Raw genomic sequence first — 222579 nt, 5'->3', positions numbered from 1 at the left:
TCGACCGGAAAGGCGCATTCAAGGCTAGCCGCGCGCTCACCTCAGTGGTTGTAGCGCTTTCCTCCAGCGAAGACAGATGGCGCCAGCAGTTATATTTGCCGAAACGTCGATGCTGGCGTCTTTCGCCCCCTCAAACTCTACGTAGAGAGATATGGTTATTCATCATGTGCAGCCAAACCAAGTAAGACCATTTCTCAACTTAATACGCATCAAAAGGGTCAACAAGAAGCATTTTTTGTGCGCGGTTTCACCGTAAAATAAGCCTCCGATTGAGGCGGCAGAATTTTTCAAAACGATGCCCGATAAAGTTGCAGAACATATACTTTTTGTAATATTTTCTTGAAGAAAGGAAAATATGAAGCGCTAAAACAGACAGCATACAGAAAGACGACAGGACGTAAAGTGCGGACCTAAGTAAACGGAGCACGCTTTTCCGTTCACTTATTAAACTCACGCCTACTGCACTGGAGATAAGAAAACAATATTTTTCCAAGTAAAAGGGCATTGGCGTCTACTACCGGTGCGCACGTACCACGACTGCGTTTCAATTATGCAAAGCGGGAAGAATTTCAGAAGCAAATATATAGTGTGCTCCTATACGTGCTTGTGCGAGGTACTGTCTATACATCTTTCTTTCTGCGTGCTATCTGTTTTATTGCATCTCTAATGTTGTTTATTTCTTTATTTATTTCACAATACTGTGAGCTTTCTCAGAGTCTGACAAAAGTGGGAAAAAAAGTACCAGCAGCTAGGCATATCGTGTTCCAAGGCGTGGTGATTTGATTTGATATTTTGATCAATGTGGATTTAATGCGGGCGAGGTGGTTCATCTTCACGGATAAACAGCGCTTTTTCAAGGACAACACAAAAGCGGACAGCACGTGCGCTAACTTTGAAGTTAGCGCACGTGCTGTCCACTCTTAATTGTGTTGTCCTTGTCTGAAAAAGCGCTGTTTATATCCGTGTTTTGATAGGTTTGCTCTTATTGATTCATTATAGATATATAATAGATTTACAGGAAAGGAAAGCGCGCAGGCAGTATATATCCATAATAATAATAATAATAATAATTGGTTCACAGGAAGGGAAAGGCGCAGTAACTGTCACACTTGCTCTGTGGACACCCGAACCGCGCCGTAAGGGAAGGGAGGAGGGTGGGAATGAAGGTGGAAAGACAGAAAGAGGGGCCGTAGTGGAGGGCTACGGAATAATGTCGACCACCTGGGGATCTTTAACGTGCGCTAACATCGCACAGCACACGGACGCCACTTCGTTTCGCCTCCATCGAAACGCAGCCGCCGCGGTCGGGTTTGAACCCGGGAACTCCGGCACAGCAGTCGGGCGTCTACCACTGCACCACCCCGGCGGGGCGCAGCATATATCCGTCACATTTGTTTTTCGTGGACACCTGAACCGCGCCGTAGGGAAGGGAGGAAAGTGGGACTGAAAGCGGAAAGGTGCAGTGGAGGCCCACGGAGTCGTGCACTAACATTGCACAGCACACGGACGCCTCTTTATTAAGGCGTAAGCCTTTAATGGCTCATACTGTTGGCGTTCTTCAATCATCCTGCCAGTCAGGCCGGGCACGTGAGAAACGTATCATCATGCCAGCTCGGTTAGTAACAGTGATAGTGATGATGATAATGAGAGATATAAATGTGACTATGACGTCATCACTTGGTGACATCACTACATGTCATGACGTCACTTGGCGACTCCGCAAGAAGCCAAGGGCTACCTGCCAGCCTCTAATCCGCGGGCTCACGACTCCCCGTTTCCGATGGAATTAAAAGTTGTACAACCAACCAACCGCCGGGCATCCGATCCAAGCGTCCTTGCGGCGCCTTTCATTTGGCGCTTCCTCGAACACGCCGCACCACACAGCAAACTGAAGCAGACGCAGTACATCAGGCATCAGCAGCGTTTCAGTTTGGTTTACAGGAAATAAAAGTCGCAGTTTGTCACAATTATCCGCGGACACCTTAAATGAGCCGTAACGAAATGGTGGAAGGTGGGAGCGGTGCAGTGCAGGCCTGCGGACCACCACGCAAAGTGCGATCCTCATCGCGCTTTAGTAAAGCTTTAGTAAAAAAAATTCTGTAGCTTTTGTTTCTTTTTAGGCAACCTAGTTTTTAAATATTTCCCAAAAACAAACATTTCTGTGGGCTTCATTGTACAAAAATGGGCTGTGGAAGGGATGTTTTGCGGCACGTAATCAACTAAGTAGAACACATCTAACGTGTTGGTAGTGTTTATCACGGCGTACAATACATTAGTTGAGTTCCTTTTTGATGTCTGAGCTGCTGGCTGCAATTGACGATGCGAAACGAAAAACAGCACCCGGCCTTGACAAAACTAGCCGGTCCCTGCTCAGTGTGTACCGAGGGTCAGAGCAAACTCGGAAGATGAGACCCTGAGCGTGCTCATGTGCTTGCTCGTTATCCTGGGGCTGGGAGTGGACCGGATTAGCCGGATTATTCTGTAATCCTGATATGTCTCCAGCATCATTTTACCTGGTGAGGGACCCGCAAGTGAAAGCGCAATGTGTTAAGTTTTCTGATATGTGAACGTAAGTGCACTACAGTGCGAAGCACTGCGCAGAATTATTGTGATATGGGCGCACAAAACCTTTAAAAGTGACAGGTCAAAACAAAACACACAACAAATATATCACGCCATGCATAAATAAATCAGATTTAGTGTGGCTCAAAGATGGCCAAAATGGTCTCAAGTATATGGACGGTTTCGAAATGGAGACTGATATAATGGAAGCCGATATATAGTGCAAGGGCTAGCACATTCTTTTCAGCCGAAGCTCTGACTTAAAGGCCCACTGTTCAGGGAATGACTTATTAAGCAAAGAAGCCCAGTGCTTTGATCAGGCACCGGAGATAGTCTGTGCAAAATGCTACAGCGATACGCGCGCCGCAAAATAGTAAAAATACAAATCAAAGCTCTCGGTCATATCCTCCCCGTCGGGAAACCAGCTTCCCCGTTCTCTATGAGCCGCAAGGCTGACGTCGTAGTCGAAAACAACATCCATTGGTCCGTCTCGCTGTCTGACGAGTGGAGGATGGGCGCGCTTTTCCCTCGCCACAGCGGGATTGAATGCAGCAACGCGCGCTCCCTCGCCCGATTTTGTTTTTTTCGCGCACGCCGACTACCACGCCCCACCTCCCGCCAAACGCGGAGGAGGAATAAGGAGAATTCGTCTTGCGGAGGCTAGACGACCGGGCAGGAGAGTGAAAAACCTTTGCGAGGGAATGGGAGGAGAGAAGCACAACAGAATCGGGTGCTTGCGGTGGCTGTAACCACTGTAACTGCGTTAATAATTACTTTTCAAAAACATTTTGCGGCCTTGCGTTCTGGGGGCGAAGTCTCACAGTCACCGGGGAAGAAATATTTTCGACTGGAGAGTGGACAGTGGGCCTTTAAAAGGAAGTTCAAAGCACACAATTTTCTTAGTTAATTCTCTCTCCCTTAACTCGTTGAACGTTCTGAAGCTTCGTTTTTTTTTTCTTGTTGCACTTGCCCAATTGTGCCTTCAGTTTTATGTTATAGTAAGTTGAAAGCGCATTAAAATAGAAGTCGTTTCCGTTGTAAACAAAATTAATTTGGACATGAAAAGCTAAATCCTCACGTTAGATATTGAGGACACGGTGGCTGTAAAATTAACCCATCCCACACTGCGGCTTGCCAGTTGCTTAAGAACAAATCTGTTTTAATAGGGTTATATAAAGGTAATTTGCTAGTAATATGAGACGCCAATACCTCATTTAATGTTTGAAACAACGACCTCTCAATAGATCATTTAGCCACTTCACTTTTCCCTAAGATTTCCCTGTTAAAATTACGTACGATGCCAATTTCAGCTAAATTTAGGAGTCGAATTGCGAAAGTCCGGTGGGCCAAATTTTTGGGAAGCGGCCCACCTAAATTTGAGAGCCACCACTGAGTTAAAACACAAAAGTAGGTTGGACATCGATTTTGGTCGAATTCGGATGAGATATATGCCGAGTGACGCCAGCAGAGGACACATTTCGTGCACCTTTATGCGGACATCTTTTCCATCATGATCCTATAAATGCAAGTGCGCATTAATTAAACAGCAGTTTTTAGGCTCCTAATTACAGCTGGTGCGATGAAGCACGTGCATCTATACCCACATGGCCTTCACACTAAAATTCGGATTCAGGAGTGCTATAGCTACTGACCAGTAGCCCAAATGCCAGGCTAGTAATAAAGAGCAAAATATTCAGCTAGAGTCTCAGCCGTTTTAATTAAGCAGAAAGAATAAGGAGGGACGTGAAGAGCAAAATGAAGCACCGATCAGAATGATGCGCTACAGCGGGGGAATGAGTGAGGTGTTGGCAGAAACATTTATTGCCAATATTACAGAGTGTGGGGGCGTAGCCCCTACATAACATTTGAGAGCCCCCGCCATGTACGGAGGGCCATCTTAAAAAGCCAAAGAAAGCCCTTGGAGGACTATCCTAGCGAGAGAATTAGTAATGATCTTGCGCTGGTCCTAATGTACAGGTGAGGAGGTTAAATCTAGGGCAACCTCTGGTGAATGAGTATGTGGCAATGAGGGGCAGGTGAGTAGAGTGTGTAGAAAATCACCAGGTTTGCCACATAGCCTGCAGGGAGAAGAAAACTGATCAGAAAAGCGGGCGTGGAGAAGGATGGGGTATGGTGCTGTGCGTGTTCGTAGCTTGCGCCAATGGGCAGCTGTGTTAGTCGAGGCAGGGGGTGCGTAAGTACTCCTATTGTCGTGGTAGTATAGTTAAGCATGTCATGAAAGGACAGCAGGCACTCCCCGGCATTTGAGGAAGGCCGTTCGTCCCAAGCCTGAATGTAGGAAGTGAGCCTCTTCATTACCGGAAAGGCCCGCATGTGTCGGTGTCCAAATAAGGGTGACAGATTGCCAGGGTTGCCAAAAACGCAAAAGGCGGTGGTTCTTGGGGGGCACTACACCATTGGCAAAGTTAAGGATAGCCGTTTTATTAGAGTCCGATATTATTTTCGTGGCGGATGTGTATGTCATGGTTAGCGCAGTGGCTGCCTCCTCCGCCTCTGTTGCAAAATCGGTGAAAAATGAGCAAGCATGGTTTTGAATGATTGTTGTACCTGCTATAGTATGTACTTACGATGGGTGTTTGCATAAGTGGCCGCAACTACATATGCTACATTGGGGTCTTCTCCATATAGTCTGTGTAAGGCTTGCGCCCTAGCTGTTCTGCATTTTCAGTCTCGTTCCGGGTTCATGTTTTTAGGCAGGAGGGGGGGGGGGGGGGGGGGGGATGATGGGGCGCCTCCAGATGAGAGACCTATTGAGGATATGTGTAGAGAAGAGAGCACACCCTGCTGGTGTACGCTGTCAGCGTGGCTTCACGGAGTTCTTCATACGTACCCAAGCTTGAGTAAGCGAAGTGCCAAGGTGCTGAGAGGAAGGCGCAGGGCTGTTTTTGTACAACTGCGGAGTAAAGCGTTCACTCTCGCGCTCCTTGCTAGTGAGGGCTAAGTATGGAAGAGCGTATGCGACTCTGCTATGCTTGTGAGCCGAAGTGTATTTCTTTCATGAATTGGGGGGCCTGTTTTCCTATGTGCTACACGACATCATTTGTTGAGAACGAGTCTGGACTGCTTTGATTACCTCCCCATGGGCTCCATGGGAGTAGAGATCGTCATTCCTAACACTCTGATTTGAGTTACTATGGGAATCGGTTGTGTACCGAGTGTCAGAGGCGCCTTACCTCGCACACACGCTGCTTCTTGTCGGCGCGAAGTTTTTTCGACCGATATAATGAAGCCATTGCTTGGTCCACAAGCTTTCATTTACCGAGTTGTCGTGGACTCGGACGTACGTGGCGACCTTGTCTAGTGTGCTTGTTTGGACCTTGGCCGGAGTACTGACCACGACGGTGTTGTAGCTCGGGTGGATTCTAACTTGGTCGGCGGTAATGGCCACATGGCCGTCACCCATTCCCATCGAGGACCTGGGCAGCCTCACTACTCCAGGATGCCGAAAATGCCACCACCACGACCACACAGGAGGAGGATGGCCACAAGCCTGATGCCATACTCATCCACATGTGGGAAGTACAGCATCTGGCTTGACGCAAACATAACCACCCTCTCAAACTTCGCCTCACATGCCTTGAGCGAGAAATCGAAACTTATGCCGCCATAGCCTAGCTGGGAACAATGACATCAAACATGCGACCGCCTAAACGGACAGCTAGGCTGTAAAAACTCATGGTATCTACAACCTATCCTTGATTTGACCCACACTAAAGCCACATCCCACAAGAACCTCGCTCTAGTAATACACGCTTTTCAGGGCACAAATGAGGAACTGCTCGACACTCTGACAGCCAAGTACATTAACACCTCGACCGAAATCCCCATCCCCGCGGCAAACGAGACTTCACAACAGCCGAAGTTTATGCAGCCCTCAATCATATCAAGACCACCGCAGTCGCAGGTAGCGATCATATAACTAACAAAATGCTCTGTAACCTCGATGCCAGTCCATCGAAGCACTCACGGAACTTCTGAACTACTATAAGGGGGTATGAATCCGCTATCCGCCGCCTCATCGGGATCTAAAACAACAATTGAGGCAGTGTACTGGCGAAGACTGCAGACAGGATCAACATTCCCTAACCTGCATACCCTAAGCAAAATTTACCCGTCACAATATCGGGACACCTGCCCATGGTGTGGTAGCAAACCTTCGTTATATACCACATCATGTGGCAATGTAAAAACAACGACAGCTTTCGTAAAGACCCGGGTGCGGAACAGTGGGAGAGCCGGCTCTCCAGCGGCGATTTGGATTGCCAACTAGGTCTAATCCAGCACGCCCAGCGAGCAGCGAAGCTCAGCGGAGCCCTGGAATAGGGGCACCGACCCTGTGAGAAGACGGAAGATGGAACTCTTCTGCTACTAGCACAAGACCCTCCTAGAGAAACTAACGTATTTCCTATCATATCCTATAGCTATCACGGAACTTTTCAACACCAACTGGCATGATGATAACGGAAGCATGCCAACGTGATCTGTGTACCTATACCGGGCAAAAAAACTTCACCAAGGCAATCTCCGACAAATTTCCCTTACATTTTGTCTCGGTATCATGGAACACGCCATCCTTAAGTATTAAGAACCACACAAAGATCTCCTTCCGCCCACTATGATTGGGTTCAGAGCCGGACTCTTCACTCAAGACACCATGTGGCAAATACAAAATGACATACTCGACCCAGGTCCCATCCGGGCCACACGGACACTTTTCTCGGCCTCGATATAATAGCAATGCGTTTAACAACGTATCACACGCCTCCATTTTGACAAATCTCGCTCAGATGAATGTAGGCACCCGTACTTACAATTACATCACAAACTTCCTACACAACTGCACCGCAGAACTCCACATTGACGAACTCAGCAGTGACAAGATTACCCTGGGCACCAGAGGAACCCCACAAGGTGCAGTCCTCTCCCCTTTCCTTTTTAACGTCACCATGCATGCCTTCCCCCACGTTTAAACGCCGTACCTCACGTAAAACACTCCCTATACGCCGACGATATCACACTCTGGACCAACTCTGGTTCAGACGGGGACATCCAGAGCTCCCTCCAGACAGCCATGCATTGACACCATCCACCCTACGTACAGGCGAACGGCTTCACATGCTCCCTAACAAAATGGGAGCTGCTTGCCACACGCTACAGGAGAGTGCGCCGACACGCTCCCGCAACGCGTGAGCTCATCACGCTCCACATCGACACACACCCTATACCTTCCGTCCAGACCATTCAATCGTATCCTGGGCATGCTAGTACAGAACACAGAACTCCGAAGCAATACAACACCTCCGCACCACAGCTCACCAAATAATCGGCCTTATCCCTTATCCGCTGCATCTCCACACGTCGTAGAGGCATGATGGAGGATGATCTCTGCCGGCTAACGCAGGCATATTCCTCATTAGCAGGATAGTATACTTCTATCCCTACTATCACCTTCACCGAAAAGATGACAGGCAGTTAACAGCATCATCCGCTCGGTGTACAAGGCCGCCCTAGGGTTGCCATAATATGCTAGCACACAACACCTCCTCTAAATGGGCATTACAACACTCTTCCGAACTTATAGAGGCACACAAGACAGCCCAAATTCATCGCCTCTCGAGGACAAATCACGGCCGTCTCATCCTTGACCGGTTAAACGTCAACTCAATAGACGATCCCCATCAAACAGCCCCCTCCCGACAGGTGTACATACATACACAGCCGCATCGTTGTCAAACCGCTCCCAAAAAAAACATGCTCTCTGGCCGACATGACGCGAGCGCCGTCAGCACAAAGCCCGAGCACTCGATGACATTTACCGTACCGACGAACACGCAACATACGTGAACGCGCGCGGCAAGGTTGTTGTTGTTGTTGTGGCTGTAGGAAGAAGGAAAAGAAAATGCACGGGCCTGCTACTGACTCTGTAGCTGAGTCACCTCCACTGCCTCGTGCAGACAGAGAGAAAATAGAGAAGAAAGAAAAGGAAGAGGGAAAGAAAGACGCGCGCCGCAACAACAGCCGTCGTCCACCACCGAAGCGGTGGCGGGTGCAATGATGGCCTACAACAGATAAAAATTCGCTGCCAGGCTAGCCCCCGCCGCAAGCGGCGGTGACCTACTTGAGGGGACGCAGCAATGCAAGAACCACGCCGCAATCTACCCTTATCTCCGCCGCCACGTGCGCGCCTCCTCCCCCACCGCAGCGGAAGAAAGCAGCCGATGTGGAGGGGGGGGGGGGGGGGGAGGCAGTAGCTGGCTCGCGTAACGGCGCAGTTAGTTCATCGGCGCCGCCGTGGAAAGGTGGCGGCTCGATCCTGGCCCATACATAGGCCTGTAGCCTACGGTGCTGGGTCTGGTAGGTCACCGTTGCTTAATTGCAGCGGGTGCTGGTGGTGGTAAAAACATTTAATGCCAATGATATGAATAGTGGGGGCGAAACCCCCTACATGGCACTTGGGTGCTCCCTCACTGTGAGGAGGGCACCCTTACAAAGCGAAGGATAGCCCTTGGAGCGCTATCCTTCTCATAGCACTGGAGATGATCCGGCGCTGGTCTTGAGCAGAAGTGCTGGTCAGTAGAGTTTCCCAGTAAGACTCCGCCACGGTCGGTGATGGGGGATGAGGGAAGGTGGGGCATGTGAGGAGGGTGTGTAGGAAATCTCCTGGTTTGCCGCAAAGTTTGCATGAGGAGGGAAATTGGTCTGGGTATCTGGCAAGTAGTATGGGGTATGGAGCAGTGAGAGTTTGTAGTCGTCGCCAGTGTGCGGCCTGCGCTATGGTAAGGGCCGGGGCTGGGGGTGCGTATTCTCTTCGTCTGTCCCGGTAATATGAGAGAATATCGCGGAAGGAGAGCAGACGCTCCTCGGCCTGTAGAAGGGGCTCATCTCCTCCTGCCCGGAATGTGAGACCTCGGGCTAGAGAATGAGCCTCTTCATTGCCAGGGAGGCCGGCATGTGCTTTCGTCCAGATAAGGGTTACAGGGTGCCGGGGCTTCCAGAAGCGTAGTAAGCGAGCAGCGGTGCGAGATATGCAGCCATTGGCATAGTTGAAAATGGCAGATTTGGAGTCAGAGATAATTATGTTGGCAGATGTAGAGGTCAGAGCAAGCGCAATGGCTGCCTCTTCTGCCTCTATGGCCGAATCGGTGATGATTGAGCTGGAGGTTAGAAGTTTTGCTTGATTGTCGGCTACCGCCAGGGCCATACGGTGGCCTGACGTATATTCCGCTGTGTCCACATAGACCACCTCATGATCCTCGCTATACTGTTTGTGGAGGGCCCGAGCCCTTGCTATTCTGCGGTTCCCATCTCGCTCAGGGTGCATGTTCTTGGGGAGGGGGGGTATATTGAGGTTAGAGCGGAAGATAAAAGAAAGGTGGACACCCTTGGTAGGGTGTGTAATTGGGTTTAGGTTTAATTTGGATAATAGAGCGCGGCCAGCCTCTGAGTTCGATAGACGGTATATTTGTGCCGTAAAGGTGGCTTCTGTAAGCTCCTCAAAGGTGTTGTGAACACAGAGTTTGAGAAGCCGATCGTTGGATGTGCTGGGGGAAAGGCGTAGAGCCATCTTCGTGCAACTCCACAGGAGCGCGTTAACCCGGTCTCTCTCCTTCTGTCAGATGGGTAGGTATGGAAGGGCATATACGGTGCGGCTTATGATGTAAGCCTGGGTGAGGCGAAGGGTGTTTCGCTCGCGTAGGCCAGCCCGGCGGTTCGCTATGCGGCGAATCAGTCGGGTGGCCTGTTGAGCGTGTGTTTGGAGAGCCTTTATGACTTCTCCGTGCGTGCCATGGGAGTGGAGCATTAGCCCTAGCACTCGGATTTTGGATACTAGTGGGATGAAATGGGTACCCAGCGTGAGGGAGATGGGAGGATTGACGTTGTCCTGTTGCTTGGGGCGGTAGAGAAAGAGCTCTGATTTTGAAGGGGAGCAGGTCAGGCCACGCTCCCGTATGTATGTGTCGATGTATAGTTAGTGCCAATTGTAGGTGCTCTTCTATTTCGGCGTCACTGTCGTGGTTTGTCCAGACAGTGATGTCGTCGGCGTAGAGGCTGAAATGGATGTCGGGGATTTGAACTAGTTTTTGGGGTAGGTGAAGAAGTGCTATATTGAATAAAATAGGGGAGAGGCGGGTGCTAGCCTGCCACCGGAATGCCACCGCTTCTGTGGCGGACGGCTGTTGCGACACGCGTCTTTCTCTGCCTCTTCTTTTTCTTTCTTTAACTTCACAGCTTTCCTTGAGAATTATTTGCACACCCAAGTAGTAGTAATTGGAAAAATTATAAGTAAGCTCAGGCAGCTGGCCATTAGAATTTCTCAGAGATAGATTTTAGCAACCTTTTGTCAACTTAACGATCTCAGTCGTCATTCTTCAGAATGAGGTTTTCAAGTATGAGATGATGTGCTTTCAGTATCCCATGACATTAATTATAATCAAGATGTGGCTGGATTGCAAATTGGCAGAGCAACTGTTGTTTGTGAGTTGGCAATGGAACCTAATTTCTACCATTCAAAATAAAACTGAATTAGTATGCTTCCATGATCCACTGAAACTTATTCCTGTCACCAGTCTGCTTCTTCATTCTCTGCAGTGTAATAATAGTGCCTACTTTTTTGTTTCATACCTTTCAAGTAGTCATCTGGCTAATTTTTGTGATCGGCTGCCTGAATAGTTTGTTTGCTATGTCCTATTAATGCATTCTGCCTAATTAACGCAGAAAAAACAATAGCATATGCATTGGTGTACAGCGTGCTTCGATATGGAATTTGTTTTTACTCGTGCTCGTGCAACAAGGTTATCATTTACTAAAATCTATAATTTGTGCTCTGCTGTAGATATGCCAATTACCAACAATTACTGCCTTTTTTTGTGCTCCCATATATCTCGTTCACACTATTACATAAGAAAGTGTTATTCTTAAGTATCGGCAAAATAAGGAATTCGGCCTCCCTATATGTCCGTGCTCGAACAATCACAACCCCATGACTGTTTTATTTTGTCTACAGTGTGGACAAGATATGGCGAACCTGTCCATGGTTTCTATGTGCCAAGGGTTTTGAATGATTTGCCAACAAATGTTTTCTCTTGAAGCAGCCAGAAGAATGTGATGCCTGATCTAAATTTGTGTGCTTTTTTTTCCTTTATATTTTTCTTTCTTCCTATTTCCTAGTTTTACTTTGCTTGTAAATTGAGTGCGGCATATGCTCAGACTTCTCATGCTGCTGGACACTTCCACAAGCCATTTGTGGAGGCCTGTATATGCACCACGGCATTCCACAAAATTCAGTAATAAAAAAGCTACATCATATTATGAGCATTATGAGTGCTCAGTGCATTATGAGTTACTGTAACTATTCTCTATATAGATGTTTTTGTTTTGTACAAAAGCTATATAGTAACATGACCGTGAACTCATTTTTGACCATTTAAAGGTCAGCTTATTTCGTGCAGTGATTTACCGAGTATCCTTCATTCTGATAGTGCTTCAATCTTTCTGGCAACCAGTCACACAATAAAAACAGTGTGCAAACGTTACGGTATCAAATGTCCATTACTAGTGCTCAAAGCAGAACAGAATGCCGCGACCTGAGTGAATTCTGAATATAAAGGATGCCACTTATTAACTTGGAAGGTTCATAAGGTATGTAACAGAAACCGCTCACGTAAGTTCAAGTGCTCTTTGTTTCAGTATGCTGCATATGCTGTGAATCTTCACCACAATTTGCGACCACCAAATACCGTTGGACGGCGGCTTTCCTTACGCGAGTATTTCATCTCTCAAGAAGTTCGAGTTTAGTGTTTCCTTCATATTGCGTTTATTCACGCACATGCCCACTCACGAAAGCTGCCTGCCGTTACTGTAGTGTGATATGAGAAACTTCAGAATTCATGCACGGCACAATTATGATTATTTCTGACTCGCACAATGCATTGATGCTTCCCTTAACCCATATTCCCTTTGCCCATAATATATAATGTGAATGGGATATCTTGGTGTACTACTGCTTCAAGTGTAACCTAATCGATGCATCGCAACTACCTTGATGCATTGCACGCATATTCATTACACACGTTCAGACCGTTCAGGCTGCCACGACTCAAGAGCAATGCCTTACATGCTCCAGGCTCTAGGAAATGCCAGCTACGAAATCGTACGCACAGCCCACAGATTGGTGTGCGTGCCCCTTTTCATGCAGAAGCCACTGCCAACAGCTGCTGGATGAGCACAGGGCAGCGCATCGCAACTACACGGGGCTAGCAAAAAAAAAAAAAATCTTGTATGATTGATTATTTACATCGCTCGGCTTGGCTAGCCCGGCCGTCGCTAGGCCGCGTTAGCCAACCTTTAATTCCAAATAGTAAAGATATTTAACAAATATAGGCACTAAAAAACCTAAAACTATAAACAAAAAAGAAATAAATGCAGCTAAAATTGCTTAAACTTGAAATGTTTGCTGTAATTCGTTTTGTGATGTCAGTTGACGTCAAGCTCCGCCCATCGGCTAACTACGTGAAAGAAACGGGTCCCCTCCGGGTACGCCGGGAGGAAAGAGGGAAAACTCCGCGGCGGTGCTGCGGGAGACTGGGGGCAGCCAGTGTGCCTCCCTCGCCCATCCTCCCTAGCAGCGCATGCATAAACTGGCGTGATAATTATGAGCGGCCATTATAATGGGGCACAGGATTCATGTGTATCCCCGCAAATTATAGTCGGGAAGTTTGATGCCTCGCTTCGTCTGATGCGACTTCGTCTACTGCTGACTGGTCAGCAGCGGACACTACGCTAGATGTACAGGATGTAGTGTGCTGTACTGTCCCATATGAAATAGTACAAATGGTTCGCCAACATACCCTGCTCATAATCTGTTAAAATGGCAGGCCCAAACGATTTGAACCGCCTGTTAGTCGGAATTTTTTTTTTTCTGAGTGCTGGAAAATGACCCTGTACCAATGCATTTTTGCACTTAAAGGAATGAAATTACGAATTACACACCTTCACAGAAATCAAGTGAGACAAACAAGCATGCATAACACGCAGCTAGGGAACACCTAACATAGGTTCAGTATATGTATATGGCCAGAGGACACCCTTTTGCACCAACTTGCATAAGCTAACTATAGGATGCTCCTGCTAGGGCCAGTGATGCTTGACCATTGAGTGAAATTATCTTATGTCGATGGTGATGGCTGAAATAACAAGTTAAGCTGCTAATATCTTTTTTAGAAAAATCAAATTATTTTCCCATTCTCTTTATAGAGCTAACTAGTACCTTTGCAAATTTCAGTATAGTACATGATTGACTTCCACTTGGACTGTCCAAAAATTTCAGTCCACAACACGAGTGACTTCCATTTCGACTGCGTTTAATTGGAATGCTTGCTTTGGACTAATTAGAACTGATGGGTACTACCATTTGGAAGTCCTAGTTTATTTTAAGTGGTCAATTGAGAGTGAACCTAAAAGAAGGTAACAGAACCAATTGGAGTTATAATTGCATTCGGAGGTTGGTTAAAAAGAAGCACCACTTGGTTCAAATGGGTGATACTACAAATGGGAGTGCTCAAGAGCCAGTAGGTTAATCCCAATACAATTTGCACAGACGGTGGTGCCTAACAGTGGTGGCAGTTTGCCCTTAAACTGCAGGAATTCCAGGAAATAAATGCGGTTTGAGCACTGAGCCAAAAACATGGATCCTCCCTTAGAATCAGTAGCTGCATTGCGGTTCTCTCGCTCGGTGTGCTGGATAAATAACCTTCTGTAAGTTTTTCACTTCAATAAATTTAACACGCTTGTTAAGCTGGTATGAGACTTTCACAGGATTCTGTGAGATTTATTGCTTCAAGAAAACTGTATGGCCAAATCAAAATAATATGTGTGCCCCACAACAGCCAAGCCAAATGCAAAATCCCATCTACCCAGTATAACTGCATTTCTCCACGTTGCATGAAGTTCACTACCATTAGTTTTCCCTCTAAGTAGTATTATATCAAATTTCTTACATATTGGAACTAAGAAGTTGTCAGGAAATAATTCTACATATCCAGGTTTCACTGTAACATCTACTTTTACATGCATACCACAAACTAGCCACAAGCTAGTACTAGTAAAATGTAATGAAAAACATGTCTCACACTCAAGCGTTATCATAATAGCAAAAGCCCCTTGTTTGAGCCAGGCATGTCGGCGTGCTGAGTGAAAAATGACAACCAAGGCTCTGGCAGGTGACAGGCAGCCGACAAGGCAGGGCACTAATTTGCAGTAACGTTGTGTGATGTCGCGATACCAGATGACACGGCCAATTTGGCAACAGCTGGCAACTCAAGCTTCTCAATTCGGATAGGAAGCTGAGGAGAATCGAGCCCTCCAGGATATTTCCATTGAGACTGAAACATGCTACCTCTAGGCCATGCAGGCACGTTCGTACGGCTTATTAAGCAAAGCTTTATATCTATGGCCGGTGGTCCTTTACATAATGTGGTAGCTTACGACTGAATGATAAAGAGTATGTGCGAGATAATACAGGCACAGATTAAGCGATTACTGATCAGGCTGCCAGAAGATCAAATCAAATCAGTTGATATTGTCGACCATAAACCCTGACTGCTCATTGGAGGGTCAAATTCTAAAGTTAGCTCAGCTACTTTGGTCATCTGATGAGAAGAGATAAGTCGCTGGAGAAAGATTTGATGTTGGGAAAGGTTGAGGGTCGCCGGAGAAGGGGTAGGCAGCAAACGCGATGGTTAGATGGCATCCTCGAGGCGCTGCAGATGAAGTTATGTGATGTTAGGAAGATAGTGAGAGACCGGAAAGCGTGGCGTGACATGGTCCATAGGGTCACGAAGAGTCGGACACGACTGAACTGAACTGATCAGGCAGCCTGCAAAGTGCATATACACAAACAAGTATACACAAGGGAAGCCGCCAATGGTTCATACCCTTAAAGTGAAGCTTGTGTCCCCAGAAAGATTTTTTTTTTTTTTCTTCATCTGCATTATAATGGAACTACTCCTCCAGATAATGAAACATGGGCAGAAGAGATAGCATTCCACTCAAGCTATGCCACTTCACAAGCCAAAAACATAGCCTAGGGGGTATTTAATAGCAAATTCAGGACATGCATTCAAGCTTGCGGGCCCAGCTGCACTTTTCACATGCTTTACAGCATGAATGTTCATACTTTATTGTTGAAGTAAAGTATATTTCGATACTGCCCATTTATTGCATGCTCAATCATAAATCCCAAACAATCTTATAAATCTTAATTACCAAGCAATCTGGTATGATCTCTTAGCTTCCTCACACACTCGTGCAATTGGTTCTAATTCACTTTCTTATCATGATGTGAATGTTAACAGCTCGTGAAAGAAAAGGAAGGCATGAATTAAGCAGCGTGTGACCATGTCCAACCTAAAGGTGTGAAAGCAGGGCTTTCTTGACGACCATGGCACAGCCAAACCACACATGCACAAGTACCTTGTGTGAAGAAGGATGGATAGCTGGCCAAGTTGGTAACAGTTCTCCTTTTTGTCCTTTGTTTTTGCGCTGTACCATCCACAATGTGCCTCGCGCGAGCTTTCTAGGCTTGCAAACATTTCCAAACTACTTCCCACTTCCGAACGGCAATAAGTTTTTTTTTTTTACGATCCAAGTGTGAACAGTCTTTGCATTCCTTCTTGAGCATGCAATGTGCACAGAATGTGATAAGTGTCTTTATTCACCGAAAAGGACTGTTGCTAGAGCTCAACTATGGTACCCTGAGTGGCCACACCACAGTTGTTGTCCTTTTGGCTGATGAGGACGTAGCCGTCGTTTCCCCAATAGGTGGACCAAGAGTTCTTGATCAGCCAGTAGGGCTGTTCCTGCAATGTTCCATAGCCAACAGCCAGCACAGCATGGTCGAGGCTGTCTGTGTCGTTTCCTGTGCATTGAGAGAATGCAAAGCGAGGTAAACAGGGCTGCATGAAATAAAACAAACATTGGAGAGGAAACAAGAACAATATCTAGAACGAAAGTTGAGTTTCATAATGCCAGAGGATATTAGAATTGAACTAATCTCCACAATTCTGTTAACATCAAGTGCCTCAAGAACAAGGTACCGATAGAGTTGTGCAGTTTTTGAAAGGAGTGCTTCTTAGATGGTGTGCTTCACTAGGAAGCATGGCCTGATAAGACTTCAGGGTTACGCAGAAGGTAAGCTAAGACACACAAGGTTCATTCTTTTGAAGACAATGAAAACGGTAAAATTTGCCCGCAGTTACCATGTCTGTGTTAATGTGACATTCTGAGAGAATTTGTAGCATGATACGAAGAAGTGCGTGGAGGAAAAGGGAGCGGCAATGAGCCAGTCACCGCGTCAGAGAAAAATGCGGCAGCTAGCCTCTTGACTGCAGCAAATAAATCATCACTCACTGCACTTGGGATCATAGAAGACACCGTTGGAGTAGAAAGAGAAAGAGCGGAGTGCTGCGTCAATGCTGACGGACACTGGCCCCACGTTAGCCAGTGCCGTGAGTAGATCATCACGGTTGGTGATGTTGATGTAGCTCTTGATCGTGGAGATGGTTGCATTCACTTTAGTGTCATGGCAAACACCATCCTGTTGGAGTAACAAGTTTAGTTGTCAGTCACACACTTTTTAATTAGGTGGAACAGTTACTGCAGCTTTAAGACCTAGAGTGTGTACATGCCTGTGCTTATTAATTAAGTATTTTAATATTTTAAAATTAATGATTATGCAGTGTTCTAAGTTGGAGCTAAGGAAAGATTATGCAGTGTTTCAAGTTGGAGCTGAAGAAATATTACTTAAACAAATTATGGCAAGGAATCTGAAAAGATAAGCAGTGCTCAGCGCTATACACATTAGACTTTTTTCGGTGACTGAACAGTGCAATTAAGGCAATTAACTCTGCCAAACATCCACAAAAAAGAACAAAAGAGTAGAATTTAGAAAGTAGACAATGAGAACCTGAATTTAGCTATGGTACCTTAATTACAAAATTGCATCTTAAGGCCCAAAGGTACTATTTTGTAATACAACTGGAAATGCTGCACTTCCAGCCACAAACCATACAATTTATTTAGTGTGAACCTATGCAAAAGGGAAGGTCTGCAGTGCATCATTACCTGTCCAATGTAGGCTCCATAGTCTTCATCTGAAGCCAAGCCATGCTTGCGTATGTACTCATAGGCACGGAAGTCTTCCCCACCATCGCAGCCATTGTTGCCACTGTTCCAGCTGCAGTCAACCAGCTGCTGTTCAGAGAGACGCACGAGCTTGCCCGTCTGGAAATAAAGAGAACTGCGAACCATCACTAAACACATCAGCTCTATTCACAGAAACCTCGCAAAAAAAAGTAACAAACAAACAAACGAACAAAAAGGTGTGGCAGCAGGGTTAGCCCAACTGTCGTGTAACGGTGGTAGATGCTGCCACCATGGAAGCAGAAGTGGTGGCTGTTTCGGTGTTTCCACCACTCAGATGACTCGATATCAGGGAGACGGCGACACTTTTAATAACGGCGCAAACTTGAAATACGGACCTTGCTCTCTTTGGACGGTTGCCGACGAACAGTGAAAGCGACACACCAGCGTCGGGTTTTTGTTTAAAGGGGATAGTAACACTTTCGCTTTAGAAACATGTAACTGCGGCACTAGTTCACCTTCCTGAAGTATGCCCCTTCCAGTTCACCCGTGGTTCCAAAGCTCCAGCAGGAACCACACACGGCCTGGTCCTTCACGGGTGTCACTGCTCCTGCAAGTGCACAGGAGAAGCGTCACGCATCAGTCATACATGCGAAGAAGCTGTCAAACATAAGCTGCAAACACAAGGGACATCACTGTGCTCTCAACAGGCTATGCTGTTAAAAAAAATAAAATAAAATAAACAAGAGAAAACCCGACATGAGTTAGGTAGGAGTGAAGGCTCTGAATGATCTATGTTTTCCAATCACTGTCCTTTGCTCTTTTACCTGTTTTCGTTAATTGAGTGACTTTACAAAAGAAAAGGTGGATTGAAACGACCAGCAAAGAATGTGCCAATTTAGTTTAGGTGCAACTGACTGTAAAAACTTTTAGTGTGCTGTGGGGCAGCCACCATATTTGGGTTCTTTGCAGAGTGACCAATGTTCATGAAATTAGATAAAAACATACTGAAGGAAAAAGAAAGTATGCAGCGAAAGATTTTGCAGGGTTTATGATAGGCCATTGGCAACACACAAGATTACGGACACACTTCAGGAAATAAGCAAGCATGATTGAGAGGCCAGGGAAGCATTAGCTATGCAAGCTGCCAACTAATTGTAATAGTTTTAGACACCTCTTGTGGCAAACGATGCAAGAAGGATGGCTTAGCGGTGATGCGCAAAGCTTTTAGCAGTTACTGAGACTGTGGAGACCAGCCTGAAGATAGCACTCAGTTAATGTAAGAGCACTATAATGCACCCAGTTATACAGGATGTTTGACCTAAGACTTTTCCCATTTTCTAAAATAAAATTTGAGAGAAGACCACTTCTTTCAATTACCAGAAGTGGTGTATGTCAGATCATAAGCAAGACATGTTAACTAGCAGGCTGATTAACTAGTATCAAGCGCGTCACAACATGCCACACATCCAAAGGCATAGATCTGGTGTGGTGACGAGGATGTCACTTTCGAAAATCTAAAAACTGCTATGGGTATTACCTATGGTGGCCTTCAATTGAAGCCTCTTAATAAAAGAAGAGCCTGAAGGCAATAGCTAGAGAGTACGTGCCTAAATGACATTTTTAGTTGGCGGTAGTGAATTTATATCTCTTCTAGAGAGTTAACTATGCAATATTAGTTAACCAGCCTGCAAGTTAAAATCCTGGCTGCATTCTGACACACAACACCGCTGACAATGCTGAAGAAAGCGGCCTTGTAACTGCTATCTTTAAAGACTGCAGAAAGGCTTGGGTGAAACACCCTGTATATGGCAGTGTGTTTAAAGGGACAATGGGGAAAACTGAACTTGGCCTGTATTGATACAGTTACATTCCAATAAAAAAAAAGAGACTGCTTTCACAAAAACAAGAGCTCTTGTACAGTGCACGAGGTAAAAGAACCAAGTGTCCGTGTGTCTCCACCAGCAGCTGTTTTCAAAAACAAGCAATCTGAGGCAAATCTTTCCACATGGATCCGCGAGGCTAGGCTGCATTGCAATTCACTTTCAAACAGTGATCAGCCCTGATGACACGAGTTTGAATGGAATGGAGGGAAACCATTTTCAAGTTGAATGTTCTCACACACGCCTTCTGCTGCCAGAGAAGCATCTATATAGTCAGAAATAGCCACAGAGTCAATTTTACTCTTTTAACAGTACAGTCCTTTGGCAAAGACTTGCTGTTCTTCAGTGTCAAGCCTCCGTTTTCAGGGCATCATCCAGAGAGCGCACACCTAGGCATAAAAAAAATGCCACCTCAAGCAGCCACTCCAAAATCCACTGTACGATGACCTGTTCATTATTTTTTACCAAAAAAATAAAGATTTGGAGGCAATTGTCCATAGCGTAAACTATGATAATTAGTAAATAATTCCAGCTAAGAAATGCAGTCTGCTCACCATAGAGCCTCCAATCTATTTGTTCTGGCAATTTGGCAGTGAACTTATAACGAGGAAAGGGTTCTGCGGTAGAAGACCCATCCCTGGACTGGAGCCGTCCACGCATCACGCTGATCTCCTCCGGCGTGCGATCTGCCAGGTGGTTCACAGCCACCTGGTAACCCAGGTTAGCACGGTTGGTCGAGTCGATGAACCTACGAAGCGACAAGATCACTTTTATTTTACTCAGTACATACTGCGGTCTCAGTATAAAAACAATTACAAGAGCGCTTGTGTTAAACGTGCTCAACAGAAAAGAAGAAAAAAATAAGAAAACAAAGGAACAAGCTGACTTTTGAAAACTAGAAGATTATCGCCTTGACTTGATAATCAGAATAAGAAATTCATTTCTGCAGCAGACTTCCTAGACTAAAAGATATCAACAGGAAAGATAGATAAGAACAACTTGAATGATATGACCGAAAATGTCTACAGAGAAAGGCCCATATATAAAAAATTTAGAAGTGACAGACATAGGCAGCTTGAAAAGGGTTGACTGTTTGTATTCAGACTAACGTTTAAAATTGAAAAAACTACCACTCATGCAACATTCTATACTCTTCTCATCAAAATCTACATATAAGTGCACATCTTCAGAACATATGGTTTATAGTGATGCATCATGTGCGTAACACCCTCAATAATTCTGCAGTCACGAGCTGCTCATATTTTAGAAGAGCATCAAATGAGGTTGAAGTATACACGAAGAATGAAAAGAACAAATTAGGAAGAACTGTAGTAACACGAAAAGCCGAGCTAGTTGGTATGACATTTTGTGTAAACAGCGCAAAACACAATGGACATGAAAGAAGATGGGACAAGCACTCATCCCAGCACTTGTCCTGTCTTCTTTCATGTCCACTGCGTTTCACGCTGTTTACACAAAATTGCCAAGAAAACGGCTCAGGCTTGAAAACGGCTGCACTGACTATACAGTGCCAAGTAAACTATGGATCTTACAGGCTTCGTCACACTGAGGTTTAATCTTAATGATGAAAATTTTGGGTGGCAGCTAAAAACTCGTACCGTTTGAAATTTTGTGTAATTCAGAATGAACAAAATCTGCGTGCAGAAATAACGAAAATGCATTCAGGCAGCTCTGCTTACAGCTGATGGGATATATTTGAAATTCGTATCAGTGGTGTTTTTATAACTGACCTTCCACTATACTGCAACCCTTTACAGTACAAGAATTTATGAGGAGGTGCTGTGGTAAATGATACAGTGCTTCAAGCTTTCGCTTGACACGTTGCGTCTAGTATCAGTCATGGGCAGTATCGAAGATATACATGTATCTTCGATACTATGTTTAGATACATTTTGTGTATCAGTATTAGGTATTGCGTACTGAAAACGAAAGTATCGGAGTATCGGCATCGAAAATACATATTTAGTGCATCGTGTATTTTAACGATACTCGATACCAAAGAAAACTGCAAATATTGAAGCCGCTGTGAGACTGAGTTGAGGGCGCGAGCTCAGGCGGTAGTACAAGCCCAGAGACAGCTCGGCGTCTAGTACTGCCTCAGTTACCTGCAAATACCCCGTCCCCTCAGAATCAACCGCATTTCAAGATTCTCTTTATTTAAAAATAAAGGAGCCAAATTTTTTACTTGTGAGCATTGAGTGCGTACCACTAAGCCGCTAAGCCGTCAACGGACACGCAGAAAGAAAGGAACAAAGCGGAAACGGCAAGGAAGGCAAACACGCAGTAAGGAATGTGCACACTCCTGTACCCCTAGCCACTCTCCCACCCTTTGTCATCCCGATTACTTCATTGCAACCATGGCTTCAATCCAGTGTGAAGTTCTTACAAGGTCAGCTGCCCAGACAGAGGAGCTTGAATAACTTCGTGCTGTCGGATTCGTTTCAGCCTTTTCTTAAAAACTGCACTATAGGGATGCACTAAAGATTGCAGAAAGCATGATAAAATTTTCATAATACCACCTTTATTATGTTGGGATTTCAGTGATGTATCTAAGTATCGATGATACAGCACCGAGTATCTGCATCGAAACTCGATTTCGATTCTGTATCTTGTATCAGTATCGAAAATACAATTTTTCAGGGTATCGAGTATCGGTATCGAAGATACTTTTTTGAAGTATCTTGCCCAGCACTGTCTAGTATGCACTGCACATATTGCCCTCCAGCACTAACTCACCTTTTTATGATCTGGAATTTCAGCCTAAAAGCTAAGCTATGCACAATCCTTTTAAGTTGTTTGTGACTTTGGAGTACAGGCTCTAAAGGAGGGAAAAATTGAACGCACCTAAGGTTTTGACGAAAGATGTCCCGACGTCTGTCATGCTCCACACTGTGATCATAGGTGCGTCTGTGTGTTTCCTTGAAGTCTTCAAATGACTGCTCAGTGTGACCGTTGTGGCCGTCAAGAAATTCGGCCATCGGGTTGTGCAGTGCAAGACGCTCAGCCCCAGGGCCAGGAAAGCTGCGGCATGTGTCATCTGCACAGGAAGAAAAACAAATATATTGTTATCTGGTGTACTATGCTGGTATTCAGCAAGTGAAAAACTAAGTGTTTGGGTCGGTTGACGATGATGTGGAGCATGTAGTTGAGCGGTAAAGCGACCGACGTTCATGCACTCCTCTTCCTCGTTGCAATTCTTCACCGTCCCATGCCAGCCGCTTCTCAGAAAATTAGCTGATGCAGCTCCCGAAGGTGATGCTGCATTCGCGACCAGGGCTGAAAAACTCCATTGACCTTTGCTCCACATACTAACCTCATCGAAGTCTTTGTGGATGGTGTTCCTGTCTCTGCCTTTATTGACACCGGTGTCCAACTCTTTGCTCTCAGTTCCTTGTTTCATCGTCACCTGAAGAAAGTCCTGACGCCAGTAGTTTCGCCCGCTGTTCGTGTCACTAATGGCAGCCCTGCTGCCGTGCTTGGCATGTGTGCCGCCCGCGTAACCATTGCTGGTCGTCACACAACAGTGTTATTCACCGTCCTTCAAGAATGCCCCAATGACCTGATTCTTGGCCTTGACTTCTTGACCGCTCACTCAGTTCTTATTGACTGCTCGACCGGCATTCTACGATTGGACCTTCCCCTCTGCTCTGAAGACCTCTCCCTGCCACCTCGCCTTTGCTCAGCAAAATATCTCCGCCTCCCTCTTGAAGCTGTTGTTTACATTCCGATCTGCCCTTTTCCGCCCGTGCCCGATGAAGACTACCTGGCGTGCCCCATTACAGATGTCGTCCTGCAGCGTCACCACATCCTTCCGCACCTCATCATACACGTATCTCAGAATCACACCACTCTCCCTGTCCTCAACTTCAGTTTGTCGACACAAGTCCTCCCCAACGGAATTTCTTTAGCTGAACTGTCCCCGCTAACTCCCAACCCTCCCTCTGCACCTGCCGCTCCTAAGTCGTCCTCTTCCCACCCTGATCCTGTTTCCGGCATGACTGCGGCTGACCTGCAACCCGATTCTGTCGACCCACTCTACAAGCTGTTGCTTTCTTATAGCGCCTTTCTACCATCCTCAAGCTATTCGACCGCGCCAGTTTTCAACTCAACTCCAAGATATGCAGTTTCGGCCATCGAGAAATCAAAGTTCTTGGCCACTTGGTGAATGCTGCTGGTGTTCAGCCTGACCCCGATAAGATTCGCGCCATTCATACTTTTCCCACGCCACGTTCATCTAGTGCTGTTCGAAGTTTTCTCGGCTTGTGTTTGTATTTCCGTCGTTTCGTCCGGAACTGCCCGTCTTTGATAGTTGCGGGCAGGGTTTGAAGTTTACTTTCGAGGTACTGAGCGGCAAGGAGTTGCAATTTTTGAATTTATGGTTAGTATTAAAGTTAGATCATGTATGCTGGTTTTTCCGGCAGCGTTCGAAGAAGCCGTTACTTAGCTACAAATCGGCCCACTCTAAATTGGTTAAATGTGGTATAGCTGTCGCGTGCTTGGGGTCTGCCCTTTTAAAATCATGTGTGCATGAAATGATCAGTATTTTTGGCCAGCAGATTGACAGATTAAGATTGGCAGCATATCCGGATCGGGTAATCTTGCTTGCCTGTAATAAAATTTAAGAAAACTAAAGTCAGTCGATAGTTCTCAGCCACAGGAGCCGGGCAGTAGAAAGAAGTATGCGGTCATAACGTACGTACACCGGTTGTCTCATAGGTTAAGGAACATAGGATCAAGATATGGTGTTGATGTAGTATTTTCAGCCCCCAAGAAACTTGCTAAGATATGTGCCATAGTGGACAGAAGAATGAAGAATCAACAAAAAATAAGCGAGAGGAGATCGTGTAAAATAAATCACCAGGTTAAGTTCGCACCATGTGCTGAAGGCGTGGTGTATGACATTGAATTTTCTTGCGGAAAGAGGTATATAGGCCAAACAGGTAAATGTATTAACACCCGTCTATGCCAACATAATATATCTTCGAAAAATGCCCCGTCTTCGAACCTTGCCCTGCACTACAGGGACTGCCCTTTAAATAGTGATCCAAAATTTCCTGATAAGAAACCTCTTTTTAACAACACTAATATAATATACAGGCATAAGGACCAACTAACCAGGGAATTATCTGAAGCATATCACATTCATAGAAAAGGGGATAGTTGCGTGAGCATGCCAGCAGTTCTTCTGCATGATAGTGAAATTGTATATTTGGATTCACATGATTAGACTGCTGCTTGTTTGGGTGCGCATGCATCCTGGTCCTTGAGAAAAAAAGTGTATATTACCTGTGTATTTTTCAAATAAACTTCAGTTGTTAGTCAGCGCTTGTCCATTATTCTCTTCCTCTGTTTGTCTCAAGTAGCGGCGCTGTTTTTTGATTTTGCAATGCACCAACTAGCTCAGATTTCCGTTCTTCTGCAGTTTATTCCTCATAACAATATACTACCTTTACATTCGGTACTACAGTATCTTCAACTTTACTCCAGCAGAGCACTGGGATAAGCACATTGTAGAGTCCTTTCCTCTCCTTCTTTCTCGGTCAACCATTTTGAACTGTACTATAGCAATTAAAATTTTGCGGGACACATGTTCTTAGTACATGCTACTTGTGACCAAATAAGATTAAATCAATTTTTTTCCCACCATCAACCTCCATCAATACTGATGTCATGTACAGCAAACAAAAAGCCTCAAATGCAGGCTTGACAGCATCCACTGACCCCACACTTGGCAAATGGAAAAAAAAAAAAAAAAAGCAGTGGAACTAGACACTTTACAGAACACACTTGCCCTCCCCATCCCATGGTCTCTGATCTTCCTTTTTGAATAAATTATAAATTCATTATTTCATTCACACAATACATGCAAGTATATAAACAACACATACAATACACACAAAATTTATTCTCAGACATGTCACACAAAATGCTGCAAGTATCGGAAGATTGTGAACACTTCATCTACGGGGACCAACTCAAGTGACAGTAACCATGAGGCAGTGCCGCAAATAAATTTGTTCCTGATTGTCCTGCAACCATTTGCTGCCAACTGCGTGTGCACAGCGCAATTAGCAATGTCAAATTAAGCAAGAGTGCACTCACTGATCAGGGTGGTGACGTCAAAGATGCTCGGAGGCATGGGGTCTCTGGAGAACCTGTAGTAGAGCAGCTCATACTTGTCGAAATGGGAGCCCAGCAACGTATTGTAGCCGCGCATCAGGTACCTCCGCGGAATGGCACTGCCATCGCGATCCCTTGACAGCCACAGCGTGTACTTGCTTACGCGACCTTCAGTGGACACAGTCTCCTGAAACCGCTCGCACTGTTTCCGGCCGTACTGCGCGAGCAGCTCGTCGTTGCCAGACCAGCAAGACTCCTTGCGCACAAACTGAAAAGGACAGGGGAGGAAAAGATCATGCTGAGGTCGGGTGGCATGTTTTTCTGCTAAGAAAACATACAGGAAAAAACGACACTGCTGAAGATACTGCAGCATATTATGACTCTGGCCCTGAGGGTAAACGAATAACTAGGGCAGAAGTTTATGAACGGAGGCACCTAAAGAAAACTGACCACCGGTTATCATGCCTAGAGACACCAAATTTTCGTTGTGCATATGCCTGTGGGATGATGTGCAGCCCATAATTAAATATGAAAAGCGGCGGAGACTGCAGTACGTAAGTTGTAATTGAAAATTTTTCCCCACACAGTTTTGGCTTCGGTTTGAAAGGAAGAACAATGGCCGTGACGTCACTGACATGCTGAAGTCACATGAGATGTACAAAAAATGCAACATGGTCACTGATTTGTTCATTTTATTCGCTCCAATACTTATGCAAACCTGCCCAAAAGTTAAAATAACAAAGCATGAATAAGCAGCGATTATATCGGAGTTTTTTCATGTCTCGCACAATCAAAGCGCGTATATAACATCACAGCTGTCACTCAGTGGGTGAAAACGAGACTGAAACTGCACGAGAAAAAAATTTAATTAATAATTATGGATCATTTTTGGTGGTGTAGGAGAATTCTGCATTGTTATTCATAGACAATATTGTCTTACACACTGTTCCAAACAAGAAACAAAAGTGCAAACAAATTTCGGTGTGTCTACTCCTTTCACTTTCTGTAGTGGAAAACCTTGAATTCCGCGGATTGAGAACAAAAAATGGATGAAACTCCGCAGATTAAAAACAAACAATTTGTGAAACTTTGGAAGAGACGTCAAAGTATGCTTCTGAATGCCCCTCACGTTATGTTCAGAACTATTAGCATGAATTTTTATTTTCCAGAGCTATTCAGGGTAACCAGAGACCTTGAGCACCAAACTTAGAAGCCGCCATGAGAAGCCCGCTTTTCAATGAACCAAAGGAGAAGGTGGTTATAGATGTAGGAAGAAGGCGGCATGGGTTGTTGAGGAAGAAAGAGCACTGAAAGAACTGAGTGGAGCAAGGGATGAAAAGAACAGGAAACAGGTGCAGGATTGGGTACAGAGTTGTGGTGGCAGTGAGAGCAGCCGCTGCTGCGTGGGAGGCTGCCTGCATGCATTAAAGTATCAGGCTTCACTCGACAGTGGTGCGTGCATCTGTGTTGCTTCTTAAATAATGTTGAGGTGTCCACTACTTCCATCTATTCGCTTCTATATGTGTGTTTGTGTGACATAAGCTGCGTGACCATGCACGCAACTTATGTCGTAGAGAGGGTCAAAAACAAGGCCCACGTTTTTTCTAGCGTTGGTTCTGGCTGGGAAAGTTTTCCTGCATCTCTGAGCATGACGACACAACAGGTCAACTTGCTTGTTCAAGATAAGAGGAGAGCAAGCTGTTACGTTCTTACATATGCCTTCAGAATAGAAAAATAATAAAAGATCGAGCACAATGGTTTGTGGCTGGCTAAGCAGCGTACCATTAATGTCAAGACCAGGGAAGCAGCTTATACAAAGCAGCAATGGCATTAATGAAACTATTACACTGCCCTTTGAGTTCAGCCTGCAATTTTTCTTCCTTGGCAGTATTGGTTACCAGGCTGTACTGTGGTATCACTGATGTAGCACAAAACTATCACGCTTGCCCAACGTCAGAGGAATACAAATTTCATTTACCCAGGCATGTTGGCATCAGTAAAGAAAGCTTGACAAGCTGAGAAAACACTACACCCTCTTCAGCCTGAAAACTTGACACGACAGAACAAGGAACATGTGAGCAGCCTTCAGTTGAAATTTTGACTTGTGGGCCACTGCAAAAGATAACATATTCCCAGTCTTCAGTGACAAACGTGCCCCTCACCGTGAATCCCGTGACATTTGGCAGCACGTTCTGCAGGGACACAGTGACATTCTCTGTGCCGTTGACCTGGAAGCAGGTGCGAACTGACTCCCATGTCTTAGGGTCCGGCATGTAGGCTATCTTGTAGTTGACGCCATAGGGATAACCTTCTGCCGACTCCGAGCCTGGAGCAAGCTGCACTGTCTGCACAATACCTGTAAGAGAAGAGAGGCCATGATAAAGAGCGTGCAAAAGTGGAATGTCTTGAAGAGCGTACACAGATGTGAGCACCAAATCACACATACACCGATCAATATTATTCTAGAGCAGGTACGGATGAAAGAAATATATCAAGCCACCGCCACGCACGCTAAAAGACTGCAGCTGTAATTTATTTACTGCAATTACTTATTTGTACGTCGTCCACTTTAGTTTGACCAAATGGAGATTCTTCTTTCGAGGGACACTGCTAACATTGTATCTAATGTATTTAAAGATGAAGGAAGGTGGTCGTGAATGCTCTTTGTAAACCAGTAAACTAGCAAGCGTGCCCTTGCATTATTTCAGGACAAACAATATATAAGGCGTGAAAAAGAACAAACACAAGCTAACAATGCAATACGTGCTGAAATGTATGAAAGCCAGAAGGGTGGACAAACTCACAGCTTTCTTTAAAGTTGTGCCACATAGCGCAAACACAGAACAAGTGGAATGCTAATGGTGATCGACCTGTGATGTACCATGTCATTTCTTTTGTCAGCTCAGGAACTGAAAGTTTAAGCAGAACTAACCAATGCCAGTTTTTAACTAGTAAAAATTTGAAGAGAGATATACCAAGCAAAGTAAAAATTATTGCACGTTTACATGCCAAAAAAGCTTCTGAGTCACGAGACGTACAGTGTGATGAACGGTTTTGTATTTGTTTTCTTAGCTTCACCCGCACACAAACATTTTTGTATTATAATTCATTAAAATGCTGTCACCATGTCTGAAAATTAAAATCCTAGCCTTGTCTTCTGCAGAACACCACCGTAGATATTACACTGCAGTGTGTGATTATTTTAAAATTTCATATAGTGAATCGAATACAGTAAAACCTCGTTACAAGAGATACTCAAGGGACCCGAAAAAGATGTCTCTTGTAACCAAAAATTCTAAAAGCACTGTGTTGATCAGTTAATTGCACATCAGCATATAAACGCATTCACGTGCATTAACAGGGAATTGTTCAGGAAAGCTTAAAGATGTTATTCATGCTAGTATGTATTTTTGTGAGTGCAGAATGTATTCCTTCCCAAATTCTGGTAGTAAAGCACTTCACTTTGCAAGCCTTCCTGTAGTTCTAATACCTTTGAAGCACTCTTACATGCTTTTCACTCTCAGATGTTGACACTTTTCCTCTGAAGTGTCCTCGTAGTCATCCTTTATGGCACATGTGCCAATTACTTGCGCGAGAATTGCACAGTCTGTAAGCTCTTCGGAAGCACACAAGATCCGCATCTGCAGATACGAATTCCTCAATAGATTCTGGTACCTCAGCAGTCTCTCGGATGCTTGCCAAAGCTTCATCTTCAAGGAAGCTTTACACAGTAACCATATATGGGCCCTCTTACATTATGTCATCACATTTAAAGCCTGCTTGTTAAGTTCGCACCATCAGCGAACTTGTGGCGCAGCGGTGGCGTAGCGGTAGAACATCCGCCTCGCATGCAAGAGGACCGGGGTTCAAATCCCAGTGCTGCGCAATTCTCCACCAAATGAAAAAAAAAATCCGCGTGTTGATGGAATTGCATAAACAGGTTTGGAGTGCGACCTGATGCCGGTGAACACCTCCGGCAACGCACTCCCGCACCAGAACAGGAGTTGGCCACCCTGGTGCAGTAATTGGCCGCAACCTCTTATGATAAGCTCCATAAAACCCCAGCCCTCAGTCACCAGCGGCTGCGGAACAACTGACCACGGCGGCGGTTAGACCTGTGACGCAGCAGGGGGTGCTAAAAATGCCTGGCTCCGCTGGACAGGCCGCCATTGGAAACTGACCCTGGCAACGTTTAAAGCTAGAAACCTAGCTAGTGAAGCTAGTTTAGCAGTGCTGTTAGAGGAACTAGAGGGCATGAAAGGGGATGTCATAGGGCTTAGTGAGGTCAGGAGGCCGAATGAGGCATATACTGTACTGAAGGATGGGCATGTACTGTGTTATCGAGGTTTACCAGAGAGGCGACAACTAGGAGTAGGTTTCCTTGTCAATAAGTATATAGCGGGTAATATAGATGAATTCTATAGAATTAATGAGAGGGTTGCAGGCACCGTGATTAGGCCTAATAAGCGGTATAAACTGAAGGTTGTACAGGCTTAAGCACCTACATGTAGTTATGATGACCAGGCAGTTGAAAGCTTCTATGAAGATGTAGAATCGGCAATGCGAAAAGTAAAGACGCAGTATACTGTACTAATGGGCGACTTCAATGCCAAGGTAGGGAAAAAGCAGGCAGGAGACAAGGCAGTAGGTGACTATGGCATTGGTTCTAGGAATAGCAGGGGGGAGTTACTAGTTGAGTTTGCAGAGCGCAATAACTTACGAATCATGAATACCTTCTTCAGCAAACGGAAGAACCGGAAATGGACATGGAAAAGTCCTAACGGAGAGACTAAAAATGAAATCGACTTCATAATGTGTTCAACCCCCGCCATTGTGCAGGATGTAGAGGTAATCGGGAAAGTGCGATGCAGTGACCACAGGATGGTTAGGTCCCGAATTAGCCTAAATCTGAAGAAGGAACGCAACAGATTAGTAAGAAAGAAACCCATCAACGAATTAGCGGTGAGGGGGAGGGCAGAAGAGTTCAGGATCTCGCTACAGATTAGGTAATCAGCTCTAACTGAGGATGGCGACATTACCCTAGAGGCAAGGAACAATAATTTCAGAGATATTACTGAGTGCGCGGTAGAAGTAGGCGGGTAGGATAGTTAGAGAGGATACCGGTAAGCTGTCTAAGGAGACGAAAGATTTTATTAAGAAATGCCAGAGTATGAAAGCTTCCAATCCAACAGACCAGATCGAATTGGCCGAGATATCAAAGCTAATCAATAAGCGCAAGGTGGCCGATATAAGGAAGTATAACATGGAGGAAATTGAGCATGCTGTAAAGAACGGGGGAAGCCCTAAAGCGGTAAAGAAGAAATTGGGCATAGGCAAAAACCAGATGTATGCGATAAGGGACAAGGCAAGCAACGTCATCACTAATATGGACAAGATTGTCAAAGTAGCCGAGGAGTTCTATACAGATCTCTACAGTAGCCAAAGTAGTCAGGACCGTAATGAGATTGGCGGTAGGGAAAAACAGTCAGACGTTCCACCAGTGACGAAGGACGAGGTCAAGAAAGCACTAGAAACTATGAAAAGGGGGAAATCAGCTGGAGAGGATCAGATAACTACAGATTTGCTGAAGGACGGAGGGGATATCGTGCTAAAAAAACTGGCCACCCTGTATACGCAGTGCCTGGTGTCATCGACGGTACCGGAACCATGGAAGAATGCAAACATTATCCTCATTCACAAGAAAGGGGACTCTAAGGACCTTAAAAATTACAGACCAATCAGCTTACTGTCTGTTACGTATAAGGTATTTACTAAAGTAATCACTAATAGAATCAGGACAACCTTAGACTGCAATCAAGCAAAGGATCAAGCAGGATTTCGGAAACGGTACTCTACTATCGATCATATCCATACCATCAATCAGGTGATAGAAAAATGCTCAGAATATAACCAGCCCTTATACATAGCATTCATTGATTACGAGAAAGCATTTGACTCAGTTGAAACCTCGGCGGTGATGCAGGCATTGCGAAATCAGGGGGTAGACGAGCCGTACGTGAAAGTGCTGGAAGATATATATAGTGGCTGCACAGCAACCATAGTTCTGCATAAAGAAAGTAACAAAATTCCCATAAAGAAAGGTGTTAGGCAAGGAAACACAATCTCCCCAGTACTATTCACAGCTTGTTTAGAGGAAGTATTCAGAGACTTGGAATGGGAGCAGTTAGGGATAAGGGTAGATGGAGAATACCTCAGTAATCTGCGATTTGCTGATGACATTGCCTTGCTAAGCAACTTGGGGGATGAACTGCAAATAATGATCGATGACCTAGACAGGAAAAGTAGAAAGGTAGGCTTGAAAATCAATATGCAGAAGACTAAGGTAATATTCAACAGCCTCGGGAAGGAACAGCAGTTTACATTAGGTAGCGAAATACTGGAAGTAGTAGGCGAATATGTCTACTTAGGACAAGTAGTAACCGCAGATCCGGACCATGAAAAGAAAATAACAAGAAGAATAAGATTGGGATGGAGCGCATTTGGCAAGCACTCGCAGATTATGACTAGCAGCTTACCGGTATCGCTCAAGAGGAAAGTATACAACAGTTGCATCTTGCCTGTACTCACCTATGGGGCTGAAACGTGGAGGCTAACTAAGAGAGTTCTACTTAAGTTGAGGACAACCCAGAGGGCTATGGAACGAAAAATGGTAGGAGTAACATTAAGAGATAGAAAGCATGCAAAGTGGGTCAGAGAAATAACTCAAGTTACCGACATTCTAGTGGAAATTAAGAAGAAGAAATGGACATGGGCAGGACATGTAGTGCGAAGTGAGGATAACCGATGGTCGCATGGGGGTAACAAACTGGATTCCAAGGGAAGGAAAGTGTAGCAGGGGGCGGCAGAAAGTTAGGTGGGCGGATGAGATTAAGAAGTTCGCAGGGGTCAAGTGGATGCAGCTAGCACAGAACCGGGTTAAGTGGAGAAATATGGGAGAGGCCTTCGCCCTGCAGTGGGTATAATCAGGCTGCTGCTGATGATGATGATGTATGAAACGGTTTTTCACAGCTTCACTTCTCAGGCCATTCCAGACACCCGAAATCACCTGAACAGCAAACTTTGCATCAATTACTATTGTACAGTCTTGCTGCCCGTCGAGTAACAGGCGTTCTACCAACTTTGTTTTGTACAGCAACTTGACAGAGTGCATAATGCTTTTGTCTACTGGTTGAGAGTAGAGTGTGGAGTTTGGAGGGAAAAAATAACTTCGGTGGCTTTGAGCAAGAGAACTTTGGTGCTGCAAGAAGCATTGTCCACAAAAAGAAAGGCATCGGGATTCCAAGTTTTCATCTTGTGATCAAATTTTAACAGCGAGGAGTTAAATATGCTTTGCACTTTGAACTTTGATTTACTTCGAAGGTGACAGTAATGAAATGCCAGTGGCTGAAACGAAGTCGTTTTGACTTCCCAATAATGGAGAAGCACTCTTTCTCAGTTCCTGACATATACAACAAAAACTATGCTGATATGGAACAAAATTTAGCTAAGGGAATCTGAAGTGCATCATTTATCAATTGGTATGCTTCAGCTGCATTGCATGAGCACACCTGGGTTGAGTCTCTTCTAAATAGTGAAGAATTTATTCCAGGGACCTGAAAAAGGCCTTAGCAACAGAGTGTCTTTTGTAGACATGTCGCTTGTATGCAATGTTGTTAACATGGCAGACCTAGGAAAACCCACCAAACCATTTTCAAGTGTCTCTTGTAATGAGATTTAACTATCTGCATATTTGATTATATGAATGAATCAACTAGTCTATTGGAAAACGTTTGAACCAAAGTGAGCTTTGTTATGAACGTCTCCAACGCTTTCCGAATAACTGGCACGAGGTTTGAATAAGGCCCTCCTCACCGAAGTATTTTTCTTTGACAGCTATTTAAAAAAAGGCCCATATCAACACTGAGTACCATCCTGCAGAGACCGGAATGTGTGGGATGAAGGATTAAGTGCCGCAACATGTTAAATAGTGTGCCAGTGTTCATAATGCTCATACATAGCCTGTTAAGACTCGACCATGTAGCAAGGCTTAGGTAAGCTAAGCAACATTGCCTTAATGCCCAATCTCAGAAGCCATTCCTCGTATGTATTATCACCCATCTCATGTCCTGAGGTATGGATCCGATGATTATTTCCTGAGGTGTGACTCTGATTATTTAGGTGTGCCTATGAAGAGCGTAGAATTTTTTGACACTCTTAACTTGATGTTCATAGACTTAAAATAATATATTCATGTTGCAGCTCTTTAGAGGAGATTATAGTGCAGTGTCTTGATAACTAGAACTCCACAGGATAGCAGCATCTCACAGCGCCAGTGCTGATGTTTCACACACTACTACTTGTTTTTTGCAATTATTTGCAAAACTAGTGACTATCAGAACAAACATACTATTGGAATTCGATTCAGTAGCAGACGTACACTAATCATACTCGATTCAGTTAAAAAAATGTACTATTCGCACACCCCTACTAAACTGCCATGTCACGTGTTTGTAGCAAAGCACGAAGAGATCGAGGAGGTCTAATCAGCTACCCTCAATAAAGGAGGAGCGACACATGGATGGTGTGACAGGTGATATCCCTTTTCTTGAAACCTTTAGGTAAGAGTACAATGCAACGACTGCAGTTTCTTTTTGCTCAGCTTTCATTTTATGAAAGTGTTTGCGAAAAGAATGGAGGTGATAAGGAAAAGTAAGAAAAAGACCAGCCACAAAACCAAGAACAGATAAGGTATCCAGTGAGATAGAGAAAGCACGCAGAAACAAAGGCTCAGAACGAAAGTGGAAGCATTGTTAAGCTACTGTGCAGGGTGACTCTGAGCAAATGCAACAAAACAGCAGTATCAGCTATCCAAAGAACAAAAATGAAAGCCAAATGAAATCACTCCTTGCAGTTTTTTTTTTCCACCACAAAAAAATGAACCCCACACAATGGGTTGCCAGCTACAGACAAGAGGACTGTAATCTGCTGCCCTCACGTCAGCCCTTCCTTGATGCAAGCAATAGAGCAGACTGCTCATGTGAGAATCTAACCAGGCATTATCTTAATGCTGTGACACAATGCCCAGCATATATAAGAAATGCTCGTCCACGCGGCTTGACAAGTGGCTCCCAATGATAGTCGGAGATAAAACCTCAGCAGAGGCTGAAGATGACGCTCCTGCATCAGCAGCTACGACAACACAAAAATGAGGGGTGGGGGGGACTCGTCACAAAAACCACAAGTGCAAAACAAGGCAGAAAACAGAAAAACTGCTTTCATTGCAATTACCCTACCTTTCAAAGGTTATCTTATTATTTCTATACAAAGCATATCTGGACACAGCTTTTTAGGGGGCACTTCTGTAAAGATGCACAAATTTTCAGTCCCTTTCAAGCTTGTCTCAAAGGAAGTCTACTGTCATTCAAGAAGGCTGGCAGGCAGTGTGCTAATACAATCGAGGCCTTACTACTGAATGATCTCCGTTTTTTGCAGACTTCTCAATTTCTTGAGGAAGCTTGATATCAAGGGCAGGTTGTTAGCACGTTTATCCCCTACTTCTTTCTGGCCCTGCACTTTTCCCTTTTTAAAGGTGAACCCCCATCCCCAAACCCTCACCTTGACAGTTAAATATGAAAGTACAGTCTCGTTCAAAAGTTTTTGAAGCCGCAGGGTATGATTTCCAGTGGTGTTTTCATATTTATGGCATTTATGCAGCCCTTAATCTCTGTACAATGAGGGGAATCACGTGTGCTGCATTATGTAGCTAGAAAGTAACACGTGCGACCAGCATAATGAGTTACGTACATAAACTGTACACAGTAAAGCTATAATGTTTCAGCATTCCACCCTACATATCAGTTTTCGCAATAATCTTGAACACTCCCAAATCTTGCAACAATGTGTCTCTCACAACCTGGAGCAAGATTACCAAGCAAAACTGCGAATTGGCCCCCTAAAACATTTCACTCTAACAAAACATGCTCACGAAGCTTGAAGATTTCATCAAGCAAGCTTAAATTTGGATAGAACTTTCTTCAGTCAAGGTAGCATGAAGCACGCTAGTCAATGGGAGCTTAAAGGTGCCACCGCAATCACCTACTTTGGGTGCCACCGCAATCACCTACTTTGTCAGAGTACTCTCGAAAATAGACTTTGCCTAGAGGCTGGAACCATTGGTTACAAAATGCACATTGTTAGGGCTTACGGTGAGAACACATACCATTGTAGTAGTCGATGCGACTGGTGTTGCGTGTTGCATCGTAGTAGCCTGTGAACGGCTCCCGGATTTCGGCATAGGGCAAGTACAGAATGCCTTTCACCTGGTACGAGTCACCCCAGTCAGGCAACTCTTGGCCTCTGGCTGCAAAGCAACACATTTCGAAAGGTGTGCTTCTCCCCAAACTAGCACAACTATACTTCTAAAGCAGGATGCCTGAAGGGCTAAAATAACTGCAGCTTAAGCACAAACACGATTAAATACTGCCTGCCTTATTGCCATTTAAGCCTGTGTATCATTCGTTAATTTAAATGGGAAAAGCAAAATCATCGTAGCTCAATGGTGACAACCGCAAACGTGTGGAAAAGTTGTTTCCCTCACTGATCACCCCAGCTACTATTCCAGAACTTGCATAAACATATAATGCTAAAAAAAGGCATTTGCTAAAATGCACAAAATACACCAAGGACAGGGTTAAAAAAAAAAACGACGTTACAAACTCGGAAAGCAGAACTTACCAGAGATCAGAAACAGCAGTGCAATGCAAGCAAGCTGCATCATTGCTGCCGCTCTTGAAGACGGTTCAGCCCGCTTCTGCTTCCCTCTCTGAGGAGGCCTTCCAGAGATAGCGCGAACGAGTTATCTGCTTTCGTGCTAGACCTCTTCAGAGCAAACAAGATATGACTGGGTGCGGATGAATGAACCGGCAAAAGGTTCTGCTCTTCGCTTCCAGTCACATACAGGCATTAGAGTTAGACCTCCCATTTACTTTGTGGTCAAGGCTAAGATAGCGGCACTGAAATTCTGGCTTGCTTTCGATTTGTTTTTATCTAGTTTCACGTCCACAGTAACTCGAATAAAGAAAAGGTGCCGGTAAAAGTGATTTTTTTTTTTTCACGTAGTAATGAAAACATGAGCAGTGCAGTTATTATTGTTCTCAAATATTCTTATTTATCAGGTTGGTGGCTATAAAAAAAAAGGCAAACACAGCTTCATAAATCATATCAGACATATCTTAGTAAAGTAATTAAGAAATTTTGCTATGGTTTGGTCATATCACATTCAGTCAAAGTGTACCAAAATGTAAAAAGTGTATACCAATTTTACTGTGCATTAGGGTGTACAGACACAAAATTTCAAAAACACACAAAAATATGACTTGCGCAGGAACAACACGAAACAAGACTGGAGCATAGGAAAAACACAAGGACAAGAGCCGAGTACAAATGATCATCCTTGTGTTGTCCTTTTGTCCCAGTTTCATTTCGAGCTGTTTCTATGCAATGGATTACCAACTCGCCCAAGCTTCTGTTTTTGTCAATATAATTTGCTTTACGGGCATCGAGATGCCTTCCAGCAAGTTTCAAGTCAGAGGCATTGAGCGGAACATAATACAATATAATTATTATAATTACAAAATATAATTCGATATAAGCACACTTTTCCCAATTAATGTGACCTCACGAAATCTAGTGGTCATTCAGAAGAATGACCAATGGTGGCTGGCGATGCTGACATCAGGAATATTTTAGTCCAGAATGTGCACTTCAGAGCTGGCGCTGATAGAGACCAAAACTGTCGCTACAAAATTGTTTGCGATTAATTATTCACACTGCATTCTGGTGTGCTGAGCTCATTTTCATCATTACTATGCCTGTAAGGCCATTGCAAAAAAAAAAAAAAGGGGGGGGGGGGGCATTTAAAAACTTTTTGCCTGCACTCCTTCAGAGTCACACCAAACATGCCTCCCTCTTTGATAACTGCAGTCAGTCAGAGCTGACTATCACTGTGCTAACAACTTGATTACATAACTGGGACTTCCACAAAGCAGCAGATACATGCCACTAGTAAGTACAGTTGGTTTTTGGATAATTTTAACTTAAGACAGAAAAACCATTCCGAGTATGTCCGAATGAGTGGAACAACTTACCAGTGCACATAGCCACTGAGTGCGACACATTGAAATTTTACCACCTGATATTCAGCGGCGTTGACATTAAACATTCCTTTTTGTTTCTTCCTTGTATCTTGTAGTCCTATGATTGCTTCCTGTTCTTTGTGTGGCTAAAAACACATTCTTGAAGCTTCTTGCATTACACTGCATACACCACGCTTGCAAGAGCGCAACATCTGGAGTATTTTCAATACATAAATAAGGATACATAAGGGCAGCTTTTTTAACACATCTGATGCTTAGAAGCCAGGCGCAGCAATTTGAATAAACTGGAAGTATGAATTAAGTGAGTGTGGACAAAACAACTTTCCACTGTAGTGCTTTCATCAGCAACCTTCCCAAATTATAAGTTGAGGGAATTTGACAACTAAAGAGACACGTGGCCAAAGAGGAATGCCGAAGTAGACGGCTCCAAGCTCGTTTAGAACACCCAAGGTTCTTTCAAGCTCAATGACATTTTTTTTTTATTTCAGATTGCTTCATACGAAGAGGAATACTGGAAAGAAGGAAATGAAGCACATTGAAATAAGAAGGCATTGCATATTTGCAGCTGCGGTCAGTAACTAGTGCGAGCACATTTATTAGAGCAGGAATCTGACGATCACAACAGCAAGCAATCACAACAATGTGGATCGTCATAAATTAGGTCATATACAATGATCGCAAATGAGTGTCATTCTCCCATCTATGTAATGATGCGCCGGTACTGAGAAGTGGCGCAACACCGAGGCACTTAAGCCACACTGCTCGCTCACGCTCATGAAAATGCGCATGAGTCATAGACATGTGTCCACAAGAAGCACTTCACAATGCTGAAGGAGAGTGCGTTGCTTGAATGACCACTGTTAGGCTGGGAGCACCCTATCCACCCACGACCCAGAGGACGTTCACCCCTGAGAGACCAAAGTTGATCCTCCTGTAAGCAAGAATGAAAAAGAAATTCTAAAGCACTAAAATAACTTTTAGGGGGCAGAGAAAAAGATGGCCATGACTATCTTTATAGTGACTGTTGGAATGATTAGCAAGTTAGGAGAAATTTCCTGATTTCCAAGTGGTTTTGATTTCCGTTTTTGGATATTCAAAAAACAACTAACTATAGTTTGAAATGCAGATAAGCCAACAAATATAAAAGAACCAAAAAAAGCATAAAAATTTTTTTTCTTTACCTGTACTGTTGACCAATATGAAATTGTTAATTTATTAATTTTATAGTTGAAAGATAAATGACTAGAAAAAAGTTAAAAACTACCTGCTGCCGATGAGATTCGATCCCATGACATCTGAATTTCAAGAGTGGCACTTTTAAAATTTGGAGGCAGTGAGTTTTGGTTGCACTGGCGACATATGGTTGTTTTCTCTTCTACTTTCTAATCAATTATCTTCCAGCAGTAAGATGATTACATCATTGAACTCACACTGATCAACAGTAAAACATTTTTTAAATTCAGCAGACAAACACACAGGACTGCCTGCATTTGTGAATGCAAAAGCTCGCTCGAGCGTCATGCTGCAGAAACGACCCCTCCCATGCTTCTTCCTGTGGCATGTGCGACAGTGTAATGCTCTCCCCATTCCAACAAACAGCTAGTCTATTTAACTTCAAAAGAAACAACTTCTACATTTCACAATTTGCACGCACTGAACAATATGTGCACACTGCTTATTTGCAATTGCAGAAAGTAAATCCAGCACCCATGGCCACCAACGCTGATGGCTTTCCTAGTTTTACCTTTTCGCATTCAAATTAAAGGGCGTTTTTACATGTACAGAATTCTATAGAGCTTTGCTAGACCAAGAAGTACAGTTCAAATTATCCGGTAATTCAAATGACTCAGGTTCAAATTAACGGGCTTTCCCTGAAAAACATTCTACCACACCTTTCTTGCTTTTGGCAGTTTTTGGCTTTTTTTGTATGTTTTGTCATAATGAAGACACATCCAGCTTTGCTCTTTGCGAAGGCAGCATATTTTTGAGGAGCAAATTTGGAGCAAAAGAAATTAGTAACTGATGCTGAACGCATTTATCACATGCTGCTTCCTCCATTGGACCCTAGATACTAAAATAAGCATAGAGGTCCCCCATCCCCCTTTACTTTCAGTCATTCATAATACAACCAATGATTTGCAGGACGACTTTCAGTACCAACAAATGAAGAACATCACTCACCCCAGCATGCCGCCGAGATTTGTGTTGATGCAGTGCAGAAAGAGCAGGATGGCATAAAAGAGATTGTTCCGACCCTGCGAACAGAGCACACATGGCAGCTCGTCAATATAGCTTCGCAGGAAATTCTCTTAATGAAAAGTTCAGTTCAGTTCAGTTCAGGCGTTCAGTCGTGTCCGACTCTTCGTGACCCTATGGACCATGTCACGCCATGCTTTCCGGTCTCTCACTATCTTCTTAACATCACATAGCTTCATCTGCAATGCCTTGAGAATGCCATCTAACCTTTGCGTTCGCTGCCTACCCCTTCTCCGGCGACCCTCAACCTTTCCCAATATCAAATCTTTCTCCAGTGACTCCTCTCTTTTCATCAGATGACCAAAGTAGCTGAGCTTTAACTTTAGAATTTGACCCTCCAATGAGCAGTCAGGGTTTATGGTCGACAATATCGACTGATTTGATCTTCTGGCAGTCCAAGGAACTCTTAAGAGTCTTCGCCAGCACCACAATTCAAACGCGTCAATTCTTCGGCGGTCAGCCTTTTTCACAGTCCAACTCTCGCATCCATACATCACAACTGGAAAGACCATAGCACGGGTTATACGGATCTTGGTTGGCAGACTAATGTCTCTGCTCTTTACTAGGCGGTCAAGGCTAACCATTGCTCTCTTTCCCAGAAGCAGGCGTCTCCTAATTTCATGGCTGCAGTCTCCTTCCGAGGTAATCTTGGCGCCTAAGATTACCTCTCGCTAATTTAAAACAGTGATATGAACATTTGTCAGAATCAGAGGAAGGCTTAAAATAAGAACATAGCACAAAGATAGGGACGAGAATACCTAAGCTAGACAGGACAGGCGTTGCGTTCTGCCCTGGCCTTTTCCCGTCTCCGTCTCTGATCCAACTAAGAGGCAAGAAATGTCACCTTTGGCAGGTCCCACGTGTCCTCGCCAACGATGACTCGATAATGAGGCGGTGTCACGCTGGTCTGATAAATGCAGAGGGTGTCTTTGGATGTGGCTGCGTCAGTAAAGCACAAGATCTCAACGTGAATCCTACAGCCCCCGTAGGCCTTCCACCGCAGAAATACAGAACTCGCGTAATCAAACAAGAAAGCATCGCTCAATACAGCAGAATCTCAGATACACACATCATGGGACAATGAAAAATACCGTGGCACCAGAAACTCAGCCATGTCATGCGGTCTCATGATGTCACCCACTAGATCAGAGCCCACCTGTCATAATTTTTTTGCTCACGATGCCAACTACTACAACGCCGATACTGGATTTTCTGCCCAATGGGGGCCCCTCTTGATGTCTTTTTACCATACATGTGTGACAACGGATTTCCGTACCGAATGCTTCTTGCCGAAAGAGAAAGGTGGCGATGTTCTGTTCAACATTTCGCACCCTGCTGAAGGTGCATGCTCACTGAGAGATGCAGCAACCTTCCAGGACTTCAAAAAGTATTAGAAAAGCTACAACTCATACCTTCTCGCAGACAAAAAAAAAATACAACTGATTTTGATTTTTGCCCAAAATTTATGGGAACGCGCTTTCATAATTTCAATTTTTCCACGTGACTGTAACGAAGTTGCACGATAGGTGATTTTTACCTTAACTGACACTTTAGCAAAATCCCTTGAATGTTGATTTTTATCTTAATTATCATGATCTTTGGTCTGTTTTTACCACCGCACACTGGGACAATCGCTTTTCAGGTTCACTGAGTTTGCGAATGTTAATTTCTATCTTTATTATTACTCTCCTTAGTTTGTCATCAAAGCTCACGAGGTGTTGTTGCTCTCTGGGTTTACAGAGTTTCCTCTGAGCTGTTCAGATGCCCGGTAATGTGATGTTATGGCCGCACACTATGTCTCCTCTCTGGACACTGGCATCGATGCATCTACCAACTCTGATCTGGCTCCATACACTGAGTCTAAAAGGGATGCCAGCAAGTCTTCCAAGAATGACAGCTTGTCCTCGGACAAGTACATTCCTCCAGTTCGAGCTCTGACCATACTTTTAAGAAATATTGAGTGTTTTTTGTACTTTCAAATGACGCTGCAACCAAAATACTGTCTCTAACTTTACCATTTGAGAAAGTTTTTTCTTTTCGAAACAATTTGACGATCAAAGGGAAAACAGTCAACACTGAGCACTCAATTGTGTTTCATCCAAAATTTCAGGCACTCACACATTGCATGTGTGGGGATGTCACAGTACTTCAATAATTTCTAATAATCAAGCACGTTAAAATATTCAGAGGCACTAATTTTCAGTCAGCAAATGTATACATAAATAAATTAGATGTGCCCATTCAAGGAGTTCTGAAGATCAGGTTATTTCAACAGCTGAGTTTCACTTGAATGGTGCTGTGTAAACTAGCTGCACGGGATCAAATTGTACCGGCTGCTCAGGGCTACACAAAGGCAGATTTTCTTGTGACAGACCTGACACTACGTCTCAATTAGCGTCTACATGCCCAAACAACATATGCAAGTACTTTCCATTTATCCTGCTTGAATGACATGTGTTCTGCATACTCACGAGGCTTGTTGGGCGACTTGTAGAAAAACTGTGAGGTGAAGGTCTTCCCATCGGGAAAGCGTGGGTCCGGGGGAAGCCTTGAATCCAGGTAAGTGCAGAGCAGGTGAAGCACAATCTGCACACACAAAGTGGCCTTTCGCACGTGCACTCGCATATTATAGCAGGTCTTTCCCATTCCTACTACATTCCGCAGCAAGCTTAGGGACATTATCATTCGCCACATGCACAACGAGGCTTTGAGATAAGTATGTGCGCAATCACCTCCATGATGATCCAAGATATTTCTTCCAAGAGTGCACTGAGCATTGGTAACTACTGATTTGTCGCCACTGCAAGAATAAGCCAGCGTTTAGATCAAAGGCAACTTTCATTTTGGCGTATTGTACAGTCAAGTCACAGCAATTTTATCTAATGAATGTCTGAAATGCAGTCGTCTATGCAGTTGAGACGAAAACTGATTAGCAAAAAGCGATATTTTGCAATGTCGCCAAGTGCTTTGCTTTGTGCACATCGTTGGGAATGTTGAAGAATTGCTCCAAAATCGCCTTCGTGGCCCTTTCTACAGAGCGATGCAGTATCACTACCTCTATACAAGCTGCCCCGTCGTGTAGTGAAGCATCCCCAAAACGTTGCCAGTTAGTGTACTCGAAGAATGGAGGAAGCATGAAAGTGCCAGAGAGAGTGTCATGAGCAGGCATGAGAACGGCGAGATGCCACCTCAAAATAAAACTAAAAGACCAGCGACTCAAAAAGCAGCATTCGAAACGGTGCGAGTGGCCAATGCATGCATCCAATGGCAGTGACACGATGGCATGAATTTAAGAGAAGCAAGCATAAAGGTGCTGGTGAGAGACCACCCATTGTTAAAATTAACGAGCCCCATAGACTTGCATAGGCATCCAAAGGGGACGTGCTCCTAGTCAAAACAGAGCCTGCAATCACTTAACATTATGGCAGTGCAGATGTATGCACGGTGTGCCCCCCCCCTTTTTTTTCTTCTTAGGGTGTGTGTGTGTGGGGGGGGGGAGGGCAGGAGAGGAGAAGGGGGTGAGGCTGCTGATACTTTGAGCGTCCTAGAGGACACGGTGGTTTTTCGGACAGTGTGCACCCACTTCAACATTTACCAAATTGCAAAAAAAGTCCCCTGCAAAATTTTCAAATAAAGCAATCAACCATTACTGATTTGTTCGAGAAACACTGCATTTACATGTGTGTAATGCGACCATAATTAAACAAAGGGGGGAGTGTTACACCGCACCGAAATTTGAAAATGTTATGATTATAATGGAGATTTCAGTCAGATCAAGCTTACAGCTAATGGTGCTTACAAAAAAAAAGGATAACAGCATGCAAAAATATGGAAGCAACAGACATATTAATATTACTTCAGAGGTAGTCCTGCAGAAATTCACGCAACATCACTGAGCACTGCAAAGCCTCCGACGCATTAATACACATTAGCATACACAGTCTCCTATGCAACAGCGGTCGCCATCACCGCCCTGCCAGTGCTGCTCCGTACTTCATGCTCCTTATTTGTGCCTTTTTCTTCCTCTCTTTACTACATTCAACTTTTCAGTGCCTTTATTTCTTAACGGTCAATTGCACCTTCTTCCACGTTCGCAGCAACCCTCTACTTTGTAGTGAGAAAGCCGCTGCAGTAACCTTGAGGGGGAACTAAGCAAAAAAACAGCGTCATATTTGTACCTTGACTCGAGATATAATGTGAGATGTGTTTTCAAACAACTGAAGTGAGGAAAAACTCTTGTTATATTCATGCAAATATGCTAGGAACATTTTACTGATGTGGAATCCTCGTTACATATTTATTTCTTTTCCCCCAACAATTCAACATTTGGAATTCGGACATTTTGTCTAGCACCATGAAATTCAAATTTAACAGTTATCACTGCGCTGATGGTACACTTTGCAGAAAATTGCTTCATAAGCGCGCAGAAAAACTCACAAAAACCGGTCAAACCCAAAGAAAAACATGCCATGCTGTTTTGACTGTATTTGTGTCTGTCTAAGAACTGAAAAGACTGAATAATTCAGCACAGGGCACTCATGAGTAGCATTATCAGCAGCAACAACACATGGAAACACATAGAATTTTCCACATTCTGGCCCTACATGTGCCCTGTTATGCTAAAAACCACAAGAAAAACAGACCTGCACAGACCCTTACCAAGACTTCCAAGACTACCACTTACGGCGGCATCGGTGGGTAGCGAGTCGCTCCACGGCTTGCCTCGGTAGTTCTCGCTGCCGCCATTCCATCGAAAGTTGCTCATGCAGCCCCCTCGAGCCAGTTCTGGAAGATTGCATCAATGCACTGAGACTGGAAGATGCCCGATACGGAATGGCATAAATGCAGTAAGGCCGCAACAATTCAGGAATCTTCTGCGGTGCACGGCCTAGCTATAATTCAAACACCTTGCCTTACGTTGAAGGCCTAATCCTGAAGGTCTTGCGACAGGCCCTTGCTTTGGGAGCCTTAATAAAACTTGCGTGTCCATTGCAGCAATGAAAATATTGCCAACAAGCGGCATTGATGTCACAAGACCCTGGCACTCAGGGTCAACATAACACAAGCTGCCTCCTAAGCAAGTGCAAAGCCATGATACAACACTTCTAATACTTTCCATACCTGAAACCTCTAGGCACACCTATCTTCACTGTTGATGCAGCTGGCAGTCAAGAAGAATCATGTACATCCAAGACATGCGCAGCAGAACACTCTCGCATGCAGAGTAGCATGGAAGGAATTGGAGGCCAAGACCCACCTTTTATCCTCTGGACGAGGTACTCATGGTTGCTGTTCAAGTCCAGGTAGGGAAGCAGAGAAGCCAGGGTGGGGACGTGCTGACCTTTGCTCAGCGCCACCTGCTGCAACATTGAGGGGTTTGCCTCTGCCATTGAACAAGGTCAGGGAAGAAGAAAAAGTGCACCCACAGAGAACTGAGTCACAAATCATTTCGCAATGGACATCGGTTAGCAGGATGTCCACAACACTCTTCACTCTTTTAGAGTGCAGTCAACTGTATTTTCAACAACTGTCAGCTGTATTTTCACATTCTCAGCACAATCAACCTGCAACGCTAATGTAAGGACCCGGATGAAGGGTGCTCATTGTGACAGGTGCCATATTAATTCAGCCCTGTGATGTTGAGATGGTTAATCAATGAGTCTTAGGCTAAGGAAACATGGCCAAAAGGGTACATAATGTGTCGCATTCAGCAACCCACTCGAATTCAATGAAATGGCTTTAGTACCCAGGACCTCCAAAACCCTGCGTCATACAGGTGACTTCGTCATAAAGGCTGCACACCATATTGCATGCAGCACAGCAAGCTAAGCATGTTCAGCAAAAGAAGTTTTTATTTCACATGAACTGAAGAGACCTGACCTTACCACATCGAGGTTTCGCATCATGCTCCTCCCCAGCAAAATTGGCAGCGATGAATGGTACAGCTGCCGAGTGTCAAATGTCTCTATAGCTAAAAGACCTCTCTTGTCAAAATTCTTGTTTTGTGCAAAACATAGCACTATTCGATAGAGGGGAAGGGAAGTTCTGGCAAGTGCTGGCTGAAGTATATGTCATTTTGTCAACTGCTAATGCTCCATCCAGCACCTGGCCCCAAAATATTTTCCAACAGGTTTCATGTGCATGTCCTTGGCTCAGACCATGACAGAATAAACAAGCAGGGGGTTTCACATCTCGATTGCTATGATGGATGTGCGGAGCTCCGGAATAACTTCCATCACCCAGTGTTCTCTGACATGTGCCAACATCACACAGTGTACGAGCATTTCCGGAGTTGACCTCCATTTGACCTTGTGATCAGCAGCTGAACAAGAGGAAGCCATTGCGGAGGTTCTCTGTGATACACAGCAGCCCCCGTTGAAATGAGGAGATAAGAACCCTTACCACCAATACGCAAATCCGAGAAGCCCAGCCGTTGCAGTGTGGTGTTGATTGCGTCGATCTCAGAGGCCACCCGTGTCACGATCGTCTGGCTGATCCACTGCACCAGATACAAAACCAACTACCTAAGCAACTCTTTTTTAGCCAGAAGCCAAGCCAGTAAGAAAATAGAGAGAGAAAAAGAGAGCTTTCGACAAGATAAGGAGATTCTTGGCCACTAGAATAGCACCTGTTTCTGCTGGCTTGGAAAAAAAAAAGAAAAGGAAAAATCTATAGTGGTCGTAATCAGCAATAGCTGTAGCAACTTTACACTCATTCCTTCAAGCAACGCAAGGCAAGAGCTCTTAAAGTGATTTGAAATCAGAAAAGTAATCTTTTATCTGTTACACAGTACACACTTAAGTTCAAGTTCTGAGCTATGTGTGAACATGACAACACAAACCACCTTTGCAGTCTGAAGTGTTCTAATCTGGGCTTGCCCAAGCAGAATGCATTGTGGTTCGTGGAGCCTTCTTTAGGTGCAGAACCCTGAGAAAACGAGGCACTGGGCCTGAAAATTTTGAAGTCATTATCGTGAGGCCTGCCTACCTTCCACGGTAGCCACCTGCCAGGTTATTCCCATGGCAACCACCCTTAGGCTGCACAATTCTCCACTCGTGTCAGAACCTACTAAAGTGTAGCCCGACGCAAATATAAATTTTTTACACAACAGCATTAAAGGACCCGTTCTTGAGAAAAATAAGGCATCAGCATTGTTAGCGCTGTGAGCAAAAAATTATGAAATGGAACCCTCCATGACCCTTTGACCCCACGTCAGACACACTACAGTAAAACCTCGGTGATATGAATCTCATGGGGTCATGAAAAAATTCATATCCGAAAATTCGTATCATCAAAACAAACAGAAATCTGTTTCCGGAAACACGAGAAAGGCGTTCACGCAGGTCTGTTTACGACCAGAGAGATTTGCTAATGGCCGCATGGCCACAGCTCGCCACTCACAGACAATCGCGACGTTGGCGATGTGCGGGCTGTGTGTCCGGGCGAATTTCTCAGGACATGTGCAGCAAGATCGGAGATAGCGACGAGGAGACTTTCGCATGCCACCGCAAACTGCTTTCTGTGCGTACGGTGCGACTAACGATCCTCAAATTAGCGATGCACAGACTTGCGTGTGTGCCAGCTGCTCACGGTGCATAGAGCAACTGGCGATTGCGATGTGAGGGCAGTGTGCGCCTGCCGCGTGTGCCACCCCAACTGCTCGTGGTGCACAACTTGTGATTACGACATCACCAATTTGTGGACCATGCGCCACTGCGAACTTTTTGCACTGTGCAAAGCATGTATGGTGATCGCAACTTTGCAATGTGCGTGCCACGCGCCACCACCTGCCCCCGGTGTGTACAGCGTGGCTGACGATCATGGGGTTAACAATATGCGAGCTGTGCGTAGTGTTCGAGCAGTTCTAAAGCTCATATAATGTAGGACACTGTTCAAAACATCTGAAATTCTGCCCATTGCGCACAATGTGCTCCAGCCAGAGAATATTATGAACTCGTATCAACCGGATTCATATCACAGAGATTTACTTACGCCACGTGGGCTCATTCGTATGGCTTAGCTAAACTGAGGATTTTGCAGCTGCTTACAACTGTACGCTAATGGGTATGTGTAGGATAAAATATGCACAAATTAACGGATTAGTGGTTAAGTGAGTAGCAAAATGTACATACACAAACAAGGATCCATACGGGGAGCCACAGGCTGGAGCCATTAACGCTGTCTCATCATACCCTTGAAAGCCAAGCCTTAACAGCCCCCGAATTTATTTCATTTCAAAAATGGATACGGCATCATCTTATCTATGAACTTAAACTCTGTATTGGCCCTAACATAATTTTGTTCTTTCCACCTGAAGTTGCGTTATCTTCAACCTCTTCAGGCACTGCATCCACATGTGGTTGCGACTCGAATTTCGTTGTATCTTAGCACGGAAGGCGAATTTTCGCATTTAAATTTGGCACCCGTCACCTTGGACCTGCCCTGTCAAGTATGTGGTGCCATCTCTTGTATCTACAGCGAAATATGTTCGTAAACAGCAAGTAAAAATGGATGTTGCAACGTTTTATGGCGGGACGAGTGAGGAGCTCTTATTTTTGCCTGCCTCTTTCTAAACCGATGTCTAATAATGCTATTTATTGTAGTGAATGTGTCATTAAGGTAATGTAGAAGTTATATGCCAGATTTCATTATCTTAGATATAGAAAAAGTGCTTCAATGGACTTTCAGAGTTTCGCGTCCACAAATGTGGACACGGTGTCTTAATGCCGAAATTTTCAGAATGGCGAATTCTATCCGCGGCGCTCCATTATTTTGTGTAAGAGCAGTAAGTAATACAGTGACTGCGTGCAGGTGCCCCCATCCTGAAGGCGTCAAGGTACCCTTAGAGAAAAATATTTATTCTTCCTTAATGATTAGTTAGTAATTGCAGAAAATGTCGCGACGTTTTCTTTCATGTAGCAGCTTTGAGGCGCCATGTACATATATGTGGACGCGAAAAAAATATAAGTATTTCTGCATAATCTTTAATATTTGAATTCTGTGGTCAACTGATCGTGATAGAATTTTTTTCCTTTCAGAAAATTTAATTGGCACCTGAAAGGGTTAATTCGCGACTGAAGGGGATATATGACAAAGATCACGGGAACAGCTGTTAAGTTACGGCTGCCTGCGTCTCAAAAAGACACCTGGCTGAAGTGTGCTTTTTTCCAAAGGGACCAGCAATATGGGGGAAGCACGAGGCCAGCACAAACCTTGCGCAGGTTTTCGACCCATCTGTCCAGCTTCTTCTCTTCGACGGACCACTTCCTCCACACCTGCACAAAACACCACCATGAAGGCAAAAAGAAAGGCATGTCAGCTTTTCATGCACCGTTGTAGAGAGATCGCGAACAAAACTAGGGTGGCAACACGCTCTGTATCAACACCCATGTCTGCAACTGGTATGCTACTTTTCAACATCACCACTGGTGCAGGATGTAGCCCGATTATATTCCAGCAACTATAGAGGATTTGGCTGTGTATATATTCATAGTATGATGACTGCCATCGAAGCATGAGTGCCACCCTATCTGGTGCCGCGTGTTCCATGTGCGATCGCCTATGGTTTCAATACCTAAACAGCTGTGTTCAAATTTGGAAATACTAAGTAACATACAGCCTGGCGAATTTCATTCCGGTTATAAAAGTTAACATCTTTATAAGGTCATCCCACACTGATAAATTAATAAAGCAACCCCTTTAATAAATTTTTATCCACAATATTATTGAAGGTCTATTCTATGTAATATTTATTTAGTTTATGCTGGTGCCTGCAGCAATAATGACATAGAAAAATAAACTTTCTAATTACACAATGAGCATGCTGACACATCCATTACTGGTAGAGAAGAAACAATAGAAAAGCACTGTGTCCTGTGGTTTTCTCGCCTTTGTGTCCAGTGGTTAATGTATGTACCGTAAAAACCCGCATATAATATGAATTGTAATTCTGGGATAGCAAAAACAGGGAAGAAAGTTGTCATCCACGCATAACGCGTGCGAGGAAAGATCAACAAAATTATTTATTTGCTTTACATTTTGCTGTTGTCCTGTGAATCGTATGCACTCCTTGCACCAGGCTTCAAATGGTGCTGCGAACCTTCATGTTCCAGTGCTGGTTCGCTCCCCTTCTCGCGCCAACGCGCCTGACCGGAGAATTTCATGCAGCACAGCAAGCAGCTCATATTCGCGCAGCAGCAGTCGCGCAAGCCACAGGGTCCTCAGGCTGTTCTAAAACCAGTAGGCTGCTTCAAGCTCGGACACGGGATAACAGCAAGGAAGCCACTGGCCATGATGCGCCTCGCTCGTGCCTGTTCGCGTCTAGCACCGCGCACAGGCGTGCGGCGTGCACACGCAGAAAGTATTCTCAAATTCTGAGTTTTCGCGATCGTTGCCATCCAGTACATGTACCGTCTGTCGAGAGTCCCTTGCTAGAGACATGAAATCTCTTTTGGTACCTTTAAACGCATTAAGTATCCCAAATTGCTCAAAAGCATGACCGACGCTTTTCTTGGGAATAGTACTGGCCAAGCGTCCGCGATTTGGCTGTAGGGTACCGCCAGCATGGCTGGAGAGGCCCGTGAGAGACCCATGCAAAGTGTGAGAGATCGAGCGAGGGGTGTTCGGCATGTTTCCGGTCGCATGTACATCGCAGGCACAGTGGTCGTGACGATCATGGGATCAGCATGATGAAACCGAAACTATCGAAAAAGTCAGCTGACGCCACTACCATTTAGCGCCTCCTCTCACTAGAAGCCTGATGCTGATAGCGCCGATAAACGAGGGCGGAACTGCGAATTTAAGATAAAATTTGTTCGGATCTGCATAGAATATGAGGTGAAAATCCGGTAAGATAAAATCAGGAAAAAAACAACAACCTATACAAGGGTTTTTGCTGTATTTTTTCTTCAAAATGAATGAATACCACCTGGATAAATTGTCTACCCTGCTGCTACAAAGAGAAGGCTGCCATACAAATAAAATTAGACAGCTTACCCTCCTATGCAACTTGGGCTATAAACATATGGTGGAGGAACAAGCGATTCCGACTACTTGAGACGTGAAGCCTTCTCTAGGCACTACTTTCCATGCCTTGATCTAAAACATAATTCATGCAGTCCTTTCTAAATGATTGCTATCTCACGACGGCAATCCTGCATGTCCTGGTGGTTTGTGGTCAGTTTTGGACTGCTGCCATGGACATCATCATTATGTGTGTGCCACCCTTTTATACTCCTGCGTTGCAATGTGTTGCTGAAGCATGTCAAAATGTAAACCACACTACATGACCAGGTACTGTTCCTACCAGTAAATACCATGTGCAAATCTGTGCACCTCCGGTCAGTTCCTTTCTGGCAGTGCAGTTGTTCCCTTGAAAAATCGTTTTTCAAAGCTTATCCACTTGCATTCTAGCTTTGGTTTTCTCTATTAGAGGGACATGGAATATCACCCCATCCGATTATCGCACTTAAGTAACAACAGCGGACTCCCAGGCTATGCCACCAACTGTCTGGTGGCCAACGATGCAGTGATCGACGAGAATGTTAGATCTAATGATCTCTAACCCCCTCCTCCTCTGCCTCATGTCCACATGCGTACTGAACATGTGTGGCCCACACGCCCGCGTATCAAGTCAGAAAAGCGACCACACGATGGCATTGGAGCTGTAAACCTGTGATCCACTATGCAAAACTTGACTGAACAAGAAACGTGGCAGCACTGACGTCTCCAGTGAAGGTGGCCGAGGAGTCCATGTCGTCCCCGTGCATGGTCTGTGGGGACCTGGTGGCCTTCTGGTAGTGGCTCAGCTGGGGGATCACTGAGTCGGCATCCAGACTCACCGAGGAGTTCAGTAGGCTTCCACTCTGCGATACTGCAGCAAGGTATACAGTTAAACCTGGTTATAACGAAATTGTAAAATGTCCGCAATTTTTCGTGACATCCAGGTTTTCTTTAAATGCAGTTTCTGCGTGAACACCCATAAAGGCAATGTAGAACGAAAACCAGATTAAGAATTGATACAAGAAAAACCACCTTGAAAGTGTTTACAGTAAACCAGAATTATTCAGTCATAGAAGCGGTGAAATGCTTTGCGATCGCTCTGATAGCGCAGCGTGACTGCAGCGGCAGCCACCTTTGTGGCTCGCGCGATGCGTCTATGAGGAAGCCGGGAAAGGGGGAGGAGTAGGAATCAAGTCTGGGGGAGAGCGCATGCGTTGCCGCATTGCCGCCGCCACGCGCGCTCGCCCACCACCGTTGCCCCAGGAAACTGACTCTGCCTCACGTCGCCAGGACGCTCCGCTGTCGACTTGCGCGAGAGCCTGACGCGCAGGAGCCCTCATGGAACCCCGTGACAGCAATGGATGCGCGCTGCTCGTTCCGTGTCTTTTCTTTGTTATTTTTTGCCGCTTTTAAGCATTAACTATTGTAGTGCCATGTTCCGCGAGCGAAAGCAGCGGAGACCGCTGCGTCTGTCACGGAGATGCGGCGTCGGTGCTGAAACACTCCGCATTGTACCAACCGCGGTCGCTCGTTGCTATAGTAGGTGTTCCTCTCACTTCAGGTCGTGTTTTATTGTCCTGAAACTTGCGGGATTCTGCCAAATTTCCAGTAACTCGGCACTAGCTAAGCACTAGCTAAGAGACAGTTGGCACCGCAAGTTCATATCAAGGTCAATCGCTGCGACATGTTCGTTACATGAAGTTTTCAAATACATGCTCTTCAACAGGGGTGGCGTTGGGGAATTGAAAAACTTCATAATATCGAGGAATTTGCTACATGGAGGTTCGTTACATAGAGGCTTAACTGTAGTTAGACCTCGATGTAACAAACTTCAATGTAGTGAAATCCTCAATGTGATAAAGTGTTCTAGTTTTCAAAACTTCATGTCCATAGAATTTTACTGCATTTCCAATGTAGTGAAACTTTGCTGCTGGCTCAAAGTGAGCCTGAGCAAAAACTGTGCCACAAGCTTAGAGAATCCATTAGGCGGCACGCGCAACACACAGCCAGCAAGATCAGACCCAGCTCTCGCAGTATGCTGCAACTGGTCGCCCAAATGGAGTAAATAAGATGCTCAAATGCTAACAGAGTGGAGCAAACGTGGGTTCCACCATGTTCCAGTGTGCCCACAATAAAGAATTCATCAAAATGTGAAAAATAGTCCCTCCCACACTGTTTTCAACTCAAAGGAAATCTTTTCGGAAAACATTTCACCATAGTCATGCAAACGGCACCAGTCTGTTTTTCAAGGTCATTCAATAATTAATACTTCAGATAATTACAACTTTTTCCAGTTGCCTGAAAGTTGAAATAACGAGATTTTATTATGCAGACAAATATGTTTTTCTTTTTCCATGCGTTGGGCACTATAATACATTGATCTCCTGGTCACATTATCCTATTATGCCAAATAAGTTATAATCACAATTCTTCATGAGGCCTCATTTTGATTTCATCAATCAAATTATGGCTGTGACATACAAGGAATGTCTGTGTCATGCGAGACAAAAAGAAGCTGAATAATTACTGATACACAGTTTTAATTAATTCACTACAATGCAGGCCCACTGAAATGGGTGGTTACCTATGCTCAAAAAAGTCAAAATACTGATAGATATTGAAAGATTTCACAAGAATTTTTGATCTAGCTTAAAAAGAATCAGACAAAGCAGTGATTGAAATTGACTCTGAAATTTTCCCTCTCAACTCCAAAGCGTGATGCAGCGAAGGTGAAAAAAATAAGGATTACAGGCAGGGGCTTTGGACACGAACACGTCCCTGAGCAGTTGGTTTGCTTACTTCCGGTTGGAGCGCCCACTCCACTTGCTTCGTCTCTTCAGCTGCTGCAGCTTCTCTCCAACAAGGACCCAAGCTGAAGCAGCGTGGACGCGCAAAAAAACGGCGAATGGCTCCAGAGCCAGAGACAGAAAGATGCAGCAGCGGTAATCAGATAGTTGACTATGAGCTGACTTATCTAGACGCGCACGGTGACTGCTTACATTGGCTAAAACAGCCCAATGACTGTTGCCCGGCCGCCTGCATGCCATGTCACACTAGGTGCTTCATGTGGATTGCACGTATCCTGCAATGTAAGAAATTGTAGATTACAGCTCACTGTAGCCAACTATACTTGATCACCCTTTTCATTCACTAAAACTTGTGAAGGCTGCCGCAGACGGCATGCCGCCATAGTCGGCTGACAGCGTTAATTTCGGTCACTGTAGCCGAGACCACGAAGAAGCGCAGCAGTGAAGCGCTGCTTGGTTTGATACAGCACGTATACGTTAAATGTTATCATAAGGACTGTCTGCTATACTCACGCAACAGCAGCATGCTAGCATAAGCACACAGCTTTTGGCAACGGTGCCTCCCGCGGCTACGCCTGCTCCCTGCCTGTTGTACTCGCCGCTAGGCCTAGTCGGTTTTGGTGGACAGCACTTCGGAATGTGTCAGCGGCCTTATCATAGTAACAAAAGCTGTGTATTTCATCACTGCATCCCAGGGAAGCCCACATCAAAATAAAATAAGCTCGATAAGACCTGCTTTCAGCGATCGTCCTCAATTGGCCTAATTTTGCTCTCACAAGCATCGTCAACGACTGCTGCCGGCCGCATGCAAATTGTTCAGCATACCAGGCCACAATGGCACTTTATGGTGATTGTACGTGTGTTCTGCAATATAAGAAATCGTCGATTTCAGTTCACTGTAGCCAAACCTATACTTGATGGCCATTTTCGTTTGCTAAAATTTGTGAATTTTCTCTGCACAATCACTATATTCCCCACACGAAAGCAATGCTCATAACGGTGTATGCAAGCGGCCCCTCATCAGTAAGATGCCTCAGTACGGTGCCCGCGAGCATTTACGTCGACAAACTCTCTCTGCAGTGTGACGCCGCCTGAACCAAAAGCGCGAAGGCATTGACTTCACTTGCGCATGCCTGAGAGGTTCACGTGCAGCACAAACAGATGACTTTCGCAGTTACTGGACATGTGTCCGTGACGTCATGGCCGTCTTTGCTGCAGCGGGTGGCAGCCTGATACCAGTGACATCAGTGGCATCAAGAATACTTCTAGAGTTCACCACTAGGCGCCATCCTAACTGCCCGTAAATTTAAAGAAATATGGTTTTTAAAGATTAATAATAAATTCCTGGCTTCGTTCCAATGAGCTATGCTTTGGGCGATTGCTCAAAAGCGCTCGTTCTGCCCATTGAACATGTTTATCGGTGGCCTTACACCCCCCCTTTACTGTATCCCTTTAAGCCAGACTTCTTAAAAACTTTTTACACGTCACAGGCACTGTTCAGTGGATGGCACCAAAAAAAGTCAAGAAGTTCAGTTATAAATCATTTAGTGGTTGCAGGTAGGCGCGATGTGATGATCCATGTATTCTAAAGTCAAATGCAACAGTTCAAATAAGAAAACGCACAAGCAACCATTTGGTACTACTTCAAGGTCCAGTAATGCACTCGCAAGCAGCTTCCTCAGTACCTACCATAGGAGAGGCTGCGGTCGGGCTCCTCGTGCGCAGACAGATAATCAGTCAGGCTGCGCTCATCGGTAATGTGCCATTTGCCTGCACAAGAGCAAAGGCCTCCTGCAAAGGGGCGTCACTGCCTGATGGTGCCCCACTAACTCCCACTCTAGGATGCACATAAGTAAAACATATTGTGAGGCAAGTTGAGCATAACTGAAAAAGTTCAGTGTAAGTGTGTAAAAGCACTGCAAGTTTCACATACAAATCGAATATGAAGAAATTCTTTCAACTACTGAACGTACCTTTCTCAGCACTACGGCAGCCACGACGAGGATCAAAGGTTCCTTGTTTCCAAAACAGCTCATTTACATAAATTCCAGTTTTGCTATCCTTAACTTCCTATCATCCTCAGGCTGGGATTGAGCACTCGCATCGGCCATTCACGCAGTTATGGACACTGATGGCAGAGGCCTTTTAGGTTTTGGAGCACTTTTAGATAGTAATACTGCTAGCATTCTTCAACAGCGCGTTATTCTGAAATCTGACCTTGGTCAACAGATCGCATAACAACATGAAGGAGAAGTGCAGTATTTGTAACATCTCTGGATGGACACCTGAAGGGAAGGGAAGAAGGTAAGAGTGTAAGAGAAAGTGGTGCCATAGTGGAGGACTATGTAGTACTAACATTGATCACCTGTGGATCTTTAAAGTGCACTGACATCGCATAGCTCAAGGATAGAATGCCTTTGCATTTCTTGATCCAAATGCCACCCTGCAATGGTCCGGTTGGAACACGGGTGCTAGTGAAGTTGAAAGAACCTGGAGGGAGAAGAGGTGGTGAAGGGTGGCAGTTCCTGGCCCTACGGGGTCCCAGGGCTGGGACGGTAGGTCAACGCCGCTTGCGGCGGAGGCTAGCCAGCCACCAAATTTTATCTGTTGCAGGCTGTCATTTTGCACCCGCCATTGCTTCAGTGGTGGACGACTGCTTTGCGGCTGTGCGCGTTTTTCTCTCCCTCTTCTTTTTCCTTTCTTCGCTATTTTCTCTTCGGTCCGCAGGAGGCAGCGGAGGTGGCTCAGCTACAGAGCCAGTAGCAGGCCCATGCGTTTTCTTTTCCTTCTTCCTACAGCCACAACAACAACCACCTCAGGTGGTTGAAATTATTTCGGAGCCCTCCACTATGGTACCTCTCTCCTTCTACTTTCAATCCCTCCTTACACATCATCAGGCACCCACCCCGAAGTGTGGCAGATACTCTACACCAATTTACAACTTTATTAATAAACATAGAAACCGCAACAGTTTCACACACAAGACTGTGCTCGTAATCGTTACAGTGTGAAAGAAATCCTTAGAATAAACACGGCAACCAGCACTGTGTCTTATATCAACAGAGCTATCGCTCGACATTCAGTTCAGTGGTGTTCAACCCCTCTAGCTCTTTAAAGCTCCCCACAGTGTGCATAAAGAAAAGAACTTGACAAAATCATTGAGGACCTTCCCAGTTGTGTTTCATCTTCAATGCTGACAACCATCATCCAGTTGTTCACTAGATAAAATTGCTGTAATGCAAAGAAATTTTGGCAGTTTTTTCAGGTGCCCTGTGGTGGTGCAGTGGTAAGACAACCGACTACTGTGCCAGAGTACCAGGGTTCGGGACTGCCGGCGGCTGTTTCGGTGGAGGTGAAACAAAGTGGTGTCCCTGTGATGTGTGATGTCAGTGCATGTTGTTGTTGGTGTTGTTGTTGTTGTGGCTCTAGGAAGCAGGAAAAGAAAATGAACGGGCCTGCTACTGGCTCTGTGGCTGAGCCCCCCTCCCCTGCCTCATGCGGACAGAAGAGAAAATAGAGAAGAAAGAAGAGGGAGAGAAAGACAAGGGCCCCAACAGCTGTCGTCCACCACCAAAGCAGTGGCGGGTGCAATGACAGCCTACAACAGATAAAATTCGGTGGCAGGCTAGCCCCCGCGGCGGTGACCTACCTATCTCAGCCCCATCAGGGCCAGGACCAACCACTCTCGTCTCCCTAACCTCTCAGCGCATGTTAGAAGGTCCCCAGGTGGTCGAAATTACTCTGCCCTTCCCTTAGGGCAAAGTTCGGATGTCCATAGAACAAGTGTCATAGATACTGCGCCTTTCCTTTCCTGTGAATCAATTATTATTATTGTTATTATTATTATTATTATTACTACAGTAAAACCTCTGCAATAGAAGAGACATCTGGGCGAGTTGGTATGGTGACGATAGAAAAATAAACTTCAGTTGTGAGTTCAGCGCCCGTCCTGTCTGTTCTTCACCTCCGTCCACGTCTGTTGCGCTGTTTTTCTATCAAGTAAAACCTCGTTTATCTGAATCTCATTAACTCGGAAATTCAGTTAACTCGGACTCGCTGCGTGGTCCCGGCAAGACTGTGTACAGTTCAATGGCGGCAGACACTCATTATCTCGGAGGCATTTATCGGCACATTGGTTAACTCTGAGAACTCCGAGGATGAGGGCTACCGACTTTCCTGCGTTACTGTGCGATGCAGCATGGATGTGCATCCACAGCGGGCGGGCAAGGGGGAAACCTATGCAAGGAGAGTTGGTCTGCACACTGCTCGGCAAAAACAAACAACAGCGCAAACTAAAAAAGAAAAAGAAAAAAGAAAGAGCTGAAGGGCACAAAATGTGGTGATGATGATAGTGGATCATGTGAGCTGTGGCTAGGTGGTGCCGGTGACTGCGCGCTGCAAAGGGAGAAGCCTTATCATCATCATCATCATCATCGTCAGGGCGGCGAGACTGTTTGTATTTTGCTGTTAAATGACTGCCACTGCTGTCCCGTGGCTGCGATGGCTGCACTGACTGCATGCTTGATTTCTTTGTCCCAATTGTTTGTGATGCAACGGTGACAGCGCGCTAATCATGAAAATAAGCGCCCGTTGCTCTGTTCGATTGTGTTTGGGGCCTGTTGCCGTTGCGCTCCACAACGATGGCGACTACCACTCCAGTGAAGCGACGACGATGTTGCCGTCGCTGGCATGGTGACCGATGATGACATGTTATCAGAAAAGTCATGAGCAGCCGCTGCTGCGATGTCGCAATGTGCAAGAGGCCGCTGAGGCTCTCGCTATACTGGAGGAATTTTGCGTCGGATCATGCGACAATGAGCATTCATTTGAAATGAATTCAAGCGCACAAGAACACGCACACAAGAGAGGAAACACACAGGACAGGTGCTATCCTGTCCTGTGTGTTACCTCTCTTGTGTGCGTGTTCTTGTGCGCTTGAATTCATTTCAAATAAGCTATGCACCATCTAATCCAAACAGAAAATTTGTTAAATAGACAATGAGCGTGCGCACCAAAATTTGATGGGACTGAAAAAAATTGTTATCGCGCAAATTGCGATGAAGAAACAAACAAACAAACAAACAAAAATAACGCAGTTTTTCATGAAATAAAGGTATGTGTATGCCCAGTACATTTTTTTGTTGTTGTTTTCATGGTAAATTCGATAATCCGGATTTCGGTTAACTCGGACAATTTTGCCGGTCCCTTGCGATCCGGATTAACGAGGTTTTACTGTATTATTATTTTTTAGGCCCATACAATAATTTGAACAGTTCTCCTGATCCCTTGAAAGCCATAATGGCTCCACCACCCTCACTAAGTCACTAAGTTATGAATGCACTGCACTTTCAGTGAGTCACTAAGGTACTCAAGATTCATCGATGGCCAGACCTAGAGGAGATGAAGCTCGCCACCGCAGACCACTGGGGGTCCCTCCGAGCGAAGAGTCGCGAGATCTTTCAGAAAAGCCACTCTGCACACATAAGAGCAAAGAGAAACTTGATTATAGAGAACATAAGAGCACACTGTGCCATATAGCTGCCATAGGAAGCTCACAGAATCCCTCAGCAGGACCATTCCGTCATCGCAAAAATACTGCCTCTCGCAAATCGTTCGGCGCGTGTCACAGGAAGCTAGCTGAGCATCTATTCCAGACAGGTTCCAGCAGCGCACCAATGTGTTGCGGTTCACCGCCATGCAAGAAATGCAGTGCTGCCATTGCGTGACCAAACTTGAACGAAGACACAATCACAACTCTGCTCGCTCTTTTACGAAAACAGCGATGTTACAGCAAAGGAAATCATTAGAGGGACCATAGCACGAAAAAGTGGTGAAACCCAGATGCATGAAAAGGAGAAGCGCGAAAGAGGGTAAGAGCAGCTGTTACAAAACCTTGTGCATTCAACAGGCATCCAGACTGCCCGTGTGACCAAGAGTATTACTGTCTCCTATCTGTGGCTCCCTTTGGCACTTTAAAACTTGCCAAACCGTTAAACCCTTAATTTGCGCTTCTATCATGCCACACACACTTACTAGCAAACAGTCGCATGCTACCATATTATGTGAAAGACACAGTTGTATGCTACCACATTATATACAAGGTTGCCCCGGATAGGGCTGTCCCGTATCAATATAATGCCCCACTTTAATCAAGCCACAAAAATGTGACTTTGCAAGGGTACCAAGGGATCCAAGGGTTCTGGGTTCGATCCCCATCTCACCCTCCGTCAAGAGGGGCGGCCAACTTGGCCCTGTCATGCGGTCTTGTGATGTTACACAACCCTCCAACCAATCAATGCCCCTGACCATATCATCTGCTACCTGCCAGAGTCATGAGCGCAGTTTCTCACTCACAACGCCGCCGCCGGGTTTTTAGCGAAACAGAAGCCTTGACGCTGTTGCTTAAAAATGAGAAAAAGACAAAACTCCCACTCCAACAAAGATTACCAATTTAACAAATTGAAACACCTCTCGAAATACTGATTTACGAAGTGGAAGAAGGAACAAAAGAGGGACAGTGGCTGCAAATTAAGATTTAAAAAAACAAAGGAACATTAAAAACAGACACCTTCCTGCAATCCTTAAATGCCAGAAAGCCTTGTTCCCTTCAACTTCAAAGGAAACCTGTCGACAAATTGTAGCTGGGTGTAGGGGTGTGCGAACATTCGAAATTTTGAATACAAATCAAACATGTTTGTTATACGATTTGCATTCGTACTCAAAAAACTGATATTCAGTATTTTTCGTGTATTTCCGAATACACAGAAAACTTTCAAATTACTGCCGCCTCCCTACACCACGTGCTTCACTGAAACGCTTCAACGCATGGGCTGTGCAGTGAAGCAATTTCAAAACGTGACGGGGTTGTTTTGTGAAGACTTACAAGCAACCTAGTGCCTTCCCAACACTAAGCACAGAATAAAGCCCTTGACGAAGCCGGGCAAAAAATTGTTCTTACTTCAGTTTGATCTCCAATGCAAAATCAATCTATCATCATACAGGTGTTCATCAGATAAAATTACTGCGATATAAACGGTTTTCGGAAGTTTTTTTCAGGCCTATATGATAACTCGAGCTTTCTGTTAATTTGGACATTTTTTATAGCCCCTTGAAGGCTGAATCAATGCATTAGGCAGCAACATGACAGCTCTACCTGTTTTCATGCAGGTCCTTCCTGTACAAAAAACTGGTGTACAGAGTTTACTGTAAACTCCATAACTGAATTTTTCCAGGAGGTTGCTATTTTTCTAATTTTAATTTTTTTTTTCTCTCATCAGATATTTGGTGTATCATATCCAATTCATAATCAAAAATGTAAGTATTCTCACACCCCTAGTTGGCTGGTTTCGATGGATTATTGCATTCAAAGAAGTTCATTACGAAGAGCTCTCATAGGCTAGGAGGTGTCAAAAAATGAGGTACTATAGGTGTTGCCACAACTGGCGAAATTCACAAGCAAACCGCAGTGATGCCAAGACAGCGAGGATCCCCGCGACTACTCTACACCACCATTCAGAATTTCAAATGGGTGCAGTACAGAGTCCCTTTCGGTCTGGACATCATGCGCTTGAACTGAGTGACACAAAAAAAAATGAATGCTTCGATTGGGGTGGTCACTGTTCTACGCCAGGTACAAACTCAGAAAACAACTCATTGCATTCACCTTCAAGCTCAGCAAAGGTGAAACTGGGACTTCATCTGCCTAGCGCCAAGTCTCAACTAGTATAGTGCCCAATGGTGAACTGGCGCATGACATGACCACGTTACTAATTCTGTGCCATAATTAATTAGTTAATTGTCTTCAAAATTGAAATTTACAGTACATCATCAAGTCAATTGCATTGGACTAATTACAGGTAAATAATACAAACCCAGAAAACAGCTCATTGCATTCACCTTCAAGCTCAGCCAAGGTGAAACTGGCTGCAGGCACCAATTAATCACTGTCAATTAGTTAATCATGAATAAAATGATGAAATTTGAATTTTATGCTGAAGCCTCAAAACATTTCATTATAAAGCTTATGTCAAGTAAAACTGCACTCGAAAAGTGTTATCATATTAGCTAAATGATTAAAACAACTTTATGCTATAGCATCAGTCATATATCATTAGATAGCTTATGTCGAGTATGATTGCACTATGCTAATTGCAGGTCTTAATTAGTTAAAAATTGAACTTTACATTATAATTCCAAGTCATATCGTTCTGCCAAAAGGGCCACACAAACAATTCTTACCAAAACCAAGCATTAGATAGCCTCGTCCCTGGTATAAATATAAAGGGGCCCGAAAGGACCAAAGGTGATGGCACCTATTTGTGCCTGCACACTTACTCTTAGAAAACCAAAATGAATAACAGCAGGTCAACATGAGTCCTCGCAGAGACAATCTAGCTAAGAGAGCTAGTTGCCCAACGGAAGGAGATGCCAGCATGAGATGCCACCCTGACGAAGCATCAAATATGACAGTGGGACGATGCCACACTCACCTTGTCAAGCGCATAATTTGAACCGGGATAGTAAGCCCAAGAGCTGGACGACAGGCTTGCATTGTTCCCAAAGCTCGAACTGAAACAACACAAAAGAAGGTGCAGTGCATTCAGAACACAGTAAGAATGCCATCAGCAGAATAAAACTCAAACTTTAGGCACCAGCTTAAAAATGAACTCTGCCTCCTGTTTCTTATACATTCAAGAGCTTACTTTCCAAAGGCAAACAAGTAGCTTATATTTGTAGGCAATCATTTGTTACAAGAATATTAATATTTTCATTAATATTACTTACTATAATAAACATAAAATAAAGGAGCAGCTGTATGGGAATTTGTCATAGCATTTTAAGCAATCAGAAACGTCTTAAATTATTTTTCTTTCTTACAAACCCTCTTCCTCTTTCTAGGCCCAAAAGCCACCCTTCCTATATAATGCACACAAACATACATTTACTCACTCTTTTTACAAAATAATTTTATGAATTTCCTAAATGCACTTGGCTGGCTGCATGGTGCTTGGTAACTAAAAATACTTTCAAGGCCTACTATGAGGCATTTGATAACAGGCAGCCCCTACTGTACTGATGCTAACAGCCAGTGCCTATTAACGAAAAGTGATGGCTACTACTACATATCAACAGCACCACCTTGGGTGTGCCACAGCAAGGATCAGAGAAGTAGCATTGCAAGGCATGTAATCTCAACCCAAGCTGTCATTCTGCTAACATGTTAAATTTCAGAATCTCCATTAAGACCCTAGAAAATGTTTACGTACAAGGGGGCTGCATTCATCAAAACAGCCTCACTGGAAGTTTCTATTGATACCACTGTTATCCAATTATACTAATAATTATTATTATTCATACTTCGAAATTCTTCCTGTCTGAAGCACTTTGCGATGTAGATTATGCAGCCTTAATTACTAGCCAGCTACGTAGAAGCAAAAATCACTCCTACTTGCGTGAGGCACCTGCCAGCAATGTTTATGCATCTTATGTATCATTTACACTTGCATACGATGTCATATTTCTTTCAAAGCTTGGCCCAGTTCAAATGGGATGCCCTGCGTGAAATAGACCTTGTGATGTGGCCTCAAAAGAAATGCTTAAAAGAGTACTGAAGGCTATTTCATTCAACTTTAGCGCTGAATAAAAATGGATTCTGTAGGTATTACTGGCTATGATCTTGAAAGGGTACCGAGAGCAATCTCATCCAACTTTTGCTCTCAATAATAAAGGCTTCTGTAGCTCTTTCTTGGCTGCGATGTTGAAAGGGTACTGAGGGAAATTTTATCTAACTTTCACACTCAATAAAAACGGATTATGTAGCTCTTACAGTCTACATTAAAGTTTGTTCAGCAGGAAAAGGGCTGTTTGTCGCCAAAAGAACTGCATTTAAAAATTATCCCTCTACTTCACTCAAACTAGTTAAGTAAGGTCAGAAAGGACCCTGGGGTTACAGTGGGGAGGAGTAGTAAGTGAGTGGCAACAAAGCCTAGCCTCAGAGAGCTACGCATGCAGAACAGCCTCTTCAAAGTACCGCAGTTTGCGAGCATGGCTGGTGTCTGCCTGTATTTCATTTTCTGACTTTTCTTCAGCTTATAAATTATATGTTGTGAATGAAAGTCATGTATTTGTCATTATAAAGCAGGAATGTATTTGTGCGGACCAATTTAAATAATTAGTTCTTTGGTGGGACACTGAAAATTGAGCTTTCCGACGCTACAAGAGGCCAAGAGTTAGATCCCCCACACACACACACCATTTTGCAAGTAAAATTTGTGCACCAACATAGATCTTTGGCCGCAGATACAAAAGGCTGTACTCATCATTAGCCAGACTACACCCTTATTGCAGGGCAAAGGTCCTCTTCCACCTCTCTCCAATCAACCCGCTCAGCAGCCCCCGCAAACTTCCTGTTCTCATCCGCCCACCTACATCGCCATTTATTTTAAAATGGTGGCCATCTGTACCTGTGAGAAAAGGTACTTCCATTCAATTCTGTTGATGATAAATGTATCTTTTGCAGCTGGGCAGACATCAGCATAAGAGGCAGAGAATCAACTGTTACCGAGAACAATGGCCTCAGTGTCCCGTTAAGGTTAAAAAAAAATCAGGGTGAAAAGCAAATGCACACCCTCCAGAGGCCCAGCTCATGGCAGAGTTGTCGTTTGTGGTCATTCCCATTGACCGTGAGAGAGGGGAGGAAGTTGCCGAGGGCAGCACAAAGTTCTCCAATCCGGGCCACTTTGTCTCCGGTGAATGGGCCTTGGGTGGAGTTGTAACGTTGAAGCCTGCATCTGCAATGCACAAGCATGCCAAGAAAGGCAGTGAAAACACAAATGCAGGGTCAGGCTAGCTGCTAGTGCGGTAGACCTGATGCCTGAAACAAAAACATGGTAAATGCCTATAATGTACAGTGAAGAGCATAGTGGTTTTACCGCGCTAACACAAAGAACGAAAATAAAGACAACACCACGGAGCGCGAACTAACAACTGGTTTTAATGGAAGAAACGGAGTCATTTTATACACAAAAACGTGATTGTCATCAGACAAACATAAAGACACAAGGAAACCCGAGGAAAGCAATCATCGCAAGCAACAAAGGCATACAGCTAGACACACTCATCGCGATAATCTAAGCAGAGCAAGAAGTATGTCGGCCCGTTTGGCCGACATACTTCATTCCACATGAGAAGGGGGTGGGGGGGAATGAAGTATGTCGGCCAAACGGGCCGGTGCATAAACAAAAGGCTAAATGAGCATGCCAACAATTGCAAATCCATTGCGCATCCAGGAAAGCTGGCTATGGATGGTCAGCATTGCAAATGCTAGCCTCAATTCGAAAAAACCGCTGTTATTTCGCATTCTAATAATAAAATCGAAAGAGAAATCACAGGAGCATTCGAAATAAAATCCATCGGGGCCGATATGTGTATCAGCAATGTATCGCTGTCGTTGTGTGTGAAAGTTGATCTGCTTAGATTATCGCGATGAGTGTGTCTAGCTGTATGCCTTTGTAGCCTGCAATGATTGCTTTCCTCGGGTTTCCTTGTGTCTTTATGTTTGTCTGATGATGATCACGTTTTTGTGTATAAAATGACTCCGTTTCTTTCATTAAAACCAGTTGTTAGTTCGCGCTCCGTGGTGTTGTCTTTATTTTCGTTCTTTGTGTTAGCGCGGTGAAACCACTATGAATAACCAACTAGGCCCAATTCTCGCCATTTTAGTGGAGAGCAGCAAGGATTTCAGTACATTATTACTAAACACAGTCGTCTCAGTTATAAAATCTTTGTAGAGAAGAGCTGTTTGGTCACGAGCAGACTCATTATTGCTACACTGCATTTTCCTAATTCAAATGTTTCAAGCTTTTCCACATGCACTTGTTCCTTGCGCAACTACCAATAAAATCCACTAAAAACAGTTCGCTACCACTAGGCTTCAAGTCAAAGCAATGACAGCACATGCAAATCCAGAAGCAGTCGTTCATCACAAAGTGGTTCCTGTAAAGGCTCCTTACACCTTCCACCTGCAGTGAAGTTCAGCGCTCAATCTCTGAAAATACTGATGAACAAAATTCAAAGCTATGCAGTCAGTCAAATCTCCCATGTGATCTAAACTGGGAAGAAACATTGGTCTCACCTGTACCAGAAATGTGCAGCAACTTTGTTTGTATCGGAGTTACAGGAACTGGCTGCTCCCAAAAGTGAACCCAGACATATGAAGTGACGTGCACGAGACAGTTGCACCCAAAAATGATCCCTAAAAGGCACTCTGCACCCAGAACAGAAAGTAAAGAAAAGTAAGGATTGTCAAGGTCTGAACTGCACTCAAATCTAATGGGCGAATCAACTCACCAGCATACCATGGAGCGTCCCCGAACCACAAACCCCAATCATAATCTTCAAAGAACCTCACCAGTGAGCCCTCACGCCTGGGAAGAACAAATTACACCAACGTCAATAGGCACCACTTCGAACATCAACTGTGTCACACAGTGACATCCAACCGCAAAGTAGCATGATGCACTGCGGTCACCTTGGGTTACTGAATACAGTGAAACTTCTCTTGAACAAACTTCAAGGGACTTTGGGAAAAACTTTGCTAAAGCGTTAAAGTTCGCTGAACTGAAATAAGTGCGGGGAAGCTTGTTTTCATTAGCTCCAAGAAACACTGGGTGTTCAGCTCGTATCTCCACCCATTTATCTGTCACTGCACTCATTCGCAAGCGAAGAATGCAGTAAACTTTTGCAGCACTTTTGAACCTAGGACTGCAGAGGCCTTGAACTCAGTCACTGAGAGTAAGCTCCCATGAATCTTGTCCGGCACAACGGTCTGCTGGGCAGCAAAGGCCTTAATTTTCCCAAAGCAGATCATGGTTAATTAGCATGCATGAGTATGCCTTTCTTGGAGCTAAAAGGCCTAGTAGGACTGAGGCTCTGGCTACGGCTAGCTACAAGCTTGCTTTGACAGCCAATTCAGTTTAAAGCTAAATGACGGCCACTTTATGTCACGCGGTAATGAACCATGGTTTTCAATGTAAAAATATGCCACAAAGAGTACAAGTTGTGATGACGTGGGAGACACAGGATGACGCTGTGGAAAATGTTTCTAGAACTGAAATGAGCACTAATTAAATTTCGTTAAAATGAAGGGTATTTCCATATCGCTCGAGCTTCGGTGGGGAATTTAATATAGCTCATACAACTGAATACTTTGTTTCAATGGCGTCCATTCAAGTGGTATTCTACTGTACAAACCATTTACAAACATACGTTAATATTTATGTTTCGGCCCTTCCAAATTAAAATAGGTCCTGATCTAAAGCAGCTAAGTGTCTCTAAAACTAAGTAAGCAACTCCAAAGTTAAAAAAAAGTATTTTCACTCTGACAAGTATTAGTAAGGAATTTTTAACAAAGAATACATAGAGGAAAAGGCCCAGAAGAGACGGCACACATATGCAATTAGTTGTAGATAACAAAGGATGACTAAAACGGCCCCTCTCACTGCTCGACTTTATTCCTCCTGTGAGCCTGTTCACTTTTACGTAACCCACTTCTTCTGTCACTATGGTCTATGGCAACAAAAGAAAAATGGGGGGAGGGGGGAAGCAGTACAGGCTACTTTGCCATTCAAGTTTGACTCTCAGAAAAAGACATTACATATCACATTCAGACGAAGCGGTCTTGGGTGAACACGAACAGTGGTGCTGACACAATCTACACGTGTTTTGCAACATTAGAGACCCAAGCATAGGCGTGTTGGACGCACACAGGCAAGCTGTGTGTAATGTACGCAGTGTCCACTCGTTTACATCTGCGCCTCTCTCTTATTGCTTCTTCACTGCAGAGGTGGGTGCATTTAGAATGCACTCTTTTCGAATACGATGGAAAAAAGGGAAAAAGACAATTTATCAGATAACATGTCCATTCTACTGGAAGCCGCCAGAATTTCCAGGGCAGACCAGCCATATTAGATGTACCAAGCTGGACGCATCCTCTCCGAACGTGGATGAGAGTGAGATTTAAAGAAAAAAAAAAAACAGACATGGATTGCGCTGGAACGCCTTGAAGCGTTTATCCTTCTGGTAGGGTTCGATCCTTGGCACAGAGCCGCCATAACCCCTTTGTGACCCGTACTTTTGCACACAGGAAGCCGCATTGGGCCTTGATTGGCTACTTCTGTAGACGGAGATTATGCCAGGTTTTTTCTTTTTGGCCCTCAATCAGCCGGCCCTGCCCATTTCGAAGTACTTGCCAATGATGCAACTTGAGCACCGCGAGCATTTCAGGCCCCTCTCGGAAGTCCATAGCAAGAGGTTCCCAAAAATATCGCCCAGATACGTCCCTTGATGTTCAAATAGCATCTTAGTTGTTTCTTCTAGTATTTCAGTGCATGCAACAAGGGCTGTTAGAAGCGCTGTTGTCGAAACGCGGCCGTCAGCGTACAATCAGTCGTTGTTTTTGTGGGAGACACCTCAGTTCGCTCAGTGACATCTCGAAACAATTACCGATGATACGGCACATCAAAGTGACGACTGTGTGTTCACGCGTGCACGTATGATGTGATAACGCGAAATCAAATAACTCACATATCCACAAGCACGACCAATGCTAGAATGAAATTCAAGCATGCCCAGTTCGGCGTAGACTTCATCCTTTCCGTTTCAGTTTTTCTGGAGAAAATACCTCCACGGTGCTTCGAGTAAAAGCGGCCATCCAAGCTTCCCTGAACGTTGTTCATTGTGCTAGTTAGAACATTTACAGCACATTGCACAAGGCGATGACACCAAACTTTTTCCAAACTTCTCCAGCACACGCCGCGCCGCCAAATTTACGGTGATGCGTACAGCCATGCCACTGTCAACTATCAACGTTTGCGATCGGCAACGGTGTTGCGTATATCACAGCAATAAATGCAATAAAACGGCAATTAATTTTTATTCAAAAATCATGTTTCGTGCAAATTGAAAGGAAGCAAGAAATAAAACCAAAACAAAATTTGTAAGGGCGGGTTTTACGATTTCAAATATTCTGACATTGTACACCGGTGGTACGCAGGAACGATGTGTGGCACTTTCGAGTTACCAAAGTAGTAATGGCTGGAGCAATCAACATTTATTTTCTCACGCGTTTGTTTAAAGTCATAGAGTGAACTTATATATGGTATAGTGAGACTGCTTGTACCATCCTGTGTTCGAAGACAAAGAAGCTAAAATGCGGCGTTTCTTTGGCGCACGCGGTTTGTATCAGCGGCGGTTCCGAGGAAGTCAGACGCTACGCTTCGGCGTAGGAACAGCTGGGCTTTCGGGACTGTCCATTGCCGGCCTGGAAACCGCCACGCCACTTGTAGCATGAAGGAGCCTCGCAGGGGACACTCTCGACGCTGTCGCAGCGTTGAGTGCCGCGCCGAAAACACGGGTGACGACCACCTCTTCAGGAATCCTCTCAGCAAGGTACCGAGCACACGCGGCGACTCAGCTTCCTTCAGTCTTCTAGGCGAGTGAATTTTATTTCGCCAAGGAAGCGATCCGCCACGAGTAATTTCGCGTAGGGGTACGCGTTCGCGTAGCCACCTTATGAAAGCGATGCAGTTGCCACCTTTGCTTTAGGTTTTGTCATCATCATCATCCTGACTATACCCACTGCAGGGCGAAGGCCTCTCCCATATTTCTCCAATTAACCCGGTTCTGTGCTAAGTGCATCCACTTGGCCCCTGCGAACTTCTTAACCTCATCCGCCCATCTAACTTTCTGCCGCCCCCTGCTACGCTTTCCTTCCCTTGGAATCCAGTTTGTTACCCTAGGCGACCATCGGTTATCCTCTCTTCGCACGTGTACTGCCCATGCCCATTTCTTCTTAATTTCCACTAGAATATCAGTAACTTGAGTTATTTCTTGTGAAATAATGAAAAACTTCATATGGGAGATTTGGGTTTGGGATATGTGTGTGGGGTCCCTGATTTGCAACTACAGTGGCTGTCGCTGATGTTCATGCATGAGTGTTTTATGAATGAGTTCGCTTGGGTTCATATTCAAATATATGCGATCCCAGCGGGGATATCCTGTCTAAAGGGCTAGCTGTTTTTAAAAAGCGAAAGCTTTTACTAATTCCCTCTGTAGCTTCCTCGCCATGTGCGCGTATCTGACCTTGAACAGAGCAGAAACCACGTGGAAGCTATGACGTCACTCAACCGCAGATATACGCTGTTGCGGGGGAGAGGACAAAATACCACAAGGAGATACAGAAAAAGAGAGCAGCAGCACTGGTTAAAAGAACAAAAGAATTCAGAGTAAAAGAAGTTGCCTACGTAGACGCTGCAAGCGGCCGATCGGGGGCGGCAGTTGCCGCGGTAGTCGATGATAGCGGCGCAGCAGTCGTCTCCGCCACCATCCGAAGCAGAAACATAGACACGGCTAAAGAGGTTCGCTTGCGTCGGAACGAAGGCTATATTGATCTTTAGCGACAGTAAAACTGCTATCTGGAATATCGGAAAAGGCAGAGTCTCGCAAGAAGCCGCTCGAATTCTATCAGCTGCAGCTAAAATCGATCGCAAAATCACCCTAATTTGGGCCCCGGCACACACGTCCGTCCCCGGCAACGAGGCGCGGAGGCAAACACGGAATCGTCCGACTGCCAGGAGATGGACGAACGTTTGCAAACCTATAAAGAAATCATCGAAAATTATAGATTAGGAAGACGTCTGATGCCGCCACTGGATGCTAGCTTAAATAATAAAGAGGCCAGCCTGGCGGCGATTACAAGCCGGAAATTTCTCAAACCCTGTCTGGTTATTTGACACCCAGATAGATGAGAGAAAAAAATGATAAATGTAAAGCCTGCGAAGCGAGGGGGACCCTCGGCCATATACTTTGAGAATGCCCTAAAGCCTGGGTGACCCTGCTAAGCGACGTCCCCGCTGACCAGCAAAGAGCCGTCCTCTTGGTGTCTGTGGCCGCGAATAACCAATGTATATTCGCCAGTCCTTAGTCGCGGAGGTTCCAGCCCCCGTTCCTCAGGCCTGCGTGCACGGAGAGGGGAGTAGGGGGCCTCCTAAATTGGTGGCAAATAAAGTTTTAATCAATCAATCTATCAATCGATATTACGCTGGAAGCCGCTGCCTCGATCTTAGCCGGTGCCAACGGATCGCAAGAGCATTTGACAATTTAATGGCGGCAGTCGTCATGGATGACCCAGGCGAGAGGCCTGGTGAACTATGCGTCTCAAAGGTTGCGGAGGCAACAGGCCGAATCCGATCATTCAGTGGACAGTGGACCTTTCAGTACACTTTACAGGGGGCATGGCTTGCTCCTGAGGGAACCGGACAAGAACACAAAAAAGCTCGTGGTCTGGGTGGGATGACGTCGCCCTCCATTAGGGTAGAACACTAGTTAGGGCGCCACTAATCCCATTTCACGGATTTGTTCGATCAACAAAATTTCTCCACTCCAATACATGTGCAAAGGCTTGAGGTGAGCATGTCATTGTCTGTGAGTCCCCTGCTGACGACGAATGACGCACCCACCGCAGTTGTAGTGACTTTATCTCATGGCGACCACTCGGCGTTCGCAGTTTTTGGTTGTGGCTGTATGCACGGGCCTGTTACTGGCTCTGTAGCTAAGCAACCTCCGCTGCCTCGTGCGGACAGAAAAGAAAAAGTAGAGAAGAAAGAAAAAGAAGAGGGAGAGAAAGACGCGAGCCGCAACAACCGTTTTCCACCACCTAAGCGGTGGCGGGTGCAATGACGGCCTACTACAGATAAAAATTTGGGGCAGGCTAGCCCCCGCCGCAAGCGGTGTTGACCTACCAGTCCCAGCCCCGTAGGGCCAGGAACAGCCACCCTTCACCTCGCAGTTTTATTGCGAAAGCAATACTACGCCAGGTTTCGAGCCTCCAGCGTAGCGTGGCCCGGTAGTTACGCTTTACACCACGTGACTATTGACGTCATACCAGCGCGAGAGCTGGGCTACCAATTGTCGGCTCTTCAGCGTAGCGTGGCTTCATTCATTCATAAACCTTTATTCATGATGACGACATGAGGCCTAGAGGTGAAGGGGGTGGGTTAGGTGTGGTTAAGGGCGCCAGACTTCGACATGAAGTCTAGCAGGGCATTAAGCTTGCGCTTGACGTTGGTATTGAGGGCTGTCCAGTCTTTGTGAGTCTGAATGTGGTGAGCAGATGTGTAGCGGGCGCGGAGGCCAGCCGTGCCAGGACAGGTATAGATGAAGTGATGCAGGCCAACGGAGTCAGCATGGCAGTTGGGGCAGCTTATCTTGGTTCGGCGCCATTGACTCAGGATGTCCGGTGTGTACGCTGCACCGGCTCGCGCCTTGTGAGTTAGAACTTGGGCAGGACGAGAGAGGCCGGAAGGCTCCTCACTCGAATCTTTGACGAAGCAAACCTTCACTTGCCCATATTGGACCACCTTACAGCAGGGCCAGGAAGAGATCACCGACAACGCCACATAACTGATACACAAGACCAGCACATCGGTCTCCGCACTTTATTTATTTATTTATTTCAAATACCCTAAGGGCCCTTGCAGGCATTACATAGGGGGGGGGGGGTCATCAAATATACAGAAATAATTTACAATACAACCAAACAAAAAGCTGTAAGCAGAAATAGGTGCACAAAAAACCATGAACAATTTATACAGGCGACAGGAGCTGGTTTCGGAGATTTAAAAAATAATAAAAATGCACATCTAACAAAACAGGGAAATGCAGCACTTCGAAAAAAAGATGAAAATATTGCAGTCAGAAGTTGCGAAACATGGAACAGGGAAGCGACGCCGCCCTATATGATGACGATGACACCGGCATCACGTTTGCAACCACCGCCTATACCAGGAGGGTTCAGAGCTGCACGCTACTAGCCACAGTAATCGCCGGTACTGGTCCGCAACTGAACTCTTAACGGCCATCGACGAGGCCCTTCAACACTGCACCAAAGGAACAGATCGTTTCATCCACATCTACACCGACAGTCAAGAGGCTATAAAAACTCTGTAAGCCCGTTCTTGCAAGACCTCTACAACACCGCATCAAACAGCGCTGCCGCTACCTGTGAGAGACCTCACAAGTCTCGGTATGGATTCATTGAACACTTGGACATCACGCACAAGGAATCGGGAACAGAATAGCCCACGAGCTCGCGTCATCAACTTTGTGAAATCCTTCCTGGGTAACAGAACCTATGAAATTCAAATCGATACCGTCCACACGGCACAACATTTTACAAATCGCACGGGTGTGCCACAAGGCTCAGTCATTTCCCCACCTTATTTAACATCGTCATGACGAAATTGCAATGGCAACTAGACAAAATCGATGGCCTATGGTTCACAATATACGCGGACGACATCACGCTCTGGACCACGTACCGTAATACGGCTCGAGAACAAATGGAGACGCTGCAACTAGCACTAGATACAATCTACATTGAACTTCATTCTGCAGGCATGCGTCCATCCCCGGAAAAAAAAAAACAATTTCTGGTCATACATCCACCGCCTGGCGGCGTGGACGTCAACCTTCAGGTCAAAGCATCGAACAAACCCCGGAAGGTCATCTCCGGATACTTGGCGTTCCCATCAATCAACATGGTACTGCTAAGGATTGGATCCAACAGCCAAAATCTCAATGGAAGCCAACGCTCCACTTAAAGGGAAGCTGAAGTGGTTTTCAAATTGCATGAAATGCCGTGGTTGGGAAGAAAAGACCTCGAAAATCATATATGTAAATTTTTGCTCGATTATGTCCGTTAGAACAGCCGCAATCGCCTTTTAAAAACCCGCCGCGGACACTAGGCACTATACACGCCCCCGTCGCCTCCGGAAGCGCCGGGTTGGGGATGGCAAAATTGGAGAGCTGGCGGAAGTGACGCCATTCACGGGGAACCGGCCAGCCGTCCTGCCCGTCCCGCATTGCTTGCTCCGCTGCGTCTCGCGCTTTGGCGTGGCGAACGACGATTCAACGTAATCCTTTGCTAGTGCCGTTTGGTTTTTCTAGTTCGAGCGTTCTGTGTGGAGTGGGTGTAGCGACAAGTGGCCATCATGCCGTCGTTCTGCGCAGCATTCGGCTGCGCGAACACTGGCGGCCGGGACGATGGGGTGTTTCACACGTTTCCAAAGGACAAGAAACTTTCAGCGCGGTGGGTCTCTGCCGTGAAGAGGAAAAATTTCGTACCTACGAAATCAACTGTGTTGTGCTCGAACCATTTTCGTGACAGTGACTATTATCGGAGCTTGGGAACGATGCGGGCACTCGGAATTCCAATTAAATCAGCGCAACTGAAGCCCGGAGTCGTTCAGTCAGTGTTCCCGCACAACAATAACGCCTCGCCACCTCCAAGAGCGGCCTCCTGGCAGCACAAGCAGTCCTCTTCATTATTCATCAGCGCGCAGCACATGCAGCTGCACCTAATTGAACAAAATCCGATTATTTGAACTTATAAATATTTGAGCAAGGCAAACAATTTGCATTCGTGAACGCTTGACAAGGCTGATGATCGACAATAGTAGAGCGTTCGTGCAAATTTTTCCTCGAGTAAAAATGGCAAACTCGTCGAGCCGCGGTATGCATATATCTGTTGTAAGTCATTCTGCTGGCTATCTCGCTGCGCAACACCACCAACTACATCCTGCCGAAACAAGACCAACGGAAAGCCGCAGACAAAAAGAGGTGCACAGGACGACGCGGCAAAGATCTGCCTCGTTTTCTAGCTGGCTTTACTTGTTTAAAATGTGCCAATTCACCTAGCTCTCCACTCTACTACATCTCGTAGGACGACAGAAGAAAAAAAAATACAGGGGCGCACTTAATAGCAAACACGAATAGCTTCCGCTGTCATCTCGTTACACTGCAGTCCAGCAGTGAACTCACTAAACAGGTTTGGCGCTCTTTCGTAGTAATAAAAGGCCTTCGGATGTAAGTAGGCACCATGCTCTAAATCAATGAAAAATAAATGCTTTACCTCGCGTGACTCGTGTAAGCATGCCGGCGTTTTGAATTCGGTATTACAGGTGTCTGGTGTTCCGGCTGTTATGCAGCAGCCAGTAAGCAACAGCGTTTCGACGTGATTTACTTTATTACCACTTGCACATCTACATCGCAAAGATATGTAAAAACAAGCACCTACGCAAAACATACGTACCAGAGGAGATTTCAAACCTGTGAAAATGTCGCGGCGTCACTTTCTCCTTCGGCGCACTCCGCGGCGTCGTTGGTTCCGCCGTTTTCTGCAGCCGCTGATGGCTCGAACATATATGGCGAGAGTCCAAACTGTTCACTACTGCCCGCACTATCCATAATTTTCAAGACTAGGCCTTCCAGCCAACTGAAGCAACGCGCTAGCAACGCACTACGCAGCAACGCCGTCGGTGCAGGCCGGAGACCCGCGGGACGCCCGTAGATGACGTCACGACGGTCCCGACCACTCACAGGCGACAGTGGCGTTCGCTCGGCGCCCTGAGGCGCTGGCGCGCGTTTTCTTCTAAAAAACAGCTGTTTGCGTTTATTTAAGCCCTTTTTTCATGCGATATTCTTGTTCAGTGGACCAAAAACAACTAAATGCTGCCAAAAACTCAATTTTTTCGAAAAGTGCTTCAGCTTCCCTTTAATCAAACGGTACGCAGATAATGTAGAAATACAGGCTGTCCCCGAAAATTGCTTCGGCACATGTTCATCGAATACACTGCTACGATTTTTTTTTTCAAGGGAGATATACCTGTGTTGAATCAGCCCATAATTTCAGCATGAGTTCAGCACGAAAAATAATTAACTGGAAATAATGTCTAGTATGATCAACTCCAGCACGGTGACCACTTTTCCATTGAAATTTAACTGTCTCATTATATGGCCCCCACCAACCGGTGCACATACAAGATGCATGCTTATTCCAAGGCCCACTGGAAAAGGCTGGGTCTAGATTAACTGGAAAATCTTGAGCTGAATGCAAAAATGCCTACTAAACGAAAGTCCTAATGGGTTCCCAAACAACCATATATCCCACAGCGGGGCATCCTATATAAATCACTTGTTTCAATTGAGAGTTTTTCGGGATTTCTAAGGGACTTCGGAATTCCCTCGGACATCCCAATATACCATGATGGGGATCCTTGGGATGTTCTTGGGATGCCTTTGTGTTGTCTGAGAAGCAAAAATGATTGATTTAGCCATAGGTAAGTGCATTTTACATGCGAAAGCGGATCGTTACGCACCGTTTCACATATTTTAGATGTTTCACTTATTATTTAGCTTTCGTTTGTAAATTTGTTGCTTAGGCCTAATAGCTTTGTTCTTGACCATGGTCATGGTCACTCACAGCATAGCTAAGCTTCGTTGCCAAGCAACACTCGGTTAGGTGGAAGGAAACAGGAAATCGGTGAAATTTATTGTGTTAAGCTAGGAATGTTTTCGCACCAAAACAAGAGGTTCGTTTCATTTACGTTGCAATGTCTGCAACACGGCAATAGAGGCTTTTTGTACAGTCATCATGATAACATACCCAACTGAAAACTTGACCATGGCTTTACGGTGGCCCAACGTCGACATACATGACCGACCATGGCCCAAGCTTGGTCAACAAGGTTGGGCCGAGCTCGTTCTTGGCCTTGAAGTGACCTACCTAGTAGGCCCCATGTAGGCCCGACGTCGCCGAGGAGCCTGACTGACATAGGCCCAAGTATGGTCACCAATAAGGCCAACCTTTCAAACAATGTCCATCCTAGCACGCAAAAAGTTACCTAAATAGTTTCGAATGTCATTCCGTAACGCTGCCAACAAAATATGCACGTTCCCCTAGAAAAAACTGGTGACCATCAGAATATTCTGCAAAGCTTCTAAAACAGCAGATTGCAAAGAGCAGGTGTCTGGCAGTGAACATTATCACTAGCATTTCCATGACGATCAGGTCTGTCATGACATCATATAAGAAACAATGCGCAAATATATCCCCCACATGAGGCACTCATTTCAGAGCCAGTGACCCTCGCAAGTCGAGAGATTTCAATCTCTTTTAAGCTTCCGATGGCAAAAATTAAAAAATAAAAGTGAAATGCTCATGTTGCAGATCATTTTTAAAAACTTTGATCTGCCTCATTTGCGCGCAAATTATGCAAATCGTTTTTCTAAAAACACATTCTACTCAGCCAAACCCGTCGGCAGCCTGCCACGGCTCTACTTTGGGCCGTGTGTGGCTGCCGACCATTGGGTGCTGACCAATTCTATATACCATTTGCCGATATGTGGCTGGCTCACTGTACAGGGTGAACCAGTTCTACTTATAACATGGTCAATTTATTCAAGGCAACATTGCTTCCAACCAACATGCATATCGAAGCAAAGCGATGCAAGCACAAATGGATCCGGACGTGGTGCTTCGGATGGCCTGCCACTTACCTTTATTGCACTGCCGGTTCAGACTCAATGCCACTTTGGAAACAGTGACCGTGTTAAAGCTAGAAGTGGACGACCCTGTACTTGGCTAACCTCATCGGCAGCGAACCACGGCCCTATTTTGGGCCATGTTTGGCTGCCGAGTGGTGGGTGCGTGCAAACTAATTCCCCACTACTTGCCGATTGTTTCATTAAAGTCTTTGGCCAACTATTAGCAAGCGTAATTGGCAGCCAACCAGGGCCCACCTTTGGGCCTGGCCGAGCTCTACCCAGTCGTTTACTGACGATCGACCAATTTAAGTTGGGTATCTGTCTTGCGAATACGTATTAATGGTGCCAGAAAGAAGTTTTAACCAATGCTGTATACGCCCTGCAGAGGAACGAACGCGCACTCCAAATAATTGAGCTGACGGCGCTTACCTTTGTGGTCGTGGGGAATTTCAGCGACCGACGACGCGGGGGACGCGGGGAGAAATGCAGCTGCCATAGAGTGATTACCAGCGGAAGCATTGGAACACCTAGACATGAGTCACACCTGGCTGTACAACGCGGGCAAAGATCGCATATCCGCCCATATAAGGCGGACGTCCGACGTGGCAGAAGCAGCAGAGGTTAGAAACGTAACGACGGAGACGGGTACCTCATGGCGCCTCGAGTGCTGTCATTGTGTTCGGACAAATCATGCAACCGGGACTGACAACCTGGCCAATCAGCATGGAACGTAGTCCTGACGTCATGCGCTATGACTGGTAAAGCTAGGTCCATGTGTTAAATTTCGTTACAAAATCGGTCCGCCATAAGCACTGCCTTGGTTACAGCTGACGCAAAACCATATTTCACCCAGTGGTACCGCGGCCGAAGGCGAAGCAAAGACGACGAAGCTCAGCTCCTGGGCGCCGAATACGATGCCGGAAACGAGAGTGGCAGCTCGCAGCAGCAGCAGCAGCAGCAGCAGCAGGCGCGCAGCGGTAGCCAGCAACCGGCAACCAACTCGTCGGGAGCGGTGCCGCCTTCGAGCACACGTCCACCCAAAGAGCCCTGTCCACCCGGGCCCCCGCCCTCCCACAGACCCCCTCCCATCCCGACGGCAGCTTGCGGCGTACCCCGCGTGCACGTCTCTTTACCGGAGGAAGACCTGAGCACCAGGACCAAGCAGGTAGCGAGACACCAAGCAAGGACTCACATACATACATACATACATACATACATACATACATACATACATACATACATACATACATACATACATACATACATACATACATACATACATACATACATACATACATACATACATACATACATACATACATACATACATACATACATACATACATACATACATACATACATACATACATACATACATACATACATACATACATACATACAGAAATGCACACATTATCCACAGACCGATAGCACTATATAAAATGCTATATACTTATACAAAATAAGCTCAAATACATGATTCCTCACAGAGGGGAAACAATAGAAAGGGGGGGGGGGAATCTTCAAACCAGCGCATTGAAAAATCTCCAATTTCTTAAACGGGATATGCTAAATGTCTTACCCGCTAGCTGTTGTGCGCAAAGCCGCGCGATCCGCTAGGCCGATGGAAGCGAAGTGTAAAATGCGCCAGACTTTCGGTGGTCGAAATCCGGAGCTCTTCATTACGATGCTTATTTCGTTCCCTTAACCACGGCCGCTCAATGGAAGCGCTTCCATCGAGCGGCTGTGCCTTAGCACATGCAGTGCGGTTGAAGTGTCTATGCCGTCAAAGCCAGTTCCCGATTTTCAGTTTCTTCTCACTTAATGTTCCTCAATCTATATAAGGTTAATTCTAGCAAACGTAATTTATTACAAAAAACCATGACCTCACTGGCGATAATGAGCGGCTACCATTGATCCCTGGTGCGCCCTTAATTCTACATAACTTGTTCCTGCATTGGTTTGGTTTGGTAAAACTTTATTTCCCACAGTAGGGGTCCTGAAGGACATTGTGGCGTTCCGTTATATGCAGCATACCTTCGGAATATCAGCATCTCCTCTTTTAATGTCATAAGCTAGACCGTTTTGTTTTTCATCGTTCTTCCGGCATCTCGATCCGTGCTAACAAGCACAACGCATACACCGATTATATTTAATCAGGCTATAGCTAATTTTACTGGCTGCACGTTGGCTGGGCGGTCGCTTGTTTCCGACCGATCGTCGCCATGGCTGACAAGTAGGCAGAAGGCAGGCGCCAGTGTACTATACGATGTCAGTGCAAACTGAAGAAACGCACCTACCTACGTGGTCGAAATTATCCATATTCCTTCACTACGGCGTCCCTCATAGCCTGCGTTGCCTGCATGTATGGTTTAAACCATAAATGAACCTTGCGCAACTATGAACCACGCGAGAAAAATAGCAGAGACAAGATAATCTATTGGCTCCTTTATGGAGCTCATATGCTCATAATTATGTTGAAGAGTTCTGACCTGTCCTAACAGGAAAGCGAGAAAAGTCTTCACCGTGCAGTTAAGGGCGACGAAAGGCTTGCCAAGATTTTCGATGCTGTGCGAATCAAAGATGCGCAAGGATACAATGATAAAGAGAAAAAAAAAAGATGAACAAAGACATATAAGGCTCAGCAGCGCATGCGCATTGCGAAAAGTTCGTGATCTTACGTACAGCTAGGTCAATAAGTTTTGTGAGTTCTAGGTAGCTCTCATACGTTCTTATTATCCTATAAGATTGCAAAGTCTGTACTTGAGTCCTATCTCGCTCTCTCCCAGGCTGTGGGTGCAGATAAATGCAAAGCGTTCCCGGCAGCGCCAGCTCTGCCGCCGAGGCCCGCGTCGTGTCAGCCGCCTCAGCCGCCCGGGAAGTCACGGTCGCTGTGCCCCGCCGAGAGAGCCCGGTACGGACGCGGTCGTTCGTGGCGCAGCCAACCATCGCATGACCAAGTTTCAACAAAGAAACTTCGGTGTCCTAACAAAATACGCCTAAATTTTGCCTCTTCATTTCTAACCAGCAAATCCCACGATTCTGCATCGAAAAACTAAGGCACGAATTTTCAGGGAAACATACCGCGTGTTTCACAGAACACTTCCAAAAATTGCAAAAAAGTAAGCAGTTCAAAGCAGAAAAAAAAAGTATAAAAGAAACAATTCTCAACCGTCGTACAACGAATGAACCAATACTTTCTAATTAAGTTTTGATCAACGCAATTCGGTTGTTAGCGCCAACGGCGAGTTTGAAGCCGTAGGCAAGGTGATGCCACGTATTTTTGAAACGCTTTTCTTTTTTTACCGCGCGAAACCGAAACTAAGCGAACTGGACGAGCAGGAAGCTTTCCACTGTTCACGTATTGCAGGAGGAGGAGGTAAACTTTATTAAGAAGAGGTCGTAGGCGTGGGGTGGGTTGACGTTCCCGTCCCCACGGTGGGCTCCTCTTCTAGGCCGGACGCCAGGTGGCCGACCGACGATGTCGTTCGGCGACCTCTTCGGCCCGCTCCGTGACTCGGAGTTGAACCTCCGGGTCGGAGCTGAGCAGCGCGGCCTCCCACTGAGATTGGTAGAGAGCTGCAGACTCTGTCATGGCTTGTCTTGATTACATGAGTATAGGATGTGTGGTGTGTCTGCCTTTTGATGTCCACAGAGAGAACAGACAGGGCTGAACTGCTCTGGGAACCATATGGAGTACATGTACGAATTAAAGAAAGTGTCTGTTTGAAGCTGCCGCCAGGTGACTTGTGTTTTACTTAGAGATCTATGTGGTTCTGGGAAGATTTGTCTTTCTTTCTTGAAGTGGGTAGTAATTTCTTTGTAAGTTGTCATCCGCTCCCTGGCCGACTTGAGCTCAGGGCAGCGCATCTCCCGGTTAACTACGAATCCTCGGGCAAATTGGTGCGCTTGCTCGTTCCCAGGATGGTCCGAATGGGCAGGGACCCAGATCAATATGATAAGGCGGGTATGGGAGATTTTTTGTAAGATTTTGATGGCTGCGGAGTGGGCCCTTCCTTTTGCAAAATTTCGAATTGCGGTTTTAGAGTCGCTAAGGATGTATTTGGCAGTGGTGGAGGTAATGGCTAAAGCTATGGCAGCCTCTTCGGCTTCCTCCGGAAATTTTGTTTTATTGATTGTCGCCGATGCAAGGGGAGAACCTCGATGATCGACAACTGCATGCCAGGGAAAAGGCATCTCTGTCCGCATGTTCTGCCACGTCCACGTGCGCCGTGTGTTTCTGTACTGAAAATCTTTCGTGTAATTTTTGTGCCCTAGCCCTTCTGTCCGTATCGTATTCTGGATGCACGTTTTTAGGCACAGGACGGACTATTAATTGCTCGCGCACGTGTCTTGGAATCGGCAAAGTGTGGGCACGGGTCCCTTCATATTGTATTCCTGCTTTTTTTAGGATGAAACGTCCCGTTTCAGTGCTTGATAGTCGTCCGTATTGTGCGGTGAGGTGTGCTTCCATAATTTCCGCTAAGGTGTTATGAATTCCTAACTTTAGTAGTGTTTCATTTGGGGTATGACGAGGGAAGTTAAGCGCAGTTTTATAGACTGCCTAATTAGAGAATCCAGGTCGTCTCTTTCTCTAACTGTGAGGGTGACGTATGGTGTAGAGTAGATAACTCTGCTAAGAACGAAGGATTCTACTAGTTTCCTGGTCTCAGCTTCTTTAACTCCTCCACGCCTATTCGCGATTCGTCTGAGGAGGAGGGAAATTTGGTTGTGACCATGCACGGCACCAATTTCGAACTGCGCGCTTTACCGCGTCATGTCTTGTACTCTATATTTTCTTCCGTCGCTGTCAGAAATAACGACCATGCAGTTAGAAATGACAGTGCATTGTTTTGCACCATGTTATAAAGCGAGATTTGTACATGATATGCCACAAAACTCGCAATTCAAACTGAGCGCCTCTGTCAATGAAATGCCTCATCAGCGATTCGATTTTGTGCGGTAAAAAGCCTTTCAAAAACTGACATGATATCACCGTCCGAGCAAGAGCGCTAGCATTCTTATGATACAACATCGTCTTGTCCACGACTTCAAACTCCCCGTCAGTAGTAACTACCGGACTGCGTTAAGAAGTTAGAAATTAGAAAGTAGTTCATTAGTTGCATAAATAAAAGTGTCGCAATACATTGCGCCCGCTGCTAGCCTCGAAGCTAACAGTTTGTGCAGCAAATATTTTCTCTATTCTGAACTACTTATTTTTTAAATTTTTTAATGTTTGCTGAAACTCTTAGCATAATCACGTATGGTTAAAAACAAATTTTATTAATTTTGACTCATAAAATGTGAGCGGGAATTTTGTGACCAAAAGTTTCAGCTTAAAATAAGCAATTCGCTTTTACCAAGACAGTTTATAAATATCTGTGTGTGTGTGTGTGTGTGTGTGTGTGTGTGTGTGTGTGTGTGTGTGTGTGTGTGTGTGTGTGTGTGTGTGTGTGTGTGTGTGTGTGTGTGTGTGTGTGTGTGTGTGTGTGTGTGTGTGTGTGTGTGTGTGTGTGTGTGTGTGTGTGTGTGTGTGTGTGTGTGTGTGTGTGTGTGTGTGTGTGTGTGTGTGTGTGTGTGTGTGTGTGTGTGTGTGTGTGTGTGTGTGTGTGTGTGTGTGTGTGTGTGTGTGTGTGTGTGTGTGTGTGTGTGTGTGTGTGTGTGTGTGTGTGTGTGTGTGTGTGTGTGTGTGTGTGTGTGTGTGTGTGTGTGTGTGTGTGTGTGTGTGTGTGTGTCAGCGCAATCGACGAATGCTTGTTTGCAGATATAGCAAGAGCCCTCCTTCACGAACCAATTTGCACCTCTCGGGCGCTACTCAAATCAGACATCCATGATTGCATAGCATCCTGCAGAGCTTCCTCATAAAAAGAGAAAGACTCCATGCCTTTCTCAGAATGTGTGCTGTCGTAATTAGATCTCGTCATTTTATTTCACAAAAACCCTTCAGTCATTTTATTCCGCGGACGCCTGCTGTTTCATTTTCTTCCCAGCTTACGAAGAACAGCATCTTTTTCTGAAACTTCACGTTTCCGATCTCTTCCTACCTCAGATATTTTTTCGAATAGTGTGCTGCATGTGACGTCGTACAGTCAGGGGTTTCCCCAGGAACTGTGTGCTGAGGCCCAGCCTAAAGCCCACCATTTCAGGCGGCCAGAGGTTTTCTTGTTCCATCTATTTGGTGAGTCTCGTCTGCACCACGTGTTCCTCAGTATGACATTCTAAACCAACATACTCTGGACACAAAGGCTATCCTCGGTCTGGACCTAACCAAAGCTTTTGACAATGTCAAGCACGGGGCAATACTAGCTGGACTTCAAGAAATCGGAGTTGGCGAGAAAACATACAACTACATTAGAGACTTTCTCCCGAACAGAGAGATAGTCATGAACTTCCAAAACATCCTACGACCACACTAGGGAGCAAGGGAACCCCCAAGGCTGTGTTCTGTCCCCATTTTTGTTTAACATAGCAATTAGAGGACTTCTCCCTACATTAACCGAATTCAAGACCTAAAATTTAGCATGTACGTGGATGACATAAATCTCTGCAGGGGCAGTGACGCGGAGATAGAGTGGAAGCTGCAGACTTGCGCAGATGCGGCAGTCTGCCGAAGATTCTCTTTTCTCCCGAGTAGATGAAATCAGAATATTGGGTATGTTCATTCAAACGAATGGCCAAAATACAAACACCGTAAGGAAACTTAAAAATTAAGCGGCGCAGATTACGGGCATTTTTAGGAGAGTTGAGCTCAGAGGCCACGTCTTCAAAGAACGCAGCCTCCTAAAGATGACGCAGGCTTACATCATCAGCCACATATGTTACCCTACACCCTTCCTCGATGTTAAGAAAGTTGAGCACGACAGAATCGACACCATAATTAGAAAATGCGCCAAGCGGGCACTAAGACTTCCTATATCCACTTCGACAGAGAAGCTGGAAAAGATGGGGATTTACAATACATGGCAGGAACTTACTGAGGCGGTCCGAATCGCGCAGCTAGAAAGGGTAATCCAGACAAAAACGGGGAGAACCATCCTAGAATGGATAGGCCTCCAACCAGATAGAGGCAAAAAAAAAAAATAAAAAACAGACATTCTAACTTCGCTAGTACTTAGTCCGCGGGGTATTTCCTGACTCGCGCCTCCGGCCTGCGTGCCAGGGCCGGATAATAGGAGGCTCCTTCTCGGTAGAACAATAGCTTTCATACATACATACATACATACATACATACATACATACATACATACATACATACATACATACATACATACATACATACATACATACATACATACATACATACATACATACATACATACATACATACATACATACATACATACATACATACATACATACATACATACATACATACATACATACATACATACATACATACATACATACATACATACATACATACATACATACATACATACATACATACATACATACATACATACATACATACATACATACATACATACATACATACATACATACATACATACATACATACATACATACATACATACATACATACATACATACATACATACATACATACATACATACATACATACATACATACATACATACATACATACATACATACATACATACATACATACATCCCCAGGATCTGAAACGAGGATATGTGAATAAATAAAGGTGGGACGGGAGGGCATGGATGATAGAGAAGAGTATCCATTGCTAATTTTTCATTTCTGTCAGCCATATACATTTTGTATTCTTTAGTGGAAGGTACTGGTCGTAAGCGATATCGAATTTTAGCGTAGCGCGGTCCGTCACTGTGACCCGCTATATAACGCGCCGCCAGTGCGTGCGAGCTGATTGGTCCCGACGCAGCAGATGTGTGCGCCGCCTTACAGCATTTGGCGCCATCTAGCGCTGTCAATGCGATCTGGGCATGCGCAGTGAAATGCGCGGTTGCGGATCACAGTAACAGGTCGCGCTAACCTAAAACTCTGTTCTGCTTAGCGCTTTAACAAGATGGCAGACGGGGACTTCGTTAATGACTACGACATTGCAACTAGCGTGAAAAAACAAAGGACAGCGACAAAATGTACCGACGGGACAACACGCTAGACTTCAACTGACGTTTAATGCACACGTAACACAATTTATACACTCGCATTAGGCGCATGCTCAGGAGACTGCCCCCCCCCCCCCCTTTCCTTATCAAGATGCATGTTGTCATAATAAAGAGTAAACATTTAAACCAAATTGACGCGCAAGTGTTTTGACAAATAGATTATCTCTTTTTTTCGTGAGGGCTATTGAGGGTTTGCTCACGCACTTATCCCCTGCCTTATCAATACAAAATGCCTCAAATATCTCCCTATCACCTATCACCAAAATGCGCAGGCCAGCAGCGTGCGCATTTTAGCTTAAGTAGGTTTGATCGCGTTGAACCTATGCTATGCTTGATACGTTCGTGTTTATCTGATGCTGAATTTGTGAAATTCGCTTAGTCTAGCTTCTCCATATGTGTGTTAAGTTTGCATTTTCCGAACACGATTTTCACATGTTTAGAGCACACCGCGCCAAAGGCCGTGTTTGTGACAAACTTTTGACACTGCTGAAACCACTTCGCTTTTTTTCGTCAACGCAACGTAAAATAACACAAGCAGAAAATATGTTTTCGTTACGCGCACATGGTTGGGCCCGTACACATGCATCACTTTATGCGACGCACGCTGGAAATCCCACGGTGGTGTTGGGATCACGGCTGCATTGAGAAACGGTAGTATTTTTCATCCCTGGAGAGCACTTCACATGTGTATATATTGAGCACTCAACAATACTTGATGCGGGACATCGCTAAGCCCTTACTCAAGCGCGCCGTTCTATGCCGCCACCAGACAGCACGCCACAGGTTTCAGTTGGGTATCACAAAGCAACACCACCGTCTTGTGGCAGCTTTTATGCTTCTGCCTTGGTCTTGTCTCACTGAATGTCGCCATACTTTCGTGTGGAAGGCATGGTTTCTTCCACCACAAGCCAGCTGTATGGAGTGTCTGTTCGCGTACATATGCCCGTAGCGCTATTAAACAAAATTCTCCGTAGTGTGTGAAACTAATGGTATTGGACACGTAGATGAAGGACGGGACAAAGGACAGGACGGATGGCACGCTTTTATGCTTACGCCCTGGTACTGTCTCAGTGAAGCCAGGGTGGTCTCTTTGTGTGTGGCTCGTTTTTGTCATCATCTCTCTGCGACCTCTGCTATTCACTGTGGCTCTTGTAGTACGAAATGACTGCATGCCAAGCCTGGCGTGTTACGCCGACGTTTCAGAGCAAGAAATGGCGGCGGCTGTCGTTATGGGGTTCCATATACATATATGTATACACATGCAGTGTGGATCGGCCGCATATGCGTGCCACGCAACTAGTCATACCTCCCGCCTCTTTCTTTCTAGCTGCTCCTCTTTTCCCTTTCAATCAGGGGGCCAGTTAGGCGGCAATACTCTGTTCCTTTTCTTTTTATCACAAATTTACTTTTCTCCCTCTACAATAAGATGGAAAGTTATTCTACCACCAATAGTTCCCACTAGTGACGTCATGGCTGTCTGCTAAACAATGCCATTATCCAGTATCGAAGCCAGGGCTTTGCAGTGACGCGAAGGCGAAATGGCGACAAAAAATTCGGGCCGTTCGACACTTCTGAACATGCATATCAGGCGTTAGCTCATGGAAAAACGTTTAGAAAAACGTTTAGGCCACAACCTCGATGGTAGCATCGCTGCGTAAATTTAGCGAGTTGATTTTTTTTTTTCGGTGTGTGTGCATGAGGTCCCGTGGTAGGCACACTGTCTCAAAGCAGAGGCAAACAGCTGTCGCAACGGTAATGTCAAGGGTCGATTGCGGCATCACCTCAAACTCACTGAATGTGTGCAGTAGAGCTAATGCTCTAAAACAACGCTACAGAATGCAGTCCCAGATGTGTGACTGCACCTTTTGTTTCTTTCTATGATATCCAGTTTGGCGTTCCCAGGCTGCCAGGGCCAGGACACGACCCCTAGCCAGTCGCCGTCACGGGCGCGTGAGCGCAGTCCTTCACGGGCCACAGGCGTTCTGTCGCTGGACGCCCTGCTCGGCCAGCTCTGTTCGGGCCCCTGCAACATCTCCATGAAGATTAAGGACAAGGAGGGCGAGCAGCACAAGCACGGGGAATGCAGAGCCCTCGCACATAGAAGTAGCAGCGAGATATGCACCTCTAGGGAGGTGGCTCCGACCCCCTGCAGCCGGTCAGTGGATTCCAGCTGATTCTAAACGGGTTTCATTTCATTTCATTTCATTTCATTTCATTTTATTTCCTTAAAGGCCCCAGGAAGGGGTGTTACATAAGGGGTGGGAAACATTATAAAAACATAGTTATTGTACATATTTTTTGACATTTTCAAGAAACTTGGATGAGCAGGTGATAACAGCGATGTCACCTGGAAGGCCGTTCCAGTCTGCAGCTGCGCGGGGAAAAAAGGAATTCGAAAAGGTAACGGTGCGTGACAATGGACGGGCGACGTGCAGGCGATGACTGGTGCGGGGTGATATGCGTGCTGGGGGAAGAATATAAGGAGCTGCCCGCATGGGACTGTTGAATATTTTATGGAATAAAGAAAGGCTTGAAGTGCGACGACGGAGAGATAGTGATGATAAACCTGAGGCTGTTTTTAGGGCAGAGACACTAACATCATAAGAATACAGGGCATGGATGAACCTGGCAGCGCGATTTTGAACGGACTCGAGAGAATTAATGAGGTAAGCTTGATGGGGGTTCCAAATGGGTGACGCGAATTCCAGTTTAGACCTGACGAGTGAATTATAGGCTAAGAGTTTAATATGTTGAGGCGCGCAATGTAGATGACGTTTTAAGAATCCTAATATTTTATTGGCCGATGATATTGTGTTAGTTACATGCAAATTCCAAGAAAGATCACTAGAAAGTGTTACGCCTAAATATTTATATGACTGAACAGGTTGTACGGGCACTCCAGAGATTACGTAGGAAAAAATAAGAGGATTACGACGACGGTGGAAGGATAAAAGTTTACATTTATGTGGGTTAAGTTCCATTAGCCAGTGGTCACACCAGTTATGTACAGCATTAAGGTCATTTTGTAGTGTTGATTGATCAGTGGGACCAGTGATGGTACGATAAACTACACAGTCGTCAGCAAACATGCGTATGTTAGAGGTTACATGTGTTGGTAGGTCATTAATGTATATAAGAAAAAGTAGGGGGCCAAGTACTGATCCCTGGGGAACACCTGACGTCACCGGAAGGAAGTTAGAGAACTTATTGTTAATAGTAACAAACTGGGAGCGATTAGTTAGAAACTCTTCAATCCATTTTAAAATGTTGGGGTGCAGATTTAATAGGGAAAGTTTTATCATTAAGCGTTTGTGGGGTACTTTATCGAAGGCTTTAGCAAAATCTAAAAATATGACGGCGGACTGTTGATTAGAATCCAGGTTAATGTGCAGGTCATGCACGAAAATAGCCATGCACGAAAATAGCCCCTACGAAACCCATGCTGCGCGGGGTGAAAAAAGTTGTTAGAATCAAGGAAGGCCATGATATGGGTATAGATAACATGCTCCATGATTTTGCAGGGTACGCTGGTTAGAGAAATGGGGCGGTAATTTAATGGCGAGTTCTTGTCACCTGATTTAAAGACTGGAACGACCTTCCCACGTTTCCAATCGTTGGGTAGTTGGCCTGTGAGTAGTGACTGCGTGAACAACAATGACAATAAGGACGCACATGTGTCTTTGGTGTTTTTCAGTATTTTAGTGTTGATATTGTCGATACCGGCAGAAGATGACAGCTTCATGTTTTCTATCAATGATAAGATTCCTGCAGGAAAGAATATTAGGGGAGGCATAGGGTGGTGAATAAATGTCTGTTGTACAGGAAGAGGTGGATCACACTCGTTAGTAAATACGGATGAAAACGCTTCATTAAATATGTTGGCGCAGTCTGTATCAGAGATTGTTTCACCTGACTCATCAGCGATTGAAATGGTACGCGCATGTTGTGGATTAATGAGTTGCCAAAACTTCCGGGGGTTAGTGGTCAGCATTTTAGGTAAATCGGAATGAAAAAAGGTGCGTTTGGCTTCACGAATTTTCTTTAGGTATACTTTCTCGGCCTCGTAATACTTATTCCATGAGTTGTCAGTGTGCTGGTTTTTAGCTGAGCGGTAAAGGCGTTTCTTTTTGTTTTCCAAACGTTTTAATGTGTTGGTGAACCATGGGTTTTGTTGGTTGTTTCGTAAGGTCATTTTAGGAATAAATTTTTCAACCAATTCTTCAATTTTCCTTTTGAATAGTGACCAGTTGTCATGAACTGTTCTTTGGTTATAGTTTGACTCAAAAAAAAGTTGGAACGCGCGAATACCGTTGTTAATGGCAGTATAGTTTCCCTTATCATATAGTTTAATTGTTTGCTTATTGATTATGCGAGAAAGGGGTTTAATGGTGAAACATGCATGTATTATTTTGTGATCACTGATACCTGGATGATATGTGACAGATTTAACATAATCAGGACGGTCCGTCAATATGAGATCGAGGGTATTAGCGCAGTCATGGGTTACACGAGTTGGTTCGGATATTATTTGTACGAGGTTGAAATTAAGGCAAATATCCAGAAATTCGTTAGCATCGCTGTTACCCATAGCTGTTAGAGTCTCCCAATTGATGGTAGGAAAATTGAAATCGCCAAATAGTAGAATGGTGGCATTAGGGTGCTTGATTCTGATTTCATTCAATGCATTGTTAAATTTACGAGGGAAATCTGAACTGTTATTAGGGGGGTTGTAGCAAACGCCAATGAGAACTGAGTGTGGTAAAGAGTGAAGTAAGATCCACAATATTTCGATATCTGATGACAAGTTAATGTATGTGCATGATAGCTCCTGCCTAGTTGCAATGAGTACTCCCCCTCCCCTCTTGTCTTTACGGTCTTTGCGGAAAAGACGAAAATTTGGCAAGTCAGTTAGGACCTCCCTGTCAGAGATGTCAGAGTGCAGCCACGTTTCTGTCAAGATTAGTAAGTTGCTGGATGATGATAAGACCAGATTAGAAACGATGTCGCGCTTTGAAATAAAACTGCGGATATTCGTGAAAATCGCTGATAAAGAAAGAGTAGGTTGCGGTGCATGTTTAGGACTGTTTGCCGAATGTTGACGCAATGACTGCTATTTAATCTCTTTTGTGGTTTGTGAAGCTTCGTCGTAGGTGTAACGCTTAGGACCGATGTGCAGGGTTTTAAAACGCAAGGCGAATTTATCTGTTATTGTTCGTGCGTAGGTAACTAGCTGTTTTCGAACGTTACGGACCGCAGGGGAAAAGTCCTCACCAATGCTATAATTTGTGCCTTTAAGCTTTTTGCCATAAGAGAGGATGGTTTCTTTGGTTTTGGATGATGAGAATTTTACAATGATTGGCCTTATGCGATCTGTGGAATAACGGCCGAGGCGGTGAGCGCGCTCGATTTGATTCGGGTCAATTTCATAATCTAGAGTGGTGGAGCAGTGGTGAATGATTGTTTGTTCTGAGTCCTGATAGTTTTCGGACGCATTAGTGTCAGGGATATTATAAAATATCAGATTATTGCGCCGGGAACGATTTTCTGCGTCATCAACGCGTTCTTCTAGTTTGATGATCTGCTGGCTCAGTTCAGTTGTTAATGTTTTCAGGCTGTCTATTTCAGAGTTAAGGGCAGAAAGAGTGGCGTAGTGCGATTCGAGGGTAATCATGCGTTTGTTTAAATCGGCTAAGGTTATGTCAGTTGTTTTGAGCTGTGCTTTGATGTCCTGCAAGTCGGAAATTAGCGTTGCTTGTCCAGTTGTCAATTTCTGCAGTTCGAATAGTATAGTCTCAGAATTCTCGGGCCCAGGGTTGGTCTCCACATCTCCCGACAAAAGTAGTAGTAAACGAATGGCACGTGAACAATCAACAACAACACCAGCGCAGCACTGCAGGCTCGGCAGCTGCATTAGGAAGTAATTACTAGTTTTTTTAGCGAAAAGAGAGAACTTGTTACCAACCTGCATTATGAAGACAAACGGATTAGTAGTCTGTGCTTTTGCACAGCTACCGAGCCCACAGAGCGGCGGCGACAGATGCGACACATTTATAGATGCTTCAGTCGATGATGGTTGTCTCGCTGGGGATGGCCATGGATCCAGGATGAGGTAATCCGGCGGCGGCGGCGCATGCAGGTCTGGGACCGGTGACGTAGCAGGCAGGAAAGCTGCATTTTCATGGTGGCGAGTGGCCACGTGGAGCGGGGAACCAGGTGAAGCATGCAGCAGGGTAACAAGCAGCAGGTGAACGGTGACTGTAAGCGCCTGCATTATGAAGACAAACGGATTAGTAGTCTGTGCTTTTGCACAGCTACCGAGCCCACAGAGCGGCGGCGACAGATGCGACACATTTATAGATGCTTCAGTCGATGATGGTTGTCTCGCTGGGGATGGCCATGGATCCAGGATGAGGTAATCCGGCGGCGGCGGCGCATGCAGGTCTGGGACCGGTGACGTAGCAGGCAGGAAAGCTGCATTTTCATGGTGGCGAGTGGCCACGTGGAGCGGGGAACCAGGTGAAGCATGCAGCAGGGTAACAAGCAGCAGGTGAACGGTGACTGTAAGCGCCTGCATTATGAAGACAAACGGATTAGTAGTCTGTGCTTTTGCGCAGCTACCGAGCCCACCTTTTTTTTGTTTTTTTTTTGGATGAACGGTTTCATTTTTTAATCTGTTTCCGGACAAAGAAAGAAAAATACTGACAAGAGTAGTGCACATATCAGCGAAAACTGTTTGGTATTAGCGGCCTAGTGGTTTCCTGTAGTAGTCCTGTTGACGTTTCAGAGGTCGATTGGTCGTACGCATTTTCTGGTTTAAGCAGAGTTTTTACGCTACATTTAATAGGCAGTTTTAAAATAGGGGGATCCTATCGGTTAGGGATTTAGGGTAAAGCGGGGCGCGAGTGCGCATGCGCAGTACCCAAGCGGGCCTTGGGTTTTTGGGTCAGCGGACGACTGTCACCTATTTCGGCGAAATAGCGTGGACCCTATAGCCGGATAGGGTCGGGGAAAATGGCGGCGTCCGGCCAAGCGGCGGCCGCTCGCCTTGGCACTCATTCGTTGTTACCGCTCCATGGTGTCACGCGTTCAAGGCAAACGAAAGGCCAACGAAGCTTGTGCTATATCTCATGATGCCTGCACCACCAAATTGGAGCGATAAAACGCCCCATATTTTACGATTGCTTCCGGATTTGCCGAGCTGCTAGGCTTAGCGAGTTCGCCAAGTTTGGTTATAGCGGGAAACGCATGTAAGCGAAAAAGTGAGCGAAGCGACAAGGCGGCGCGGCGTAAGCGATCATGGTTCGCTCCGTCGCCTACTGGGGAAGACGCATGCACGCGACAGCGCGAACCGAGCGAAACGGCGACAAAGCTCTGTGTAGGTTGTGTGGCTGGCATAGTGGCTTAGTACACCGCAAAACTATTGCCAAATCCAACAACAGTCACAACAATTGCAATAATTAACGTTATTTTGCGACAACATGGTAAAGTAAAATGTATTTACAGCAAACCGTATCGAATGTGTGCGAACTTGCACTGTAATTGGCACTAATAGTCACGTGACCCCTTCGTGACGCGTCGCGCGAAGGCTTCGCGCGACGCGTGCCACCGTCGCGTTCGCGTGAGTTTTCGCGTGCATGCGATTCAGCCTTATCATGGGGACCAGGCATCGGAAAGCGCAGAAGGCTCAAATAAGGTTTCCCTACAGTGAACTAGTAGTTTCGAAAGGCTATGATTTTTTATGTTACGTGATATGACTGTGACGTGATGTGATGTGACATGTCTGTGATCTGACTGTACTGTCGTCACCCATCCCTCTCTCACTCACAACTTTATACCCACCTACCCCTCTCCCCCAGGGCAGGGTAGCAAATCAGTTCCTTTACCGGTTAGCCTCCCTGCTGTTCCTTCTCATCTTCCCGGTTCAGCCTGGATTGGTTAAGATTGGCCAATTTCGTCTTGTCTGAAGAAAAGAGTTTATATAACTGGTGTTTTTAAGATAGATGTTTACAATCACAAGGGTTTCTGTTTAATAAAATAATGTTGTTGGCTTTTATATATTTATATGCTTTTCACGGTTTACCGTCTGGGCGCTGCAATCGACAAACTCAAACCCCGCTCCGCTGCGTCGGGAAAACTTTATTCTAAAACTCGCCGGTCGGCCGTTGCGCCGCGGCACGCTATTTTCTTGGGGGCCCCAAGCCTTGGGTTCCCCTATTCTAAACCTCGCACGTTAAAGCCAGGTGGTTAAAACTGGAGTCTTAGTGTTGTCCTTACCGTCGCGACTGCCTTACGGCCGTAAAATGTTAGCATATTTTCCGCATGGAATCTTGCAAAACAATTTGTTGATTCTGAGCCCTCGATATACGGCACTGCCTCGCGACGTACGTAAGCCTCAAAACCGTACCACACCACAGCTGTGGTGCGGATGGCACACCACCTTTGCGCGCTCTTCTGGCTAGCAAATGACGTGAGCGCGCGTCCACCCGCTGCGCCGCAAGGTGTGCTCAGTCTCGCGTAAAGTCCCTTCTCGCGGCTACGCTTCCTTTTCCGCCTCTCCTTCCTTACGGCAACTCTACTCCGATTAGCTACCGATATTGTAGCGAAAGCTACATTGGTCACGAACTTGCGATTTAGCTGTGGCGGTGCTCCGAGGAGGCAGATACCGACCTTGAGCCGCTGCCTAGCAAAGCTGTTGAACGCCGTGCTCTCGTCGCGGCTTCTAGCATGACGTCACACCGTGCACCTTGCCGCGGAGCCGCTGTAGACGTTTGGTATGACGTCACACCGCTTGCCTCGTCCTACTCGCCTCCGCTGCTTCGCCGGCTGTGTCGCATGCCTGATAAAATGACAGAGGATAAGTAGAGCTCGCGTGCGCCGCAACCACAGTTGAGGCGGTAGTATGGATGGCGACAAGTCTGCTAAGCAGAAGGAGGCCTGGAATATATCGGAACGAGATTAGAAAACTAATCGCCCAGGAAACAGAGGAAAGCGCACCCAACGTATGGCTAAACGCCGTGAATATATGCCGCCGCGAGACGGACACGTTTAACGTCCGATGTCTCGACCACCAGCAGCAGCGACAGCAGCCGGAGAGATCCGGTACTGCTTCACAACATAGCTAGACAACCACACTAACCTAGACTTGCAATCAAGATTAACCAAGGCTAACCAAGCTATGCCTTAGCTTTCGCTACGTATATGCTGGCATAGCCATGCTGAGCCACTGCCAATTTTTTAAGGCGAAATCCTTTATTGGCTCATGCTCGCGGCCACGATCGTATCCGTCCGTCCGTAATGCTTTAGTTTGATGTCATCAGTAGTGCAGTATGTTGTACCTCGAAATAAGTGATGTCATCATTGGTGTAGTATCCCAGACATCATTGGCCGACTGCCGACCTATGGCCGATCATCGGCAGCTGGTCGGCAGCCGACTTGGCTGGCATTCGGTGCTCTGCCGAATAACGGCCCATGGCTGGCCATGTACTAGGTTGGGCGTAAGTCGGCAATCAACCAGGGCCCAAGCTCAGGCACCCGACTGAACGTTGCTCGGCCATTGGGTGGTCCATGGTCGGCCACGTACTAGGTTGGGCAGAAGCCGGCCAGCATCCATGACCCGAGCTCGTAACCCCGACTGAACACCGGCCTGTTTGGAAACGGTTGCTCCAGCATTTGGCGGCCCACGCTCGGCCGCGTGCCATGTTGGCCATGAAGCCGGCTAGCACTCATGACCCAACATGCCTGTATTGGATGCCGATTACAGCCATAGCGATAACAATTTAAAAGCAGCTGCATCCACTTAACCTCTAGAATATTGTAGCGTGTGCAACAGCAGCCGCTAGGCGGCTGCTCATCGAGAGTCTCGTGCACGGACTCGAAGAAGTGCCCCGTGGCGTTCGAGAAGAAGCTGAAGTTAGCTGCCGTCTCTCGGTGCTCCGACCCTGTTCTTCTGCGCCTGCTAGCTCAACCCCCCATTAAAACCCAACCTTCTGGTTACGGGCCTAAACGGCTACGTGACACTGGTGGAGGTGAGGCCTTGAACTACATGTCTCGGGCCTCTCGCAGCCGCTCATCGAGTCCCAACCGGCTTCCGCTCGTATCTACACCCGTTCATCGCTGCAGCCATCGCCTCCAGGGTCTGGCGCCGGAATTCGCTCCTCTACCTGAACCGACGCCAGCTGACCAGCAGTTCGATACTTCTGTAATGGCACAGGCAAGTCAGCACCAGTTGCTGCTTCAGCAGCCTCGTACACCCCCCAGTTTCCATGGCGGTACTGGGGAAGATGTCGACGACTGGATCGACCAGTTCGAGCGAGTGGCGCAATTTAATCAGTGGAACCCGGCTCAGAAGCTGCGCAATGTATATTTCGCGCTTGAAGACTGTGCTAAAACGTGGTATGAGAATAGGGAGGCCAGTCTTCAAAACTGGGATTCCTTTCGCCAGCAGCTACGGGAAACCTTTGCCAACCACGACCGCCGTGATCGCGCACGCCGCCTCCTAGAAGCTCGTGTGCAACTACCTAACGAAAGTGTGGCCATGTTCGCCGAGGACGTGACGCGTCTTTGCCGACGGGCTGATCCCGACATGACGGAATCAGCGAAGTTGCGCCACCTGATGCAGGGCGTAAAGGAACCCCTCTTCGCTGGTCTGGTTCGGAGTCCACCTCAAACCGTCGCGGACTTCATCAATGAAGCTACCCTCATTAAGCGAGCCCTGCAGCAAAGATACCGGCGCACGGAGTCTGCCTGTGGTCAGCCCTTCAGCAGTGTGGCCACATTGAACAGGTCCACTGACGATCACTCTCTGCGTGAGCTGATCCGCGAGGTAGTTCGCGAGGAGCTCCTCAAGTTCAATCTTGGATCGCCTAACCCGACTGCCGTGGCTGTCACCGAAGCCGTGCGGGAAGAAATACGTCAGACATTGTCACCGCCTGAGTCACTGTCGGAGCCACGTTCTATGAACTACGCAGCGGCTCTTCGTCGGCCTGCAGTGCCTCCTGCGCAACAGCTTCGTTTCGAAGCACAGCCGCCGCCCACTTTGCAACCACCGTTCTACCAACCGTCCTACCAGCCGCCATCCCAGCAGAGCCTCGTCATGCAGCCGTCCGCTCCTCAGCCACTGTTCTACCAGCCGCCATCCCAGCAGAGCCCCCTCATGCAGCAACCGGATCGGAAGGCAGACGTCTGGCGCACTCCTCGCCAACGGCCGCTGTGCTACCACTGCGGAGAACCCGGCCACTTGTACCGTCGTTGTCCATACCGGGAACTCGGTCTTCGGGGTTTTGCTCGTGATTCCCCGCGTCCCCGGGTCGGCGAACGCCCTCCAGAAATCGCAGAATATCTGGCAACCCGTGCAACCTCTTCGAGCGACAGTACACAGTCTTCTCCCGTGCGCTACTCGTCACCCGGCCGCCGTGAGTTTAATCATGTGCCGAGGCGCCGGTCACCAAGCCCACACCGGGGAAACTGAAGGTGGCGACCTCAGGGGGGCAGGTTGCTGACGAACGGAATCGATGTCCCGAAGACCCTCCCGTGACGACTCAGCCCGATGCTGTGACTACGATGCCTCCGCCGCCCCATGAACCCGAAACTCCCAGTCAACCTCAAGCCGATCGCGTTGTTAGCGCCGACCTTTTCGTTCTCGTCGACGGACACCCAGTAACCGCTTTGGTAGATACCGGAGCAGACTTTTCAATAATAAGCAAGAATTTCGCAGATCGGCTCTCCAAGGTTAAAACTGAATGGCTGGGGCCGCAAATTCGTACTGCTGGCGGTCACCTTATGACGCCGATCGGACGATGCACTGCCCGAGTAACCATCGCCGATTCAGCCTTTGTAGCCGTTTTTGTTATCCTGCCGCACTGCTGCAAGGACCTCATACTCGGCATGGACTTTTTACGTGAGCATGGGGCCATTATTAATGTTCCTCGCCGTACTGTCACGTTTTCGACGCCTGCAACGACGACCGCTGACTCCGAACGACGCCACGCACCTTTACGCATCGTTGACGCGGATGTATCTATGCCGCCACGTTCGTCTGCTCTCGTCACAGTCAGGTGCGACGACCAGTCCTGTGCTGCCGGCGTCGCCGAACAGAACACAGAGCTTCTGTTACATCATGGAGTCTGTGTTGCACGCGGTATAGTTCATCTCACTAATGGTCTAGCTCACGTGCTGATTACGAACTTCGGGAACGAACGGCAACGCATCGTTAAAGGCACCACGGTAGCCTACTTTGAAGGTGTCGCAGAAGCAGCCCACGACTGCTTTGTTCTTGAGACCAACACGTCTGCAAGCCAAACGCCCAACTTCGACCCTGATGTGAATCCCGCTCTATCACCGGCAGAGAAGGACAGACTCGTCGGGCTGCTCTTTCAGTTTCAAGACTGTTTCTCATCCGCCTCCGCGGTTAAACAGACGCCCTTGACCAAGCACCGCATAATAACCGACGACCGCACCCGACCAGTCCGACAGAACCCCTACCGAGTGTCACCGCGGGAACGCGAAGTCATTGCTCAACAGGTAGACGAGATGTTAAATGACGGTGTCATACGACCATCGAGGAGTCCCTGGGCTTCGCCTGTTGTCCTCGTTAAGAAGAAAGACGGAAGTTTAAGGTTCTGTGTGGACTACCGTAAGCTCAATCAAGTCACAAAAAAAGACGTCTACCCGCTACCACGCATTGATGACTCATTAGACCGGTTGCGCCACGCGCGCTACTTTTCATCGCTTGATCTTAAGAGCGGTTACTGGCAGATCGAAGTCGATGAACGTGATCGCGAGAAGACAGCGTTTGTCACGCCCGACGGACTTTATGAATTCAAAGTCCTACCTTTCGGATAGTGCTCCGCTCCAGTGACATTCCAGCGAATGATAGACGCAGTTCTATCTGGTCTTAAATGGCAGATGTGTCTAGTCTACCTGGACGACGTTGTTGTGTTTTCACCAACGTTCGAGGAACACCTCCAACGTCTCTCCGCTGTGCTACGGGCTATCAGATCTGCCGGCCTCACGTTAAAACCACAAAAGTGTCACTTTGGCTATGAAGAGCTCCTGTTCTTGGGCCACGCCGTCAGCCATCGAGGAGTTCGTCCCGATCCCGCTAAAACAACAGCCGTCACCAAATTCCCTACTCCATGTAACAAGAAGACAGTTCGCCGTTTCTTGGGCCTCTGCGCCTATTACCGCAGGTTTATTGAAAACTTTTCGCGCATTGCCGCTCCGTTGACACGCCTCACCCGGGATGATGTCACCTTCACCTGGACGGACGAAGAGCAAGAGGCATTCGACGAGTTACGGCACCGCTTGCAGACAACACCTGTGCTTGCCCATTTCGATGCGAATGCCGAGACTCTGGTCCACACAGATGCCAGCAACGTGGGTCTAGGCGCTGTACTCGTCCAGTGGCAAGACGGTGCCGAGCGAGTTATCGCATACGCCAGCCGGACTTTGTCCCGTGCCGAATCGAACTATTCCACCACCGAAAAAGAATGTCTGGCTGTTGTATGGGCGGTGATGAAATTTCGACCCTATCTTTATGGCCGGCACTTTCGGGTTGTGAGTGACCATCACTCTTTGTGCTGGTTAACGAACTTGCGAGACCCCTCCGGACGCCTTGCACGATGGAGCTTACGGCTACAGGAGTTCGACATGACCATCGTGTATAAGTCTGGACGTCAGCACAACGACGCCGACTGCTTGTCCCGTTCACCTGTCGAGGCTGCGCGGGAAGACGAAGAACCAGACTTCCCCCTTATCGCAGCCGTCGACGCGCTCACTGTTTCGCAGCAGCAACGTGACGACCCGGCTCTCGCACCACTTATCAATTTTCTGGAAGCGCGCTCTACAGAAGTTCCGTGTCTCTTCGCCAGAACGCATTCATCGTTTTGCATGCGAAACAATGTTTTATCCAAGATCAACTTCGCTCCAACGGGAAGAGATTACCTCCTCGTCGTACCAGAGTCTCTTCGCGAAGAAATCTTACAGGCATGTCATGACGAGCCCACCGCGGGTCACCTGGGGTATGCTCGAACTCTGGCCCGAATTAAAAAGAGTTATTACTGGCCAAACCTTGCGGCCGCAGTACGACATTACGTGAGGACATGCCATGATTGCCAGCGACGGAAAACACCGCCTGTGGAACCGGCCAGTTTACTGCATCCTGTTCAAGTGCCAAGATACCCATTCGAACAAGTTGGCATAGATCTGTTGGGTCCTTTTCCAATTTCTGATTCGGGCAACAGGTGGATAATTGTCGCTACAGATTACCTCACGCGTTACGCTGAAACGAAGGCTCTCCAGCGCGGTACAGCAATCGAGGCAGCGAAATTTTTCATCGAACGCATCGTCCTGAGGCACGGCGCCCCGACAGTTATAATAACGGACCGAGGCACTGCTTTCACTGCCAAGCTTCTGGTATCTGTCATGCAACTAAGCGGCACTACCCATCGCACGTCAACCGCCTACCATCCACAAACTAATGGCTTAACAGAACGTCTGAACAAAACTCTCGCCGACATGATGTCCATGTACGTGGATGTTGAACATCGGTCGTGGGATAACGTCCTGCCGTACGTCACTTTTGCGTACAACACGGCGCAGCAGGAAACGACGCAAATGACGCCGTTCTCCTTATTGTATGGTCGCGAAGTTTCGACAATGCTCGAAGCCATGTTGCCCCACGACGGCCGTGACCTCGAAGTTGGCGCCGAGGAGTTCACTCACTCAACGCGCAGAAGCGCGACAGTTGGCGAGGGCACGCATCCGGAACCAGCAAGGTCGAGACGCCCAGCGTTATGATCACCGCCACCGTGTAGTGACTTTCGAACCGGGCGATAGGGTGTGGCTTTGGACTCCGATTCGACGTCGGGGACTATCCGAAAAACTTCTGAAGCAGTACTTTGGCCCATACAAAGTGCTCCGTCAGCTGAGCGACGTCACGTACGAAGTGCTTCCAGACGGCTTTTCTTCTACTCGTCGCCAGCAGAAATCCGAGGTTGTCCATGTCGTGCGCATGAAGCCGTACTTTTCGCGAGGAAATTAGCGCACCGCCTACCGCATGTTTCTTGCTTTATTTTTTTTATCTCTGCTTTCGAATTCATCAAGTTGACATTTATTTTTTTTTTTTAGAGAGGGGGGTAATGTAGCGTGTGCAACAGCAGCCGCTAGGCGGCTGCTCATCGAGAGTCTCGTGCACGGACTCGAAGAAGGGCCCCGTGGCGTTCGAGAAGAAGCTGAAGTTAGCTGCCGTCTCTCGGTGCTCCGACCCTGTTCTTCTGCGCCTGCTAGCTCAACCCCCCATTAAAACCCAACCTTCTGTTTACGGGCCTAAACGGCTACGTGACAATATATTCAGTTGTCAATCAGAACGCGCATACCAAACAGAACTGTGGTCATAGCACGGTCATGTGACATTAAATTAGTGATTAAAAGGTAGTTTTCCATTGCCGAGAAAGAAGACGTTGCCTTAAGGGAAGTGGATCGAGCAAATAACCGTGCTCCCAGTCACATTTTTTTGCGCTTTTGCATTATCCATAAGGCACTTTGCACCGCATCGACTGTTTACCTGGGGAAAGGAACAAATACGCTGTGTGTACTTTCTAGAAATAAGCCCTGCAAAATGAAACGCAGGAAGACTCGAGGTTACCATTTTATTTTTATTTGACATTCACACGGTCGTAAAAAATAAAAAAATGGCAGTTTCTCGCACAGGCTGCAAGCATGACAAGCCTCGGCACATTTAAATGACGCACAACACATATATCGGCAATAAAAAATAAAATTGTTCCGCCTTCTAGTTTAGAGTTCGATCATTCCAAACGCGCTGCGCGGGGGATAAGCAATAAATAAATAGTAGGGTGTTTACACTTAAGATCGAGCAAAGGATGGTCGATCGACCTTTTATATTCATTTCAAAATTTTTAAATTGTTGTCTGATGACTGGAAAGAAGAGATCTGCAATCGGTTTTGCTGCCAAAATTTTTTGGGGGGCACAAGAAATTAATAGGGAAGAGGCGGAGTTCCGCGCTTTTTTCTGTAGTTTTGGACAACTTTGGTTATGAATTACACAAAATATGTTAAAGTTAACTGAAAATTATCTGGCCAAATATATGCATGTTATAATTTGCATTCAGTAAATTTTCGTTTTTCTGTGTAGTGATGTTTTTATAAAATTTCTCAAAATCGGCCCAGGTAGCGAAATTTTCCTACTTAGCAGGCCTTTATTTCAAATTTAAAAAAGGTTTATGGCAGAGGAGCAATAATTCCACACTATGTTCTCAGCATAGTTATCTATCAAACAGCTAAAGCTTATATAACGTTTCAATACAAGATACGATCGCGCTAATTTAATGAAAACAGCGAACAATGAAAATTTTTAAGTAAGGTTAAAACAAAAACAATTTTTAATACTGTTTAGACTTTGTCCACCTATTGCCCACTACCAAGCTTTCAAAATCATTAAAAACACATGAATATAATTTTGTTGCGCTAGTAATTACAGCCCCTTCAATAAGGCCCTAAGCAAGGCTTAGCGCACCACACAGATCTGAAAATTCTAAGGCATTTGCGAATCGCCCACGGTTTTGAAATTGTTGCATACTATTATAACAGGGAGAAATTATTCACAAAAGAGGATTAAAGGTATATACATTGAGAGACAGCCAATGAGAACCATTGAAGAGACACTGCAAGCTGGCGTAGATGTACGGTCACCTTTTATGGTCATAGGGTCGGTTTGCATGCTCACCCACCAAATCTGAACTTTTGGTCCTTCACCTGCATCGCACAAGGATAGACAAAGTTTCAAGGCTCCCCCGCCTAGCATCGAGGGCACCATTGGCGCCGTCCGCATCCCGGAGGTGGAGAGAGGTTGCATCCTGGGGATTTTTCAGAACTATGGAAAGAACACTGCCACGATCACCAAGCTCACTGTTACCGTTGCTTAACAGTGAGCTTGGTGATCGTGGCAGTGTTCTTTCCATTGTTCTGAAAAATCCCCAGGATGCAACCTCTCTCCACCTCCGGGATGCGGACGGCGCCAATGATGATTAATTAGACGATAAATTAGCGATTAATTAGACGAATCGCTAATAAACACCGTGGCATGCGGGAACACGACCTCCGTCGCCTGGTTCAGGCTTTCGTTAGTCGACTAGTTATCTGTTCATTACCCTATCTCTTACCATCTCGAGTAGAGAAGAATAAAGTCAACTGCCTTATCCGTCAGACGTACAAGAAGGCCCTCAACCTTCCTCGCCACACAGCGAATGAGCGCCTTCTTAAATGGGTGTACACAATACCCTCGACGAACTCACCGAGGCTCATCGATCTGCCCAACTTGATTGGCTCTCCTCCATCCTAGCCGGCCGTCACATTCTTGACGCTGTTGGCTTGAATCCCCCTAGATATTACTCCCACACCTTCTCCCTCCCACGCCGCACACGATACATTCTCACCATTCACCCTCTCCCCAAGAACATGCACCCCGAACATCACGCGGCTCGCCGTGCTGCAGCCCTACCCAAACACATGGCACACAGCCGGAGACCGTCTACGTTGATGCTGTCTCTTACATGTTTTTTTTTTTTTCACCTTTGCCTTGGCGGTTGTGTCAAACTCATTTACCCCTCTTACGGCAGGTACTGTCATCGCTTCCACTTCCGCGGAAGCGGACGAGGCCGCAGTAGCCTTAGCAATCGTTACTACATCGGCGACCCTCATTTTCACTGATTCGAAGACAGCAGTCCGAAACTGCGAAAGGCCGTATCTCCGAACCCGCGTTCCGGCTTTTTAGCCGGTCTCCCTTCCCTATCCGACCTATTCAGCTTCTATGGGTTCCGGCCCACGCCGGCCACCCAGGTAACGAGGCGGCTAATTCTTTAGCTCAAGGTTTCGTCAGCCGAGCAGGAGCCGCCGACACCTGGGGAGACGCTCGAGATCGTGTGGTCGCTTACCACGAGATCACTATGCACTACCATGAACGTATTGCACATCCCCCTCTACACAAGTCTCGCTAAATCGCAGTAGGTGACGTAGCGCCAGCTACAATCCCGCACCTTTCGCTCCCATGCCTACTTAGCCCTTGTTCACCCGGGACTGTTCATGCCGGAATGCACCCTCTGCGGTGCTCCCAAAGCGGGTTTTGCTCACATTATTCTTGCTCTGAGCATCTTTAAGTAGCCGCATGACAACTCACAGACCTCGAGCGATGGGAGGCTGCGGTGTCCAGTTCTGACCCGGCTGCTGTTGGTGGACTGGGCTTTGGAAGTGGTCGGGAAGCATCACAAGCTTCCGGCCAAGACAAGCATCTAAGAGCAATCCCACCACTAGGATGTTACAGCTAAGGCTCACATTATTAAAATTTGTCACCACCACCTCTGATATTATGCGCAGCGCACCTGTTGCTCCTCTCCCGTTTCCGCGCATGCGCACTAGTGGCCTGTCTTGCATACGGCGAAATGCTCGATTGGGTAGTATAGCTCTCGCTACAAAATGATGTCTACCCGCTCCGTCGCATCGATGACACTCTAGACCATCTCTGCAACACTAAGCATTTCTCTTCCAGACTTGAAGAGTGGGTACCGGCAAATTGAGGTCGACAAAAGAGACCGCGAGCAGACGGCGTTTATCACACCAGACGGGTGAGTTTAAGGTAATGGCCTACGGCCTTTGCTCCGCACCTGCCAGGTGAGAAAGGTTCCGCAAGCGATGCTTCACGGTTCGAAAATGCGCCGGAAGGTGAGGATTTTCGATCGTAGCGGTGGAACAACGCGTCTGATCCCTAAACTCATAATGATCATCAGCCTGACTATACCCACTGCAGGGCGAAGGCCTCTCCCATATTCCTCAAATTAACCCGGTCCTGTGCTAGCTGCATAAACTTGACCCCTGCGAGCTTCTTAACCTCATCCGCCCACCTAACAAAATGGGTGTGGAAAAAGTTATTGCTTATGCTAGCAGGTCTCCTTCAAAAGACGAAGCAAATTATTCGATGACCGAGCAGTGCCTCGTGATAGTTTGGGCCACGTTAATGTTCCGTCCGTACCTTACGGTCGATCAAATTTAAGGTAAGCGATCACCATGCGCTTTGTTGGCTCGCCAATTTGAAAGACCCCACCGGCCGCCTTGCTCGATGCAGCCTACGTCATCACGAATTTGACATTTTCTGTAGTCTACAAGTATGGCCGCGAGCATTCCGACGATGACTTCTTATCCCGAGCACCTGTCGGGGAAGCCGAGATCCCCAGTAAGACAACGACCCCCTCTTGGGACCGGTAAGCGCCAGCAGTGTCGCACAACAGCAGCGCTCAGACCCCGAGTTGAAAGACCTATAGCCGATTACCTGGAAGGCGAGACAATTCTCCTCTTGCTTCAGGCGTCACTGTCGTCGTTCGCATTAAGCAATGACGTCCTCAAGAAGAACTTCGCACCCAACAGGACAGCGAAGTTGATGAGCCTAAAAGCCTCCGGCAGGAAATTCTGCTGGCGTTGCACGATGAACCGACAGCAGGACATCTCGGGTTTGCGCGCACGTTGCAGCGAATCCAGAAATACTACTGGCCGCGGTTGCCTGCTGACGTTGCCCATTACGTGAAAACATGCCCGTCAGCGACGCAAGACGCCCGCGATCAGACCTGCCGGGTGACTGAACACCATACCACCCCCGAATAGGCAAATTCAACGAATTGGGATGAATCTCCTCGGCCCTTTTCCAACTTATCTGCGGGTAACAGGTAGATTATCGAGCACTGACTACTTACCCGTTACGCCGAAGCGAAAGCCCTGCCTAATGGTACCGCGGCGGAAATCGCGAAGTTCGTCGAACACATTCTACTGCGATAAGGCGCCCCCGAAGTGATCATTACGGACAAAGGAAAACCATCTACTGCGGAGCCCACGCAAGCCATCTTGACAGTCATACAAACCACCGATCGTACAACGGCGTACCATCCCAGACCGAAGGACTTGAGGAGCGCCTTTACAAAACGTTTTGATGACGGACATGATTGCTATGCACGCTGATGCCGAACACAAGACCTGGGACGCCATCCTTCCGTACGTGATCCTCGCGTATAACACAGCCGTCCAGGAGACAATCAGAGCGAACCCACAACGCTCGACGCGATGCTGCCGCACGTGACATTGACAGACAAGCCCGATGTCGACGCCTACCTGCAGCGTGCTGAAGCCCGAAAACTCACTCAGCTGCGCATCAAACACCAGCAACGCAACGACAGACGGCGATACAACTTGAGACGACGAGACGCAGAGCACAAACCAGGAGACAAGTTTGGTGAAAAGCTCTTGCGGTGGTCTGAGACACCCATGGAGACACCCCACCAAAATTTAAGAGGGGTCTGTGAACCCCTGCAATCGAATGTATAAGGACTGCATGAATATGAAGCAGGCTATCATCTTTTATTCTTGTCAGCGAGTTAATATTGGCACCATTAACACATTTTCTAAAACCAGAGGTAGAGAAAAATAATTTCCCCTCTTTATAAAATGGTGTACGAGGCAGGCTGCGACCCGCTTCCTCTCTCTCCCTCTTTATTTCCCTTTCCACCTACCCTTAAATCACTAGCGACCCCCATCCGATGGAGCTAGAGGTCTCTTCGATTTGGCTTGCACTGGCTGCACTATAGTTCTGAAAAGTGCTGCAGCGGTGCACTGCATGCTAGTCACCGTTCGCGGCTTTATCTAGATCTTTCTTCGCCGCTTTTAAATTGAGCGCTGACGAGTGAAACTGGGATTGGTAGAGAGAAAGAGAGAGCAAACTTTATATAATGCAAAAAAAAAAAAATAATAATGGAGGGCTCCCGTTGTTGAGTCCTCATTCCAGGCTCCCGCGGCCTTTGCTGCCCGGCTGGCCCGTTCAATCAGTCAAAGCTGGTCTTTCGATTCCGAACTGGACAGCGGAGCCTCGCACTGTCCGGCATGGCGTTGTAAATACATAAAGCACTGCGTCTATTTTTGGCTGGGATTGGTAGATCGACGACCGCCGGGCACGCTTGCTGCTATCGCCACCGCCGGTGGCTTAGTTCTTTTGCAGGCGCAAGTCAGCCCAATAAAGAACTCATTCAGTCCAACACCAGTATCTTCGTTTGCTGGTTTGGGCATCGTCACCAACACGTGGCAATATGTTAGGAGCGCCCACTAAGAAAGAGGTATAGGGAGCTACCAGGCTCTAAAGGTCCATGCCCCATGTGGTGATAAATTTGGTATAATCAAAACCGGGGGAGGGGTGCTCGGATGCGTACGTTTGGGCACCTGGTGCAACGGGAGGAGTATGCAGCCTGCAAGGTATAACAGGATGTTAAAGGTACAGCGAGGGCAAATTGAAGTTGGCTGTATCAATGGGTTACCATATTCTTATGACAAAGGAAAATGAAGTAATACAGGTATTGCCTCCATTCACAGACTAGTAAACAGATGTGCATTGACAGCTTTTTGGGTGTAGATACAAGAAGCTGGGCTACGTCATTCACAATCACTTGAACAGTAATCATAGAGTACTTTTCAATCTAGGTATCTTAATTTTGAATTGAGGGCAGGAACATTTTTAAATGCTGTTATCTTATAGATAGGGTTCCCTTTAAATTGACTGTCATCCACCTTCAAAATGCAAAGACTGTTCTTTGCAATTAGCATTGTCAGCAAGAATTACCTAGAATAATGCAGTGGCACCTCAGTGGTGATGAACTCTCGAGCACGATGTGTCACATGGCTTCTCGTGGACAGCATTTGTACTCATGGTATTAATGTACAACGCTGCTTCCAAAGTAGAACAATTTGAGAGAGCACTGACGCCCCATATTTCTGCTTGTGCAGTCTGCACCGAGCCACTCAATATAGCAGTCTATATTTGTTTGCATTTTCTTCCCCCTGTGCAGCCATTTTCCCACAAGTTTCCCTACAAGCATAGAGGTCCTCATGACGGTGAAGCATTCATGCAGCACACATCCGTCATTGTCAGAACGAAGCCTGCAACGTGACAGCTCCATGGTCAGGTAAAGTGTGGAGATTGTGCAACATCAATCATCAGTAGTTTCAAAATACGATTTCAAAATCACTATTTTGACGTATCGAGGTGATTAAGATGGACACACAATATCAAAGAAAACCAAACAAGGGTAGAGGGGGGGCTTCCGTCTGAAAGCCAATATTTTTTAAGAAAACATTGGCTTGCAGGCTGAAGCTCTCCTTCAACCTTTGTTCAGTTTGCTTTGACAATTCAATGCAAACCTTGTTGCTACGTGTATGTAACACATTTAAGACAGCTGACCTACTTTCATGTACAACTGTGGATGGATTGTTTTGTGGGCAGAAGTCATTTTGTGGCACATACTATAATTCAACAACAGGTTCTAAATAAACATGCTCAAAATCTCCACAGAAAGTGTCTGCGGCACTTATGCTTAGTGTGACTCTGCTGCGACCAGTGGAAAAGCAGAATCACTCCACTTTAGGTTCAAATAGTACGAAACAGTGATCACCAAATGATAAACTACTTTCTCTAAGCAGTGAAGTGTAGTCCGTAGCATTATTGCAGGATTATAATTAACTAGTTTTAAGGCGTAAAAAACAGACAAGACACATAGGTAGGTGACGGGATGAAGCGCCAACTTCCAACTGATTTTATTGCATGCAAGAAATGTACTTATATAGTTTGTCGTCACATGCGTAGGTAGGTCACCTAAAGCTCAGGAACGACCTGATAAGGTGCGCTCCAGGAATATCTTTTCACAGTTATACAATAAAATTGACGTGTCGCTTACGCACTAGTTGCCTTTCTTTTTGATAAAAAACGCTTCTATCAACTCCCTAGCATTAGTATCTTTGCTTTTGCCCAGAATGCGCACATCAGTGAAGCATGGCTCACAATTACGGGACGGGCATTCATTAGTCCCGCACATTAATGTGTTAGCAGACACTCAAATAAACAAGAACTAATTTATTGAGGTCGCATTAGGAAATTAGGTGGATGTCAGTCCGCAAGAAGAACGCGCCTGTGCGAACTCCGCTGTTGCGATGCGTGTCCGTCCAATCGCTCGGTCCAGCTTCGACTGACTCTCTAGGTATTCACATTTCACACCTTCACATCGTTCTTCCCACGGTTGAATCCTGGTTACGGCACGTACACCAGTCACACACACGTCAGAGACGGCTCGCCCTCTCTCCTCACGTGATCTTCTCTCCGGTTTCGTGCGCTGCGGCGACGGCCGTGAGAAAGTTCGTTGTAGCCTTGGCTGGGCGCGGTGTCGAATAGCGGCGCCAGCGTTCGATGGTCAAGGTAAACAATGCCTAAGCGGGCGCTTTGGTCGGCGTAGTCGGCGTAGCGCTGACACGACCCTCCCGAATTTGCGCCTGTCCTCAGGTGCAAGCATTTCGGGGAGATGGCATAAGCTCATTAGCGACGAGATCGCGCTCCTTGTACCTCCGCAGTTGTTCAACGTTCACTGTTTTTCGGTTGATTTTACCAGGTGCGTGGTGTAGCCTTTCTATGACTACAAGGTTTGGCTCGATCACTTCTGTAATTTCAAAGGGGCCTTCGTAGCGCGCGTCAAGTGTGTTCCGTGCGCCGGCTTCGAGCACGACGAGATCACCGGGATGAAATTCTGGGGCCCGTCGCCTTGAGTCATATCGGGCGGTTGATTCTCGTTGACTCTCGAGAAGGCAGTCCCTCGTTTCCGCACGTCCTTTTGCTAGATCGTGGAGTCGCTCCGCTTCTTCGATCTCGTTCTCAACTGAAGCGATGTTGAGCTCTCCGGGAATTTTTGGGTCGTAGCCATGCATTAGCCAGAAGGGGCTGTAGTTTCCGTGACGGTGTTTAGTAGCGTTAATAGCGAACGTTGCTTTGTGAAGTTGCTTCTTCCATGCACCATTGTTCTCGATGGTCTTGCGAAGCACTTGTTTGAGGGTTCCGACCATTCTCTCGATAAGACCGTTGGATTGAGGCCAATACGGAGGGGAGTTGATGTGGGTAATCCCGAGCCTGTTGTGAAACTGTGCTGTTCGTTTGTTCACAAATCCTCTAGCCTGATCGGTGATTATGATGCTCGGAACGCCAAATCTTGGGATCCATCTTTCGGTCAGAAATTCGAGGTAGTGTGCTGACGAAGTGCTCGGCACGGCCACAGCGTCCATGTATCGTGTTGCGTGGTCAATGCACACAAGCACATAGCCGCTGTTTCCGTCGAGAGGTCCCATGTGGTCCAGTGAGATGACAACGTTCGGTTCGGTAGGAATGTCTCTTGGCCGGAGGCATCCTTCGTTTCGCGTGGTGCGGGCATTTATTGTCTGGCACGTGTGGCAGGTCTCTATGTACTGACGGATGTCCTTGGTCATAGACGGCCACCAGTACTTTTTCTGAATGAGGTCTTTGGTTTTTTCGAGGCCGAGGTGTCCGTTGTTGTCGTGGAAAACCAGCATGACGTTACTTCGGAGAGTGGCGGGGACAATCACTCGCTTGCATATACGACCTTTCTGAAACGATCGCTTGATTACGATGCCATTATCAATTTCGTAGTCAGATGTGTCGTTCGCAGCCTCGGTCCGGAACTTTTGGCAGTCTGGGTCGTCTTCTTGTAGCTCGCGTAGACGGCTGTGTTCGCTGACGATTACGGTGAGACAGAGGAGGTCGTGAGCTGAAAGTCGCTCTTCGCTTGATTCAGTGGCGTCTGCCTGTCTTGAGAGTGCGTCTGCCGCGGTGTTCTGGCGTCCAGGCTTGTGCTTCACATCAAAGGTGTACTCCGCAAGGTCGAGGGTCCATCTTGCAAACCTGCGGTTGGTTGCACCCTTTTTCACCAAGTACGACAGGCTGAAGTTGTCCGTGTACACCGTGAATCGTGGGCCTCCTCGTAGGTAGATTGCGAACTTTTCGGTGATAGCCCAGTGAAGGGCCATGCACTCGAGCATGTTTGAATGCAGTCCCCTGTCGTGCTTGTTTAAAGCGCGGCTTGCGTATTCGATTATACGCTCCTTACCGTCTTGAGTTTGGGAGAGTACCGCCCCAAGTCCTGTCTGAGAGGCGTCAACATGCACATAGGTAGGACAGTCTGGACGGAAGTTCGCCAGAGTGGGCGGACTTTTAAGGGCCGTTTTCACGGTGTCGACAATTCTTTGGTGCTCGCTTGTCCAGACGAATGTAGCATCACTTGCGAGAAGCTGACGTAGCGGGTATGTGAGCTTGCTGAACTGTGGCACAAACTTGCGATAATGGTTTGCGAACTGGAGGAATGAGTACAACTTCTTCGCGTTGCGATGCGGTTCGAACTTGTCTATGGCGGAGACCCTTTCTTCGTCGAGCGTTCGCCCTTCTGCCGATATCACGTAGCCTAGAAATTGAACTTTATCTCGCACGAACTGGCACTTTCGCATGTCCATTTTTAGACTGTTGATGACGATTCTTCTTAGCGCCTCTTCAAGCAGGTTAAGTGCCTCTGTAACCGTTGCTGCTCCCTGTCCGACGTCGTCCATATACGTGGACGTTCTGCCGAGGCCATCGAATGTGCGACGCATCACCCTCTGCATCGTCTGTGGTGCCTTGCAAAAGCCGAAAGCCATGCGAAGATACTCGTATTTTCCGTCGGGGGTGACGAATGCTGTCTTGTGAACGTCTTCAGCCTTTACTCGGATGGTTAGGAAAGCTGCCTTCACATCTAGGACGGTGAAATATGCTGATCCTTCCCTCATAATGTCATCAATCACATCCTCCATGATCGGCATCGGATACGAAGGGTTGATCGTCTTCTCGTTAAGCTTGCGATAGTCGTGCACCATTCTTCGTGGGGTCGTTGGATGCATCGGCTGGTCCACGACGATTGTTGGAGCGCCGTATTCGCTCTCGCTTGGCCGTATTATACCCTTGGCGAGGTAGTCTTCCACTTGTTCTCTGATGAACTGCCGGTCAGCTGGGGAGCACCTGTATGGTCTCGATGTCACTGGCACGCTGTCCCGTAGTTCGATGCTGTGTTCGGCGTGGGGACACATGCCAAGAGTGTCCGTTTTCGACGTGAAGGCCTCATGATGCTTGTGTAGGATAGATCTAAGCGCATCCTTTTCGCCAGCATTAGCGTGCTTGGTCATTTTTGATACCGCGTCTTCTACCAGAGTCTTGAAATCTTCGTCGGGAACGCAGTCCTTCGCACTGAATCGCACAAAGCCATTATCGTAGGAAGCAGGCTCAGCGGCTTGCTGACAGAATGAAGCTATCAGAGCCTCTCCCGTTCGTTGCGTGGATTTCGGACGCTGGGTTGACGAGTTCGATGACGCGTTGGCAGTTTCGGTCACTTGCACAAGAGTCACATCATTAGTTGGATGGAAGGTCACATCCACGTTGGCGGTGCGGCGCCAGTCGGATCCGAGAATAAGGTCTATAGATTCCGGCAACGGCGCGACGACTACGTCTCGGAGAAGCACTTTCGTTGTTCCCACGTCAACACTGAGCGTTGCCGCGCGTGATGGATTAATAGTTTGGTTTAAGACCTGGATCGACTCCGTAGCGTGCCGGGCGTGCGTATCAATGTCCGCGCAAAGAGCCTCTTCACTCAGAATTGACACATTGGCTCCACTGTCAATACAAATCTTGAGCGGCCTGTTATTTACGCGTCCCGTAACGATTGGCAATGTGCCGCCGGTGGAGTGCAAGAAACAGTTTGCTTGCTTGTTGGGTGGTGTGTAGCTGTTGGCGCTGTTGAACCTGGCAGATCGTCGTTGCTCCGCCCTGACGGTAGCTGCGGTTTTGGGTTTGCTGCATTCTCGGGATAGGTGGCCGGTTTCACCACAGTTATAGCATGACCTTGCGGTAGGCTGTCTCGACTGCGTAGATCTTCGGGTTTCGTGCGCCCTGTCGTCATCTGGAGGAGCGTTGGACACTCCGCTGGATCGCCTGAGTTGACTGCGTTGACTCGTTAGGCGGGGTCGTGCGTCCTTGCCGTTGCAAGCGGGCGAAGTTGTGCGGCGTCGCGAGTCAAGTTGGGCTGCACGGTCGATCAACTCCGTCACTGTAGTGCAACACTGCGCTGCAAGCGGATTCGCCCAGGTGTCGTCTTCTATTGCACTCAATATTAGGGAGATCCTTTCCTCGGTGGCGAGTGGGTACGGCGCCTTGTCGAGGACAGAGTTCTTCGAATACATGTATTCCACGATGGATTCGGACGGTTCAAGGCGTCGTTTCCCTTGGAGGTCAAGGAACTCTTGCATTGAGAGATTTCGTTTGAAGCGGGTGGTGAGGGCTTCTTTCCATTCGGGCCACGTGTTGCACATTGTCCCGTACGAGCTGTGCCAGTCTCTCGCAGCTCCCGTTAGACGTGTTGCCGCGCTAGCCAGCGTTAGTGACTCCGTCCAGTGCGCTAGAGCAGCGATGCGCTCCACTTGGGAAATCCAGCCGCTCACGCTTTGGTGTGGCGATCCGTCATACAAAGGGATGGCGGATGATGTGTCGCCCGTTGAATGGATCTGCACTGGTGCCGTGGGTGCGGGAGTCCTCGTCAACGCGTTGGCCAGCTGTGCTTGCGTGGTGGCGATCATGGCTAAAATCGCAGCCATATTCGGTCCTCCGTCACCAATAGCGTACGTTGGCGTTATCGGTATCTCCGTAGTTGCAGCTCTCGTGTCGTCAGCTGGAACTTGAGCGGGTGGTGGGCTTGGTGCAGAACTCGTAACGTTTTGCGCTGTCGTTGGGGCGTCTGCACTGACGTTGCCGCCCCCGTGCACTGCGGTAGCCGTGGTCGCCTGGGCAAGCTGCATTCGGACAGTCTCCACCTCGGCGCGTAGCTCCTTGATTGTAGACAGCGCCTCCAGGTACGCCTGCCTGTCGTAGTCGTTGGCAGCCTGGTTTAGCGTTGGCGTGTCCATATCTTCGGAGACTCGACCAACGTTGTCTTCGAGGATTCGTGAGACTAGATCGTCCTTGCTTCCGGAGCACGGCAGTTGTCTTGCTTTCAACTCGTCTGCAAGCTGCTTCTTCGTAGCAGTGCCCAAGCGATTGCGGTCGACCGAGGACAGCAGAATGTTGACGGTCGTTGAGTCGGAGCGAGTCGAGAGTGTTCGCCGTTGAGCCGCTGCGTCTTCAGTGGTTGCGTCTGACTGACATCCTGTCGACTGCGCCATGTTAGCAGACACTCAAATAAACAAGAACTAATTTATTGAAGTCGCATTAGGAAATTAGGTGGATGTCAGTCCGCAAGAAGAACGCGCCTGTGCGAACTCCGCTGTTGCGATGCGTGTCCGTCCAATCGCTCGGTCCAGCTTCGACTGACTCTCTAGGTATTCACATTTCACACCTTCACATCGTTCTTCCCACGGTTGAATCCTGGTTACGGCACGTACACCAGTCACACACACGTCAGAGACGGCTCGCCCTCTCTCCTCACGTGATCTTCTCTCCGGTTTCGTGCGCTGCGGCGACGGCCGTGAGAAAGTTCGTTGTAGCCTTGGCTGGGCGCGGTGTCGAATAGCGGCGCCAGCGTTCGATGGTCAAGGTAAACAATGCCTAAGCGGGCGCTTTGGTCGGCGTAGTCGGCGTAGCGCTGACAAATGAATGCCCGTCCCATGATTGTGAGCCGTGCTTCACTGATGTGCGCATTCTGGGCAAAAGCAAAGATACTAACTAATGCTAGGGAATTGATAGAGGCGTTTTTTATCAAAAAGAAAGGCAACTTGTGCATAAGCGACACATCAATTTTATTGTATAACTGTGAAAAGATATTCCTGGAGCGCGTCTTATCAAGTCGTTCCTGAGCTTTAGGTGACCTACCTACGCATGTGATGACAAACTATATAAGTATGTTTCTTGCATGCAATAAAATCAGTTGGAAGTTGGCGCTTTGTCCCGTCACCTACCTGTGGATCTTTTCTGTTTTTTGTGCCTTCAGTTCAGTTCAGTTCAGGCGTTCAGTCGTGTCCGACTCTTCGTGACCCTATGGACCATGTCACGCCACGCTTTCCGGTCTCTCACTATCTTCCTAACATCACATAGCTTCATCTGCAATGCCTCGAGAATGCCATCTAACCATCGCGTTCGCTGCCTACCCCTTCTCCGGCGACCCTCAACCTTTCCCAACATCAAATCTTTCTCCAGCGACTCCTCTCTTCTCATCAGATGACCAAAGTAGCTGAGCTTTAACTTTAGAATTTGACCCTCCAAAGAGCAGTCAGGGTTTATGGTCGACAATATCGACTGATTTGATCTTCTGGCAGTCCAAGGAACTCTTAAGAGTCTTCGCCAGCACCACAATTCAAACGCGTCAATTCTTCGGCGGTCAGCCTTTTTCACAGTCCAACTCTCGCATCCATACATCACAACTGGAAAGACCATAGCACGGGTTATACGGATCTTGGTTGGCAGACTAATGTCTCTGCTCTTTACTAGGCGGTCAAGGCTAACCATTGCTCTCTTTCCCAGAAGCAGGCGTCTCCTAATTTCATGGCTGCAGTCTCCTTCCGAGGTAATCTTGGCGCCCAAGAACAGAAAATCTGTCACAGCTTCCACTTCTTGTCCATTGATGCTCCAGGACTTGATAGGGCAAGACGCCATGATCTTCGTCTTTTTAATGTTCAGTTTAAGCCCAAACTTCTCACTCTCTTCTTGTACGCGCATCAGAAGTCTCTTGAGTTCCACTTCACTTTCTGCCATTAAAGTGGTATCATCCGCATATCTAAGGTTGTTGATACGTTTTCCAGCAATCTTCACTCCAGCTGAAGACTCGTCCAGACCGGCCTTCCTCATGATGCACTCTGCATATAGGTTAAATAGGCAGGGCGACAGTATGCAGCCTTGCCTCACCCCTTTCTCAATCGGAAACCAATCAGTAAGACCATGTCCAGTTCTGACTGTGGCCTCTTGCCCTTCATACAGGTTCCTGAGGAGACAGATGAGGTGAATTGGAACTCCCATCTCTCGGAGAGCTTGCCACAATCTGCTGTGATCTACGCAGTCAAACGCTTTCGCATAATCAATAAAGCAGAAGTAAATGGGTTTCTGGAACTCTCTTGCTTTTTCCATGATCCAGCGAAGGTTGGCAATTTGGTCTCTAGTTCCTCTGCCCTTGCGAAACCCAGCTTGCACGTCCGGAAGCTCCCGATCCACATACTGCTGCAGCCTACCTTGCAGGATTTTTAACATCACCTTGCTAGCATGCGAAATAAGCGCGATCGTGCGGTAGTTGGAACAATCTTTGGCACTGCCTTTCTTTGGAATGGGGATGTAAACTGACCTCCTCCAATCCTGTGGCCACTGCAGGGTTGTCCAAATCTTTTGACATAATGTATGCAGTGTGTTAACAGCGTCGTGGTTGAGGTTTTGAAGCAACTCAGCTGGAATACCATCAATTCCGCTTGCTTTGTTCTTAGCAAGGCTGGCTAAGGCCCATTCAACTTCACTCTTCAGGATGCCCGGCTCGAGATCAGTAATCACAACCGTCCTATGTTGGGATTGCACATCCGGGTCCTTCTTGTACAGTTCTTCTGTGTATTCCTGCCACCTCTTCTTTATCTCTGAGGCTTCAGTGAGGTCCTTGCCTCGTTTGTCCTTTATCACGCCCAGCTTAGCACAGAAGCTTCCTTTGATATCTTTGATTGTCTTATACAGAGCTCTTGTGTTTCTTAATTGGCTGTTGTCCTCAACTGCTTGACACTGTATGTTCAGGAAGGCATTCTTATCTCTCCTTGCTATTTTCTTTTTGTGCCTTAAGACTATTTAATTATGAACCGAAACCAACTAGCCCAGCAGCAAGTGTTTTTAGATTATTGCAGGATCCTGGTACGATGCTGCAAAAGACTAGAACTAGCATTTACAATAGAGGTAGGCCTGTTTTAACAACTGCCTCCAGCAGTGCCTAATGCTGTAAAATACCTCTGCAGTAAAGTCCTTCGAGAACACTTATACATACTATCCCGATGTTCGCAGTAAGTGGAAGGGGCATAACAGATCATACTTTTGTAAGGCAGAGTTTTGCGCTAGCTTTTTATGCAACATGTCGCAGTCACTACTGGATGAAGTTCTGGCACTGGTTGGTGCATTTTCATGCTGCTGCTCATGTCTGCCTTTGCTAGGAAGCAACACATGCAGTGCGGATATTGCAGCCAATAGCCAATCACCATCCTGAGTCTCCTCAAATGTAGTCATTTCTGCATCTATGGCACTTAGTTTTAGTGTGAAAGTGCTCCTTCACGGTGAAAATCAGAAAGCTTCAACCTTTGACCTTCTCAGAAAAAAAAGAAGTGTTGGAGCAGATTCGAACCCAGAAATGCTTCGTGGTAAGCAAGTACCGAACCTAACACCTATCGTCGTAGTGATCACTCCCTGTGTTTAACCGCTACTCTCTTGCTGTGCATTGCATATCGCTATCCGCACCGCTTCCATCCCTGTGCATTCCTTTTAATAAGCGATCCAAAAATTCATAAAAAAAACAAACAGCAGCCCAAGTATAGTATGGGGACCCAAGTCATCGATTTCGCCGATCTTTGCCTGAAACCTGACCATGAAACGATGCTGCCTTGGCCTCGAACCAAAAGCGCACGTGCTTGCATGCACACACTTTGCATTTGGCCAATTTAACTAAATCAGCTGAATTCTTTTTTTTTTTTAAGCTTTTCGATAGGAAAACATTCAGTCAATTATTCTTAGTAAGGTCCAAATTTTGGGCCAAGTATAAGGCATGGACACGAGGCAAGTTCAGCAATGTAAAAGAAAGGAGTTTGTGAAATGCGGCAGTCGCCAGTGCCAAAAGCAAACTGACATACGTTGCAATCACCAATCTTGTAAACTGACAGAGTTGGCAAAGCACATTCACATGCTTTTTCCAACTTGTGGCATTTGATCTGGCTTTGCAGGAATCAATTATCAATGCATATTATATAGTGCAGTTAGTATGAGACAACTGGCATGACAAAAATATGCTACAGTGCACGATAAAATCACATCACATCATGGCCGTTTTTTATTTCAGGTTCGATAAGGTACCTGTTACTATAAGGGTTCTATTGAAAGTGAGGGCAACACAGCTAGCTATGGGATGGGAAATAGTAGGTGTAATGTTAAGACAAGAAGGTTGCAGACCAAACTAGGAAACAAACTCGAGTTAATGACATTCTAGTCGAAATGAAAAGGAAATGGGCATGGGCAGGACATGTAATGCCAAGTGAGGATAAGTTGTCTGTAACTGGTTCCCACATATACAAACTTTTGTTCTGCCTGAGGCTCACAGCAATAAACCTAATGTGGATCGCGACTGTCATGTCGTCTTCATACTAAGGCAGTGTTTGTTATTAGTGGGCTCAACTTGCATAACTACCTTTACTGTATCAGTTGCTGGCAATGGTATGGCTTCAAGGGTGCAGTCATGTAATACGAGTCAACTACGTACTGTCATCATGCAACGAAATGCGAACGGAAACAGCAAAACTAGACCATTATAGCTAGGGGAGACTGAATGCTGCTGAACTTGAACTTCCAATCAAAGGCTGCTGCTCTTTGGTTTTAAAAAGAATGATACCCTCCCCTCTGTAATACCCTTGGATCCTTAGGGCTAATAAATATAAATAGGAGCGCTTCGTCTTCAGTACAAACTTTCAACAACTTGGCTCATGGTACATGCTATGCTGCATCCTGCTTAATCATTCCATTATGTAATTCTGGGCTGCTGTTTTCAGGTTCAGGATGAAACATATAGTATTCCTTCATCTCTCAGAGCTTTCTGTGCTAGCGCTGCATGAACTGACAACCTCCAAAATTTCCTGAATGGTCTCAGAGTTATTCTACTGAACCTTGAAGGCATGCATGCTAAATATACCTTACTGATAACCATTTCTCTGTATAGGTGATCAAAGGGTCACATTCTTCATTTCCTATACCATTTTTACTTCATGCACATAAGCTGTAACGATGGTTACTTTGCAGTGTGGTACACAGCAAGCCAGGACACCAGGAGATCATATCCATCCCCAAGTCTCGCTTCATTGTGGTAGCTGCCCTGCTTTCGTTCGTGATGATGGCCTGCTTCTGCATCGCCATCTACTCATTCTCTGTGCCTTCTGGTGAGTTTGCTACTCTCTCTGAATGCCACCACTTGGCAAAATGAAATCACACATGCTGGAGTCACGAGTACAGCTTGAGAGCTTGAACATTCAGCTCCCAAAAACTTCCAAAGCAAGCACTTACACTGTCACAAACTGACACAAGCATTGCAGGTTATTGGCAGCCTGTGATCGTGACCCTTTGTGTGTAATTTAGTCATGTTCCGAAAGCGCAAGAGGGCTTGCCTGTGTGGTGACCAGAGATTAAGAAAGGCCACGTCACTAGTGGTGAGAAATGGAAGACCGCATTCAGTACACAAATGTAATAAAGCACCACAGTCTTAAAACAACAATGTACTGTTCTGCACAGCCCAGAGCAGCTGTTAGATCAAGTAGCGAGGAGAACAAATATACTCTTGGCACAATAACTGAAGCTAATTTGACAATGGCATGGTCTAAATGGTGTACTGAACCTTTACACCAGTGGACAGCTGACACTGTAAAACAGCTATGTGGGTGTGTAAAGTGCTACACAGAAATAACACGTTAAGAACTCTTCACCAGGCTCCAACTTTGTTCCAGACCACTGGCGCGGAAATGCAAGCACCAAGACACCCAGCCCAGCCCAGAATGTACCATATACACCGTCCTCTGCTCCAGTTGTCAACACCACAGCAGTGGGTGCCTTGGCTACGTCAGCTGCACCGAGAATGGCGCAAGAGCAACCGTTTGCCTTCCTGCAACCTCAACGGACAGACAACCACAGTCTGAAAAGTCCATCACACTTTATGATCTTGTAGACGTATAGGCTGTCAGCCGCTGCTCCATGGAAGAATCCCTCTCAGTGAAATGTGACATAGCCCTTTACGCACATTGGTGTAATAGATGTGTGCACTCTCTCCCAGCACATATGTACGTGCTTATGGAGGATGCAAAAAAATTGCAAGATTACACTACATCATTACATTACATCATTCAGTGGTGTTTGCCTTGTAATCAGTAATAAAAGATTTCCACGTGGAAAGGCTAACCGCACTAGTTCAGGCAGAAAGATGCTTTCACGAGAGTACGTCCAATAGCATGTAAAATGTGGCAGTTATAATTCATTTCCTGCGACAATAATATATGCAACAGAAAGCAATCCACACTGGCACTTCCTAATCCCAAATTCTTAAGAGCCTCAGCTTTCTGCCCTCATCTAGCGTACAAAGGTAGGATCTTAATGACAAAAATCTCAACTCCTTTGAATAAAACTGTATTCATAAATAAGGCTTTAACTGCCAAGCAAGCACTTACCAAGAGTTCCTGCATCCATGCACAAGCTGCCATGGCAAAGATGGTCCTGTTTCCGATAACCATTCGCACGAAGTAGCTTGCACGTTGAAAGCAAGTCAGCTGTTTCTTCCTTTCAAGCTTTTTTTTTCACACTGGGCATGATGCTCAACTCATTCAAGGTCAACATGTCCATCTACCATGTGAGATAAGTTCTTGCTCTAACAAACCACATACGCAAACAATGAGCTATCCCTCTACTGCCCTTCGTTTCTGTGAACACTGGGCTTCTCTCATATACATTCCCCTCCAGGTAGATTACAACAGTACTGGAGGCACCTTTGACAGTTAACGCATTCTTTATTATTGTTATTACGAAGCTTAAATTTAGAGCGCTCCACGCCTCCCTGGCAGGGTGCTTGGGCAGTGCCCACAAGAAGAACAAGAGAATATTTATATAGAATAGTCGGTTGGCCTAAAAGCCCCCTCAGAGGGTGTCCTCCTCTGGAGGGTACTGGTGTGGGGGGCTGCTGTTGATGGAGAGCCGCAGTGAGTTGCTGGGCCGCAGGGGAGTGTAGCAGAAGCGTGCCTCCGGAAAGCGGTCGTGGTATCGCTCAAGTCGCAGGTACTTCACCGTAATCAGGTTCCCTGGAAAGAGCGGAGGACATCCCATTCAGGCACACCAGAGAAGAACCCAACTTGCAGAGGCAGGTGGGGGGCAAGAAAGCACCTGTGTCCATCCTATCTTCAGTGTTTTTGTTTTGTTCTTAGCACTGCTCTTTAAGGGGGGACATGGTTCTTGATGGGCGGAAAATAGCAAAAAAAGGCGAGTTTTTGAAAATAACATTTTGGAAACCTACAGCCCACCTCCTACCAATTTATTCACTCCTTGGCCCTTAATTTAACTTTATAAGGACCAAACTGACTGAATAAATCCCATCTGTATTTATTTTTTTTCGTTTTCTCAAAAGCAAATTTTTGGACACATCACAGGTCGATATTGGCCTAATGCCGTATACCGTAAAAACTCTCGTATAATAAGAGTTTTTTTTTTCTGATTTTTATCATGCCAGATTTCAGTCTCCATACCTGCCAGGTTCACAGAAAAGGCATTAGCGAGATCTCATCAGACCAAGGAGGGGGGAGGGGGGGGGATGAAGGAGTTATTAAGCATTTATATTGAAGGAATTATATTGAACAGCCTCTCTTCACGTGTTATGCATGGTCGACTACTCTGGTCCACCATATCAGTGGCCTTAGCCTTTTTCACTGCCACTGGTGCAGCACCTGATGCATGTGCTCCAGTTCTGTACTTTGCGCCGACACCACTGGAGTCTGGAATTTGGTAGTATGACAGAAATTGTGCACTTGCGGCTTCTTTTTTCACCTCATGATGGAAAAAACTCAACTCAGAGGTCCCCATTGATTCATTAACCTATCCAGGCATTTTCCAAGCGACAGCCATCGGGTTGGTGTGTGCTTCAGAATTTTTCGGTACTCAACGTTACATATTTCTTGGAAATGCTTAAGGGCAGCTTTTCTGTATGCACTTTCTTCCAAATAAAAAACAATATCTATGAGGACTTCGTCCACCTTCGCTGGGAGACAACACGCCGCGTTTTCTGCTGCAATGTTGATTAAATGGCACGGACAGCCAATTATAAACGTTTTCATGGGCTTCAGTCAGCGCTGCCGCTACGCTATTTTTCTTTCCCAGCATGACGTTGGCGTTGTCAGAGCCAAAAGCTATGCAGTTAGACAATGGTATGCCCAAGGAATTCAGAGCATCTATCAGCAATCTGGCGATATTACGCCCAATTGACTGGCCCTCTAGGGTGCTCAGTGCAAGTTTGCTATCGATCACGCCCAATTCTTCAACAAAATACGCAACCACGATTGGGTACAGTTGCGCTTGGCTGTCGTTACTGCCATCCACGGCAACTGAAAACACACTCTTTTTCAGGGCACTCACTGTGCTCTTGTGCGCGACGCGCCATTTCACCGACAATAGCTGTCGTCTTGGTTGTAGAACATGCGTAGCGCTTCGCAACGGCAGACTTTGGGAACATTTTGCGCAACAGAGGTCCCACGTGCTCAGAGGAGCTCAGCGGGACGTTATGCTCCAACAAGAAATCGGTAAACAAGCACTCCGCACAGATGACAGCGCTTTCGTCTTGTGCACCGAAGAAATCTTGGAGACGCTGTTGCTTGTCTTGGCACTGAAGGTTGCTTGAGTGCTTCTTCGATGAAATGTGCGTAGCCAAGTCCGTTCTGCCGCCGTGCGAGATGCTGACGTCACAATTGCAAACTGTGCAAAACGCATGATGCTCGCCTTTCCGAGACGGCACAATACATCCAAACTCACCTTAAGAAGACCTGAAGATATATCTGGCGCTTTTTGCTTAGCGCCATGACTGAAGACTACGTTAACGCGGCACTAAACAACACACAACGCACGCCTCTTGGAAACTGCACTAGACCATGCAACTGAGCTGCCGAAGGTAACAAAGAACACAAGTAAACACGGAAGTTGCCTAAGCAAAAACCGGTGTTAGTGCAGAAACATTATAGACAGAAATTGAGACACTAAAACTTTGACAAATCCCGACCTTAGCGCCACGCCTGAACCGCCCCAAGCAGTGGCGGCGCTACAGTCTCGAACAGCAAAGTGAAAGTAGTTCTGGCAGTTTTAACTGCTGCGCTTGGCCGACTATGCTTTTTAGACCTTTCACTGGTCACGATGTCAATCGGTGTCAAGTGGTAGATAGCCTTGGAGCTATGTGGCCAGACTAGAAAAAGGATTAGGCCAAACGTGGGAGCGTTTCCGGGAGATTTCTGTTTTGGTCGTACAATCGTACAAAAACATCAAGATTCGGGAGTCTCCCGGATAATTCGGGAGACCTGGCAGCTATGCGTCTCGAAATATATGCGGATCCAAACAATTTGCAGCCTAAATTTGCAGTTTCGGTGTCGTTATTAATCAGCGCTATCAGCATCCCAGCTGGCAACAGCAGTGCCATTACACCTTGATGTTGGCCCAATATGAGAGTAAATATGGCATGTCCAAACAAGAGGGAGACTTACAGATCTAATGTGCAGCACTTACCATCAAACCACGAGCCGTGGAGGGCCCGATAGGCCTGCCCTGCCGAATCTAGGTTTGCACACTTCATGTAGACGCAGCCCTGGCATCAAATAAAGAAACGAAAAAAGGAAAAATGAAATTCATGTGGCATGTACGAGACAGCATTACTTGTCCACAGCATGCTACACAATTATGTTATTACTGATGTATATAAATGACAAGGACAGTAATGCTTGTTCCTGAATCATCTATTATGCTTTGGTGATTTCGTTTTAGGTGACTCGGCCCGTATGTCCAGTAGTCACCAAGTTTTCTCCCAAGCTTCGAAAATCAGGTGCACCATCATAGCTTTGTGGTCACAAAAGTGGCACAAGTATAAAGCCCCACTTCAACCTGTTGACAGGCTTCAAATCATCAACGCTGCTGCAGAATTTCTTTTGACAAAGGGCTGCTAACGCTCAAATAAAAAAAATTGATTTGAGTTATCCAGGATCAAAGATGAACAGAGTATGAACTGTCGAGGTTTTACTGTATTTTACCGTCTGCCCATCCTGCTCTGAACAGTCCTGCAGTGTTACACAGAAAACTCAGAAGCGCAGAAAGCACTAACACTAGTTAGTGAGATGTTGTCACAAATATGTCACACGACAAACTGCGCCCCTTCCTTTCACTCCTGTTTTTATGTACATCTGTTTGTACGTAGTATATCTGTACCCTGAGGCAGTTCCAGCTAGAGGGCACTGCTGTGCCAGGCTGTATCTCACCTCTCGGGACGACGTGTCCACGTGGAGGTGCAAGATGCCGGCGTTGCCTTCACATTTCTCCAAGATGGCATTCTCAATCTGCTTGGGCCAGTCGTCTTCGTACTCCCTGTGCACGATGTACACAGCACCCATCAAAATCAGCACGTGGCCCTGCAGATGCACTAAACGTGCCATTAGGCCCCGAGCAGACATCTCGTACAAGAGCACATGGATTCACTAACAGAAAGTGCACAATGACCAGCACTCTACTATACATGACGTCATAAGCGTGACCACAGTCGTGGCCTCAAGTTTGTGTGCCCGCTTTGGCTACGGGAGGTTGCGGGTTCGATACCCGCTACTGCTGGCCTACTTAGCTGGTCGGTCAATCTAATGTAAACAGGCGATCCCCCGACCTAACGCTCGCCTTTCCAAGGGTGCGCCACTTGGGAAAGGAAGCCGGTGCCTCAAATATCTATCACTTGTGGACACCAAATGACTCCCCAGTTGAAACCCTCGCCTCGCCAATCTGTCACACACTGGTGAAAGATATAAACGATGTGACCTCTCAGCGGCGCCATGATGAAAAGGTTTCAACATCTCTGACTCAGTCTTCTTTAGAAACAAGAACATAATTCAGCTCTCCCTATCTCCATATTCAAAGGGTCACTGAGAGACACTCAAGCTGGCCAGCATAAACATACAGCCACATTCTAATCACCAAGCAGCTGCTCCCACCGAAAGCAGAGCTGTCGTTAGCTAGAATTGACTGAAATAAGAAACAGCACACATCGGCATCACTAGCACCAAATTTCAGGGTGCTTTCCGATGATGCGACAGCTAAAATGAAATTTGAAACAATTTTTGGAGCACAAGTTGGAGTAATTTGGAGCACAGGAACACTACTCAGGAGCAGACCTCGCATTCTTGATAACGCTCGCTGCTTGCTGTCTTCATATTTTGATGCCAGTTTCCCACTGAGGAGGCGAAATAGTGCTCCCCAGGAGCTGTTGTATTTACGCCACTCATGGCAGCTGCACGAATTTGCCATTGATGGCTGCATGGCTACTTTGCTTTTACACAATCTTCTGGGCCACCAAAGTATTGTTTTCAGTAAATGTAAGATATTTCCTATCACATGACGCTAAGCCATCAGCCTAACCTGACTTACTAGTTCCGTTCAGTGTCCCTTAACAAGCAGCTATTATATTGAAGTTTTCGTGCTCTTTGTGCAGTCGCAAGTTTGTGGCATTGCAACCACGATTTGGCTAATGAAGAAGAAGCAAACGACATGGGCAAAGAAATTAAATTACCAGTGATTTAATGAGTTTGGGAAAATTTAATGTAAACTTCACTTTGTAACATTACGAAGAAAGAGGGACCAAATGTGAAAGTACTGGAAGATATCTAATAGTGGCTGGACAACAATCGTAGCCCTCCATAGAAAAAGTAATAAAATCGCCATATATAAGGCTGCTCGGCAGGGAGACGCAATCTATCTGGCACTATTCACTGCTTGCTTACAGAAGGTATTCAGAGGTCTGGATTGAGAACAGTTAGAGATGATGGTCGATGAGGAATACAGTCAAACCTCGATATAACAAACACGCATATAACGAATTATTGAATATATCGAACTCTTCCTAAATATTTTTGTCAAACACATGTATTTTTAACTTCCCATAGCGAACGCAGTTTGGCATAAAACGGATATTACGAACTTCGCGATGCAGGAGGCAGGCTTCGTTGCACTACATGTGTGTTGTGCGGCGCAGCAAACGTTCAGGACTACCTCGCAGGTGCTGACAGCGCCACAGGTGCCACGATGGCATTGGGAGTTGACTACCACAGAAATCTATGGTCTCCGAGATCAGGTGATCTCGGAGGCCATGAGAAATCGTTTGCATCTCACAATCGCTGACAGCGCCGCTCAGCAGCGGCAGCAGCGGCGCGATCAAATGTTGCTTTTGCCTTTCTGGTTTTTGAGTCTCGCGTTTTTTGGTTTTAGTGTTAACAGCGGCGTGGCGTCGCGGCGTGGCCGTCGTAGCGTTCGGCGGAGGCTGCGTCAGTCGTCGTGTTGAGTGTGGTGAGCGGGTGTTCGTAGTGCTGTGATGGCGGTGAACGTGAAAAAAAGAGCAGCACTGACGTTAAAGACCAAGCTCAAGATAAAATCGGGGCCTTCAAGGCAGTTTACAAGAGGAGACTGATTGACACTCTTCTCGTGAAGCAGGGCTTGATTGACTTGCTGGGAGCATGAAAGGCGACAGCTTGAAAGGCGAAACGATTGCCAACTGCTTTCGGCACGCAGGTTTTGTTCCAGCAGATCCCCGTGCACCAAATGACGATGGGGACGATCCCGACGAAGCTGAAGCAGAGCTCCGCAAGCTCGATGAGCCTGGAACGATTTTTCGCGTTTTGTTGGTGACATGCCCGCAACAATGACTGTAGAGGACTTTGTGGGCAGCAACGACATCGCGGCAACCACGGCTGTACTGACAGACGCCGAAATCGCTGTGGAAGTTTCTGAACATCCCGCAGACGAAGCTCAGGCTGACCCTGTAGATGATGAGAACATTCCGACTTCACAAGAAGTGCTTGCTGCATTGGATTTACTGTGCCGCCACTGCAGTGCTATTGAGAGCAGTGGGTTTGCCCTTGTTGAGTGTTTAAAAACTATGGAATGTGATATGGAACGCGATCAACACAAAAAAGCAGGCCGCGGTAACGCAGTTCTTTGTATGTAAATAAATGGACGTGACCCAAGTAGGCACCCTCCGAGTTGCTGTGCCTTCTCTGATTGAATTTTGCTGCTCTTGCATGTATTTTCGACGAAATTTTATATTATGAATTATGGCTAGAGCGAACTATTTTCAAATTTTTTAACTGTTCGTTATAAAGAGGTTTCACTGTACCTCAATAATTTGCAATTCATCGATGACATCGCCTTGCTAAGTAACTCAGGGGATGAACTGCAAAGGATGATTAGTGACCTAGACACTCAAAGCAGGGCAGTAGGTATGAAAATTAATATAAAGAAAACAAAAGCAATGTTCAAGAGCCTTGGTAGGGATCAACAGTTTAGGATAGGCAGCAAGGCGCTGGGTTTATGTCTACTTAGGACAGGTAGTAACCATACATCTGGATGAATAAGATTGAGATAGAGTACATTTGGCAAGTACTCCCAGATGGTAGCTTACCAGCACCTCTCGAGAGGAAAGTGCACAAAAGCTTTCTCTTGCACATGGGGAAGAAATGCAGAGGGTAACAAAAGAAGGGTTGAACTAAACTGAGGACAAAGCAGTGAGCTATGGAAAGGAAGATGATAGGTGCAACTTTAAGGAAGTGAGCAGTGTTGGTCAGAGAGCGAACTGTACAATAAAAAAAAAAAAAAAAAGAAATGGGCATGGGCAGGGCATGTAACGCAAAGGCAAGATAACTGCCGGTCTCAAAGTGTGACAAACTGGATTCCAAGGAAAGGCAAACGTAGCAAGGGGCGGCAGAGAGTTAGGTGGGTGGATGAGATTACGAACTGGACGCCGCTGGCACGGAATCGGGTTAACTGGAAGGATGTGAGAGAGGCTTCTACCTTGCAGTGGGTATAATCAGGCTGATGATGAAAAGGGGGGAAAAAATAAACAACAACACTATGAAATCTGTGGTGTCTCTATTCCTTTAAAATGTGAATATATCTTTCCGTTTGCCCATTTTCACAAAACAGGCTTCTGATCAGAATGACTATAATGTGGACTGACAGTCTCCAACTGAGTTCCTTCACAAAACCCTGCCCCCCAGCAGTGCACTCACACGTCGGGGTGAGAAGGCAAGATAACTGCCGGTCTCAAAGTGTGACAAACTGGATTCCAAGGAAAGGCAAACGTAGCAAGGGGCGGCAGAGAGTTCGGTGGGCGGATGAGATTACGAACTGAACGCCGCTGGCACGGAATCGGGTTAACTGGAAGGATGTGAGAGAGGCTTTACCCTGCAGTGGGTATAATCAGGCTGATGATGAAAGGGGGAAAAAATAAAACACTGCCCACAAAACACCATAACGTCCAATAAACTTTTTTAAACAGCTCTGAAAGGCTACAAACATCTTGTTCTAGAACAAAATGTCTCACAGATGTCGACGGAAAGAAGTTTTTTAAACAGCTCTGAAAGGCTAAAAACATCTTGTTCTAGAACAAAATGTCTCACAGATGTCGACGGAAAGAAGTTTCCTGGAAAACTTCTTTAGCATGTCTATACTAAGACGCTTTTTCAAAGACATCTCAGATATGTCTTTTTGGAGACGTCAATTAGACATTTTTCCAAAGACCTCTCAGCGATGTTTCTTCAGAAACATTTCACAAATACTATTAGGGTTTACTACTAGAAGTCCACAAAAAAATACTCCATGTTTCACTTGTTCAGAATGTTGAATCCCTATTCAAAGAATGTTCACGAATCACAGCGAACATTTTCTATGCATTGTTTATTGCAGCCACGGAATTAAACAATAATTACGGCACACGGCACATAAATTGTTAGACAGCTTTGCATTACTCCAATGCCTCAACTTGATTATTTGACAATCAGGAACAGAAAGTAAGAGACCGCTTTAAAATAACCTCGAACTTTGAAACCGCGGTTCGTTCTAGCGGGAACCAAAGCCCCGTAATTTACGGTCCAGCTAACCAACCGCTCGTAAGGCTGCACTGGGTTGCACACCGGTCCTGAAAGACGAGGGGAGGCACGCGAATGACACTTTTTTCATGCTACGAATGCCTCTTCATTCTAGCTTGCCTGGCCAACACCAGAAAACCACCGTATTGCCGCTCGTAAGGCCGCACTGGAGTAGCATACGCTTCTACTCCGGCTTGCATGGGAGCCCGAGAAAACCACCGCAGTGCCGGAAAATGCATAGCAAATAATGTATACCAGTTGTTTGTTGCTTGGGCAAGAGAACAGTCAGTAGGAGAGCCGATCGTACGCTCAAACATCGTTCCGCACGCTGAAGCCTGCTGCGTGGTGGCGCTCTGCTCGATGCAATTTACAATTTGTCAACATTGCATCATTGATTCATGCTTTTTTTTGTTTCTTTACAAACCAGAAGGTTTAAATTGAAAAAAAAAAATATAAAATTACTCATAATTGTTTTTGCAATAGTTGGGTTTTGTAGGCAGTTATTGCTTTATTAGCATTTTGGCATTTCAGTCGCTAGCGAGTGCTTGCTACCCGCGCGCATCTATCGCTCAACTCATCTTTTCTCGTCTTTCGACATGCTCAACGGTTGTTCAACGTGCTCTCGATGGTGCGTGTTCGGTTGTTTCCCGCACTTGGACATTTACGCTGATTTTGCAGCTTTCCCGCACTGTATTTTACAACCACTGCTACGCTGTGATATGGAGCTCATATTTCTCAACAGTAAGTAACTTGCCACTTCTCTTGCATGGTGAAAGCAGCACGCTGAAGCTGAGCCGCAGATGCGTCTGACTAGTGCGCTAGAAACACGGGTAGATAGAAAGACAAACACGCATTGCGTGTTTGTCTTTCTATCTGTCTATGTTTCTAGCGCTGTTTTAACGTACTGTCCAACCAACTCGCCCAACAAGCAACTTAGCTGTATTGTATTGGCTTTGTTAACTTCACTGATGCGTGCTAAGTATGTGCAACTTAGCTGTATTGTATTGGCTTTGTTAACTTCACTGATGCGTGCTAAGTATGTGTGGTAGCAAATGTAGAACTGAAGTAATATATCTCGAGGAGTTATTTTGTTGCTAATGATCGTGTTGAAGATGTGAAATTATGTCAGTTAAAAAAATCCGGCACTTCACTGGTGTTAGATGTAGAAGATTAGTGTTTTCTTCCAATAAATAGTTGGTAGTTGTGCGCATATGGTGTCCTATTCATTTTTGTTGTCACCTTTGCACCGTAGAGTTTTCAAATCAGTAACCTCAGCTCATGTTAAGGTTTTCTGTGTATGTACAGGGTGAATAAAGCTCTCTTCTCTTAAAACACACTAGAAAAGACTGTTCTTTAATTTCACGGTAGGTCAGTGCATGAAGCATAAGGCCACTGCCTCGACCTCGTTTTGTGGTGGGAGCTATGAGGGATTTTTTTGTTCATGCATGGGTGGGGGGGGGGCTTACTAGGTGAATGATTTCAATGGCATTCATGGTAGGTCCGGGAATGGTGGCTAGCATAGTCCGGGCATTTCGAATAGATGCTAGTGGTATCACCTTATTTTGGTGTTTTCTTTCTCAGTGCAATTTTTCTTTTCTTAAAAACCCCACAAAACGCAGGCACGTAGCTCAACTGCCACTGCCTTTGGCTCGTTTGATTATTTTGAGCTTTTTTGTGCTTTGCAGGTTGCTGGAACCTTGTCTATGCCACTGCCTTTGGCTCGTTTGATTATTTTGAGCTTTTTTGTGTCTTTGCAGGTTGCTGGAACCTTGCATATCTTAAAGACCCCTGGAAAAGGCAGAACCTGGAGTAAATGATAAGCCATTGAATTTAGCTCATCAGCCAATGCCTTCAGAGTGCATTATGATTTTATACATCATTGCAAGTTACAAAAAAAAATATTTTTATGCAGAACCTTCTGGGTGGATGGTTCCAGTGAGTTTACACCAGTGCATTTGCATGCATGCCTGTAACAACTTTTTCTTGCCAGTGCAGGTTGTTTGGAATTCACTTTTGCAGAAGAAACTTCAAAAAAGGCTTCTCAAATCCATATTGCAAAAAGTTTATTTGCTGATTGCATTTACTTTTGTAGATGGAGTGCAATAAAAATTCGGACTGGAGAAGCATGTGTTTTTCATACATTCAGTATGTGCATTCACTATTGAGTGTAGCGGTTTGTAGTTTGTGCTCATGGTCCTCAATTCTGCAGTGAGATCACACAATACTCTGCTTTGAGAACATTTTTCCTTAATTTTAAATTTTACAGTTAACTGGGGAGAAGGTGAATTGTTGAAGACTTGCATTTTCTACAGCACTATAAGACACTGCTAGAGATGGCACATAATCGGTGGGGTGGTAAAGAGTGAAATTTAAAATTCTATAAAAAAATTTAAAATTTTAATTCTCTTCAGCCCGACTGATTTTGTACCATCTCTAGCTGTGTCTTATTGTGTTGTACAAAGTGCAAGCCTTCACTAATTCGCCTGCTCCCCAATTAACTGTGTAATTTCATTAAATTTAGAAAAAAATGCTCTCAAAGCAGAGCACTGTGTGACCTCACATGCAAAATTGAGGACAATGAGCAGAAACTGCAAATCGTTACACATCTAAAACAAGAATAGAAATGTTCTAGCCAAGAGGGTTTAAAGATGTCTACTAGCACAGCTATAGCAGAGCTACAGCTAGAAGCAATGTCTAGAACAAGTATAAAAATTTTCTAGGCGAGAAGTTTTCAAGACTTCTACTAGCGTAGCGTTAGCAGAGCTAAATCGGAGCTACAGGAAGGCTTGTAGCTCTTGGGTCTACAGAATGTCTCAAATGAGACTTCTTTTAGAAGTGCCCATTTCTTGGCCTAGACATATTCTAGATGTCAATTAGTTCTTTTTGTGTTTCGTGGGTATGAAATCTGTGGTGTCTCTACTCCTTTAAAACGTGAATATATCTTTTCGTTTGCCAATTTTCACAAAACAGGCTTCTGATCAGAATGACTATAATGTGACTGACAGTCTCCAACTGAGTTCCTCCACAAAACCCTGCCCCCCAGCAGTGCACTCACACGTCGGGGTCGAACATGTGCCGTATCTTGAGGCAGGGGGCCGGCACGCAGGATAGGCCCAAGGGCGCGCCCGAGACATTGCCCTGGCTCTCGAATGCCTTCCCCTGCCACACCTTGGTGCGAGGCGGTGATGTCGTTCCAAGCCAGCGCCACACCAAGTAGCTCTCACCCTCGATTTGCTGCCGCTCCATGCGCAGGCGTGACTCGTTCCGCTCGAGGAATGCCACCGCACTCTGCCACAGGTTGCTCAACTCCTTCCTGCACCAGAGATAAGAAGCAGGGCCAAGCAGCCCGTCCAAATGAGCAACACCGTTTCATGCGGAAGAGTACGCATTAGCACCAGCATTACTCCTGGACATGCACCTGATATGATCCAGTCCATCGAGCACTGTACGACACAATGTGCACCCCCTCTACACCCCTAGACCCTGATTGGTGACCCTTTTGTTTCCACCTGTCGCCTGTCTCTCGCCTCTGCCCAAGAACTTGGCTAGCGGCAAACTAGTGAAATCAGGTCCAATTCCGACAACCTGCCTCGACTTGCACCAGAGGGCACTGGACTATGCGCTACAGCAAAACTAAAGTGCTGGCATCACATCCATAACTTTTCCAGCTTCCTACACTCCATGCATAGTCAAGATTGTCCTTGTGTGCGATTTCATGCGCTCAGACTGGCACCCGTAGATTGCTTTAACACAAGAACCACATGAAACACTCAAAGATGAAATGAGGAGATAAAGGCAGACACTTACCTCCAGAGGCAGTCGAGAGATTTTTACACTGCAAGCATTTCACATGCAAGCTAGCTCTTGGCAGTGTGGTAGCCGTAAACAGTTAACAACCAACACGGGGAGGAAGACAGGAAGGAGGGCTGCATACCGCTGAGAAGGGCTGATGAGCATGTCTCGCACATGAACCTGGGCCAAGAACGGCTCCCTGCAGTCTGGTTGTTCGGCATGCTCCTTCAAGACGGCTGCACCACAAGAATGAGCTCAGTTCCCGTCTACAGGAGTCTCACCGTTTGTGCCTGTTGCTAAGTGTGCTCACCCGTTATCTTCTCCGCAAGGTTGTAGACCTGCAGGTGCCAGCGGTCCCTCCGCGCCCTGTACCACACGGCACACAGGTACAGCACCACGAACAGCACGAGCACTGCTCTCGCGAGAGGAAGGAAGTGAAGAAGGGAGAACCAATGCTTACGATCAAGGAAAACAGCTGGACGATACTTTGTCTCACAAGATATCTGCAGCACTGCAAAAGGCAGAGGCACCCCGGTCGTGTCACGCGCGCTACAATAGGCAATTGTGCTCCTACGTGCCTCTCGTCCCCCAAATTAGCGGGGGTGACAGTAGGAGCACAATTCTCTATTATAGTGAGCAGGGGCGAGAGGCATTAAGGAGCACAATTTCAAGGGCTCCTCTGCCTCTCGCAGTGCTGCAGATATGTTGTGAGATGAAGTGCGTTAAGTGAATGCAACATAGCAACTAATTTGACCAGTGCTCCTGCCAAAATAATGAGCGTAAAAGGGGGCTGACATGCAGTGAAGTGTGTGCGCTCACCAAAGCCGGCCATCAGGATCTGGTAGAAGAAGCTCTGCACAGCCAGGCGCAAGCAGCACCAGTAGGACTTGACTGCCTGATTGGCCTCAAGGGAAGCCACAGCGGCCGCCTGCTGGTAGCTTTCCAAGGGCTGCTTGTCAGGACCCAGGAGCCTGAAGAAAGATGGCACACACCCCACCGATTGAGTACTATGTGGGTGCAAGATGCCCTCTTGGCTGGTGGCCAAGCCGAAATACAGTCAGCTGCACTGATTTGCTTTTCACTTAGTGTTACAACGAAAGACCTGTGTACAATAATGCTGCGAGATGAGCACAACACAGACACTGGACATGGGGAAGAAAACGCAAGGGAGCAAACGGACAGTAAATGAAACTTGCCAGGGACTAAAAACCCGTTTCCATCCTGTCAAGCTTGAATTAAGAGCAGAGTTTTTAAAGGATTATAGACACGAAATTTTTTTGCCATTTTTCTTTTTGTTAATGATGCGTACGACACATTCCTGTATATGGAACAACATGCAATTTTTGTTTACGACTGCTAAGTAATTTGTAATTGAGTTTTCTTTTCTCGTGGTTTTGGTTTCAGCAGCCAAGAGATGGCTGTGAAGTCACAATAAAGTCTAGGTCAAGCGCGGCATGAAAAAAAAAAGCAATATAATCATCGACTCTTCACCTTTTGTAATTCCTGTCCTTGAGGCTGGCTGGCTTTAGGGTTCTGGTGAATTAAAATGACACAAACGATTATATGGCGGTTTTATTCATCCCTCACGTGATCTAGACTTGACTTTGATGTCATAGCCCTCGCTCGACTGTTGAAACCGAAACCTGAACTGGTGCGAAAAGAAATTCGATTATAAATTATTCAGCAGCTATGGGCAAATGTCATGAGGCAATTCATGTACAGTAATGTGTTACTCATCATTACAGAAGATAAAACACGAACTCAAAAATGAAGTGTCTATACTCCTTTAATGTAATCGGCGTTTATGGCGCCTTTGGCTCGAACAAATGGAGCATTCAAATTAAGCTCATCACTGACAGCCCACTGCACACAGAACCTGTTTGCGACACCTCCAAAATTTTTGTCCCGACACAACTGCGTGAGGAGTCTGCACCACTGATCAATCTAATCCCCATTTTCCATCAGCCAGGTTAAGCAGCGCCAACCTCCCTTCCCTCAACACACTTCACACAGCTTTCCGGCTACTAGCCTTGAATGGAAGCGCTGCCATTTTGTGTTCTGTGTGCAAGTCTGTGGCTGCAACTAAGAAGCTGGTTAGGCTGCTAGAGGATGAGAAACAGCGTAGCAGGGTCGTACAAGAATCGTAATCAAGGGATCGTACAAGGCCTGCTCGCACGTTGACGTGCGGCTGTGCCGAGGCGACCAAGGTACCGAGGGCGAACTGATGTCCGGCTACGAGCAAATACAAAATGGACGACGAACACTGGCAGAAGGCGGAAATCGTAACCAGAAAAGCCATACGCGGATAAGGAAAGAAAGCAGTGGTGTCCTTTAAAGCCTGGCGTTACTTTAAAAAGCTCTAGCGAACGACAGATGGGCTTTAGAGAAGCTGGGTGGCCTTGCAACAATCAGTGCAACACCCGTTTGTTGCAACACACGTTTTGCCCTGGTGTTGCAGCACCAGCGCAACACCCTGTGATGAATGGAGAGGCCATTCACAAAATTTGAACCTATATTTCGAAAACCTGCCAAGTGAAAGTTTGCCTTGAGAAGGACTTGTGCTAGCCCTTTTAAAGTAAATACAATTGTGTGTGCTAAAAACGTGTCACCAACCACAACACGCGCACTCAAGAGAAACAAAACAAAACAAGAGAATGAGAAAGCATGCAAAATACTGCATGCATACTGTTAAAAGCATTCAATTAAAATATTTGTAAACAAAATGTATATATATCTTACTTGACTCCCCAGGCAGGGTTTTCAAATAACAGTAGCAGACTGTCCTTGAAACTGGCCTCCTGTTCAAGAATTGAAAAAAAAAAAATGCACACATGAATTAATAAATGTTCAGTGTTTCAAGATGTCCTGTAAAAGATAACTTTACTAGGCCTTGCATTTGCCTGATTCCTGAGCTTTGAAGGAACGAAACACCAACCAAAACATGCAATGAGATTATGGTGGAAATGAAAAGGTTTTGCCAAATACTGCACAGGTTGAGCCCTCTTGTACCCAGAAAACAAGAATTTATAACTTAAATTTGGCACTTAAAATCGCAAAGAAGAAACTCAAATGCTGTCTTACAATGCTTCACAACTGCATTCAGTAAGCTTCTATAACGTGAGCATTCACTCGAACCAGGATACCCAGAGCTGCGGCACAATGTAGACAAAGACGTAGGGAGAAATGCAACACAGGCGCATACTACAAACTGTAATACAAAACGAACCCAACCTCAACTTCCTCTTTCACGCCCAGCCGCAGCTTCCCCCTCTACTCCCAAGTACATTACACTCGCACACCTCTTCTATCCCAAGCAGATATGTGTGGCCAACAATAAATGTTAGCAACCATCACATCCACGGTAGCGTCCAAGCGACGAATACAAGACCATCACTCACATCGTCCAAACAAGACAGTGGGACAGAAGAGGTGTGTGCGAGTATTGTACTTGGGAGTAGAGGAGGAAGTTGTGCCTGATGTGAAAGTGGAAGTTCGGGTTCCGTTTTGTATTACAGTTGGTAGTGTGTGCCTGTGTTGCGTTTCTCTCTATGTGTTTATCTATGTTGCGCCGCAGTTCTGGGTGTTATGCACCAACTCGCCCCACAAGCTATTACTCGAATCAGGATGTTAGACCTCTATTTTTCAGTGAATGCAATCATCCAAATAACTGTAAACTAGGTATTATCATATGAAGTAAAGATTATTACAAATGTTAATTATTGCCTGGTAAGTCTTACAGCTATAACATACTGTGATGATTAAGGAAAGGAAATTTAATACCTTTACATAGCCACATTCTTGAGGAAAAGCACATCTGTTTAGTTTGAGCTGCTTTACTGATAGTATTTGAAATTATTCTAAAAATATTCTGAATGCCTTGTAACTGGTTTTTAAATATTATTTTTTACACATCGCTGACCGAAAGCAACAGCTTGAATTAAGTAATGCAGTCAAGTAGTAGCAGTATGATGATTGTCTAGAGTACTCTATAGCGTACAGACGTGCCCATCAGGCATAGAGATATATAAGATGATAAGGGTGCACTATTCAGGCCAGCACCTTTGTTCTGCAATGAGAAACACATAAGGGAGGGAACATGAGTAACAACCAAGGTGCGCACAGAGGACGTACATCGATTGGTGATGCACTGCTGGCCCGCAGAAACTCCAGACAGGACGCAGTGGTCAGGGAGCGATAGGGCACTTTCCCACACTCGTAGTTCCCTATCAAAAAGCACACAAAAAACATTCTCAAGTTCCAGAACACACGGCCAGATCACAGGTTCTGCTTTCAAAAATGCACTTTTAGTTGTGTAATGGACGCGCTTGCATAATACATGCACTTTGTCCTTTGACATGCAACTTGCTGCTAATGACAATAAATGCTAGCAGATGCCCCTTTTTGAACACCGAATCAGCAATGTAATAACACAAGATGCCATCTGTTAGATAAAACGACTATTTTCTCCCACTACACAGGATGAATGGCCAACAAAAATGTTCCCCAAGGAATCGAGAACCGGAAAAAAACCGTGCCTGGTCTCAAAGAGCTTCTCTGTTCAGTCTGCCATATTGAAGTTTATAGAAACCTGTGGCGACTGGGCTTTGCACTGAAATCTGCGAGCCATGCTAAGTAACAGAGTCTAATTGTGCTCTCTTCGAAGGGTATCGTGGGCAGCAAAATGCGAGTTATGCATGCTGGTTTAAGGTTTTACTTGTTGACTACGCTCCCTAATGCAGAGAATGCGCTGAGGTTTGCGTGCTGATTTATTATCAAAATGGGTTGTGCCAGATGAGGTATTTCTTCCATCAGCCTACATTTAATGCTTCGGAATTAGAGGCCTCATGTGCGAATGATCTCTCTATCCATCCACCTGAAGTCTTGGCTGGCAGGTGGCGGTGTGGAGGGAAACTGCCTTAAGAAGCAAGCAGCTCGAGAATGTCGTTCCACAAACCTGCAATGCGACCCAGGAGTTTCTGTATGCGTCCGGCCAGCTCCAAGGCAGCCGGCACATCAGCTTCATTGATGCACGGTTTCTGCAAGTCGCCCACAAAAGAGCAATCCTATACACATGCGTGTCATACGCAGTGTGAAACAGGACAGGGAAGTACAATGACTTTAATCTATGAAAGGGGCACTACAGACAGAACAGCTAAATGTTAGCCGCCAAGCAGCATCACTCATGCCAACATGAACTCGTAAACGCGCACAAAATAGATAACAAATGACAGTGGCTTCACAAGCACTTCGCTATCCATGCACTGTGTCTAATTCCCTTCAATATACACTTGTGGTACGCCTGCCAAAACTCTTACCATAATGAACGTGCAGCCTCTCTGACACGTACGCAAAGGCAGGTGTGACAACGAACAGACAGCCCCGCCTACAAGCAACAGTGCAAACATTTAGCTTTAATTTCACCTTTCTGAGCTTCATGCCAGCCTGTGACAACAGACGCGACCGTGCATCAGCCAGTTAAAACCAATATAGTGCACACCTTCAGACACTGATTGGAGCAATGCTGGTCCGCGTTAGCACTACTGCCCGCGTTCTTGCTAGAACTCAATGTTTGAAGCCAACATGACCTTTTTGAAATAAGCACCAACTGTGTCGAGCCTGCGTGTAGAGCATGCGACAGTGCAAACAGACCAGCCTAGGTGGCCACTGCTGGGGAGCACTACGCTATGGCTAGCAGTGGCCACACGCATGTCTAACTGCCACTCTCACACTGTACACTGCATGTTATCATCTTTGTCGACTTCTGCTCATGCGCAATGAACCCAGAATACATCGCTATCACATTTCCCTCTTTAGGGTGCTTTTATGGTCCCTAAAAGGTAAAAGTGTACAGGGGCCAGCTCAGATGGGCCGGTTTTTACACCGCTTCTTTCGAGTTTGCTCTATACTCCCGGACGGCTTTTTCTGGCTATGCTGCCAAGGCTAAAGGGGCGGAGCTTCCATCACGGTGTTATTACACCATGGAGTTCTGGAATATGTGGCCTCCATTAGTTTCGGTTCCTCCTCTGTTTGAAATTGTAGTTTTCAAGCCGTCAACGACGCAGAATTGACTTTCTTTAGAATACTTAAGGCCTCAGTGAACGTAAATTTGCGGTTGATGAATATGACACGCTGCGTACTTTGCCAAAACAAGTGCTTTGCGAAAGTACATGTAGCAGAAGCAGCCGACGTACTCTTCAGGAAATTCCCGACAGGCGCATCCATTTCGTTTGCTCGCCATACTGTAGGCATTTTAAATGTCACTACACTAACATTGTACACGCTTGTCTTGTAGTACAATTGTGATATATTAATAACATCAATATTTCAGTAACAGTATAATATTCCAGAGCACGCTCCATAAATTTATGACGGGACTATATTCTGCTGCACAGTGGGCTGATGCGTTTCGGATCTGTAGCTTTGGCTCCATAGCCAAAAAATGTTGTCTGGGAGTACAGTGCTGCGCACAGAGGGTCCTGGTATGCCCAATGGCTGCAAAAACAAGCCCATGATGGGGCTAGCCACCCTAAACAGTACTAATAAAGACTATCGAGAAAGGATGGATGGATGGAAAGATGCTGCTCTTGACATAGGAGCTCTGTGCATTTCAGCTGCGTGTTATGTGACTGCTGGAGAGCAACAACGGCAAGTCAAAATCACAACTGCGATGCTGGAACATCAGTGCCTTACCTCACGGCTGTTCTCGCACAGTGTGACGTTGAAAGGGGCATCGGCACGCGGCCGGCCTTGTGTGCTGGCATCTGAAGGCAGTTGACCTGAACAGGTGGCGAACATGCGCCGTTAAGCGACACTTGAGTTGAGGAACCTTTCAAACTATCCCTACATCGAGCTGTGCATGATCACTGCGCAATGCTGTTTTGAACTACCTTCGCTGCAGCAAAAAACTCTCGCTCCTTTTTAATATGTCTTGCCTTGCACACAAACCTAAGATTTATGGAAATATCCTTGCTTCCCTACTAAATTATTGTTCCTGTCCAGATGCTAAGGTGCTGTTCTGTCGAGCCTATACCCCATCCTACCACTAAAATGCATTCACTTTACCAGCTCATTTCCTGCAGCACGAACAGACCAGTGATATCTGCAGTGCTGTTCTAAAATGAGCGATGTGGCTTACTCATTCTCTCCTTCTGCTAATTTAAGAAGGTACGTTACAAAAAGTTTCTCAGCTGACATCCTTTTCAAATATTTTCAGCAGCAACCTGGCTGGTGTGTTTCAGGTGGGATACAAGCCAGCTACTCAGTTCAGCTAGTTTTGCTGGCTTAGCTAACATCACCAATAAAACATGCACAATATTACTACTACACCATATGTGGTGGATCATGAAAATCGCTACAGGAGTATAGAGATGTGGCAAGTTTTTTTTTGCTGTAGTATCACCATGAATCACACAGAACAGTTTGCCATTGCTCAGTAATTACTGTATTTACTCGATTCTAAGTGCCCTTTTTTTTGTTTTTTTACGACTGCAATGTTGAAACTTAAAAGGGGTGCTGAGACTTTTAAAATCTAAAAATCTGCTGTGTAGCATCAGAATGCAGCAGCACAGGAAGCTAGTGGTTGCTCCACGGACACCGTGCCACCATGGCACTCCGATGGCTCCAACTTGATCACTGAGGGAGCAAATGTGCTGGCAGCCTATTCTACGTGCTCTCCTTCGCAAAAAAAGAATCGCATGCAAACTTTTTCTTCCACTTTTTTTCCCCCCAAAATTAGAGTGGTTCTTAAAATGGTACTTTATAACAGAATCCTTTTTTTGCACCTATGCAGCTTCAGTTTTGCTTTCCACAGCAAAAAAGTGGCAGCGTCAAAGCTGGGCTGTGGTCACCCAAGGCAAATTAAAACAGTTAAATAATCGCTGCCAAGCTCTTAATTTTCCCAGGCTCTTGCACCAGCCAGTCTCGGGTGTGCAATAAGCAGCAATTATGTGGCGGTTTCTGTGTGCCCCACATGACCTATGATGTCAAGCTATAACATGGCTGTTGGAATCAAAGCCGACACAACTTGTGGGGAAAAATAAAGATTCTGTCATGAACCAAACAAGAGGCACAGGCAAACCCAACATGGTGATACACGTTTAGCGCATTGTGAATTATGCCAAGGCAAACATAGCAAGGAACACACGACGAAAGCTCAGTTTCTCCAATTTACACACTAATGGGGGGGCGCTCCAGCATGATCGAAAATTGCAATTCTGCCGTACACCATTATTTTTTTTTTGCAACCCAACACACAGCAATCAAAATTTGGCTTTCTTCCTTGTGTGTCCAACGTCTCAAGCTTACCGATGTGCGATGGGTAGCGTACACCCAGGTAAGCTGCCCCCAGGAACATAAAGAAGCAGGTAGCAGCCAGGAGCAGCACGAACGAGACCCACTGGTAACGGGGCTTCGGTTCCGCAAGTGCTGTGTAACCATTGCCCCGACTCGTCTCTGCAAGACAACACATCTGCTAATTTTTTGGAGCAAAAAACACAAAACTCACCAACCAATGAGATTTGTGCGGCACATATGCATTAGGTGCGTTTTATTTCCACCTCACCCTTCTATATGAAAGGAGCTGCCCAAGCTGGCTGCTCCTTCCAACTCGACCATACCATCTCACGATGTCACACAACCCTGCCAGCCTATCAATGTCTCGCCATGTCACCTGGCAACTACCATGCATGACTGTGATTTTTTAACAAGTAACATTACTCGATTCATGCGCGCTATGTAATGAATGTGAGTACGGAATCGGTCTACAGTGGCTGTGTAGCTTGTGCCATGCGTAATAGCTACAAGGGTTATATCGCTGCATAGCGTATGTCCAGTATAAAGCTGTTAGACCAATTGTAGGCCTTAATTACCATAAAGTATTTATTTGCAATTAAACTAAAATCTATGCTACATCATTAAGTCATATATCGCCGGAGAGCTTATGTAAAGTATAATTGTGGAGGGCCAATTGCAGGTCTCGATCACAATTAAGTAGTTAACTGTGACTAAAATTGAGTTTTAGTATGCAGCATCAAGTCATAAATTGTTGGATAGCTTATATCAAGTACAACTGCCCTACATTAATCGCATGTCTTAATTAGCAGTCAACTGCATTAATAATGCAATTTAGGCTATAATCACTGAAGAGGTATCAATGAGTTGAATCAAAAATCTAACATTAAGCCGCACAAGAATCATGTGCAACCGAGCTGACATTTGACTAATTATGTTAAATAAAAATTCAACAGAAGCAAAACAGTAGCACTTAATGCTTATGCATTCATGCACATAAGAAGACTTAAGTGTCCCCAGTAGTTTAAGGCTGCGCAGCTTGAAATAGTCAGCACTGCAGGATAATTTTTCTTACATGGGGATGCTAATGCTCATGGGTTAAAATAATAAAAATGAAATCTCCTAGTTGAGGCCACCTCAATTAGGACACTTCCCCGGATGAGCTCAGGATGTGGTAAGCCTCAACTGTACAAATAGACTAGCCAAGAATGCCTGCTACTCCGGTTCAGAAAGCGACACTTTCAACATAGACAAAAGCTTGGTACAATCCGCCTTGCATGAGCCGTCGTGTCAAGACAGCATATAGGCGAAAAGGGGAAAAAAAAATGCTGTGGACACTAAGCTCCGCCTTTGAGCGTAGCATAGCACAACAGCATCAGCACTTCCCGTTTGCTGTCTCCACATGCAGATGCTCTTTTGCGTACAGGTAGGGACAAAAGTCCCTGAAGCACGTCTGGCGATCTTGGACTAGAACCACGAAGTAAACAAATTATCACCTTATTTCTCTGGCACATGTGAAAGAACTAAAACCCAACCTTCTCATCGACAAGTATGGTCCGAGACTATTGGCCAATATGAAAGTTATGCGCTTTTGTAGCAGTTTGTGTGGTCCATAGAAAATTGTCACCGATAGTACATGCATTTTGCTACATGTATATCACTGATCGCTTAATTCACATACTTATTATCTGATACAAACTAATAACTAAGTACTGCAAACTAATAACCAATTAACCCTCTAATAGCAAAGTCACACAAACAAGCCTGTGTGGCTTAGGGACAGCAAGTCTAACTTGGGGCCCGAGACTCCTAGAAGGCTACCTTTTTATGTTGCCCTCCTATCTCAAAGGAGAAAGGAGAAGTCCGAGTTGGCAGCGCCTGCCAAATCGGCCTGTCAATGTGGTCTCATGAGGTCGCACAAACTTGACAGCCACTCAGTTTACAGTCATGTCACAGGCCAACTACCAGATGCCAGAGGCATGCTCACGATTTTTTGCTCAAACACCGACGTTGGATTTCTGCTGCCTTGTTAAAAACATTGCCAACTAAGGTTTATTCCGTGGAGTTGCGGAAAACCAAGAAGGAAGCAGTTACTTGAGGCAAGCATCATCCCTCAAGAAGACTAGCATCCGGCTAGCTTTGAAGACGCGATGCTAGCAGCCAAAAAATTTGTCTAGATTTCATAAAGCCATGTCCCCTAGCAGAGAGAGAATGCACACAACCCGTTTGTCATGTGTGCCAACAACAGCAATTTATCAGATTCGCCCTTCTTGTGGCAGCATGTGCTACCAGGCTGCAATAAAACGCGAACAGTGAAGCATATGGCTGGATGGGTTGGAATATAGGAGCGTCCCCTTTGAAACGGGGTGGTAGCAGTAGCTATCATGCTCATTTTTCTCCATATATCTTAATTATTGATTTAGAATGGTTAACTAAACCATCATTCTATTTATTAAATTTTGCTCCTACATTACTAACATTATGTCACTTCTCTGCTTTTAAGCCACCAATCTTCCAGCCGTTTTTTGCTAGTTTCCACCGCCGGTTTATTCACCCGGCCACTGTTATCTCTAAACCCCAGAGCTTCAGGAACAGTGATTGCGCCTGCATCAACTTCCGGATGGATACCATTGCATTCGAGTATAATATGGTCAATTGTTTCACTGGAGTTTCCACATACAGCACATGCGTCATCTCCATTGTTAAATTTCTTTTTGTAGCTGCGTGTTCTAAGGCACCCTGATCTAGCTTCAAAAAGTAGGGCACTGCCTCTTGAGTTATCAAAGATATCTTCCTTCCTGATCTGCATTTTCCACTTTCGGTATAATTCCACACTCTGTTTCTTTTCCATCGAATTTATCCAATTTTTACCTTCTGTGTTTTTCACCTGTTGCTTAATGCTCTGTATTTCTCCGTCCTTGTTACTAGCATACTTACTAGTTAGTTTCCTAGTTCTTTTCCTCCATTGTGAGTCAACGCTTTTTAGGTACAGGTATTTAAATACCTTAGCTGCCCATCTGTTACTGTCCAATTTCCTCAGGCGTTCCTCATATAATATTTTACTCTGAGCTTCGTGCACTTCGAAAGATGCCCAGCCCATATCTCCCTGTACCGCCTCATTTGTAGTTTTGCCGTGGGCACCTAGTGCTAATCGTCCAACGAATCTCTGATTTGTTTCTAATGCCGACTGTACCTCTGATTTTAGGCACAAAACCGCATCTCCGAAAGTAAGTCCGGGCACCATAATTCCTTTCCAAATACCCCTCAAAACCTCATACCTATTGTATCCCCACAATGCCTTATGCTTCATTATCCCGGCATTCCTTCGCCCTTTGGCCTTAAGTGATTGCTCATGCTTTCCAATGTATGCCAATCCTTCGTTTACCCATACCCCCAAATATTTATATTCTGCTACTCTAGGTATTTCAAGGCCTTGTATTTTAAGACCCTGATCAGTTGAGCCATTGAAAATCATCAGACCCGACTTAACTGCGCTGAAACTGAAGCCTAGAGCGTCCCCTTCGTCTCCGCAATACTTAACTAGAGTTCGCAATTCTTCCAGACTCTCAGCTAGCAGCACAATATCGTCTGCATATATCAAACCGGGGAGGCGCTGCTCTACCGCCTTTCCACCTAATCTATATGACAGGTTAAAACTTAGGTTACTGTCTTGTATCCTCCGTTCCAGGTTTATCATATAAAGCATGAACAGCACCGGTGATAGAGGACAGCCTTGTCTTAATCCTTTGCATACTTTGACATCCTCCGTACTTCTTATCCCTTCCCACGTAATTTCTACTTTGTTATCCTGGTATATTTCCTGTAGGAACTCTATTATCTCATAACCGATACCTTCGTCTTTTAATATGTTCCACAGGAGTTCCCTGCTTACGTTGTCGTACGCCCTGTTTATGTCCAGGAAGGCCAAATACAAAGGTCTATTTTCCACTCTAGATATTTCGATGCATTGGGTAAGCACGAACAGGCTATCATCTAAGCGCCTACCATTTCTAAAGCCGTTCTGAAGTTCTCCGAGTATCTTGTAACTTTCAACCCATGCTTGCACCTTTAATTTCACCGCCTGCATGGCTAACCTGTACATTACAGATGTTATGGTAATCGGCCTGTAGGATTTTATGTGCATCCTGTCTCCTTTCCCTTTATAATTCAAATTCATTTTACTCTGCCGCCAGCTGTCCGGAATTTGCTTATTCGTTATGACTGTTTCCAGAGCTTTTAACGTTTCCTTACTTTTTGGACCGAGTTCATTAATCAGCTTGATCGGAATTCCATCTATTCCTGTAGATGTGTTTTTAGGAATATTTTTTTCTGCCTTTTTCCAGTTTAGATTGGTCAGTTCTAAAGTGCTTTGTATTCTGCTACCTTGTGTATTCTGCTACCTTGTGGCTTTCAACACGGTCAGCGCCACCTGGTGAGGTTGGCAGTTGCTTTGGTAAATGAGCAATAGCTGGAATATGGGGCCGCACCCAATTGTGAAGCCACCTGGCCATTGTCTAAACAACCAGTACCTTCACCTGTTACCGCAGTGGTGCAGCTGTTGTAGTTTGTTGTTTAGTTAAGTGCGTGCATGACTGGTGTTTGTTGCTCTTAAGGTGTCGATTGGGGCAACACGTTTATTACAGCCAGCAGAGTTTGTTCATGCAGTTCAGACAGCCATTACAGCAGGTCACACTTACACAGATTAGACAGCTTACACGAAAGGTAAGAAGTTTTGTCAGCACACTGGCATCTGCATCTTTGCCAACGTAACTCACGTTTTGATGCAGTTACTAGGGAATATAAAAAGTGACGCTTTTTCATGTTGACCCCCCTAGAGGTCCTATGCAATGCATCGCTATTAATGGGCAATTTGGTTAGGTTAACAGGGTTTAACGTCCCAAAGCGACTCAGGCTATGAGAGACGCCATGGTGGGAAATTTAGACTACCTGAGGGTCTTTAACATGCACTGACATCGCACAGCAAACGGGCGCCTTGCTTTCCACCTCCATCGAAAGGTGCCCACTGCGGCCGGGATTCGATCACGCATCACTGGGCACAGTAGTCAAGCGCTCTACCCCAGCACCCAGGCCATTTAGTTGTACAATCTTCCTTATTCATAATACATATTCCGTTGCATGCAAATAAAGTACATTTAAGAGTTACTTTTTCTACTGCATGCCTTCTCCCCTTTTCACTGATGTACTTCCTTTATGCTACTAACGTCCACAAATAACCACAATCAGTTCAAGCCTGTCAACTGCTAAGTTGGCAAGGGCAGTGCCTTTGGAGATTCTTTAAGGCAGCACTGTCAGCTGAAAAGGTATCAAGAACATTTGCAAGTTGCACGTTACTCTGAAAGTTAGAATACATTTATCTGTTCGTAAATGATTGCCCTGCGTGTTGTAATCACATTTGATCTTTTCAAGAGTGAAAATATTTGCGCTGTGCACTGAACAACTGTTGCATGTTGCACGGGCGTTGAGAATACGCAACACTTTCAGATATTGACAATGCGGTGGCAAGCTGAAACTGTAATCGTGGCAGTTGTGCTTCAAACGTGGCGACACAGGAAAATAAAACAAGGCGAGGAAACATGTCTTCATCGCCCACTTTTGCTGAGGACCAACCAAAAACTGCAACAAGGCACATTCAGTAGAACACTGCATTACGGGCTCACAAGGCAGGCCTCACCGTCAAATTTGTGCACGAGGAAACTGCTACTGTTGTGCGATTGCGAGGAGGATGGCGTCTGCGGCGGCTGGTACGGCGCTCTGCTGTATGAAAGTGGTGATGCCTGTGGCGTCTGGAAGTGGTGCGACCGCGAAGGCAACGCGCCGTCACTGTCAGTGTCTGAGAACTCATCCGCGAACGTGGATGTGTGCACAGTGCGGCTTCGCAAGCCGGGTCGTGTGAGCGGAGGCTCGGGCATCGAGCGCCGCGCCTTTTCGGTGTTTGTCCCCGCGTTCGCCTTCCTTCGTGCCGGCGTTGTAGAGGCGGCTGACCTGCGGCGCATGCTACGCTGATTGCTGCTGCTCGCGTCATAGTCGCTGTCATCGGAGCTTAAGGTGGCCAGGTTCGTGTAACCATCCGACACAGCAGGGCTATTCCTACGCGCGCTGTTCTTGGTGCCATTCTGGAGCTGCGAGAGCCTTCGCTGGTATAGGGCACGCGTGGTGTCCGTGATCGGACCGACGTTCTCGTCGTATCTGGCCAGCGCTGCCCGCAGGCTTTCGTCGTCCATGTCTTGCTGAGCGCGACGACGGCTCGCCATGGTCTCGGTCGCGCGCACGACTGCAAGCCGGACCTGACGGAACGTGGGACGGTCAGCAGCACGCGCTCGTCATGGCGCGCTCCGCGACACCGCTTCTGCGTGGGCGTCAGCTTTGCCGGCCTCAACACCAGTTTGCCATCGATGGTTGCTCGTTTTGCGTTTGTCTTTTGGGCCCGACGAGTCTCCTGCCTTCAAGCACTGTGCGGCGTTGTTCTGCTTATCTGTGTAGAATGGGCTGCCAGTAAACAACGGCAGAAAAAGGAGACGGGCTACGTCTACCCGTCTACGGCTTGTTTTTGTTGGCTTTTGTCTCGTGTAGGGTTGCCAGCACAGTACAGATGAATCCGGCCGTCTGCAGCAGGGCAGGTGGATGAATTCTTTTTCTGTGTTTAGCTGGGGCCTTCCTTGACCTACGTACGGCTCACAACACGTGTAACAGCCGTTTGTAAATAAATATGCAGGCCACACCAACCACACCGCATTGCCACTGTGAAATAAAGTTTTTGAAATAAAGTTTTCTCTCTCTCTCTCTCTGCCACTGTCGATAGCCATCTCGTACGGAGCACTTGTCCAAATCGGAACCAGAGCAGAGCTAGAGCTCTTCAATGATCCAAAACTCTGTTCGGAATTTGTTCCAAAGCATGTTTCGAAGGGGCTGTCAGCAAACCATTTCGCTGAACTGGCTGAACGTCCCCGATAAACGCTATATATTAAAATTCGGAACTTCGAACCCTTCCTTATCTGCTATCTCTGCAGCGAACGCGACTGCTATGTGGATGTACAGCCATGATGACTAGATCGCTTCACATCTAGCTGTTCAAATTTAGTTTTTTTTCCATTACTCTCACTCTGCTGAGAACCGGACGGGTCAATGGCCGAGATACGCGTGTCATGCAGTATGCACTGTTCGTACGCGGTTAAATGGTTTCGAGCAAACGCCAAGAAATTTACGCAGACCACTCCTGCTCAACTCGGTTTGTTGGCATGCGCGGCCGCGCGTTTTCAAACGCCGCAATGAAAAGGAACTGTACACATCTGTGAGCATGGAGTGAAGTGCCAGGTATGTTGACTCTGCTCGATCCTGGCACCGACTAAAAACAAATTGAACGCTTGTGTCCACAAGCCAATAAAAACTGTCAAATGCTCCCGTTCTCTATGAATAAAGCATACCATTACTTACGCAATAATTATGTCATCCAAGTTACAAATAATAGTTTATTTAGTTGTTCGCAGATGGCGCTACAGATTGCAAAACTTAAAATTAAGGTTTAGTGTTTTAGGTTAGAACGCGAAGGATTCGTTGGAAGTGGTTGATTGAATGAACCTTTCCTGTCTAAGATGCTGGCCGCGGTAGCCGCGGCTTCCGAGTCCGGTGTAGGCTGGGAAGGCGTGGCTATATTTGTAGACGGTCCCCCGAGACCGAAAGTTGCCAAAAAAATGCCAGAGGAGCAGGATCCACGCCCAGTTCGGCGGCCGAGAGAAGATGGCGTCCCGCGAGAAAGCCAAAGGACAGCACGCGCCGAAAAGCGGGCGTCTTCCGCGAAGATGGGTAGCCTGCTTCGTGCTGGCTATCCTGCAGACGATCATTGGCCTGGGCCTCCTGGCCGTGGGCGCCGCGGACGTCGTCTTCACGTTGGACCACAACTGCAAAGACCGCACTGGAGCCTCGTTCCTGCAGGCGAGTCGCGCTGTTCGCTTTTGTCCGGGAGCGTGTGAACGCGGACACACGCGTAGTGCGCTCGCTCAGCTGCGACGTTGTGTGGGAAAAGTAGTACAGGGGCCGAGTATTCGCCCGCGCAGCTCCTCTCGCTCAGCATCGAGGTCTCCGCGCGAATCTTTTTTCGCGAAATGCGCGAAACATGCCGAGTGCCCAGGCAAGTGCGGCGTGTTGCTAGGGTACGTTGTACCGTGCGCGAGCGCCGCTGGCATACGTTGTAGCGAGTTGAGGTTCATATTTATTATTCCTTTTTTTTTTTTTTCTCCGTAGTCAGTGGATGGATTTCGTAGTTAAAAACCACGTATGTGGCTTGACAAATGCCCAGGAACCATTTACATGGCAGCAGGCGGAAATGTTTCGCGTACATGTGATATACAAATGGTGTGATGAATATACAGAACACACGTGTGCATAAGTTTATAAAGAGTATCCAGTAATCCAGAGAATCCAGATCGTTGTATTAAAAGAACATACGTGTATATGTGTTAATAAAAACAACTACACTGCAGATGCAGAGACTACAATGCTTGTAGTTGTCTCCGCATAATTGAGATTTATACAATTGATTCTTGTGCAGAGCAGTAAGGGTGAAGGGTGATTTCTCGCTTTGAGGACACCGAGCATAGAGTTCAACTGCTTACTTTCAAAGTACTCATGAAGAACTATAATTTAAGGAAAGTTCGCTTTCCTGAGACTAGTTCTCTGTTGTCTATTTAAAGACTTGTTGAATATGAGAAAATATTGAAGAAGGAAGGGCTGTCAAGTCTGATGATGCATCTATAACACCGCATACATGTTTTAATATTTGCAGAATTTGGTGACTCATTTAGTGAATATCGAGTGTAAAAGTTTAGGTGATACTTCTTTATTTATGAAAGGTGCCATTTATCTCTCTGCACTCCTGAATGGAAAATTCGACAGCTGCCAACCAGTCTGGAACTCGGCTTAATGCTGACTGTCGAGATATCTATAAGTTTGCAGTGTTCATATTTTTGGAATGCCTTTTTCAAGGAAAGATATTTACTTAGACTCACTATATTCTAAAATTCTTAATCAATGAACCTATGCAGTATTGCAATGCATTATTAGTATTCTTTTTAACAGTCAGTTACTCAGCCTTTCCTTTTTATGCAAATTGTAAATGTGGCTTTTACTGTCCTGAAGTTGCATATGGGTTTATCCGGTGTGCCATAATGGAGTGGCATAGCTGTACCATTCTTGTTACAGGGCCCATCATTTCAGCATTAGATCAATAGCAGGAAGGAATGTTTAGAGCACCACCCGAAATTTGCATCCACAAGGAAACTAACCTTTGGCAAAATAAATTTTTCATTGTTTCGTGCAGCAGCATACCACAGTCGGTTGATTCTGAAGGCTGTCTCCCTCGCAGGGTGTCGTGTGCGTAGTGTCAGGTGCCTTTGCCCTGGCTGCGTACTCCCCCCGTCGTGTCCGGGCACAGGGGCATCCCAACAGAGTTCTGGTGGCAGTGCATGTCCTGCTTTCCTTCCTGGTTGCAGTTGTCAGCTTCAATGTTGTCACCTGTCTGGCTTCCTACACTGGGGATAGGACAACCGGTAAGTGCCTTTTTAAGCACCTTGCTCACACCTTGGTCATTTTGGCCCCGCCGTAATAGCTCAGTGGTTAGGATGCACAACTGCTGAACCCAAGGGTACAGGACTGAATCCTGGTTGCATCAGCTGCTTTTCGATAGAGGGGAAAAGCAAGGCACCTGTGTACTGTGTGATGTCGCTGTATGTTAAAGAACATTGGGTGGTTGAAATTTCCGGAGTCCTCCACTATGGTGTCTTTCCATAGCCTGAGTCACTTTGGGACCTTAAACTTTATAAACCACACCAAACCTTGGTTATATTGGTCACAGAGCTAGTAAACAGGACTGCCCACAACTTTAACGTGAAGGGTAGGGAGGTGCAAATAGTGATTTCTAGTGTGTTAGCCCTAAATGTGTCACTTGCGAAAAAGTCGTTGTGTCGTAAGCAATGTTGTAAAAAGTTGCTACGAATATCAGTTTAAATCAGACTACCTATCAAGATGCTTGACTGCTTCAGCGGTAATAAATCCAGGGTTCTGATCTTCAGTCCAAAAGCACTGCTGCTGAAAAAATGCACGTGTCTCATTGCGTGGTGTATACATGACTTCCAAACGTCTATGTACTCTATGGGCATCAAGTTTGATGTCGCAGGTTCATCTCTCACATCACTCAGTGGCCAAGTCATGCTGGCACAGCATAAATGACACGATCACAACTGCTTTCTGTTCGTAGCTACCCATCTTCTTGAATCAAGACCAGTGCCACACAACACGATAAAAAAAAAAAGAGGGTTCCTTAGATGTCTCTTAAGAGGATAATGGCAAAAGCCTACCCTTCCTCTTTTATCATTTCCCTCTCATCATTTGCCTCTTCGCCTTTTATGGCCATTCGTTGCAGTGCTACATATAACTAATTGGTTTACAGGAAAGGAAAGGCGCATTACCTGTCACAGTTTCTTCGGCAGGTGTGTTTAGATGGTACACCATCGCTTCTGTCGCGTGATGTTCCTTGGTACGCATTCAACTGCGGGATTGCAGATGGCAGGAATGCTAGACAAGAACATATCTTGCGGAGTCTGGCGGAATATGACAGATCTCGTGCACAACTGTCGCGCTCAGGATTTAGTTCCATGAGCCTAGGAAGACCTTCAAAAAAAAAAAAACTACATAGGACAATGCGCACGAAGGTGCATGCCATATCGTGGCCTCTATGTATGTGCCCACAACTTCATATATCGCTCCTGACCACTAACAAAATGTTAATCACCAGCATGCAGCACAATTACCCTGTATACATAACCATTTGCAGACACATTAGCAATGAACTGTCTGTGTTCTGAAGGAGACGGACTTTGCAGAACAATGCTCAGCGTCATCTGCTCAGCAACGCATACACCATGCTGCACTTTTTTCTGCACCTCCTCTGAAGTGAGTACACGTGGGTGAGAACTTGTGTAGAACTTTGACAGAACAAGGAGAGAAGTGCAGATGGCGCGCACGGCACCGGCAAAATGAGGACAGTGGTGCTGCACTTTTTGAAGTGATGCAGCTGGTGCAGCCTAACCGAAGAGACCTTTTAAGTACATCTGGGTGCTTTTCTAAGCGCGTCACTAATGTTTTCATCATACCGATTGGCATTTTAATGTGAAAGCATTGCAGTTTACATTCCAAGAAACTATGGATATCGTCCTGCATGTCATGAAAATCCCAGATTGGCTGGTGGTGTTGAGTCTGTTGAAGATCCCTATTTGGTTGAGTGGTCACATGGCCTCAGTCAGCACTTGGCCAGGTCATGCGACCAACTGGCGTCTTCAATTTCGCAACCAAGTGGAGTTTCATGGCCGATTTGACAAGTTCTCTGGCAGGTGACATGGCGTAGTGTGTGATTTCACAGGACGTGACTTGGCCAGTTCGGCATGTGCTCAAGCAAGAGGTTGCAAAATAATCCATAGGGTGCCTCTGAAAAAGAAAGTGCTTTTCTTGAAAAGGAACCAAAAAAATGTGGTCGAGCAGAATCTAACCGCTGCCTTTGGGTTACAAGCCATTCCTGGCTGAATTCCAGGCAGACAAGCTGATTGTTTCTTCCCTCTCATGTGCATTGGAGGGAACCTTGTATGCTCATTGCTAGCACGATTTCCAAGGAAAAAAATCCAAACTGTTGCTGTCACACCAGCGAAGTCATTAAAAATTGATCTCGACAAAACTGAGAGTCGTAAACCTATATGAGCTTGCGACGAAAAATGAGCTCTGCAATAAAGACAAGCTGGCACAGCTCACCCCTCAGAAGTTCAAGGACTGCATGTTTTTTGTGAAATACTGTTGCCCCAAAATTATGGAGAGGTCACCGTTGAAGTACAAGCTAATGATACCCCAGTCACACGGGCAGTTTCAGTGCCCATTTAGTTGATGGACATCCAACTCAATGGGGATCGGCCACTGCCACACGGCGGTTTTCAATGACGATTGAACTCTATCAGCGTTGACTCAATGAGGTTCGCGAATGACCATTGGAATGCCAAGGAACATTGAGAGCAGCCCCACACACCCTAAAGTTAAAAACAAGACATAAACTTAGAAGAAACAAAACATCTTCTGGATTAAATTATTTAGACTACATTTTGCAAGTCAAAATGCTCTCTGTATAGCATGTGCGGTGTTTAGATGTCAACAAACTGACACTGTTCTGTGGCAGTGCGGCATGCTGCAGTGTTTCGCTCATGTTCGCCCTTTACAACGCTTTGCGACAACCGAGACCAAGATTCGAAGAGCCTCACATGTGGTTTTAACAACAGCAACTATGAACGCAGCGAAGACTGCCGAGCTGTGGCAGCATCGCTGGCACAAAATGAATGCGGCGGTTGCACATCGTTCGTCATTGTTCCGCCGTTACTTGCCTGTGGGTTATGCCGTGCTGTGAGGTATTCGAATACCCTTCTGTGAACAAACTTTCATTTAATAATAGCATTTAGTGCGATATCCATCTCTTTCTATCCTGTTCCACCTCATACTTTTACTGGGTGTTATTACCTGTAGCGCCATCTGTCAGATGACATGCTCACTACTCAGTGGGCATTGAAATTTTCCGTGTGGCATTGGTGCATCTCAATGACCCTTGAAAATTTCAATGGCTATTTATTCAATGGGCATTGAGATTGCCCGTGTGACAGAGGTATAACAGCTATAGCCTGCTTGGACCCGACCTTTGCACTAACGCGGGAGGCTGGCGCAGGCGACTGACTTTGCCGCTTTGTGTTCTTTCCAATCATCAGCGAGTGATAAGCCTGGAAGCGCAGCGAGCCCATCGTTCCTATGTTTAGTTATGTTCACAGAGCTCCACACAAACAAAATTGAAATATTTTGATAGACAAGAATACTGGCTAGATGGTTGTGAGTTGTGTTAGTAAGGCCGCAAGGAGCTGCATCGTATCGCTAAAGTCATGCTATGCTTGCACACAATAATGTTGCTGTCGAAAGGCTTTCTTAGTAAACAAGGAGTGTCCGGTTGGAAACCTGAAGGAAGAGTCTCTAGTGGCGCAAAGAATAATGGGCGATGCTGCGTCAGTAGCGGGTGGAGTGGCCAAGGTAGAGGTTACATGTAGGCTGCAGATCTGCAGTGCCTGCATTACCTCTAAAGAGGAACTGCAGAAAAAGAAGAAAGAAAAGTTAAAAGCTTCAGCTGCCTTTAAGAAATAAAAAATTTTAGAGGACACTTTAGACCACTAAACTGGGATAAGCGAAAGCCATTATAGCGCTGTGGATCGTAGCCCTCCACTACGGCACCTCTATCTCCCTCTCGTCTTTCACTCCCACCTTCTTTTACGGTGTGGTACATGTGTCCCCGGAGAATTGTGACAAATACTGCGCCTTTTCTGCACCTTTGCTGTGTGGTGCGGCATTCGAGGAAGTGCCAAATGAAATGCGCCGCACGGACGCTCAGCGGGGTCAGCTTCGTCTATGCATGAATCGCCTGGTGACGTCATGACCAGTCGTGACGGTACATGGCGTGCCCCTTGTCAAACACAAAAAGCATTTCATTGAACGCATAAAAGTACACCGGCGTTCTATAATTCATTTACAGGAAAGGAAAGGTGCAGTATCTATCACTCACGGAATCTCGCTATCATCCTCACAGTAGACAAGGGGAATTATGAAGAGTATTTCACGATCTGGGGCATGGCGCAGTTGGTAAAGCGCTTGGCTGGGGATCTAAGAGATGGAGTTTCGATTCCCGGTGGAGGCAAGGTTTATTAATTTATTTTTAACTCTCGCTCTCGAAAGCATGACACCTTTGCAGACAACCTTCTGCCGACAACGATGAGGCATTAAAGGCTTTCGCCTTAAAAGAGGGCAGCTACTTGGACAGCTTGAGGCCAGTCTTTAAGAAAAAATACTCTCTTGTTTAGTTAAAGGAAATGTGCATTTAGTGTATCTTTCAATTGCAGTTCAATAAAACAGTTTCATGCTGTAGTTTATGTATGTATGCTTTTCAGAAAATTATGCAAGAACCAAAATCTTTCTGCCATTTTACTTGTCAGAAAATTTGAACTGAAATAATCTGGGAAAAAGCCTGAGAAGTCAGGGATTTTAAAAATAGTGGCTTGCTAGACACCCTGTTGAGTGAATGTTCGGTTATGGCACCAAACACATCGCTGCTCTTCTGTGGTACGTTTTGTAGAGACTCTATACCAGTTATCTCAACACTGGAGGGTTGCAGTGATCACAGGATCATGTTGCAACTAGTGATGCAAGAGAACAGCATCCTGTGGAACTGGCAGGTCGATGGCTGCGCACTACACAAACAGCCTTGCAGTATTGATGTGCACTGTGAAGAGCTCTTTTGCAAGTGGAAGTGAAGTTTACTTTTGAGTTGCAGTTGGGCGCTGAACGTATCCAGGAACCATCTTCACTTTCCTGGTTCATAATCTGGTGTGCCCACTTCACATCTGTTGTGCACTTATAGATATGCAGGCCCCGCATCTGGAACGAAAATTTCTCTATCAATGCTTTATGTAGGAGCGGTACTGCATGTGGATAACTCTCGGCCTACAATGTTTGCTAATAAAATGAGCACAAACATGCAGACATGTGAAGTAGCATCAGAAAGATGCTGGTTAAGCAGTGAAGCAAAATATGCCTCTTCTGGATTGTCTTGACTTGTGTTGCTAAGCTGCAGTGTAAGCAAAGCACAAAACTTTAACAGAAATTGCAATTCAGTGAAATGAAATACGAAGTTAACATTATTAACCATATACAAGTGAATTTTTATAAATTTCATGTGCGTAGTATGACAGCATGGTGAAGAGGTAGAACTTAATTCTGCAAGGTGTGCTGAATAAGTTATCAACATGCGTTTGTGTTAAATGTTGCAGCGTATGCAGAGTGGACCTCCAATGAGTGGCTTTGTTGTCTCGCAGCCTTGTTTGCAGTCATACTGTCCAAAGTGGTGCTGACGTACACATGCCATGTTCTGGGAGGTGTCTGTGCGGGTGTGGCAGTACCCGACCTGTGCCGCAATGGGGCCGGCCTTGTTACGTTCGATACCTTCCACAGGGAGGTCGCTGCTAAACAGGTGAGGCCAGCATGTTTAGTAGCAGTTCTAACTAGTGACACAAAATAGTCTCCGGCACTACTTTTTGGTGTTAGATGTTATGGCCCCCTCTCCTGTGATCATTTCTTCATCACCTGCATGAAGTGACATCACATAGCAGTGTTACATAACTCATTCCTATCAGTAATATTACCTAACAATTCATTATGTGATCATGGGTCACATGACTCGTCGGTCAGATGACCTTGGAACAGCAGGCTGTATATGTTGAGTGTAATTCCAATTTCTCTATATAATGGTCCCACAACTTCTTTCTCCTTTCTGATTACCCGTCAGCAAGTTTGAACAATGATTTCAGCTCAAAAGCGACTCTGAACGTAACTAAAAGGTAATACGCACCCAGGGGATGTGGTAAATCGTTTTGGTACAATTAATTGTGTCAACACTTATGTACGCCAACATTTGATGTCACCTTTCAGCTCTGTTCACCGCTGGATTTACGACTGTTTAGAATCAAAAGCTTCCTATAATGCAACATAAAAGAGAACACACACCCGTAGTAACTTAGTTGGTGGTTATAAACATAAATAAAAAAAGAAGTGCAGAAAAAAAAACTGAGGAAATGGACTTGAGCCGTTTTTGGTTTTAAAAAGTGAAGTGCAAATACATTTCACCACTGAATTGACAAGAATGAGCATTTTTAATGTGCCCTTATTTATTTTTGTGAAATTTCTGCTATTCGACGCTAGGTGACGCTGCTCAGAGGAACTTTACTGTTGAAGGAACGGAATCATGCATATGTTGGCAGACGCATGCGTTGTCTTCTTCATGCTGTCCGTGTCTTTAGAGCGCTACAGTCTTCATCTTCACCAGACGGAAAAATTCGGTATATAGAAAGCGTAGCATACTTGCTCATGGATAACAAGAAGTAGACCGTCAGCCTATGCATCGGGATATGAGGGCGTCACTGCTGCTTCACTCTGTAACAATGTCTAGTAGCTTGGGTTTTGACTTTTTGTTGTAACTCTTTCAGGACTTTGATTCTGAGGGGTCTTGGAAAAAATTTCGCAGCATGCGCCGTTAACGGAGAACATCCCGAGCCATCGCGTGGATTAAGTCTGATCAAGTCAGCTGGGAACTTAACCTAACGTTTTTTCCTGCGTTGCAGAGAAAGCCCGTGAAATATAAAAAAAGCCTGTGAAGGGGTGCTTTCCCACTCGTGCACTGGATGAACTAAATGAGCTGAAGTGCGACTGCGGCTACGGGAAAGCGACATTGCTTTGCTCCTGTTGTAGAGGTTTGGGGCTTTGGCTATCGTTACTTGACAGTGCAAATGCACGTTGAAGGCAGAGCGTTTTTTTCTTTGAAGCAGAATCAAAAGGCCATTTTCTTTCGCAGTTGTGGACGCTCTGTTGCTTTTGCCACACTCTGCCAGCAACTTGCATTTCCACCGTCATGCAATATGAAGCAAAGGGCCAAATACACGCCCAAAACCAGCAGAATGCCCTGCCACTTCTTGTGGCGTCACACTGTAGCCGACCTTGTTCGCCTATTGCACACACATTTGAGAGCAGCACAATAGCGACGCGCAAGCTATCTGTCATGTGGCTTTTTCTATATTTCACGGGCCTTCTTTGGAATGTGAAAAAAGGAGACCATGTGATATATATTGCTTAGAAAACAATTTATTAGGGGGTTTTTGAAGGTTCTGTACAACTTTGTGTGTCATACTTAAGGTTTGCCATTATCAGTTTAGCCTGGAGGAAAATAAAGAATGGCCCGAGTAAATCCAGGCTAGTGCCAGCATTATGCATCTTTTTTTTATTATTATTATTATTATGAGGAGGAATCGCACACCTTTTAAGCGTTGCTAGGCAATGCCGGCACAGCTTGGCGAGGGGGCTGCGAAGCTTTCCGCTTCAAAAAAAAAAAAAAACAAAAAAAAAAACCAAATGTCTCCATCCAGGAAACGAACCTCCATCCCTTGTATCCCCAGCCGAGTGCTTTACCACTCGCTCTTCATAATTCTGCTTGTCTACCATGAGGATGATAGCGGGGTTCTGCGAGTGACAAATACTGCGATTGGCGCGCAATTTGAAAATACCAAAGTCACTCAATTAGGGTGACGTCACCCATCTGCCGTCAGCTATGAGGACCAAGCGGGAACGAGTGCGCTCCAACGCCGCCAGGCGGCGCTTCTTGCCTTCCGCGAGTGACAGATGCTGCGCCTTTCCTTTCCTGTAAACGAATTATAGAACGCCGGTGAACTTTGACGCGCTCGACATGGAAACCAAGAAGAGTTTAGCTTCTGGCGAACGGCGCAGAAGACTGGACAAATTAACTTTTTCTGATCCTGAAGTAGTCACTGCTTTTCACTACGTATATCCAGGCATAGCAGAGCTAAGCCATTTTTCTTTATTTAAGGTCGTCCGCTGTGTGGTTTCATGCATTTGTATCAGCTCTCACTGATCTATTTCATTTTGTGTACAGCTGCCTGTTCATATGTATCCGCCCACATTCATACAAGGTATTAAGCAGCCCCTGGCATAATTTCTGTCTCCAAGCAATCTTCACATACTCTATATGTGAGGCAAACAAAAAACGCTAGCCTAGCCTAAAACACCCACCATTGCGTTTTCAGTCCGCGTCAGCGTCGATGGAGGACTTCAGTCTAGCCCGCATAAGCCGGCGCATCCGATAATAAAAATACTTTAGGCATTCATCACTGGACCTCCCATTGACCTTCAAGAAATAAAGTACACAATACGTTCAGGAAACTTCTTACTGTTGCTTGTCAGTTGATCGACAGTCTTAATCTTACATTGGCTGTATGTGCCTTGCCGTTTATACACATTGTCCCCGCCAGCGGCCGCTTTTATAGGGAACTAGTTTTATTCATGCACATAATCGGTTTAGTACATTTAATCAAGCGTGTCAGAGCTCAAGCAACACAATTTATTGTTGCGCGCCTTCAGGGTCCTAAGAACTAGCGGTGACGGAGGCGGATCACCGAGCTGTCTGCTTAGAGCTCATTTGTTCCTCTTATACACAGCGCTCTCTCATGCCGCCCGGAGCGGTCATCGCTTAAACGACTAGCTCGCCGGCGGCAGACGGCACACTTTTCAATTCTAGAACACTATACCATCGGCTAAGCTGCTGATCACAGCCAAAGCAAGCCATAATGGTTGCGGCTTGTTTGCTGGTACAGCGTTTCAGGGGCAAAAGTAGCACTCTCTCCGTGAGGCTTCCAAAGTGGCTGCCACCACATTAGCTTAGCCAGCAAAGTTTCTGCTTTGAAAGCACTTTTGGACTCTCGGTGAAGTTTTAAAATTTGAGGTGGACGCAGTTACTTCTTTACAGTCTCTCTCCTCAGGACATCGACCTTGCGCTCCTACTCTCACACCCTCCCTACCATTGCAGAAATTTGCATTACCGCAAGTTAAACGTCTGTGGAATTTTTCTTTTCCTTACTTTTTTCTTTCCAGTTGGTGATGGAGTTTTCTTTTGCCATGTATTTCAGGCACCGCAAAACCAGAGCAGCGCCCCCACAACTGCGGCTGCTGCCCCCAGCAACGTAGCGGGTCCTGTGCAGTTGCCCGAGGCTCGGAGTCACGTGCAGGAAGCACCAGGCACAGGCGAGAAGCTCACCGTGGTCACTCTGCCTGAGGCAGATGTCATCTATGCCGTTCCCGAAAACAGCTATGTAGTACGTCGCCCAGAAGGGTCATATGTGGCACCTCCTGGCAACACGCGACTCGCTCCTTTCTTCCCCACCTACACACGTGTTGCTATCGAATAGCTATCCTTGACCACGGAGCAATTCTGTACGAGGCACAAATCCTTGCTCTCTAGTGTGGTGCCTTGACCTCGCAGGTGCTTACAAACTATTTAAAGTCGGCTGCATGCTGATGACCTCTGGTGGCAAGAAAGGCCATTTCCCACATATATGGGACCATTCCCATATAATTGCATTTTATTGGTACCAGTATTCACACAATACCTGGTTCATTTTGTGAACCAGTGAAAGAAGACAGGCGTATGTGGTAGTTTGTTTGGACATCCTTCGCTAAGCAAACTGTACCATTGAAGGCTTATGTTTCTTGCCACCAGGTGACATCACCAGTGCACTTCCATCATTGCTTTATGTTGTTATCTGGATGAGCTTCTCCGTCCATTCAGTTGAGTGTTTGTGTCCTGGTGTGGATTACTGGATGCTGCACAAGTAGTCACACAGATGCTACAGACTGCCCAGGGCATCCTTCTCTTTTGCGACCTGGAGCAACAAACTGAGCTGCACACCTGGCTGATGTTCTTGTCTTCCAATCGATTCACCTTTCTTTCTTTGATATTCTCATATCTTTGATGGAAGTACGTAACAGCACATGCTCTTATTGCCACATTTGCCTGTGTGACCCCACGATGGGGTCTGCAGGCAGCGATGAAACTTCTGTACTTAGTACTAGCCTATTGGCTAATGTGGCATATAGGGTAACCTCCAAACTTTGTCCAAAAGCAAAACAAACGTTTGAATGTCATACAATTCAACCTGTTCAAGTGCCAAACTGTCAATACGGGTTTAAAAGAGTAAGAGATATCAGAGCCAATGAATGTGTTGCTGACTGGCAGGGATAGTATTTAGTGTGGCCAGGCTTCCGTAAAAAAAGGCAACATAGCAACTGTGTGCTAACATTATGGTCCACTACAGTTTCAGCTGTCATATCAAAGTGATCAAGATTGGTACCTAGCACCGTGCCTGATGTCGAAAACTAACCGGCAGTTTTAAGTACTATGTTGCTCCATCTGGACGTTAGCGAGTTTTATTTTCAATTTCTCTCTACTTGTGCTGAGGCCGTATCGCCTTTCAAACGGAATGAGCCATTGCAATCATGGCTGGCTATCTTTTATAACCTCACCACTAGTTTTACTCCAAGGGATTTGTTTTTTTGTTTTTTTTTTTTTACTCTGTGCGTACTCTGTGACTCTTCACTCAGCTTGAGCTTGGTGGTGGTTAAGTATGAGTGAAGAAGGAAGTATGAAACCTGTTGCAGGCAACCACTGTGCAGTCGAGAAAGCGCAAATGTTTTCTATTTTGTTTCGGAGCGGAGCTCTCGTGCAGGGCAGTTGTTTCCTGGGCAACAAAAAGCTTGATCCCACGTTGAGAATGTTTGGTAGTCAGAAATGAGAAGACGTCATTAGCTGCCATTTTTGTAATGCTGAGCTGCGCAGGTGTATAAATAGAGGCCTGCACTTTGCACCTGAAATGGCAAGTGTTGGTTTCGCCTGAACTTGCCGAGACTGATACTCAGTGAACCCTACTCTGCTCATGTTTACCACCTAAATATTTCTCATTGCTGCCATGGAATCTCGAGGCTAATTTTTGCCCTTCGCACTTTTATCTTCTGACCGACAGAATCCGATTCAGGCACGAAAATGTGCCCGACCTGACCACAAATGTCCCCAGCCAGGACTGCTCTGGTTACTCGCTTGATATCTTCGCAACGTGCCTTCCATGACTGCTAACAGCATGTTTAGCATCTTTATAATGTGCATCATGATGTCACACCTGCCTCCAGCACCCACGTCTAATCTTTCTTTTATCATAGACGCTGCGTGCAGGTACCAGTTTGTTTGATGCATTAAACGCCTCGAAGATGGCTTTTGAAGCGATTCATAACTAAGAACAGAAATGCTCTGATAACTCCATTACTAGGCAAAATAAGGCATTATCACACAAGGTAAAGTGATAAAATTGCCACAACAATGACCTTATCACATCACACGCACCTTGTTCACTAGTGGCATCAGCCATGCACCATTATTGTGTGATCCAAAGATTCTACAGTGTGCCTTCTGGTCCGTCCTTTACAACTGAAGTTCGCACTTTTGCGTTCTGAATGGTGGACACCACACCCTTGTCCTTGTTTTCTCCGAGTGTCATTGCTGGACGCTCCTGCCCTCTTTCTACCCACTGCCATGGTAGCCTTTTACTACGCCTCTCCTCACTGCCAAAGATTGAGGGTGTCAACTCTGTACCACGTAAAAGTTGTGCAAAACTGTGAAAGTCACAGCTGGTCCTAGTAGTGTGGAATTTTGCAGAGTTGTGGAAAAGTAGAAAAGAAAGAATGCCGAGTACTATGGTTGAGTAATGAGAGAATCGGTGACAGGCATTTGCGGTGCTGAATGCGCCGCATGTTGTGTTATTGTATAGGGCCACCTATGCACAGAGGTGTGAATATCGGCAAGCACTAGTTCATGCTCCTGTGCATAGAGGGCAGTACAGAGCTACAGTATGGCGAGCTTTTCCTTTGTGTTAGGCTGATGGCACGGAACCAGCAAACGGTGCTTCCTTGAACAGCTGTCGCTGTAAAAAATACACAGGCCTTCAGAAATAGCCCACAGTTCTGCACAGCTTTTTTGTAAGATTGTTAGGTTAATCAACTGCCTACTGGGATGTTAGAGAAGACTTTGTGAATGTACTTCGCGTATTTCTCATGGCTGCTCATACTGCCAAGTGGGGCAGCCAAAGACATGGCATTCATTTATTTATTTCTTTGTCACAAAATGTACAAGTTACCGGTGTCGGTTAAACAATACTCAGCAAGCAACTCAAGAAACTTTCAGTTGAATGGTTTCCTTTCTTTTTTTGTTAGTGCTTAGGGCACACATGTTGAATTGACTGTTAGCGTGCCCCGTGTTGGCTACAGTGGGACATTGAGGAAGATGCGCCAGGTTTATGCCACACATTCGTACACTTTCTTTTTTTTGTTTATATAAATGCATGCACATTTCGTCTGCGGGTATGCTGCGCCCTTAGTCAGTAGCGCCCTCTGTATTGTGTGCCTGAAATATGTTCTGTTATGTACTTTCAGACTTCTGGGGTCTGATTTTTGTATCGTATAAACTGTATTATAGGTCGAGTAGGAATATAGGTCAACCCCCCTTACCGTGAAGTGGAGAAGAAAAAAAAAGAAAAAAAAAGTGGAGAATATATTTACAACATTGGCTGTGTCCCTGCATCACCGGAGCTACGATCCCACTCCTAACTTTCAGTAGAATTGTCGGAAGACGACTGTCTACTGCTCGCCACTTCCATCTAGTTCCATCAAGCGTGCTGCTTACACAGCATTTCTTGAAAGGTTGCTTGCTAACAGCTGATCTTGTCCACGGCACCACATGCTCTTTTCTGAAATGCCGAACTGTCACCGAGGGAGTGGCCATGTTGCCGATCGCTTCGGCGAACATCGCTTTTTCTGGAAAGCCACTGTGAACTGCCTCCACATACCATCATTCATTGCTAAAGAGCCATTTTATACTCTCACAGGTCGAACGAAAGAGCGCATGCGAAGATAAATCTGCTTGGATGGGGGAAAAAATGCCACCAACTGCAGGATGTCAATACAGTTGCTTTGGCTGTCCGTTCACGAGCAGGCACGCCACTTGTTGCCAGACTGTGCCTCAAATTCTGCTAAAAACTGCTGTATAAGACGAGGGGCGACTTTAGCTTGCTTTTTTTTATAGAGAAAATGTAGACCTATATTCCAGTTTATACGGTAGTCTTTGTGAATTGTGGTGGCTGATTGTAGCATCTTTTATTTAAGCTACATTAGATTGGGCTAGTTACTGTTTTGTATAGCACCGTCCTTATATGCTTCTCCCTCCCATTTCCCATTTAGAGCTGCAGAACATTGACGACTCAGCAAGAGTGAAGTTCTCCCTTTCTTGAAGGTCTCTCATTGGCCATACCCATGGTTTTGTTGCACCTGTACATGACAACAGCTGTAAAACAAACTCCTTGGCACCTGCATAGGTGTGTTTCATTTTTATATCTTTAGTAAAAACATGCAGCTGTGTTGTGCGAGTGTGATAACGCGGTGTCAAGAGCTTGGATTTTTTTTTTTTTTTTAAGCAGCAGTGTGTGTTGTGGCTTCTGTGAACAAAAACTGCAATGTGTTGACAGGTTTTTCGGCAGGCGTACATATGCTCGAAATAACTAATTTATTTGCTGACAAACTTTCATTTCGTAGGCATCATCTTTGAAGCTGCAGAGCATCTTCACTGTGTTAACGTGACTGCCACTACCATATCCTTAATCTGATAACGAAAGCTGACCAAAAGCTTCGATGCAGTTTTGCATTTTTGTTTTTCGCCACTGTATCCATTGCTATTGCGTTGTCTGTCTGCATGCACTGAGTAGTGAGGCAGAGTTGCTGCCACAAATTGTCTACTCCAGCTGTTCATCAAAAGTGCACATCCTGTTTTTCGTTTTGAGCAGCCAACATTTTTTTTTTTTTGGAATGTCATTAAAAGTTTAAAAAAAAAAAAAACATCCTTTCATTCCACGAGCACAGTTTTTGAGCTGTAGCCTGTGGTTTTTAAAACTCAACCAGCAGCTGTACACAATGGCTTTTAGCTACATCATTACATTCCCCATTTACACCGCACCCATTCCTAAAGAAAAAAAAGAAAGGATGACTTGCGCAATGTACATGGTTCAAATTTTTCGCCTTGCTCTGGCATACCATGCACCATGCATACCATGAAATCTGTATTGGATCTCATATTTAAGCGCAGTTGTATACAAGTTCACAAAGCCAAGTATGTCATTTTTTTTAGATTTGCAATCCAAAAATAAAGACTCAATCACTTGCAGTGGCCACCATCTTCAAACTCCAAATTTGATCTGGTAATGCAGAAATGAACTGAATAAGCACAGTGAAGCGATTACCTTTCCTGTATTCGTTGCAACAACAAAATTCTCTCCCCCCAGATTTCATAAATTTCGTGGCAGCAAAGTAATACTTGAAAATTGAATCCCATTAAGCAGAATCTTAAACAGCCTGAGCATTTCGGACAGTCCCAAACTGATGTAGATGGTCTTGATAGTGTACTGCTGTCTTTTGAGTTGGTCACTTTTCTTTTAAGTACCACTAACTTTGAAAACTGCACTTGTAATGTGTGCAGTGACCATATGCAATGCTTAGCGCATCTGTAAAGCTCCAGATTCTGCTGAAGCAAGTGAAAACGTCTACATTTGTAGCGCTTTTGCGAGCACTGGCCCTTGCACGTCAATGCCATCTACTGATAACATGTGCAATGCTAGTCTTTTTTTTTTTTTACTGTGATTGAGAACAAACATCGCGCAGTTATTGAGTGAAAAGCCATGAAGATAGCTGCAGGAAGGTTTGGTCAGAGCTGCAAAGCACAAGGACAGTGGAGAACAAGGCTTGGCTGTTTGGGAAGAACTACAACGGCTGCTTAGAGGCTAGTTCCGTCAGTCTAGAATGACTGATTTTCTATCTCTATGGAAAGAGGGATAGGGTTTATTGCATACTATACACTTAATCTGGAAAAAATCCACGAAATAAAGAAGTTGCTACCTGCTTCTAAGTGACATTACTCTTTCAGCAATGGCTAGGTGCATGCTTCCCAGTTCTGTTCGCCACAACATGGCTTTGTGGTGTCCAGGAGTGTGAGGGGGAGCTTGGAAGCCATTTGAGCGCGAAAGGTGCCACTTGGTGCACCATACAACTGTCACTGAATCTCTTGCATGACACAGGTGTAGTGAGTGGCAGTCAGTAGAATTTATTCCACACGCAGTCTGTAGCAGCCTGCATGCCGTTCAGCTTGTGATGGAAGAGAAATGGCTTGCTCTATGTACAGCATAAAAAAAAAATCTCTCTTTTAATTATATAGTGCACTCAACTGTAGGAGCAAATAACTCAACTGCCGCCTCAATCATCATCCATCATCAGCAGATCTCGCAGTACTCTGTCCATCCGTGGGTGGGAGAGCCCAGCTGAAGCACCCCCACAGACCTGTCCTTGGATGCAGTGATCAGATCTTCCACAGTAACGGTCAAGGCGAACACACAATAAGACAGCTGAAGGAGATTCATTCAGCCCTAGTCTCAGCCGCAGTACTAGCAACGAAAGGCTCGTAGTGTCTGCACCTGTGGGCAGTGGAATCACACCGCAGCTGCATAAATCACATCAGCCACGCCACGCTGGTGCCGTGGTTAGAGCGCTCAATTACTGCGCCCAAGGATGCAGGATCGAATCCCGGCTGCGGAGGCCGCTTTTCGATAGAGGTGAAAAACAAGGCACCCATCTGCTTATCTTATAGCTTATCTTGATCTCTACAAGTATGTTTAGTCACTTGTTTTCACACCTGACCCACTTCTAGCACTACACCTGCCATTTTCCTTTCCATATCTCACAATTTAAGCTCTGAAACATTTTGCTAGCCTCCACATTTCTGCACCACAAGTGAGCATACAGCTATTATGTGCTCTCCTCTTGATGGGTATTGGTAAGCTGCCATTCATACCAAATGAACTCTGCCTCATTCTTCTAAATATTTCACTTTCCGGGTCACCAGTCACTACTTGAACAAAGGCTTCATTGTCTATCATAAACTTATTCCAATTTAAGACCGGTGGCATCACTTCTTTCCCCATTACAAGTGTTGGTCTCCATGCCAACCCACTACAAATTTGCTGCCATTTCTGAGCATAAACATATCTGCACAAATATGTATTCCTCATGCTTCTGCACACAAACTTTATGGGCCATGGAGAAGTTTGGATGATACGATTTTCCCATCTGCGAGGTTCGTATCATCGAGCTTTGACAGCAATTTCATTTCTTCTCTCGGGCTATTTCAGTCTCAACAGCTGAACAATGCCTGTGGCATCATATGGGTCATGTAAAGCATGAAGGAACTACAGTATTACCTGTGCTTTGCCACTCTGACGCACTACAGTAATGCCAAAACCAGCGTACCTCAAGAATGAAAAGTTAGTGGTTATACTGCACCTTTATATAACTTAGGTGATTATGCCTTGCCTGACCTACACTGAACTCTGACGTCACAGCTGTTATTCAGCTGCTGAACCCATAACGGCGAGAAAGGGAGTTCAATTAAAAATGAATTACTGAGTGGCTGGAGACAAATACCACATGATTCGTGTATACTACCAAGTCCTACACGTAACAAAAAAGAAAAAATGCAACCAAAATTTGCATTGATATTTCTGCAATCGGTAAGGTAAACAACACTGCACTGTCACCAAGCTAATCTGTTTCTACTACTGCTTCAGATAATCGCACCTCACCTGTGGGGGTGGGTGTAAGCAAAATGTTTTGGGACCTGTCTTGCTTGCCAAAAGGATACAGTCGTCATACGGTGACAAATCCATGTCATGAATGTTCTCTTTATGCCGGAGGACTTCGTTCAAAAACTTGTGATGGTCGGGGTAGCGCCGGTATCTGCACACATATCCCCCCCCCAATCCTTGAGTGCCTATTAAAAGTCTACACTTCACACCTCAGGGCATGACAAACCAACGTGGAACTTTTTTTTTTTTTTGCAAACAAGTACCTTAAATGATTCACTCAAACCTACAACACAGGGTCAATGTTAGTGAATGTAATAACAAGAAATAAAAATAAAATTTGACATGCTCAGTAATAATAAAAATGAAACATTTTAGTAAAAGTCTGAAAAATACCAATTGCAACGCTTCACACACACACACACACAAAAAAAAACAGGCCAAAGTTTGGGTGGTGCAACTTTAATATTTTGCTCAGGTAGCTTTGATGCCCACTGAGTCAATGGACATCGAACTATGTGGGACTTCCAGAGTCCAATGTCCATCGGACTGGCCGGTGCCATGTGTTAATTTTTCAACGACCACTGAATTCTAAGGGTGCCGACTCGAAGGTTCATGAATGGCAATTGGAATCTTACGGGCCTCTGACAATGAAGTCGCACTCGCCAAACGATGAGAAACAAGAAGCTCATGGTTGCATTGCTGTCCATAATCAACTCGCCATCGTAGTCTCTAGATTGCGTCGAACTGCGAAGTATCTGGTCCCAAACTTAAGTAACTTTTTTCAAACTTGCGATCACCTTTCATTATTTCAATTAAATTAATTAAATTTCTTTACCACATATTCTGCTCATTTTTCTGCTGCACTTTGCATTTATGCTCTGTTTTTACATCTAGCGCCATCTGTCAGATCGCATGCTCACTATTCAGTAGTCACTGAAATTGGCCATGCGTTAGCACTGTGCCTGCACGGCCGTAGAAAATGTCGATGCCCACTGAAACAACAGATAGTGAGACTCCCTACGTGACAAGGGTATTAGATTGACTAAAACATTAGAAGCGTTAAAAGCAGGAAAGGCCTATAGTTCCTAAACTTCCTGGAATCAGTTTGCCACCAGCAATGCTGAGCACAGGCAACAGGAAAGTCCTGCAACCAAATTGTCTGAACACTGAAAATTTGGTTGCATTCAGAAAATGCAAATTTATGAGTGCATTCAGAGTAAACTCCCACACAGTAGACGAATTAGCTATGCTCGGTAAAGTACACAAACAAAACATTCATGACAAGGCAGCTAGGTTATACAAAATGAAAAAAGGAAGGAAAAGTTCACAGGAATGCGGTACTAAAAATAAAATTAACCACAGCATAAACATTCCGCCAGACTTTTGAACACAGCACAGTTAAACATACTATTATGATGGTAAGATGATCGCTAACCAAAAATTCAGATGCCAGATTTTTCGGACTGCGCATTTTCTCTAAAGTGGTAACCGCATGAGGCGACCTCCCTTGACGATGCATCGCGCGATACCGATGCCATTGCCCGTCGTTGCCTCTGGTGCACCGCATGAAATGACTCGCAGAAAACAAACAAAATTCAGAACGGAAGTTGCATACCCCAAAGCCTTCTGTAATTGCATGGCTCGCGAACTGCTTACAGGCAACGGATGAAATTTTCGAGAAACGCAGAACCTGAGCGAGAGTGACGAGCGGCAAAGCTTTGGCAGCCCTCAACACATCGTGCGGTGTGTCGCTGCACATTGTTGCCTCAAGCTGTTATCGCTTCTGACTGTGCAGTGCCACGACGTGCCACATAGAGCCAATGCAAATGAGCAGCTGAAATTTAAGATGCTTTGCAATCAACTGCTTGATTTTTCAACCTCATTCACACTGGCTGCAGCGCTGCCACTGTATAAACCTCGTCACACCAGTGCCGACAGCATCGAATACCGAATTCCTGAAGGCAATTCCCCCACTTACTGTGTAGACAACTCATGGCAAGAAATCGAATCATACAAAGCATTCGAATGCACACAAAACTGCCGACTCCATGCTCTCCACCATACTGGCATTAGGAGTTGAAATAAAGTGACTTTACAGTGACATTTAGTTTCTCTGACTGCCCGATTTTTCAAAAGATTACTCCAGTCAAGGGCCTCTCACAGCATGCAGAAGACACTACAAGCACTGAGGCATCGGCGTTATCTGACCTCCTGACGATGCCGCGGTCGCAGGCAGTGTACAGCAAACTGCCGTTTGACGTGTACCGCATCTTCCACACGGAATTCTCGCCATGTTCGCGCAGCTTTTCCTGGACCCCGAGATCCGGCACATATCCAGACACTGTGTCGCCCCCAACCAGAAGCACACCTGCAGATGCATTTAGGACAGGATTACTTCCTGAAAACACGCACATCAAACTCGCAAGCATCCAAAATCAAGCTGCCCAATCCATTACATCCAGAATCCATTACAGAACATTACAATCCATTCCGGAACAGAATAAATGTGTTGAAAACAGGTGCTCACTGCGGAAGCCGTTGTCCACCTCCGAGCCGTAGGCCTCCGGTGTTACCGCCACTGAGTGTGACTTGTGGCCCACTTCAAAGCTGTGCAAATATCGACCGTCCAGTGTGGTCACCTGCATGCCACAGAGGGGGAGAGCGAGAATTCACAACAGAACATGCCCTGTCAAGAACTCCTGAACACGCCAAGTTCTGGAGCAGCCCAGACCCCATCTCAAGTACATCCCAAGTAACTTGCAGAAAGGTCACAGCCCAAAGCAACGCCATTCACTAAATAAAACAGATTCACCAGTCGTTGCATTTGCTGTATGCTCCCATTTATTTTACAGGCGCTGTTCTAATGTTACCAATGCCTATTTTTCCCCACGCCTAACTACTCAAAGCTGGCATCAAGACGATGCTGCCACAGTTCAATGACTTATAGCGCTCGCCGACGCTATAAAGCGGAGGCTGAGATCAGCGCTACCAGCCCGTGTTAAAGGAAAATAAAGATGTACAGCGCGTGCTCGGAGCGCAAGCACGGCACGAGCTGTTCAGAATGAGACGACTGCCACGCTGGTCATCTTGCTCTGGTGCTCCACTGCGACCCTGCAAATTCGCAACAGTGGTGACTCCGGCTACAGACCCCAGCAACCTACCGCCATCAGGCGACCTTCCACCTGACGCTACCTTGCGCCAATGGGACGTCGCAGCTCTCCAGCTCCACCTACAAACATTCTGGCCCAAGTGTGCGCAGATCTGGTTCACCCAAGTGGAAGCCATCTTCCATCTGCACCACATCACCTCGGAGGCATCTCGGTTTCGTCATTTACTTTCCAACCTGCCTTCTGAAATGGCTCAAGAGGTGGCGGACATTATCGCTGGACCCTTGGGCGATGCCCCGTACCAGTGACTAAAGCAGGGCCTTTTGGACCGCACCACGGCGTCCGAGAGTGCGCGCCTTCAGCAGCTGCTCACCTAAGAAGAGCTTGGAGACCGCCGCCCCTCCCAGCTACTCACTAGCATGCAGCAGCTCCTGGGCGAAAGCAATGCAGACTCGAATGGCGCACTGTTGAGGCAGCTCTTTCTTCAATGCTTGCCGCAGTCCACCCGCCTTATCTTGGCTGCTGCGGGGGATTTGACCCTTGACCGCCTCCCCCAGCTCGCTGATCAAGTCCACGACGCGTCTTCTCCTTCCATCGCTGCCCTCTCTTCTCCACCGGAGACCTCCGTCATTTCACGGTTAGGCCCGGATCGATCAGCTGGCCGCTTCTATCGATGCCCTTCGGACGTCCTCTCATGCCCAGCACGGTTTCTCCTCAAAACCTCGCCGCCGTTCGTCTTCACCGAGCGGTCCGCACTCGTCCAGTCCTCGCAGTCCACGTCTCTGCTGGTATCACCGAACTTTCCAGCACCGCACCCGCCAGTGCACTCCACCATGCAACTGGTCGGCAAACGCGGAGCGAGATCACTGACGGCGGCGTGTGACCTCGCTCTTCAACCTGGCCACCTTTTCGTCTTTATGGACCGCATTTCTGGCCTGCGCTTCCTCGTCGACACTGGTGCCGAAGTCAGCATACTGCCGTCCTCCAAGGCCGACCGTGCTTCCAAGTCACATGGACCTATTCTCCGTGTGGCCAACTCAACCTCCATCGCAACATATGGTCTCCGATCCCTCACTCTGGACATTGGCCTGCGGCGCACATTTCGATGGGTCTTCATCACCAGAGGTGACTAGAAATTTCAGCTAAGGCTCAAAATGCTGTGTCACTTCTGTTGTGCAACTCTTCTGTTGTGCTGTACAAAAGTGAGATAGCTTATCTCGATAACGTGACCTAGGTTTCAAGGCTCGGTGTTTACTGATTGTAACTACTGATTGTAACTTGCGTGACCTTTGGCTGCGCATGCTCTAAGTGTGTCTTTTCTCGCTGAAATATGTGCAGAATTTGTACAATAAAATCAGTTGTCAGTTTGCGCTCACCCCGTACCCTGTCTTGTGTGTGCCTTTTTCGCGCGACTATCACGTCTGAAATACACAGATGCCTTTGTGACCTTCGCCAAAAGACCTGTTTTCCAATCAAAGGGTCTTGAGGTGCCTCTGATTCTTTATAGAAACGTAAAGAGCCAAGTTTCCACTTCTGCACAAACTCGGGGAAGCGAAGCCAGTTGACTAAAATGGCTTAGAGAGGTACCTGCATCATACAATGGTTTAATACCAGGCCTGGAAAATGAAGGGGATGGAGGATTCTCCTGCGTCTCGCACCCCGCGTGTGCCCAGTTTTTTTTTGCACATTTTCTACGCTCTCTCCCTGCTTTGTGAGCACTCTGAAACCAACCATATCAACAGATATCTGGTGGGCGACGTCCGAAACTAGCATGTGTTAATGTGCCCTAATGGTCAGCTGTCTTTCCATTTCTGGTACTACCAAGAAATAATCGAGGAACGAGGCTTCTTCACTGGAAAACATGCTCCGCTAAGAAGCTCATTTACAGCTTTCTGCAAACTGCCCAATGACGAAAATACTATGTCGCAAACACAATGTCACAAAACGTCAAAAAAAAAATATTGCAAGTACTCCTGCATGGTTTAACTGAGCCGGGAATTCACTGCCTCCTGAGCCAGCGAGTCAGTTATGTCCCCTGCAGTGCACGGAGCACGCATTTCTCATTCATTACCATTGATCCTTTTCACTCTACAAGCATTTGTGACTGTGAGGAAACACCTCTTTTGGTCTTTCGACTGCAAGATTTGCTTAAGTAACGTCGTAATACCACATAAACACTGTATATACATTACATGTTACAGCACAAAACAATGGTCAACGAGTGTGCCGCTTCGCTTCACAATGCTAATTCTTTTGCATATTTTGAACACGCTTTTATAACGAGATTATTATAACATAGTGAACTTAACACTACATGCGCTTCCCACACAGTGCTGCAGCACAGGCGAGATAAACCCCACAAACCAAAACTAACCAAACCATCATCGCAGTCAGTCGTTTGTTCCGCAATATAGACGAGAGAAGTTCGCCTTTAAATAGGTTTCTTCACGAAAATTCGCCGTAGCTTGCTCAATCTCCAAGGAGGAATAAGGGCAGTACATCGCGACGTGCCTGCGGGAGCACAAACACGTGCAAAAAAAAAAAAGATTGAAATATGACTTGCAGACTGCCGAAGCCCGCACCTCCAGAAGAGAAAACCTACTTCACTGCAATGCAGCCGTGAATGCTCACGGCGTTTCAGTGGTTAATTTGTAAGCAAACTCGTTAAGCAGTAGGAAATCTGAATTGCGTACTGTTTTTCCAGCTCGTTTCTGTTGGCGGTCATTTCCTCAGACGAGCGGTGAGAGCAAATTGTAATAATAATTTCAGGGAAATGCAAGAACCGCTGAACTAAATAGCCATGCAGGTTTGCCATTTCGGTCGCACTTAATTGCTGGAGTGCCGTTTTTGATCACGTCTAGCTTCTTAACGTGTTTGTGCTACATTGCTTTCAAGCTGCACACATGCCACGCCATTTTGTGGGAAACTACAAAACAAAGTGCGACAACGGGACGAAGTGGGAGGCATGTACCGAGTGTTTTTGCAATTAAATTTTTTTCTTCGCCCCAATTTTTTTGCTTCTTTCGGTGAATTCAGAAACTTAGTTAATTGACACATTTTTCATAGTCCCAATGACTTTGAAAAATCGCTGCTCATAAGCGATTAAAGTGGTGTGGTAAGAATGGGATGCAGCGGGGTGCAGTCCCAACCTATTTTCCCTATTTCTTTTCTGGTGCATAAGCAGATGAGGCAGAAGAGAAGCATAATTTTCAATAACCTACATCGTCGATAATAAAATCTCTGCGATGAGTGATGGAACACTGATCATTTGATCACTTTTTGACCTCTAATAACCAAGCATCAAAATTTTCGTACACTTGGCAACCATTTTTTCTGGCAATAAAAAACCTACAGCCATACTTCATCGTCTCTGGAAACATCTTCAAACACAGAAACTGTTTCTGCCTTCACTATAAAATGTTGAATATATCAGACATTCAAAATTCTTGTAGGTGGGCAGACTCTCAAAATGGATTTTGAAAATGAGCTGCAGAGTAGTAGTTGTTCATTGTTAAATCTTTTATATTGGAGTCTCTGCTGGCCAACTCTGGTCTTCTGCTTCAGCTGATGAGCACGATCAAGAAGGCTGCCCAACACAGTGGAGTCCTAGAACAAGCACCCAACTTTTGCTTCTTCAACAACCCTCCGTGTCTTCTCTGGCCGCCCCCCCTCCCCCCCAACCCAAAACAATTCTTTCTCTTTCGCTGGATTGACAGTTAAGAAGTTCGATCAGTTGGCTTGACTCCACTTTGTCCAGGGTATGCATTAAAGGCCCCTTTCTTCCCACTGCCCGAGAATTTTGTTTTTAGGTGCCTGCTTATTCTCCAGTGCTCTCCTCATGCCAAAGTAAACTGTGCTTGGTATTGCTAGTTCAAATATATAATAACAAGACCGAGATTAGCAAATATCTTTCTCTTTCGCTGGATTGACAGTTAAGAAGTTCGATCAGTTGGCTTGACTCCACTTTGTCCAGGGTATGCATTAAAGGCCCCTTTCTTCCCACTGCCCGAGAATTTTGTTTTTAGGTGCCTGCTTATTCTCCAGTGCTCTCCTCATGCCAAAGTAAACTGTGCTTGGTATTGCTAGTTCAAATATATAATAACAAGACCGAGATTAGCAAATACATTTATTTTAAACAACCACATTATATATCTAACTGAACTGATTATGACTTTAAGATACGAGAATATTGGACTAGAACGAGCTCCAATGATAATCATTTGTGTTTTAACCAAGTGTGCTGCAATAACAAAGACCTGTATTTTTCCATGTTGTAACCTCCTCTGCTTAAATGCACTTGCGTAAAGTGGGGTATCTCTGAACAAAGAAATATCATAAACTACAACCCTGACTCTGCCAAATGAATTCGTCCTGTATTCAAGTTCAAAACAAGATAGAAATTTTGCCTGTGTTATCAGCTTTTTTTTATATACTTGTCAACTTTTTTTTTATCTCAGAACCTACTGGATATAAGGTCTTAAAACTTTGCTTATACCCTTAGCGGACGGACGAGCCAGGCTTGTCACAAGCCAACTCTCACTTGTCCTGTCTTCGTCCTGTTTAGCAGGGGGTTGATACAGAACAATATGCACCGGCTAAGTGAGTACAACTAGTTTTACTTGAGTACCAGTCAGTAGATCTCTCGCCCTAACAAGGTGACAACTAGACCCAGTTTTCTGCTCAATGAGACTCCTAATGCTGTTGTCTTTTATTTATTTATTCATTTATTTAATGAATGAATTAATTAATTATTAATTTATTTATTAAATAACACAGTCCTTTCCAGAACTAAGATAACGGTAGGGTCAATCCATGCGTAATGACAAAATACCAACAGAAGCAGATACAAACAGACCCCTAGCCAAAATATGATTACAAATGATCACAAAGAAGAAACAAAAACTCATGCGGGATACTACAGACACCACACCGACAGGTAGCGGATTCCAGGCATGGCAATCAGCTGAAAGAAGGAATTTTTAAAGCCTTCTTTAGCAGCTTCTTTGACACGTCGAGTGTGTTTGTTACGAGTTATGCGAGAGATGCACTCCTTGATGTAACATCGCTTATCAACTCCAACAGTTTCGTTCATAATGCTATAAAAAATGCACGCATGTTTCTGCTTTTGCATAACAGAAATGAGCAGTAATCTGGCTCTACTGTATAATGAAGCTACCGAATCTTGCGTCCTGAAGCGAAAAATATGAAACATAATGCACCTCTCTGAACAAGCTCCAATTCCTGTATTAACACTTTGCTTTTTGGATCCCACACCTCTCATGCATACTCCAGCAATGGGCGCACCAATATTTTATATGCAGGCAGTTGCACGTCACTTGAAGCAAACTTTAGTTATCTTTAGTGTTATCTTTATGCCGCCTAGCCTTTTATTAGCTTTACCAGCAATGTACGTGACGTGTGGCTTCCAATTAAGGTTAGACATGACGGTCACCTATAAGCATCGAAATTCACTTGTGCATTGGAGCATGTTTCCTTGCACTGAGTACCAAACTGTAGTGATTGATGCCTGCGCGAAATTCATGCATGATTGTTGGAGTCTGACGACATTTGCTACATTTACACCAGTCATTTATTTTATCCAAGTAATGATTTAGTCTAATTTGGTCGTCTACTATCTGAATCCTAGTGTAAATGATGCAGTTGCCTGCGAACCTTAACCTGTTTATCATAATTAATGCACAACAGGAACAATAAAGGTCCAAGTACTGAACCTTGTGATACACCTGATCTTGCTTTGAATGTGCTGGACATAGCTCCTTTCATGAATACGAACTGTCGGCAATCACTCAAGAAGCTTTCAATTCCTTGTACCAGAGAACCCTTTGTAAGGCCCCGCCGCAGTGGTGCAGTGGTAAGACGCTCGACTACTGTGCCGGAGTTCCGGGTTCGATCCCGACTGCGGCGGCTGCGTTTAAATAAAGGTGAAACGAAGTGGCGTCCCTGTGCTGTGCTGTGCTATGTCAGCGCAGGTTAAAGATCCACAGGTGGTCGAAATTACTCCCTAGCTCTCCACTATGGCTCCCATTTCTCTCTTTCCACTTTCACTCCCACCTTTCTCCCTTCCCTTACAGCATGGTTCAGGTGTCCACAGAGCAAGTGTGGCAGATACTGTGCCTTTCCCTTCCTGTGAAACAATTATTATTATTAAGAACCTGCCTCACCTTCGATGTAAGTTTTCTGTGGTTTAATCTGTCCAAGGCCCTCATAATAACGAGAAATAATGTCAATCTGTCCCGATCAACAATCTCACAAAAGTCATGCATTACCTCCGCTAGAGGGCTACGGAGTAATTTCGGTCCCCTGGGGATCTTTAACGTGCACTGACATCCCGCAGCACAGGGACGCCTCTTCGTTTCGCCTCCATCGAAATGCAGCCGCCGCGGTCAGAACCCGGGTACTCAAGACACAGTAGTCTAACCACTGCACCACCCCCCCCCCCATGGCTCCTCTTTCCATTTTAACTCCCACCTTCCTCCCTTCCCTTACAGCGCGGTTCAGGAGTCCACAGAAACAAGTGTGACAGATACTGCACCTTTCCCTTCCTGTGAACCAATATTTATAATTACCTCCGCTAGAATGTTTTACCAAGTAAGACCCAGTTGATTTTTAGGGAACCGCATAGGCACACCACGTCTTGGAAAGTCGCCCTGCCGCAATGGTGCAGTGGTTAAGACAACCGACTAATGTGCCACACGGGTTCAAACCCGACCTCAGACAGCTGCGTTTCATGGAGGCGTCTGTGTGCTGTGTGATGTTTGTGCATGTTAAAGATCCAAAGGTGGTTGAAATTACTCCCTAGCCCTCCACTAAACATCTCTTTCTTTCTTTCCCATTTCACTCCAACCTTCCTCCCTTCCCTTAAGATGCCGTCCAGATGTCCACAGGAAAAGTGCAGACACAGTGCCTTTTCTTTCCTATAAGCGAATCCTTTTATTTACTTATTATTTACCTCTTGGAAGACGCTGTAGTATGTTATGCAAAACTAATCAACTGACAGTTCGCCGTGCTCTCACCTTGCAGACACCGTCCACAGCCAGTGACAGCACCGTGCTCTGGTGACTACGCACAAACGGCCAGCTACTGTGCAGAAAGAGCAGGTCCCGAATGACATGGTCGTGTAGCTGCGTACAAGGAGCAACCGCCATGTGAGCACTGCAGTCAAGATGTGGCCGCTGCTCTCACCACAGCGGCCTGAGAGAGATCAGTGATGGCGCCACGGCAACATATCTACTCCTTCAACACCTTCAGCTGGCTAGACGGAGACCAAGTGATTACTTTCAGGTGCACTGAAGTCTCGGCACATAATCGATAGATTACTACATTCCAATTGCAAAGGCCATTGCTGTCACTGAAAATATTTGCTTTCGCAGGTTACGAAAGGTCAGAGGTCGAAATACCAGTGTTGCCACCCCTGGCTGATGTCAGAAGTAAACTGTGACGACGGATCCCAGGTGCTCGAGACTACTGCACTATTCATTTTGAAAAAGCAGCCACTGAGTCCGTTTTGATGGAGATATATCAAGAGCTGGGACTCGAGGGAAAAATATTTAAACAATTTTCTCAGCAACAAATGTGTTCTTGATGCTTGACAAAAGCTCCATACCAAGGAAAAGGCACAAAATTTATTTACACTGACAACTAGACTGACTTGTCCTCAGTGCCCCTTTTGGAAGAGGCCAAAGCCACAATCACCGAGTCATATCACGTCAAAAAAAAAAATGACATGCAGAAAGAAAGTTTGTGACACATAAAAAGGGACCTGCCTATGCTTTTACACATCCTGTATAGTAAGACATGCCTGTAGCGTGTGTAACTAAACAGTACTTGGTCTGTGCAAAATCAGACAGCATACGAAAGCATGAGAAAAAAGAAAAAACAATGCCGGACCAGAACCCTCTAACCAAAGGCAGCCTTGAGAATACAGCAGCTGAAAACACTTCCGAAACAATTTCGGTTTCCCGGATAAAATGAAAAAGCACTCACATCATAGACAAAGTCGAGTGGCAGTGGCATTCGAAGGTCAAACAAGGTTAAACCCTGCGGAAAAAATAGCAAAGAAAAAGGAGTTCAAAGCACAACAAACGAAATTCCTTGCTCCACACAGGAGTAAAGAATCAGCTGCTATTTGAGTGAATGACACATAGATGGGCTCCGCACGCACCCTCCCATTGGCAGAGCTGCAGACAGCCATGTTGGGGCAGATGGGGTCGGCCGCCAAGCTTGCCCTCTCTCGTGTGTCAAAGGCACCTGCCAACGGGGCAGCACCAGAATAAGCCTAGCTCCTCAACTACAACATAACAATAAACAAATTATTTGCCGCATAACAAAAAAAGAATAATTTCCCTTAATGCCTTTTGTTTTCTAATCATTTATCTTTCAGTAATAAAATGATCACAAAAAACTATTTTGCTGACAAATTGCAGTGCTGCAAAGTGTGTGTGTTACATGTTATGAACTAATACAAAAAAAGAAAGAACAGATTTTTGCCGACCGTGGCATCTGCCATCGAAGAACAAAGAGTGGAGTGACAGGAAAAAAAGTACAGGATAGGGGCTTACAAAAATGGCCAAAAACATTTTGGAGCAAGCCAAAATTGAGGTGAGATCAGCACCCTCACATCTTGTAGCAGAGGCTTGATAGGGAGGAAGGTAAAATGCAAATGCAAATGCTTCAACTGACCTGCGTTACGATTTAAAGAAATATAATGCACTAAACAAAGATTTGAATAGCACAGGCTTGTAGGCAGTCACCTTGGCCAGGTATGCATACACAATATGCCCAAGCTGACTTTTTTGACAAAGCAAAAACAAATCAAAATTTTGCACTGTTAGCATTAGTGCAGGCTTTTCTTCAAAATTTGGTGCAAGCATACAGAAATGCCCATTTTACTAGTTGTTTTCGTCAGGTCTCTTTAACCCAAAATCCCCGAGAGAGTTAAGGATTGACATATGACTGCATCTTTACATCTATCATTGGCACTTTCAACAAGCATGCTCTGACTGAACATACTCAGTTAGCATGAATAAACAGGCCATTGGTCACAGCGATCATTGTGGGATGAGTGTAGCCACCTTTGTTCGTTATACTCAGTTAGCATGAATAAACAGGCCATTGGTCACAGCGATCATTGAGGGATGAGTGTAGCCACCTTTGTTCGTTAAGAGTTATGTCCATAGCAGTTCATGAAGCTGTGCCTCTCACGAAGAAGCATTTTATTGTGCATGAACATAAGGTGCTATTTTCCTCCAATGATGGGTTTGGCTTTGCTGTGCACTTCCCATACATTTTACAGCTTTTCCTTAAGTGTTTGCAACGAAGATGCTCAGTTCGAGCTAACTTTAAAGGACTATAGACACCTCATTGTTGGGTTCGTATTTTATCATTTGTGATGATGCCTAGGACATTACTGTAGACGGATCACCAGGTCACATTCGCTTATGACTGTTGAATAATTTATAACCGAATTTCGTTTTTCACCTGTTTCAGTTTCGGTTTCAACAGCCGAGTGATGGCTGTGACGTCACAGTCAAGTCTAGGTCACGTGAGGGATGAAAATACAGTGATATAATAATTTAAACTGATTTAAACAGCGCCGGTCCTGTGTGTCTATTTGTGCCTATTTGTGAGTGTCTTTTCGCGCTATTAAACTTTCCTTTATGTGATATAATCATTGATGTGTCATTTGAAGTCACTACAATGATAAAGCTAGCCTGTCTCAAGAACAGGAATCAATACAAGTGAAGAATGAGTGATTATATCGCTGTTTTTTCATACCGCGCATCAAGACATGATTGTGGCGTCACAGCCATCTCTCGGATAACAAAACCGAAACTGGTGAGAAAAGAAAATTCAGTTATAAATTACTTGCGGTCATAAGCAAAAACTGCATGCAGATAGTAATGACTTACGCATCATTAACGAGAAGAAAAATGCCATCAAAATTTGGTGTCTATAGTCCTTTAAGCTCAAGTGGTGGACAATGTCTGATGACACAAGCTCAAGTTCAAGCATGCACAATGCTGACCCACAAGGAATACTGCCTCATCATTGGAAGCAGCTCAATTTAGTTAGCACTCCTATTTATAAAAACTAACTTTCAATGGTAAAAGTGGTTCTATAGTCCAAATAACTAAAAATTTGGGTGCTGATGATGCTGTTAGAGCGAGTGTAAAAGAGGTCCATGGAATCAAGCTATCGTATCAGTTGAGGCGTATTTGAATCCTTTCTTGTGTCCTTACATTGACCTTATAGGACACGTGATGGTACTGCACAAAAGCCTGATAAATTTAGCAGGACCTAAATTTTGGACCACATAAACCCCTTATAAGCAACCTTTACATGGAATATGTATTCACTACGTTCACACAAGTTCTAACAGTGCTGTGAACACCCCAGATGCGCAAGATGCGTGTACACCGTGTGCTAACACCAGGCAATAAAGGGATAGGAAGCAATATAGGACAAGGTTGGATCTCAATCTGTCATTCTTTTTTTCACACACTAGAAGGAACCCCAGCCAAGCCCGCGCATGCTAGGTGGCAGCCTCTGCTTTTGTACTGCTGGATTTATATTTGTCCACCTTGGTGCAACCCAGTCATTTGTAGAAGCAAGTAGGTAGCAGATCTAACGCAATGTTCCAGCTTAATGTAGTTGGTACAGCACTCCCACCACCAAAAATGTTTCCATGCCAGTCACAATGAGTGCAGACCCTCGGATATGTGGCAGGGTACAGTGGCATAGTTGCAAGTGAAACTGGATTTAAGCACGGCCTAGCTCTCACTAAAAACATCTCCAGGTAGTGCTAGTGAGGACAACTGTTCTGCTCCTGTTACAATACCTGTGGGCAGAGTATAAGAGGTTAAAGATATGCTTGATCAACAGTACTAAAACAAAAGGAAGCTTCCAAGCAGGACACGAAAATTCTTTAAGCGATGGACTACCGCTTTCTAATGAGTTTAAAGAAAACACGGCAAGTGCCAGAAATCAGTGCGAGCTGCAAAAGCTGCCACTGAGAACCAGCCAGGTTTAATTGTCATAGCAACGAAGTGAAAGAAATCATGAGCAGCACTTTGAGCAAAGTCATCGCAGAGGCACGACAACCTAGAGTGGCCACTCACAGTTGTCGTAGGTCATAACTTGCTCCCCACGCTCCACATCTATCACAGCCAACCTCCTGGCCGCAGTCGCTGCAAGGATCTGCACAAAGCAAGCAAGTCACACACACCAGTGAGCACAGCAAACTTACGTTTATTTTCTGCAAAGGTATTTCAGACATCGTCAAGACAAGCTTCATCAGCGACCACTTGAATGACTGCCACTAATATTCAATTGTGGAAGCACTACCAAGACTTACCCGCTACACATTGCCACAATGCTCTGTAGCCTTTGCCGTAGAACCTTGTTGATATGTTCCCGGTTCATAAGACTTCACATTTCATACGCTCAAAATTGCGGGCAGTAAAGCATCTGCCATAGAGTTGCGCCATTTTAAGGCGAAAGCCTTTAATGGCGCCTGCTAGCGGCTACGATCAGGTCCGTCCGTTTGTCCATCTGTAACGCTTCAGTTTATGACATTATCAGTGGTGTAGTATGTCGTAACTTGAAATAAATGACGTCATTAGTGGTGTGGTATGTCGTGCCTTGAAATTAATGATGATGTCATCAGTAGTGTAGTATGTCGTACCTTGAAATAAATGATGATGTCATCAGCAGTGAAGTATATTATGCCTTGAAATGAGTGTGACTATGACGTTATCAACCGGGACGTCACGACCGGATGTGACGTCATGATGTCATCCGACTATGTCTAATAACTGGAAGTGACGTCAGAATGACATCACATTTGGTCATATGTCCACGAATAGTGACGTCACCAGGCGATTCACGCTCATACCAAGCTGACCACGCTGGGCGTTCGATCCAGGCGTTCGTGTCACGCCTTTAATTTATTTGGAGCTTCCTCGAACGCCGCATCACACACCATATAGAAGCAGACACAGTACAGCAGGTATCAGTGGAGTTTCAAATTGGTTTACAGGAAAGAAAAGGCACAGTATATGTTACAATTCTATGCGGACACCTTAACCAAGCCATAAGGGAAAGGAGGAAGGTGGGAGTGAAAAAAGAGAAAGATATGCAACAGATGCTTTTGCCTCATCGCACTTTAGCGGTCCAAAGTGCCCCCTAAATTTTTTTCTCTGGGTTAATATGTTCCCGGATAACATGATTTCCCGGCTACTAGGTTGGAAATTTCGAGATTGTGGTCATATAATATGTTTTGTGATGAAGAGGGCATGTGCCGCCAGGCAGCACTCGACCGGGCAGCACTCTCAACATAAAAAACTGATTAGTGGTGCTCATCCACCACAGCTGCTTTTTAGCAGTGCCTAGGTGCAAAGGGACGAAGCATCAAAGAAGGCTAACAAGCTAACATATGAGGTGCCCGTTCCTGCGGAAACATGACTTATGAGGAGAAACGCATTGACTTCTTTGCAGTGCCTTAGGGGCGTAGGGGTGAGACATTCGATAACTTTTAACTTCCATATGAGTGGGCAAGGTCTGGGTGACGCACACATGAGCAATGCCCAAGGGAGCGATCACGGCTCATTGTTGCCTTCTACGAACTGGATTTGTTATTAAATTACTTCTCTGCTGAAGACAACGCAAATACGAATTGAATTCTGCGAGAGGTAAGAAAAAAGCAGTACTAACTTTATATTTATAAATGCTAATCTACACTTTTAAGCAGTGAAACTCTCAATTCTAAATGCTCTTGTACCTCATTCAGCAGTTAATGTAGCCATGCTGCCAACTGCTTTCTGTGGCAGGTGTCTCATTTTGCACACTTTTCTTCCGAGGGCTATGTTCACATTTAAGCTATGCAGTTAAGCAAGTCATCGGATTGCCACAGCCACTGCCAGAGCCTTGCAGCTTAAGAAGCAGTGTAGCACTTTGAGTAGTTTATTGTAAGTACTAAACCACTACAGCCCCAATCACCACTTTCACTGATGTTTGTCTTTCTGATGCCGGCCATTGGCAGTAGCTGCCAACTTGGGCAGCGATTTTACAACTCTATGCGACAAGTACACGTGACTGAAAACTATCTGCCTGAAGCCAGCCGTGAAGCCGTTGGTAAGAGCTGGCAACATGGAGAGCACTTTTGGAATGGGAATCAAACCCACCTGGAGCATTGGATCCTACATCACACTACTCCTAGACCACACGGGCACATTCAGATGGCTTGGCCATAGCAGGGCTTTATATTTACGATGAGTGGTTTTTCATATAATCTGATGGATTCCAACACTATTCTAAAAAATAGGCATGACCTGAAACCAAAAACAAGGTAAAAGCCGAAGTTCTAGTGCACCTTATTTGCATTTGGCTTGGCCACGCCAAATCAGCTGTCTTTCTTTATTGTCACATAACAGTGGCAATGTAATGGACAATGAACGTTTGAGCAGACAGAGGTGGCACAGTGTAACGAACTCTTCATTGGGCTGACTTACACGCACAAAGAACTTGAAAAACTCGGCAGCAAATAACAAAGCATGCTTGTTTGTCATTAAAGGGACAGAACACTGGCCAAAATATGTCATGAGATTATGGTGGAGATGAAAAGATCATGCCTTATATAGTACAGGTCGAGCGCTACAATATCAAAGAAAAGAGGCTTTACAATTTTAATTTGCCATTGAAAATCACATAAATAAAACAACCGAGGTGCTATCTAGCGGAGAAACCCTAGTACTTTCAGTGTAGCCCCCCACGCGACTACATGTCAGCAAAATATAGCTGATTTTCGTAACTGCACATTGTTCTTTTTTCTTCTAGGAGTGCTTGCCATAATTTATTATATTTTGCGCTCTCTCCAGTGCTTCCTTAAATAGAAACCACCCCTGCTTCCACACTGCGAGAGGTATGCTTTCAGGTTTTACCACTAGATGGCGCCACAGTGCTTGCAATTTCGTGAATGAAGCAATGACAGTGCCCACTAAAACTTTCTTCGACGAGGGCGTGCGTTATTGTGCCGTAACAGCATTGAGTGTGAAACTGAAAAGGATGTTACTCTATGCAAAAAATGCCTGATTACTGTCTGGCGAGTGAAAGTTATATTTGTTTTCGGTACCTCTTTTTTTGTTGACCACCAGTCATCATCGCGGTCGCTGCTCATGGTTTTCAGTATCGGACTACATAAAAACGGGCGCACGCATTGATAGAAAAATTCCCGGTAAACATTTTCTACAGCATTTCTAACAAAACTGTTATGGAACCGAAAATTTTAGACATCAATCTTTCCACTTCGGCGAAAAAAAATAGAGACCTAAATTCCAGTGTTCTGTCCCTTTAAAAGACAGAACCATTGACAATATCGGATGCGCACAAAAATAAAGCATGAAAAGCAAGTACTGCTGCTTCAAGGAGTCTAGGCGCTGTTTCATGTAGCTTAGATCGTTGGAGATCAATCTGATTGCATTGTGCATCACAAACAAAATGAAGTGTTGTGTCAACGGCATTGAGCATGAAGAAATACAGTAAAATCTCGTTCATACGTTTTTAAAAAGTGCGGGGAAAAAACGTATTATCCAGGGAAAAGTATGATTCGAAGTGGCTAATTTTGAAAAATTTAAGCGTTGTACGGCTGTGAACTTTATCTAAGGCTGTTAAAGGAAGCACATGGCTTATTCTAGGAAATAAAGGCGCTATACCAAGCATATACGCAATAAACATTTTAAGCGGCTTCTGTCTGATGCGAAATAGCTAGGCATCAAATGATTGCAAAAAAAAAAATAAAGATGTTTAGAACTTACACGTGAGCCATCACTGGTGAAGCGGACTGCATTGATATTTCGTACCATGGCCACAGATGAAACCTGGCGGTGAAAAATATTTCAGTCATATCAAACATGCACATGTCAGAGTCATAGCACTGGGGAGCACATTCATTTACTATGCTAGTGAAAGCTGCTTCAGAGGGGCAAGTAAGCCACAGAAGGTAACAGGAATAAATTTGTGTTGACTTCTTGCAGTTACAAGTCTCGGGTAGTTATGCAAAGAGTGTACATTTCCTCCTAAGTGCATGAATACTATTCTCAATCACTTTTAATCAGAGGAAAGCAGAGGAAAGAACTGCAAGTCACAGTAACAAAAGCAAGGTAAAGCACCCTTCCTTTCCTGTAAAAGCTTACTTTAATCCTCTACAGTCCTCACAAAGAATGCTGAATTGTGAGGGCAAATCAAGGGTCGGAAAGGTGATAAGGGCTACCACAAATGCCAACTGCAAAAGTTTGAAAAGCATGCAATGCATGATGGAGTGGTATTTTTCTGCAATGAATGTAAGATCACACGTCATGGGAAAGCGAGAGATGAAATATGCATCATAGCAATATAAGCATGCAAGTTCCGTGAACTTCAGCATGGCGCTCTGTGACGGCAGATGGCACAGCAATGTAGCTTTGCTTTGCCCCGCCAAAAATTGCAGACCCCATACACTTTTGTGGCCTGTGGCTGATGGTAAATTAAAGTCACGCAAACCCTCTTTGGGAAGAGCTGAAGAAGTCAGCCAAAAATAGCTTCACCTGATAGCACATGAGCAGCTCCATGTGTTGTGCTGTGTACAGGTTGACCTTTCCATCGTAGGCACCAGAGCAGAACAGGTACCTGTCCTGTAAATATTATAAAAAACAAATATTTAATGACAAATGCAAAGTACACACAGTTACTCAAAACTGGCTGAAAACAGAATAAAAATGAAATAAGCCAAGCAAAAGTTATGCGAGCCATGGTTCGAAAACATCACTGTCTTTTTCACCAACATTTAACATCACTAATCATTTGACAGATGTATCCGCACCCCATAAGCCAAGCTAACACAGGATAATATTCCTCTTTAAAGGAAAATGATTTTGCCTCGTGTATTGTCTGTTCTCATCTCCTGCGATTAGTCATTCCTTGTGTGGCTATAATTTCTTGCTTTTGTTGCATCCTCCCATTACTGAGCGCGCGCGCGCGCGCGTGCGTGTGCGTGTAAAAAATGAGGACACATGGTAAAAAAAACTACTTTCTTTATTCTAATGTTTTGGCGCCAGGGGTCTGGTCAACTTCAACGTTCGTTTATGTTCATGCTCTACCGGACAAATTCCAGCTTCAACCCCCTCCCTAATATATATATACACACACTACTATTTCTTTCCAATAAACATTTCCTTGCGAGTGAGAAATTCAGCTGTGTCATGTTCCCTTTTGTTGTCTTCTTGCATGCGTTAACAAATGAATACGTACAAACTGTCCAAATTTAAGACACTACTGCAAATCTGAACAGTGCCCATGTTTTCATTTTTGTCCCTAAGTGGTACCTGTAATAAAAATTTTTACATGCTGACAGTGCAATTACTTTATCATTTATTATTATTTTTTTTTTGCGTGGCTATGCGTACTTTTTTTTTTTTTTTTTTTTTTTCAGATTACTTGCATGATACTCAGCAGTGCGCAAGCGATAAGGAAGACGGAAGACACCGTGAGAAACTGTACGTATTTCTCACAACAAAGCATAAATTTGCGCAGCTTGGCTCGAAAACTCGTCAGCGGTCTACCTGCCCTGAGTAGCATTTATGCTGAGAAAAGAGAGAGAGAATGATACCCAACCACATGGGTTGCACAAACGCGAACAAGCCAGTTAGCTGATTGCTGTTGTGGTCGCGACTGTGACGTACCAAGCGACAAAATTTTTTCGGTTCGGCGAAACTGCAGCAAAGACGTCACAAGAAACGGTACGCGTTGTCAGCAACAGCTGGCTCACGCAACAACGACGCAAGCAGCCTTACCCTGGGGCTGAAGGACACTGCACGAACGCTACCTTGGTGGTACCGAAGGAAAAAGGGAGACCCCTGCTTCTGCATCGCTCGCCGTGCAGCCGTGGGGGCTTCCCAAGGCGCTTAAGTGATGACAGACAACAGCACCAGTTGACAACGTTCCCCAGGGCCTGCACGCTCCGTGAGAGTCATGTCGGTTCGGCCAGGGCGGCAAGCACGCGCATTTTTGTACGCAGTCCAGAGTCCAGCAGTAAGGAGCCGTGGGCACGGTGGCACGACGCTAGAAGCACGGTGCGACAGCTAACGCCACGCGGGTCGTGTCTTCATTGCGCAAATGTCCAGCGGAGTCTCGGAACCATCGCGTCGAAGACATCCTCCTCGGCAGGCATGCGGAACGATGCATACCTTGCGCTTGGCACCAATCTAGGTGTGACACTTCGAGGGGAGGGCTTTTCAGCACATGAATTTAAGGCAAATAACTGTTCCTAACCTGCTCAAACACGGACTCTCATTCCTGCGCCACAAATCATACGCACCAGCCATGAAGACAGCAGACGTAGCTAGAGAAACTAGAATCCTAGAGTTAAGAGAGGATAGAGCGAAGCTAGTGAAGCAAAACGAAGTGGGAAATTACTTTTTTTTTGTGTATGTCATTGATGCCAACTTGTTACATCTAAACCATGCCGCCTTCTGGGGTCTGTTCTTTGACCAGGTAGCATTACATGTGCTCAGTACAAGAACAGCTGAAAAACTGTAGCAACAAAAATATTTTTCACAATTTTTGATCTCAACCAAGTTACACTGCCACTAGGCGGCAGCACCGCAACACCCAGTCGAGTGTCGAGAACCACACGTGCTAAATTTGAACGTTTAGGTCTGCATTTACGCTGGAGAGGTCTCTGCATCGACAGCAATAAAGTTACTTCGAACTTGAACTTGAATTACGCAGAGAAATAAACGACTTGTATTTCTTTCTTCAAGTATTTCACTTATTGAGCGGCTCAGCTGGTGTAGCCTACATGCGAGGGTGACCTCTAGATTTCGCCCGCTCTAGCGGAATGCAATGCTCAGGGAGAAGTCGCAATGCATATGATTACACTGTCCCAGGTACAAGCCAGCGGACAGGCATCCGATTCATTAGACAGACAAAATGAGAGTACTAGGCCTGCGGTTTCAAGGAGGCAAGCGCGATCACACTATCAAATCCCTACCACTGTTAAAGTACCACAGTAACCAATCAAGTCCCCAAAATGATAAGCAGCTGGATACCTCTCTTTCCACTTTCACTCCCACCTTCCTCCCTTCCTTTACGGCACGGTTCAGGCAAGTGTGAAAGATACTGCACCTTTCCCTTCCTGTGAACCAATTATTATTATTATTATTATTATTATTATTATTATTATTATTATTATTATTATTATTATTATTATTATTATTACCACCTAGAAGTGGTATCAAGAAACGACGCGCAATACGGATAGTGACAGCGCTCGTCATCCCGAGTCTCACCAACGATATCTCCCATATGCCATACAACAACCAAAACGGAAAGGAGCAAGATAAGCGTGCTAGCCAGGGCATAGCCAGGGAGCGTATAAACTGGCTCTGGGATAGCCGCCATACGCCTCGAACAGCCGTTTGACGATCTGGGAATCCACTGCACGTTCGAAGAATATAGCGACGTTTCTGAGATGCGTGGCAACATATTTTATCGACAGCCAGAAAGTAGTTGTCGATATCTTAAATGGACAGAACCCTCAACAAAATGTCGTGCGAATATAGTGGAAAGGAAAATCTTCCCTCGCACAGATCGATCACTACAATATTCATTTATAATTATAATTAATAATTTCAATTTGGCAGTGAAAGTCACAAAACCATGCTGAAGGGAGCTCTTGTGTTTAAAACGCTGTCATTATCACTAGTCTACAGTGTGGTCACATCTAAAAAAAAAAAATCACTAATTTTCGTGTCTGCACAGTGATAGAGAAATTCTCGGCAAAATTTTCCTACGGCATTCTTAACAAATCCATTGGGGAATCGACCGTTTTAAGCAGGAAGCTTTCTAAATAGAAAGCTTCCTGCTTAAAACGGTCGATTCCCCAATGGATTTGTTAAGAATGCCGTAGGAAAATTTTGCCGAGAATTTCTCTATCACTGTGCAGACACGAAAATTAGTGATTTTTTTTTTTTAGATGTGACCACACTGTAGACTAGTGATAATGACAGCGTTTTAAACACAAGAGCTCCCTTCAGCATGGTTTTTGCGGCAAAAGAAAATTAGACGCCCGAATTTCAGTGTTTTGTCCTTTTGGTAACGCTTATAACTATCTCAAGTTTAGATTATGCACCCACTTTTTGAAGGTGCAATACGTTTTGCAAATCGCCTTGTAGAAGTTTCTCCAGCGGATTTTATATCTCTACAAAAGCTCTTTTTATTGAACAGTAACCCGGCTAGTGGAAGGCTATAAGACGTGTACTGGTCAACCCAGAGCACTACAGATATCTATGTAAGAAGACGAAAACCAAGGAATAAAAACAAGGACTCTGGAACTTCTTTTCGAGCGGAGGGGGGGGGGGGGGGGGGGGGTAATTTTGCCGGGTCCTGATTGTTATTTTGCATGATTGATTTCATTTTGTATTTTATTGTTTTACTATATTGCCACGAACTGTTTAAATCTTTATTTGTTCCTGTTCTACAGCCGCTGGCATGCGGCCTCATATCATTGGTTTTCTGGCGCGCTTATATATCAATTCTGTATCCCGTGTTTGTTCATGCTCGTTGTCGCGATACGACGCGTTATCATTTTCTTTGTCGCGAACGATGCGCCGAGATCTGTCTCGAAGATTCCGATCACTCGCGTATGTTTCTACAATGTTCCAGGTTGTGCTACTAGCAGCTTGCGACGTTATCTAGATTGTTCTGAGCAGCCTTTAAATTGAGCGTTGACGAGTGCGACGGGCATTCTTTATTCGACGATCGGTGAGCACGTTTGTTGCTACGCCGCCGCCGAGTTGATTAGTTCTATTGCGGGCGCAAGTCAGCCCAATAACAAAACTGAAAACAAAATTTTGAAAAAGACAAAAATTAAGAGGTGCGGTGTAAATATCGAGCCTGTAGTTATATATGCACTAAAATAAATCAGGTTTATATTGCTACTACGCATGACATTAAATGCAGAAGGAGTAATTACGTCACTTTATTCTACAGCACATAATATATGGAGTAAATTTAATAGCTTGACCAGCCACCCTCTGGAAAATAATATGTGGGACCAGCCTTCATTACCCTTTCTCGTCTTATCGTAGCATGTAAGGAAAGAAAAAAATTATTTCATCCCGAACAGTATTTGTCATCGATGTTCAAATACGACTTATCTCACATCCGTTAAAGGACGCTTTCGGTACTTACAAATCCCTGTCGCCTCCGACGCATGCGTTTATTGTGCTCCCAAACACTAGCAGGTAGGCCAATTTGAACGAACACTTGTCGGCTGTTAAAACGACTCATCTGTACACAAGCCTGCGCAGAAACAATGCTCGGCGTCACAGCTTACTTTATGGAGCACCGATAAGCGGACACTTAATTATTGTGGTCTTCGCCGCCAATGTGTGAACATGCTGCGTAATATGGGTTGATGACGATGGTGAGTACTTTGGGATATTCTTGGGGAGGGGATACTGGACGCGGGTTATGTCGGCCTGAGTCGTAGCGGCACTCTTGGCGACCAGGGTTAAGGGGAAATGGGATGTAGGGAGGGAAGTGGGGGGGGGGGTATATGGGTTCGATAAAGGTTCCTACAAAATAATTTCCTGCGTCCTCACGCCAAAGCTCGCAGAAGGAATGTGGAAGAAAGAATATTTTTCCCCTTTTCGCTGTCACCTCGGTCCAGAGCCCGTACTCCTCCAGCCCTCCCATGCCCTCCACCTACAGTAGCGAAAAAAATAAAAATAAAAAAAAAAGAACGAGTAAAAGCTCGTCGTCAAGATACCCGCTAAAACCATTAAAGGGCCACTGTCCAGGGAAGGCCCTTTTAATCAAAGGAGCCCAGTGTTTCGATCAGGTACCGGAGATAGTCTGTGCAAAATGCTACAGTGACACGCGCGCCGCAAAGCATCGAAAATACAATTCAAAGCTATCTCATGCTCTCCTCTGGGAAGCCAGCTTCCCCGTTTCCTGCGCTGGCCCGACGGGCCACAGCAATGACGTACGTACCGGGAACGATGTCCATTGGTCCGTCTCGCTGACTGACAGGGGAAGGATGGGTGTCTACCACTCGCAGCGCGCTTTTCCCTCACCACGACCAGACAATCCAGCGGCACGCGCTCCCTCGACCGTTTTTTTTTTTTTCCGCGCTAGCGGAGAGCCACGCCCCACCTCCTGCCAAACGCGGAGGAGGAAGGGGAATTTGTATTGCGGAGGCTAGACGACCTCGGGCAGGAGAGTGAAAAACCTTTGTGAGGGAACGGAAGGAGAGAGGCATGATAGAATCGGGTGATTGCGGTGGCTGTAACTGCGTTATTAGTTACTCTTTTCAAAAACATTTTGCGGCCTTGCGTTCTAGGGGCGAAGTCTCACAGTCACCGGGGAAGAAAATATTTTCGACCAGAGGGTGGACAGTGGGCCTTTAACTGCTGTGGGTGTGGGGGGAACGCTGACCCCTGCTCCCCCATTCTTGCCACGGGATTTCGGCACTGCTGGGAGATGGCACATTGCATTCGACACGCGGAAACCCTTTAATTTCTACGATAGTCAGTGGCGGAGACAGGGACAAGGGGTGAAGGATGGGCTTCCCGAGGTACGGAGAGGAGAAAAGCACATTCCCCAAGCCGGTTTGGGTCGTTGTATGGTTGATTCTCGTCCAAAGGAGGGGTGCCTTCATCTCGGTCGCTATGGCGAATCTAAATATGCAACACATCGCAGAACGTGTTCTCAGCTCTTTCCACCAACCGCCGATTTTTCTGAGATATGCTGATGACTGTTTCTCAATCATTAAGAAATTTGAAGTCCAAAAGTTCCTATCTCATCTAAATTCCATAGAACCGGATGTTCAGTTCACCTTATAAGTGGAAAAGCGAGGCTCCCTGCCGTTTTTCGACGCTCTGGTGACCCGATAAAACAATCATCTGCGATTCTCCGTCTACCGCAAACCCACCTACACAAGCCCCGATATTTGCACTTCACTTCGGACCACCCGACAAGTCATAAGACGTCAGTTGTGAACACCTTATTACGAAGAGTCGAGACACATTGCAGCACAGAACCAGAAGAAGCAAAAGAAAAAACGGTTGATATTCAAGGACCATGAGCGGCTACCCTAAAACTTTTATTCGTAAAATTATTCTTCTCCAAAAACGCAACGACAGGCCCAGGGATGAAAATAACCACTACAAGCGACTGCAGCTGAAAAGTACGTCACTATTCACTATGTCCGAGGCGCCGATACCATCGGCCGTGTACTAGAAAAAGAACGAATCCGAGTGGCGCAAAAGCCTTCAAGCACTCTGGGGAGCGCGCTATCTTTTCCCAAAGATCGACTACCAAGAGAAAAAGCCCAAGACATTGTTTACAAAATTCCCTGCGCCGACTGTGACGCTAGCTACAATGGCGAAACAAAAAACCTAAAAGAAAGAATTCGGCAACGATGTACGAAAGTTCTCAAGAGAACGCAACCACGGATGTTAAGGTAGAGAGAATGGGCAGTCGGCTAGCGAATTTTCTCGGATCCAAACATTATATTCCAGCCAGGTGGAGGGTCATCGTTTTAACAGAAGGTACGAAGACAGCAAGACCATTGAACAATACTGCGTGGTTCCTCCCGACAACAATGGGACGAGGTCTGTAACTTCCTGAACGGGCAAATACGCAGAGGAAGTGAGGGGGGGGGGGGGGGGGATCATAAAACACCTCTTCGACGAACATGGAACAAAGTCCAAAACTATGCAACGAATCAGGCTAAGTAAATTAGCACAACGCGCGAAGGAAACCAGTACTGCCGAAGCCCTTGTGGATGATCTTGTCAAACGGAACTTACCGCTTAAATCGGGGCTACCCAGTACCTTACAAAGGAAGAACTATGATGGTACCCCAAACTGAGAGCTAGGTACGGACTTCACAGAAAGCGAAGTACGATTCGCAATTCACGAAGTCAACAGTAACTCTGCAGCAGGCCCCGATGGTATCACAAATCGGATTCGGTCACGTTGCTAACGCAACAAATCAACGCAGCCTGGAAAACTGGCCATCTACCTGCAGAGTGGAAACATGCCAATACGGTCCTCATCCCAAAACCAGGCAAGCCGCTGGGCATACCCAGCCTAAGGCCGATCTCACTGACGTCCTGCCTAGGAAAGCTAGCCGAACACGTCATCCTGGATAGACTATCGGAATACGTAGAAGGAAAGGAGTACTTCCCTTACAATATTATCGGCTACAGGCCGGGTCTCTCAACGCAAGACGCTATGACGAACCAAGAAAAGTCTGTTGGATCGCCCACACGAGGCACCAAGGTGCTACTGGGACTCGACGTGGAGCAAGCTTTTGACAACATCCAACATCAAGCCATTCTCAAAGCCATATCTGACCACAATCTCGGAACACGCTTCTACCACTTCTATCACTACGTCAAGGCGTTTCCGGGGGATCGAACGGCCACTCTCCGGATAGGCGAGCACGTCTCGGACAGTTTTAATCTGGGCGATAAGGGAACACCACAAGGCTAGTACTTTCACCATTCTTATTTAACTTGGCGATGACAAAGCTTTCTCGCTCACTGGGTGAAATTGCTGATGTAGAGCACACCGTATACGCAGACGATGTTACCATCTAGATCACCGGTGGCAGCGATGCCGAATTGGAAGCTCGCATGCAAGAATCCGTATCACGGTTACCGAGGGCCATCTTGCCCCAATGGGACTTCGCTGCTCTTCTAGAAAATCCTAGTTACTCATCTACCACCCCCAATACCAGGACGTCCGTCCAACGACTGGCGCCGACACCACACACCATGCATAGAGTTACACGACAGGGATGGAAATCGCATACCTACGGTTGACAAAATACGAATTCTAGGATTAGGTAATCATCCAAAGTAACGGGTCCAACAGGGCGATGCTGGACGGCATCATGATCAAGATTGCAAACGCGATCCGGATGTTTCGGCTCATCATGAATAGGCACAGGGGACTGAGCGAGGACAACGCCATCAAACGGTCCACGCTTTTTTCTGTACTCTGTCACATCACATACGTGGCTGCAATGCTCAAGTGGAAAAAAGAACATAGAAGGATTGAAGTACACATACTCCGAGCTTTCAAGACAGCGTTGGGGCTCCCCGATAATGCCTCCACTGAACTATACTCTTACAGTTAAGAGTGCACAATACCCTTGCCGAAATCATCGAGGCACAGCACACGGCACAGATTGCACGCTTATCAAGCACCAAAGCGGGCAGAGATATTCTCGTCAAGCTCGGCCTGAACACCATAGCAGAAAGGGACAACGTCCTGCAGTTACCTAAAGTCACGCGAGAAGCAATTGAACTGTCCCCCTTCCTAAGAAACGTACACCCGATCCACAATCAAGGAAGAAGACTCGCCCGCGCCAAAGCCCACGCTGCTGACGCGGCAGAGTTTACCGACCAGGCAGCTTTCGTGGATTCAGCGTACATACCGGGAAAGCATGCCTACTCTGTAGCAGTAGTCGACGGACACGGACATACGCGCAACTCACTCACACTTTACACCAAGAAGTCAGAGGTAGCTGAACAAGCAGCGATAGCACTAGCTCTAAAAGACTCGAGCTTCACAACTGTGTACAGCGACTCTAGAGCAGTCACTCGTGTTACTGTGTTCAAGCCAAGCTTAAACCTGCACCACTTTTTAAAATCTTGGCTTTCACGATTTTCTTTTTATTCTGAAGCAACTCCTGCCATGTGGTACCATGCAGTGTTGTAAATATATATAAAGAGCCCAATGTTCGTACCGAACTCTTCTGTCACAATTTTTTTTTTTTTACCCTTTTCTTCAAATCAAACTTTTGGAACCCGGCCTGCTTGAGACGATTGCGCGATCGCAATTTCGATCGTTTTTTCTTTCTTTTTTTCAAAGTTCCTGCAGTGAGGGTGGATTTCGCGCCCTCTTGAATGAATGCCCCTTTATCAATAGCACGCACGTTTAGCGGCCGCCACTCGCAACTACAGTTTTGCCTACCAGAACAGGAATGCAATAGTGAGTTGTTATTTCAATTTATTAAAGAAAAAAGAATTTAAGGCTTAGACCGAGGCGTGCGGAACAATGTGCACATCTTCGAAGTATAGGCTTTTCACATTCGGTAGCGTTGTTGATCGAGAGGACGTCGTTCGTGGAAGAACACGTGCGTAGCGAACTAGTGTGATGATTCGTGCGGAATGGCAGGCGAGGATGATATGCGCACATGCATTTGGTGCAGAACATTGCAGGGTAGTCGAATTCATGGAATAAATTTATCAAAAACTTCGATTTTCCATTGAGTCGATCTTCATAACCTGTGTGTACACCAGTACAGTTGTGTTTCGCAGAGGATTTTAATAACATGGTTCAAATATATTACTCACTGCTTCTCCGCTTCCAGAAGCTAAAAATATTTTGATTACTGCGCTTAACGGGTCTCATGGGGTACCTGCCGCACTGTGCCACTAATTGCCATATTAGACTCATTTTAAGGACTCGATCCCGTCCCTTCATTGAAGGGAACATAAGCTATAGTTGTTTCTCCGTAAACGTTTTTAGACTTCTGTAGATGGAAAATTTAATTTGTAGCACTATAAGAATGCTTCCTACATGCATATAGCGAATAGAGATGAATGTACACAATGGGTGTATGTTTTTAAGGCATGTGTGTACTGTCAGTAGATACCCGTAATAAATTAACGAAATTTATCCATCTGCTTAAAAAGGGGAGCCATTTGAGCATTGCAGTCCGAGTGTGTACTAAATCTAATTTGTCTATTTTGTAACACCTTAAGTAGCCCGACATACGACAGGTAAGAGTCACCGCCCGATTATGTAAACTGACTCTAAAAGACGCTCGAAGGAGGAGGAGAAGGAGGAGGAGGAGGAGGAGGAGGGGGGGGGGGAAGATGAGGAGGAAAGGCAGGGAGGTTAACCCGTAAAAGAAACCAGTTTGCTACACTGCACTGGGAGAAATGGGGGAGTGGATATAAAAGTTGTGAGAGAGGGATGGATGAAGTTAGTACAGTCACATCACAGACATGTCACATCACATCACGTCAATGTTTCATTACCAAAGTGCTGACGACATTTATTCAATGAAAAACACGCTGCGTCTAACCTTTAAAGAGAAAGCCTTTCTTGTCTGTATACATAAGTGTCGGCCAAAGCGCCGAAGAATCATCAGCAGAGAATTTCATTACATGTGGCGAGAAAACCTCATGAGCACTTTTCTTTCTCATTTAGGGCAAAAGTCCTCGAAATGTAGATAAAGAAACAGTTACAGCCGATTCGCGCGCAGCAATTATGCTGCCCTCAATCATAATTTGGATGAACCAAACAACCTGCAACTCTGACTGGAGGACCCCCTTCCAGCGTAAGGCTGGTATGTTGGGGATGGTTGCTTCGCGTCATCCATTTGTCGCGCATGAAGGCGCAAGTTATAGCGAGCTGTCCGCACTTTGCAATGGCGATAGACTATAAAACTGCAAGAATAGAAATGAGGGGAGTAGTATTTGTCAACAGTAACCAAAACAAGCAAATATAGTCGCGTTCAGTTGTTTGGCTGATGCGGGCGAAGAAACCATCCTGCACTGGGTCGTCAACTGAAGGCGGCATTCGAATTCTCTGGCCAGGTGATTTTACTATTTTCTGGGCTTTCTTCTTTATCTGAAAAAAAAAAAAAGAAAAAAGCGTACATTTGAAGGTTCTTATTGCCAATAACGGAGTTGGAGTTTGTGGATGCGCTCTTCAGCGTAGCAACTCCGATTTTAGTCTAAACTCACTATATTTATTAATTTAGGTAAATAATATTAATTAAAAATTGCGAACAAGAACTTTTCATTGGCGCTCGAGGCAATATAACTTCGCCTGCTTCTGAAATTTTATTGTTTAGCATTTGAATCAAATTAGCCGGGTACATTTGTAAAGTGGTGTACCCCATATTTCAATCGTCTGATGACTACAACTCAGCACACTGACGATCGTAATGGCTTGAGCGCACTTTTACCAGTCTTATGTGAAAGCTGATATTTTTTGCTTTTCAATGATGCGTAAGGAGGGACAGCGTGCCCCTGAGCGAGGTCCGTGAATTTCATGAAGCAAGCAGTCAAGCGATGGCTCCTAACATCGAAGGAATAGTACGACGGGTACAACGAGCAAGAAAAAGTGACATCTTCAACTCAGCCTAGATTGTGAAAGCAGGGATAAATTGCTTGAAAGCCTCACAAACTGATTTTTTTGGAAGAGAAGTACTACTTAATGATTTTGTGGCCTGTTTCGATTATTTGACAACAATAGCCAATAAAAAGTGCTTTTTAAAACTGCCTTCTTCGATTTGGAGCCTTTCTTTCAATCTATTTACATATTGGTTGCTTTTCACCTACCCGAACAACTTCGCCATTATATATCGTCGATGCTACACCGATTTAAACAAAAGCTATGCATATAGAAATGCTACCATAGCAGCAATTTTCATGCACAGTAGAACGGCAGACATTACATGGGTAAACAACAGGTCATGGACAAGTAGACCTCTGGCCAGGTATGTGTAAACCACAGGGTAACGAGTACCACCGACGTGGCCAGACTGGGCCATGCGTGGGTAAGCCATGGCCCATGTATGACCCGCCCGCGGCAGGCTGGCCAAGTCGGCCATACTCCTCGGCCCCAGGTCGATTGCCGGCGATCGGCCGTTGGCCATTGTCAATCACCAACCTCGGGCTGGACTGGGCTTCCGAGCTCGGCTCGGTGAGTTTACGTTGGACATATTGGCAAGGGCTGACCATAGGCTTGCCGCTTGGATGAGCTCGGCCTTAATTCTTTATCCTATAATCCACGTCTTCATGAATGCGCAGTAGCGCATCACGGCAATGCGATTGTCCCAGTGTTCGCATGTAGCCCATTATCTCCCAAGCAATAGCAGTGCCAGTTGGCCTCGCCTAAGGCCGACGCGGCGCTCCCGGTGAAGCCGTTTCTATTCGTTTTTTTCCTGCTTGCTGCCTCTCGTAGGTTGTCGTGTGGCGGTACGCTGTTGTACAGCCGACTTTACGGAGTCTGTTCTTCAGTGGAACGTATAGGTCTACATATGCCCATTCTAATAGTTTTGTCAACTTTGCTAGCGAAGCATATTTGTTGCAAAGAGAACGCGGGCCGGCGAAGATGGAGGAAGACGGCCTCAGTTGGTCAGCAACCCTCGTCCGGCTGCCACAAGTGCCAGCCGCTCCGCGAGCACGGTGGCCTCTTGAGTCCCAACCGTCGCCCACCCGAAGAGAAAGGCCTCTTTAGTGTGCGTGCGTGTGCGTGCGTGCGTGCGTGCGTGCGTGCGTGCGCGCGCGCGCGCGCGTGTGTGTGTGTGTGTGTGTGTGTGTGTGTGTGTGTGTGTGTGTGTGTGTGTGTGTGTGTGTGTGTGTGTGTGTGTGTGTGTGTGTGTGTGTGTGTGTGTGTGTGTGTGTGTGTGTGTGTGTGTGTGTGTGTGTGTGTGTGTGTGCGCGCGCAGGGGGGAGCGTCTCTGAAAAAGAAAAGGTCCCGAAAAATACGGCCCCGCAAAAAAAAAAAGCACGTCACCGGAAGAAAAGACATCTGAAGAAGCGGCCTCTATGGAAAAACGTCCCCAAGGCCGAAATTGGCCCAAAGAATAAATTCTTTTGAAATTCACATCGCAAAAACACATTTTATTCCATTATTTCTTGGCTTCGAGATAAATGTAACCGTGATTTGAGACCTGGGCCCTCTGGGCGTCTGTCATGTTCACAGGCACTGCAAGGCACTGCGAAAAAGCATGGTGAAAGAGCTGCCTGTCTCTTTATACATTGCGTGGTTCCGAACTCCGCAGCTCGTTAAGCAATAACTAAGGCAGGCCTAATCAGCGTGGTAATGTCACCCGCTGATAAAGGAACAAGCGGATTGGCGCATGCATGGTATATATTCTTGGGGAACAGGCCCAAACAAAAGACGTCACTAGAACTAGCCTGTTGTCAGCTCGCTCTTTCCCCGCTGCTTTCTGATATTTTTTCTTGTTATCATCGCCGCGCGCAAGATCGACGGTTCGACCACTTCCGACAGGTGGAAGCGCTGTAGCGTACATCATTGCAGCTCGCCATAGGGAATTAAACGCAGTCTACGTTTTCCGGGGACGAGAGGGGGGGAGAGAGAGAGCGAATGTATGTGTTTATTTAGAAGAGGTCGCTAAAGGCCTAAAAGGAAAAGCAGAAGGGGAAGAGATAGGTTAGAGACCGAGTAAGCGGTCCGGCTCCTTGGTTAAAGACAGAAGCGAATCTTCAGGGTTGAATGGAGCTAGTGGCGCTAGTCAGGAAATTTATCATGGTTCAAAGTGTACTAAAAATCGGGTTTCATCTCTAAAAAGTATTTGATTGATTGATTGAATATCCTTTATTGAATGGGAAGGCTCATGATCATGGATGGGGTAAAGGGGAGTAGACATGAATCTTCATTGTTTAGGTCGACACTCAAATCATATTGCTCTAACCAGGCCACTAAGGGTGCCATACCTGGTAAATATCATCTGTGTGTTAGCATCAGTTTCTAGAAGGGAACGGTAGTTCAGGCGGTAGGGTTTGATCTCGGAGAGTCCAGTAGAAAAAGCAGGGCAATAGATGAGATATGCCGCCGCGCGTTAGAGTCGTACAGTGGGGGGCCGGGGCACGCAATGATTTCCTCTGTATGCTGACGCCAGAGGGCCATAATACGTGGCGTGTAAGTCGCATGGGCGATGAGCTTTTATTCAAAAAGACTTCTTGATTTCGGGTGAGGTGGGTTTCTCGCGTAAAAGGTGGGTCTGGTGTGGCCACTTGCATGTGATGCTGACTGAGGCTACGAAGACTGGTCCGAGTATAGTGCATAAGGACAAGAGAAGGGGTGTGTTGTCCGCCCTAGGTCGAGTAAGGATGAAGCAAGGGGGGTGGGGAAGTAAATGTGGACATCCCGCCTGCCAAGACAGCCGCGGCGTGTGCCGCCGCATTGCCCCCTGATTCGTCCGAATGACCTGGGGTTCACTGAATAACGACAGTTCTGGTCACGAGTTGCTGGCGTTTACGGAGGGCCGTAGCAGTTGCATCTTGTGAATCCGGAGTAGCGATTTCCTTCTAAGCTTCATAGGAATCAGTAAGAATACGTATTGAACCAGTTCCGGTGCAAGGCACTCCTGACAAGGCTCTCCAAATCGCGAATTGTTCAGCATGAAGAGGGGTACAATGAGGTAGGTGGCAGGCATAAGCGCCTGAAATGGAAGGGTTGTTATCGCATACCCAGCCCATAGATGCAAATTCGCTTGTAATCGAAGCGTCGGTGTATATGTCAGTCGTATCAGGGATTCGCTCTAGTCGGTGATGAGCAGCGAGGAGCTCCCGGGGAATGACAAAATCGTGGTTTATAGGTCGACGATGGAGGCGTGTGACTACTGGCATCTCCCAAAGGGGGAAGAGATGCATATAGGGCTGGTGTTTTGTCGTTACGCTGTTCATCCCATGTCAGCAGGCGACGCCCTTAGACACTGTTCTCTAGACGTATTCGATGACGCGTCTGTGACTCGGAAACGATGGTAGCGAGCGGTGGAACAGCGGCCAAGCGCTCAAGTTCGGCTATAGGAGTGTTCTTAGGTAGACCGGTAATAGTGCGTAGTGTTGCGCGATTAAGGCGTTCGACCTTAGCGAAGTCAGTCTTCGACAGTTGGAGGACGGGTGTGCCATAGAGGATTTTTCCGACCGCCGCTGCTCGGGCCATCGCACGGCAGGCATGTTGCTGCGCACCGCCCTGCCGGTTGGACAGGCGACGAATAGTGTGTAGCAGTGCTGGCCAAATGCGTTGTAGCTGATGAACCCATTTCTGGGGACTGTTGCAGCTTGAGATGAGCAGGCCGAGAATGCGGATTTGCCCATTTGAGGAGGTGCTGGTGTTGCCTCCGATATAAATTAAGATGGATCTGCATACTGGGGTTGGTTTTAGGTTTTCCGTCGATACTAATCAATTCTGTTTTATGTGGAGCGAGTTTGAGGCCAATTTTGGTTAGTGTATCAAAGAAGGGCCGCCTGAAGTTCAGTCTGCATAGAATATTTGTCTACGTAATCCGATGCCTCAGTCCACACAGTAATATCATCGGCATATGTAGCGAATCTTGCGCTTGTGCCGAGTTCAGATTCTCGGCGACGCGTGTCACGGCCAAGTTGAACAATTAATATTGGTCCGAGAATGGAGCCCTGAGGTACACCTCTATCTAAGTAATAGGTTTTGGGCACGCATCCCGGAGCTTTGGCATGCAGCTGAATGGGTTTAGATGTCAAAAAATTACGGATCCAGATTTGGGCACGAGTACTAGGAAAGCGTTTGGCGTGTTCCTCCAGGATAACTGGTGAACATTGTCAAAGGCTTTGTGTATGTCGACAGCCAGGAGATAGTCAGGCAGCGCTTTGCGATGAGCTCTATTCAGAACTTTTCGCAAAAGCCAAATGCAGTCATGAGTTCCGAGGTTAGGGCGGAAGCCGGCTTGAGCAAGCACATAAAACTGACGCTGCTTCTATAAAGGGTAAGCCGCCTAGTGCTCGTTTTCGGAAGTCCTTCCGAGTTACGAGTTGCTGCTGCTCATTGTTGGGATGTTGAACTGGATACTTGGGGGAGCGACCACAGCCCTATCCTAATCTCCATTACACCTTCGCGTCTGCGGAAAATACGCCGCAGCTTTCGTTTCACATCTTGGGACGCTGTTCGCTCGGATAATCGGTTGTCTACATTAAATCCATCTACCGCTCTCTCTGCACCTTCGGCTGTTTCACAGCTCACACAATCTCCACTACTGTAAATGAGGAGGATCCAAACCCGGATATGCACCTTTTAAACCTCTGGGCTCTTCGTCGCCAGGCAGATCGTTACGCTTCTCGTAACCCCGATGGCCCTTCAGCTAGCTATTTCCGCTCTTAATCGGGCTACTACACATGCGCGGCGCTACTCAAAGGCTTAGCAGGGAACGCTGGGCTGCATGGTGTGAACGCCTCTCCTGTACACAGGGCAATCGGCATCTTTGGCGGCTGACAACACCGAAAGCATTCGCCTGGCCCTGAATGTGGATAAAGCTTCATTTGCACAATAAGCAGCCCACTAGTTTTTCCCAACCATGATTGTATTCCTACTCCTCGTCCGGTGTTATCAATGGCTGAGTCCCCTGATAACATTACTACAGACTTCACTATGGCAGAAATTGCTGGTTTTCATAGACCGCCTCAAGACAAACACCGGACACGATGGCATACTTAATTCCTTGCAATTTAGAAGAGTCGGCTTTACCGTCTCTGCTTGATACATTCAATGAAGTGTGGCATTCTGGAGTAATTCCGGGAGAATGAAAACTTTCTATTGTTGTGCCGATACCAAAATCAGGTCAATCGCCAGTTTCTCTAACGGCCCTCCGCCCTAATTCCCTTACACCTACTATCTAGCAGTAAGCTTTACGAACACATTCTAGCAGCTCGCTTGATGGTCGGAATCAAATACCTGCTATCCAGAATCTCAAATCGGATTCCATCCTCAAATCAGAACAGAAGACGCGCCTTGCAGTTTTCACTGCTGACGTACTTAACCATTCTCCCCAGAGTCATTTGGTTCGTACTGTGATCGCTACAGACATCGCAAAGGCATATGACAACGTCCTTCGCTCTGCAATTCTTGGCATCCTTCAGCATCTCGGTCTCTCGATTCGCTTTCTTCTCTGAATCCACTCCTTTTTAACAAACAGAACCTTTAGTATTCGTGTGCATGGGAAGCCTTTTGGTCACTTTACCTCCAACCGTGGGGTGCACCAGGGCTCCGTCCTCGCCCCCACATTATTTAATGGGGCTTTTATTCCTCTTGTCTGAGCCCTAGAAAGCATGCCTTGTGGTCCTGTCATCCAGATGCGTCCGTACAACAGTCGGCGCTCTAGCACGCGCTGGATGCTTTAACACTCCCCGCTTTGGGTTTGTTAATATCGTGTAATAAATCATGCTTCATTCGTATCGGAAACAAATCTGGCTTACAGAAAACAGCCCCTTTCACTTTTACGGTAATTCCCAAATTCACCAAGTACAAAGTGTTCGCATGCTAGGTCTTTTTCTGCATACATCTGGGACTGGAACACCTTGGCTAAACGCTACCCGTAAATCGGCTCACGCACTTGGTCTGATTCGTCGCATAGCTATGCGCTCAGGTGGAGCGCGTTCCGATATACTGCTCGTCAGCTTGTGTGCTCCATCCTTCAGCCGCGGATAGTGTATACTAGGCATAATTTCATCGCCTCACCCGTCGTCGATGGGACTCCCTTGAAGCTTATGCGCGCCATAACTCATCTCCCTCGTCTTACACCCGTTCTGCAAGAGTATGCTCAACTTAATACATTAGCTGAACTCATCGACCAGCGTGAGACAAGCAAAGCACGGAAATTGTCGCTTCAGCTCCATCGCTTACACACCCTTCCTCCTTGGTCGTACTGTCAACTCACAGACAATCGCTCCACTGCTTCGCCGCCAATATCAGCCGCGCATTTGCCTCCAGGGTGCATATATTATACACCGATGCATCACTCACAGCTCTGCAGGATGTTACTGCTGTGTCCTATCATTATCATCTTAATTTTCGCGCAACGTATGGCGTGGATACATGCACCCCCCTTGCATTGGAGCTTCAGGCGATACACAACGCAATTAGTTCCCTCCCACTCGAACCCACATTTGATGCTGTTCATATTTACACTGACTCCCAATAGCCGCCCTTCGGCGCACATTCACAATTACACAATCCATATCCACCAGCTCTGTAAAAAATACCCCTGTCATGTGCGTATAAATTGGATTCGCGGCCATGCTCAAGATCTACATAATATCCATGTGGATAAAATGACACACCTTGACACATCAGACTTCCCGCCACCTTACCCTCTTCCTCCAGATCCGCTAATGACCCATGTTTCTGAGAAAGAATCTTTGCACCGGCGAACACGCGCTCTAATTCCTCCCTGTTCGTACCCTCTCCCCCGTAATCTCACTCGAGAGGAGTAGGTATCTATGCGCCGGATTCGGGCAGGAGCGGCTCTGACCCCTTTTGTGCGTCATCGGTGGCATGACGAACGCTTTCAAGTGACCGAAAAGTGCCCGCATTGTGTGCTTCATCGGAACTGTGCTTTGCGAACCATCTATTGCGGACCTGTCCAGATACGGCATGTGTGAGACAGTGCTACCTAAGGAAAGTAGGCCTGCGGTGGGACCTTGACTGTTATTACTGGAAGTGGACGCTAAACAATCAATTTATCGGCAACTTATGTGATTATTTAAGGAAGACTTGTTCACACTCCTTCTTCTAGCTTCCTCATATCCCCGCTCCGTTTTCACTATGCTTGATGGCAAACTTCTCAAATAAAAAAAAAAAAAAAAGAAAGAGAATTGCCGACGTCCGCGGCGGAGTTTTATTTGGTTGTTTTTTTAGCTCCTTTCTTCTACGGTGGCCGAGAGCATAAAATTAAGGTACCCCTTTGCGTAGAAGTGAAAGCACCAATGACGCCCTCTAGGATGCATACAGGTGCCTCCTACAAAGAAGCGCTGAATGACAAGCTGCAATGTCGAGTCCAGCTTCACTGTATGCTGCACCGGCTCATCAATCAGATCAATCACTCTAATACAGGAATTCGCTGTGCTTATATTTTTTTCGTTCATCCCGCTTTTGCTTTGCAAGAACATTAAATACGTCCGCATACAGACGCGGCTCGACCAAATTAGACATTTTGTGCCGCCCACCGATACATCGCGCCAACGCCACGGCTCCCTTATATATCGCTTAATCGGCCGAATTCACAAGAGTTTAAATGAATCCATGTCGCAAAACGTGTCATGAGAGCAAAATCCCGATGGAACATAAAATTCGGGAGCAAGTCGAAATGTCCGGAGCGACATTAAATTTTTCAAGGAAGCTCCCTAAGCAAAGGAAGTAATTGAGCGGGTAACTGAGTTAACTTTAGGCTGGGGTGGAAGTCGAACACAGGACATTTGTTTTGCGAGACAGAAAAGCTGCTCATAGGCGACGAAGGTTCAAGCTAAATAAATGTACGCTTGCTGAATGCGAACAGGGCCCGAAAACACAATGGCGTTTTTCTCTAAAAGTCGATGCTTAATTAAGAGCCCCCATGTTTAAAGCATCCCCCATTGGATTAGTCGCGACGATCTATTAGATCGTGACGATTACACGCACTTTTCACTGCATGTAAAGTCCAAGCTGGTGAAACGCGATAAACCGCGCGCTTACAACCTTCGATAAATTCTGCGCTTCGTAATTATTATGATCTTGATTACGAGCCTAAAAAATGGTAGCAGATGGTTCTCAACAAGCACTGCGTATAGCCCATCAAATGCAAGTACCATGCATTTGGAGCAGCGTGTTTACTTTAATAAATCTCCTACCTCACACTCGTCACCATATCCGTCTTCACCTTGCACTCTACAGCCGTCAAATGATTTGAGAAATTAGGCGCCTCACAAATATGTAGCAATACTGTAAACAAATGAACTCTTCCAGGATTACAGGATTACGCACTAACCAACATATTTTATTGCCAGTACCTGAACGCGAATGGTAGGGAACGCCAGAAAATTAATGAGTACGTCCCGATATTGTTTTAAGTGCTTTCATATCGAAATGTGAGACATGAATAACAAGCGGCTTGATAAAACGAAATGAGCTAAAACAGTGCGCTCTCGGTCGTATATTAGTGGCTGAGCTGGGACGAGTAAATAAAATTTCCAAACCGTTTTTTTTTTTTTTTTTTTTTTTTTAGCGTTTGAACATTTACTCAAGGAGAACTTACTGCTGCAGATGCCTCGTATTTTGTGTCACCGTGCGTTCGCTGCGGATGCTGTTTGTGCAACGATGCAAACGCCGTCGGAAAGCGATTTCATGTCATGATGAATGCGCAGGAACAGACGGCGAGCGGCCAGTTGCAATTTCCACCTCACCCTTTTCCCTACCACAGGCTCCTCTACTTTATGCTATGTCGGTCCTGCTCGGTTGCCAGGAAGTATCGGCCGAGCAGTACCTGGTTCGGCGGTCAAGAGCAACGGCATCCCGGAGTGAAGTGCTCCGCCTAATATTGAAGGGACGAGACCCACATAGTGGCCTCTCCCTGAGCAACTCTCTGCAAATATAGAAAAATAAATGCTGTTAACCACCACCACCTCTATTCCCGTGTGTATATACATATATATGCTCTATCACCTTGCTAATATGCTTCGAAGTTTTAATCTGTACATATAAATCTTACTATTCTCCTACTGCGTGCGTTAGTATTTAATCTTTTATATTTTGGTTTATCATATTTACATTTCCTTCCCTATTCCCTAGCATTTATTTTTTAATTTATTTTTGCGATGTAGTTATACATATCAACATCTAATATCTCTGCACCCCAATTCTTGGCCGATCCCCCTGTGTGGGTATGTGCCATCACATTAGAGGAGAACAACAACAACAACATATTGCACATGTTAGAAGGCCCGACGCTACATTTTCCTGCTAGCTGTTGGATGTGACACACCGTGAGGGGATCACCTTTTCGTGTAGAGATCACCTTTTTTTAGATCCACAACTGGCCAAAAAAGTACCTTTAACGATGACTTCTCCCTTTGTGAAGTTTGTACAAAACGGTTTGTAAAGCAGGCCGCCCAGCTGCTTTCTTTCTCTTCCTTTCTATTTCCCTCTACATCTGTGCTTGAAGCCCTGTAGAGACATCCTTCCATCGGAGGCATACTTTAAGCATTGCACCACCCTTGAAAAGCCAGAAATAAACTCGGTCTCGCACGAGCTCTTCGGTAGAAAGGTATCGAAAATAGAAGAAAAGGAAGAGTCGTAATCGAAAGGCGGCGCTCGCGCCTTGTGAGCCATGACGGACTGCTAAACCTTTCCCCGACCTGCGGGGCACATTTGGTCTTAAGAAATTTCTGCTGTCCAACCTAAATTCGTCATCGACGTTCCGAGTGATCCGTGCAGAGTGTCGGGATCTCTCCGATAGCTGCCGACGGGCCAAACCAAGCCATGGCGTTCAGTCCAACGCGGCGAGAAGAAATCTGCCGTCTGGCTCGGCAGATCAGCTCCCATTCCATGCAGCTCAAGGACATCGTGGACACCATCTACAAGCGAGAGCAGGGCCCCAGCCCTGGCGCCGCTAGCCCCACCGGATTTATGACGCAGCAGCCAGTGACGATAGGCGGTAAGTGCCGTAAGTCCTCGGCCCTTCCAGCTGCCCAGGAAATGGCCGTGAACGCTAAGGTGATGGCGGGCGGACCGGCTTCTAAGGGCACTACGACCCAGTACCTGACGGTCCAGGTACCTGTCTCGATGGCGTCGCAGTTTATGGCCACCCAAAAACTTGATGCCGGAGAAGTCAGCGTGCGCCAGTCAGTCTCAGGGTCGCTTGGCTCGGACAACGATGCACCTAAGGAGCCCACTACCAGCCACATCTCTAGGCGCCCTAAGCCAGCGCCACCACCTAAGCCCAAGTCAGCGACGCCCGAGCCGGAGCCCGAGCACCCGAGGCCCTACGACGACGACCCAATTTGGCAGGTGTGGGAAAGCAACATGCTGCGGCTCATACAGCTGCTGAAGATGCTGCTCCAGGAACTGCGCAACGTATCCGAGTACACGAAGATCGACGACCCCGCACTGGCCGCCGCTGCCGTCGGCGCAGTGGCCCCGGCCGACCTGATGGGCTCCGACAGGTACGCGAAAAAGATAGCCGCGAGCGCCATTATCGGTGGGATCCATAACCTGGACAACGTGGCGAATGCTCTGAGCAACCCTCCGCCTTTCCCCAAGCTGTACTCCCCGCCACCTTCGCCGCCGAAAGAGAAGAACCCGTCACTCGAGCGACTCTCGGCCGAGCCTCCACGCGAGCGCATTGACCTGAGCATCTACTTCCGGAAGCTAGCGCACCAGATGGACGCTTTGACACAGTCGCTCAAGCCGAACCCTTTCCCCCCGCACGACGGAGCCCCCATGGCCAACAGGTAAGCTGACGTCCACCACAACGCGCCATATTCCAGTGTGCCCTCTCCTATAAGCCACATTTGTATCATGAGACGATCAAAACTAGTGTGCTTGAAGGCATCGGCGTTATAAGGACAGAATTAATGAATGACTTATTAAGGGGCTAACTTTAAAAGCTATGACAGGATGACCAAAAGTCGTGCGCTGCTGAGGCGATAACTGTAGGTCGATTTGCAAAGAACGAGAATTTTAAAAAGAGCGGCTGAAATTCTCGTTATGATAGTAAGCCGTAGGAGAGAAGCAAAACTTTATTACGCAGTGAAAGAGTAGGTCAGGCAGTTTATTTCTACACAGTCTCCCACGAAGAACCCGATCGACGTGACGCGAGTTTATTTACTCTCCCTTGCCGCTTGCCTCCTACTTTCGTAGGCTGATCCCTCTCGAGGAAAATGTTGGCCGGCTCGCGCACAATCTCGCGGGCGTTTCGAGGGCCATCGCGAGACCCGTTGACCCACTCGATGTCCTGATGTCCAGGGCGGAGCCGAGAGCCAGCCTGGGCGGAGGACCACCACCTCAGCAGCAAGTGCAGCTTCAAGCCGAGGCCCGGGTTGACAGCGAGGACAACCTCATTTCCACCACGAACCGGGCCAACGTGAGCTTCCAGGTGGACAGGTCGCTGTCTTCGATGCCGCATTCTTCCTCCATTCCCAGTTCTTCGGCGAGCTGCAAAGCGCCAGGAATTGAGTCCGATGCCACCGCACCGTTGGTGGCGAGCGTGAATCGCTTGAGTCAGCACATGAATGAGGTGCACGACATGTTCCGCAAAGCCATGGGGGCCAAGCCTCTGCCCAAGAAGAAGGCCGAGGGCTTGACCATCGCAGAGGAAGAAGATCTGCGCTACTGCATCAACAAATTGACGGACAACATGAGCAAGATGTCGAAGGACCTTCGCAAGGCCATGGACGAGCACACCGTGGTACCCTTGAGCCGGCTCGTCGACGAGCTGGACGATGAAGAAGAGGACGAGGACGAGGGTCCCGAGTACTGCGGTTTCACTGTTGCTCGAAATCAGCGGTCGCGAAAAAAGTGAGAGGAGTGACGTCATGTCTCGCTCCGCTCCATACCTTTGAAGTGGTCATAATAGAGCGGGAAGTCGGCTTCCTAAGGACTTTACAAGGCTCTTGCAGAATAAGCGGGCAGCAGTGAGTAATGTCGATTAAAGTTGTTTCTCCGCTTGCATAAATGTCATGCTACTTGACCGCGATGTCGAGACAGAATACTTTATTGGAAAAAAAAAAACAGATCGGGATGAGGGCCCGCAACCTTTTGTGAGCAGACTTGGACGGGGTCGAGAGAAGCATGGCGATTGATGACCGCGGCCTCAGGCCTCCCCCTAAATCTACGGTATTAATATATTGTGCAAAAAATAAAATTATTTGTGACGATGCTGACGAGCAAGAATGAGTTGTCGACCTTGCTGCCCTTGGCGCGCGTCTCTGTTCAGAAAGATTCACTGTGCATAGAGAAAGAGAGAGAGAGAGAGAATATTGTCGGAAAAAGAGTTAATGTGTCTGTGAAAGAGCCAAATGATTGCCAATTGGTGGCTTGCGGCAACAATCTCAGAGCGGCTATCTCCAGTCAGGGAGAGGGACGCGAGCAGCGTGGACTCTCTCTGTCTGTGGCTACCATATGTGTTGAAGAAAGTTCTCAAAACGAGACCGCACTTTCATTCGAGCTACTGGCGGGAAAAATATCTTGCTATGAAACATACAAGGAAGACTACATTTAAAGCGTGAAAATCCTTACAGCGAACCTCGCAGCATCTCGTATAAATTCAAAATGGTATGTCGGGTAATCAGAAACAGTCGCATAGACAAGCTTACATAAGCCCGAAAATGAATTTAGCACTGCAGAGAAGTCTGATACGCTGCATATACAAGGGTAGTTCGTCGGCTGCCAGTTGTCCCGCTTCATTTTCACAGTCCATAAAAGAGGCCGTTTTTGGGCTCGGAAAAGAAAACATTCTCCGGTCATTTTTAGCACTGTTAGTGCACTAGGGAATGCAGCACCCAGCAATTCTGCAGACTGCGAAGGATGTCGCTTTCCGTGTCTAGCGTGGGCGTCCGCGGGACGGCGGGAGCGGAATGCAAGAAAATGGCGGCGGCGCCTCCCGATAACCGGTTTTGGCGGCGACGACCCCTTCTAAGAGTGGCGCCACCCTCAGCGGAGAGCGGGCGCGCATCGAGGCGGAGAGCGGGTGCGCATCGAGGCACCCTAGCTCTGAGCTCTGAAGCGTTGCTCGCGCTCTCTGGCGTCATTATCTGCGCTTTATAGGTTTATGGACTTGAGTGCCGTGACAGTAAGGACGATTGCTGCTTACAAAAAAATGGGCGTCTGCGATAATTATCGCTTTGGGCAGAACAGCACCTTTTTTGCGTGTGCATTTCGTCATTTGGTTTTAATGCCTGCGTACATATACATGTACGGATACGTGCAAACAGTGACAGGTACAACACTCAACGGCGTTTCAGTCTTGCCAGTCGCGTTTACGCGATAGGTTATGCAAGTACTCCAGTCGACAATTTGTCGGCGTAGTCCGCACCGCGCTTCGGAAATAATAGGGGGCTTGAGCAAAAGAAATCGTACCGTGGTAATCTTTAGTTCTAGTAATTGATGACCGATTAGTTTGTGGTAGACGATAGGGAGTTAACGAAATCACTGAAACTAATTGAGCTGGGAATTAAAGGAATTAAAAAAAATATGAAAAAGGGGGTTTAATGATGTCAGGATACTCCGAATGGAAGCCAATGCTCTGTGTTGCTAATAAAGTAAATTTCAGAGTGTGCAATTGATCAATTAATTTAAATAGTTGAAAAAATGAAACCTGCGTTAAGGTGTGTACTGCCCAGAATGAAAAGACTATGTTAGCAGATGCTAAGTATCGGTGAGTAAAAATTGTAAAAAACAAAACAAAAACGAAATGAATAGTGATAAGCTAATTGTCTGTATGTGCGAAACACTATAGCATCTTAACAGCGGAGCATCAGTGTCACCCTTAATTTAAATTTTCCGACGTGATCTAGGTAGGTGGCCTTGGAAGCGAGTGCGTTCTCGCTATGCTCACTCCTTTTTCATCGCGATCCGTACAAATTAACGTTTTCATAATCATTATGACTTTGAGCAATAGCAGACACGGCACCCGAAAAAAATTTTGAGGCGTATGTGTGAAACCTATGTCAGTTGATGCCATCTGAACCCGAGGCTTGAGGCTATTAAAGGACTGTCTTATAAAGGATCGATACACCTCCTGTTTTTGGGATATAGTCTAACCTGACAGGTTTTGTATACTTTCATAAGAGCTTTTGGCGCTTACTTTGCCTCTTTCCTGAGTTGGTTAATTTGTTTCTGTTTTTTCTGCTGGCTAAAACGAAACGAATCAGCCAGCCTCTTCAAATTACGGCCGCCAAGCGCACTTTTTTCATGGGTTAATGTAGTGCACTTTATGTTTTCTGAACCATCCTTTTCAAAAGCTTTAGACCCCTTTTATCGTTAAAAATAAATTCGTCCTTTCTGTAGCAGACAGTCCCTCCGATGTTAAAATTCCTACGGGCTTTGCATAGTTTCCAAAACGTGCACAATCGCATCTACATCTCTTAGCGAAGTGGTTGTCAGATCCATATAGGCAACGTCGACAGCAGTTGTCCGCGGTTAGATATTCCACAACTAATGATCATCTTCGCGGACTGCGCCACTAGCTCTTAGTTATATTCCTGCATGAAAAAAAATCAGCCTATGATCAATGCACATTATCATCCACAGCTGCCGATCTCTATGTAACAATAAAGCGCAATTTTTTTTCCCAATCAGTTGATTAAATTTCACTCGTCTGATTTGCTCGGTATCTTTCGTACATCGCTTTGCGTTGTGTCAATGAGTGCAACTTTGGTGGTTCTTATTTTTAGATTTCTGCCGTTCTTGATGTAGACAGATGTATGATTAGGTAATATGCTAGGAAATGTATGACGCCAGAGGGACTGTGCCGGTAGCTAAATTTTGACCACTTCTTCGGTGAACGTATGTTTATAGAATTTAGCAATATAACCTCTTCACAGTACTGTGTGTTGCACACGCTTCATGTTGTTCGCAACAATTTGGCGCTCCGGGGTACCATTGTCTCCCAGTTGCAAGACAAACGGTCATTTGGCGGCGGAGAGAAATGTCTCTTCTCCCAGTTACGCCGGGGCCTGCTGAAATAGTATGGCTCAAAACGAATTAAAAAATTATAATTCGGACATGGTTCGAGAACCGCGAGGCCACATTCTCTACGTGGCCGGCCTTCCGAAGCCAGCTCCTCGGTACGTACGCCAACAGTGACCGCCGAGAGAACGCCGAGCGTGCCCTGACCTCTCGAGTTCAGGGTCAGAACGAAGGGGTCGCAATGTACGTTGAAGACGTCATGCGCCTTTTCCATCGCGCCGACCCGTCCATGAGTGAGGAGAAGAAGGTGCGGCACCTGATGCACGGCGTCAAAGATCAGCTTTTTTCCAGCCTCGTGCGGAACCCGCCCACCACCGTCGCGGCGTTTCTGGCTGAAGCTGTGATCATGGAGAAACTGCTACAGCAGCGATGCAGCCAGTACGCTCGGCCGCTGAATTCCATCTCCACACGCCGTCAGACCGAACCGACTACAATCCCGGGGAAGATATGAGCTCCCTTCGCGACCTCATTCGCACCGTAGTTCGCGAGGAGCTCCAGCAACTTCATGGATCATTTACTCCTGGCGCGGCTTCCCCTGGCCAGCATCATCCGTGAGGAGCTCCAGAACGCACTCATGCCACCGATAAGTACAGTCGTTCCACCACCACTCCCGGCCCTCACCCAGCGGATGACTTATGCTGATGTCACACGCCGCCCAGCCCTGCTACCTACCCCTTCGCCTTACACGCCACCTCAGGTCGCTGTGCACGCTGCGGAACCGCTGCCCCTTTGGGCAGATCGGCGCCAGGCGTCCCGGAAGACTGATCTCTGGCGCGCTCCAGATAACCGCCCTCTCTGCTACCACTGTGGCGAGGCAGGTCACCTCTACCGGCAGTGCCCTTATCGTCAAATGGGCCTTAGAGGATTTTCCTCCGACAGCCCTCGTCCACGGCTTGGTCAGCGGCCTCAGGACATCGCCGAGTACGTCACCCGCCAGCGTAGTCTGCCACATTCTCCTCGTCGCGAGTCACGCTCGCCTTCGCCTCGTCGCTCCTCGCCCTCTGGGCCACGGTAGATCGCTGGACGCCATAGTTCCTCGAGCCCTCATCGGGAAAACTAGCTCCGGCGACCTTTGGGGCGAGGCCGCCGCACACCGATTCACCGCAAAGCTTCCACCGCCGCACCGCTCGATTCGCCCCGACGTCGAACGCCGAATTCCTGTCCAGTTTTCGCCGCACAGACAGATCGCCCCGACGTCGTCCGCATCGCCGACCAGTTATCACCGCCGTGTCGCTTAAATCGCCCCGACACAGACCACACAACTGCCGCCCAGTTTTCGCCGCCACACCGCTCACTTCACTCCGAGCCGACGTCGACAGGCCCTGGTCTTGGCCGGGTCTCCCTGGACATCCCTGTTATCGTCGACACGAAGGAGGTCAGCGCTTTAGTTGATACGGGAGTCGATTATTCTATCCTTAGCGGGCGGCTTACAAGGACACTGAAAAAAGTGATGACGCCATGGAACGGACCAGACATACGGACGGCAGGCGGACATGTGATTGCACCACTGATGTGTACAGCCCGGGTTACGGTGCGAGGCTGCACATTTGTTGCGACTTTTCTTGTTCTACGCGAATGCTCTCGTGATGTTATTCTTGGCATCGACTTCCTTCGTGAGCACGGTGCCACTACAGATCTACCGAACCGCTTGGTGACGTTTTCCGCCAAACTGGCCACTGAAAAGCATGAGTACCGTGGGTCCCACTCCACGCTGCGAGTCGCCGATGATAGCCTCCCAGTGCCACCACGCGCCAGCATCCTCGCCAGAGTTACCTGTGACGAGCCACATCACGGCCTCCGGGTTGTTGAGCCTAATGTCTCCCTCTCACTCGCCTTGGGAGTTTCTGTGGCAAGAGGTCTTTGTTTCCTTCGTGGCAGAGAGACGGAGGTGCTTGTCTTCAATTTCTCCAGTCAACATATCGACATCTGTTCCGTGACACTGTCTTGCTTACGTCGACCATCTGCAGGAAGTCGCCGAATGTTTTGCTTCCGAGGAAGCTACGCCTAGCCGCTGAACCGGATGATGCCGTACACGCTGTCGACATCAATTCTAGCCTTTCCTAGCTCTGCTGAAAAGAGGCAACTCCGCGATCTATTGCTGGAGTTTCGTGTGTGCTTCACGTCTTCATCTAAAGTGCAGCAAACGTCGGTCATTAAACACCGGATTATCACGCATGAAGGCACTCGACTCATCCATCAGCAGACCTATTGTGTGTCTCCTCGGGAGAGAGATGCTATCCAACAGCAAGTCAAGGAGATGCTCGCCGATGGCGTCATTCAACCTTCAAGCAGCCCATGGTCGTCGCCTGTAGTCCTCGTTAAAAAGAAAGCCGGAACACTTCGTTTCTGCGTTGACTATCGGAAACTTAACAGTATGACAAAGAAGGACGTCTATCCGCTGCCACGAATATTGACGACTCTCTCGACCGACTTCGCCGAGCCAAGTACTTCTCCCCCATTGACCTCAGAAGTGGTTACTGGCAAATTGAAGTTGATGACAGGGACCGTGAAAAAACTGCCTTCGTAACACCAGATGGGCTCTATGAATTCCGCGTCTTCCCATTCGGGCTCTGCTGTGCTCCTGCCACCTTCCAGCGGATGATGGACACTGTGCTCACAGGTCTTAAGTGGCAGACATGCCTTGTTTATCTCGACGACGTGATAATTTTTTCACCGACGTTCACGGAACACCTGCGCCGCCTGAGAACTGTTCTCGAAGCCGTCCGGTCTGCCAACCTTTCTCTCAAGCCTCAAAAGTGCCACTTCGGGTTCACCGAACTGAAGTTTCTTGGGCACATCGTGAGAGCTGATAGCATCCGAGCTGACCCTGAGAAACTTGCTGCCGTTGCTGCCTTTCCCGTCCCCGCCCACAAAAAAAGCAGTCCGACGGTTTTTGGGGCTGTGTTCCTATTATCGTGGCTTTATCAAAAACTTTGCACAGATGGCCAGCCCTCTGACTCTCCTTACTCTAGATGACGCATCATTTTCCTGGGGCGCCGAGCAGCCGATGACTTTCGACGAGTTACGACGCCGGCCCCAGTCACCCCCGATCCTGGCACATTTCGACGATGATGCCGACACAGAGTTACACACGGATGCGAGCAACGTCGGCCTTGGTGCCGTTCTTGTTCAGCACCAAGACGGGGTTGAGAAAGTAATTGCCTACGCCAGCCGTTCACTTTCCCGTGCTGAGTGCAGCTATTCTACCACTGAAAAAGAATGTTTGGCTGTATAGTATGGGCCGCTGCCAAGTTCCGCCCGTACCTTTATGGCCGACCGTTTCGTGTCATCACTGACCATCACTCGTGTTGGCTGAAAAACTTAAAGGATCCTTGTGGCCGCTTAGCACGTTGAGCATTGCGCCTGCAGGAGTTCGATTTCGATGTTATTTATAAGTCTGACCGGAAGCACACCGATGCTGATAGCCTGTCCCGCGCGCCCGTCGGCCCTCCTTCGTCAGATGCCACCGACGACGATAGCTTCCTCGGAGCAGTCACTACGTCCGATCTCGTTTCCAAACAGTGTGCCGACGACGAGCTGCGACTGATTATTGACCATCTTGAAGGTAGGCATCCTACAATACCCCGGTATCTTGCTCGGGGGTTGTCGTCGTATTGCCTCCGCAATGGGGTGCTTTATAAGAAGAATTCTACGTCGAGTGCAAAACATACCTGCCCAGACGGCCATAGACGTCCGACGGTCGACCGACGGACGTCCGTTTTCGGACCTTCGGACATCCGACGGAAGTCCGGTTATGTTCGATATACGTACAGCGGATGTCCGTCGGACTATCGTTCGTGGATCCGGATCGCGTCCCACGGACGTCCGACGGGCAGCCGGAGGCGGACATTCGGACGTTTCCCGGAACATGCTTGCAGGGCCCGCTATTGGTGTAAAAACTTGCAAATAACATTCGTGTAAAGCTCAGCAAGCATGTGCCATGGAAATTTCAGTCACATACTAGTGATCAATGCCTTTGTCGTGAGAGTAAAGCAGACAATAGAATATGAAACAGGTTCAAGTTTCCTGTTGTCTGCTTTACTTTCACACACAAAGCACTGAACAGTAGTGTGCAATTAAAACTTCCATCAAAGAGGCACATATGCTAGCTGAGCTTTACACAAATGCACCATTCCTGAAAACATGCTAAGTGCATAGGCATACCAGCATACGAGGTTGTAAAGCATTTTTTTTTTGCTTTATTGCAAAAACTGCATGCATAAATAGTCTACACTAAAAAAATATCGATGTTAAGGAATGGCATGGTAAAATGCAGGCCAACTGGAGTATTAAGAATCTACTTGAATAATTTTTTTTAATTATCCTTGGCCGTGACAGCTCTTCCCTTGGGGAGGTGGTGGAGGAAAAGGTATTTATTGAAACCTAATATTTCGGAATTAGCGAGGATCGAGTTCTCTGTGGGCGGCCTCCGCAGGCCGGGATTCCAGGAGCAGTTACTATCCTGTGCATTTTCTCGATCAGCTGTTGCTGGTCTTTCAGGCCTAAGATGGAAAGAGCAGGCTGGGCTCCTCCTGCAATAGAAGGGAAAATGAAATTCAAGTTATCTGTGCTGAACTTTGATTACACATCTCCAAGGGCACCTGCCAGTTTCTCTCAATTGCTTTTTCCAGATGGCACTGTACGCATGCATCTCCATTCAGAACTGTCACATACTATATAGAAAGGTCATATAACTGCAGCAAAACCCATGCAGAATAACAAAAGATACAAACGTAGTTTGACCAGAACCTGGCATTCAGTATTTTAATGTTTTTATGTCGTCTTTTTGAACATGCCACCCTGACCAAACATGGCACGTTATGCTTGCTGCTATGCGCCCTCAGCAATGCCCAAGACATGGAGTGCACATGCAGAGAAACTAAGCATAAAGGATGCTGTATATGAACATAAAGCACAGCCAGAGCATTGCAGTATTACACAGGTACGCATTGGCGGCAGAAACCTGCATTTTGGGCGGTTTAACAGGCAGATTTCTAAAGTCATTGTTCCTGCTCTGAAAAGAAGTGATCAATAATAACATCATTTAAAATTGTTACCTTTTTGTTCTGTAAACTGCACATTTCGCTGGTTTCCATGTACCCTCTACCGAAGACATTCCCTGGACGTGTCGGGGGTATATCGACATCAACATCTAGGCTACAAGCGTCTAGAAAGCGTCTCCTTAGAGCAGCTGCGACGAAGCAACTTATCTGATAACATGCAAGCTGCTGCAGCAGAATAAAGATACACATTTGACATGTGGCTAAAGCCCAATGTGGAAGCATAGCCCGCCGCAGTGATTGCGCAGTGTTCGTGCTTCTACAAGAGTAAAAGTAAAGTTATTTGTTTACCCACAGCGCTATATGTGACATTACAATAGCAAGGCTTATAGTTACACAAAACACAAAAAGCTGACAACCACAAGCTCTTGATGTATTACCGGCAGCATGCAGCATGGATGTTAGTTACTGAAATATGGTTGCAGAATTCTGGCAACCAGCTGTGCATGTATGTCATGGATTTCTCAACTACGCACAACAAATTACAAAAAAAAATAATGGTATTTATAAATGCAGCCAGCTGCTCACAAGAAACACTGTAGCTTTTTTATGGGGAAGGTAGTGGGCGCCAAAGAAACTGCCCCTGTAAAGGCGCCTAATTTGCCCCTATGTAATATCGGAGACAAGTGTGTGGACTACACAAACTGCAATCAAAGCACATAACTTTCACATCGACCAGGAAACTCGGACCATACTTGTCGATGTGAAAGTTGAACGTTAGTTCTTTCATGTGTGCAAGAGAAATAAGGTTACAATTCGTTTACATCGCGATTCTAGTCCAAAATCTAGACATACTGTCCAGAGACTTTCGCCCCCGCAGTATAAGCCACCACTTGGGTAAGAGATTAGTAAAAGAAGTGTATAAAAGACATTAGTGCTGTTGGACAGCCATAGCTATAAAAATGGTATTGACATTGGAGTACTGCCTTAAGGCGGGGCCTAGGGCATTACAAAAGCAAGAGTTAGTGTCCGCTGGTCCTCATTTGAACGAACAAAAAGAGGGGGGGGGAAGAAATCTACCTCAACTACATGTTTTGAGTGACACCAAGCCGCAGTTAGTATTAAAGATATCACACAGTTTTGTGGAAAATTTGGGAGCGCTTTGCTGCTTTCTTACAGGATTGGACAAAAGAGCTCACCATCTTCAGAAAGGCACGTTATATAGAAATGAAAATAGTGAATTTACTGCATCTGGCCACAACAACTTGCACACGGAGAGGAAGATGAACTGAAAATTTTATACATGAATGTACGTATTTACAACAGGTGAAACAATGACCATGATCTATGCCGAAGAGGAAAGAGATCAAAATCTAGCTCAGAACAAGTTCTCCAGGTCGCGGGGCCGTTTCATTAACTTCGGGACTCCGCCCACATTTCTCATCCCCAATGACAACGAACTCACACATGACTGGCTAACAAACATTTTGGCATGTCTTTCCACTTTCATAAGTTCTTCACCCTCTCCCTAATACAAGCAATGCAAAAGGGACAACAAATTCGTTTCACAAGAAACAGAATTCAGAGAATGGACCTCGAAATGATTGGCTCACTAGGTCACATGCCAAACTCTCTCCCCTAGGAAAAAAAAAAATTAGAACCCATCAAAACGGTGTCCCACGTGCACAACCATTGCCCAAAGCTTGCATCCTTGGCGGCTCCTTTTACAGGGCAATTATTGCAATTATTGGCGTCCGAGTCAGCACCATTGCGGACCACATCAGAAGAGCCAACCCACATCCTCCCGCTCCACATCATACCGTCACTGTTACACACTTGCCCTTTTTCAACGCCGCCATCTCCCACCATTGTTGACATCCAGGGTTGGAATCCTCAACGAGACCCCACTCAGCGCGCCTGCACTGAATAATTGTCACTTTTATGGGCTCCCAAACAAGGAAGAGGGCCTTACACCCTTCAACCTGACAGTGTTTTTTCTTTGAACGATAAGCAGTTCTTCCAAAAGAGGTGCTCGTTTCAAAGCTGTGCTGCCTCCGGGTGATGGGTCCAGTCAGCGTACTAAGGACCCCTTAGTTGTATACTGTTCGTAAAGCTCCTTAAATAAAAATGAGCCCCCTACATGACACAGCAACGAGAACAAACCGCCTGTCCCCGCGTCTTCGAGTGCGACAGCAAAGTCCTCGGAAGAGGGGACTTCTTTCCCTCTCTGCCTACGTTTCCGTTAAGCACTGTAGCTGCTGTAGCTGCCTCTCTGTGCGCGTCTCTCCGCCTCCTGTCCGAGGGCAAGTGGGAGACGACCGCAGCTGGGCATTGAACAGGTGACCCAAAAAGAGCAGACTAATAATGGTGCCTAGCATACCCACCGATCCCTTACAGAAATCATTAAAGAAATGAAAGCAACACATCAGATAATGCTACAATGTTTCTAAGTGCAAAGTCGACAACTCCAAGTCATATAAATATATGTACATCTCCACACATTAACTAGACAGAAACAGTGCAGAGTAAACTAATAATTCAGTGTCTAGCAACACTATTAAAAGGGGATAAAGGCCACAGGGGGCTGCGATTATTAGTACAGTTTTGCCTTTAAACTACAATAACATACTTGTTGCAAGCTTAAAATCAAAGATTCACACCTGTCCCACCCACAGCAATGGAACACACATCTGACTCAAGTCTGCAGAGAAAGAGCAAGCTAGACTATTGCAGACGCACCCTTGGTTATTTTTCTGGCATTTCTGAGGGTGAAGAATCTGACTTGTCAGTAGCATGTATATGAATAAGAATATTATGACAGTAAATGCATCAGATTTTCTGGAGTGGCTTTTCTTTGCTGACCACATATGAGGTGAGCTATAATTTATCCAACTTGGCCTAGGTTTATTCTATGAATAACAAAGCTATAGCAGGTACACAGTCGTTCACTCAGGCTGAACATGCGAGTGCATGGCATGCACTTTTTGAGATGCCACTGCATCCATTGCAGCTGCACACCGTAGCGAAGAGGCAGACAGCGTGAAGTACCAGCCTCTAGTCCCTCTACCACCACTGGGGTCCCTAACTAGGGACCCCTTGTTTTTGTCAGGGCAGGCCCCCTCAGGGTCAGCTAGTGAGTAACCTCCTGTATTTTTTATCTGATGGCAATGTTTTCCACCACCACCCACAATATGCAGCTGCGCATCGTAGCAGATGTGAAGCAACAGCTCCTGGCCTTCTATGCATAAGCCACTTTGCCTTGATGCATGCCTGCGCACCATAGTAAAGAGGCAGACGACATGACACAGCAGCTCATGGTACCTTTACACATGAGCCCCCCCACTGTACTTCGATACGCACCATAGCAAATATACAGACTACGTCACACAGCAGCTCCTGGTCCCTCTATGCATAAGCCATTTTGCCTCAATACGCACCTGCGTACCTGAGCGAAGAGGCAGACGTGAAGCTGCAGCTCCTGGGCCCTCCATGCACAAGCCACTTAGCATCAATGCATAGCTGTGCACTGTAGTAAAGAGGCGAAGGATGTTAAGCAGCAGCTCCTGGTCCCTCTACACATCACCCATTTTGCCTCGATGCGCATCTGCACACCGTAACAAACAGCCAGATGTGACAAAGAAGCTCCTGGTTTCTCTACACATAAACCACTTTGCCTCAATGTACGTCTGCACACCGGAGCAAAGAGGCAGATGACGTTGAAGCTGGAGCGGCTGGTCCCTCTATGCACCAGCCACTTAGCCTTGATGCATGGCTGTGACGGATGCATTGCTATTTTGCAAACTGCATGCCACACATTCCCATTCAAGCTAAGAGTGGACGACTGTGTAAACGTAAAATACTGGTTATTTACTTCAATGGACAATGACAAAAAGTAACATGGTGGACAATGTAAAAAGAATTTGCTGCATAAAGTATGTTGAAACCAGTTCTACATCCTACATGTAAACAAGCTAAAACCTTAATGTCGAAGGGATGTCCTGTGTGTTTAAAATCATCACGCTCAAACAACTTCAACACTGACAATCATGATTCAATATTAATAATATAGATAATAATACAATACTCACTTTTAGCCATACCAAAGAAATGAGAATGCAAAGGGATGTTGCTGTTTTTCCCCCGTGGATGACAGTTTTCCATGTTCAAAGTGCTGCTTCCTGTTGGCCTACGAAATCGGCTACAGCAAATGGCATCTGAAAAATTTTTGGAAGCCTCATGCTAGTCTTCAATGAGAAAAGCATTGCCATACAGAAGCAGAACACAAATACTTTTACAACACACTAAAAGCCCCAACTGCAGTGCTGTTTTTAGGATGACTTGGTAGAGGTTTTGCTGTAGCAAGCCAAATGTTAGCCTTCAATAAGGAAAGCATTCCCATACAGAAACAGAACACAAAAACTTCTACAACACATTAAAAGCATCAATTGCACAAATGCTTGTAAGATGACCAGGTACAGGTTTCCGCTATAGCCCACATCATGTGACCAGCGGTTATCAGAAGCCTTGTATGTGAGCATGATGCCCTAGATTCAATTTATGGCTATCACTGTATTAACAAGCATGGGTTTAAAGCTACTTTAATATGATAATCTAAGAACATGGTAAGAGCTTTCAGTGCGAGACATAAGCTCAGTATCATGCACTATAAGGTGCTGCATGGCTCTAGTGTAGCTTTGGCATTATCTCGCTGTCAATAATGCAGTGAAGTTTTGAGGAGCCTTTGAATATCTGTAAGGACAAAGCAACAACAATTTTGTTTTCATCGCACTTTTGCTCAACTCGTTTTTTTTTTCTTTTTTTCTTTTTCTTTTTTGTTTTTTTTTTTTTGAGCCCGCGGCTTGCATGGCCTCCCAGTATGCCTGTTTTGCATAAAAGAAGGCGTTGCAGGCACCAGAGCTTACAGCCCAACTGTATCGCGGCGGCGGTATGTCAAATTCGTGCCAGAACAGCGCAGAACAACGGGTCAAGAAAGACAAGTGCTGGCTTTTTTTTTTTTCTCTCTCATCTCCTTGTTCTGCGCGGTTCGGTCCCACATGCATAACCAACATGCGCAAGGTGCTGTCCTGGTTTGTCAAAGCTGAAGGAGAGTACTAATCCTTTAGTTTAGCAGCTACAGCCGTTCCTTCTAGAAACTGTAGTTGCCGTAAAGCTCAAGAGAGAAAGATCAGCGGCTGTCCATTAAAAAAAAAAAAAAAAGAAAAAAAAAAGCTCGCGACGTTTTCACAAGTGTAGGCATGTCGCACGATAGGCTCGAGTGCAAAAGTTTTCTCGTATAGTTTTTACAACTCAGCACGTTGCGCATGGTTAACAAATTAATATCCCTGTCACACGGCCGACTCGGAACTACTTTGAACTTCCTTGGTCTAAAGGAGCGCAAGGGAGTCGCAGGGAGTTTCGCCTTAAAGGAGTTGTCCCCGTGTCACACGGCTTGCAACGAGCTTCTCAGAGCAGCCAACAGGGGGCCATTAGGCGCTGTTTATTTTGCACAAAGATATAAAAAATAATGTCCAAAACAAACTGAAATATTTTTTATACTACTATTTTCCTCGCAAAATGCAATTAGCTTTAGTCATATCAATATAAAAGAACACACATTTGCTGAAAACAACGACCATGCTCTAA

The 222579-nt window shown here is 46.1% G+C and overlaps 8 protein-coding genes and 1 long non-coding RNA gene across 9 annotated transcripts in view; 3 read left to right on the top strand and 6 right to left on the bottom strand.

The window, feature by feature from the left end:
• Window positions 1–16271: 16271 nt before the first annotated feature.
• On the bottom strand, window positions 16272–36635 carry CtsK1 (C1 family peptidase 26-29-p). Its single transcript, XM_084577951.1, has 10 exons — window positions 36480–36635; window positions 35965–36105; window positions 27908–28101; window positions 25728–26013; window positions 22470–22662; window positions 20159–20352; window positions 18240–18331; window positions 17704–17862; window positions 16990–17176; window positions 16272–16498 (listed from the first exon to the last, which is right to left on the bottom strand). Exons 1-10 carry the CDS (start codon window positions 36520–36522, stop codon window positions 16314–16316), a joined length of 1674 nt encoding a protein of 557 aa, XP_084434077.1. The 5' UTR covers window positions 36523–36635; the 3' UTR covers window positions 16272–16313.
• A 1726-nt stretch (window positions 36636–38361) lies between these two features.
• On the bottom strand, window positions 38362–68806 carry LOC146178127 (transmembrane protein 209). The gene is made up of 16 exons (XM_084577952.1): window positions 68548–68806; window positions 66313–66389; window positions 66098–66229; window positions 64592–64754; window positions 62454–62532; window positions 59356–59437; window positions 55654–55734; window positions 51880–52028; window positions 49369–49431; window positions 46559–46655; window positions 45414–45539; window positions 44841–44941; window positions 42628–42742; window positions 41001–41095; window positions 40082–40155; window positions 38362–38831 (listed from the first exon to the last, which is right to left on the bottom strand). The coding sequence occupies exons 1-16, from the start codon at window positions 68697–68699 to the stop codon at window positions 38777–38779; spliced, it is 1641 nt and encodes a 546-aa protein (XP_084434078.1). The 5' UTR covers window positions 68700–68806; the 3' UTR covers window positions 38362–38776.
• A 200-nt stretch (window positions 68807–69006) lies between these two features.
• Window positions 69007–119933, top strand: LOC146178125 (uncharacterized). Its single transcript, XM_084579636.1, has 7 exons — window positions 69007–69411; window positions 78200–78511; window positions 80136–80260; window positions 87351–87617; window positions 107353–107469; window positions 118362–118498; window positions 119060–119933. Exons 1-7 carry the CDS (start codon window positions 69310–69312, stop codon window positions 119275–119277), a joined length of 1278 nt encoding a protein of 425 aa, XP_084435762.1. The 5' UTR covers window positions 69007–69309; the 3' UTR covers window positions 119278–119933.
• Window positions 90573–91733, bottom strand: LOC146178126 (uncharacterized). The gene has a single exon (XM_084579580.1). It carries the CDS (start codon window positions 91731–91733, stop codon window positions 90573–90575), a length of 1161 nt encoding a protein of 386 aa, XP_084435706.1.
• Window positions 119934–120089: 156 nt separating the features above from the next.
• MAN1 (LEM domain-containing inner nuclear membrane protein MAN1) lies at window positions 120090–146907 on the bottom strand. The gene is made up of 13 exons (XM_084577950.1): window positions 146013–146907; window positions 140336–140482; window positions 138722–138807; window positions 136986–137067; window positions 136163–136254; window positions 134771–134829; window positions 132851–133002; window positions 132342–132443; window positions 132174–132267; window positions 131295–131552; window positions 123599–123704; window positions 122856–122934; window positions 120090–120397 (listed from the first exon to the last, which is right to left on the bottom strand). The coding sequence occupies exons 1-13, from the start codon at window positions 146590–146592 to the stop codon at window positions 120237–120239; spliced, it is 1998 nt and encodes a 665-aa protein (XP_084434076.1). The 5' UTR covers window positions 146593–146907; the 3' UTR covers window positions 120090–120236.
• Window positions 146908–147880: 973 nt separating this feature from the next.
• On the top strand, window positions 147881–163729 carry LOC146178123 (uncharacterized). The gene is made up of 4 exons (XM_084577949.1): window positions 147881–148270; window positions 149700–149883; window positions 155272–155426; window positions 158926–163729. The coding sequence occupies exons 1-4, from the start codon at window positions 148076–148078 to the stop codon at window positions 159202–159204; spliced, it is 813 nt and encodes a 270-aa protein (XP_084434075.1). The 5' UTR covers window positions 147881–148075; the 3' UTR covers window positions 159205–163729.
• A 1238-nt stretch (window positions 163730–164967) lies between these two features.
• On the bottom strand, window positions 164968–187218 carry LOC146178122 (uncharacterized). The gene is made up of 11 exons (XM_084577948.1): window positions 186473–187218; window positions 185228–185314; window positions 184460–184522; window positions 180767–180845; window positions 177811–177896; window positions 177633–177686; window positions 176663–176770; window positions 169049–169160; window positions 168730–168889; window positions 166578–166672; window positions 164968–165245 (listed from the first exon to the last, which is right to left on the bottom strand). The coding sequence occupies exons 1-11, from the start codon at window positions 186545–186547 to the stop codon at window positions 165154–165156; spliced, it is 1011 nt and encodes a 336-aa protein (XP_084434074.1). The 5' UTR covers window positions 186548–187218; the 3' UTR covers window positions 164968–165153.
• A 19510-nt stretch (window positions 187219–206728) lies between these two features.
• On the top strand, window positions 206729–208769 carry LOC146178121 (uncharacterized). Its single transcript, XM_084579635.1, has 2 exons — window positions 206729–207699; window positions 208109–208769. Exons 1-2 carry the CDS (start codon window positions 206729–206731, stop codon window positions 208767–208769), a joined length of 1632 nt encoding a protein of 543 aa, XP_084435761.1.
• A 7525-nt stretch (window positions 208770–216294) lies between these two features.
• The window catches only part of LOC146178120 (uncharacterized), a 7079-nt gene continuing 794 nt past the window's right edge, over window positions 216295–222579 (bottom strand). The window contains exons 2-3 of the long non-coding RNA XR_014700563.1: window positions 221025–221150; window positions 216295–216468 (exon numbers count right to left, since the gene is read on the bottom strand). This is a non-coding gene — a long non-coding RNA (uncharacterized LOC146178120). The remainder of the gene's footprint in view (window positions 216469–221024; window positions 221151–222579) is intronic.

The sequence above is a fragment of the Amblyomma maculatum genome, chromosome 9 (genome assembly GCF_055883805.1).
Source record: "Amblyomma maculatum isolate TAMU_Amacu chromosome 9, ASM5588380v1, whole genome shotgun sequence".
Lineage (NCBI taxonomy): Eukaryota > Metazoa > Arthropoda > Arachnida > Ixodida > Ixodidae > Amblyomma > Amblyomma maculatum.
The sequence above is the reverse complement of the archived record's forward strand: the minus strand, read 5'-3'. Positions and strand labels throughout refer to the sequence as shown.

What these genes read in the sequence shown, in the direction of transcription:
- CtsK1 (XM_084577951.1), bottom strand. Translation starts at nt 36,522, where the DNA reads ATGATGCAGCTTGCTTGCATTGCACTGCTGTTTCTGATCTCTG. An exon ending in ATCTTTCGTCAAAACCTTAG is followed by an intron (nt 20,353 to 22,469) that starts GTGCGTTCAATT and finishes GTCGCTTCGTAG; the next exon opens with GTTCATCGACTCGACCAACC. An exon ending in CTTCTATGATCCCAAGTGCA is followed by an intron (nt 16,499 to 16,989) that starts GTGAGTGATGAT and finishes CTCAATGCACAG; the next exon opens with GAAACGACACAGACAGCCTC.
- LOC146178127 (XM_084577952.1), bottom strand. Translation starts at nt 68,699, where the DNA reads ATGAACAACGTTCAGGGAAGCTTGGATGGCCGCTTTTACTCGAAGCAC. An exon ending in CTCGGATTTGCGTATTGGTG is followed by an intron (nt 45,540 to 46,558) that starts GTAAGGGTTCTT and finishes GTTCAATGGCAG; the next exon opens with AGGCAAACCCCTCAATGTTG. An exon ending in CAAGTCGCCCAACAAGCCTC is followed by an intron (nt 41,096 to 42,627) that starts GTGAGTATGCAG and finishes TTACTGACGCAG; the next exon opens with CCACATCCAAAGACACCCTC.
- LOC146178125 (XM_084579636.1), top strand. Translation starts at nt 69,310, where the DNA reads ATGAAGGAGCCTCGCAGGGGACACTCTCGACGCTGTCGCAGCGTTGAG. An exon ending in TCAGGAATCCTCTCAGCAAG is followed by an intron (nt 69,412 to 78,199) that starts GTACCGAGCACA and finishes TATTTCACCCAG; the next exon opens with TGGTACCGCGGCCGAAGGCG. An exon ending in CGTGACAGCTCCATGGTCAG is followed by an intron (nt 107,470 to 118,361) that starts GTAAAGTGTGGA and finishes GTTACTTTGCAG; the next exon opens with TGTGGTACACAGCAAGCCAG.
- LOC146178126 (XM_084579580.1), bottom strand. Translation starts at nt 91,733, where the DNA reads ATGCAGGCGCTTACAGTCACCGTTCACCTGCTGCTTGTTACCCTGCTG.
- MAN1 (XM_084577950.1), bottom strand. Translation starts at nt 146,592, where the DNA reads ATGGCGAGCCGTCGTCGCGCTCAGCAAGACATGGACGACGAAAGCCTG. An exon ending in CTCATCAGCCCTTCTCAGCG is followed by an intron (nt 131,553 to 132,173) that starts GTATGCAGCCCT and finishes TCTCTGGTGCAG; the next exon opens with GAAGGAGTTGAGCAACCTGT. An exon ending in TGGACACGTCGTCCCGAGAG is followed by an intron (nt 122,935 to 123,598) that starts GTGAGATACAGC and finishes ATTTGATGCCAG; the next exon opens with GGCTGCGTCTACATGAAGTG.
- LOC146178123 (XM_084577949.1), top strand. Translation starts at nt 148,076, where the DNA reads ATGGCGTCCCGCGAGAAAGCCAAAGGACAGCACGCGCCGAAAAGCGGG. An exon ending in CACTGGGGATAGGACAACCG is followed by an intron (nt 149,884 to 155,271) that starts GTAAGTGCCTTT and finishes GTTGTCTCGCAG; the next exon opens with CCTTGTTTGCAGTCATACTG. An exon ending in GGGAGGTCGCTGCTAAACAG is followed by an intron (nt 155,427 to 158,925) that starts GTGAGGCCAGCA and finishes CATGTATTTCAG; the next exon opens with GCACCGCAAAACCAGAGCAG.
- LOC146178122 (XM_084577948.1), bottom strand. Translation starts at nt 186,547, where the DNA reads ATGCAGAAGCAGGGGTCTCCCTTTTTCCTTCGGTACCACCAAGGTAGC. An exon ending in CAGTGTCCTTCAGCCCCAGG is followed by an intron (nt 185,315 to 186,472) that starts GTAAGGCTGCTT and finishes TAATATTTACAG; the next exon opens with GACAGGTACCTGTTCTGCTC. An exon ending in AGCTGCTCATGTGCTATCAG is followed by an intron (nt 184,523 to 185,227) that starts GTGAAGCTATTT and finishes TTTCACCGCCAG; the next exon opens with GTTTCATCTGTGGCCATGGT.
- LOC146178121 (XM_084579635.1), top strand. Translation starts at nt 206,729, where the DNA reads ATGGCGTTCAGTCCAACGCGGCGAGAAGAAATCTGCCGTCTGGCTCGG. An exon ending in GGAGCCCCCATGGCCAACAG is followed by an intron (nt 207,700 to 208,108) that starts GTAAGCTGACGT and finishes CTACTTTCGTAG; the next exon opens with GCTGATCCCTCTCGAGGAAA.